General features: G+C 38.2%; 1 protein-coding gene across 10 annotated transcripts; it reads right to left on the bottom strand.

Moving 5' to 3' along the window:
* Positions 1–2,260: 2,260 nt before the first annotated feature.
* Positions 2,261–233,421, bottom strand: ATXN1 (ataxin 1). Of its 10 annotated transcripts, none has more exons than XM_087961349.1 (9): positions 233,269–233,366; positions 225,020–225,149; positions 192,680–192,758; positions 158,526–158,650; positions 119,360–119,486; positions 92,798–92,875; positions 72,294–72,389; positions 20,421–22,455; positions 10,898–11,925 (listed from the first exon to the last, which is right to left on the bottom strand). In XM_087961349.1, exons 8-9 carry the CDS (start codon positions 22,296–22,298, stop codon positions 11,395–11,397), a joined length of 2,409 nt encoding a protein of 802 aa, XP_087817475.1. In that variant the 5' UTR covers positions 22,299–22,455; positions 72,294–72,389; positions 92,798–92,875; positions 119,360–119,486; positions 158,526–158,650; positions 192,680–192,758; positions 225,020–225,149; positions 233,269–233,366; the 3' UTR covers positions 10,898–11,394. The 10 variants fall into 10 exon arrangements, with proteins under 10 accessions (XP_026525795.1, XP_087817475.1, XP_087817473.1 ...); XM_087961347.1 differs by lacking the exon at positions 233,269–233,366 and adding an exon at positions 231,888–232,046; XM_087961348.1 differs by lacking the exons at positions 119,360–119,486; positions 233,269–233,366 and adding exons at positions 224,189–224,337; positions 231,888–232,039.
* Between the last annotated feature and the right edge of the window lie 10,372 nt (positions 233,422–243,793).

The following is a 243,793-nucleotide window of genomic DNA, read 5'->3' as shown; positions in this document are numbered from 1 at the left end:
TCCTTACTTTTTAAAAATACCCTATAGGTCACACTCACGTCACATTGCCATCACGTGATGTTTCGTGACATTTTTGCCATTTGCAGCACTGGGGTGGATGGGGCTCATCCAGCCTGCGGGCTACCAGTTTGACACCCCTGCTATAGAGTCTTACTATATCATTGGTTGTTTTTTTTCAAAGTCCAAGTAAAATTTGAGTAATTGGTAATTAAAGTGTAACGTATAAGTTGTGATACCTATATTTGGGAGTTTTGACATTTCTTTTCTGCCACCCAGTGGTTGTCTCAATTATTGCAGCCCAAATCTGGTAGCTGACAAGTTTATAACGAAATGGAACAACAAAACCAGCTACTGGTTGTTTTTAGAATAATTATGCATACATAAAGCCGTATAACTCTTCTTTTCCTTTGGGCTGATTTATATAGTATGTAGAAATATTTTAAAAAACCTTTGAATTGTGACATCTACTGGTATGTTGATTCCATCATTTATCTGTGGTGTCATTTTAGGTAAAGAAGCACCATATAAGAGAAGTGAAAAGCAGATTTACCTCCCGAGTAGCTAACTGTCTTTCAGGGATATGATTACTGAATGGCATTTTAAAACCAGTTTTCCCATTAAATGTGCCTACTTACTCCACTGTAGGCAGGCAGGTAGAATAAGCCTTGCCCCTAGCAAAATCAAAGCAAAAAACAAATCTCAGGTATATCCATGCAAGTAGAGGACGTGGTTAACATGTCCAGAAATAACAGATGCAGCTGCTTCTCAAATGTCCGGATACATTTTTAAAAATGCAATGTGGAATTATGTAATGACAGAAACCACAGCTCTCACTGGCATACAAGAATGAAAAGCTTGAATCGGATTCAAAGCGTTTCCATGATACAAAACAAGACTTGGAAAACCCTATTATGCTAAAATTAAAAATTACACTGGGTACTTATTTATTTCCAGGAAAAATAAAAAAACAGTGGTGACTATGAATTATTAAGTGACTTAAGTAATTCATTTAGGCAAACGTCTGTCACTTTACAATCCTTCTATATGAAGATGAGCTCTGGAAACCAAGCATTCGCCACGTGTATGTGTGAATCAAACCTGAGATTAATGACCTTGAGTAAGGCTGACCTTGAGTAAGGCTTTGGAAACAGGACTTTTTAGTCCGGCTATTTAATAGGGTTGAGTGTAATTGTTATAATACATTATAAGTTTGAGAAGTTTCATAATTGTGGCTCTTAAATGTTCAGTAAATGATGGGGGAAAGTGTTCGCTGTATTGAAAAATATTTGCCTTGGGCCAGTTCTTAGCAGCAAACAACTTTCATATAAATAGAAGGGCTATGTAATTTAAGTGGGACGTTCCCCCCCCCCCCCCGCCCCCGGACCATCTGGCCTCATTTTCTGAGTACAGAAAATTTAGCAGTTTAGCAACTGTTTGAAGTCACCATGGTGCTGAAAAAAGTGACTTTACAACTAGTCCTTGCACTTAATGACCATTGCCGCATGGTCATGTGATTGCCATCTGAAACCTTCCCAGTCAGCTTCTGATAAGCAAGGACAATGGGGAAGCCAGCAGGAAGTCGGGGTGATTTTTTGCTTAAAATGGTCCTGCGTGATTTGCTTCACGATGCAACTGAGACTGCTGAAATTCCTGTGATCAATTGGCACATTTACATTTCACTTAACAACCGCAACAAGAGTTGCTCATCCCAGTTAGGGTCATTAAATGAGGACTACCTGTACCAAGTACCTGCACTACACCCAAGGAGATGACTGCAACCACTTTATCTCAAACCTTGGAATTCTGACTTTTGGGATTTATTTGTGATAAATGCTCTAAAAACAATTTTTTGCCACTTCCAAAGTTTTCTTCATTTTAAGCATAACAGATCTTCACTATATAGTTTGAAAATGCTAGTAGAGTCAAGCAACTGAATAAAATGCTTCTACATCAACTATTTAATGTGGTTTGTAGAGAGAAAGCTAAAACTATGAAACTTTGCTAGGTATATTCAGAGCATAATATAAGCTGCACTGTTAAAAGTTACTTGGATTAGCTGGTAGCACAAGGCAAACTTGACAGTGCAATGAGTACTTGTATATTAGAAAGTTCATAAAATATGCATGTATTATGGATTTCTGCAACCTGTGAACAAAACTCGTCATAAAGTAAATCCTCGGAAAAACATTCATGTGGAAAAAAAAAAGATCTTTCAAAGAGGAACTACTACCAACCTCTTAAACACTACAAAGAACACTAATTTGCAATTGGCACTGTTATTTTATTAGTACGAGTATACTGAAACAATAAACTTGTACTGGTATACAGACAATTTATTTAAAACAATTTTGTTCAAATTTTGAATCAAACATTGTTTTATTATCATAATGAAATAATTTCTACCTAGAAAACCTGCAAGCACCATCAAAGAAAGGGACCATAAAATTCAATAAACAGATGCGAGTGTATCCTACAAATAGACACACCACGATTAGAAAATAGAATATGAATTCTTCCATTTTTTTTTCATATTTGTTTTAAAAAAAGCTAGTGCAAGTACAATATTTTACACTGGAATTACAGAGAGTATGCACGCATATGGAAAAAGTTCTTGTCACAATAAAAGCTCTTACCTATGTCGGTATGCAATTTCTCTTCTTATTCTATAAGGTGCGAAACGTTCCCTCCCTATTTCTCCTTTGTACTGGCCATGTCAGCCCAATATGACCTCAGCATAAAGCTATGGTGCCCCTTTCTCCAGGCCAACATCTGGCAGGACATTGAAAGTGTATTTTGTAGTTGTTTGAGTAAAAGAAATATGCACAGCATGAATTACGTATTGATTTGGGAAACATTCATCGAGAATTTGCTGGTTGCTCAAACCACTGATAAAATACTACCAAAATTGCAAGCAGGCTTTTGAAATTTGTCTATTTCACTTAATTATTTAAATGCTAGAGACAGAAAGGTGCGTTCTGATGTCATGCCTTATCTTTAAAACATTTTTAAGTCAAGATAAAGCTGTACATCTTCACAGAATTATGAGGCAAAAATCCTGAGATACAATAAAAACATGGGAGAAATGATCGATCAGCTAAGGAAATGCTTAGCATATTTACAAAACCCAACACTTTGAGGCATTTCAAGTACTTGAGGCCTATTCCCTGGGGTTAAATAGATGCAGAACAATTTGCAGTTTGAATTTAATCAAACAATTATCGTTTTTAAAAATATGAACATTTCCAAATTTTAACTTCTACCACCAATCACAGAGCCTCAATACATGTTACATTTGCATTTCTTTGGGAAGTAAATGGCTGCATTTACTGCATTCATTTTTGTCTCTTGGCTGGAAAAGGTTTATAGTCTAATTTTAAAATTAAACTAACTTCAGTTACAAAGAGATTAATTGCAAGAGGAAAAGTATACACCTCGGTAATTTTCAAAGAACTCTCCTGGTGCCCCTCTTTTTTGGCTTGTATATCTGTGTCTGCCACTGTTGGTTTTGAATAGATTTAAAATTAAATAGAATACCTTTAAAGAGTGATTTTGTATAATCCAGTGTTTAGTGTTGTCAATAATTCATAAGCTGCTATTGCACTCAGAATTGTTGTCAAGCAGGATCTTTGTAAAATGCAAGTCCCTGTAATCTGGGCCTTTATAATGTCACATCCCTGGCCTCAATGAAACTGATTTCCAGTAGACTTCTTATAAGCAGTTCCAGCACCAGCAAGTTAAAACTATTGCAGAAGATACATCCAGTGCTGCCTATTGGTTGGCTGAAGAAAAGGGAACCAAAGCTTTGATCAGGTGAAAGTAAATGAACAAACAAAAGCAACCTTAATGAAGCCTTGGATCAATTTTCATGGAAGACTCAGGTCCTTTTCAATAACAGCGAGAATAAACTTAATTTTTGCAATCCCTATTATAGAAACACTAGTCATTCACTAAAAGTACTTCATTTGATTGTATGAGAGGCCATCCCACTGCACCTGAAGGATTCATATTAATACAGAAGTTATCTCTCTTCTATATTAAATACCAGAATTAGACTCAAATTATTTCTAGAGACTGCACGGCACAAGGAGAGAAGGATTCAGAAAACCATCAGCCATCCCCCATCATCCTCTTCATTTTAAAGGCTTCCTTTTGTAAATACATTTTGGACCTCTTCCTCAGAAGTACTAGTTTTCCTAGATTCCCTTCATTTTTGGTGTGCCAGTAATAAACATTTCCAGAACCAAATGAAAAATAATAACAAACTCTCTGTACAACTGCTAGAATAACTAACATTGTCTTTAACAGTTCCAGGCATAAAAAGAGAGGCGTACATGTGTATGTATGGGTTTGGGGAAGAGGGGAATTACAGGAGACAATATGATCTCCCTCACTTCTTTATTCACCTTGAGAATCCCTTGTAACAAACACTTCTTGTCCACTCTGAAATTCTTTGGGTTGTTTTCTTTTTTTAAGTACAGGAAGTGCAAAAACAAAATCATCCTTAGAAGATGTCATGACATCCCAATCAACTTCAATTAAATTAAAGAGGGACAAACAGCCCTCAAATGCTGTTAAAGGTGACCATTCTCCCCTACCCCAATAATGCGACTTATATAATGAAAATGCAAACCTAAGTATACTGTCTTTGAAAAACCTGTTAATTAGGCATTCTTTCCTGCCATAACCAACCCATGAGAGTCTTCTATATACAAAAAATGTAACTTTCACCCTTTCTCGACTTTTGTAGGTTTATTTAATTTTTACAAACAACACACGGTTTTCAACATATCCATCGCTTTTCAAATACTGAATGAATCATTCCAAACATTCTTTTCTTTTGTGCAATTTTTTTTTAAAAAACGTTACCTGTACTCCTCTCAATGTGAGTGCTTCAAAAAAGTTCATTTAAACCTTTTCATCAAATTAGGTTCACATAAAAAAATATTCCCACCAGTTATAGTGCTACAAGTAAAGATCCTATCAGTAAGGTAACACATCAGAAGCGAGGTCATCTATGTAAAAGAAAGTGAACTCTGGAGTAGAAGTGTGCAACTTGTTTGGAATTTCCCCACCAACAGAAAAACGCAATACTGCTCTCGGAATCTACAAAGGAAATCAACGAAATATTTTTGTGCTCTCAAAAGCAACAATCAAAATTTAGAGGACTATCCTTTTTCGGGAATCTTCAGAGTAATAAACATTAAAAAAGCAAAATATATTAACCACATTCTGCTTAAAAACAGATAGGGAACGATGTTCCTTTGTTTTTAGGCTATTACTGTGTCTGTCCCTTGGTTGGACAATACCTATACATAATAATCTGAGGTGGGGTGGAGGGAATCACCTATTGCTGTTAACAGTGTTCATTTCATAGGAGATGACACAAAAGGACACAAATGCTTCATTGCAGGTTATCAAATATAAGGTACTGGGTCAAAGTATTGGGAGCAGGGGGAAAAAAGCCATTAGTTCACTTGTGTAATCATTAATAGAAGTGTTTGTGTGGGGGCTATAATAAAGTAGGGCCTATTGTCATTTGTATACTCCTGCTTCTATAACAGCTATAAAATACTCTCCGTGCGCAGAAGGTCCCTTCCATGTGTGGAATGCGACTTCTGAAGAAGTTCTAAGCATCGATACCAGAAAGCCACGCTGTTAGTACAAACAGGTGGCACTGTGGAACTTGCTTTACTATTGGTTAACACTGTCATTGGGCCACATTTCCGCTGTTTTCTTCCCCTTCTCAACTGCTAGTGGAATAGGTGTGGCTAAGTCCATCACTAATCCCATCTATAGTGATTTTCATTGTATGATCTGAGACCAAACAAGCTGAAAGTCGATCCACAGTCATCTAATACCCAATGTGAATCTGTGGCATATATCCATAATAGCAGGCATATTAAAAACAAGTGAACTTTGACACACAAGTGGACCTTCAATGAATCAGGCATTCATTGAAAGGACTGGTCAATGCATAGTTCTGCTGAAACTAGTACTTTTAAGTATAGTTAGATCTGTGATTTCAAAGGAGTAAGCATACATTTCACTTTAAAGATTTGGGACCACACATATTTTCTTATAGGTCTGGATCCTGAAAAAAGTAAGGATCTACAACACTGTGGCCTGGATATCTATGGTATTTATTTAAAACAATATTTAGGAGCCCATGTCAAAAAATTCGAAGCACCGCAAAATATCTTTAAAACAGCAATCTTATTTCTTAATGAACGATTATCACTGTTGTGGGTCTCCCCTCCCTCCCTGGCTTGGCAACGTAGCAAAGTAAAACAAGCCACTGGGTATAGGATGTCTTCTCTATCACCCAAAGCTACAGCTCTAGCTGGGTCTGTTGCTTATACTGCACACGCGACAATTAATCTTAAAGTTAGTTCATAACCATGCAGGAAATCCAAACAACTCCTTGGAATTGAACATCCCTACTCCAGAGCAGTAAAAGTGCTCCTTCTGGTCACATCAGTGTACCACACCATACACCAGCCCCATCCCTGAGTAAGAGGTTTGAAAGGTTTCTAAATGTTCCTTGACTGCGGGAAATCAAGCTGTGATGTCACTTCCTAGCTCCCAAACAATAGAAAAATAGCAGATGGAGGGTGTGGGGTGCCAGGGAATAGGCATGCATTCTCTCCCCCCCCCCCGACCCCCCCAAGGAAAGGAAAGGAAACGGGGTAGGGAAGAAGACCAAGATTTTTTTTTTTAACAATCCAGATTTATATGCAGAATATGAGGTAAGTGACATCACATTCTGAAACCCCACCATGTGGCCCAGACAAACTGAAATGATGCCTAAGTAAAACACTATAAGGAACAGTCATTTTATATATAGATATATAGATATAGATATATAGATATAGATATATTTATTTAGAAATTCCTATAAAGAGGTTCTGGTATTTTTTTTCCTTTGCCCTGACTAATTTTATTGGTGATTGTATAGTTTCATTGTAAACTAAAGAAGGTCTAATACAAAAATAAAACAAGGGGAGGGAAAAACTGGTGTGAGTTAATATTGCCATGTGGATACTATACAGACTTTTACAATGACATTAATCTTAACATGTCCTCTACAACTGTCACTATTTCAGTAATTAGAAGAAATTGAAAAGGGAGTGACACAGGAGTTTACAGGACAAGTTGCAGGAACAAGCATGGCATTAAAATATTTCATGTGAAATTAGGTGCCTTTTAAAAACAGAAACTAAGGCACTTGGGAGCACAAGGCTCAAATCTTAATCCCATTGATGAAGAGGACAAATGAACCCAACACAAATTCCACTGCAAACATCAATAGGACTAGAACTTGCCTTGAGTAATTTTGGAATTTGGGAAATGTAGGGGGGGGGGAGAGAAAGAGTCATAGAACTAGCTCCAATTTATAACTTTGTTTCCGTAGCCAAGAAAGCCAGATTGTCTAACGGCAAAATTATATGAACTCACAAAAGAGAGCTACGATCCAAAAACAAGCTTTCATCAGTCACAGAGAGACAAAGGGATGCCATTCTTCCCACACAAGATTGAATTTATCCACACTTCCAATCTAAGTAAAGATTAGTCATGATAAACATAAAAGAGAATATGATGCTCTCTTGAAGACTGCACCCATCAAGGGATGCCGAGGAATTCATTACTAGGTATTCATCTCCGCAGAATGAGACTCAGCTCGTATTATCTTTTCCACCATTAACAACCCTTGAGACAAATATTTGACATTTTTTCCTCTGCTTCTCTGGGTTTCTTTTTTCTTTTTTTTGTCCTTTAAATATGAAGCCCAGCAGGGCACTGAATAGTAAGAGCTGTAAGAAGCCCCTGGTCCAGGCTGTGCAATGTGTTGACATCCAGGCAAATTTTATCCCTACTATTTTCAAAGGAAGGCATAAGACCCCACATTTAACACTCTAAAAAGGATGGCATGAGAAAAGTCTGTTGTCACCGTTAGGTGAATCTAAATTGGCACATAAAATATTGCACATACTAAAAAGAAGCAGAAGCACAGCAACGGGATGCTGTGTTTGGACGGAAGTAACAATTGCAAGTTCTAAGTCTCTAATGCAAGTAGAGAACAAATACATTCCTATTGCTTGAATCATTTATTAGTATTGGTTTATTTGTTTTACTTGTTAGTGTTAGCTTTATAGATGTGGTCAGTTTTGTAATCCCTGCTTTGTTATATAGGCAATGTTCTCTGTGGACATGTGAAAATAGTGGTACTGATAGGAATGAAATACGAATTTTGCCTCATCTCTTACTGTTCTTCTTGCTATCAGAGGTTGAAGTGAGAAGAAAAACAAAACAAAAACAAGCCAAAATAAAACTTCAATAAACAATAAATTGAAAGTGCCCTGAGCAGAGTTTATGGAAGATTAAGCAAATTCTCTGAGCAGAAATGTTGAAAAAAAAAATTACAGCACAAAAAAAGCAACATGACTGTGAGAAGGAACCCGCCCAGTGATCTCATAAATTACTGGAAGGTCATAACAATTCAAGATAGATTTTCAAGCTACTTTAAAACTTAAGCCCATTTTTGGTGCATCCCCAAAATTGGTACAAAAATGATTCATTCTGGTGTGAGCTAAGGTTCAAGTAACAAAGAAACACAATTAAAGAGAGAATTATATTGGAATTTTTAAAGGTATGTATGGTATTTAGGTAAGTGGGCGGGGAAATGAACATTTCAAGAAACTGTTCATTTAAAGTTCTACTTTGATTTCTAAAATTTAGTTTCTTGCTAAATAAGAACCTGATATCAATGGAGTTATGTCAACCAGCAGGACACCAGGGTCAAAGATTAAAAAAAGCAATCTCCTGTAAATTGAACTACAAATTTGTTAAACTCAGCTAAGGTCTCAATTTATCATGTGCTTCTTCTGTAGCAGGAGATGCCAGTTATCTATTTTGGCTTAATCCATTTCATTTTGCAGACAGTGGCCATCTTAGGGCAAGTGAAATGATCACAGAAAAGAGACGAGGGTAAGCACCCGGCTTATATAAGCAGTATACCACACCTTCTACCTCACTTGTTCTTTTCTTGAATTTCATCCAAGTCAAATTACAAGTAGGAAAAGAAGATAACTGATGATCACTCACTTAACCTTGGTAAGCTGGAATACAGCACTGATGCCGAAAGAATTATTGTACCATTTTCACACAAGACACTAGACTTCTTTGAGGTTCTCACGTAATATTTGTATCACATGTAAACATATTTAATAACACCGATAGAACATGTCCATATAGAGTTACATTACAAATTCAATGGATATTTAGATTCAGTCTCATGTGTGAAAATGCCCACAGCATCTTTCAGAAAATCCTTCAGAAATTAATGCAGAAATTAAGCTTTAAAATAGGGCAATAGTTTAAGTGATTCTTTTCACAGGTTGGTATATAGTCAATTATTTATCTGTGAATAATTAAATGGGTTTTAATGTGACTATTAATCTGAATCTGGTTTTAAGATGGAAGCCACTAAATCAGTGGGAGTTTAGGCCTTTTGGACCCACCCTTGAATTTATTTCAGATTTCTGTGATCAGTCATAAAATTACTGAAAGAGTTTAATTGGATAAACTTTTACCCATCATCCTGTTGTACCAAATTTTAACAGTAATATTATACTACTAATCAGAAGAAAAGTATCTGAAAATTAAAAAACAGTAATTTTACAATAAAACACAGAATTAGAACAAAACACAAAAGTTGCATCTGTGTCAAAATGACTCATGGAAAACTCAGAAAATCTGAATAGAAATTCTCAGCTTTTCTGGTTCGGGGTGACAGATATGATACAAAGAAAGTAAAAGAAATTGAAAGAAAACCTAATCCTATTAAAATGGTCTAGAAATTAGGCAGGTTAGTAAATAACTGCTACATTTGTTTAAGCTTTTTCAGCCCCTCTCCCTTCCTAAAAAAATTAAAAACTGCAGGAATACCACACAAATGATAAACTCAAGATGTGCAAATTGCAAGATTCTTTAAAGTCCATCTTTTTCAAAAACACTGGACAATGTTTTTTTCTTCTTATTCCCTTATACTCTTCTTTTTCTTTTATTATTTTGTCAGCTTGCATATACCTTTAACTTTTTCCACAAGCATAAAAGTTTTAAAAGTGCCTCCTATTAAGTAGTCCTTGTGGACAACGACTGTCACATACGAGTTCATAATTCACATTCATCCCTTTGATACCACATGAAAACTTTCAGCATCTTGCTTGTGGACAAACCTACATAGTTAACAGTGTTGAAAATGTCAATATTCTCTTTCTCCCCCTAACCCAAAAGAGAATAAAGCAAAATACAGGATTTGCTGAGTGCTAAGCCAGGATTCTCAGCATCGAAACTCTGATTATCATTTTAAGTGCTCAAAGACATTCTATGTTCATCCATTTCCTCATATCACACTGAAATTTGAAAAAAAAAAGTGGCACTAGTTCTAGTACAGAATTTTTTTTTTAAAAAAAACCCACAGTACTAGAGTTTTAAAAAATACAACCTAACTGCAAACAATTTTATGTTCACTCTCCCAAAGGAAAGTACATAGTTACTTTGTGGAAGCAAATGTTAGCGGCAACATGCTGTATACAAGTTACAGATATCCACAATTTGTAACGTGCTATATTGACACCAACAATGTCACACTTTAAGCAAATTACCATTTTTAGCAAAGCAAGAATCAGCTGCTACGCTCTTGCTGTGCCATTGTGCTAGCAAGTGGAAATGAAATCTCTATGTGGCAGTCTCTGAGAAGAACAATAACAACAACAATAATAATATTAATAAAAATAGTGCAGTTAGACCCCCCCCCCACTGCCACCCCCACTCTGGGACACAGTACGGGTTTGGATTGGGGGAATGGAAAATACAAGACAAAAAAAAAATCAGAAAATTAAAAGAAAATCACTTTATTGTGCAAAGTCTCAAAGAGTGCTTGGTTCTCCCTTATTGCCCCTGGACTACACTTCATCAGAAATTTGTTGAGAGAACCACCAAATCACATTGATGTGGAACTCTCAATTCTACTCTTGAATCAGGCAATAGTGTTTGTCTTTCCTAGAGTTCTCTTGCCAGACTAATATTCTGTTTGAAGTGCTGGAAAACAGGTGCCATGTCAACATTTGCTTCCACAAAGGGTGTGTGTTCACATGTCAAGCAGATACTGCCCTTTTTTTTTGTAGCTCTTGAGAAAAATAATCACCAATGAACACCTAGGTAGGGGAAGTATGCACCTGTCTCCTGCATAATACCAACTGCAACTATAACAACGTTATAAACATAAACCTAAAATAAGATGATAACATGTAAATACTTGATTATTTAGTCTACAGTACAGTAATCTGGATAAAAAGGACAAGGGATATTCTAATTTCCTTTCCCTAATAGACTTCACTTGCCTACATTGGATCGCCCTTCAATGCAAATCTTAACCTCCTGAGGAATAAAAGAAGGCTTGGGAAGAGTCAACGGTGGCTCCTCTTCAGACTTCTCTAGTTTCCGTGTTTCAGGGGCTGACCACCTCCTCTTCCGAGTTGCTGTGGGCTTGCTGGATTCTGATTTGGTGAGTAGAGATGCTGCAGGTAATCCTATTTTGTTTGGAAACTTCAGTTCACCATTTTCAGATGTCATCTTTGCACCTCCTTGATCAATCCCATTTTCCTGCTCCACATACCTATGTCTACTGCCAACTAGACTGTCATTTTTAGAGTGCTTCAACAAGATGCTAGCTGAGTCCATGGACTGGCCCTTTTTAATTGAGCCATTCTTCAGATTCTTGAGTGTAAGTGATATGCAGACATCACCAACAGAGAGTTTGGAACATGGCAAATCAAAGAGCTGGCTCGTTCTCTCAGGGCAGCAGGATGACCAGCCTTGTCCAAATACAAAAAAGGGATATTCTACCAAAACTTCAACACTGACCTGTAAATGGAAAATAGAAAACACAGATGTGAATTTTAATATGTTCATTTGCATGTATATTTTCAAAGATTGATGAATGTATTTCCAGAGAATGTGATCTCATTCAAGAAAACAAACATATAGCATTCAGATTAAGAAAATGTTAACACTCCAAGACTTTTTACAACTTTGGCAGGAGAAGTAAAACAGTGAATTCTCCTTATGTACTTCTGGAAAGATCCTTCAAAGGTCTTGGTGGTACCAGATGAAACTTTGATTTTTCAGTTTTTTTCTGCTCAGGTATATTCTATCTGGAATGTTCAATATCAATAGTTCAACTAAGTCCCTTCAATACAAAAGCCATTGCATGTGTGTGTATATAAATAATCCCTAATTTAGAACTACAATGGAGTCAGGAATTTCGAACATAAATTCTTGCAGTTTTAACTCAAGGCACTACATGACTGGATTTTATTTTACCACATGTTTTACAACAGTCATAAGTGAGTTATCATTGCCATTAAGCAAATCATGTGGTCATTAAGCAGATCCAGCAGATCCAATTAAGCAGATCAAGCATGTCCAATGCTGGAAACTAGCAAAAATCACCAGAAACCAGCAAAAAGGTTCACAAATTGTAGTCATGTGACTATGGGATGCTGCAAACAGTCATAAATGCGAGCTAGTTTCCAAAATGCAATAATGTGACTATGTGTATATGTTGCAATTTTGAGGAATAGTTTTTTTAAAGTCCATTGTAATTTTGGATGGTTGTTAAGCAACCAGTTGTAAGTTGACCACTACCTTGTATGCATAATGATTTTCACATGAGTCAGAATGACATATACATATTATCATGGAGATTTTTCTTCCGGGAATACTTTGCAAATGTGGTTTACTGACCTGACCTCACCTCAAGCTAAATAAGCAAATTCAAGTTTGTGAATCCTCTTCCGTTTTTATTTTTGCTAGGAAACTGGTTTTGTTGTCTACAGAGATCCTTTTGTAAAGCAAAATAATTCAGTAGAAGATCAAATAAAAAAGTCAGAAAGTTGTGGAAGGCCTTTACTTATTCTAGCCCAATTGGTAATCTCCATGTATAAACCACATCCTGAGTACATCCAAAGTCACCACATTGTGTTATTGCTTAATTCTGTAGCTGCTCCAAATACCATTATTTCATTATTATCATGAATCTCAGTGCTGCATTGCACCAAGATCTTCTAGATGTTTGCCTTGTATCTTCTGGCCTTTCTGTTGTCTTTTTGTGTAGGACCAAATCCATATTTCCAGTCCAGAGTTTCCTTCTGGGCTTGTGCTAATTTGTTGCTGCAAGAATGATGGGAGAGGAACTGAAATAAACATCTCAAAGGCATTAAGATGAAAAGATTGGAATAAACAATCCTGTCTTCAAAAAAATGGAAACCAGTGTAAGGATATGTAACAAGTGAAGGCCAACCACCAGAAATTTACTATCATGGAACCAAGTTGCAGGGAAAATGTTCATAATCAATGAATGTAAAATAAAAACTATGGTTGCAGATGTACTGCACAAACCGATGAAGTAGCAAAATGAATAAATGAATGTACAAATCACTTTTAAAACCACAAGATCAAAATGTTCTAAGGCAGAATAAATACAGCTTGGGTATGGAAATGAGAATGTTAATTATGCATATTGCACAACCTATCTTTTCATGAATGAGTTCTCCAATCATGTTCTTTAGCTCTTAGGGGAATCAAATCATATTTCTTGTGTTTAAAAATACTGGTTTAATTATCTAAAAGATTAGTGGCTGGATCCTGCATTTAGAAGAGATTTTGGGTTGGCTTAGCAATCAGCAAAATATTGCTGCTGAGAAGTCAACTTTGATTTCAATAGAGATCTTAAAAATTTAACTAGTCTTAACAGAGGTTGTGCACAATCATATTCTGATAAGGGTGGAAGCTGAATCATGAGTAAGAAACTGAAAAATAAAAATCGTTAATCGATTTGGATGGAAACTGAACAAGGAGAGATTTAACTTGGAAACAAGGAGAAACTTTCTGACAGTGAGAACAATCAACCAATGGAACAGCAGTTGCCCTCAGAAGTTGTGGGAGCGCCATCACTTGAGACCTTCAAGAAGAGATTGGACTGCCATTTGTCAGAAAAGGTGTAGGGTCTCCTGCTTGGGTGGGGGGTTGGACTAGATGACCTACAAGGTCCCTTCCAACTCTGATTATCTGTTATCTGTATCTGTAGATAGACTTAGCAAAATTATGATCTGCTTCCAATTTGAATCACAAATAGTTTTATCAGTTCTTTTTGTGGAAAATAATTTCACAAGATTAATTTTTTTTACCAGAAATTATTATAGGACCCTGAAATAAAACAATGCCTGCTTCTAGCTATTCAGTCCCTTTGTTGTCAAATTGTTGTGGAACCTAGAACAGCTATATTAGAAAAGGGCCAATTGATTCAACTAGTTCATCAACCTTTTCTAATCTTAGCTTGAGTTTCTAGGCAAGATCTCCAAACTGGGAATTATGAACAGTTATCCCAATAAATCTGGATTGTGGAAGTAGTTGATTACCAGAGAGTTTTCAAGCTACCCTCATGGATGCCCCACGATAAATCCTTTTGAATATAAAATGCATCTATCATAAAATTACGACCTTTTGCCATTGATATATTAGAACTATATGATATTTGCGGTTCTATCTACTAATAAATAGCACAATTCATGCATCTGATAGTGGATGCTGGTTAGTCAAAGTTTAAACAATAGTAAATTTATTTGACTTTAACTAACCATAAAACACATCTGCTGTCTTTGATGCTGTATCGATTTTGTTGTCTGATCTGTTGATTATACAGTGCTTTTATCCATTTATAATGTCAAATGTAATCAGTGTATAATTTTACTCATAGGAAGTGATTTTTCAGTGTTTATCAACTGCTTGGCTATATCACCATAATATTTCTAGGATGCATTCACACATAGAATGCAATATTTTTTCTTCCATTTTAAATCTGTTTTTATGTTATTCACATCCTACTCAACACAGTACTAACCCATGAATTGAACGTTGATTCAACAATGCCTCCTTATTATTCACCCCCCCCGCCCCGTTAAAATTCAAGGTGGCAGAGATCAGCAGATTGTCTCTTAATTTCAGCCAATAAATAGGGGTTAGAATTCAAGCTATTTTTTCCTTTCTGACCGCTCTAGTTTTCTTTCCCTTCACCGATACATTCCTCTGCTTTAGATTGTCAAGAATAACAATGACATGTCAAGAGGAAAACTAAGAAAAAGCACACTAATTCTGTCCTCTAAAGCTGTCTTTAAATTTCTGATGCAATACCACAGATGTGCCATTTCAGTAATCCTTAATCCAGCCCAGCCCTACCTTATCTCACAACTGCAGATCAGAGGAAGAAGAATAAGGGCATCAATATGCTATATAAGGAGTTCATGCCACAGAATTATATATTGTCTAAGCTCACAATCACTTATATTCACAAATATTGCAACAAAGTTCTGGTAATATATTGAAGACACACTCTGAGTAAGAGAAGCTAAAGCCTTTTTAGTGAGGCAGTTTTATTTACTTATTTCAAAAACAACAACAACCTCAGTTGAAGAGTAGCTGCTACGACAGAAGAACATGATTCATCTGGGAAAACATCCAACTCCTGGAGTCTACAGAAAACCTAAATTAAACTCACATTTCTACGTGACTGCCTCTGAATTCTGGAAGCATCTCTTGTGAGAAACACAGCTGGTGAAGTATTTTAAGGTGATGATATCAGCTACGTTTTGTTAGACTTCTGCATAAAGTGACACTTTAATAGGAGAGGTCATCATCATTTCTTCTACCAGATGATGGCACTCTCAATCTCTGAAAGGGAAGCTGTAGTGAGACTATCAGTGAACAGGAGAACACCATACAAAAAACATTGCTTCCATACTTCTGGAACATACTATGATAATTCAGGGCAATATTAAAAGACTCAAGGATGCCAGAGTAAACTACTGTGCTTCCTCGAAAATAAGACCCTGTCTTATATTTTTTTTGCCTCCAAAAAAGGCACCAGGTCTTATTTTCAGGGGATGTCCACTGACTAACCTCACTTATGTGCATTGCCCCCGGCTTCCTTTTCACTGTCAGAGCCTTCAGGAACTTCTTCTTCTGCAGTCGGCAAGCCTCTGCAACCCGATAACAGAGTTTTGGATCGATCCAGAGCTTTGTTATCAGCTACAAAGGTCTTCAGGAAAGCCTTGCCAGCAGAAGAAATGGACCGGCAAGGCAAGTGTTGGGGTGTGCGAGGCCCGGCTACAACTGTCCAAAGATAAGTAGTAGGGCAGCTCCACCCCACATCCCCACTCTAGCTTAATTTTTATCCGTGTACTCTGGAGTGGGTGGGATCTTAATTAGGGCTTATTTTGGAGGGTAGTGCTTACATTGGGTGCACGTGTAAAAATAAAGCTAGGGCTTACTTTCAGGGTAGGTCATATTTTCAAGGAAACAGGGTATATTATGGACTGCCACAGATATTTTTACACACACATGCACATACTTACTTTCCTGCAGGCAATTTTTTCCTATTTGTTCATTTCCAACTATATGAAACAGCAGCAGATTCCACACATATTCCAAGTTGAAAACTGTTTTCTAGTAATATCCCTGTACTTTCAATAATAATATGAAAGGTAGAAGCATACTTTTTATATCACTGTATCTTCATATTCAGGGATAGTTCTGCCTTGACTAACGATCTTGCTTGGGGTGAGGTGAAAAAAAGATTGACAGGAAATTTCAGCCAAGAAGATCAGAATTAGAAGGCAACCATCAATCTGTGAGTTAGTGACTCACACACATACCATACACCTTTGAAACAGACAACCTTTTGATCAAAAAACTCTCATAGTCTGTTTTCCGCACTATTCCATTTTAATTTCTGGTTGCCAGTTTCTACCTGTACTCATTCTATATCCACTATTTCAGAACCTATGCTTTTACAGGCTAAATACACTATTGTCCATATTATCTGTCAAAACATCTGACCTTTTTACCTGAGTTATGATTTTGGCTTGCCTCTAATATTTCCTCATGGTAGTTGACCTTATAGCATTATTTTGTAGTCTCCAGTAACAACATGGTATTGCATATTAGCAGATGAAGATTTCCTATCTCGGAATCATACTATTCTATGATGTTGCTTATGTGAGCTACTGCCTGTACATATATACTATACCTGCATTCACTGTGTATATCATATTTCAGACATATTTTCTCTAATTTTCACGAATATTTAGTCAGAAGCGTCCTTACCTAGGGCCTTCAGATACATAGATTAAACAAATGAAAGAACAAAATCTTATTCCAGGCTTTTGTTCCTTAATTTTAATTTGCAAAACAAATTTTCAAAAGGTTCATTTCTTATAGCAAACCTTTTCATATGCATCCACTGTTGATTCCTATTTTATTTATGTATCAGTGGCATGAGACAGATAACCTTGGACATGTTTTCAATCTCAGGCGTCCACTGGAATAGGAAAACTCCAGACAGACTGTTCTTGTAAAATTGCTTTAAAGGCAAACATACTGATTTAACGGAACTGCAAGATTGTTTATTGACCACATCCATTTCAAACATGGATATACTAGATACCCATCACTGAATCAAATCAGTTCCACAATAAGAAACAAGATATGGAGAAATGCAATCCAGTCAGCTAGAATTCTTGCAGTGCAGACCACAAAATATATAGTTTAAACTTGGAAAATTAAAGAGAATACTTGTGCTAGACAGCCATAACATAGGGAACATATTGGGGTACATTTTATTTATTTATTTATGAAATAGAAATGAAGGAGTTATGGAAAGTGATATCGTAAAAAACAAAATGGAAATAAAAAAGAATTCAAGAATATTTTTAGGCATTTTATCATGAGAAATTGGGGAAGGAAAATGAAAGGTTTAGGAAACAAGAAGGACAACTGAACTCAGACTTCCAATGCCAGGAAGAAATGGCAAAGAAAGATATCTCAATCAAGAACATCAACAGGAAAAGGAAAAAATTATAGATCTTTAAATAACATATTTAAGGTATACACCTGAAATAGTAATAATCAAGAATAATAATAGAAGAGAGTAATAAATGCAAATGAGGTGAAAGGGCTAGGGCTAGCGTGAAAACAACGCTTAAGAGGGAAAGAATATCTCTTTGCAAATGTGATTACGAAATTACATAAATGTTTCTGGAGAGAAAATCTACTTGGGAACCACTTCTAAAAAGTGAGGAATGCAAGACGATGCATCAGTTTTAAGTATGAAGCCATTTGGTGCAGATGAAAATGCCACTGAACTGTTTAAAACTGCAGGAGAAAAGATAATTATAGTGTAAACAACTCTATGTCATCAAATATAAAACAAGGCTATGGGACCTAAAACTGGAAAAAAATCAGTGCATATTCCTATATTGAAGAAAGGTAATGCAAGAACATAAACAGATACCTCACACTTATAAGATTCTGTCACATATTTTATTCAGAAAAATAAGGAAACAAAACTCTCAAACTAAAAGCGAGGTTTCAAAAAAGACAGATTGACGTATTATAAGTTAATTATTGTTACACAAACAAGAACAAGAGAATTTAAGATTACCTTGCTTCACTAACTGGCAAGCCTTTGACCTTAGGGGCTTACCACCTTAGACCTTGAATATGGAACCTAAAGGCTAAAGGATGTATCAGAACACCCAAATTATTTTTCTGGGGGCTCTTTACTATGAACAAAAAAGTAACTATTAACAACTGGAATTCAAGAACTAAAGTGAGTCAGAATGGGAACAAAGAAACAAATTGTGCCCATGTGTCTTTAACTTATACAGCAAATCCATTATAGGAACAGCAGGATTGGAAGAGACGATAGCTGGAATCAAAGCTGGAAGTTAAAACATCAATCTTTTGAGATGACACCATTTTGTTAGAAAAGGTCATTATGAAAGCAAAAGGGGAATTGGAAAATCTGTGTTTATATTAAATATTGTGAAGGTAGAAATTCAACCTGCATGTTTAATGAATTTACAACTGATGGCGAAGAAGTGAAAGGAGTAGATAGTATGATTTATCTAGTGCAATAATAGATAAAAATGGATAGTGTGCTATAGTACTGGAGAGTAATCTTAAAGAGAAAGACAATGACAAAGTCTGACAAGATTATGGAGGTTAAAGCTGTTTCAATAGCAGTGAAGGTTATAACAGTTAAAACAATTGTCTTTCCAAAACTAACATATTACTGCTGAAGCTGGATATTGAGGGTGTGTTAGGATACTGAAAATAGATGCTTTGAACTATAGAATAACAAATTTTTGCTGTGAGTATCATGGACTACAGAAAGAACAGATCAATGATTCCAGTACTAAATAAAGGCTGACTGATGTCTTGAAGTAATGACTACCAAGCAGAAATATACATAAATATTATCAAGTGAATGATGGATTAAAAATAATAATAATTACATGTTGGGAAGTTAAACAAAGGAAAAGAAGAATACAGGAATATAGCTTCAAAGAGATTATTGCAAGTTTTCTAAATTTTTCAAGTTCAAACCACCCACTGCATTCTAAAATGTTACTGACATAATGGGAAGTTTACAAGGAAAGGGACTAGAGAAATCAACTGTATTTTTATAACTATACTCACTACTATAAAGCAGACCAAAAATATTTTGAAAACAACACGTGTTGACATTTAATTAATGGGGACAGGAATTCATGAATAGATACCAGAAAGTGTTTACCAAAGCCCATATTTAACATGCCAACATGAAAAACTATTAGCAAACACACTGCTATAGGTAAGAGCTTAAAATATTCTGGACTACAAGCCAAAAATTTCCATACATATTCTTTTACTTTTCATTACTCTGTTCTGGCTTAATTTCATTATTTTTTTAAGCAAGACAAAATTATAGTTGATTAATTTTTCTTCATTTATTAGAGTTAATAGTTAACGTTAACTACTAAAGGTAAACTAATAAATCCTAATGAAGCATGTTGGTTCTCTATTGCTCAATTAATAGAGCAAAGAAGTAACAATAAGAGTGTGCTTTTATTTGACCAAAGTATAAGATCATAAAATAATGATCCACCATTTCTCAGGAGAAGTTTTCTTTCTTGTGATTCTGTTTAATGCCTAGCTAAAAAAAAACCTGTGTGTTTAAACTCTACATATTTTAATTAGTCCAATAAAATGTTCATCCTCTTGGGACTTAATACTAAAAGCAGAATATCTATTAAGTATGGTAAGTCACATATTTATATTTCTATAAGGTTCCAAACTGCAGCAATCTTTGGCTACATAACAATAATTTCATCCAATGGATTCCTTTGTCACTAGTATAATTTGTGTAAGGCCATTCATGCACCCAGTCACTAAGAGACTAAGAAGAGCAGGAATAATAAGGATATTATATCTAATTTCCTAATGACACCTTTTCTCCAACAATATCTTGTGTTGATTACCTGTGCTCGGTGCTCTCCAACTGCAAACTGTATCATAGCAATGCCTGGATTATGGCTGTCATCAATTCTTTCCACGGTGCTGGAGTCTATTTTCAGGTCACTGCTAATTTCTGCACTCTGTATAAAGTCTTCTGTTTTTAAGTCTTCTACTTTCTTCAGCTCTCCATTTGCCAACTGAATTATAGAGCCTTTCATAAAATAAGGAGGCAATATAGCAGGAGCCGTTGCTGAAGGTGGTACCGGCTGGACCAGGGGGAGATGGATCTGGGCCTGGACCACAGCTGCCTGGTATGCCGGCTGGTTTACTAGGGACTCAGCATTGAAATTTTCACTTTTTGGAATGGTGGTCGTGACAAACGTATGAGGCACTGCTGCTAGCTGGGGAGATGAAGTGGCTATAGCAGGTGGTACCCCTGAGGAGTCAATATCTGCACTTCCTACTGGTATTAAGAGAGGTTGGGTACCAGGGATCACCAGATGCTGTGGTAGATTTCCAGGATAGCCAAAGGCTTGCTGTTGGCTGCTCAGATAGCTAATTACTGGTGGTTGAGTCCCAGTGTAAAAGGCTGTAGCTGGCAACCCAACGGGCAGCTGCTCTGAAGCACTATGGGTGGTCTGAATGACAGTGTGAGGGGATAAAGTGGCAACTGCCTTCACCCCTTCATGACCAATAGTCTGTTGTGGAGATAAAGCATAGGATCGGTGGCCTGCCTTTCCTAAATGCAAACTCCCCTTTTCGTTGATGGCTGAAGGAGGTGTTTCTCTATTGGTGGATTGCTGAACCTCCATGTCTGCAGTAGGTGTACTGCTGTTAGGGATAACCATAACAGAGGGCCGGACAGCAGAGGAATCACGTGCAATATAATCAGTAGGACCAGGGTGGACTACCACATGCCTGGCCTCATAATGATGAGGAGATGGTTTATTGCCTGATTTGATAAGATTGACTTCAGAAGAGGGTGAGATGCCGTATCGCCTACTCTTGTCTACTTCCCCATTCAGTATTTCCTTTGCTTGCATAGCCTGCAATCTGCTGCTCTCAGATTTCTTAGTGGACTCCCTAGTAACAAAATGGCCACCAGAATCTGCATATTGCACTACCACCTGGGAGGAAGGGGCAAGGGCAAATGCATGAGGAATCACTGTCTGGTGAGGATGCAAATGGACTGGGATGGCTGGAGGAGACACGTTTCTAACAGCACTCTGAGAACTGGAAATATGCACGTACTGGTTTTGCTGAATAGGTGGAGGAGATCCTGCCGTGATCAATCCAGGTGTCCTGACTAAATGCGGCTCAACTTTTTGGCCTTGTTGGCTAAGATTGCTCATGGTGGCCAGCAAAGAAGTGTATGCCTCCAGCTGCGATCGCTGGGATGGAGTGGTTGCAACAGCAGTGGCGGAGGCCGCTGTGGTGGTTGCAGAATTAGCTGTTGGGGAAATTAGTGGGGAAGGGATGAATCCGGCATATGGTCCACTATATTGAGGCCCAACAAACTGGAAAGCATGCTGCAAGTGTGCGTACTGCACCGGCGAAACAGGTGTTCCTGCCTGTGAAAGTGCAGAGGGGTACACTGTGGAAAGTGTGGAAGAGGCTGGAACAGACCTAGGAGCACTAGGTGGGGAATAATCCATTCCTGTAGAAAGTGACTTGTGTAAACCTACTCCTTGTTGTGAACCAGCCTCCATTGAAGTGCCTCCAGATCGATTCCGCCCACTGCTGTGGCTGCTGGTTGTACTCGAGAGCCATGTTATATTATCTGCACGGTGATTTTCACTGGCCAGAACTAATGGCTTCACCTCAGAAGGCAGGCTGGTGGCAGGGATTTCCCGCTTTTTGGGGGGCAGGCATTCATTGCTTCTCTCCTGGTTGGATTTCATTTTTCACCGGCCCCCTGCCCTTATCTTCTGTGGCTTCACTGCCTGGCTGGCTCTGATTTCAGTCTGCTAAGTGGAAAATCACATTTGATTTCTTTTGTGGATCCAGAGACTTCATGAGGAATCATCTCCTTGTGACCACAATCTTCTAGAAGCATCTCTGAAATGAATAAGAAAAGGAGGGAAAGAAAAGAGGAAATCAAAATTTTAACATGGAGGAAAAGAAAACTATGAAACTCAGAACAACCCATCAGTTAAACTCTAACCAGCATTTTTATAGCTATAGGCTAGCTGAATAGAAACCCAGTTAGGTGGAGTGGTTGAACCATCAGGATAGAAACCAGGAGACTTTGAGTTCTTGTCTCGCCTGTGGCACAAATCCAGCTGGGTGACCTTGGTCTAGTAGCTCTCTTTCAGCCCAAGAACGAGGCAATGGAAAACCCATTTCTGAAAAGCCTTGTCAAGAAACCTCCAGGGATTTATCCAGGAAGACACCAGGAGTCAAGACTGACTCAAAGGCAAAAGAAAAAGAAACAAAACTGAATAATAGTAAGGACTAGACAACCCATGCTGTTGGCTCATCATTTTAGAGATATTTCTTTACCTAAAGAGATATACGGAATGACCACGGTAGGCAAAGGAAGTGGTGAAAGCAGAAGTGACTTCTGGTTTCTCCATCGAGTTTCCTTGTGGGAATCTGGCAGGGAAGATTAGTAATCTCCCTTCCCTTCCCAGCAGCCAAGTAAGTAGCTGCTGCTGGGTGCAGGAGGGAGCAAGGGATTGTAAGATTGGCTAGGAAACTGTCATGGAATGTTATACATGAAAATCATTTTACTGCAGCAGCAGCCCAGTAAAGCCGCCACCACCAGTAGCCTAAATCAGCCAAAACTTCCCCGCATTTTATTCATTTGGGAATCATGAGCCCCACATTTTGGATGCATTCTGTAAGTTAGTCCATTTGAGGTACCTTGGTTCAAAGTTTGCTGTTCTATGATGCACCGCTTCACCCAATTAAAGGTCATGACAACAACTTTAGTAGTAAATACAGTAGATCAGGGGTTCCAACCCCAAAGCTGTGGCCCACGGGTGAGTGAACACACACGTGTAGCTCCATTTGCGTGAGCAGCATTTGTGTAAGCGGCATGTGCGTGTGCCCATAGCTCATGCAAATGTAACTGCGTATAATCATTCCCTCTCCCTTCCTTCCCCCCGCCAATCCGTAAAGGCGGAAAGGTTGGGGAACACTGCAATAGATGACTCATACAAGTAAGCTAAATCAATATAGACATTGTCAAACAATTACAAGATGGAGAAATTCTTTTGCAGCCCTTATGAAGAGCTTGGCTCTGAACCACGTGAGCAAGAAAGGGGAGGAGTTTAAAATGGAAGAGTAACCCCCATTCTGAGAGCTGCCCAAATGCCTCACCCACAGAGAGGATTTGGGATATTTTTTCCCCTGCAATGTCTTTCTCTGCAGCCCTCAAATCAATCTGGCTCAAAAATCCAATCTTTCTTTTGCCAGTTTTCCCCGCCATAACAGATCCCAATCTGTTCAGTTTTTAGAATTATCTCGATGATATACAGAGTCCCAAGCCCATCTGCGTACTTTCTCCCCCCCCCCCAACATAACCACTGGATTTAAACAGTAATAAAGAGAGTTCACAGTTGCTACCGTCACCAAAAAATAAGGCTTACATTTTAAAGTTTAATCAGGTCAACGTAATTATTGTATCAAGTTCCTCAACTGAATATTGCAATTTCTTTTTCTTTACAAACTTCTGCTTTCTATAGGGATTCTAAATTACCAAGCAGATTGGAGCAGCCCCAAAGTGCCAGTGATCTCATTATTCTGTTTATTTCTGGACTTTGTTTTGACTTTTGTCCATGTGTATTTTGATGTAGTTTTCAGTTTATGTGTGGCAGCACTTAGTCACACTATTGATTAAAACAATGCACTGTAGTAAACCATGCATGAAATCACCACAAAACTGAAATAATACATTTAGGTTATTTATTTCTCTCTCTCTCTCTCTCTCTCTTTTGTCCACTGTGGAAATCAGAGTTGCCTCAAGGAAGTAAGAGGCAACCAATGAGACAATAAGAAAGCAGGAGACTTACCTTTATTTCCTGCACACACATTTTATCTAGGTCAGAAGCACAAAATCAAATATGCCTCTCAAGTATTGACATGTGATGCTACAACTACTGAGGTGTCTCCATCCAACTCTTTCTCTCCCTTTTTACAGGCTATTCTTGGGATTTTATGGGATTGTAGGATTTTACTTTCTGAGCCTTCTGCATTCACAAGTTTAAACTCTACCTGCATGGTTAAAATTACATACTACAATAACCCCATATGCAGCTCTGATCATATCAGGTTCCCTTGTTCCTTAGTAACCAATGAATTGTGAGCTGCAACTGCTGCCTGATTGAACTCTGTGGAGGAGGAAAAGCATTAACAAATGACTGGGAACTATTGTGCATAAGGAGCTTGGTTCAGTACAATTTAGGGGAGGGGGTGAACTCCTATATAAAATAGGATGAGAACAGACTTAAACAGCAGCTTAATATTTCGATAATATTACAATTAGATTCACAGTAACACAATGTCATTATTAGAATAAACTGAGCTGTTACAATATCACAAGCTATAATATTTAGGTTCTTATACTGTACTAATATCCTGTACCATAGACAGGTACGTGCATTCTGGGTCAATCCCCCACAACAAAATTAGAACACGGAGCAGAGTGGCCATCCCTTCTATCAGCGGCTAACTCCATGATCTTGATCATTTCAACCAGGCATTCATTGAAAAGAAGAAAAGACATACAATTCTGCCTATCAGTCAGCAATATGCACAAAGCCTATACTATACAGGTAGTCCTCAACTTATGACCCCAAATGAGCTCAGAATTTATGATGCTAAATGAGACATTTGTTAAGTGAGCTTTGCCCATTTTACGACTTTTCTTGCCACCGTTGTTAAGTGAATCCCTGAAGTTGTTAAATTACTCACACGGTTGTTAAGTGGATCTGGCTTCCCCATTGACTTTGCTTGTCAGAAGGTCGCCAAAGGGGATCACGTGACCCCTGGACGTTGCAACCATCATAAAGGTGGAGTCAGTTGTCAAGCACCTGAATGTTAATCATGTGACCATGGAGATGCTGCAATGGTCATAAGTGTGAAAAATGTTGTAAGTCACTTTTTCAGTGCCGTTGTAACTTTGAACGGTCACTAAATGAACTGTTGTAAATCGAGGACTATCTTGTACTAATTTTATGGATATCCACTTAAAAAGCCAAAGGATGGAGCTTTAGAGCGCAATTTCTCAAACTGTTTTATATAAATTAAATTCAGTATTAATCAGGGATTTAATGGCACATGCTTCTTTTTAGAGTAAGCAAAGGGCGGCACAAATTACAGGCTGACTAAAAAGTAATCATCTTGGATAGCAATGGTAGGTATGACAGTATATAATCAGGAAGCAAACAATTTAAAAGACTGGTGCCACTTTGCTATAATATGACAACACAACAGTAAAATAGGGAGTAGCCAAAAAAAAAAAAAAAGAATATGTAGTATCCTGGCAGAAAAATAATAATGGCATAATCCAATCCTAATAATTTATTGAGTAGACCAACTAAAATCCACTGTTATTTGTCAGGGATGCAAAAAAATAATAATCTGATCCTAATACTAGGAACATAAATTTAAATTACTAGAAATGTTTTATGTTGTTTTTAAGGTTTATTGAACATTTACAAATCAATGTAAGATCTCCTTTTCAGGAACCAAAATAATAGACATTCTTTTGCAGCTTATTCAGTTCCAATCTCCTTGCATAAAGTGCTTATCACTTTAAGAAACTACAGGTCTAGGACAAATGCTATACTACTATTATTATTACTACTACTATTGACAGTAATGATAATTACACAATAGCCCTTCTATTCACAGATATTGTTATTTAATGTTTGATATATTTAATATATATTGGATGTATATAACAGCAGATGTGAAATATATTTGATATTTCACATCTACTGTTATCCTTACTATCAGGTAAATATGTTTTTCTTTTTCTACATTATTTCTTTGTATTTTTTGCCTTAAATTACATTTTAAAATACGTTATTATTGAGTATTAGGGTATTGAGATACTCACTTCGTATTTTACCTCATTTTTATAAAGACTGTTGCAAACTTTGATGAAGTTTTGAAATCTTTTAAAGAAATTTGTAGGAGTTGGCAGTTTTTATTGTAGGAAAACAGAAACAGTACATGGACAACTGAGGTATAGTGATTCTATACCATATTATGACCAGTTTTGGAAAGCAGCTATATAGAATTCTTTATTGGCCAAGTGTGATTGGACACACAAGGAATTTGGTGCATATGCTCTCAGTGTACATAAAGAAAAAATTAAATGCATTCATCAAGAATCATAAGATACAACACTTCGTGATAGTCATAGGTTACTAATAAGCAATCAAATCATACTAGGAAACAAACAAAACAATATAAATTGTAAAGTTACAAGCAACACGGTTTTAGTCATAGTGGGAAGATATAGGTAAGAGGAAGGATGAGAATAATAATAGTAATACAGTCTTATTAAGTAGTTTGACAGTGTTGTGGGAATTAGTTGTTTAGCAGAGTGATGGCCTTTGGGGGAAAACTGTCCTTGTGTCTAGTTGTTCTGGTGTGCAGTGCCCTATAGCAGTTGTTTTGAGGGTAGAAGTTGAAACTATTTATGTCCAGGATGTGAGAGGTCTGTAGATATTTTCACAGCCCTCTTTTTGACTCGTGCAGGTCCTCAATAAAAGGCAGGTTGGTAGCAATTGTTTTATATTAATTGTTTTATTTAATTGTTGCAATTATCCATTGAAGTCTGTGCCTGTCTTGTTTGGTTGCCGAGCCAAACCGGTTATAAAGGTGCAGATGACAGACTCAATAATTCCTCTGTAGAACTGAATCAGCAGCTCTTTGGGCAGTTTGAGCTTTCTGAGTTGGTGCAGAAAAAACATTCTTTGTTGTGCTTTTTTGACAACATTTTTGATGTTAGATGTCCATTTTAAGTCTTGAGATATGATAGAACCTAGAAACTTGAAGGTCTCTACTGATACTGTGCTGTCTAGTATTGTAAGAGTTGGTTGTACAGGAGGGTTTGTCCTAAAATCTACCACCTTTTCTACTGTTTTGAGGGTATTTAGTTCAAGATTGTTCTGGTTGCACCACAAGGCTAATTGTTCAACATCCAGTCTGTATGAAGATTCATCCTTATCTCCAATGAGACTAATCACTATTGTATCATCTGCAAACTTCAGTACTTTAACAGAGGGATCTTTCAAGATGCAGTCATTGGTATATAGAGACAAGTGGAGAGAGCACACAGCCCTGTAGTGCAGTCATATTAACAACATATATACATGTATGTAAGTATGTACATATTTTTGTGTGTATTTGTATATTTGTGTGTGTATACACACACAGAGAGATATTGAAAGGAGGCTGCAAGCTTTAATAAGTTTATACAGAAGACTCATCAAGTAAAACTTTGTTGGATACAAATGTTTTCTGGAAGAAAGACAGATGGCTGTTTCTTCTAACAATAAGTGGCAATTTTCTTTGTTAAAACTGTCACATTTTTTAATATTAAAAAAGCCGTGTGAATAAATCATTATTTATTTATTTCACAAACCTTTCCAATGGTATTGTGGAAAACTTGGTTACAGCTAATTTAGCACAAGCCATATCAGCTCAAAAAAGAATGGCTACCGTGTCTAGAAATAAAATGAAATGAGTGTTGCCTCTTGCCTCCTTTTTTCTGCTGTAAGCTTTTTTCTACTTCAAAACACACATACCACACAAGTTTTAATTCCCTATTTTAATTTGTGTATCCAATGCTTTCACAACAAAGATTATCTGGAATAGATCATATATTATGTGTTTGATATAACATACAGGATACCAAACTGTTTCTCTACAAATAGAATGGATAAAAAAGTACTCAAAACTTTTAATACAGTTGTGGTAGCACAATGAGGTGAATGTCAGAAGCATGATTTGGATCATTTTTAAAGATTTCCTGGGTAGCAGAGTTAAGAAAGTAAATGGAAGGGGATCCCAAACATTTCCCATTTCCATTCACGTCCTTAAAAAGAAGAAAAAAAAATGCCTTTTGGAAAAAGTTTCGTAGTGTTGAAAAGTTGCATGAAACTTGTGGGATTATAATAAGTATCACTTTCTTGTGGAAGACTGCTCAGGCTTGCCAAGGAGAGACATGTAATCGAGTGCAGAAACATCTTTACAAATTATTGTGGCATCTCCATCTCCTTTTTTGTGTGTGTGGCTGAAATTGTACTATGCTTTTTCATGGTGCAGGGAATCACTGCTCTTGGATATAGTAATACAGTTAAGTATTTTGGGAAGAGAGGTGGAATAAAATTTTCTCTGCCAAACTCAGAAAAATATTAGGACAAACTGTTACCTGTAAAACCTCTTCACTAATGCAAGTGTTGGTATTCCTTCAAAGATATAATACCCTTTATTGGATTTTAAATTTTGGAGATGCACTTTTGCAGCCTAGTAATACAAATGTATCTAATTCTCAGTGCTTCAATGGAGCTCTCATCATGTTTCCATATTATGAATAAGGAATTCATTCAAATATGATTGGGCGTATTCCTGCACATTTCCAAAAATTGCATGTAAAGAAAAGCATTGTGCAGTCACTGCATCTGGACATACACACATACCCTTACATTTTGGTGCATTCTTTTTTTCTATCTCTAAGTATATTCTATTTAGATGTTATGGTCAAGTTGGAGCCAGAATATCCAGGCAAGCCAAGCACCAATTCTTGACTTCTTCCCTGGATTTGTCAACTGTTCCAACTTTGATAAAAACTTCCCTTCAAGAAATCTTTGCAGCTCTAGCCAGATACATGAATGGAATCATGTGGTTTTTTAATTGTAGATAGGTTAAAAAAAACAAGAGGATAAAATGCTGAAGATTACATCTAATGCAAATTGTGATGCACGCTGAACTGTCAAATGCAGACATACTCAGTGTGCAAAGGTGAAGAAAAAGGGAAGCACTATTAAATATCAAGTGTGATATTTAATACATTTTCTCACTTCATATTTTTGTATCAGTCAAGACAATACAGTTGTTCATTAACACACAGTAAAATATGAGAATAAATCTAGACAAAATAAATGTCTGAAAATGCACGAATTATCTTCTTTCCACTTATTAAAAATTCAAGTCTATTCATTGTTTTATTAAAATTATACCATTAAAATTGTCATCTCAGCAATATCTAAACTCTCCATCTTCATTCAATGGCTTATAATTTGAAAACAATTTGAAAAAGATTAAATTGAATTATACTTTGGATAGGAACTCAATCAATGAATCATGCGCCAGTGAATCATGTTGGGAGAGATTCAAGGCACTTCAGCACTTCAATTACTTGGTGACCAATCCTCAAGTTTACAATTTTCACAAATCCGCAGAGAAAAGCAAAACTAAAGTAAGATCATAAGCACAGTCGCAGTGTCACTTAATGATCACTTCTTTAACAATAGGGTTGCTGGTCTCAGATGTGGTTGATAAACAAGGACTACCTGTTTAGTGATATATGATTAAGCTCTCAAACTAGAGTGATAGAACTGTTATTGTACATCATACCCTCATACTAGGGATTCCATGATGTCACCACACTATTTTAGTGTGTTTACACACTTCTAACCACTAGGGAGGAAACATCCCAATAAGAATAAAACCCAATGGTAGTCAAGTAGTAAGTAGTTGATAAATAAGTTTTATCATCTCCACAAACCCTTGATATCAGAATATTTAATGGAGTGAAGCTGTGTTTATATTCCATTCTTCTAGGGTAGCTGAAAGAAAAATTGATTGATTTAGTCTATTGCTCTTCCTTCCTTGATTTTTTTAACCTTTCTGCCCAAATCCATAGCCCTTCATCCTTATCCTTCATAAATGATCTGAGCTGTACAGTTCTGCTATTCTCTGTGTCTCGATTTGTTTGCAATTATTAAGCCTTTTTAGTTGCTATTTTCATTCCCCCTCTCCTTTGACTTTTTTTTAAAAAGCAAACAATTTTTTTCTATGTTTTGTCTTGGGCTAAGTGAGTTCTCACTGCACCAAGTATGAGAAAATGTGCTTTCTCAACTTCTGGGTGTGCTACAGACTAGTTGTACCATAGGGTTTTTATAAACAGTAGTTGTAACGTATTCTCACACATTTTTAGTTTTATATTGAGCAAGCATCACCTACCCTGTCATTCAGAAGAAGAGGCTAACTCTGCCAAGGAACTAGGCCAACAAGCTTGCCAGCCCTAAAAAGGAAATCATTGAAATGTGATGGTGGTTTTCTTAAATATGTGCAACTTTTAAAATGGTTTTTGAAAGTTTTTAAAGTTGGGATAGAACATTTTCTATATAGTTCAGTACAACTTCTCTTTAGACTTTTTGACAGGCAGTTTGGCATGTTCCTGTTATCTGGGGGATAATTTCAAAAACTTTTGAAAGTCACCAAACTAAACTTAGCAGGGTTAAAAAAATGAAGCAGCTGTAGGCTTCTTGATGTTTACACATTTATCCTATAGTTTAATCTTTTATCACATTGAATTGCAAATCCTGAATTGGTTTGAACTCTGTTTTGTTGCCTTCGAATCTCTAATTGGAAATCACCACCATCTCCAATTCAAATTGGCTGATTTGTATATTCCTAATAATATAACATTTGGATGTATTTGCAAAAATTGATTCAGTGGGCCATCTGTTCCCCCTGCTTTCCACTCCTGCTACCCAGAATGTCTGGCAACCTCCGTGTCTAAGCATACTGATCAGAATAAGACTATAACCTTTGAGATGGATTGTGTATATTTTTAGGAGATCTTCTGCCAGCATTAATTTGATAAAAGACTGAACTCTTTCAACATGCCATGAAAGATAGGATATTGATGTATTAGAAAAGAACTAGTCCTAAGCTATAATGAAGGCTTTACATTAGAATAATAGCAACATGATCTGTTTCCTGGGAAACAGCCTTTTCAATATATACTGGCAACCCTTCTGAGAATAGAACCGAAGGTTTCTCCTACCAAACAACTCTTAACACTATTTATCCAGCACTCTCATGAAATACTAGTATTGCAGCTGCAAATGTAGGTAATGGGCAAAGATTAGTACATGTAATGATGACTTCTTGACTCCTATCAAAATACACATATTAACTGGAATTGACTTCACAGTTGAATAAATATGTCTATCTGAAGAACAACAAAAAGAATTGGATTTTGGATTTCAAAAATTCTTTAGCTATAATAGGTTTTCTAAATTCTTTACAAATCTAGAAGGAGTGGTGAATGGAACTTGACAACTGGAACATTCAATTAAGCTACTAGTTTACAAAATAGAGAAGTAAATCTTACGACACATATATGTAACCGTGTTCAACATAATCTTTTTAGCTCTGCATTCTGAATGTATTTCATACATATTAGTGTATACATATACACATATGTATGTACGTACGTACGTACTGATATGTATGCTTGGATAAATATATCCTGTTCAAAATCTACGTAATGTTAACAGCACAGTCTCCTGATTCCATAAAGCACTAAGCAACTCTGTCGTTCATTTCTGTCTATAGTGACTTCTTTAAGGAAAGAGTCACCTTGCACACTCTTTCTTCTTGCACACTGGTACAACTTCATTTACATTTTCTGAAGCCCAGTCCTCCAAATTAAAGTTTTTATTGTTGTTATTTATGGACAGTACAATAAAAACAGAATTATGGATTCAAAATACACAGTTTGAAACTTGTGGTTTTTTTTTTACCTAGAATGGTCACAAAGGAGCTTGCGTTGTTTTAGGATGATGCCAGGAAAAGGCATACGAATCTGCTTTAGCAGATTCATGTTTTTGTTTTAAGAGCAATTAATACATGATTGTTATGATTCGGTCCATGGAAATAAACAATATGTTTGATCGGATGATGACTTGTGTGAAACGTATGTGAGGGAAACAGAGGGAGAGATGGCACCCACTCTACTGGATCTGAGCTTTCTGTCTCCCTCTTGTTCAGAGGCTTTCCTATCTTTGACACACACCTTTTCTATATTCTATCTCCTTTGCATGCACTCGCCTATCTTTTCCAATTCCTGAATTACAATATTTTCTTCCCTACCATAATCTCTCTGTGGCCTCCCCTCCTAATAATAATATTGCTGTATTTTCACTCCCACCATCTTTGTGTTCTCTATTAGAAAAAAAAGGAATGACTGTTATTGATTCAAGTAAACATTGTGGTGGATAGGGGAGGGGGAGCAGCAGCAAGTCAGAAATGGTTTTCACCAGTAGCATGGCATTTGAAGACATTGTAATAAATGACGTTTTGTTTCTGATATAAATATTCATAGTAACTCAGCCCTTCAGAGACGTAAATTAGTTTGGACATTTCCATGACATGCCCATGGGACTCAGGTGAGAACAAGTGAGTTATATATCCTCTGATCTCAAAAAGTAAAAAAAAAAAAGGAGGCTACTCTTTTTGAAAATAAACTATTACACATATACAAACTGATAGGATACATGATTTTAAAATTAACTTTGTTGAAAGTTTAAACTTGCTTGATCTTAGAAACAAAGGCTATAGAATCAATTAACAGTTCTGGTAACCTTAAATGGCCTTGACAGGTGGATACTCTTGAGGAGAACACACACTTCTCCTCTATTAATAAAGTGTAAGTGTGAACAGCATGTGTGTGCATGTGTGATAGAGCATTTGTTTTCAAGAAGCATAATTTATACAGTTACTAGGTTTTAGCAATCATTCCTTGAAGCTATGATAAAATTGTTAGCAAAGGCAAGGATGCTTATCAAAGAATAAAAATCTTATATTCAAAGGCTGACAAAAACTCTGGAACAAAATGACAAGTAAAAAGAAATTCTAATAAAAAAAACTCTTGGATGATTAACTGGAATCAGCAAACCGCAGAGCATGGGATTGTGTGCTGCAGTATCAAATTTGCATGGAAAAGCTAATTTGGGAAAGTCATGTAATCATCCATTTCGCAGGATTATAGTAGTCCCAGCTACCTGCAGTATTTTTTTTTCTGGAATACCTTCTTTGGAAACCTTAGCAATTCAGAGAAGAGCACCCCATTTTCTTCCTATGATCCAAGAAAGACTCTATCCCTTCTTCAATCATAAAGGGATTTATATGAATACAGTGAGTCAGGAGCTCAAAGGTTTCCCCATCCCTGTTTTTTTTTTTTAATCAGTACTGGAAAAAAATCACTACCATCATTACTCATAAGGATTTATTTTGAACTTCCCATAGTTATTTCAAAATTATTTTTCATCAAAAACTTTTCAAATGAAGATAAGGAGAGCTAGGTACTGGCCAGAAATCAAGTGTTTATGAAATATATTAATGGATGGCAAGGGAGGGAAAGTAGAAATAAGACATGTAAACTGAAAGAGTTCATCCAACTTGCCGCAAGGGATTGTGAATAGTTAAAATACTTCTTAGCAATGGGGAACCATATGAAGTATTTTAAAGCAAGGTCTGGCACCAGGCCACAGCATACCAGAAGCCGGGGCACACAAACAAGTGAAGCCCCATCCGTGGGATGCAGGTAGCATGCAAAACCATGCTCCCTCCGGTCCATGGAAAAGCCTCTCTCCATCAAACTGTTCCCTGGTGTCCAAAAGGCTGGGGTGTGTGTGCTGTTTTAAAGAATTGATTTATGGACATGCTGCATGCAATCTGTATCAGGAAAGAGACATATTTAAAAAGTAAGCAATGTGACAAAACATTAAAAAAATCTTTAGTTTCATTGTGATCTGCCTGCCAACCTTTCTTATTCGTATGTCCCAGGTTTTTATATTTATGAGTTTTGGCAAACATATGGCAAAATGGAGACATAACCCATGAGAGATATTTCATTAAAAATATGGTCTATTCTTTCTTATGTGACATTCAATTGTTGAACTTTTAAGATACAAGAAGACAAAGAATACCAGTAACTTGAGATTTCATACAGTAATACATATAGCACCTTATCACAAATGCAAGTGTTACCAAATATCAAAGCTCTCCAAAATCACTCTCATCTTTTCTTGTTTTGCTTGATTAAGAAGACCAATCTGTGGCAATTTACAATTCTCTGTAAATCCCTGATAATACACTTCACAATCTTATTCACAGCTTTATAATGTTCAGTTACATAAGAACTGTGATGTTGCCAAGATGTTAAGTGCATCTGTAGCACATGATTATAAAATACGAATCACAGCTAACTGGCCAGGAAAGAGAAATATATGTGAAATATGAGAAAAAGTTTGAATAATCAGTAGAATAACAGACAAACAAATGTGGTTCTCTAGAAAGATAGAACTCGTTTAATTCACAACTGCTGAAAGAGCTACTGAGGTTTGCTTTCCCTTCCCAAGCAAATAAACTATCTTATATCAAAGGTGCTTTTTCAAAAAGGCAACTGGACTGGCTTTTGCTTTGAGGAATAAGAACAAAAAGTTTCATTTCTCATCCAAGAAACTTCATAATGTGATATTGGGGGTGGGGGGTGGATACATGACAATTGAAACTGGATGGTGGGGAGATGAAATGATAGGTTCCCCCACCATCTCCCCCACCATCCAGCCTCAACTGCCAGTACCTATCCTTCCATTACTCACCCACCTAATCACACTCTACCATCACAACTGATTAAGCTTCTTGGATGAGAAACAAAACGTTTTGTTCTTATTCCTCAAAGAAAAAACAGTCCAGTTGCCTTTTGAAAAAGCACCTTTGAGACAACTATGGATGACTGAGAATCTGGATGACTGAAAACCTCCCTAGATGTTTAATCTACCTTGTAGTGATCAGATGTAAAATAAAGCTTCTTAATGAGAATTTCTATTCCCAAATGCTTCCAGAACATTTGGTTAAAATCTCCATCCTGGAAAGCCTAATGTATAGCTTCCTCCTTGCTCCTCCAACCTGGGTTCCATAATATCTACTGCTTTAGGGTATTTGATGGTATGCAAGAAAGTTGCAAAGGATATTATATCCTCTGTTTGCTGGGAAGCCAGAGAATTCACTGGTCCTAGTTGCTCTTACCAGTTTGTAAATGGCTTTCCAAGGGAGAGGCATTACAGGGATTCATCTTTTCTGATGGAAAGGCAAAGGGTTGGAGCCAACCCAAGAAAATGCTTTCTGACTATGCAGAGGTACGGGAAAGACTACAACAATATTTCTGCTTGTCAAAACTGGGATATTTGGTTGTCTACAATCAGTTGCTGACAAGTCACAGATGCTTCTGCAAGCATGACGGGACCTTTTCTTCTGTGGTTTCTGATGGATATTGTCGGGCTCCATTCACGCTGATAATCGGAGCCCACCAGCATGTTTGCAAGAGACAATTAAGCCGCCGCTATGTACTTCCAGGATTACTTAGCCACGTCAGACACAGCATCAACGGAGGGGGACGTTTGATGGGAATCCCTGTCATCCATGACATTAGGGGGAATCTTCGAGGCTTCTTTGAGAGTTTCTCCGGACTGACGATGCTGACGCTGGCTTTTGCAGCTTTTGAATTAACTGTCGGACTGCAATGGGTCATGGGGAGGAGGAACCTGAATATCTAGCTGAATCTTGAGTAGGCAGGGTTACTAGGTGAAAGATAGGTTGCATAAATAGGAAACATTGGACATATTAGGTATGACCGGATGGTGGGCATAGGAGTTAATTAAGGGGCTAATTAGGGGCGAGTACAGGAGATAGGAGCGTTTAGGTGGGTGTGTCTATACCTTTAAGTAGCACTGGAAGGCAGGAGCTTCCAGACCAGATTGTATGCCGTTCTTGCCGGATGGGAAGTTCATTGTTTAACATTAAACACATTAAACACACTTTCTACTGTTTGGTGGTTTATATGCAAATCTGCGAGTTTCCAGAGAACCAGCTGAGAGATATTGCAAAACTTTGAAGAGAGCACCTAAAGGCCAAACCAAATCAGGTGGTTTCTCTACAATTCAGTTAGCATGAAAAAGTACACAGGTAGTCCTTGATGTATGACCATAATTGAGCCCAATATTTCTGCTGTTAAGTGAGACAGTTGTTAATTGAGTCTTACCCCATTTTATGATTTTCTTTACCACAGTTGTTAAGTGAATCACTACCACTGTTAAGCTAGTAACATGGTTATTAGGTCAATCTGGCTTCGCCATTGACTTTGCCTGTCAGAAGGTTGCAAAAGGGGATCACATGATCCCCGGGACATTGCAACCGTTATAAATATGAGCCAGTTGCCAAGTGGCCAAATTCTAATCACGTGATGAGGACGCTGCAACGGTCATGTGAAAAGTGGTCATAAGTTGTGACTTTGAAGGGTCACTAAATGAATGGCTGTAAGTCAAGGAGTACCTGTACTCTCCACATTCCCTGATATTGTGCAATAAACATTTGAGCTTCTGGAAAATATTATCTGTCAATAAGGAATCCACAGACAATTGTCTTGCAGAGGAAGAATGGATATTTCAGTTAAATTTAATTCTGGAATAACTTCAGGCATGCTTGCTATGTGTATCCTGACAATCCCCAGGGGACCAGTGCTGGAGACAGCAGAAAGCAGCAAGAAAAAGTGAGAGAGAGGAAAAAAATGTCTCATAGACTGATAGTGTTAACTCCCCTCCCCAACACTGGTTTACAATACATATGCATATACAGAACTTATATGTATACATATACATAAAAATCTATATAATTGTTTTGTGTTACATAGGTATGCCTCTTCTATACCAAGGAACATTACCTTACAAAAATGTATCTACCTTGCTATGATTAAGGGACGTTATTAGTTTTAAAACTGTAATCTGGAAAGCTGATGGAGATCGTAACTTTCTGACCACGACACCCAACTAACAATTAAGCAAAGTGAAATAGCAGTTTGCACATATTGTTTTTTGTTTGTTTTCTTTTCCTTTTCTTCTGAATGAACAGAAAAATTGAGAGGTGAGGAAGGTCATAATTGCTTGGCAGAATCATAGGACCTTGAATAGATGAAGGGCCAGTATCTCTTCAAGATGTCAGTTTTCAAGCATATCTCTTTTGAGATAGGGACACATTTTAAATGTCTTTCTTTCTTGATGGGTTAGTTGAGACAAAGGTGTTCTTATTGATTCCTAAGAACGTGAATGTGCAGCTTTGAATGGACTTGAAGGAGTCCTACTTGGACACCTAATATAATGCCACTATGATTAAGTCCATTCTTAGACAAATTATTTGCCTTGTCTTTTTTCTAGCCATCTCAAATCTATATCAAGAGCTGTGACAAAGAAAATCCTATTAATTAGAAAACAAATTATATAATGGATTGTGTTTGCCTGATATGCAGTTTATCCTGGTCATTTGGGGATCTTGTGAAGATTCAATTTGCTATTACAAATAAAAAGATTGTTATTGTCTCCACTCTGGTATAGGGTATATGTAGTCTTTCTTACCAATATTAAAGCATAGGGTATATATAGTCCTTCTTACCAACCAAGTTCACTGACTTTTCAAAGTTGTGACAGTGCTGAACAAGTGCTACTTAGAACTGGCACTTGAAGTTCCAGCCATTGCAAGGCCCTTGTGGTCATGAGATTGTGAGTCGGGCACTTATGACAGTTACAATATCCCATGGTCACATGATCACCATTTGTAACCTTCCTGCTGACATCCCACAAGCAAAGTGAATGGGAAAGCCAGCAGAAAAAGTTGCAAGTCACTCTGGTAAGTCCCTCTGGCTTTCTTGTGATTGTACCCCGCTGTCCAGTCTCTGCCCTTCCTGCATTCACACCCTACCATCCATTCTCCAGTTTTGCTGCACCTGTATGCAACCCGCATCAGGTCTCCCAATCCCCAACCTTCCCCAACTCATCTGTGGCTTCCGCTGGCCCTCCTGTGTCCCCCCGCTCCTTACCAGGGACTCATGCTGCTTCCTGCTTAATGACCTGCACATTTTGGGATTATGATGGCAACTGGGACTGCTAAGATTGTCTTTGCTATAAGATGTGGTCACATGATATCACACTTTCTAACTGCATTGCTTAGTGATTGCAATCCCTGTCCCAATTGCTATCAAAATCAGAGAATTAGCTATATGCATTGCAACATGCTATATGGGGCTCTAGTTTCATATTAACCAATGAAAATTGACTTTTGTACATTAAGGCCATTTCTAATTACCAGAGATCTTCAATAATGTTCCCTTCAGAAGCTAAGGTCCAGAAGAAATGAACAAGGAAAAAATTGTTGAATTAAGCAAAATAGGAAAAATGTAGGTAAAAGTAACTCAAATAAGTAATGTTCTGAATTTCTATGAATAGCATTTCTTCAATAAAAATTTGTAGTAATACCACTCCTCAGCTTGCATAAAGGCACTGCAGTGTATACTAATAGAACTCTTATTAGATTTTCTGCATAGTTACATAAGCCCATAAAAGATGTAAATGATTCAAGAAGATATCCTGGCAGTTTTCATGAAGTCTCTTATCATCTGAGATCATAGAAAGATTCCTGCTGGCAAGACAGAATCACTTTTAATGCTTCATTAGAATTGCTCTTTTCAGCATTTTACAGGAAAAAGTTGATAGGCACAGATTTTTTTTTTTTTAAAAAATAAAGATTTCGTGCTTATTTTGAATTGTATCTTTTATGCTAATATTCTGAAAATTGTTTATGTAATTTTCCAGACCAATATTTCTACTTTGTCCCCTTTGATATGAAGTTATATGCACATATTAAAATTGATTAGGAAGGGAAGAAAACAGAATATACCATTTTTTCAGTGCATTGCAAAATTTAAATAATGTCTTTTTTTAAGAAGCAATGGTAAGTCTTGTAAGGTCAAGTGAGAGCCTTGAAAATTATGTGATATGCTTTTTGCTGAGAGGAATGGAGAAAACCAGCTGATGCTCACTATTAATTTAAATTTAAATCACAAGTGCTTAACTTGTACTCTGCACTCCCCTCTAAAAATGCTTTAATAACTGTTAATATTATGTAAAAAATAGTAAACCTACTGCAAGCAACCAAGTTAATGATATTAATCATAATCAAATGTAAATTAAATAAAGTTTTTCCCTGGTTTCCACCTTTGTCCTATTCCTACCTACTCTTTAAATGAACTACCCACATCAGATTGTGTAATCTATCATTGGTCATTGGTTTGAAAACTATTACATACTCCTGTTTTAAAATAGGTAAGTATATTTATCCATAAAATCACGCCTCACAGTTGCCTTTTCCAACAGTCCACATAATGAGATTTACTCATTATATTTTTGGAAAGATATATTGTTGTGTTTTCCTCTTACATTACTTTTTTGTGCACACTAAATATAATGCATAATAGCCTTAACAATCTGCAGTGATTTGGCAGGAGAAAAGAGGCAATTCACATAAATAAATATTCTTCTAATAAATATTCTATAAAAAGTACCTCTTTTTATGAGTAACTCATTGTGTTTATGTTCCTATTTACAAATTTTGCATGGTATGGAGAAAATGCTAGGAAGATTTTTTTCTCTCTCTCTCTCTTCCTCTTGTAATGCTACAATGCAATATCAGCCAATAAATTCCATGCTGGGAAAGTAAAGTTGGAAGAAAAGGACTCCACATAGAACACAGAAGAATGAAATCTGTTGCAAAAAAAATTGTGATGTTCATTAACAGATTTTTCAAAGTTTAAAATACAATTCACCAACATTAAGACTGAGAGCTATTAATGATGGCTTACACAGTATATGATCCTTGAAATATGGCTAAATGAGGAAAATATTCCTTGTTCCAGATTCCCATAATATTGTTCCCATCAAGTACCAGTTTAAATCATCCTTTGGTCCAAAACAGCAGGGCTCCTTTTTTTTTTTACAGTTAAGAATTCTTTCAAAATCTAATGACAATCACTAAGAGAAAATGTTCTTACAATAGCTGCTAAAGTGTATTCCGGCACACAAAGAAAGTCATTTTGTCAAAGAAAAAAAGGGGGGGGAAATAACAGCGATTGAATATTTTAAGATAGTAAACTTAAAAGAGATTCTTAAATCCATTCTCTAACAGAAATCAGCTCTGACCCTGAATGAAAGGTCATATCCAATGTAAAGATAGATGACAATATTGTACACCTAATTCATTTTCTCTTGCAAATCCTCACAAAGCCAACTTCCACTTTTTTTGTTATTGCAGTCTTCACAACACAGTGCTAAGCAATAGTGATTTCTCATGGCTCATCCATGAATACTACAAAGCAGATGATTCTCCACGACAATTTTATGAGAAGTTTTATAGCTTGTATATCTAGAATTTGTGGGGAACTGTATGCATGAGTATATACATGGCAATGTAAATAACAGACACATCTATTCTTCCCATATGCATGAGGGACGTACTATAAAAGCAAACAGGTTCCATTAAGGACAATTTGAAAATCCATTTAAGTTTTTTTTTTGTTTTTTTTTAACCTATTGAAACTGAAATGGTAGATAAAGAAGCTGGCTTATTGAGTGACTGCATGACAAATAATGTTTTCACAGAGAGCTCTTCAGGAAAACAGAATTACTGCTTTTCTCAGATAAGCACACATTTCATATTTGCAATATGGCCAGCCAGATTTTTATAACTAAATCCTGAGAAAAATATGAAGAACTGTTGATTTGAAACATTCTTTCCCAATGAAAACACAAAATGTTTTTAACACAGAATTCAGTGCATATATATTCATTTCTACTCAACAATGTATGTCTTGATATAGATTTTCTGTGCCTGGATCTCTTAATTGGTAGACTGCCCAGCTAGGATAGTTTCAGGCTTTTTTGTTTTAGGTCTAGTCTATGAAACTGCAATTTTTCAAACTGAATTTGATACACATTATTAAGATCTTCTGATTAACAAATAACTTAAAACGTAAGCTCTAAATCTCCTTGAGCTCAGTCTGTAAGAAGTCAGTGTTTAGTATCAAAACATTACACCTTGCAATTATTGCATCGGGAAGTAATATGGCAGTGTCTTGAAATTATAACTGAGCTATCAATAAATACAATAAACAGTGTTGAAATATTGATCATGTTTGCCCTCCCTCCTAGTAATAGGTGAATGTATGTCTGATGTCAAATTTCATGTGATGTCTGATGTCATATTTCCTTTTCACATGTTTGCTTTCCAAGAGAAGAATACTAGTATACCACAGATAGTCCTCAACTTATGACCATTCATTCAGCAATCACGCAAAGTTACAGCAGCACTGAACAAAGGGACTTATACCTGATCCCTGAAGTTATAGCTGTTGCAGTGCCCCTGTGTCACATGATCAATATTCAGGTACTGTGCATCCTGCTCACACTTATGACCACAAGGGCACTTCAACTACTCCATCTACTTATATCTCCTGTGTCTATGTCCTGTTTGGGCCCTGCATTCCACAACTCATCGCCTGCTTCTTGCTCATTGTTGATCATGCATGCCCAGCCAAAATGAGGGGGGATGGATGGGAGGAATCAGAGGTTCAGGGCGGGGAGAGACCATACTTGGAATGGCTTAGATTAGGGTGGGCTATTGGCTAACATTTGGTGGAATTTGCTTAATGACAGGGAAGTGCTGGGATTGCCATCAGTAAAAGTTTTGATCATATGATGTGGTACTTTATGTATGACCGCATCAATTAAAGATGGAAATTCTGGTCCCAATGTGGTTGCAATATGAGGACTACCTGTATGTATTATGAATGTACATATATTCTAGATCTAATGTTTATTACAATGTTATTGTCTCTTGAATATTACAACTTAGCATTTCTGAAAATAACTTAAATGCCTCTCATTTGTCTTCAGTATTTCACAATGCTGGTTCTGTATTGAAGTTCTACAAAACATATTTAGGGATAAGGAGCAAAACAATTTCAGCTCAGGGTAAGTGGGTTGGAATGACAGCCACAAATACATTGTTGTATGTCATCACTCTGTGAGGGGAAAATATCAGAACTACCAGTATGCATCATCTTGTAGATGTATAAGCTATAACTGTGTAGTTTTCTGAAAACGTTTTAACATTTTTTTTCTACTTTGAAATTATGTTGAATATGCACTGATATGTCTTTAATAGAAAGGTACACTGTTTTACACGGCAGATGTAAAACATTTCATTGATTTGCTGCATAGGTTAAATAGAATAACCATTACATCTGCTTGAAGGCTAGCATCCAAGAAACAGTCCATATTCAATAATTTTAAACTTATCAAAAAGGAAGGATTTTTCCCTTTCTTCACACTGATATCTGTGTGTGCCTATCACAGACTATTCAACATCCCTTTATTTTGAGTATGATTTCCCCTCACTATTGAACTTGAATGTAATATATTGCTTTCTGTCTTGTCTGAGGTGTGCTTGTTGGAATTGTCTGAAATTTAATCTATGGGAGTTTTGTGTAGCCTTGGCAATATGATGATGATAAAAAGTTGCACTGAACCATCTACTTGTTTCATATAAAGGCATGCATCTCCTTGGCTTACTAGATCTGTTTTACCAGCTGTATCTTCTCTCCCAAGGCTTTATGTTTCAGGCAGGAAAGTCCATGCCTCAAAGCAAGGCAGGAGTACAACTTTGAAATCAGTACCCTGATGCATAATACCACAAAAACCCTTGTTTCTCTCCAATACTGTTCTGAAATCTGCAAGTAGATTCTTGACTGACCAAGAGCAAGTCATAATTTTCTCCCACAGTAAACTGAGTTTGGTGTGTGGTTTTTTTTTTTTTTCACAGCTTGGCTTGTAATGAGGCATTGTAAACTCTTACACTGCTTTAATGAATGCCTAGATGACAATACTGGAAATCAAAATCTCACAACGTGGCCTGAAGTATTTAAAGCAACTGCTTTTTCTTTGCTTCTATTTTACACATGTTTTCTTTCTCCGGGCGTTTAGAACACTTTTCTGTTTCAGATGCTATTATTAAACCCTGCAACAATGGCTTGAACAAGTCTTAATGTGCAGATAGGCCCACTCTGTATAGAAAAAAAATATTTCCACCACTTCAGATATTGTTTCTAGGACAAATGTATAATTTGCCCCTCTCTGGCTCATCCATGAACAGCAACTGCAATTGAAATGTAGTGATCTGTTGAAGACTGAAACTGGAAAGGGAAACTAAGAACCTGAGATAATAAGGCTATTATCAAAATATGGTCCATACGCCCTTCACATCCAAAACTAATAAATTAACAATAAACTCATTACTATGTAAAAGCAGAAAAAGACATGACAACTTGATTCTGCATTAGCTGATATTTATTATTAAGGATTCTGTATCTGTAACAACATCCATCTCAGCCTTGCCCTGGACTCCTGCAAGCTCCTAAATGTGAGCTTGAGTTCCTAGGCAAAAGTATATTTCCAAGTCTTGGGTAAAACTTTCTGACATAACCTCTGTCAATACCTAAAATGTTAACAGTTTCCAACTGATAAAACAAGTTATTTTTTGTGTGTGGGTTAGACCAGAGTTCCCCAACCTTCCAGGTTGGTGGACCAAGTGGGGAAAAGATGGGATGGTTTTGTGGGAGGGGCAAGCGCATCTGCGTGCATGAGTACCCATGGCTTGCATGAGTGGGGCCTCAAGCACCCACAACGCTTGCACAAGTGGGGCCGTGAGTGCTTGAGATGCTCGCACAAGTGGAGCTGTGTATGTGTGTGTGTGTGTGCAAATGCCAGCCAGCCAACCAGCCACTCATGGCCTAGTTGTGAATAGACAATGGCCCACAGGTTGGGGACCCCTGAGTTTGACAATCGACTATCCTCTTTTGAGGATCGGAAATGATCTCTTAGTCATTAAACTTTTGAGAAATATTTTGGACACCAATAGTTTAAATTGAAAAAGAATCAAAAGGCTACAGAAATATTTTTTAGGCCAGGGAACTAGAAAGAATGTACACATATAATTTTAAAGAACTCCCTCTGCTAACATCAGGTGAAATCTCTAAAATAGTTATTTTTTTAGGCTGAGGAACAAATTGGAAGTGGTATAAAAAACATAAAGTAATGGAATCTGACAGCTCTCTGAAAAGCTGTTCTCTCTCTCTCTCTCTCTCTCTCTCTCTCTCTCTGTGTGTATGTGCATCTGTGCATAAACATGCAGGAAGAAGACTGAATCTCTATTTTAAGTGTGTGTCAGGGTTATGCAAAGTCTTGAAAATATATGCTTTGCAGCAGAGAAGAGCATATTCAAGTCACTCCTTTTTCAATTGTTAAAGCAACTGTACCATTTACAAGGCTTGCTTAATGCTTCCCAAATTATTCCTAGTTGCCTCCACATGTGAATATTGACACTTCACTATACCCAGTCTCAATGACAATAAGAAATTCATCAAGGAGTACTAATGAATATTTCACACTTATAATATGTAGCCAGCAGGGAGAATTGTTACAGATGACACAAACTTATAACATACAGAGCTTTTATTTATCCAAAGAAACACAATATATATTTAATTATTATGTTTTATCTCTGTCATGCATGTTTGCACTACGTAATACATATTCCACACAATATGCATAATAACTGTATTTTGAATATTCTCCATAATTCTGGTTACTATATTTTGAAAAGGTACTGTGGAATTAGAGAAAGTTCATAAAATGAATTATGGTATACTATGGGAAGGGTTATAATATTTGGGGAAATTTAGCTTTAAAAAGAGACCAAAGATTGCTATTTGTTACTTACTTCAGGAACAACCACTATTCAAGGATGAGTCAGAGAGGGACAAATTATAGCTCTGCCATAAAGGCAGGAAGGATTTCTACCTGGAATAAAATCAAACCAGATCAATTTTGTTATACTCACTTTTGTTTTCCATAGGCATTCAAATAGTAATTGTATGAACAGGCTGCCAAACTAGGGATAATTTTGATCTAATTCTATCAGTTTCTTATGTCATATACCTGGAGAGTCATATATGTATATCTTTACACTATAATACAAAACTAGTATACATATTCAGGATTTTATTTAGATTTGTAGTTTTTCTGAGGAAAAAAAAAGATAAGAACAGGATTTAATATTTGATTATGATTATGAACAAAATAATTTAAAAGAAAGCAAGAAATTCTGGAGAGATTAAAGAGGAAGAAGAACAGCTCAACTTATATCCACAATTGAGTCCAGAATTATAGCTCTAAGACATTGCAGTTGTAAATCCAGGCACCATGTGACCAGATTAAAAGCTAGAACCTTATTTAATGATAGTCATTAAGTGAGAACGCCATGATCAGTTAGTGAATCCATTTTCCCAAATGGGTTTTGTCAAAAAACAGAGATAAACACTGGAAAACAGCAAAAGACATTGCACATCTAGTCACATGACTGTGGGATGCTGAAAATGACCATAAAGGTGAGCTGGTTGCCACGGGCCTAAAATATAATCATGTGACTAAAGATGTGGGGTGTGTGCATGTGTGTGTGTGTGTGTGTGTGTTTGTGTAGATAGCCATCATAACTCTGAAAATGTGTTTCAAGTAATTCTGGGTAAGTCTCTCATAACTTCAAGTAGTTGTTAAACCACTGATCATAAGTCAGGGACTAACTATACAGTCAATAACCTGGACAAATAATTTATATTTTGAAAATCAAATTTAAGATCAGATTTCAAAATGTCATCAAAATGTGAATTCTTTTTTTCCAAGGACCTGAAAAGATCTCTCCCCAGCATCCCCCACTACCCCACTCACTCAAGATGCTGGTTAACATGGTTTTTCTTTTTTAAATGTAGGCATTCAAAACTAAAACTCTTAAGACTACATCTAGAATACAGGCCCATTTATAGTCTGGCAGAAGATGGCATAGAGACCATATAGAAAATGGGAGCTTACATGATATGATAGGACTAAACCTCAATCTAGCTGTAGGTCATCAGAGACTAGTGTCTGGGTTAATTGAATGGCATGGCCTTGTTCTCTAATGGAGGATATGGTGAAAAACTTTGAAAATGGAAGTACTGCACGCTAGCTAAGTGGAGGAAGATTCTCAAATGAAAACTAAAACTTTTTAATATGTAAATATGTGCACAGTCTCAAACATGAAAAATAGAATCCATGACTGAAAACAAAAAAAGGATCTTTATCCCTTAGAAGCTGAAGGATTAACATTCTCAATATTGGAATTCAAATATTAAAACAGACAATTTTAAAGAAATAATGTGCAAAGAGGCATGGAATTAGGAAAAAAATCTGCCAGAGCAATCATACTGCAGTTACATTTTAGACAACTGAGTTCGAAAAACAAACTATTATCCTAGCTAAGAACTATTTATATTAGATGTGAAATACCCTCACTTATTACACATAGCTCAACTCTAATTAGAGTTGCACATAAACATGTCATTACTTGTCTTTCTTTCACAAGACAGATTGAAAATTTGATATTTTAAATTGTTTTAGACTAAACTATGCTATTAACTGACACTGTGATCTTCACTGAAAATTAGAAACATAATATTGCAGAATTTTAAGTCAGTAAAATGTGTTCTTGCAAATGCCATAAAGAGAAAGCCATAAATGCCTTTATTTGCCATAAAGAGAAGTATATTTAATGGCTCTGGTTATTTTTTACCAATGGTAAATATGTTAGCACTAGGAAGGTGAAAATTCCCCAAATAGTATTATATGAGCTGGAAAAATGGCAAGATATCTTTATATCTGAGTAAACTTTGGGCAAGCTTTTCTCTTCTTAGACGGAAATGGATCCATTGCTTTCTTTTTGTATACAAATTATGCAATCATGGACAGTAAAGGCAAGCTCTGAACACTGAAGTATTTTTCAAACATTAGGCTAAAAGTATTGCCAACGCAATTAGTACAAAATATCATCACAAAGCGGTTATTATTAAAGCCTTTCAGTTGCTCATTACAATGAAGCTTTGTCTGTCACTCCAGCAAATTTAACACTAAATAGTCAGAGGTACCTGAAATAGATATAACCAATTCAGGAAGTATAGTAGCCTTACCTTCTTGTCTGTTTAATACAACTGTTTTGTTTTTTTAAAAATATATATTTATCAACAAGAATAAAATACACAAAAAAGAAAAAAAAACAGAAAAACAGAAAAATGAACACCCAACACTAACAATGAAAAAAAAAATTCTTATGTACAAAAAAAAAGGAACAGAGAAAAACCTAAATGTCAATTATACCCAACACTGAACATAAAGAAGTCACCCTGGCTGGATGCTGAAAAATAAATAAATTAAAAACTGATAGGTTCTCTCCCCTAACATAGCAGGTCTACAAATGGTTATAAACTTTCCCATCATATAACAAAAAATACGATATTAAATAAACAAATATTTCAGATAAGAGTATCTATCTAATAATTAAATTGACCTAACATCTAATCAGAATATACATAATATATATGTAAAAAAGAAAAAAAAGCAGTCAGCAGGTTAGCTCAAATGTTACACTGAACTTCAAATCCCTCTGTTTAATCATATTGTTGTATTTAACATGCAGAAAGTCCACAAATGGCTACCAGTCTCTTATAAAGCTGTCTTGTCTTTAATCAAAACAGTTATTAATTTTACCATCTCTGCAATGTAAAAATTAATACAACTCTGTTTTTCATTTTACAAAATAGAATATGGTCTCCTCTTCATCAGTAAGAATGGGACAAAAGGCTGTAAGATGTACTTTAACGAATAAGAACACATACTGTGGTGTTTTTATAAAGCAAAATCTACACTTTTATAAATTTTGTAATAGAGTCAACAAGTTTATAACATGTTTAGGAAAGATATTCATAGTAGCCTTTTATGGAGAGTTCCCTGGAAACTGTGATTGTTAAGAAGCTAAGAACAAAAATGGCATAGAGGAATCTCATACCTCCCATAATATTTGTCTGGCCAATTCAATATGGCAGAATTGGTGCGTTAAGCATATATCTGGTGGGCCTCTGAAATGATATTCCCCCTGAGATTTGAACAGCCCCTACCTTAGTGATATTTTGAAGCATCTTGAAGATGTATATTCCTCAGGCAAAGCCTACAACTAGGTCAAGGTAGTGCCTCACTGAGAGAATTATTGGAGAAATATAGTGAACACACATGCAATTTAATTGTATAGTGAACACACATGCAATTTAATTTTTGAAACTGCAAATCTAAGAACTAAATGAAATCAACATGGACAAATATGTCCTTCTTCACAGCTGCCATAGATCATTCAATACAAATACTGCATGTTGCAATCTTTGTGATGGACAAAATAGCTTAATTATCCTAACTGGGAAGGAAGACTTTTGGAGATACCTTGTTCTATAATACAGTGGTCACCAACTTTTCTGGTTCTGTGGACTGTTGACAGTGGAGTGGTATATGTGTGTAAGGACGGTTTCCCATACATGAACAGCTTTGCACATTCTCACATTGCTTGCACAGCCCAACTTGCAATGGGTCATTGGACCGCAGACTGGAAGTTGGGGTCCCCTGCTATAATAAACCTTTAAAAATCAATAGTTCATTTTAGATGTTATAAAATATTTGAAAATTCTCTGAGAAGATAGAAGAATATAAAATATTTTCTTAAATAAACTTAGCAAATTAATGCGCATACTGGATTTCAATGTGTGGCACTTTATTGAGCACTACTTCCTAAAACATTGTTCCCTGACCTTACTATACAGCACAGATCCAAAGCATTATAGTAAAGCTGTTTATTATTTATTAGCCTGAAGCAAGTCAGAAATCGTATGCATTGTGTCATACTCTGGCTGTCAAGATATTTGCTGGAGTAATTATCAGGATGTATGAAAGCAGATGTAATGTGCTTCAAGATGGATTTGTATTTGTTACCACATACCACAATAGCGGCAGTAAACAATAAAACAGGAGCACTATGAGTACATGTACTAGAGTTCATATAAAATAAATAAAATAGTTACAGCATATTTTTGTGCTTTACTAATGAGTGCACTGCTAGGACATATTTTATTTAATTTCATGATTTTCACTTCTGAAAGCTGTTTTATAAAATATCTATGCCGTTTGGTCTTTTCAATTTCTACAGAATGCTACATGTATATTGTAGGATCTGGGGGGAAAGGTCATTAAAACAGAAGATACAGCTTTAAAAACCTATGTTCAGATTTCTCTCCTTTCAGATAACTTTTTTTGCTAATTATAAAAAAGCAAAGCGACTCAACTCTTTTATTATCACAGTCTTGTTTACTCTTTGGATTGGTCAATTTCATGGTAGTATGTTGACAGAATCTCAATAGAATTCTGTTTTAAAACAGCAGTCCCCAATTTTTCCAGCTTTCTGGATTGGTGGCAGTGGGAGGGGGAGAGGAGATGGTTTTGCACATGTCAGGGCTCCAGTAGTTAACCCCATTTAAATCATGAGTCTCTAGCCAGATTTTCAAAACTTAAAGAAGATTAGGAGTAAACATGCCGGCACTGCCTGGGTGTAGCCGACTCTGAGACACATCATTCATTGTCACCCTTGACCCTGGTTTCCCCTCATCCTCTGGGTGTATCATAATTCATATTCTCCAATGGGACACATCCATAGCCAAGAGTCATCAATCATGCTCTCCAGTTAGAATTTTGCGTGGCAGAAACTTCGGTGACCTAGAAACTATCTTTGAAAACATTTATGGAATGCAAGTTACCCCTTGCTCCCCCCTCCCTTTCTGTTGGCAACTCTAAAAAGACCATAGACATATTTTATGAGTTGACAGCGCACACACCGCCTGCACAAATGCAGCTCTGTGCATGGGTGCTTGTCCACCACTTGCATGGCCTGGTTCCCAACAGGCTGTGGCTGGCACCAGGCATGGCTCTGAGTTGGGGAACCCCCTCTATCGAATGGAAGAAAAAATCTCAATTTCTCCCTCTGTCTTCTTATCAGCCAGTTGGGGGCTGTCTAACTTTTTTTCCTTCCACTCTGATTCTTGGAGTCTGCCTGGGCAAATCCCTGCAGTTTTCTTGGCAATATTTTTCAGAAGTGGTGAGCCATTGCCTCCATCCCAAGCCTGAGGATAAGTGACTAGCTGTTCTGATCCAGCCTTAGCAGAAACAAAAAACAGACTCCTTGTCCCAAAAACCCCCTCTTTATTTATCTCCTGTTAATTAACAGCATTCACACACCGAAAAGTCCAGGCAATAGTCCTTTAAAGAGTTAAATGTGGTAACAAATGTTATCAGTTCCTGATAAGATTGAAGCTGAGCTGCAAATTAAGTTTTGGCACTGCAGTCTCTGAGACATGAAACACGATAAGCCAAATCTTCAGAAATCTGAACCGTTGTCTCCTACAACCACCACTCCCCTTTCCTTCTATTTATTCCCCAGCCAGGGAGGGGCCATTCAGCATCAATGTGTGTCTTGCTTCCCGAGTCTACCCCTTGTCAGCAGTTGTTCTCCCCTCCTAACAGGTCTGCGCATACACACATCTGGAACAGGCCCCAGCTGTTCTTCCTCCCCACTTATCTTAGCCTTCAAAAGCATCTGCCTCTCTGGTGGCTGGGAAATGTCGGACAGCCCTGGCTCTTTCTCTGCGTCCGATGCAGAGCATCCATCAGAGCCTTCTCCAGACTCCAGAACTGGCCCAAGTTCCACCCCAACCTCCACATCATCTGAGTCTGCCGCCAACTCTGCTGGCAGCTGACGGGCCACAACACTGGCCCAAAATCACCCGGTTGGTATTGTACCTAAGGTGGGACTAGAACTCACAATCTAGCCTGATGCCTTAACCAGTAATCTGGTTATTTGAAATTTCTTTCCTTCTTTAAACTGTTTTAAATTCTGAAACCTTTAAAATGTCATAGAAGCAACTCAAAAGGCAAACATTATTCAGGGGTATGTATTTTGGGGAAAGTAGACATACTTTGGAGACAAAGCCAACATGGGAAGAGACAGAGCATCATAAGAAAAAGTCTGGCACTCAATGGGAGAACAAATTGCAGTGCCTGGAGCTTTTCTCACTTGAGAGATTGGAGTGATTTCCTCACAATGGACAGAACTTCTGAGTTTGTTCACATGAGTACAATCCATAATTGGCATTGCATTCTGATACTAACACTTAAAACACAGTAAACTTTAAAAATTCAGTAAATAGCATCCACCCAAACCATTTTCACCAGTTCTTTCTAGTATTACAAAAGGGAAGGAGGGAAAATGTTGCCTCTAAAACTCCCACAACACCTTAGCATGAAGTTAACAACAATTTGTTTCATATAAAGGGAATGTAGAACTGCTTATATTTCCTTGCCAGCTATTTTTGTTCAACAAGACTAAAACAGATTTCATACAGCTCCCAGACAAGTGGGAGGGAACCGCAATCTCACAGTTGAGTGCTTCAATAATAATGTGCCAAACAAATGTTGCTGCAGTTCCTACTTGTGGAAGATACACTGGTTCTAATGGTGCCAATAAGCTAAAAGAAGCGGCTTCACCTAGTGTGTACAGGTGACCACAAATACAAAGGTTTATTTAACCTGACAAAATTATGCAAGTGCCTCCATTTGTATACGTGCCTGTCACAACGCATGTAAAAAAAGCACCAGCTTATGACATGATGCATTCAATAAATCAGTCATAAATTACTCACTTTATCCTTTTAGTAAATGAACTAGAAATGAATAAAATCACATTCATTTGCATTTCTAATTTAATAGATGAAGAAGAAAAAAATGACGCAACTCCTAAATTTCTATAACAAAAGTCCAAGAAGCTACTGCACACATATAGAATACAGAATAGGATCCAATTTATCGACATTTCCTTTTTTATTCTTTTCACTTTTGTCTGTTTTAGAAAGAACTATAACAACAGAACAATAGGCCCATTCTTTTCCTACAACTTCAGTAGAGTGTCAATCTGGTGTTCATATGCCTTTTTTTAAAACAGTCTGTCCAGTAGTGATTGAACACTTTGTTTTCCTTTGACATTCCTAAAAAGCAAAGACAATAGCAGGAAGAAACAAAGAAAGAACACCTATGAAAACAAGGAGTGAGGCGTAGCATTGGACTGGCAAGATTTTATCGTATATTTATGCTACTATTTTTTATTTCTCTACAGTTCATTTATTTCCACAATGTTAATTAACTGAAACCTCTTCAAAGATGCCTGCTATTTTCCTTTGAGAAACTGACAATATCCCAGGTATTAGCTACCTCAGTATTTAACAAAACAGTGCTCTAACAGTTTTTCTAACAAGCTCCCAAATTTTCATCCCCACCTTTCAAAATGTGCTCTGTATTCCCAGGTAAGTAACCCTAAATCCATCCCTTAGCTCAATTCTTTCTTTCTCCACAATATAATACAACTAGGACAAATTGCTATTCCTCCTGCAATGAAAATTGAAAGCTGCAGCTATACTATTCCATGTGGCATGTTCCCCTTACAATTCTCTGAAAGCTGATCTCTGCTTCTTCATTTGCTATCATGAAATACGTTATTCCAGCCAAGAAGCAAGGTTAAATAGGAATTCATTGTTTGGCCATAAATACTGGGATAATGGGTCTTTGCTTCCACTTTATGATCTGAGGCATCCAAGAATTGTAGGTAAGGACATGTGGAACAGTTTAAAACAAAGCATAAGTTTGTCAAAAACTTTGCTTCAAGTATGGAACAAAGTGGAACTGTCTTCTACACTTTTCCAATTGATGGAACTGTGGTGTTCTCCTGTCTCTGAGGTCTCCTATTGGTTGCTACTTGGTTAGGTTAGATGGTATGATAGAGGGAAGTGGAATGCTGGAATAAAGTATAGGTAGTCCTCGGCTTACGACCACAATTGAGCCCAAAATTTCTGTTGCTAAGTGAGACATTTGTTAAGTGAATTTTTCCCATTTTATGCCCTTTCTTGCCATGGTTGTTAAGCGAATCACTGAAGTTGTTAAATTAGTAACATGGTTGTTAAGTGAATCTGGCTTCCCCTTTGACCTTGCTTGTCAGAAGGTCACAAAAGGTGATGGGATACTGCAACCATCATAAATATGAGTCAGTTGCCAAGCGTCTGAATTCTGATCACATGACCATAGTAGGCTGCAATAGTCATAAGTTTGAAAACTGGTCACAAGTAACATTTTTCAGTGCCACTGTAACTTTGAACGGTCAACTAAATGAGCTGTTGTTAAAACAGGGACTGCCTGTAGTATGCATTTAAAAAGCAAATGGGTCCGTGAGGTTTATCTCTATAATAAAGAAAGAGGACTGTAACTGTGGGAGGAACTGGATTTAAGGTGTTCTTACAGACAGCAGGGTACCTTAAAGTGCAGCCAAATATCAAAGTACTTGAGGTCCTGAAGGCTTACATTTTGCTGCCTGAAACCCTGGGACAACAGAGGGAAGGACAATAACCATATTTTGATCTTGGGGAAGAGCTTAAACAGTTGCTTAGGTATCCCCCAAGTACCCTTCCCACTTTTAGCAGTGTAAGACATGGACTGGTGGCTAGGTACCAGCTTTTAAGCAGAGCAAGGTACCAATAGGGATTTAAGCAGCTGTTCAAAGACAGGTGATGGTGCTGAATGATCAGGACCAAGATCACTCCAAGCTGGTTACAAGTGTTCATATGGAAATTATTATAACATCAATGGTTATTTTCACTGCAGAAACAGAGTGAAAAGAGAGAAAGATGCTACATCAGCATCAAGCCAAATTCCACTTACGTCAACCGTTTATTTTTGGGGGGATGTCCTCTAAGATGGAACCAAACCTATCTGTTGTTCAAACGATTCTTTGCAAAGCAGTAGCTTTGTGTGATATGGCAAGGTATTTACTCAAAAAAAAGGACCGTAGGTTGCATTTCAGAGGTGAAGTTGAGATGCCCAGTAGATGTTGCACTTCCAAGAAGAGTAATAGCCAGAGACCTGGGTCTGAAATGGAATTCTCCTTGGGGCTAGCATGACAGCCTCCTCTGGGAACACTGCCAAGGCAAATAAAGATCCAGCCTGCTAGTTTGATTACTATTTAGATTGGATTGATACAATTATCTGAAGCATACATGGCAAACCCTTTCATAGCTTCTAATCAAACAAGCGTTTAACTAAACATAACTTAGTATAAAGTGAATTCATTTCCCCTCTATAATATAGCTTTTCAGGCATTAAATGGTACCATTTAATATTATTTTCCGAAAAGACTAGATTTATTGAAACAAGTTTCTAGAGTCCATTGGAAATGGGCAACCAGTAAATTTACAGAAACATAAAACAAGTATCTTTAAACCATATTTCATGATTCTGACTTGTTCCAGAAACCTATAAATAAAATTAATCACAATAACCAATTGACAGTAAAAACAGATCCCACTAATATCTTTGTAGTTACACTGAAAGCAGGAAGTCCATGAATGCAATGAATTCACTTACACAAAGTACAGAACTATGCAAAATTCTTCAAGTTTGGAATATTTCCAAATATTTCATATTCAGAACAGTTCCAGAATGATTCAAGCAGAAATCCCATTTTGAACTCAAAGCAATAATTCTGGACATGACACATTTTGAATTTGAAATGTTTTGCAAACTTCTAATAGTATTTAAGACTTTATGTCTGAACGAATTCAGTGGGTCATACAGTAAGTGATGCCACTGTTCAATTTTGAATCTTGGTTTTCAGTGTACCAGTTTTGCCACGATGTTGGCTCTTATTATATGAAACATATGTGAATATGTGTTCTTTTATTCTGATAACTTTCTACTTTAGTTAAAAAAACAAACAGAAAAATATCTACCCAAAATAATTTGGTTGCCAGTTACAGATTGCTAACTACAGTGACAATCTGCATGTCTGTGTATGTGTATAAGGAGGAAGCGCCAAGAAAATTTATAAACAAACATTTTTAACCAACCATTCTTTCATTAGAGTGAAGAAAAGAGTCTGCAATTTTAGCTTGTAAAATTTCAAGAAGAGTAGAAGCTTTTCGATATAGACATTATGAAGAAAAATACCTTTATATATGGTGTAAGCCTCAATGTTTGAATTATGTTCTAAAAAGTCAGCTTTATAAGACTAGAAATTACTGAAAATATTTAAATTGTAAACATAGTTATCTTATTCAGACATGAACAGGACTGCAACTATTAACTATTTATTTAAAGGATAAATAAGTTATATATCACCAAAAATGGTAAGACAATAGGATATGATTGAAACAGATTAAGTATGATAAAAACTACTCTTAAAAGTAAACTTCGAATATATAAGAGTCAACCAGAGCTTAAGAAGGTGTGAAGCTTGTGGTGCATTCTGGATAGCATGACAGTGTGAACAGGGCTGTCAAACTCTTGGCCCATGGGCCGGATGCATCACGTGGTGGCCACAGCCACTTTAGCGAAGGGTCAAAATGTCCCAATATGTCATGTGACCCGTGAAGTGAGTTTGACACTCCTGAACTAAACAAACCAGCCAGCCAGACTACTCTGTAGATTTTCCCGGTTTTCAAAATACTTGGCAACAAAAATGAAGTAACATAGATCTCTTTAACATTTATATTTTATTGGGTTCTACTAAACTAGTTGCAATGTTAATATATACTACTAGTTCATGTATGATATGCCATGCACTAAATAAATAAATAGCTTAAGACAATGGATTCTTAATAAACAATTAAGTATTTGAAGGAAGACTCTAACTGCTCACTAACACTAAATTGGTCTAATTGGTAGATAGGGCTGGCCCTGGTTTGTTTAACTTTATTCATTTTATAATTTTCTGAGTTTACCCTATTAGCTAAACCATAAAATAGTATTTATACATTTTAATGGCTTTGCCTGATATATAGGCCCAGCTATTAAGTTGAACTGCATTTTTCCCACTTGAACCAGTTACTTCTTCCAATAGGAAGGCAGATTCTATCTAAATGTTAAGAGGAAATAAATTTCCTGAGTCATTCAGCAGTGAAACCAATTGCCTAGAGACAGTGGGTATCCGTTCACTGAGGACATAAAACAGAGGCAGGATTGCCATCTATTAGTATCATTTTAATTAGGATTTATGCACTGAGGAAGGGGGTATGAAATTACCCCTTCTAAGTTTATAATTCTTCCTAAAACTCTTGATCTTGTAGTACTTGTAGCAAATCAAACTGAGCTTATTTCTTTGTGTTTTTACCCCTTTTCTACAGACAGAACAAAGCAGAAGGAACTTGTGGGTGTCAAAGTGAAGGCCTCAAACTTATAGAGCAATCTCCACTTTCACCAGGCAAATTTTCAGTGGTAATGGATGGTGCAATATATCTTCACAGCAATATAATGGTTCAAGCCTCAATCAGAGCGGGTATCCAGCAGGTTCTGACCAGTTTTGGAGAACTGGTACCGGAAATTTTGAATAGTTCAGAGAACCGGCAAATACCACCTCTGACTGGAGATTTTACAGTATCCTTACCCTGCCACGTCCACCAAGCCATGCCCAGAGAACCAGTAGTAAAAAAAATTGAATCCCACCACTGGCATCAATGTAATATTTGGGAAAAGGAAGAGAGAGAGAGGCCAATCTGTAGACCACTAAAGTGTTTGCATATAGAAATATAATAGAGGAAACTTGAAAGGAGTATAAAATTAAAGTGAATTATATTTAAAATTAACTTAGAATTATTTTCAGCATTTTTGATGTCTCATGAAGCCAGCAGATGTTATCTTTAAACAGAAGCAATTCTTCCATTTCTATATACTACACGGATACTACAATTTCACCTATGTGTTATTTCTAGTAATGACTCATAACCCCTACACAATTCTAAAAACATATTTAGAATAGCATCACTTCACAAAATATTTTTTAAAGAAGAGCTGACTAATTATTAACAGCAAACCCACTCATCTCCTTCTTAAACCTGAAGTAATCTGCAAACTTGTATTTAACTGCTAAAAAAAGGTTTTGTATAATCTGATCTAATGGTAAATACTAGCTGACTATTTTACCATTCTTGTTGAACAAGAAAACTATTGCCTAGCTTCAATTGAAACAAGAAAAATTTCTAAGCACAAGATATGACTTTTCTAAACAAACTTCTAAAATACGGGCATTGCCTCATGCCAATGGGTTGTCTAATTATAAATTACTATCAAATAGGCTTGGCTAGTAAATAACTTGAGCAGCATGCTTAATAATTCGCCTAGAGATCCAATTAAATTAAGCACATGGCTTTTCCTCAAGAGGAAAAGATGGGTGTGTGTGTGACAATGACATATCTACCTTTCAAATAGTTACAATAATAAAATATGTATACTTAAAATTGTAATTATTATTGTTTCAAACGTTTAATAAAAATGATAAACTTTATTCAAGGATCAGAAAGTATAGAAATAACTGCTTTTTCTCTGGCCACTAATTGCTGTCCTTCCATGACCATTCATTTCTTTACTAGAGTCCCAGTGAAATAATCAAAAGCCTCCCTCTCCCCCTGCTTCATAAGTTTGGTGATAGAGCCATGAAAGATGGACATATCTTTTTCTGGTTTAACCAGGTGAAAGTGGTAGAATGATATTTTATCTTATCCCAGTTCAAATAATGTAAAGAAGCAGAGGAAAGCCCTAATCAGAGGTTACTGGTTTCATTTTCCAATAGGCTTACATGCGGTAAGAAAAAAAGGTACCAAGCTGTTACCCAAGAATACATTATCACTGAGCATGCATACAAAAATCAAACAACAAAGACAATAGACATCATAAACCATAAAATTTAAGTAGTTACACAAATTCCAAAACAAAACTAATCTTTTGTTAATCTCATTGCCTATTCTTTAGAATGGCTCACTCAACAGACTGGCAAAGTAAAATATCTCATTCTATGCTGAATCTGAGTAACCCTTCCTTATGGCTTTCTAATTTCCATACACCTGTTAAAATAGATAAAGGAAGTACATTTTAAATCAAATGAGAGAGTGAATATGCTTTTTTCCTCACATCAATAACTGAGTCGAAGCTGCTGGCTTAGTATCTTGGCTGACATTAAAACATGCTGACTATTGAGCATTTTAATTTCATTTAAAACAAACAAACAACCAAATATCCCTCTCAAAATAACTTCTGAAGAAGGCCTGTTTAATTTCAGATCCAAAGAGTGGAATATACACAAATAGTATTCATATATAAAAAAGTAAACCAGGTGTTTTAAAAAGTGGTTTAAAGCACTTGAGTTTCAAATGCAATTATAATATGGTCAATATTATATTTTGTTCAAGAAACATATTCATATATACTGTACATACATGCATATGTATAGTATATCTAGAAATTGCTATCTTTCAGAAAGAAGTGTTATTTACAATACACAATTCAAAATGTATATTATTGAATTTATTTCTATTGTTTAGTAAATTAGACTACAACTACTAAACTATATCAAAATCAAGCCTCTACCACAATACTTAAGAGCTCTTCAGTCCCTAAATATTCTGCTACCAACACCACATAATTTTTTGTTTAAAAAAAAAACGATTTAGTAATCTAAAGTAATCGATTTAGTAATCTTTAGTAATCTAAAATGTATAGTCTACCTAGAATTGTTTTATAGCACAATATTAAATCCTTTTGCCCCCTGTTACTCGTCAACCTAAATAGCTAGTAAAATGTTCATTTTGTATGATGGTAGATGAATACATTCCTCAACTTTATTCTGCTGTATGAGAAGATGAGTGATGAACCCTATACAAAAATAGTACAAAATTCCCGAATAGCACTATTGAATATTATTTATATATATCAAGCCTAAAGTAACAATAGTTGAATGCAACTCATATGTTTTCCTGTTACACTGCTATCATTGCCTCAGTAATGTTGGCCTTGTTTTCCTCAAAAAGGCTTTCAGAAAGCTTGTGAAGATCTGGCTTCCCCTCTCCCCCAAGCACTGGGCCAGATGTTAACTGAATGCAATACAGATGTGGGTGTGTTGTGAGTTTCTTATGGTGCCTGAACGATGCTAATCTTAACTCTGTTTGGATTTGTGTTTTGCATGTTTGTGTGTGTTGTGTATGCACCCAAGCACCACACACATTCCTGTATCAAATTGGACTAATAAAGTAAAATAAAATATTTTGATAGAAGTGTGTATATATGAGTGCGGCTGCAACACTCTAATCTAAAATACTTTGATCTTATTTAAAATCCTCTCTGTTAATAAGAACAGCTTAATCAAGTTTTAAAAATGAAAGAAAACATTATTTCTCTAATATACCTTAACACGTCTCAATAACACTTAAATGAAAGCATAGATTCTGACAGTTGCCTGCATAAAATTCTGCACCTTCACTGTTCTAACAAGTGCTAGTCACAACTATACAGTCATCGTTTCATAATTCAGATTCTGAAAAATATCACTGAAAGGTTACTAATATCTTAGCAAGTACAAATGAAATTAACTCTACACTAGACATTGGAGAATGCTCTACAGCAGGAGTGTCAAACTCAATTTCATTATCAGGGTTGTGTTTGACCTCGGGGCGCCAGGATGGGTGTGGCCATCTTAATATCACTCATGTCTGGGGCACCTGTAGTGGGCTGAGCACTCTGCCAGCAAAAATGGGCTCCCAAGCTCATTTTCGGCTAGGACAGACTCCTGCAAACCTCTGCCAGTGAAAACAGAGCTCGGGAGGGCTGCATGTGAAAACAGAGCTCGGGAGGGTTTTCACTGGCAGAGACATTGTGGGCTGGTCCCTCGCTGTTTCCAGAGCGACCCCTTGGGCCAGATGTAAGCACCCCACGGGTCTTGCATTTGACACTCCTGCTGTACACTATCTCATAAATCTGAGACATGCCTTATATATATCTTACAGGAGGAGAGACGTGTTAGTTTATGATGGCTGAACTTGTTAGTTGGAAAGGTGCTACAAAAGTTCTCCAGGACTCCTGATTGTGAACATAGTAACTTCTTTAAACAAAGTGCATTTTTCTTTCAAAGAGAGAAAAAACAATTTCAGATTGGCTAAAAATAACTAGTAAAAACATGCACATTACTTGAGGAAGTAGGCAATCTTGAGTAACATGGCAGACAGAAACCTGCAACATACAGAGCAGTATGCACAAAAGCCTATCGCGTTAATCCCTTTGCTTCAGTTTAAACTTACTACATCAAAAAGTCTTAGTTGATATTCCTGAACGTAGCTGCTGAAAATATGATATTATTGCATTTTATATACAACTATCTTTCTGAGAAATCAAGTTGAATAATAGGGAAAAAATTATTAGAAGGGTAACTGTGTATAATTCATGAAACAATATTTGAAAACAGAATGCAAAAGAAGAAATGAGACAGCTACTCCTATCATAAGCCAAACAAGGAAGTTGCAGTGCTTTAGTCTGATCCATATATTCAGAACATATACATAAGGCCAGCTGCCACATTATAATTCTCCCTCCTCTGTTCATTGAAGTAATCTGTAGTATTACAAACTTACAATAAAATTTGACATATAGTTGCAGTCATGCAAAACAACCACATGATGTCTCTGCAAAGTAACTAGGACTCTATGCAAGGCACATTGATTCCTTAACCAACAAGGACAAAGAATTTATTCTAGGATATTTTAGCTGTATTCGTTCCTCAAACTGTTATTGAAACACCCTGACATTAATTATTTGGAATGAGTAGACCAGATTGGTGGCATATAAGTGCTATAAGCAGTCTTTTATAATCTTCCTATATTTTATAAATATATAGAAATATATTAAATATATTTATAAAATATTGAAGAAATTTTTTGCAATATGTCAGCTTATAGTTTTGTAGTGTTGTTGATCTAGATTTAATAGAATCAAATTATGAACAACCTTATAAAACATGTTCTGCTAAACTCACTCCCCAGTGCTGATCATAATGCCCTTTCAGTATGTTGGGTCTAGTCTCTTAGACTATAATAGCCAGAATTTTTCAACACCTAAAAGTAAAATAAATTGATGAATTTAGAAGGCTGAACTTACAATAGGTGCAAACTCACTCTCAAAGACATATTTGTGTGCAAGCCCAGATAATTTTACTGCATCCTGCTATTTGATATTATATAGCCCTTTATTGGCATAGGTCCAGGCCATCTGAGAAACTGGTTTACCCTGAAGGAATTAGCCCACCCCACCAACACTGGCAGAAGGGGCATGCCATGGACGCTATCAGTCAAGGAATTGCAGCTGGCAGAGTGCAGAAGAGCCTTTAATGCCATGGCTCCGGCCCTCTGGAACATTGTGCCTCCAGAGGTGAGATCCACACCCACACCTTTGGCCTTCCTAAAGGGCTTGAAAACATGGTGGTGCATTGTTTTCATGCATAGCCATAGCATTTTATTGGTGGTTAATGGATAAAACCCCACCTCTTCCCCATGCACACTTTGCTCTCTTCCTTCCCATCTTGGTCAATTTTATTTTAACTGAATTTTAAATTTAAGATCTATATTTATTTATTATTTTGAATGTCTATTTTAATGCTTATTGTCTTAATGTTTTATTTGTGTTTTAATTCAACGATTGTAAGCTGCCTGAGTCACCTGTGGTGAAATGGACTCAATGGACTAAGACTTATAAGTAAATAAATAAACACATACACAGAGGCACATATCAGCAAAATGATAAATGAGTAAGGGAGGATCCCGTGCATTGCCCGCTCTGACTCTCCACTTTGATTTTGAACCTGCTGCAGCTGGAATGCATTTTTAGAAGAGAACCATAATGGAATATAAATCTTTGACTGACATAAAAGACCCGTTTCCTGGTGTAAATAATCAGTTAAAAATATCTAGAGAATGTTTCCTCAGGAATCTTCAGCTTCTTTATCCCAACTTTTACTGTATATTTATCTTCTGCAACACTTCTGGCCACCCAAAATTCCCACACATTACTACAAAATAAAATGAGGTTGGCTGTTTGGAAGAATATGTATTACCATGGAAAGGAAAAAAACTAATGTGGCAGAGCATCTAAGGGACATTTTAAAAAGTGGTAGGGAACAGCCTTCATGTAAAATGAAGATCTGTAATAGAGGAGCCATTTTATGGCAACCATTTTAAGAAAATATCACAGTATGTTTTCAAAATTACAATGTACTTATTAGCTTAAAAAGACTGCTTACCATTATGCTATACTCTTTTCTGTTTTGAATGGGGACAGGACAGGGAAAAAACCCTTGCTTAGGAAGTTGTCAATTTATTTGAATTTGTTTGTCCTTCTGCCACCAAATATAAAATGATCTTCAGCATAATTTGAATTATATTTCTTAACCTGTAAGCATCTCATCCACCTCCTCTAATATTATCTTTTGTTTTAAATGAATGGCACTGTTATTTAACAATGCAAAGTTTATAAATGAAAATAGAAAAAAATATTTCTAACTGGCATTTCTGGCTTTGCTATCTACAGTATTTAAAAAAAGCTCTCTCTCTCTCTCTTGTTAATTCTACTTTTGCAGTATTGCCAATCAGTCATCATTCTAGATTTTTAAATCATTCTAATCTTGCTACCCAGAATTCCTAGCTATAGGAAAGCTACAGAGCAGCTACAGATTTTCAGCAGTTTTAGTGAAGGTTTTACTTGGCCTGCAAATAAATAATTTCTATATAAAAAAAAAATTCTATCTTTTTATTTTTCTGGGTTAAACAAACATACCAGACCTGTCTGTCAGGCATCAGATTGGCTATTGTTAAATATTAAAGTTATCTGTATGCTTTCTCTGTTGGTAGGTAGTATTTTCAGTGCCTAGGATTGGTATTTCTGCCCAAATTTAACTTGAATACTAAAGTTCATCCTGCACTTACAAATATGTTAATTGTGTAGGAGTAAAACTTATTCAATTAGTATCCTCCCAATAGTTACACAGTGTCTCCAACCCACAGGATATAAACAATTCAAGGAACTGAAAAGGTCTTAAACTTTTCAGGCCTTTAGGGTACTGTCAACATGCATTTTCTTTTGACATGTCCCCGAAGTGAGCACTTAAAAACAATTATTATTGCAACACAATGCAAGCACCTTCCAATCAAGGGCAAAATGTACATATTTGTACAACTACTACTTAAAAAGGCAGATAGTTTTGTATTTAACAGACCTCCAATATTTCTAAGGCTGAGGTGCAGTCCAAAAATACAATAGAAGGTAAATTTTAGAGGAGAGCTGAACAATGAGAAACTGAGAACACGATGGCTATTTGATTGTTTTGATTTATATAGCTTCTCACATCACATAAGTGACTCTGGGTGGCTTACAAGATTAAAACACACAAACCTACCTTGCATGACATGCCTTCCCCCATGCCCAAGGAAAACCCCCACTCACCATCAGTGAACTCAATATTGTAGTAACAATAAAAAAACCCCATCTGAATAGCTTATAACAAAGACAATGGGGTTCTGAGATCTGGCTCACAGGGCCGGCCTGGAAATAGCAAACAACCAGCCCGCAGTGCCTCTGCCAGCGAAAACGGAGCTTGGGGGGGGGGGGTATTAGGATTAGGCACCCCATTTTGGGCCATGACAGCCTCCTGCAGCCCTCTGCCAGCAAAAATGTGGTGCGGGGGGCTGCACGTCATCCCACAGGTTCCATTTTCGCTGGCAGAGGGCTGCAGGAGGCCATCTCAGTTGAGCACATGTGCAGCTCCCCTAGGCTCCGTTTTCACTGGCAGAGAGCTATCAAAACAAACTAAAAACACCACAAAAGGATAAATATTTCCCCTTTTGCATTTGAGCATGCAAAAAAGGACAGGAAAGGAGAAAGGAAAAGACAAATAAAAAGAAGGAAAGATGGGAAGAGAGCAAGGAAGGAAAAATAAGGAAAGAGGGGAAGGAACAAGAAATGAGAATGAAGAGGGAAGGAAAAAGAAGGGAAGGAAGGAAGGAAGGAAGGAAGGAAGGAAGGAAGGAAGGAAGGAAGGAAGGAAGGAAGGAAGGAAGGAGGGAGGGAGGAAGATTATAATGAGAGTGAGGGAAGTCATGCCTTAGCACTTGGCCACTACAGGTGCCCTGACATGAGTGTCACATCTATCATGGCCACACCCACCCTGGTCACGCCCACTATGCCCATGCACCCCTCCCCCCACCCTCCAAGGTCAAATACACCCCTGATGCTGCCCTCAATGAAATCAAGTTGACACCCCTGCACTATAACACAGCAGTTACAATGATCAAAAGAGGTCTGCAGATGATAGCAGTCATTTATATGCTGCTTCTTGTAGTTGGTATCAAAATAAGTGATAAAAAAATAACAATCCAACTCACAATGATAGAACAATATAGAACAATATAGCCAAAACTATTTATTTGTGTCCTTTTTTGATATCCAACAGCAATTCTTCAATCATTCTACACTCAGAGAAAAACAGATTGTCACAATATTTCATCAATTCTATAACACATCCTTACTTCTGATATAGTCAATAGCGACCTAAAATACCTGAGAAACTGACCTTGCTGAGAGTTATGAATAGAAATTCAGCTGTTATTTTCACTAAAAAGTGTCTCCTACGTAAATGCATTTACACAAAAGCACAATTGGGTTACCAAGAATGTGGATTCAGATCCCTAGAAAATTTTTGATAAACTGTTAAGCCCAGAGTGTCACAGATTGTTAACTGGTCAAAGCAACAGCTATTCTGAAGAGATAACTATTTTAGCTTAGCTAACCATTTATTTGGAATTTTGTGTACCTAGTTATTCCTTTGTTTTCTATTTCACATTCTGATTGGATATCCATATTGCATGTAGCAGTTTCAGAATTAAGATTCAAACTAATTGTAAAACAAATACTTTTCACTATTATTTTCTTTTGGAACTATTGTTCACATTAGGTACATTTTGGAAAAGGGTTTAGAAGTGTAGCATCCTAACATATGTTATCAATAAATGTTCACAACAGAAAAAATGTGAAAATTAAAACACAATTCAAAATAACAAGGACATGGAAAGATTAATAGGAATAGTTGGTGAAATTCATTTTCTTTTCCATAAAGTAATTAGGTATAATATTCAAAAGTGCTGTTCAGATATTTGGTTATTAGCCTAGTTGGAAACTCTGGGAAATGAAAGACTTTACAAGAGAAATGGACATCAGCACTTATTTAAGGCTTTAAATATATTAACAAGAAAAACATGAGATTAAAATTAAAACTACTTTCAGTATTACTCCATCCTGAACAAATCCTTTTGCATATTCATTGCACTCATTTTGGGTTATCAAATTTAACTTTTGCTTTCAGTATAAGCTACAATTTTCAAGACAAAGAGCCTGCTTAAAATATACTGCAATTTTTCAACCAGCAATATTATCATAAACAACATTGTTATTGTTCTGTTGTCAGCTCCATGTTATAACCCTGAAAACAAGAAAATTATGCTAAGACAATTAATATTGAATCAAAGGGCTAATGAGACAATGGAATGCAATCTAAAAATAGATTTCTTGGTAGTTGTTATAATAACATCTTCATAATTTCCGGAAGTCAGGAAGAGAATCAAGCAGCTTTGGTATATCCATTGAAAGGCAAATTCTTTTATGCTAGAAGATTAAGAAGGGAGGTAGCTTAAAATTCAAAGTAAAGAAAGTGAGTAAAGGATAGAGTCGATAATAAAGTAAGTAAGTCAAGAAAGGATACCTGTTTCTTTATTGATATTTCAAGCAAAACTTCAGCTTAAAGTGAAAATACCATCAGTTGAACAGAAACATTATGAATGGAAAGAAGACTGAGCTTTGATGAAAGCCAATAAGATTACCAGCTTTAGATGAGCAAAGCTTTCTGAGATTTTTTTACTACCACTTAGCTCAGAGGTGGGCATTTGCTATAGAAAGTCTATGGTTGTTGTAATTTCTGTAATTTATGTTGGAGAAAGGGGACTTTTACAAACTTCCTTCACGTCATATGTAATAGAAGACTGAAATAATGGAGATGAATAAAGGAATCGAGAACCAAGGATCATATTGATTTGACTGGAAGTCATCCAAGACAAGATAATACAGGAAGTCCATAAAATTACAGAGTTTTGAGTTATGTTTTGATGTGGTGAATGTAGCAAATTGAAAACAGATAAATTATTGATACCAAGCAATACAGGTAGTCCTCGACTTACAAGAGTTCGTTTACTGACCGTTCAAAGTTACAGCAGCACTGAAAAAAGTGACATGACCATTTTTCACACTTATGACCTTTGTAGCATCCTCATGGTCACATGATAAAATTCAGATGCTTGGCAATTGGTTCATATTTATGACTGCTGCAGTATTCCACTGCAGTACTGGGGAATCCGGATTCACTTAACAATCATGTTACTAAATTAAAAAATGCAATGTTTCACTTAACAATTGTGTCAAAGAAAAGTTGTAAAATGGGGCAAAACTCACTTAACAAATGTTTCACTTAGCATCATACATTTTGGGCTCAATTGTGGTCTTAAGTTAAGGAGGACCTGTATTAGATTCCTGGTAATTTTATATGCCAATGTTCACGAAATAAAGTGAACTGTTATAAAATAGTCAGGAACATCTACTTTTCTATTGCAAAGGTTGAAGAATTAAAATTTGTTTCCTATAAAATAAGGTTGCAATTGTTTACAGAATACAGTTTTGAGCCAGGGGATTTGATGAGTAGAAGATAGCTTAAACTAAGAAGATAGATTAAACTAAGCCTTAATGAAAATAGAGATTTACTGGAACTAGAGGAAGAAGTGCTGTTGGTGATCCATCCTTTCTGCTACCCACTGGCATCCTTGTCTTAACTGCTGGATTCCATTGTTGGGTTGGCAAAATATGTCCCCAAGACTGTTGGTCCTCAGAGATTTCAATCTGCTACCTGGTTATATTGACCCTGGGGAAGGTTAGGAGAACCACAGCAGTCATAAAGCTATCCCACTTTGATCTTGCAGGGTTGGTGTACACCGGCTTCCTTCAATAAAACAAAGTCTACTGCCAGGACCCTGCAAACATATTTTCTCTGTAGTAGTGCCTACCCTGCCTATCCTGTAGTAGTGCCTAGCCTAGGAATGAGATTCATCCTGATGGTCATCACTATACTGTTGTTCAGAAGAATGAAAACCTATCTTTCAACCCAAGTCTTTAGTGAGGGAAAGGGAGACCTTCACTGTTATGCCTGCTTTCTTTTATTAATTTTACTGTAATTTCTTTATTTAATTGTTGAGAACCACCCAGAATTGTTAGCAGTTGGGCAGTCTACAAGTTTCTAAATCATTATCATTTCTATTTGTGTGTGAATGGAGCTTTAAGAATTTGTCGTAGACATCTGAACATCAGTGGCACCTTGGTATCACCTATCCAATTTATTTTTATTAGCTAAGAAACTAAGAGCAATCAATGTAGCTGTTTGCTTCTTCTGTGTCTAATATTCTGAAATATTGATATCTATAGCTCTAACTACAGTAGAGCTGTATAATATAATAAGAAATGACCCTTATTCTGATTGATATACTACCTCTAATACCATGAAATGCTCATAGGATACCCTAGACTTCCTACTCAAGATTTAAGGATACAGCAGATATTTTAGTAACAGCGGCACACCTGGAGTAGTCATAAGGAAACATACTATTATCAACAGAATAGTTTTTCTTCAATAAAGATTGGATGGAATATGACTGTTTTCCTCTCATGCATCAGTAATAGTAACCTGTTTTTGGACAGATGCCAACCACAGCAAATTGAAAAACGGGACTGTTTGGTTGGCATTACATGCTACTTAGTTCAAGTCTGTCTTATCATAGTTATTCCTACTTCATTTATTGTTAAATTTCACAGAAATGTAAAATCCATTATCATCCATTTTTCTTTCCAACTGAATATCTTGCAGACTGAGGTCTACAATTTTTGTGGACAGATCATCCCCCAAGGCAATGCTGTTTGATAGTACACAAACCACTGCGAAAGAATAGTTTCTGATAGTCATAATGCAGGTTAACTTCCACTATTTAAATCAATTGTGAAACCATAATCGAAGACTAAATCAAACTTCTCCATTTTCTTACAATAAATTGGACTGCTATAATATTCCTGCAGGCTGGAATAAAAAGGAAGTGCAGTTAAAGATTAATCATATTGGAAAAGCTAATCTATAATCATAATTCTTTATTTGGATTTAAATGGAAAATCTTCACAAAAAAGGTAGAATACATTACAGCCTTGGATGGTTTGCTCCCCCCACCATTTTTTAAAAACAGAATTTCTGCTGATTCAAAAGAAAAAAGAAAGGAAAATGAGGAACTCCACAATTATCCAGTTTCAAAACTGATTATAATTATATCTATTTGGGAATATGACTGACTGACTTCTATAGGGCTTATGGTCAAAAAAACAATTTCCTGGAAACAGAATGTATTGTATTATTTTTGAAGCAATGAGAAACTCAGCATACAATTTTTTAAAAGGAGGTCTACACTTTTGATGCAATGAACAATCATTAGTTGAACCACATATTCCTTCCTGCTAGTATCAACTGCTTCTTACTTCAGGGGTAGAATATGTTTTCATTTTCACATTCCAAATCTATATAAGTGAATATCAACTCTTTTGTTCATGGGTGGTTTGGGAATAAAGAACAAAAAAAGCAAGTTGCAATCTTGCATTTTTCCCCACTGATTTACTTTGCCTATCATATCTATTTCAAAAGAATGAAAGCTCAGCAACTCTAGTAATCCTTGTTGTGTTAGGTTACCAAAATAGCTGCCTTAGAGTGACTATTATGAAATATCAGAAGATGGTGGTTCTGCAACAGAAGCACAAAATAGAAACCAATTAATAAAACATGCTAATAATAATTCATTGATGCTAAATAGTTATTATTTTGGCAAAGATCTTGTAGTCCTTTGAATCCTACTGGATAGGTTGCTTTCCACATTATGCCCATTTAAAGGAAAGCAACAGCTGTCTTTAGTGGTTCTTAATCAAGAATAAGTCATTGCCTTTTCTAAACACATGTTGACCCCATCCCTAAATATATATGAGCTGGTTCACAGAAGTTTGTTGTTTATTAAAAAAAGAAGCAAAAGAATCTTTCAAAGCCTGTAATTCTGGGGAATAAAATAGATGCAAACAAGTTTAGAAGCAAAGTATTTTGGAGTTCTAAATTGTGAGAAAAATTGTCACTGTTTCTGTCAAGAAAAAGAGCAGACTATTCTCAAACAACTATATAATCGTAAGTCAGAACTGCTCCCCACATTTCAAATGGCCTGTAAAATGTAAACTAATACGATGTTTAACGTTCTTGCATAAAGGTTTTTGCCATACTCTCAGAATTCTATTGTTGACATGCAGTTCTGATGAAATAATTAACAGGAACACTCTAAGCCTAGGGAAAGGGAGTGTTATGAAGTCTGCCAGCTAGTGCAAGAAGCAGCATGACACAAGCTTTATGGGTTAGTCCATGGCTGGACCTGCAAATAATTATGGATCAGTGCTTCCTAATAATTCTGGGAGTTCTACATTGCAAGATATGGGGTTTTATTGATCAGTTTTAAACTACAATTCCCAGAGTTTCCTATTGTAACAACGAACCTTTTCTTCTGATGTACGTTGTTCCGGAGGGAAGTCACACTTACAACTTAACAATGACTGGAAATGTAGGTACCTTTGCTGTCACATAAACCCCTCTGTTACAAATTAGTTCCTCCCTTCCACACAAGCCCTCTGATGAACCAGGAGAGGTTTAAAAGGGAAATCTTTACCCCATCCCACCTCTAGTTAAGATTACCGAATGGGGAACCAAACAAAATTGTGGGGAATCAATAGCTAAGCCAAGTTGATGCAGATGGTAGAAAATTCTAAGATTTAAACAAAAAATAACTTTATTAAAGGAGTCAAAACAAGGTAAGGTTAAACCATGCACACAAAACACATTTAAAAGGAGATGTAAAGCAACTCTCCCCCCAAATACTAATGCAATTCCCGCTACAGCGAAACAACTCGATTTCCAACCTCGCCCAAGGTAACACACCCAATCCAGGTTTTTAACAACTGTCTTCAAAACCCAAAAACTATTCCCACCTCAAAACCTGACAGAAACCACTTCTTTTCCTTTATAGGCTCTTGGGAATCAGGAGATTCCCAGCATATAAGGCTAGTTTATTATAAAAAGAGCCAGCAGGTGCTCACTACACCTGTCAACAGGAGATTATTGTTAAACCATTTTAATTCCATAATGTAAACAATCCAACAAGAATCAAGGGAGTCAGAAAGGAAGTACTCAACAGAATGTCAGACATTCTCAAAGAATTACTAAATTCTAGGACTAATAAATTTGCATTAGCTATGGATACAATTTCATAGTGTGTCCAAACTATTTTGAAGTAAACTTTGCAACATTCAAAAAAATATCACAGCAATAAAGCTACTTATCAAATGGAGATACTTTTTGTGAACAGCTCCTGAGAAAAACCCATCATTTTTTGTTCAAAATGTAATTGAAAAAAAATCTTTTTTCTCAATTCTCTTAGAATTAAATTTGATGATATACTACTCTCTAAAATCTAAAACTGGTTAAAAGTGATCTTCATTATTTGCTGTTCCAGCTTGCCAACCTCACATAAAAAAAACCCTGAATAATTATACCTTGAAAAGAAGTGCATTACACATCTTGAAATGTTTATCTGCCATGACATACAGGCAAAACATAATAACTACAGATTTTTAAAAAACTTCTAATGGATAATCAGGTATACTTTAAAAACAACAACACGGTTATATAAAACCATTGGGATGGCACCGTGGATACCAAGGTTCTTTATACATATTACAGAAGATTTAACTATATACCAAGGAGCTAAACGTAATCTCTTCAATATGGAGGTTTGGATATGGAAACCTGAATACACATTCAGCCAGGAATGTCACTGCAATTATTTAAGTATAGATTATCTAATCTATATTACCTAGCTGTTACCAAGGTGAAATAAAATTGTAATCTCTTATACAATGAGTGCATAAATATTTTTCCTTCTTAAGGGCTAATACTTGCACATATCACTCTTATATAGGAAGATAGAGTTGCATATATTTTTCTAAACTGAATTATATTCCTAATTACCAATGGGTAATTGCTAAATGATTGGTTGTCTTTCCAAAATCTTCCAGTTCTAACTGATTAATAGGCTAGAGTTTATAAATGATAAAGCCACATATACTGAGAACTGTTAGCAAAACACTACCCTAAAGCAAACCCCTTCATCACCCTTTGCCATTTAAATATTATGGGAAAACCAAAAACAATATTTAGGGATATCTGTGCAGTTCAATCCTAAGAATATTTGTTTAAGTGCTTCCCCTATCAAAAAGGAAGGCCACAAAATGATAGCCAAATAAGTCTGATCCTATATAATTTTACAAAGAAATGCAGTGTTAACTTATTGTCAAGTTTGTTTTTTGAGAATGGTCATAATTCTAAATTGAAGTTACTTGCAACTTGCATTGAATTTAGGTCCAAAATAAATATGTGAGCCTAGAATTAATGATGAATGTCCTCTTCTGAATAATGTCATAGAATTAAATTGTATTGAGGAAATAAATGTTCATTTTGACAGCTAAGACAAGCACAAACATTTATAATACATACTTTGCCACACCTTCCTTTGAAGGCTTTATTGTTGAAATATACTGATAATATTCCTCAACTAACATAATGTATGTTTAGATGAGATTTCAAGTATTATTTCTCTTCTCTTTAACAGAAGTGTCCAAAAGATAGATCTGTGAATATTTAAAATGTATAACTAACAATTCTCTCGGTTACCCATATACTAAGAAAAATACCTTTCATAAGGACCCATCATGATATTAGAAGCAAACTGATATATTAGATGTCTAAGCCATGTCCTCAGCATGTTGCCAAATCAATGAAGTTTATTATCGTGGGTAAATAAGTGAAATGTAGCATCTGCCCTCCTCCTGATTCAGATAACCTAATGTCAAATATTGTTACAAAGGCAGTATTCAAAACCCATTATTGTATAGTTTACTCACACCATTCACTGCTGACTTCTGGGTATCCAGATTATGCTTCCCCTTGCAGAATTTGCAGATGTTACTGGATAGCTGACAGGTCCATCAGTAGTGCTTCTTTCAAATAAAAAATTAAAAAGTAGTGAGAAATAAGGCAAGGAAAAGTATCATATTATATAATAGCAAAGTTTCAATAAAAAATTAATGGATTTTGAATAACTGGAACTGAAGACTCACTTCAAAGCGTTTTTAAAATCCTTGTTTAAAAAGTACAAACTATATTGTATTAATGTACAATTTCTAATCCCCATTTTGGGGGGGGGGTTCTACTTTCAAACATGTCATAAAACACATTTATGTGTATATCAATATGTGTAGAGCAATGAGTCAGTAAAGAAATTTACAAGGATAGTTTTATAATTTCTGTATGTATTCCTTTGTATAATATATATGGATTAAAAAGTCGATCCACATATGCGCAGTCAGAATTGTTTGGAGGCCAGGTAACATTGTACAATTTTCACCCATATTTCATCAATACACTAAACAATTTTGCTATGATGTGAACATTTCTATTTGTATGTAGTTCATACTTGCCATTTAAATACACAAATACAAACTATAATCTGCAACATTATTTAAGAAGCAATACAGTATGCTCACCTATTCCTACTTGAATCTCTAATAAAGAACATTCTGTATGGCTTGGCTTTTCACATGATTGGAGGTAATTTTTTATAGACCAATTTTTTTTGCTTTCCACTTATAAGAAATATAATTGAAGGCTCAAGAATTTTTGCTGGTGGCTTCCGGTTTGAAGTCTCTTTGGCGACAGACAGAAATCCGTGATTGTGCGCGGTTTCGGTCTGGGCTTGCTGCTGGAGCGCCCCGAGCCGGCTGGTTTCGGGGCTAAGCCACCCCATAGAGGTGGTGAAGAGAGGGGAGAATGCCAGCAGGGTTGAGGAGAGCCACATCTCTCCTCCTCAGCTGGCCATTATTCCCTTTCCCGAAGACTGTTGCAGCGGTGGTCAGAAATGGCCACCACAAAGAAGAACTTGACCGGAAAAGAATGTGCAGGAGGAAGATAAGGAGTGAAAGTTTTGGCTGACCGGGTTGTAAAAGCAACAACTAAGATACCCTGGAATTTAAACTTACAAAAAAATAACATCGCTCCCAAAGAAGAGTCGGAAGCAGCGAAGGAAAGTGAAAAGGGAAAGGTTTGGGTTTTTTTTTCTTCTCTCTCCCTTCCCTATACTGACAACTAAGAGACTTAAATAAGAAATCGGAAAAATCCACTTTGACATCAATAGGCAATTAAGCTGAAAATAAAACAAAATGTCAAAGGGATAATAAAGATTTCTGGACACTAAAAATTTTTTTTCATAAGCAGGAAGGGAGAGAAAAAGAATAAGGGCAGGATCTGCAAGAGGGAGGAGACTGCCTGGAATTAAAAAGAATCTACAGTAAAACTTCAACAAGACTTCTAAAAGATACATTTTAACTGAAACTTTGTAACTAAACAGTAACCCCAGGAAGAGAAAGTGAAAAAAAAGAGCAAAAAGAAACAGCTTGCGTGTATTTGGATTATTTGGTGATCTTTGGATTCTTGGTTATTACATTTGAATGACTAAAATTAATCGGGTGGTTGTTTAAAAATTTATACAATGGCACCGCTTCTGGATGAATTGAAAATGGAACTTAAAAAGTACAAAGATGCACAAGAAGGGAAGGGTTCTTTTGGCTTCATTTTTCAATTCTTAGAAATGGAGATTTGGAACTATGAGAAACAACAAGAAACGTCTGCAAAACAAGAAGACTGGGACAAAGAAGAAACCATCTTTAATGAACAAGTAATTTTATGAGGGGAAGAAAAAGGAAAGGGGGGAAAGAGAATGGAGAATTTAAGACTTAAAAAAACAACCAAAGAAAAGAAAAATAATTCGAAGAAAAATAATTTGAAAAATAAGTATAATACTGGAAAGCAACAGAAAAGGGGAATACAGAAGAGAGAAATAGAAGTAGAGAGACAAGGGGGTAAAAAGGGGAGAGAGAAGAAGAGAGGGAAGAAGGAAAGGAAAAGAAGTTACAAAGGACCGGAGCAAGATATAGAGAAACAGGACCTATTTAGAGATAATGGGTGAAAATCTAACTGAAAAAGGGATTCTGTAAAGGTACATAAGATTGTATTGTTATATTAGTAATAGAAATAACTTTAGAAAATTGGAAACAAAGTATGATTAAAATAGTTAGTGTAATTTAGTGAAATGTTTGTTAATAAAATAAGTGAAATAAAATAAATGAGAAAATTGAATTAGGAAGGAACGGGAACATTTTAATTAGTTAATGTTTTATAAAATATAAGTGAAGAGGGGGGAATTAATTATGGAAAGCTTATAATTGTTCCCATAGAAATATGATATTTAATTGAAAAGTAATGTTAAAGAAGTTAAGACTTTAATGAATATTAATATTAATGATAGAATTGAATTGGAATGGAATGTGTTGTTTTAATTACATACATTTATATATTTTTCTTTTTTTTAAGAATATAGTGTGTATTTTAAGAATGTACCAAGCAGAATCCGAATGGAAGTTATGTATTATATTGAATGTTATAACTTTAGGGTATATATTGAAGCCTAAATAAGAGTTAAATGGATAAACTTAAAAGATATACCCTGTTTCTCCAACAATACGGCCTCCCCCAATAGGAAGTCCCAGCATGTTTTATAGGCATGAAATGAAATTAAGCCCCTCCCCCCAAATTAAGGCCTATATTAAAACATGCGAAATGGAGGGGAATGGTGGGGGGGCTTGCCATTAGGAAGTACTTTTGTTGCACACCTGGATATGGTGCTGCCTGCGTTGAACCCGATACGAAGTGCCCCACCAATGCCGAGGTCAACATCCAAGCTGTCACCGCCCGCCCGCCCGAAGATGCAAGGGGGGGAAATTAAGTCACCCCCAAAAAGATGACCTAGCCATTTTTTCGGGGCTCAAAAAAAAAATAAGACCCGGCCTTATTATATGAGAAACACGGTAAAGGCGTCATACTCCAATCAGTAACTACAGGAGAAATTTTGTTTAATGAGAAAAGATAATAGATAATTGAAACAGGACAGACAAAAAATATAAATATAATGATTTGAACTGAGATGAGATAATTAAAATAAAATTGAGAAAATTAAAAGAGGGGAGAAGCTATGCAGAAAATGTAAAATAGTAATAAGATATGGAATAGAATATAAAAATGAGCATGAACCTGAATTTCTGTCTGTACGAAGAAATGTAACCCGGGATTACGCTACTTTCAAAAAAGATGTTTTATTTGTATTTTTTTTCTCTTTGTGAAAACTCAAATAAAATTTACAAAAAAAATTTTTTTTTTTTGCTGGTGAATATATCAAAATCTTCCACAAGTTAAAGTAGAAATTAGCCCTCAGATCATGTCAAATTATTTTCCCCTGAAGTATCTTACATAGAGATATAAATACATCGGAAAGCCTAAAGCAAAAAGTTCTTACCATTTACAGGTTTTTTTGGAACAGGGGGGCTGTGAGTTCATAGCTAAATGTATTGTAGAGGCAATCTGCAGTTAAACCAAATAGGTCTATTACTTTCTATGTAGTCAAAATTGATGAACCTAAAAGCCCAATATTACATCCTTTCACCATGAGTTAAATTAGCCTAGTACATCTATTCTGAACAGATTTAGAAAACAGAATGGGAATACTTAAAGCATGAGTTGTTAAGAAATCTACTGATCTGAAAGAGGAAAAAGAATACAAGGCCCAGATAAGAGCCTCAAGGAAAATATTGTACAATCTGTATGCTGCAATATCAGGATTATATCTGGCATGGCATGGCACGACTGTCTAATTATATTTCTAGTTGACTTGACTTGAAAAAGTATTTGGTAAGAAGTAAAACAGAAAAAGAGCACATTCCTTTGATCAAGGACTGATTTCTTGTCTCCTTCTCTCATCACTCTTGTCCCAAAGGATACCTTCAATGGCAACTCATGTCAAAGATCATCTGTCTGCTATCTAAACAAATCCTCTGATTCAACTGATTGTAGCAGCCTCTGCTAGATAACATCTTCTTTTGACTCAAAGTAAGCAAGAAAACAAATGGAAAATGATGTTTACTCCATCTTCAATTGCTAAATCTGATGTTTCTGAAAATAATTATCTCAATCTAGTCAATCTAAATTTTATTTCTTTAACAAAAGCTCTATCACTACTTTTTGTATCCTTCAAGAAGCATTCATTTCTCCAAAGTCCTTATCTCCAAATGAATTCTGATAGTTTTTAATAGTTAGGAAGTTAAGGAGAAGTAGTTAGGAAGTCTGTCCATCCTTACAGATCACAAAAACCCAATGAAATAATCTTCAGTATCACTAAAGTTTCACCTTAATCCTACAGTTACTCGCATTATGAATTTCACACCTTCCTGGCACTATTAGTACAAGTCTCCAAACATGTCATAATTAATCCTGCCAATGTTAATTTTGGATTTCACACAGTCATACTGCATATACAAGGATATCAAATGTATTTATTATTTAATTTCATTGTTTTACACAGGTTGGTCTCACTTTATGCAAGAGTCACATTCCCTGAAAATCTCACATTAAGCAATTCACATAAACAAGACATTGAACCAGGATTTTAAAAAATGGGAGTTTTGAGGCATGACATCAAATTTTGTAGTCCACTGTAGTACATAACTGTTGTCATAATTTTTAAAGCACTATTCTCAAGCACTACATTACTCAACTATGTTTTCTTCCCGGTCTCTGTGTATAGCAAAAGCATTTTTCCCACAGTTGGATTTCTAATGTGCCTGGTACTCATAGCAGAAAGAGGCCGAATGCATCAGATCACTATGAATTTTATTAGAATTCTTTTATTATGTCAGGCTCAGTAGTTAAAAGAATGTCTTAGGACTAAGGATTTTTCACCAACTTCAGTGTAATGCAACATTTCCCCCTTTGTTTCCACTATTAGAAAGGTTCTTTTCTTTGCTAAGACATTATTTTGATCTTTTAACAGTAGTAGCTATTGCAAGTAAACAATTAAATGGGAAACAGGATACAACTAGAACAATCTCACAATATAATGGTAAACATGTTCTGATGGTTTCAGCAGAAAATGTTCAAATAGTTTATGTGGGAAGAAACATTTACTGCAGAAATTGCAGTAGCCTTTGCTTTTCATATAAAGCAAATTCTTAGATTAAAATAATCAATCCCTTAATAGGGAATTTGCTCTAAGCAAGGAAACCTACATTTGTTTAGTTTTAATTTTAAGGGTTATTCTGTTATTTTTATTCCAAAGATGTTTGGAATATTTTAAACAAGCTCATATACAGTAATTCTCAACTTATAACCATTAATTTAGTGATGTTCGAAGTTACAATGGCACTAAAAAAGCAACTTAAGACCGTTTTATACCCTTGTGGCCATTGAGGCATCCCTATAGTCACATGAGCAAAATTCAGATGTTTGACAACTGACTCATATTTATGAAGACTGCAATGTCCCAGGGTCATATGATCACCTTTTGTGACCTTCCAAAAAGCAAAGTGTCAGCTTTGGAAGCCATATTGAGATTTGATGCTCCTAGGCTGCTACAATTGAGCCTGAAAGAAGTGGGAGAGAGGAATTCATTTGAGTATATCAAGTTAGACAAAATAAAATTCTTTTGTTTGGATCAAGGTCGCTGAGTTTGGCGCATAATGAATTGGGAATCTTACTTTAGGATGGATGGTGATTGGACCATGTGATGTGGTGATAGTTAAGGGGGGATGGACTTTCAGTTTCGGGATTCCACAGATGTGCCAGTTACTATCCAAATAAAGGTTCCTTTGAGATATGTCTGTCTCGGAGTTATTGATTGGAATGGAGGGTTGCTGGAACGCCGACACAAAGTCAATGGGGAAGCCAGATTCACTTAACAACCAAGTTACTAACTTAAAAACTCCAGTGATTCATTTAACAACTGTGGCAAGAAAGGTTGTAAAACAGGGCAAAATTCACTTAACAAATGTCTACTTAGCAACAGAAGCTTTTAGATTCAACTGTGGTTGTAAGTTGAGACCCATATGTAATCCTGCACTGTCTCATTTGGAAAACAAAATATTAAGTAGTCTGTGCCTTATAAATTTATACTACAACTTAAATCATACAAGTACTTAATGAACTGAAATTTCAGCATGACTGCAGTTTTTCTTGCCTGGCATTATTTAAAAAGATATCTAAATTTAAAAAAAGATATTAATTTTCAAATAACACATTTATGCACATTTTATTCTTAAACATTGTTTCACAATGATCATATTTAAAATCCAAATAAATAAGGAATCCTGTCACTTTTCGCAACATTTTCAAACAGCTTTAATAAAAACGCTTTATAAATGTTCGCAACACTTTTTCTATTTTATCTTGCCTATAAATACATTTTTAATCATCTATGTGTTTCAAAATATGGAATGGCTTGCCTTCAGAAGTTGTGAATGTTCCATTATTGGAGGTTTTAAAGAAGAGTTTGGACAGCCATTTTTCTGGAATGGCATATGGTTTCCTGCCTGAGCAAGGGGTTTGGACTAGAAGACCTCCAAAGTCCCTTCCAACTCTGTCATTCTGTTCTTCCTAAGGACCTGCAGAGGCTTTCTAATTTGTTTTCACTCATCTTCTTCCCTTTTTCTCTCCACCAGTTTTTTTCTCTTTCCAGTTCATTGCACAGAGCAAAGTTGATGTTGCTCTCCTTAGCACCTGTCTTCATTTTTTCTCTTTGTCTGCAGCTGAAGCAAGCCTGCTGTTTTGCAGCATTATCTCTTTTAAGAACCTATTGTAACCTCTCCGATTAAACTGCCCTCTGCTCAAGAAACAAAAAGCATTATTCAGCAAGTCTATCCTTCAAAATTGAAGCCTTTGACGCTTTTATTGAAACAACCACTTATTGCAATAATACTAGATGTAAACAGAAAAATTCTAAATAAAAAATAAGCCCTATCTGCATTATCCTATTCTTAGAATTTAGCACTTTCTCTAGAAAATGTAGATTTTTTTTTAAAAAAGGACAAGCTAATAGGTGCTATGAGCTAAGTTTTGTAATACACACATTATGGGGGATGTCTCATTGTTTCAAAGACTAACACCCAAATGTGCTTTTCATAAAAATGTAGCAAACTTTTTAATGGAGAAGGTAAGGTAACAAAATAAATGTTTTGCGCACTGAAGTAAGCTCACACTGAAGTCAATTGCTTGCCTGCTTGATTTCCACTTGGGAAAGTAAACCTAATGTGCCTAAAGTAGCATCTCAAATTCACTAAAACATATGTCATAGCACCGTTATATTAATAGCTGCAAAGAAGGTCCCAAACTACATATAAAAGACATTAGAACCAGGGCAGAAATTGTCCAAAAGGTGCTTTTTCAAGAGGCAACTGGAGTTTCTGGTTTTTTTCTTTGAAGACATTTCGCTTCTCATCCAAGAAGCTTCTTCAGAACCTCCAGAGCTAAAGAAGCTTCTTGGATGAGAAGCAAAATGTCTTCAAAGAAAAGCCAGAAAGTCCCAGTTGCCTCTGGAAAAAGCACTTTTGGAACAACCATGACCTGGATGACTGAGAATCTCCACAGACAAGGATAACAGTAAGTAAAGGCTAGCTAAGATGCTAGTCTACATTCTCCCCACACCATTGCTTGTATTTCTCATCTGTTCTGCTCAAAACCTTTTTATATTTGTACCTAACATAACCCTACCAGGTTCAACTCCTGTTTCACCGTTGAGTTCCTTCCACTCCCATTGCAAGCCTGCATTCCCTGGGTAACTTTAAGGATGGACAACAGCAGCTGCTGACGCCTTGCCTCTGTCTTCCCTTGTTGCTGCTCATCCCCCACATGGCAAGGGGGGAAAACCTGTTTAAACACCATTGTCTGAGGGGTGAGATAAGAAAGCTACTCCTCCTGTAACTGTGAAGGATGAGAAATAAGGAAAGGTGGGAGAGAGATGAAACACGAGCACTGAAGAAACATTTCACAGTGTTTTTCTAGAACTGAGCCATGATGCCACGGGGATGCAATGTGATAAGACAGCAATATCAACTGTTTACAATTCCTATATGAATGAGGGGCCTTGGACAAGTGACAGAATGGAAAGGTGTTTTCAAACGATCCCCACCAAAGATGATTGGGACAAAAATGAGTTTTATTTTCTACCTTCTTCCATTCTTTCAAGGCCCTCTATTGAAGGTCTTTTCTTTATCTTAGGTTTTAGAGAAGAATATAAGCAGACAAATTCTCTCTTACTGAAATAGGCCAGATACATCTGATGAGCTTTCAAATTTCATAATTCAGATGCAACCAAAAATATTACAATATTCAAGAAAATGAGGAGGACTTCCACAACATACTAGCAAATGATGTAAAGGGAAAGAACCATTTTCCTCCTGATCTGGCCATCTATTACGTTCCTTATATGTCAAATGGAATGCAAAATGGATCCAATGCTACTGATTACTAGACCATGAAGCATTTTATTAGTTGTTACTTTTAGAAGATAAAATATACTGGTGGAAAAGACATTCCATATGTAGAAAAAAGACTGTTTTATAATTAAAATAAATGTACATGGAAGCAAATTTCATTTATTAGAATTTTAAAAACATTGATTTCCATAGCATTTGAATAACGTTTTTTTTGTCAACAATTGAACACATTTATATATCCCTGCTTAGAACTTATAGGAACTACCTGAACACAAAATATACATTTAACAGAATATATAATTATCCAAAATGTGATGTCATAAAGGGAAATTGTTTGAATCATAGCTGAATTTATCTATAAATAAAACAAAATGTGCTTTAGTTCAACTTCAAAGCAAAACACTGACTACAAAGTTAAAAGATCCAGTAACTGATTGCTACATGCAAGAACATGAGGAGAGCCAATGATTATTTTGTGTAAAATATTTCCTACTAAATCTGAATACTCCACCCAATTCACAATGTCCGCAACTTATACAAAAAAATGTAATAAAATGTGCAGTTGGCTTCTGTAGCTAAGCCACATCAAAAGTTTTTCCCTTCCAGCTCTTTAGCAGGTAATCTTTGGATTTATTGCCATGTTCTTGTTATGCAATACACAGTAATCCATACTTCTGTAGAAGGCAAGCATAAATTTCAGAATCATGGGGAATAATATTTAAGTCATCACGTTAATAAACTACTTCTGTTATAGATTACTCACTTTCTTGAACTTCTGAAGGAAAAGTAACTTAGGCCCATATATCTCATGCAGATGAAGTTTGAAGATAACGGGAGAAAGTTAAGCAGCCTCTCTTTGGCCAGATCATTAACTCAGTCGGCAACATCCAGCCTAATAACGCTCAAAATAATCACATGGAATAACGTTGGAAAAGGCTATAATATTAGCTAGTTCCACAGACGCATCTCTGACACATGACTATGCAACTTCTGTTTGAAGACTTCTAATGAAGGAGAACTCGCATATCATGTAATAGCATGTTACAAGGAGTGACAATTTGTATAGTCAGGAGGTTCCTCCTGAAGTTTAGCCTGAACCTCCATCTTTGAAAATTTAACCCATTGAATTTGGTTCTGAACAACAGAGAATAAGATTAGTCCCTCTCACATATCTGAAAACTGCTATCAGATCTTCCCTTAGTTATCTTTTTTTGTACCAACATGCTTTATTCCTCACATGATTTGTTTTTCTGACCCTTCACCTTCTTGGTAGCTCCCTCTGAAATTTCTCCAGTTGGCCTTGGTTCTTTTTCAGTTGTGGTTCACAGAATAAGATAAAGGTAAAGGTTCCCCTCGTATACACGTGCTAGTCGTTTCTGGTACTAGGGGGCAGTGCTCATCTCCATTACAAAGCCGAAGAGCCAGTGCTATCTGAAGACATCTCCGTGGTTATGTGGCCAGCATGACTAAACACCGAAGGTGCACGGAACGCTATTACCTTCTCACCAAAGGTAGTCCCTATTTTTCTACGTGCATTTTTACGTTTTCGAACTGCTAGGTTTGCAGAATATACTACTACAAATGGGGCCTGAACACAGCATAGGAGAATAGTATAATTAGTAGCGGTGATATATACTCCACCTCAAAATAGCACTCACCTTTTTTATCTTCATTATTTATTAAGTTTATTTGCCATCCACCTTGAGGCGACTCTGAACAGCTTTTAGCACCTGCATCGCATTGTTAGTTTACGTTTAAGTTGTGACTGAAGAGTAAATCCAGATCCCAGATCCTTTCAAATGTACTACTGCCATATCAAGTCTCCTCCAGCCAACATTCACGCCATATTTTTCCTGTCCAGATGCAGAATATTTTGTTTCTCCATATTCATTTAAGTCCACTGTTTAAGTCTCTACAGAACTTTTTGAATCTTATCTTTCTCCCTTCCCCATGAATACTTGGTAAACCCCATGGTAAACTCCCTCATCCAAGTCACTGATAACAATGTTTAACAGCACAAAGTAAAGGTAAAGGTTTCCTTTGTACTGCCATATCCAATTTAATGGTGTGGTGCTCATCTCCAATTCACAGCCAAAGGAACCAGCATTGTCCGAAGATGCTTCCATGGTCATGTGGCCAACCTGACTACATACTGAGGTGCATGGAACACTGTTACCTTCCCACCGAAGTGGTATCTATTTTTCTACTCTTATTTGCATACTTTCAAACTGGGAAACCTAAGTAGGTTGGACCTCACCCTGTGAGAGACAAGAATGGGACCTCACCCTGTCATGAGGTATTTGGGTCTCAAATTGCCAACTGTTTGGTAGAGAAGTCCAGCATCTTAACCACTAGGCCACTGCATCCCAAACTCAGGAACAATAGTAAAAGCAACAGCACTTATATACCATTTCAGAGTATTTTATAGCCCTCTCTAAGCAGTTTACAGAATCAGCATATTGCCCCCAACAATCAGGGTCCTCATTTTACCGACCTCGGAAGAATGGAAGGATAAGTCAACCTTGAGCTTGTGAGGACTGAAGTCCTGGCAGTGGGCAAGAGTTAACCTGCATTCTAACCACTCCATCACCATAAAACAACTCTCCATTTCATACTTCCCTCCAAGCTGAAGCGTCATTCAGTCAATTGTGAGTATAAGCAGTGTGTCATATTCTAGTAGGTTTATTATATCATGTATGGAAAGGAATCTTGAAATCACTAGCCCTCAGGAAATGTGCATATTAAAATTTGTAAATATTTGAAATGTTATTTAGTATGCCCCAAAAAACAAAGAAGCCATTCCTAATAGAGGTATAGTTTTGCTGAAAGTCACAGGACTGGAATATGAATCCACTGAACAGAGGGTTTCACACTGCAACAAATCTGGGTGTCAAGCCCGAAATTGACATACGTGTAGCCATTTTAGTTGTCTTAGTATATATTCTTTTTTCTTACTTTCTCTGTGGCAGTTATGGGGAGAAGGGTTTCGGGCTTGACACATTCCTAAGGGGGGAACAGTGGAGATAAAGAGAGTGTTTTGGCTAGGTGATCTTCTTTCCCATGGGAAACGAGTTTGGGCTCCTAGAGGTGCTTGGGCCCCTGGAGGTGGAGATTTATGACATCAGGCAACGTTGAATTACTTCTATTGGAGAATGTGACTTTTGGGGGTTGTTTCTAACTTCTAATATTGTGGGGTAATTCTGGGTTGGGTCAGATCCGGAATTACCACGGACTTTGCCAATTTGATGCTTTCCTAAATAAAAGAGATCTTTTTGAAAGATGGACTTTGTACTTTTCTTTTTAAATGGATTTCATCACTTGGAAACCTGACACTGGGGAGAAACAGAATGCAGGAAAATAATGTGACAAAACAAAGAGGATGTTAGCTCCAGTCTCTTAACTCTTCCTGTCATTATGAGTTGAAGAGAAAGCTTCAGAAAATCTTCGTTGATCTTGAAGGATTTCTACATGATTTACTGCTCAAGAAAAAAAATGAAGACTCAAAATCATTGGTACTACATTGACAGAAACGTTTCCTAGTTTCAAAAATGATCCTCTAACTCATGAAAGGCAAAAAGGATGTTGATGGAAAAAAGTAAAATTGAGATACCTGTCCTTCTCCTCCTTCATGTGCTTAGCTTGCTTAGAATCAAATCTTTTTCCTACACCTAGACAATGTATAAGAAACAGTGTCTCCTGTATTATGTGGTCCCATTTTCTTTTAAATATTTTATTTTAAAAATAGTAACCATTAATTACATCTATTTGTAACAAACAGGAATATTTGCAGGTGGAGAAAAGATAGTTATGGGACTAGAGCTTGAAAAACAAGAACTTCTGGGGTCCCAATTCTGTTTAAAAATTCATTTTCTCTTATTGTCCCGTCCCCCCAGTAACAACTGCTGGTAAGAAGAGATAATTTAAAAGAAGAAAAAGCAACAAAAGAGGTAATAAAGCAAGGTTCCTGCCTCAGTGGGAGTACAATGGGGTAAGAGTGGAACACAACATGGAAGCTGAACTTGGTTTGAATTCCCAGGGAATATTTAAGTTGAGGAATTCAATAGAGAGAAAATTTTCTGATCCCTTTCTTTCCATAGCAGCCTCTCTGCCACATCCCACATTAAAATTCTAACAAAGATTTTGAGGACTCAGATGGCTGCAGCCTGAAAGGAAAGCAATGAAAAATGTCCTATAAGAGTCTGATATCTTACATACCCAAATGAACAAGTACAATTTTAAACAAAGAAATGGGGGGGGGGGGGGGAGATACTACTGTAAGATTCTTTATTTATTTTTTGATACACAGCTAGCCTGGTTGTCCCCAGCAGTACATGGAACAGCAACCTGTAAAGATTTATTTCAGTAAAACTCAAACATGATCCTATACTAAATCACATAGTATGGGAAGTCCTTGACTTATGATCACTACAGAGCCCCAAATTTATGTTGTTAAGTGAGGCAGTTATTTTTGCCCCATTTTACGATCTTTTGTGCTACGGTTGTTAAGTGAATCATTGCAGTTGTTTAGTTAGTTAAATCAATCACTTTCACATTGAATTTGCTTGTCAAAAGGTCGCAAAAGGAAATCACATAGCTCTGGGACACAGCAACCGCCATAAGTATGAGTCAATTGCCAAGCATCTGAATCTTGACCACATGACTAGGGGGATGCTGCGATGGTCGTAATGTGAAAAAGGGCGTTGGTACTTACCTGACACGTCCGTTCTCTTTGAGCTGTGAAGAGCATCCAGTAGTGGGAGGTGCTTCAGTCTCTGCATGTCTAGGCTGGGCTTAATTTGTGGAACACTCCTCCTCCTCCACGGGACTCCTCCCCAGCGTTCCCCAGTTTTGGCAAAGACGAGAGAAATAAACACCCTCGTCCTCAATGCCCTAACAATTCGTTGGCCGAAACAGGACCTCACCAGACGGAAAAAGGGTGGGGCTGGATGCTCTTCACAGCTCAAAGAGAATGGGCGTGTCAGGTAAGTACCAACGCTCTTTCTCCCATGAGCTGTTCAGAGCATCCAGTAGTGGGACATACCAAAGCTTGGCCTGTCCTACAGGAGGGACTCCGTCTGGCCTGGAATCCCTCCTGGTCCCTGTGGACCCGTTGCAGAACTCTTCTGCCAAAGGAGGCCTCAGCGGATGCAAACACATCTATTTTATAATGCCTAATGAATGGCGATGGAGAGGCCCAGGTTGTGGCTCAACAAATTTCCGTTATTGGTGCCTGTGTGGCCCACGCTGCCGATGTTGCTCAATGAAGGCAATACAAACACTTGAATTCTAAGTAACTATAAAATACAGCACTTCCCACCTTTTAATTCCCCTTCACTGCCAACTTTTAGACTAAGTAGGACCATGCCTTCATGACAGAAGAATACATGTTCAAAAATCCTGCTAATGCTGTTGTTAAAAAAAAAAAAAAACACATGTCCATCTGCAGCTGATTGAAAAGCCCACCAAGAACTATTTAAAATAGTAAATAAACCAAACTTTTAAACTGAAAATGAGTTCTTAACTAATGTAAAGCATACCATATTACCAGGATTCCCAAGTGACAATAATGGTGTTTGAAATGTTAAGCATTGCTGTTCACATTATGTCCAACAGGAATATATTCTTTTTTCCCTTGGATGCAGTTGAAAGGCAAGGAATGGTTCTTCTAATTAATATTATAACACAGATTTTTAAAGTGAAATCCTCAAGCCATCTAAAAACTATAACAATGAAAACAATAAAAGTAGCAGAACAACAAAACAGCAAAATTTTCAAAGGCCCTGAAAATTCAGAAGATTTAGCAGTAAAATAGCACCTGTGAATGCCAGAAAAAGGACTGCAAAAACCAGCATCTTAACAGAAAAGGTGCTTTCATGGCCCAATCACCTCTGAAAGCACCAGAAAAGATTTTGAAATTAGATTGTTATCCTATGGGCAAGCTTATTTGGGAGAAGGTTATTAGGACAAATTGCAAGTCTTAACAGCATTGAAAATAAAAGAAGAAAATAGGGCCTAAAAGTAGCCTGAAGCTGTTGAAGCTATTTAGAACTAGTGAAATGTTATTTTTTCCTCTAAGTCTATTAATCTAACATAAGCACTCCCAACCTTTGAAATAATTTTCAAAGTCTCAGAGAAAATTGCAAAATATGTAAAAAACTTCACAGCACAATTCTAAACTACACGATTCTTATTTTACAATGTTTACAACAGAAAAGTATAAAAATTTACAGAGCATAAACATTCCTAGCATGTTGAGTACTAGCATTATGTGTGGTGGGCAAAATTGCAAAAACAATAAGGGTTTTTTTCAACCATAGAGCCCAGTTAAGAAAGGCTGTAAATTGTTCTATTTACCTGATTCAGACAAGTTCAAAAATTTCCACTGAAATAACCGTGAAACTGTGTCCATTATTCAGAATATCTAAGTATACAATGTAACTATACAATGACTTAAATCAGGGGTCCCCAACCACCGGTCCGCGGACCGGTACCGGTCCACGGAACAAGTCCTACCGGGCCGCTGGTTTGCTGGGCGCCGCCATCTTTTTTTGATGAAAAAGTGCTTCTGGTGAGCTTTTCCGGGTAGAAAGCTCACCGGAAGCACTTTTTCATCAAAAAAAGATGGCGGCACCCAGCTGATGCCGGTACCGGGCCGCGGCGCCCAGCTGATGCCAGTACTGGGCCGCGGCATAAAAAAGGTTGGGGATCACTGACTTAAATGATGTAAATAGTCACAAATCACAATTTATGCAAATCAGCTTAAGTAATGTAGATACAATAGATTTTGTCTATTATTTTGACTCTAATTTTGCCTACCACATCAGAAGTCTATTAACTGCATTAAATGCATTAAATGAAGGGTTCATGTTGGCTCTTTTAGTTGTCTAAATCAGCTATATAGATATTAAAAGTTGAATGTTAGAAACCAAAGCTATTTCCAAAATTGCATTCAGGCTGCCTGATTAGAATTTAAAAGTAGTTGATTTTTAAATAATGACTATAATGTTTTACCATGTTAATACAATGAGAGCAGAGGAGACTACTTCCTCCAGACAAAATGGGATAAAATAATGTGCTAGTATTCAAAAAAAAGGCAACAGTTTAAAATACTCAACATGCAGAGATTTGAGACATATTTAATTTGAAAACAATAAAGGCTTTCCAAAAACAGAAAGCTCTTCAGTTACCACTCTTGCCATTGTTGTCATGAATTGCAAACTCATGATTCCTTAAACAAGAAGTAACTGGCATTAAATTTTTGCAATCTGGGAACAATGTAGCAATGCATGGAAAATGCCTTGTGTGTATGAGGTAACGAAGATATTTCCCCTTATAAAATGCAGCATTGTTTTGTTACATTTCCTTATATTGTAAACAATGAAATACCTTGAATAGCTCAGGTATTTTTGGATTCTTAACAACAGCTCTTCAGAAAAGATAGTAAAATTATAACTTACTTCATCAATATTCAATTCTTTATATTCTATGTACCATTCTTACCTCAACCATGTGACACTTGTTGATAAGTGAATTTTGCACCTCACTCAAATTTATACGGAAGCTGTCAATTTCTTTTCCCCAAAGCTTTATACTTTGAAATCATTCCCTATGTGCTATGATTAGTGTACTCTGAAACCTGAAGACTTCTCAAATTCTTGTTTAAAAAAATGACATATGCTATCACACTTCAAATTTAGAAGAAAATCCTTCTTACTCTGCAATCTCATCAATTTTACAAGTGTTGCCTCTCTCTTTTATTACACCTGACAGTTAATCTATAATATATTCACAGAGATTTAGCTCAAATTGCAACTAGATATTAACAAGAAAATGCATTTTTTCTCTTTAAAACAAAGCCATATTTTTATCTTTTAATAAACAAGAAAAGGTTTACAAATCAGAATCACTAATAGTGCAACCATGTACACTGAACCTTTCATTAAATATTTATAATCTTAATTTGGACAGTACTATATTTCATTGTAAACCTTACTATAATTTCGAGTACCACAACCATATTTCCTTACACTGCTGTGATTCATTAGTATTATTATTAGCCATGAAGACTACTAAGCTGAAAGAACCAATTTTACATTCCCTGGTTCCTTTTGGTTTGGGGCTGTTATATTATTTAAGTGGCTTATTTTATAGCACAACAGTGAATAGATAAGAGAAGAGGAAAAAAGAAAGCTCTTTAATCTCACTTGTGATCAAGAGACCATTTATCTTTCTCCAGGATTTATTCTTTTGCTGCTTCTAATCTAGAACAGCTATGGAAACACAACAATGTGCCAATGACTATACAAAGCATCACAGTAATATTTGACACTTGAATTGGAAGCAAAACACAAGAAGAAAATTAAACAGCCCAAAACTGTTAAGTTTTAAGATGTTAAGCAGCATCTGTGTCACATTCTTATCTCTGTACCTAGGATTGGATAAGGAAGGATTTTATTTCTGCATACTGGAGTTCATAACTTTTACCATCCAATTGTTTTGTCCACCATGTCATTATTATGGTGCAGAAGCATTCTCATGTGTGCTATCATGGCAAAATTAACTTGCCAAAACTTTTAATTGTTTCACTGTTCATAATGAATCACAGTAATGTTTGGCATACAGATTTATAATATCTTGAAGTTTACCAAAACGAACATTTTACATGGGGAAATTTTCAGTCATGTTTGGAAGGGCCTATCTGCAATGTTCAGAATATATTTTACACTTTCTTCTAAAGTAGCTATTGGAGAGGTGGAATGCTGGCACATTCCTAGCATGGCTATATTATATGAATGATATAACCAGCTGCAAATCAATGCTTGGTCAGAATGTTCCCTTAGCAGTGCCCCTTTTGCAGTATGTTCCTGTTCTGAAATATTCCCTTATCAGCCAATAGAATTCAGACATTCTCCATATACAGCCTCTTAGGCCAGGGGTGGTGAACCATGGCCTTTTACTATCGATGAATTTCAACTCCCAGAATTCCTGAGTTCTGGGAGCTAAAGTTCACAGATTGTAAAAGGCCCATAGTTCCTTACCTCTGTGTTATGCAAATAGCATATTTCATATACTTCTTGAGGAAAAGATGCTACCTGCCACGTAGAGGAAAAGATTCCCCTCATATTCCTTTTGTTCAGGACCTAAATTGTTTAAGGCAAGGCAGAAGTTCCTAGATTGGAAAAATAGTCCCTGCAAATAGTCTTCCACACAACTCCAGAAATATGTGGGCAAATACAGAGAAATTAAAAAGCAAAAATATTGTCTGTTAAAAAATACTTTCTGATAACAAGATAACAAGTCCAATGAACAACAGACAAAACATAAATTTTTGTTCCCATGATTTGAAATATCACACAAGGAAAAAAGAAAATAAATAGATTTCAGCATTTTATTTCTAATTAGAATCAAAGCAAAACTATGTGATCCTAGATTTGCATCTAGTTTATCATATATCAGTTCACTGTTCATTGTTCACCACAGCAAAGCAGCAAGTTAAACTCTGGACCTATAAAATATGCTGATTATCATCTCACAACTTGTGATTCGATGTAGCACAATTAACAGAGAATCCATCTAGAAAATAAAGTAGCATAAAGTGGAATATGGCACCCTTATTTGAATAATGTTTATATTGGGGATAGGCAAACTTTGGGGGACTTATATGTAATGTTTGGTTTAGTGCTGTGTGGAAGTACATCTTCAAAAAATAAGGAAGAAAGGATCCAAACTTTAAGTCTAACAATCTAATGCAATTCCTAATAGTGAAAGACAAAAATAAAGCATGAAATTTTGCTTGTGTTTGAGCTATTTTGTAGACATGACTTTTTCAACTGAAAAGCATTGAAGAGTTAACAGGAAAGAAACCCATTTATGCAAGAATAACATCAATTGGCCATGTGTCAAAATAAATATTGTACTGAGTAATCTATTTTCCCTTTGCTGCAATAAATGAAGGATTTGTTGATATAGCAAACTCATAATTTTGAAACTGGAATTTACTTGTACATAAAATATGATTCCTAATTTACTACATTCAGGCTTTGAAAACGCTGACCTATAATGTGCCTGAGGGACCCAATGTTAACTGCACACACAGCTAAACGTTACAAATTTTTTTTTTTAAAAAAAAACAGAGTAAAGTTCTATTACTCAATTCCACAAATGAGAAAATTGAAAAATAGCGACACTTAGTAAACCCTTCCACTGGATATTAATTCAACAAGCAGCCTTCAAATTTGTATAAGATTCAGACTGCATGAAGACAAATTTGTATATTATTTTTTTCAACTTCTTGTCAAGTAAAAGATGTGCTAATTTATAATTCCAAATAGCTCCAGAATTATTTCTATAATTCTACATTTTACATGCTTTTAAAATGATGCAAACGATATAGTAGAGTAGTAGTATACAAGGTGAGCAATTAAAAACTCATTGTCTCACTCATGAATTCATCAGTAGCATTAAACAAAATGTTATCTCTCAGCCTCAAACTTAAAGGTTTTGAGCGCTTAAAAATTTGGAAATACTTTTCTTGGCAACATGTACTTATAAACTGAAATTGAAAGTTATAGTTAGAAAAATGAATACACAGCCCATTACCACTTGCACAGTCGTTTAACTACAATATATATTTCAACAACATTTATTAAAGTGCTAAATTACTAGATTTTGTGTTCAATAAATTATTTTGAGTCAGTTACAAAACTCTTTTTAATGCTGATACCCAGTCACATGATATCTTCATCTTATTCCTGGTCAGCATGTAGAATTAAACACATACTTCGGAAGAAGAGGGTCTTTCATATTACAACATGGTACACAAATTCCATTGCTAATTGACAATGCAGCTATTTTTAGGTTTATAATGGAAGTGAAGAAAAAAAAGGAATAGTTCATAAAAGAGTTAGAGTACTAGAGACTCCTGGTGTTTCAGCCACTAATTTATAAATCCAAATACCTCCAGACTAAAGAAAATATAAAATGTGTACAAGAATCACAGGCTTAAATTTGAAGAATAAAAACAAACTTCAGTCCTCAGTCCTGCAAATGCTCTTGGTGGAATTCAAAATAATTAGTTCAAAGGATTTTTTTAAAAATCAAGATATGTACTGTATAAAGATTCTAGAGGTAGCTCTCCTAGTTCTTTTAGACCTCTTGGTGGTGTTCAGTATCATTGATTACGGTATGCAGAGGAGCCAATTTTTCATGAAAATTGCCCAATAGCAAATTAAGCCATTAACAAATATAAACAGTCTGCCCTTTCCAAAGAAGTTTGATTTCCAATCATTACGGTGCATGGAAACTGAAAGAAGTTCAAGAATTTGAACCTTCAATTAACCTTCAATTAACTATAAACAGGCCTTGCAAACCATCAATCCTTTCAACTCTGTGTTAACCAACTGCTGCTGTTCAAATAATAACCTAACTATCTGAACTCTCTTTCAGACAGATCAGTAGGTCAATGTTAACAGCACTATTTATGTAAGAATGCAACAAGAGCATGTGGACATTCATATATCATACTCATTCTTCCATTTCTTTTACTTTTAAAAAATAAGTTGGCTTGCAAAGGTCATCGGTTGTTGGGTTGAATTTTTCAATTGATTTTAGACATTTGTTGAGGTTCTTTAGAAAAGAGGAATCAATGGCAATAGCCTAGCAGAGATTCAGAGATTAGTGTTCCATGCTATGAACGGGGGCGGGGGAACATGTCACTGAAATGAGTTGTTTTGCTTCTATATCTCCACTATGAGATCTCATGAGGCTTCAGAGGCTGTAAAAATATAACTGGAGTCATACAAAGTGTGTGCCCTGCCCTCTCAAGAGAAAAAATATATATCCACCCCCATGACTCTCACATTAAGTCTTTGTGTAGATACAGAATGACAGCAAAGTCACAGACTACGTTATGATTTAAAGTAAAATTCTTATAAAGTTTTTTTCACTTCTAATTTGTTTATCATCATTAGAAGACAATGATATTTTCCTGTTAGATACAATTGTTATTAAAAGAAGCAAAATGTGTGCATGCTTACCATATCACACTGAGCAATCTTCTTCAGAACTTTCTGCTTGGTTTTTAAATATATCTGCACACCATCTGCTCTTCTCACCTGCAGGAGGAAGATAATGCATATTACCTTATTTTCTTATTTTTTACTGTCTTGTAAAAGAACAAAGCATATCAATATATATTGAATTATTTTTCTTTATGTATTAATGGCTATTGCATAAATGATTAAAAAAAATTTGAACAAGAGTAAAGCAGTTGATAAAATAACATAAAAATCTCCTAAATCTCTTCTATGAATCATGAAAAGCACTGAAAATACAGGTACAATTAGGTTTTGCAGCTGTTACCATAGAACAAAAGATTTTTTTTTGCCTGTTCTCTGCAATAGTATCCTAGATGTACTGGATATTCACAGTACGAATAATGAAATCAAATCAAAGACACAGATCAAATACAGTTAGGTACTTTCTTGAATGCTTGATCTTTTAAAACCCAGCAGAGTTAGCCGGTATTGCTAATTCCTCACTACATTATAGACCAAGAAGTCCCAGCCATGGTCTTTAACTACTGCAAGTACATGTAGTCCTCAACTTATGATCACAGTTGAGGGCAAAAATTTTGTTGCCAAGTGAAACATCTGTTAAGTGAATTTTGCTCCCTTTTACAACCTTTCTTGCCACAGTTGTTAAGTGAATCTCTGCAGTTTTTTCAGTTAGTAAAATGGTTGTTTTGTGAATCTGGTTTTCCCATTGACACTGCTTGTCAGAAGGTCGTAAGAGGTGATTACATGACCCCGGGACACTACAATGGCCATAAACGTGAGTCAGTTGCCAAGTGTCTTGAATTTTGATTACGTGACCATGGGAATGCTGCAATGGTGTAAGTGTGAAAAGTGGTCATAAGTCACTTTTTTCAGTACTGTTGTAATTTCAAACAGTCACTAAATGAATTGTTGTAAGTTGAGGACTACCTATAGCTCAAGGGATGGAGAGAAATACTCATCTGAAGTACCGTATTTAATAATGATTGATGCATAAGCTTCTGTTCAAACATTTTTGCGTAATACAGTGTCCTCTTGAGTTTAAACATTGATGCTTTGGAGTGATGTACTCAGTGACACCTCGCGTGGTGAGATGAGCAGTATAAACATTGGATAAATAAATCAATGAAAATAAATGTGAACCTAAATCCTCTTTGTTTGCATATTTGACAATTATAATATAATTAGGGAAAAAAATTCTCAGCCAACATGATTAGTACCCAACTATACCTCACTACTTTTGATACTCTTACAGCAGTCCATTAAGATAGAAAGGTACTTACCTGATACGCCCGTTCTCTGTGAGCTGTGAAGAGCATCCAGAAGTGGGAGGTGCTTCAGTCTCTTCTGGAAAGGCTGGGCTTAAAACTCCGGGACGCTCCTCCTCCTCCATGGGACACCTTCCCAGTTTTGCGAAGACTGAGTGCTAAAGTCCGGAACTCATCACCTAATCTAGATCCCTGACCGGAACGGAACCACACCAGATGGAAAGAAATGGGTGGGGCTGGATGCTCTTCACAGCTCACAGAAAACGGGTGTATCAGGTAAGTACCAACATCCTTTCTCCTATGAGCTGTTCAGAGCATCCAGAAGTGGAACATACCAAAGCTTGGCCTGTCCTTAAGGAGGGACTCCGTCTGGATCGAAATCCACTCCTAAACTCTGTGGACCCTCTGCAGGACTCTTCTGCCAAATGAAGCGTCCGCTGAGGCATAGACATCAATTTTATAATTTCTGACAAAGGGCGATGGTGAAGCCCAAGTCGCCGCTCTGCAAATTTCGACGATGGAAGCCCAATGGCAGCCGTCTCAGGCTGCCTGCGGAGTGGCAGGCTCCGCCAGCCACAAAGAATTGCTCTCAAACTGATCAAGGGAATGACCTAATAGAGCCACAAGCCTTGACATCGCCAAATTAATTGGGGAAAAATTTACAAGCCGAATTAACCCAAGAGCAAACCTGAATTTTGACTAGCTGAATCAGAAAACCATTCCAGTCAGGGAGTGCACAACCTCTTACCACGAAGGCTGAGCTAAAACTGGGGGACACTGGGGAGGTGTCCCGTGGAGGAGGAGGAGCATCCTGGAGTTTTAAGCCTTGACTTTCCAGAAGAGACTGAAGCACCTCCCACTTCTGGATGCTCTGAACAGCTCATGGGAGAACTGTTGCTAAGTTCATTTACATCATCAACGTGCTTATTTACTGAAAATTCACCTATTTTCTACCAATACATGTAATACATGCAATTAGTTATAGTTTAACATAGTTCAATTATCCTGCTGTGCTTTTAATACTGTTTCTGAAAGCATGTAAGGATCATTTTCTGTCCATGAAAACATACAAGGCAATTTTCCGCCATATACACCCTTACTTGAATAGAATTATGAGCAATTTTCATAGTACTTAGTTCCATGTAGGCATGCTTAATTGCCACACAAAATGACACACTTCTCTTCACATTTCTCTCCATGTTCATTCAATGCAACAACAATTTCTATATATAATGCTTATGAATATTAAACAATTTTGAATTGTTTCAAGTAAATGGAAACAATCTTTATGCAGGAATTATGACCGAGACAGTAAAAATGCAAAAAAATGAAATAACTTAAAAGATAACTTAAAAACACTGTCTTATTCAGAAGAAAATGCAGTACCTGTTGAATGATAATTAAACTGCCTTCAGTTTGCCACTAAATTAAATATTATCATTAAAGGAACATTTTAAGAACAATGTTCTTAGTCCTATCATCTGATATCTCTCAAGGTCACTGTCTTTGGTAACTTAATAAAAATTACATCATTCTTCTCTATCCATCTGTAGGAGAATTACCTCATTGATCAATAATAATGGTCCATTCTTGCAATTACCATGTTATTCATAATAAAAACTATTCCACTATTAAAACAAAGTATGTGGTTCACAAATAAATCAATCTTTTTAAATTATTTATTTTACTACAAGGCAAAGTTTATTTTGCACTCTGTAAATAAAGATGAAAAGTAGACTACAGTTCATGTCTATGGAGATTCTCAGTCATTCAGGTCATGGTTGTCCCAAAGGTGCTTTTTCAAGAGGCAACAGGACTTGCTGGTTTTTCTTTGAAGATGTTTCGCTTCTCATCCAAGAAGCTTCTTGCCACTGGAGAAAGCACCTTTGGTATAGGCTACAGTTCTGTCAAAGCAAATAGACTTTATTGGACTGATTTAGATACAACTACCATAACACATATTTTTTAAAATTGGAAGAAGTCTAGTCTTAGAAACTTTCCCAAAAAATCTTCAGTCAAAGAGTTTATTGAATATTGTAAACCATCATCATCTAATTCCATCCATATGAATATGTTTCCTTTGCCCTATTATACACGTCATACTGGAGGGTCAACATATTAAGTTGATACACAAACGAACTTTTCTGGCTCTAACAAGTAACCAAAGATTAGCAAGATCCCTCTTTGGAATGCTCAACCTGGCCCTGGATAATTAGCAAGAAAGCATTAATGTCTACATTTACATTCATTGGAGAAGAAGGAATTACAAGAGACTAATATACTGGGATGTTTGTATAGTGTGCTCAGCACTGCCCGGGCCACTGCAATACTTTAGATCTGTAATCTTCACTGAGTACCTGCTCATTCTCTTGTAATCTCTTCCCCTCCAATGTCTCTATTCTGTAAACAAGAAAATAAGAAAGAAAAACAGTAGGTAAGGAATAGGACAAGGCATACATTAATGAGCATCTGACTACAGTACACTGCAAAGGGCACAACTTTGAACAGTCACCGAACAAGACAGTTAGCAAGTGAGGTCTACCTGTGAGGTCTACCTATACTTTTTTGTTAGATTCCTAGAAATAAAATATTTTTCTCATACCATAAGAATTTATTGAACTATTCACTGTATAATAATCTCTTCTAAAATATTATATAGTTAATACAAAATATTCAGAATATTCATAAGAATGGTATACAAGAAGCAATGATTACATACAACTGAAATTCTATCCCATATTCATCATGTGATTCCCAGGCTAGAATAAGGTGAAATCATTCCCTTAGTACATTCCTACAAATTCTTTTCTTCAAACTATTACCATTTTTTTTGCTGATTTGCACAATCACACCCAGCTTATTTCAACAGCTAATAAAGGTGAATTTATCTTTAGTTTCAGACTTGAATAAGGAGCACCCTATATGAGCTATAACACATTTTTAACATGTAATTATGAGTTACTTGAAACACTCCTATTTGTACTCTTTTATTCTCCTTCTTAAAGATCAAATTATTGAGAAGCAAAATTCATTCAGAAAGCATTTAAAGCTTTGAAAAATAAGGGCGTTCGTACTTACCTGATACGCCCGTTCTCTGTGAGCTGTGAAGAGCATCCAGAAGTGGGAGGTGCTTCAGTCTCTTCTGGAAAGGCTGGGCTTAAAACTCTGGGACGCTCCTCCTCCTCCACAGGACACCTCCTCAGCATCCCCCAGTTTTGCGAAGACTGAGTGCCAAAGTCCGGAACTCATCACCTAATCTAGATCCCTGACCGGAACGGAACCCCACCAGACGGAAAGAAATGGGTGGGGCTGTATGCTCTTCACAGCTCACAGAGAACGGGCGTATCAGGTAAGTACCAACGCCCTTTCTCCCATGGCTGTTCAGAGCATCCAGAAGTGGGACATACCAAAGCTTGGCCTGTCCTTAGGGAAGGACTCCGTCTGGATCGAAATCCATTCCTAAATTCTATGGACCCTCTGAAGGACTCTTCTGCCAAATGAAGCGTCCACTGAGGCATAGACATCAATTTTATAATTTCTGACAAAGGGCGATGGTGAAGCCCAAGTCGCCGCTTTGCAGATTTCGTCTATGGAAGCCTGAGTGGCCCATGCTGCTGATGTTGCTGCACTCCTTGTCGAGTGGGCTGTAATGCCCTTAGGAACTGAGATGGACTGGCATTCGTAACTTTTAGCTATGGTGGCTCTCAACCATCTACCAATGGTCGTCGACGACACCCTGTGTCCTAAAGTGGATGGGTTGAAGGATAGGATTAGAGCCTCAGATTTTCAAAATGCTGCCGTGCGGTCTAGATAGATGCTTAACGCCCTTCAAACGTCAAGTCGATGCCATTGATGCTCCAGTCTATGAGATGGTTTCAGACAAAAATTTGGAAGCACCAACTCCTGTGCTCTGTGGAAGACTGAATTTACTTTAGGGGTGAACAATGGATCCAATCTGAGAACCACTCTGTCCGCATGAAACACGCACAGGTCCTTTCTCATTGACAATAGTGCCAACTCGGAAATTCTCCTTGCTGATGTGATTGCAATTAAGAAGACCACCTTATATGTCAGGAATTTGAGACTAGCGGTTCTTAAAAGCTCGAATGGGCCAGTTGTAAGTGCGGTTAACACCTTGTTGAGCTCCTAAGTGGTATAGCGGGGAATTACAGGAGGTCGTAAGTTTGCAGCACCCTTAAGAAAGCTGCAGACATGTGGATGGTGCGCTATGGAATGAAGGTCACCCCAGGATATCACCGAAGCTAAGGCCGCCACCTGTCTGCGTAAAGTATTTGGAGATAGGCCCTTGGTCAACCCCTCCTGTAAAAAGTCCAATAATTTTCCTATTGATGGGGCAGTTGGGTCGATCTTAGGCCACCGGCACCAGCGACAGAAAGCAGACCACATGGCCTCATATATACGATTTGTAGAGGACCATCTGGATGCTTGTATGGTGGCAATGGCATCCTCTGAAATCTGTTGGGTCCTTAAACGGTTCTGCTCAACCTCCATATGGTTAGGCTGAGCCATTGTGGGTCCGGGTGAAGTACCGGCCCTTGCGAGAGGGAAACCCTCGACGGTGGAATTTTCCAAGGTTGTTCTCTCGACAGGTACTGTAAGTCCGCGAACCACATTCGCCTGGGCCAGTAAGGGGCGACCAATATCAATTCCGCTCATTCCTCCAATAACTTCTGGATCAACCTGAGTATTACAGGGAGTGGAGGAAACGCATATAGAAGTCCGGGAGGCCACTGACATCGCAGAGCGTTGACGGCCTCCGCCCCCTGAATTGGGTACCTTGAGATATACTGGGGCAATTGGGCGTTGAGGGGAGAGGCAAATAGATCGATCACCGGTTGCCCAAACCTCCGCACTGCTTCCTGGAAGAGAGACGGGTGTAGGCACCACTCTGCCTGATCTATCGAGGCCCTACTGAGCCAGTCCGCTTGTGTGTTTAAGGCCCCTGCTATGTGCTCTGCCTTAAGCAACAACAGATTGGCCTTGGCCCATTTGAACAACCTGGCTGTCTACAGCATCAGAAGTTTGAGTGGGTACCCCCCTGTCTGTTTACGTGGGCCTTGGTTGTGATATTGTCTGTCAAGACCAGAACATGGCATGATTGGAAAAGGGGTAGAAAACTGCATAACGCCAGATGAACTGCTCGCAGCTCCAACAGGTTGATGCTTTGTGATTGTTCGGAAATAGTCCAACTTCCCTGTGCAGTGTGGGATTGGAAGTGAGCTCCCCATCCTACCAGGCTGGCATCGGTTGTGAAAAGGACACCTCTTGTTTATTGTGTTTTCTGACCACCAGCGGAGCGATCGGAGAACATTGTGCGGTACCTTTATCCGGACGTTGGAAGTGGCTCTTCCGGATCGCTGGAAAGGGAGCAGGAACCATTGCAGATCTCTAGAATGGAATCGAGCCCAAGGCACAATGGAAATACAAGAAATCAGTTTCCCTAACAGTTGAGACAGAACTGCCAGGGAAACCCTCTTTAAGGCTCTGATCTCTCTGGCCAAAGACTGGATACTATTGAACTTGTCCTGAGAAAGAAAAACCTTGCCCTCCACAGTATCTATCACTGCCCCTAAATGAACTAATCTAGTTGAAGGGATCAAATGGCTTTTATCCCAATTTATGGAAAAGCCGTGGCCTTGAAGGGTCTCCAGAGTAATCTTGGTATCTAAATTTGCTTGATGTCTGGAAGATGACAAAATTAAAATATCATCCAGATAACATTGTAAACGAATAGATTTGATCCTGAGGGAGGCAGCCAAAGCCGCTAGGATCTTGGTAAAAGTCCTAGGGGCCGAAGCCAGACCGAATGGTAGGGCGATATATTCGGAGTGCTGATCACAATAGCAAAATCTAAGGTATTTGTAGTGAGCAGGTCTAATTGGTATATGTAGATAAGCCTCTGTCAGATCTATAGAGGTCAGGACATCGTTCTCTCTGATGCTGAGCAGAATGGACTGGAGAGTAGTCATTTTGAATTTTCGATAAACCAATGATCTGTTCAGACGTTTGAGGTCCAGAATTGTCCTCCAGCCCCCCGAACTCTTTGGGACCACAAACAATAGAAAGTAACAGCCTTGACCCCGTTGTTCAGATGGGACCTCTCTAATGGCCCAAATATGCAGAAGATGATTGATAGCCTCCTGCATCAACGCTCTCTTAATGGGGTCTGTGGACCGAGGTCTCCTAATGAAAAAGTTCGGAGGGGAGGACTGAAGCTCTAGCGCCAAACCAAACCTAACAGAGTCCCTGACCCACGCATCAGAGGTGGAGCTGTCCCATTGATCAGCAAACGATTTTTGCCGACCTCCAATGGGAACTGCTGTCAAGGACTCACTTGGGGCAACGAAAAAATCGGCCTCCAGTACCGCTGGGGTTTCTTCTGTTTTGGCCTCCCTGCTGAACTCTGTCGGAAGATTCCGACCTATCCTGTCTAAAACTGGGTCTGTAGCCTGATGTTCTTTGCGATCTGGGAATGTATGGGCCTTGATAGTAGGGCCGAAAGGAACCCCTTCGAAATGACTGGGGCGTTCTGTTTTCAGACCTCCGAAAAAGAGGGGAAAGCACTTTTTTCTTGTTTCTATTCTCAATAAGCAGGGGCTCCAAGACACTGCCAAATAATTTTCCCCCCGATATTGGGGCTGATGCCAGCTTGCATTTATGCTTGGTATCCGTCTGCCAATGTCTAGCCATAGCAGTCTCCGTGCTGATACGTGAGATGCTATGGCTCTAGACGAGAATTTGACCGCATTAAATGTGGCGTCGGAGAATTCTGCCGCTGCAATAATCTTAGCAATGTCCTGGTGGGCTCTGACATTTGACGCCGGCAATATATCCCTCAAGTGGAAGAGCCATCGTAGGGAGGACCATGTAAAAAAGGATGCAGCTGTAGCTACCCTAATGGCCCAGGCGTCAGAAACATGTGCCCTACGGAGTGCCAATTCTGCTCTCTTTTCCTCCAGTCTCAGACCTTCCTCGGCTTCATTGGGAAAGGTTGAAGAAGAGGCCAGTGCCACAATGGGCTCATCCACCTCCGGCGTTTTAAGAAAATCTGAAAACTCTGGTGCCAAATTATAATATCGTTTATCGTACCCTGTTGGGGCTGGGTAGGATGCTGCTGATGCCCATTGATTTTGTACTAATTCAGCAAACATACGAGGGACAGGAATAGTTTCTGTCTCATTAGCCGGTTGTGAGAATATTAGATCCTCGGATTCGTCCTGAGACCCTGTTGACAATGGATGAGGGCTTGATGTGCCTAGTTTAGCGGTGTTCTTTGCTTTGAACAGTAAAGATTTAAAGAGGTGCAGACGAAAAAGGCCAGAAAAAGTAGGTTGGTCTGGAATGAGGCCTTCGTCATCCGACATTCCTCGTTCTAGTGGGTCAGCTTCTGACAACCCCAAGTCCATCTGATGGATCGACCCCACCTCCATGGGAACATCCTGGTCATCTAATTACACCTCCTCCCAAAGACCCTGGACTGGTATGTCAGGGATATTGGGGAATACCTGAGTTTGATGATGTCCCATATGCTGAATCAGAAACCGTTCCAGCCAGGGAGTGCACAACCTCTTACCACGAAGGCTGAGCTAAAACTGGGGGACGCTGAGGAGGTGTCCCGTGGAGGAGGAGGAGCATCCCAGAGTTTTAAGCCCAGCCTTTCCAGAAGAGACTGAAGCACCTCCCACTTCTGGATGCTCTGAACAGCTCATGGGAGAAAGAAGATTTTATTGCTAATGAAGTATTCAGGCCAAGAATTCGCTTTTACATTTTGAGGATGTCAAGCATTTCAGAAACAAGTGACTAAAATTATGAAGCTGTTCAGCAGTAACTGTTTTGTAAAGAAAAAAATCTTTATAAATGAATGCATATATAATAAATATAATACATCCATACAACCAAATAGGTTATTACTTGTTCTGGTTAAGCTTGAAAATGCCTATTACTTGAAGAAGAACCCAGAGTTATTTGAGCTGTCCGATCACGAATATGCTTAGTGAAATTTCTAAGGAAAAAAGCTTGGGATACAGAATAGGAGTTTTCCTTGTGGGCCATAGCTCCCTTTGTTCTCTTTCCTCCCAGGAAATTTGCAAGCAGTTCCGGGGTGTGTGTGTTAGGGTTGGGGTTAGGCTTCACAGGGCTCTGCTGAAAATCATGAGGAAAAGGAAAAGTGTGCCAGTCTATATTTTATGTGGAAAAGAGATTGCTATGATGATCCGGGCACAAAGGCAACACAGTCACATAAGTAAGAAAAGTCCCTTTAATACCTCCAACTTTGCCTCCAATGTCCAATTACCTTCGGCTGGAGAAAAAAACTCTCCCAAGAACAGTCTTTAAGTGGAGGAAATTCAGTCCGAAAACAAAGTACATATAAACTGTAAATAAAAATTCACACAAACCAAGCTGCACCAATTAACTGGACAGGGCAGGATAAGGAATTGCAGACTTCCAAGGCCAACAAAACACACACAGTTGGGAAGACGCCAGGAACCCAGATAAGCCTCAACAAAACAAGATAATACACGATTTGCTCTCAACAGTTGGCTGTGCGCAACTTCCCTTTTTAAACACTGTGTTCCCAGCTGCAGCTAATGAAGGGAATTAGGGCCCTTTCCTCCTCCGTAAGCCACGCAACTCACGTTGCTACCTTCCCTGTTCCTTCCTGTATGTGCTAGGATGAAGAGGGGGTGGGTCTGGGTCTTCCTCCAAATTCCCTTTGCCTTGCTCTATCTCTGTCTTACTCTATCCCCAGTTTCTTCCACAGCCAACAGAACCACACTCCCACTGCCTGTCAGCTGCTCGGTCTCCCCCTCGGAATCAGATTCCGACAGGGCCATGACAATTGGCCAACAGGTCATGGACTTTCTAGTACTATTTAAAAAATTTATAGAACAGATTATTTTTAAAGTTCTTTCTAATGGTTTTTCTAATAGAATCCGACTAACTCAAAGATGGCAATCTGTCTCACAAATGTAGTAATATTATCAAGAAATTCCTCTATTTCATACTTATCAATCTAGCTATTCTCAATGGTGGTCCCTACATTTTCATGGCTGATGATAAAGTGAGGGCAGTTGATACAACTGAAGGCTTACAATTCCTCCTTACAATGCCTCTTTCAATTTTTGACTAAGATCCCTCCACTCCTAAAATACTTTCAATTATCAGTTCAAGTGTCCATGAATCTGATTTCTACACAAATGTATTTACTGTATGATGGCTAATAGAGGCATTTTCCATATGAGTCAGCCCAATCATTTGGGTGTTGAGTTGCACAGTACTTAAGATTAGATCACTGCACATAAGAAGATGGACTAACTCACAAGATAAATGCATTTAGAGTGATTGAGCATATGTAAAATACTTACACAGGCAAGCAGTTTATCTGTGGTTGCTATCATATCCATTTCAGTCCTGAGATCAAATAGCAAGAGAGTCGAAGTATGCTTTTACAACAGCTTATAGTATTCATTTCTCAAACTGAGAATCAATCCACAGTGTTTTTCTGACCATAAGAGTGCAAAAGTTAACATATCTCATTGTTTTGTAACTTCACTTACCAGAAGTTTCACTCACGCGCACATTCATTCCAAGTTTCTTACAATCATTAATTAAACCAACATATGTTAAATAAATGATATTCACATTTTAGTCTGAAAATAAATCCCACTTGCATAGCTCCCAAAGCTCTTAGCTATGTAGTCAGATTTTTAGTAAGTGTGCTATAGGCTAATTTAGTCAACTTCCACACTTACGTGCCTACATTACTATCCCACTGATGATCCTTTTTACATATTGTGTTGAAAGCTGCTGGCTTTTGAAAACATTTATAAGAAGTATTGCATTCCAACCATAACTACAAGACTAATGAGACATTTGCTCCCAATTATAGCATTATAAAATGGGGCGTTGGTCCTTACCTGATACGCCCCTTCTAGGCGAGCCGCGAGGAGCATCCAGACTGTGGGATGTGCTTCTGAGTCCTCTTCTTTCAGGCTGAGCTTTAGACGAGGAAACGCTCCGCCCCTCCCACGTGGCATCGCGCAGCGTCTCCCCAGTTTTTTGCGATAACGAGAAGTTATTAATCCTATCTAATCAACTATTGGCTCCTTGGCTGAAAACAGGAGTCCCCACCAGACGGAGATGCTAGGGTGGGGCTGGATGCTCCTCGCGGCTCGCCTAGAAGGGGCGTATCAGGTAAGGACCAACGCCCCATTCTCCTCGAGCCGCTCGGAGCATCCAGACTGTGGGACATACCAAAGCTTGGCTGTCCTATGGGTGGGACTCCGTCTGGCCCGAAGGCCCCTCCGGATCATTGACAACCCTCTGTAAGACCCGCCGGCCAAAGGAGGCCTCAGCTGAGGCATACGATCGATCTTGTAATGCCTGATAAACGGGACGGAGAGGCCCAGGTGGCTGCCCTACAAATGTCAGCAATGGGGGCTTGTGTGGCCCAGGCCGCCAAGTGGCTGCACTCCTGGTGGAATGGGCAGTTATTCCACCGGGTGCCGGCAGAGAATGGGAAAGGTAACACCTGGCGATGGTCGCCCTGATCCAGCGGCTGATAGTGGAAGGAGAAACCTTGAGCCCTAGTGTCTTGGGTTGAAAGGACAGGAAAAGAGATTCCGACCTTCGTAAGGACTGAGTGCGCTTAATATATATACGCAAGGCCCGTCTAACATCTAGGGTGTGCCAAAGAACCTCCCTGTTCCCGGAGGGTCTAGGGCAAAAATTTGGTAGAACCAGTTCCTGAGATCTATGGAAGGGCGAGTTAACTTTGGGTAGGAAAGTGGGGTCAGGCCGCAGGACGACCCGGTCTGCATGGAACACACATAGATCGCTCCTGACTGACAGAGCTGCTAATTCCGACACTCGACGAGCAGAAGTGATGGCTACTAGAAAAACTACCTTAAAGGTGAGGAACTGAAGAGATGACTCCCTCAAAGGCTCAAACGGAGAACGTGTAAGAGAAACTAGGACCTTGTTGAGGTCCCATGTGGGAAACCTGTGAACAGTGGGAGGGCACAGGTTGGTGGCACCCCTAAGGAAGGATCTAACCCGGGGGTGATGGGAAAGGGAGCCGTAGTTATCACAGGAGACCACTGTTGAGAGGGCAGAGACTTGTCGCCTCAGGGTGTTAGGTGCAAGCCCCTTGCGAAGGCCTTCCTGAAGAAATTCCAGAATCTGAGCCACGGAAGGAGAGAGAGGGTCAACCTGGGACCCACTACACCACTTGCAGAACCCCTTCCAAGTGGCATCATAAATTCGTGTAGTGGAGGGTCGCCTGGCGGCCAAAATAGTGTCGATGACATGGCTTGATAGGTTCTCGCTAGTCAGACGGATCCGCTCAACTTCCAGACGGCTAACTGTAGCCATTGAGGCTCCGGATGTAGAAGGGGCCCCTGAGAGAGGGAGACCCTGTCCGGGGGATCCGCCATGGGGGCGCTACCGATAGGTTGCGGAGGTCCGCAAACCACGGTCGCCTGGGCCAATAGGGAGCCACCAGGAGAAGGTCTGCCCTCTCCTGAATGAGCTTCTGAATGACTCTGGGCACTAGCGGGAGCGGAGGGAAGGCATATAGGAGCCCTGGGGGCCATGGGCAGCGCAGAGCATTGTGGTTCTCCGCCCCGTGAGACGGATACCGGGAGAAAAACCGTGGAAGTTGTGTGTTGGATGGGGAAGCGAACAGATCCACCACTGGAAGGCCGAATATCTTGGACGCTTCCTCGAACAGGGATGGATGAAGTCGCCATTCTGCTTGGTCCACCGTGGCCCTGCTCAGCCAGTCCGCCTGGGTATTGTCTATCCCGGAGATGTGTTCGGCTTTTAGTGATAGAAGGTTGGCCTCTGCCCAGCGGCAAAGGCGCTCGGCTTCCCTCATCAGTTGAATTGACTGGGTGCCCCCTTGCCTGTTGATATGGGCCTTGGCCGTGACGTTGTCTGTGAGAACGAGAACATGGCGACTGCGGATCTGGGGGAAGCAGCGCAGAGCCAGATGGACAGCATGGAGCTCTAGCCAGTTGATGCTGCATCTTTGTTCGGTCGGCGACCATTTGCCTTGCGCCGAGAGTGAGTTGAGATGAGCGCCCAACCGGATAGACTTGCGCCGGTAGTGATGGTGAGTCTTTGAGGCTCCGCAAAGAGGTGGCCTCTGTTGATGGCGGGATTGGTCCACCAGAGAAGAGACGTGAGGACCTTTGGAGGGACCTTGACTCTGATCTTCGAGTTGCTACTTCCGGATCTTTGGAACGGGAGCAGGAACCACTGGAGGGGCCTGCTGTGTAAGCGGGCCCAGGGAATAATAGAGATGCATGACACCATTTTTCCCAACAATCTAGAGAGGTCAAGCAAGGCCACCCTCCTAGAACGTCTAATTTGTTTGACCAGGGTTTGAATGCTAAGAAACCTCTCTGGGGAGAGAAAAACTCTCTCTGAGACCGAATCAATTATGGCACCCAGGTGGTTGATTCGGGTGGAAGGGGTAAGTTGGCTCTTTTGCCAATTGACTAGAAACCCGTGTGCCCGTAGGGCGGAAAGGGTGACCCTGGTATCCCTGACTGCCTGGGACTTGGACGGGGACAGGATAAGGATATCGTCCAAGTAGCAGTGGAGGCGGACGGGAATGCTCCTGAGGTGGGCCGCCAGGGCCGCCAGGACCTTGGTGAAGGTCCTGGGGGCCGAGGCCAGCCCAAAGGGTAGGGCCACGTATTGATAGTGAAGGCCATTATAACAGAACCTAAGGAATTTGTGATGAGAGGGCCTGATAGGAATATGAAGGTATGCCTCAGAGAGATCTATGGAGGACAGCCAGTCTCCCCGCCTGGTGCCTAGGAGAATGGATTGCAAGGTGTGCATTTTGAATTTGCGCTGGATAAGGAGACGGTTGAGCCGTTTCAGGTCTAGGATGGCTCTCCAGCCCCCAGAATGTTTGGGCACGACAAAGAGATGGGAGTAAAATCCCTTTCCTCTCTGAGCCGGAGGGACAGGTTGAATGGCCTGAATATCAAGCAGGTGATGGATGGCTGCATCCATTAATGCACGTTTGGTGGGATCCCCTGAGGAGGGGGATGGGAAGAAACGATCAGGGGGAGTGGATTTGAACTCGAGGGCGAGACCAAACCTTATTGTGTCTCTAACCCATGCATCGGAAGTGGATTTGTCCCATTGGGCGGCGAAGTGGCTGAGGCGGCCACCAATGGGGAGGGAGAAGGAGGCTCTACCTTCTGCGGTAGGGCCTTCCTCCCGTACCCCGAAAGGGTCTCTTATAACCACCCCCTCGCCTGGTCCTGTCGCCTGAGTCCGTGCGATCCTGGGATCGGAAGGAAGGGGGTCGGGGGAATCTGGGCGGGAAGGGGGGTTGGTAGAAAGGGCGGGGAAAGCTCCTCCGAAAGGGCTGAGAGCCCCTGGTCTCCGATCTTCGAAGAAGGGAAGGCAAGTACTTCCTCTTGCTGCGACCCTCGACCAGCAGGGGTTCGAGGGCCGGGCCAAACAGTTTGTCTCCTGTAATAGGGGCAGTGGCCAGCTTGACCTTATTCTTTACGTCCGCCTGCCAGTGTTTGAGCCATAGCAGGCGACGAGCCGTGACGTGGGACGTGATGGCCCTGGAAGAGAATTTCACCGACTGGTAAGTGGCGTCAGCCGAGAACTCGGCTGCAGCCACTAGCTTCGCAATGTCCTGGTGCGCCCTCAGGTTGGAAGCAGGGACGTGTTCCCTGAGCTGACGTAGCCAGCGGATAGAGGACCTAGTGAAAAAAGAGGCGGCGGTAGCTGACTTAATGGCCCAGGCGTCAGATAGGTGGGCCCTGCGCAGGGCCAGCTCCACCCGCTTATCCTCAGGTTTCAAGGCCTCTAGGGCCTCACTAGGTGTAGAGGAGGAAGCTAGACCCACAATAGGGTCATCGACCTCTGGAATGTTCAGGAGGCTGGACAGTGCCGAATCGAGATTAAAGAACCTCTTGTCTTGGCTAGAGGGTGTGGGAGGGGTCCCTGTGGAGGATAGTTGCTTCGCTACCAGATCTACGAATATGGGGGGGGAAGGGATGACCTCAGCTTCAACCACTGGTTGGGTGAAAATGGAATCTTCTGGGCCCTCTGGGATGGGGGGGGAGGTCAGCAGGGGCCTGGGAAAGAAGGCCCGAGACATTCTTGGCCTTAAGAAGGAGGGACTTGAACATGTGTGGTTTGAAGAGCCCCCCAAAGGAGGGTTGGTCAGTCGAAGTGCCCTCGTCCTCGGACATCTCCCCCTCCATGATGTCAGTCTCTAAGGGAGGTTCACTGTAGCGGGAGGAACCCATCTGGGAATCCTCCTCCTCGAAATCCCTAAAGTCCCCTTCCTCCTCAACCTGGGCCCCAACCGGAGGAGGGCTGTCCCTCTGAGAGAGTACCTGAGCAACCGGGGGACCGGTTGTGGAAGGGATCTGATAGACAAGGAGTCGTGCTCGGAGACTCGAGGAGAGAAGCCTGATCTGGACATGTGCTGTAGTTCCTCTATAACACTCTGGCGGATGGCTGATTCCATCCAAGCCCTGATGTGAGGTGGCACCTCAGATGTAGAAGGTTCGCCCTGGCGCAGACCAGCAGCCGTGGGTGTAAAAGTGGCTTCGGGTGTCAGACTCATCGTAGGACCGGGGGTCGGGAGACCCTGGGGCGAACTGCGCCTAGGTAGGGAAGAAAGGCCTGGGGGGAGAGGTTGAATAGAGAGGTAGGGGGTGGAGGAGGAGGTAGAGACGGTTCAGAGCGGGACTCCCTTGAACGCCTGTCGAACTCTTTTTCTAACGCCTTGTGGCGCCTTAAGGCGTCACGTTGAGAGGCCTTGGAAGGTTCCTTGTCCTTTCTAGAGCCCTTAGGTTCCTTGTCCTGCTTGCGCAAATAGTGGGACTTTGCCTTGGCCTTCAATGAAGGACGTTTAGAGGAATTGTCGTCTGCCATATTGAACAATAGAGATTAATAAGGGCGGTTGGCTCGCCCAGATCAGGCCTGGATAAGGCCGGGTGAGGATGAGGCTGGCCCGCTCCCCCTTTTGGAATTTTACTTGTACAGAGATAACAGAAATATATATATATATATATATTTAGCTATGTAATCCTGTTTTGTTCCTTTCTGTAGTGCTTTTTATATTCTTTATATCAGCTGAATATACAGGTACTCCGATATATCCAATATCTTAAGAGAAAAATTGCTGTACCAAAAATATTATTTCTTTTTTGTTATTATTCCTTTTGTATTTGGATCAAATATAAATTCTATTATAGTTATTTCCTTGGATGTATATCTCTCAGTGCCGAATCAGTCGAATAACGCCTGAGGCCTAGAGTTGAATAGGAGGCCTCTGGCAGCCAGCCTCCAGACAACAGAAGAAAAAACCGGAGGGGGAGGCTGCAACTTCGCCCCGAAAAGGGCTGCGGGAGGCCAACAAGCACTAACCAAGACTAGCCAGGCAGTTCGATGGGCAGCTAGGCTTTAACCCTAGGCCTGGAGATTTAATTCACCGCAGCTGAATATTAAATAAAAAGAAACTTTCAGCGCCCGGCCACGAGGTGGAGCCAAAATGGCGTCCTCGAGCTGAACTGCCTGGGCGCCTTCGGGACGGAAGAAAAGGAAGGCTTGGCCGGTCAGCTCGGCGCTCCTAAAGCCCTAGGGGCGATAGCCCTCCCGGTTGGCGTTTAGGGTGGGGGGAATCCAGCGGAGGAGTCGTGCCACAGGCAACGCGCAGGCAGCGACGCGATCTGATAAGGGTGGGGGCGCGCGCTGAAGGCGCTGCGAGCCCGCAACCGCCCTGAGGACAGGGAAAAAATTTCCCTTGAGTCCTGACCCTTTGCGCAGGAGGAGGAAGGAAGCAAACCTTATTAGGACGGAGGATTCAATGAAACAGCCAAGGAGCTCTTTGAAACGCAGCCTGATTCTTCGAGGCTGAGCAAAAGACTGGGGAGACGCTGCGCGATGCCACGTGGGAGGGGCGGAGCGTTTCCTCGTCTAAAGCTCAGCCTGAAAGAAGAGGACTCAGAAGCACATCCCACAGTCTGGATGCTCCGAGCGGCTCGAGGGAGAATGATCAAACTCAACTTATCAAAGGGTGTGTATATGAGTGATTGAGTCATGTGATGCTTTTGCCAGTGAGTTTAATCATCTGTTCACATGCTTCCTGATTTGGGGAAGTCCTGTTCTTGTCTCTTGTGAAAATCAGGGCACTACACTTGGTCGGGGAATGGGGCGGGGGGGGGAGTAAGATTCAGTTTTATATATTGTGTGAGGGTCTGACATAACACGTTCAGTTCAGATTATTTTCTATATTATATTAATTCCTTCTTCATTTCAAGAGTTAGCAAATTTCTGAGGGACAAGAGCTGCAAGTCACTCTTCCAATAAGTGTCATGAGACATGTCATTACAGGAAGTTTGTTGATGTCAGAGAAAAGAGTTAATGTTTTTCTGCATTTTTATGAATGGGAAAGACAATCTAGACATTGATGATACAATTTTGGCCTTGTTTGGGAGGCTTAAGGGTAGAAACTCTAGTGGCTTTCCAGAATCTTTCTGCTCTTATTTCTTCCTTTATTTTGGCGGCTGGACATCCTCAGCCTTCCGAGGCTGCTTGAGAAATGGAGAAATAGCCTCCAGCACCGACTTCCTCCTTCCCAATTGCACTTTATCACCAACGAAATTGAAAATGCAGAGTTTGCAAAAACACATCCGTCCAGGCTGAGGGACTGAGTAGAAAGCTGGGGTGGAGCTTAAACAACTTTGGTGGAGCTTAAACAACTTTGGTGGAGCTTAAACAACTTTGGCAGACTCAGTCCAATCAGCGAGGAGACGAAGTATACCCTATGCTCTGGACTCTCGTAACCACATAAAGGAGAAATAAAGACTTTTTCTATTGAGTTTCAATGGTAACATCTTAGGGTTTAGGAATGCCTACGGGCATCCTCCTTGCTTTACATCATAGTGTATTATATATAAAGCAGTGATAATAAACAACACATCTTTAACTGCTACATAAGCTACTCATATCAGATCATTCTAGAATAAGCTAGAATAAGAATGAACCTTGCCAACAAGTATGCCAACCCAGACAGGTTGTCAGACAATGTTAAAATCTTTACTTTTGAGGGAAACTTAACTTTTTAAAAAGAACTTTTATTTTTAAAATAAATTAACATTATTATTTGTTTTTGCACTGATTCGGAATGATTTCTCTATCAGCTCCCTGTTAGACAATTTGAAGGTTGCTGTGCTGTTTTTTCTTCAACCCTGTAATCTCTGTCTTTGATGATACATAGGGGCAATATTTTTAAAAAGTGCTTCATAGTGAACCTACTGAAACTAATCAGTGAAACGTATAAACAGTCTATCATTCTTGGTGTTTTCTATTCCATTTGGCCAAAAAAGGAAAGTAGTTTTAAGAGTTTTGACATTTCTCCATTACAGGCTGTTATTCAATGTTTGCATTGAAAAGTTTAAACTGAATTGTTACATTAAATTCTCAAATTCAACTGGATTTTATCAGTTTCACAGAAATTGTATTTAGATATTTAGAATATTTATTCAAAAAGAAGGCAAGGTTCTTCAATTAGTATACCTTAATATTTGGAAGAATCTGGAGGCTGAGAAGTTATTTAAGACAGACGCTGCTGACAGAAAATTTGCAGGCACCTTGTTGCAGATAATTCAGACAAAAGGCAAAAAATAATAATAATCAAGAAATCAATAACTGTTTCTTTTGCCTTACTATTACGAGTTGGGAGATTCACCCCTGAGCTGCGAATGTGAGACACAAATACTTCTGTATTGCTAACAACGAAGAAATGATGGTAATACAGAATGAGAAGGATACAGTCCATGGGCCTTTTGAAATTTCCTACCCAAATTCCATGAAGGTATATTGGAAAGCTGAGCGATCACACGTCACTTACTTTCACTGGCACTATAATTCTTTTCCATTGTTAAAATATCAGCTTATGCCTTTCTGTATTTTATTTTGCAGATTAAGTAATTCATCACCTTTTATTTTCTAAGGATAATAAAGATGAATTTGAGCTTTAAGAAATCTCTTTTTAGCTGTTGAATGTATTGAACTCTCCTAAATTTCTTATAATAGTAAATTGGAAAAAAAGACTTCAGAAAGCATGTAAGTGACAGTCTTTTTAACAAAATATATATGTACTCCAGGAAAACAGAGTTAAATTTGACATAATTATAGCAAGATGTTCACAAGAGAGCTCAGAATTTGATGCCTATATTGCTAAATAAATTATGCAAATTCCTAATACTGTTATAAAATAGAAAAGGTACACCACTTGTTCACACATATACACTGATCACCATATTACAATTCTATTTTTACCAGTAAAACATTGTAGAAAAGAAATTTATTTTTATACTAGCATACCACCCACTCCTAATTAACATCAATCTGTCTTCTGTGAACAGTATACGTTGCAAAAATGTGTGCCCTTGAGTACCCTAGAGCAGAGGTCTCCAACCTTGGCAACTTTAAGACTTGTGGACTTCAACTTCAGCTATGCTGGCTGGAGAATTCTGGGAGTTGAAGTCCACAAGTCTTAAAGTTGCCAAGGTTGGAGACCTCTGCACTAGGGTATTTTGCAAGATGTCCTATATGTTGTTAAAACCTGAAATTGTTTTACTCACTGATATAGGAAATGCCTGAATCTTTATTCTCTTGTGCCATTTCAGATGAATAAAAATAATCTTTTTTACCTTTCTGTGATTTAAAAAAAATATTACTAACATAACCCTTTTGACTCAGCTCTTCCCAATTCCTCCATCCCTGGTACAGCTGTTCCTTATCTGGTTAGCTATAAAAAAAGCAAATAAATGTGATGCAGATAGAGAAAACAGCCTAAATATCCTTCATCTAATGAACAGGCACAACAGGAAGGAAGTTAGAACTGAAGGCTACAACTGAAGACTACAAGCATTCATCCACATGTCCTGCACGAATTGTTTATTAAGGAAGGGAACATGTGATGTTGACTTTAATCCACCTCCAGCTCATGATAAAGCAACTTCTGCTCATCTTTTTTTGTTCCACATCAAGAGCAATGTTTTCTGAGATGTGCATGAACAGTGAAAATGTAAAAGAATAATTTTATATTTTGAGGTTGGTGTCATAAAACATAAGAGCCCAAAAAAACTTCATTGTCACATCCTTTTTACAAGAATTACAACCAGGATGATAAAATAATGAATAATATATTCCATTCAGAGGGCAATCCCCACTCAGCCAAAAGACCACAGGTGAAGGTAGGCTAGTAACTATCTCAGCCTATTAGCCTCATTCATTGCAAAGCTGATTTCTGATATGTTTTTTATATCTGGTAGTATTTTCAGAGTTCGTGTTGGTTGTGCTACATTGGGTTGAGTGGTCAGACACTTCTTGATGTAGTTGCGTGGATCAATATCACAGTAAAATATGCATGAAGATAAAAGAAACACTTAAAGAGAATGATTGCAACACTGAACACAGAGTAAAGACAAGGATGTGTCATGTTTCCTTTGCGATTTAATGTATTTAAGGATAAATGTATAAGGAATAAGTGCTATGATATTAAAAGTGTATTGATTACTGATGTAAATTGTGTGCATCTTAACAAGCAGCACAGTGAAGTGCTGTTGGTTAAGAAGCCTGGCACGATGGCTGCATTTCAAAGAGAAAGTGGGGTGAATTATTACAAGTTATACATAAAAAAGTAAAAATTAAAGCAAGTAGCAAGATGATTTGCTAAAATGGGGGAATGAATGGAGAAATTTTAAGCTGTGCAAAAACTGGCAGAACGTGGCGGGTTTTACAGAATCTGTAATGAGAAATAAATGCTTCTCAAAAAAACGAAAGATGGCTGTGTCTGAGAATAGGCTTCTGTGCACCCAATATTACATGGAAATAATGAGCATACACAGAAATAAGTTGAATGATACGAAAATGGCTTCATTAAGAAGTTTGCTGAGTAACAAAGAAAGGTCAGAAGGTCAAGAATGTATAAGTAATGAATGAAAACAAATCAAAATAAAGTGAGTAAGCAATAAGAAATACACTGAGATAATTTGGGCATATACAGATGAGGACTGAACTGCAAAACATATATATGAAGAAAAAGTGAATGGGATGAGAGAAAGAGGAAGGCCAGAGATCTCATTTGGCCCATAAAGCTTCTAGTCGTCATAAAATGTCTCCCCCTCAGAGTCACATGAATGCAGTTTGGGTACTTGGCAACCGTTTCACTTTTGCGACCAGTTGCAGTGTCCCATGGTCACATGACTGCGATTTATGACAATTTTTTCCAGTTTCCAGCAAAAAGACACCCATTTGGAAGAAAGGATTTCATTAATGATAACAGTGATTTGTTTAAAGATTGCCATGAAGAATGTCAAAAAGATGGATCAAGTCACATGGGTGTCTCGACTAATGAATGCAATGATTTACAACCAGATTCCTGGTTATGGTTGGAAGTTTTTATTGATTTATCTGTATGGCATAACAGAACACAGCAGTAACGGTTGTTTTTATTTTTTGGTACTTATGCTGCTGCTTCTTGCTGGGACATCCTTGGGAGGTCCAGTAGGCAGAACGTGTAGATTGAGAGCGCCCGGGGTGCACCACAAGGAAGCTAGTCTGCACTGGGAGTTGAGAACTACCTATATGTTATCTTTTAAATCTTAAACTTTTTTTCAGTGTGTTTCTTTTTCTTATTATGGCAAGAAGTCACACCGCCACTTAGCCAAATTACAAGCAGCTTCAGATGCAAAATAAAAACAAAATTTAGGATCTGTAATATGCCCGTTCTTGATGTATATACTGTACATGTCTATGCCATGCCAATTTAATTAATAGATTATATATTAACAATTCATAATCCCAAATTTAGAAAAAATAATGATTAAGGAATTCATATGACATGCCCTTCAAAAAGTTGTAATCAAATATTAAAGCTTCTTTTAGTTTTGTATTCCATTCATGAATCTTAGATCCATTCAAATTATTTTCCACAATGATAATAAATGCCTGAGTTTGTTCGACAAGTCACCAGGTATGTCCCAGAGGAGTCTACCATCCTCCAGAGTAATTTTTAGGAGAAGGGGCTGCAAAGGAATGGAAAACTGCCCTCTTTCCACTACAGGAGCAGTTAATTAACTGGATTTTACAGCAGCAGATTTACTTAGTGTGGAAGTTCTTGGCATGAGGTAGGGATTGCATGTCCTAGTTCTTAGCTCAGCTTTATATGAATTCACCAGTGGCCTTGCATAAAGCACTACCCTATCCTTAGCAATACACAATACATCACATTTTATTCAATGATGCTTATCAATTCATGTTTATGGCATTACACTCTGGTGTTATCATTTTTTTCTGCCATAATTACCGATACACCCAAACAGCATATAAATAGACAATGAAACCAAATAGCAGCTAGGGCTATGCAAAGCGTCCAAAAGAAACATTTAGCAAACCCTGTTAAAACAAGTAACACATCTCTCTTCAAAGTATTAAAGCAATTTTAAAGCTCAGATAGTTACTCTAAAGGCTGCTTAGGCTGTAGAATAGAAAAGCCAGTGAAACAAATCACTATGTTTAGACATACTAAAAGACAGAAATGTAGAAACAGCCCTTGAAGCAGCTTTAACATATGCTAACACATTTTATGACATGCCCCTTTAAAATGTTTTTCACTATTCAACAAGAGGATATTAATTCTTGAAGGACACGATCTACAAATTGGTTGGCATGCCTCTATGTGGGAGAAGAAAAATAAGACAAGCTCACACTTTTTAACCACCAAATAAGAGAGGCAGTATTGGAGATTTGGAACAGAATTAGGAAAAAACATTACATTAAAATACCAGGTTAGCTTTCCACCATGGAAGCCATGATATACCCAAATAAATTAGATATAAATAAAATGATTAGATACAATCCATTATTAGATGATCATGGGATATTGAAAACAAATCAAAAATAGAAAGAGGAAGGGATAGTGATAGAATGGCCCTACCTCCAAATGCAAACAAAATACAAAAAAGATGTAGAAGAATTCGGTATAGATAAAATGCCATAACAATTAGACAAAATATTATTAGAATCAGAAGAAAAATTTATAACCAAAATGTATAATTATCTTTTAAAATTCGATAGAGAAGAGGAGGTAGTGAAACCAACCATGATAACCTGGATGAAAAATTTTGGATATAGTATACAATTGGAAGATAATGGACTAAAAATTATAAATTAACATTGGCAGCCTCATATAAAGAAAATTCGTATAAAATATTTTATCGTTGGCATCTAGCACTGGCGAGATTGGCTAAGATTTATCCAAACTTAAAATCAGAGTGTTGGAAATGTAAAAAGAAACCCGGTACATTCTTTCACATGTGGTGGATCTGCCTAAAAGTGAAAGAATTCTGGAATAAGATATGGATCTAGTTACAAGTCTAAAGATAGTACCCAAACCTGAAATGTTTTTACTAGAGACAATTAAAGGAGAATATACAAAAGAGAATGAATGTCTAATGATACACCTCTTAACAGCAGCTAGGATACTATATGTACAAAATTGGAAATTAGATAGTACACCCACAGATGACATGATTATAAAAAACGTAATGGATTGCGCAGAAATGAACAAATTCACAATGGAATTGCAGGAGAGGGAAGATAAAGAATTCTATATAGCTATATAAAATGGTATGTCTGGTTAAAAAGTAGAAAGGAAATGTAATGCAAAAGTAGAAGCTTTAAAACGTAATTGTAAATAGTCTATGTATATGTATGTATAGGAGAATGTTATAACTGATGTCACAAACAACTGCAAAAAATGTATATAGAACTTGTTTTTTTAAAGGTGAAAATTTAATAAAATTTATTTTAATAAAATGTTTTTCACTATTCATCCTAAGGAATATTAGTATAGATTTCAGCAGGCTCTTCAAAATATTATGCTAAAGCAGGAAATCCATTAGGAATTCATACTTACATAAACAGAAGCAAACTAGCAACAAAATAGTTCTTATCTGTCCCATGAGGAGAGCTCTTTAAAATACGACAAGGTTTTTACAAAGCTATGAGCTAATTTCTAAGAACAGGTTTCTATAGGATTTCAGAAGAATATGATTTACTCACTGTACAATAATTATTCACCAAGATATGGTGAATACTACTAACTTTGGTTGCAATGGAAATCTAAAATAGTCCACTACTCCAATTATATATATTTGTCATGTTTAGGGATTTCTCTCTTTTCGCTATTAGTCAAGATTGCTTAATTTCAGAGCTACCTAGAGAATAATCTCTTAATGTGGTTCTTCATGTCTGCCATCTGGTTTCAAATCAAGCAATTAAAAAACCAAATAGAAATAAAGAAACACCATGTCATTTTATACACTGCACTTTAATAAAATGCACATTTTTAATAGAGAGATTCAAGAATATTTAATGCGATATTGGGGTCTTTGAAGGTATATTAATATAACAGATATGTTGTCCCTTTTAGCGTCATAAAATGAGAGATTTGCACAATCAGGAAACAGCTGCCCTAGGCATGAACCAACTTTAAGGTACAGGTAGTCCTCAACTTATTACTATAACTGAGCCTGAAATTATGGTCATAAATCATGCCAGTCATCAAGCGGGAAGCAAATGCCACTTTTTGGCAAAAAAGTCATAAATTATGCCTGAAATGTGATCATGTGATCAAGAGGATGGGGGCAGCTATCTGAACTTCGAATCTGGGTTGTAAGTAGTTATGGGGAAGTCCTTCATGACTTTGAATGGGATTTGTAAGTTGAGGACTATCCTATATGTAATGTTTGGACAATTTAGTGACTGTTTATTTTTTATTTATTTATTTTTGTCAATTGCTTACAAGATAATAGGTATAAGTAAAAACATAGTTATGAATACATGGATACATATAAGAGAAAAAAAAGGAACAATAGGACAGGGACGGTAGGCACGTTGGTGTGCTTATGCACGCCCCCTACAGACCTCTTAGGAAAGGGGTGAGGTCAATAGTAGACAGTCTAAGGGAAGAAACCACACCCTGAGTTTGTATCTATTGTTTGCTCTTGTGTTGTTAGGGTTGAAGCTGAAGTATTTAGTGACAGGTAGGACATTGCAATGTATGATTTTATATACTATACTTAGATCGGACCGAAGGCGGCGTAGTTCTAGGTTTTCTAGGTCTAGAATTTCAAGTCTAGTGGCATAAGGTATTCTGCAACAAGTAGAGGAGTGGAGAACTCTTCTTGTGAAATATTTCTGGACTTTCTCAACTGTGTTAATATCAGATACGTAATGTGGGTTCCAGACTGTTCAAAGTTATGGCAGTACTGGATGAATGGTAGTTGCATCTAGTCTCTGAAATTACAGCCATTGCAGCACCCATGCAGTGATATAACCAAAATTTGGGCACTTGGCAGCCTGTCCATACAACCACAGGGAGAGTTCAAGTCCTCCCACATGCCAATATCTCCCTCATCTCTGCCCTCTTGGCTGCCTAAGCTCTATCACCTCTGCTAATCTTGCCACTCCCAAATGACCTTTGCCATCTTCTTCCTTCCGCTACTTATGAGGCACCTCTAGCCTGGCCCTTTGTGAGGCAGCTGCTAGCCACACCAGACCTTCTTCCCAAGGTTGTGTGCAGCCTTGTCCAAGTTGCATGCAAATGTCTCACAAGGCTTGGGAAGGCATCAAACCCTCATGAGAAAGCTGCAGGCAATTTGGACAAGGCACAATCATGCACAGTCTTTCCATGTGGCTTCTCATGCAGTTTTGGAGCCTTCCAAAACCTCATGATAAAACCAAATACAATTTTCTACACAAGGCTATATGTGGCCTCAGGAAGAAGGCCTGGTGAGGACAGCAGCTGCCACACAAATAGCCTGGGCAGGGACGCTTTGTGAACAGTGGGAAGAAGAAGAAGACAGTGAAGGTTAGCTGGGGACAGCAGGACCAACAGGCTGAGCAGAACCCAGGACTGCCAGAGGTGGTAGAATGCAGAGGGTCCAAAAGGGCAAGGATCAGGGAGGAAATAGGTGATGGGAGTTGAAGAGGAGGCAATGCTTGAGGCTGGAGGGACCAATCCGGAAATGGGTCCTCACCCAATGACCAGTGGAATTCAGTTAATGATGGCAAAGGGGACTGCCAGATTGATATCACTAAGTGATGTTGTCATATGATATTTTGCTAAATGACCTCAGCACTTAGCAACAACTATTGGTCCCAACTATTATGTTGACTTGAGGATTACCTGTAGTGCTGTGATTAATGTGCTAGAGTTGCAGGGAGAGTTGTTCAAGTAAACCTTCAGCCAAGGGAGCAGACTGGGTGACCATGGACTAATTATTCTCGTTCAGCTCAATCTATCTCACAGGTTTCTGTGTTGTAAAATAGTAAGAGGATGTAATGTGAACATTCCAATGATTTTCTGAATAAAAGCAATATAGGCATCTAACACATAACATACATAAAAATAGCAGCAAAAACATATATCAGGATTGTTTCTGCTTGTGATTTGCTTTTCATGAGTAAGATAATGTCAAATTTTTTGTCTATCCCTGTACCAAAAAGAGCACACTCTTAGAACAATGTTTTCTAAAGGTGTATACATTACACAGATCAGAGCCAAAAAAAGACTGTAAAATTGTCTATAAAACAATTTTTATATAAGAATTATTTTATTTCAGGCTATCATCTACTACTGAATATATATCTCTGAACATCATGGATCCTCGGAGGATACCTAAGTCAAAAAGCTGCTTGATAATAATATGGTTTCTCTTAAATTAATATACAATAGTTACACTAGTCTCTAAAGCATGTAACAACCCAAATATACTGCAATGTGGGCAGGGAGAAGATGGGGGAGAAAATTACTGTTTCATATTTAGTCAGATGATGAAAAAGCCAACTCTCAAGCTTCCTTTCCGAGACAGAAGAAATGAGTCAGAAGGAACCTCAAGATAACACCAACCAGATCCTTGTACTATTAAAAAAAATCCATGAAAAGATTTCTCTAGCAAAGTATTTCTCTGTTCTGTGCCAAATGTTAAGTAAAATACAAAACGTGTAAGTTTTTACACAAAAGCTCCTTACAAACAAGAATAGGATACAACAAACACATATGCTGTAACACTGTAGTAACTGAACCAGTTTTGCCCTTTCAAAGAGAAAAGTTAAACAATGACCAATGACCAATGATGATCACATTACTTAGTACTCTGGAATCCCTTTACAAGTGGTCCTCGACTTACAACAGTTCATTTAGTGACTGAAGTTACAACAGTACTGAAAAAAGTGACTTATAACCAGAAGTGGTATTCAGCAGGTTCTGACCAGTTCTGGAGAACTGGTAACAGGAATTTTGAGTAGTCTGGAGAACCAGCAAATACCACCTTTGACTGGCCCTGCCCCCATCTATTCTCTGCCTCCTGAGTCCCAGCTGATCGGCTGGGTCTTCTTTTGTTGCCCTGCACAGGGGAATGGAGCTGGAAATCAGGTTAGTGAGGTGGGGAGGGAATGGGATTTTGCAGTAATCTTCCCTCAGGAGTGGGGTGGGAATGGACATTTTATGGTATCCTTCCCCTGAGTGGGGTGGGAATGGAGATTTTACAATATCGTTCCCTTGCCATGCCCACAGAACCAGTAGTAAAAAAAAACATTTGAATGCCACCACTTCTTATGACAATTTTTGACACTTACGACTATTTCATCATTCAAAGAAAGTAATTGACAATAAGTGAATCAAACCAAGATGGCAAAAACCGAAACTCTACAGTAGAGATGTCAACATTCAAGATACATTAGAAGATATTCCCCCTTTACAAGAAGGTGCAATATACTAGAAGATTATGTAAAATAGGCACTCTGGTTATTACCAAGTTGGAAAGCTACAGGAACTGAAATTTGAAATATAACAAAGGAAGAGAAGACTTGGTATAGATTAATCAAACTATGCCAGTAAATTTGGAAAATGATTCTGTGGCCAACAGATTGGAAGAAGTCAGTCAATTTGCCAATAATAAATAAAGGTGCCAAATAGAACACGCAAGTTATCATACAATAGCTTTAATTCACATGCCAGCAATATAATGCTTACGATCATCCAACTGAGTTTAGAACCTTACATGGAAAAGGAGATGCCCTTTACTTCTTGAAAGAACCAAGGAACAAGTGCTATTTTTGCTGATGTAGACTGATAATTGAGAAAGCCAAGAATGCCAAACAAAATTCAGTGTGTGCTTTATGGACTATAGAAAGGGCTTCAAACAATTTTTTTTAAAAATGTAAACCTTGTCAAGTGGAACATCCTTAGCAAACCCTAGAACAGGCCTGTCAAACTCCCAGTCCATGGACCAGATGTGTCACATACTGGCCATGCCCACGCCCGGTTTAGCAAAGGGGGAAAAAGTCCCGATACGTCACGTGATGCCACTGTGATGATGTGAGTTTGACACCCCTGCCCTAGAACATCTTACTGTCCTCATGTGAAACCTACACACATGACAGGAGTACACAATCGAGATGGAACATGATTAAATAGATTGGCTTCAAGCTGGCAAAGGACTGAGACATGGCTGTACGCTGTCATCTTGTTTATTCAACTTTTATGTTGAATATATATTGAGAGATCTTGAATTAGAAGATGAACATAGTTTGAAAATTGGAGTAAGAAGCCTGTACTATGCTAATAACAATAATCCAATAGTTGAAAGGAACAGTACATTCTAGTAATGAAAGTCAAAGAGCACAAACATAAAGAACATATTAATAGCAAAAAGCACAGCAGCCTTAGAACTGACAATGAAAATACAGGTGGTGGATAGTTTCTGCCTTTTGGATTGACTGTCAACAATAAAGGATCCAGCAGTCAACAAATAGCAGCAGACTAGCATTTCATAGGATAGAAATGAGGAAGGTATTCTGATAACCTGTCTTTAAATCAGAATGCTCAGCATGTGCAGGGAATGGATTGCCCTGTGGTACTTTATGAAAATCAAAGATAGAATTTCAAAAAAGTAGGATAAAAAGTATTGATACTTCTGAATGCTGGTGTTGGAGAAGACTCAAGGGAATACCATGGATTATGAATGAGGATGATTCATTCCAGACTTCTCACTTAAAGCACTAACCATCAGGCGCATTCTATGTATTGAACATATTTGGAGACCAAACCCTCCTGATAAAGAGTTATATTGCTGGGAAAGGCTGAAAGGAAAAAGAAGTAAAAAGCAGCCATTTGACGATAGATGGACTTGATTACAGAGGTGATGGTACCCCAGAAGGGCCAAGCTGGGAGATGTTCAGCCTGGAGATGTTCTATCTGCATTGTCATTTGGAGTTGAATCTCAACTTGATGGTACAATATCTGTTATTCTGGTATTAATCATATCAGAGTGCTAGATAAGTAAATGAGAAGATCTGGAGTACATATATATGGTTCGGATACTGGGGAAAAAGCAGAACAAAACAGAGACCCATTTGTATTAGCTTCTCCTCAGATATTTTCCCAACATAAGAATTCTAATTATAGACATTTAGTATAATTAGTAAACAGCTTAGTGTTCAACTAAATGACATGCTGTACATTTTTTTCCTTACAATAAAAATAAAACATGCCAAAACATGAGCAAAGAACAGTGTGAGGGAGCAGGTAGCTGCACATTTTAGCCCTTTCCACACATCAGCTAGAAGGACAGGCCAAGAAAGGAAAAAAGAATGCAGGTCTATGTGGTGTTTCAAGATGTTTCTATTTTTATGAGTTGCTAATATATTAGATACCAGAAAACCATGCTACTACATCCATCAGATGTATCAATTAAAGCTTTATGCTATTCCAGCTGCTAAATATTACATTATTTCTTAGATTAAAATTGACAATCCAGGGTTGCAAAAATAGCATGTATTAAACATCCTTACACATTTATAGAATGTTATTTGTTGTCTAATAATTTATTCTATTTTTTAAAATAGTACACATTTGCTATAAACTGTATTGTAAGTACTTCTCCTTCAGCAACCACAATTGGAACTAACAACTCTGTCCCTAAGCACAGTGGTTGTCAAATAAAATATTAAGTGACTGCAATTAGCTTATAACGTCATTTCCCTTTGGTTGTTAAGCAAGTTATTGCAATTGTGAAATATCACATGATTACAACTTTTATTTCTTTCTCTATAAAGTCTGCTTTTTGCAAGTCAGTTGTGAAGCATACAAATGGTGATGACATGACTGCAGAATATTATAATGGTTATAAACATGGGGACTGTTCACAAAGCTACTTATTTTATACCACCAAACTTTGAATGAAAGTTAAATGTCAGTAAATGAGGACCACCTGTATCTGATTTGAGTCTTTAATTCACACGTAAGGTAAAATGTACTTAAACATGCTGTCTTGATTTTAATAGGATTTACAGTTAAGCATGTTTAATACTGAATCCTTGAGTTAAATAATAATATAAAGGTTAATTGCATAGTTTTTCTAAGCTAGTGCTGCGTGGACAGTATTTTAACCTAATGAAGAGCTGCAAGAACATTGGAACAATGTGTTTCAGCTCTCAAATGTTACATAATTCACTGAATTATACAATGCTCATTAAAAAAGGAAGAAATCTTCCTTTGCAAGTGGACTGGTTTTGAACTAAAAATCATGTTTATTTTAATTCAATTTAACTTCCAAACTTAGAGGCCACCCAGACAACTCAGAAGCTTAGAAATAAAACAGAAAAGCAACATATAACACTGGTTGAGCATAAAACCTTTCAAGCAGATAATTTATCAGACATAATAAATATAACGAACAACTCCCCCACCTTCACTCCAGCCCTTTCAATCACCCTATCCCAAAGTCTTGGAGAACAACCAGGTTTTTAACAGTTACCTAAATTTACAAGGGTTAACACATGCATGCAAGGGAGGGAGGTCATGTTGGAAGGCTGACACTACATCACAGAAGGCCCATTTTCCAGATCTGTTAATTGACAGGATTCAGTGGGCATCCAGTCTGTGTTATATAATATGGGCAGAAACAACTGGAGATAGGCAGACCATCAAACAGCAGGCTTTATGCCATATAGGGCTTTAAATAACTAGTGCCTTGAATTGCACTCAGAAGTCAAATACAACCAGTGTATCTTACAAAGTAGTAGAGTCATATGAGCAGAACAACAAGCTGTCATTGTATTCTGGGCCAACCTGGGTTTTCAAAGGCAGCCCCAGTGTGTAAAGTGTGTAACTGTAATCTAATTGTGGAGTGACCATATACCTGAAAGTATATACTAGATATACCTGTGCAAAGGTCCTCTTTAATACATCTGCCACCTGCTCCTCAAGCAGGTGGCAAGAAGTCAAGAGGATCTTCTAAAGATTTAAGAGAGATGACCTTTATAGAAATATGTAAGAGCTGTTTGTAAGGAAAAAGCAGTTGGAGTATTTTTAAAATCCAGAGCAACAAGACAACATTTGGAAGAAGATCAAGCAGATGCTTCCCTGATTTACTGGACTATAAAGGGAAAAGCAGACTTGCAAGTGTGTGTTATTATTTCCTATGGAGTCTCATCTATCTGGTGGGGACTGATAGAATCCCAGATTTTATGCCAATCTTGAATGGAGAAGTACTTCTCTTCTGAGGGTTAATGATGGAATATTCTGGGAATCAGTATGATGAAATAAACAGAGCCACAGCACCTTGTCAGGACTGGTCTTCAGCATGTACTTCTCCATCCAGACCTAAGCAGCCCTCAGGACTAAACTAGGACATACTGATGATGCCTGACTCCCAACCAACAGATGACCTCGCAGATCAGTTTCACACAGAGGTTAACAGAAAGGATGAAAGTGTTGAATTCTGCAGAAACCCACACATAAAGAAACATCTCTCCTCACCAATCATACTGATAGAAACTAGTCACAGCGAAAGAAGAATTATTGCAAGATGATGCTTCCCATTCCAACTCCCAAAACTGGCCCCAAAGGATACTGATGTCAATGTTACTGAAACAGATGTACCACCACCATCTTGGCTCTGCCATAGGTCATTAACAAGCATGATCAATGCTGGCTTCATTCTAAATCCCTGAAATCTGATGAAACAGATCCAGATAATCTACTTACTCCATGTTCCTTTAGAGTTGAAACCCAAGGATCTTCTCCAATTACCTGCCTAACAAGGGAAGGTTGGAGACTAGATAGTAATTATCCAGGCATTTAGGATCTAATGATAATTTCTTACTCAAGGAAACTGGATTTATGTACAGGTTATCTCCCAGGCAGCTTATAATATCCAGGAATCATCTCCAGAGTAACTAAATAGAATATTCTTGGTATTTGGCAGATAAAGTGAGAACAATTTCTGCAGAGATACTGTATAGAAATAGTCCATTAAGGTAATTTATAAATATGTTCATTATGAAAACTGTTACATTTCAGATAAGAATATCCAACTGCAGTTTTTTTTAATATACATTTTTATAAATTGTGTTTCTCAGGAAGAATTGTAATTCATTTAATAGAAAAGGTAATTATACTTTTATCAGTCCAGTCCTCAAAATACAAGTCTTAACATTCATCAGTGCAAAGAACTTATGATTTATATAACAGCATTATCCATGATATACAAACCAAATCATTCACAAATAAATCTGTTTCATGAATACCATTCTTTTAAGAATAAATGATATGTTTTCTAACTGTCTACATGTTTATAAGTAGGTTTTCCAGCTTCTATAATTTTGAATTCCTGGCAATCAAACAATATAAATCCACAGGAATGGAGATAATGCTTTTTTAAACACTATTTTCAAAAGAAACTTTATATAAAGAACAGCATTTTAAGGGAATAGCTTAGTGGGGCTGGGAAGCCGGAATACAGCTGGAGTATAAACTATGTGCATACAGTAATTATTTAATAGTTTATTTCCTTCTTTGTGTTGAAGCTCCTGGAGGCAGAAGAATGGTAATAATGAAATAACAATAACTATGGTGTACAAACCATCTCACTTCCTTATTCTGGTTTCCCAGTCACCAATGTTCTTTGGAAAAAAATTCCAATGAAAAAATAGTCCATTCTCCTAATTATGATGATATTCTCTTATGCTCTTATTTTAAGTTTTATCCCATCTTTCATATTGATATGATTATAGTTATATTTCATGTATATTTATATCCTACATTTCTCCAAAATCAGATTGTTCAATTAAACTGCAAAAGTTATTCAGGCCTACCGTTTTCATGCTTCACCAATATTAAGAATATAGAAGTACTGCTGCAGCAAGACTAATACTAGCCAGAACAAAGTACCGGGGGCTAAGGTGGTGGAAAACCAGTTTGCAGACAGCAGATTTAGTTTCCAAAAGGTGGGTACGGTAATAGCACCAGCAATTAGCACTTAGACTTATATCCCACTTCACAGTGCTTTACAACCCTCTCTAAGCAGTTTATAGAGTCAGGATATTGCCCCCAACAATCTGGGTTCTCAGTTTACCCACTTCCGAATGAAAGGCTGAGTCAACCTGAAGCCAATCAGGATCAAATTGCTGGCAGTCAGCAGAGTTAGCCTGCAATACTGCATTCTAACCACTGCACCACCATTAAGGGTAAGTATGGGTAGTCCTTATGACCACAATTGAGTCTAACATTTCTGTTGCTAAGTGAGATGTTTGTTACGTGAATTTTGCCCCATTTTACAACTGTTCTTGCCACAGTTGTTATTTGAAACATTGCAGTTGTTAAGTTAGTAACCTAGTTGTTAAGTGAATCTACCTTCCCCATTAACTTTGCTTGTCAGAAGATCGTAAAAAATGATCACATGACTCCAGGACACTGCACTTATCATAAATATGAGTCTGTTGTCAAGCATCTGAATTTTGCTCACGTGACCATGAAGATTTTGTAATGATTGTGAAAGAAATGGTCATAAAACACTTTTTTCACTGCTGTTATAGCAATAGCACTTTGACTTATACAGCTTTATAGTGCTTTACAGCCCTCTCTAACGGTTTACAGAGTCAGCATATTGCCCCCAACAATTTGCGTCCTCATTTTACCCACCTCGGATGGATAGAAGGCTGAGTCAAGCCTGATGGGATTTGAACTGCCAAATTGTAGGCAGCTAGCTGCAGAAGTAGCTTGCAGTACTGCACTCTAACCACTGCGCCACAGACATTCATATAACTTTGAATAGTCACTAAATGAACTGTTGTAAATCAAGAGACCTGTAGTCTCTGTTTTCTTTTAACCTTTAAAATGTCTAAAAGGCTTGCTCAAGGATCTTTCCAGACTATTTCTTCTATGGAGCACGTTGTCCATTTGATGTTGCACAGTGAGATAGTTTACTTGGATGCTCAAAACCTGTTTTATATAGTAGTCATAAGAATTGGATGAGGATTATGTTTATTCCTGCTTTCCAGGTTATATTTCCTATAACATTCTTCAGTGTTGCTATCCTAAAGGGGAACATGATTTTCAGGATATTTATCAAAATCCATGTTCACCTTTGAAACAGAGAATCTGTTCTACACTGTAACTCCAAGGGTCCAATCAACACACTGAAACAATGAATTATACTTCAGCAAAATCTGAAGGAATGCTAAATCTGAAAGATCATAGGCTTCTATTCTTGCTCCATGTACTTAGGAAATAAATCTTAATTGCAGAAAATTAGCATTAAATTAGCACTGTATAACTAGCAATCAATCAAGTGGACAAGTTTGCTACTTGTCAAATGACCTAAAGAGCAAACATTTAAAGAGTATAAATTTAAATTATGGGCATACCTCGTTTTATTATCCACTTTATTGCACTTCATGGGTATTGCATTTTTTTACAAGACCTTCCACCATAAAAAGATTTCGACTCACTCAGGCTCACTGATGATCAGCATGTTTTTATAAATAAAAGTATTCTTAATGAAGAAGGTATGTACACTTTTTTTAGACATAATGCTACTGCATACTTAATAGGTACAGTATAGTGTAAATATAACTTTTGTACATACTGGAAAAACAAAAAGTTTGTGCGGTTTGCTTAATTGCAATATGCACTTTATTGCAGTGGTCTGGAACTCAAGCTGAGTTTGCCATGCCAGTCTATAAACTGTCTACTTTAATCCCATTAATTTTTTTGAAGTACAATAAAGCTGTACAATTCACTATAGAGTCCTTGGAGCTTTCTGAGCTTTGTTGTTTGTCTGCACATGTTTCATTACCCAATTAGGTAACATAATCAGTGTAAGCGAGTATGGGGTTTGCTCCCTGTTTATATACAGTAACTTCCCCTGCCAGTTTTGGTGGTGGGGTATGACCTCCTTGGTAATTCCTTGATTAGGGTATTGTTTTCTGCTTTGTTATACATCTGGCATAAATCTCTGTTTATCTAGCTTTTCTGTACTTTTTTTCTTAGCTTTTTGTTGTCTCTTTTGAATGGTGTATAAACATGGTTTATTTCTGTGTGCCTATTGATAGCTGGTTTGTCTCAATGACAAGCTTCCAGGAATTTTTAGATTTGACTTGTTCTACAGTAAGATGCTCAGTTACCAAGTTGAAATTCTGATTGAGTTTGTCCATGGTGAGAAAGGGCGTTGGTACTTACCTGATACGCCCGTTCTCTGTGAGCTGTGAAGAGCATCCAGAACTGGGAGGTGCTTCAGTCTCTTCTGGAAAGGCTGGGCTTAAAACTCCAGGACGCTCCTCCTCCTCCACGGGACACCTCCCCAGCGTCCCCCAGTTTTGCGAAGACTGAGTGCCAAAGTCCGGAACTCATCACCTAATCTAGATCCCTGACCGGAACGGAACCCCACCAGACGGAAAGAAATGGGTGGGGCTGGGTGCTCTTCACAGCTCACAGAGAACGGGCGTATCAGGTAAGTACCAACGCCCTTTCTCCCATGAGCTGTTCAGAGCATCCAGAAGTGGGACATACCAAAGCTTGGCCTGTCCTTAGGGAGGGACTCCGTCTGGATCGAAATCCACTCCTAAACTCTGTGGACCCTCTGCAAGACTCTTCTGCCAAATGAAGTGTCCGCTGAGGCATAGACATCAATTTTATAATTTCTGACAAAGGGAGATGGTGAAGCCCAAGTTGCCGCTCTGCAGATTTGGTCGATGGAAGCCCATGTGGCCCATGCTGCTGATGTTGCCGCACTCCTTGTTGAGTGGGCTGTAATGCCCTTAGGAACTGAGATGGACTGGCATTCGTAACTTTTAGCTATGGTGGCTCTCAACCATCTACCAATGGTCGTCGACGACACCTTGTGTCCTAAAGTGGATGGGTTGAAGGATAGGAATAGAGCCTCAGATTTTCGAAATGCCGCCGTGCGGTCTAGATAGATGCTTAACGCCCTTCGAACGTCAAGTCGATGCCATTGATGCTCCAATCTATGAGATGGTTTCAGACAAAAATTTGGAAGCACCAACTCCTGCGCTCTGTGGAAGACTGAATTTACTTTAGGGGTGAACGATGGATCCAATCTGAGAACCACTCTGTCCGCATGAAACACGCACAGGTCCTTTCTCATTGACAATGCTGCCAATTCGGAAATCCTCCTTGCTGATGTGATTGCAATTAAGAAGACCACCTTATATGTCAGGAATTTGAGACTAGCGGTTCTTAAAGGCTCGAACGGGCCAGTTGTAAGTGCGGTTAACACCTTGTTGAGCTCCCAAGTGGTATAGCGGAGAATTACAGGAGGTCGTAAGTTTGCAGCATCCTTAAGAAAGCTGCGGACATGTGGATGGTGCGCTATGGAACGAAGGTCACCTCAGGATATCACCGAGGCTAAGGCCACCACCTGTCTCCGTAAAGTATTTGGAGATAGGCCCTTGGTCAACCCCTCCTGTAAAAAGTCCAATAATTGTCCTATTCATGGGGCGATTGGGTCGATCTTAGACCCCCGGCACCAGCGACCGAAAGCGGACCACGTGGCCTCATATATACGATTTGTAGAGGACCATCTGGATGCTTGTATGGTGGCAATGGCATGCTCTGAAATCTGTTGGGTCCTTAAATGGCTCCGCTCAACCTCCATACGGTTAGGCTGAGCCATTGTGGGTCCGGGTGAAGTACCGGCCCTTGCGACAGGGAAACCCTCGATGGTGGAATTTTCCAAGGTTGTTCTCTCGACAGGTCCTGTAAGTCCACGAACCACGTTTGGCTAGGCAAGTAAGGGGCGACCAATATCAATTCCGCTCATTCCTCCAATAACTTCTGGATCAACCTGGGTATTACAGGGAGTGGAGGAAACGCATATAGAAGTCCGGGAGGCAACTGACATCGCAGGGCATTGACGGCCTCCGCCCCCTGAGTCGGGTATTTTGAAATATACCGGGGCAATTGGGCGTTGAGGGGAGAGGCAAATAGATTGATCACCGGTTGCCCAAACCTCCGCACTGCTTCCTGGAAGAAGAACGGGTGTAGGAGCCACTCTGTCTGATGTATTGTGGCCCTCCTGAGCCAGTCCGCTTGTGTGTTTAAGGCCCCTGCTATGTGCTCTGCCTTGAGCAAAAACAGATTGGCCTCGGCCCACTTGAACAACCTGGCCGTCTCCAGCATCAGAAGTTTGGAGTGGGTACCCGCCTGTCTGTTTGGGCCTTGGTTGTGATATTGTCTGTCAAGATCAGAATGTGACGTGATTGGAAAAGGGGTAGAAAACTGCGTAACGCCAGATGAACTGCTCGCAGCTCCAACAGGTTGATGCTTTGTGATTGTTCGGAAATAGTCCAATTTCCCTGTGCAGTGTGGGATGGGAAGCGAGCTCCCCATCCTACCAGGCTGGCATCGGTTGGGATCGTTGCCCTGCAAGGTTCCTTGAAAGGACACCCCTTGTTTATCGTGTTTTCCGACCGCCAGCAGAGCGATCGGAGAACATTGTGTGGTACCTTTATCCAGACGTTGGAAGTGGCTCCTCCGGATCGCTGGAAAGGTAGCAGGAACCATTGCAGATCTCTAGAATGGAATCGAGCCCAAGGCACAATGGAAATACAAGAAATCAGTTTCCTTAACAGTTGAGACAGAACTGCCAGGGAAACCCTCTTTAAGGCTCTGATCTCTCTGGCCAAAGACTGGATACTATTGAACTTGTCCTGAGAAAGAAAAACCTTGCCCTCCACAGTATCTATCACTGCCCCTAAATGAACTAATCTAGTTGAAGGGATCAAATGGCTTTTATCCCAATTTATTGAAAAGCCGTGGCCTTGAAGGGTCTCCAGAGTAATCTTGGTATCCAAATTTGCTTGATGTCTGGAAGATGACAAAATTAAAATATCATCCAGATAACATTGTAAACGAATAGATTTGATCCTGAGGGAGGCAGCCAAAGCCGCTAGGATCTTGGTAAAAGTCCTAGGGGCTGAAGCCAGACCGAATGGTAGGGCGATATATTCGGAGTGCTGATCACAATAGCAAAATCTAAGGTATTTGTAGTGAGCAGGTCTAATTGGTATATGTAGATAAGCCTCTGTCAGATCTATAGAGGTCAGGACATCATTCTCTCTGATGCTGAGCAGAATGGACTGGAGAGTAGTCATTTTGAATTTTCGATAAACCAATGATCTGTTCAGACGTTTGAGGTCCAGAATTGTCCTCCAGCCCCCCGAACTCTTTGGGACCACAAACAATAGAGAGTAACAGCCTTGACCCCGTTGTTCACATGGGACCTCTCTAATGGCCCGAATATGCAGAAGATGATTGATAGCCTCCTGCATCAACGCTCTCTTAATGGGGTCTGTGGACCGAGGTCTCCTAATGAAAAAGTTTGGAGGGGAGGACTGAAACTCTAGCGCCAAACCAAACCTAACAGAGTCCCTGACCCACGCATCAGAGATGGAGCTGTCCCATTGATCAGCAAACGATTTTAGCCGACCTCCAATGGGAGCTGCTGTCAAGGACTCACTTGGGGCGACGAAAAAATCGGCCTCCGGTACCTCTGGGGTTTCTTCTGTTTTGGCCTCCCCACTGACCTCTATCGGAAGATTCCAACCTATCCTGTCTAAAACCGGGCGTGTAGCCTGATGTTCTCTGCGATCTGGGAACGTATGGGCCTTGATAGTAGGGCCGAAAGGAACCCCTTCGAAACGACTGGGGCGTTCTGTTTTCAGACCTCCGAAAAAGAGGGGGAAGCACTTTTTTCTTGTTTCTATTCTCAATAAGCACGGGCTCCAAGACACTGCCAAATAATTTATCCCCCGATATTGGGGCTGATGCCAGCTTGCATTTATGTTTGGTATCCGCCTGCCAATGTCTGAGCCATAGCAGTCTCCGTTCTGATACGTGAGATGCTATGGCTCTAGACGAGAATTTGACTGCATTAAATGTGGCGTCAGTGGAGAATTCTGCCGCTGCAATAATCTTAGCAATGTCCTGGTGGGCTCTGACATTTGACACCGGCAATATATCCCTCAAGTGGAAGAGCCATCATAGGGAGGACCGTGTAAAAAAGGACACAGCTGTAGCTGCCCTAATGGCCCAGGCGTCAGAAACACGCGCCCTACAGAGTGCCAACTCTGCTCTCTTTTCCTCCGGTCTCAGGGCTTCCTTGGCCTCGTTGGGAAAGGTTGAAGAAGAGGCCAGTGCCACAATGGGCTCATCCACCTCCGGCGTTTTGAGAAAATCTGAAAACTCTGGAGCCAAATTATAATATCGTTTATCCTACCCTGTTGGGGCTGGGTAGGATGCTGCTGATGCCCATTGATTTTGTACTAATTCAGCAAACATATGAGGGACAGGAATAGTTTCTGCCTCATTAGCCGGTTGTGGGAATATTAGATCCTCGGATTCGTCCTGAGACCCTGTTGACAATGGATGAGGGCTTGATGTGCCTAGTTTAGCGGTGTTCTTTGCTTTGAACAGTAAAGATTTAAAGAGGTGCAGACGAAAAAGGCCAGAAAAGGTAGGTTGGTCCGGAATGAGGCCTTCGTCATCCGACATTCCTCGTTCTAGTGGGTCAGCCTCTGACAACCCCAAGTCCATCTGATGGATCGACCCCACCTCCATGGGAACATCCTGGTCATCTAATTACACCTCCTCCCGAAGACCCTGGACTGGTATGTCAAGGATATTGGGGAATACCTGAGTTTGATGATGTCCCATATGCGCAAAGGATCAAGCAGACAGGGATCCCGCTTCCGAAGTAGCCGAAAAGTGCCTGGTCCGGATGGATTGCTGAACTCCAGCCGCAATGCCCTTTTGTATGGCCATCTCCATCCATTGCCTCATTTCGATGGGAATAGTCTCAGGTAATCCCTCCTCCTGTCTTAAACCGGCAGCCATAGGGGTGAAGGTTGCCTCTGGGATTCACCAGGCAGTGCTCATTAGAGGATATATGCCTATGGGAGGCTGTCCAGAAATAGCCTGTCTGGGCTGGGTGGATAAGTCCAAGGGCCCCAACAATGTACTTGGCCCCTGATCCGATTGTTGTGTCATAGCCATCTTGTCTGCCTCCCTGGCCCATTTCTGCAACTGCCTTTCCAAGGCTTGGTGCCGTCTATGGGCATCCTTATCCGCCGCCTTAGAGGCCTTTTTGGGGCCCACTGACTTATCTTAACTGATCGAGGGAATGACCTAATAGAGCCACAAGCCTTGAAATTGCCAAATTAATTGGGGGGAAATTTACAAGCCGAATTAACCCAAGAGCAAACCTGAATTTTGACTAGCTGAATTAGAAAACCGTTCCAGTCAGGGAGTGCACAACCTCTTACCACGAAGGCTGAGCTAAAACTGGGGGACACTGGGGAGGTGTCCCGTGGAGGAGGAGGAGCATCCCGGAGTTTTAAGCCCAGCCTTTCCAGAAGAGACTGAAGCACCCCCACTTCTGGATGCTCTGAACAGCTCATGGGAGAATAAGGATTTTTTTGACTGTTAATTGGTATTTGTGGATGTACACTGCTAGCCTTCTGGCTATATGTCCTACAGAGTAACTGTTACAGTCCTTACACTGTATATTATAAATGAGTCCTGGTTTTTTTTTCTTGGACTATTGGGTTGGGGTGTGGGTGTGGGTGTGGGTGTATTTAAGATATTTTGGAGGACTCTAGTTGGCTTGTGTACAATGGTAACACTGTTGGTTGTTTCTGAGGTGTTTTTGATGTATATTAATGTTACTCTTTTCACAGCTTGTGTTGGTTGACTACAGCAGACGTTTCAATAAAATTATGTGGGTATCCATGTTGGTGGAAGATCTACAGAAATCTGTTTCCTTTTTCTGTTGTTCCAGTGCATTCACTATTTAATGGTCTATATTTTTATTTACTGGTTACATTATCCTTGCAAGAAAATTAGCATACTTGACTAGAAGTATTTAATGGGGCACTAATTAGTACCCTTATTTTTATTAGTACTCTTGTTTTTCCCCAGTTTTAACATTTCTTTGAGAAATAAGTTTAGAAACATGTGATACACCTTTTTTAAAAAAATTGGATCAATACATGCATATACCCATCACTACTGCTAATAAAAAAGAGTAAGTTCTTCCCAAAGTAATGCAGGGTCGGGCAAGAAATAAACCAGTAAGGGTGTTAATTCCTTACTGTCAACTATCAATCAGAATAGAGCTAGGAAAAAACCTTTAGTCCAATCTCCTCCAATAAAGAGAAAGTAAACCGAATCCTATAATTAACAAACTGAAAAGTAACAACTGACAGCTTTAGTCTCGTATCTTTCCCTTCCACTTGTTCATATAATGATTACATTTCCCATTTTGATTTTGCAGCCCACTGATTAATCAGTCTATTTTGCAGAGTACTTCTTGTGTGGATGGCTAGAGAGAGTACAGCATACACTATTTGCCAATCAGTTTACTTGACCTTGTTTCCATCAAATGCAATGCAAAATGGGAGGCAACCGTCAACATTCCTCTGCAGTAAAACTGCCTGACAGTTCTGTGGCTTCTTGCCATCTGCTTGAGCACTTGCTGTTCTTTGCAAAAGGCGTGGCAAGCAAATGAGAGGTTATGAACACCTCTGACAGGAGGAAAAATTCCTTTACAACTAGCTCATTCTGCAATGCAAAAAGAAATACGCAGAAGAGAAAAGCATAACTTTGCATACAGCAAATAACTCAAATGATTCGTATTTAAGTAAAGTTACCCCCCCCCCCCCCGTTTTGTTGTTAGGGGAACTACTAGCATTATTTAAAGTGGATGAAGTGATGTATTTATTTCACAGGAGACACATTACTAGGCCACAGAAAAAGAGGTAGTTCTCACAAATGTAATAAATCTGTATCTGGGTTGTAGGAGCAAATGGGAAATACAATTTTATGTTGCAGAGATTTTATATATGAATGAGATTTGCTTGTGTTCTGAAATGATATAAACCAACAGCTTGTTTAGTACCTCACTAAGAAATTACACTCAAGAAAACATCCACTTTCAAGACTAAAATAAAGAAATAAAAGATTGAAGAGCATCATGGCACTTACTGCAGTGGGCAATTATTTCTGCCAGCGCTATCAATCAAGTCCATTTTCTGACCTTCACTTCAGGCACTTAAGCCAAACATAACTATCTTTCACACATAAAGATAAGCAATAATGGGAATACTGATAGTTATTTATCTTCCATCATTTGTACTACATGCTGACCCTGCTCTGTTGTATGGCAGTAGGAAAAACTAACACACAAAGCCAAATACAATTATTCCTTATAAACAAGATGACAATGCTCACAGCTACAACTCTTTTAAACTGCATGAACTGCATTAGCTCAAAAAGTATGATTAGTACAAAGCACTGTCAATGTACATAATAGCCTCCATACCACACCCAAGATGGTTCACAATACAATACAAATAGTCCTTGATTAGTAAGTGTTTGCAGATACTATGATAGTAAAAAAATAACTTTCTGACCAATCCTCACATTTATGATTTTCACAGATCTGTAAAGCAAAGGAAAACTGAAGTAAGATCATAAGCACAATTGTGATTTTATTGAGCAGCCACTTAGCTCAACATCCTAATCTCAATAGTAGTAACTAAATGAGGACTACCTTCAGGGGTGGGATTCAAATTTTTTAACAACTGGTTCTGTGGGCGTGGCTTAGGTGGTGGGTGTGGCTTGGTGGTCATGTGACTGGCTGGGCATGGCCAATTCAATATCACTCACATTGAGGCACACATCTCCTTGCCTGGCCTCTCATGACTGTGGGGATGCTGCAACAGTCGTTAAGTGTGAAAAATGGTCATAAGTCACTTTTTTCAGTGCCATTGTAACTTTGAATGGTCATCCACACAAGCAAAGTACCAGCAAAGGAGGGAAAATAACCTCCAGAGAAGTTCCTGAGACAGGAAGTCTAGTCCTGCCAAGAATGTAATAAGGGTTAATGGAGAGGCAGTTTCTGTAAGCAACACCAGAATGTTTTCTTCCTGCCTTCCTTACAGGATTAGGCCAGTAATTTCTTCTAACAACTGGTTCTCCAAACTGCTTAGAATGTTAACAACCGGTTCTAGAGAATAGGTGCGAACCTGTAGAATCCTACCTGACTACCTGTAACACAACAGAATAGCAGCATACTGGAACAGTATGATCTCCAAATATAAATTCATTTCAGTATCAGAGATAAGAATTCAGCATCAATTACAAACAATATGAAAGCACAAAATAAATAGTTGTGGTTCTACTCCTAGGGCATAGATATACAAAGCACAATCTAAGACTTGCTGATAGTATAGCAATCACCAGATAATGAAAGGAAGTTGTAACCAGTGTAAAATGCAGCAATAGTACAGGGTGGGTGTTTATATTGTATTAAACGATCTGTACTGGTTGCAAAGTGCATACTGAGCACAATTTATCGTGCTGGGACTGATCTTTAAGCCCTAAGCAGTGTAAGGTTTTACAATATAAACAGTCACATTTTCTATTACAGACCTGCTTAGCTGTAAAGCTATAGTCCCTCTTGAAAATGTTTGGGAACTGACTCATATTTATGCTAATGGTTGCAGCATGATAGGATCATGTGATTGCCATTTTTTACCTTCCAGTCAGCTGACAGATAAATCAGACAGGAAATATGACCAGATAAAGTAATTCTACTTTAAGGCCCTATTAACAGATTCTTGCAAGTCTAATGGTACAATCTCCCCCTGTCACTTTTAACAGCTTGATCAATTGAGGTGTGTTCTTCTTAAGTTTCTTTTTCTGACCATTAAGACTCTGGGGGCTCCTGCTTCTCTTGCCTACTTTTTTCTGTGCAGCATCTCTTCCCTTTATCGCCCAAGGTCATTCCCACATATGGCTACATAGGCTTTCCTCTGAAAAGCGAAGTCCATGGGGAAATATGAGTTTGCTTGATGACCATGACAAAAAGGTCATAAAATGTTTGCAACTCACTTGACAACTGCATTGTTTCACATCAGAAATCCCGGTCCAATTGTGGTCATAAGTTGAAGACTATATAATGTATCCTAAGGAACTCTGACAAAATATTCAGGTTAATAAAAATACTGGAAAAAATATCTTTGACATAAATAGCCATGGAAACAAAAGTCAGATAACTTGCCAAGATTATTGTTGAGGTAATTCCCCGTTAGGAGAATGAGCGCACACAGGGAGACGTAGTGAGAGTAATGCTGAACAACACACAACCAGCACACATATACACTGAATAGTAAAATGTAGGTTTTTACTTCCAGTAAACGGTTAAGCAAAGTCCAACAAGCAGTCCAAGTCATGCATAGTTAAAACAGTCAGTTTTCAGTCCAGGGATAATCCAAATAACAAAGTCCAGTATCATAAACTGTTCAGTAACAGACTTACAGCAATCCAAGAAGAACGACGATCAGCAACAGTCAATAGGAAAAAATGCTAACCAACCAACATCGACCATCAGAACATCTATCAACAAGCAACTCACAGCAACAACAGAATAGAACAACCCAGGTTTCTGGCTTTATCTTATGGCCGTTTGAGGAACCACACCCAATCACAATTTTAGCATTCCCTTAAAGAGACAGTATTAAATGTCTATCCTGGTTTATATATTTCCAACCCAACTATTAGGTGACTATCAATTCCTAACATTCTCCCCTTTGGGTAGGGCAATATATAACATCTTACAGTTTAAGTCCATATCCTTCACAGCAAGACTAATGCTTTAAAGAGCCTTGGCCTTTTGTAAAATGATCTGCAATGTTATTCTCTGACATGCAGTACTCCAGTTTAATCATTTTACTTTGCACACATTGTCTCACATTTAAATATCTTAGATCTGTGTGTTTTGATCTTGTTTTTACAGCAAGATTGGGCGTTGGTTCTTACCTGATACGCCCCTTCTCGGCGAGCCGCGAGGAGCATCCAGAGACTGGGATATGCTTCCGAGTCCTCTTCTTGCAGGCTGAGCTTTAGATGAGGAAACGCTCCGCCCCCTCACGTGACATCGCGGAGCGCCTCCCCAGTTTTTGCGATAACGAGAAGAGAGGTTATTAATTCTTTCTAATCTACTATTGGCTCCTTGGCTGAAGAAAGAGTCCCCACCAGACGGAGAAATTAGGGTGGGGCTGGATGCTCCTCGCGGCTCGCCGAGAAGGGGCGTATCAGGTAAGAACCAACGCCCATTCTCCTTCGAGCCGCTCGGAGCATCCAGAGACTGGGACATACCAAAGCTGGGCTGTCCTACGGGTGGGACTCCGTCTGGTCCGAAGGCCCCTCCGGATCACTGATGACCCTCTGTAAGACCCGTCGGCCAAAGGAGGCCTCCGCTGAGGCGTACGAATCTATTCTGTAATGTCTGATAAACGGGGACGGGGAGGTCCAGGTGGCCGCCCGACAAATGTCAGCGATGGGGGCTTGCGTGGCCCAGGCCGTCGAGGTGGCTGCACTTCTGGTGGAATGGGCGGTTATCCCACCCGGAGCGGGCAGAGAATGGGAAAGGTAGCACCTCGCAATAGTAGCCCTGATCCAGCGACTGATGGTGGAAGGAGAAACCTTAAGCCCCATTGACCTGGGTTGAAAGGATAGGAAGAGGGATTCCGACCTTCGCATGGATTATAAATATAAATACGCAAGGCCCTTCTCACATCTAGGGTGTGCCAGAGGACCTCCCTGCCCCTGGAGGGCCTGGGGCAGAAATTTGGTAAAATCAGTTCCTGTGACCTATGGAAGGGAGAGTTAACTTTGGGTAGAAAGGTAGGGTCGGGACGAAGGACCACCCGGTCTGCGTGGAACACGCATAGATCGCTCCTGACTGACAGAGCTGCTAATTCCGAAACTCGACGAGCAGAAGTAATAGCTACTAGAAAAACTACCTTGAAAGTGAGAAACTGCAGGGATGACTCCCTCAAAGGCTCGAACGGGGACGTGTAAGAGAAGCGAGGACCTTGTTGAGGTCCCATGTGGGGAACCTGTGAACGGTAGGAGGGCACAGGTTGGAGGCGCCCTAAGGAAAGATCTAACCCTGGGGTGGTGAGAAAGGGAACCGTAGTTATCACAGGAGACCACGGTTGAGAGAGCAGAAACTTGCCGTCTCAGGGTGTTAGGTGCGAGCCCCTTGCGAAGACCCTCCTGAAGAAATTCCAGGATCTGTGCCACCGAGGAGAGAGGGATTAACCTGAGACCCGCTACACCACTTGCAGAACCCTTTCCAAGTGGCATCATAAATTCGTGTGGTGGAAGGACGCCTGGCGGCCAAAATAGTGTCGATGACTTGAGTTGAAAGTTTCTCAGAAGTCAGACGGATCCGCTCAACCTCCAGACGGCTAACTGGAGCCATTGAGGCTCCGGATGCAGAAGGGCCCCTGAGAGAGGGAGACCTTGTCCGGGGGATCCTCCATGGGGCGCTACTGATAAGATGCGGAGATCCGCAAACCACGGTCGCCTGGGCCAATAGGGAGCCACCAGGAGAAGTTCTGCCCTCTCCTGAATGAGTTTTTGAACTACTCTGGGAACTAACGGGAGCGGAGGGAAGGCATATAGGAGCCCTGGGGGCCATGGGCAACGCAGAACGTTGTGATTCTCCGACCTGTGAGACGGATACCGGGAGAAGAACCGTGGAAGCTGAGTGTTGGTCGGGGAAGCGAAGAGGTCCACCACCGGAAGGCCGAATATTCTGGACGCTTCCTGGAAAAGGGATGGATGGAGACGCCATTCTGCCTGGTCCACCGTGGCCCTGCTCAGCCAGTCCGCCTGAGTATTGTCTACTCCGGAGATGTGTTCGGCTTTTAAGGATAGGAGGTTGGATTCTGCCCAGCGGCAAAGGCGCTCGGCTTCCCTCATTAGCTGGATGGACTGGGTGCCCCCTTGCCTGTTGATATGGGCCTTGGCCGTGACGTTGTCCGTGAGCACGAGAACGTGATGTTTGCGGATCTGAGGAAAGCTGCGCAGGGCCAGAAGGACGGCGTGAAGCTCTAGCCAATTGATGCTGCACCCCTGCTCGGTCAGCGACCATTTGCCCTGTGCAGAGATCGAGTCGAGATGAGCGCCCCAACCGGATAGGCTTGCGTCCGTAGTGACGGTGAGTCGTTGAGGTTCCGCGAAGAGGTGGCCTCTGTTGATGGCGGGATTGGTCCACCAGAGAAGAGACGTGAGGACCCTTGGAGGGACCCTGACTTTGACCCTCGAGTTGCTTCTTCCGGATCGTTGGAACGGGAGCAGGAACCATTGGAGGGATCTGCTGTGTAGATGGGCCCAGGGAATAATGGAGATGCATGATACCATTTTGCCCAACAATTTAGAGAGGTCCAACAAGGCCACCCTCCTTGAACGCCTGATCTGATTGACCAGGGCTTGAATGCTAAGGAACCTCTCCGGAGAGGGGAAAACTCTCTGTGACACCGAATCAATTATGGCCCCCAAGTGGTTAATTCGAGTAGAAGGGGTAAGTTGGCTCTTTTGCCAATTGACTAGAAAACCGTGTGCCCGTAAGGCGGAGAGGGTGACCCTGGTATCCCTGACTGCCTGGGATTTGGACGGGAGAGAATAAGAATATCGTCCAAGTAGCAGTGGAGGCGGACGGGAACGGTCCTGAGATGGGCCGCCAGGGCCGCCAGGACCTTGGTGAAGGTCCGGGGGGCCGAAGCCAGACCAAAGGGTAGGGCCACGTATTGATAATGAAGGTTATTATGGCAGAACCTGAGGAATTTGTAATGGGAGGGCCTGGTTGGAATGTGGAGGTATGCCTCCGAAAGATCTATGGAAGATAACCAGTCTCCCGCCTGGTGCCTAAGAGAATTGATTGCAAGGTGTGCATCTTGAATCTACGCTGGATGAGGTGACGGTTGAGCCGTTTCAAGTCTAGGATGGCTCTCCAACCCCCAGAGTGTTTGGGCACCACAAAGAGATGGGAGTAAAAACCCTTTCCCCTCTGGGCCGGAGGGACAGGTTGAATGGCCTGGATGTCAAGAAGATGATGAATGGCTGCATCCATTAGAGCCCGTTTGGAGGGATCCCTTGAGGAGGGGATGGGATGAAACAATCAGGGGCGGACATGAACTCCAGGGCGAGACCAAACCTGATTGTGTCCCTAACCCATGCATCGGAGGTGGATATGTCCCATTGGGCGGCGAAGTGGCTGAGGCGGCCGCCAATGGGGAGGGAGGAAGAGGATCTACCTTCTACGGTAGGGCCTTCCTCCCGATCCCCGGAATGGTCTCTTGTAGCCGCCACCGCGTCTGGTTCTGTCACCCGGGTCCGAGCGGTCCTGAGACCGGAAGGAAGGAGGTCTAGGGTATCTGGGCGGGAAGGGGGGTTGGTAGAAGGGGCGGGGGAAGCTCCTCCGAAAGGGCTGGGGGCCCCTGGTCTCCGATCTTCGAAAAAGGGAGGGCAAATACTTTCTCTTACTGCGGCCCTCGACCAGCAGTGGTTCCAAAGCTGGTCCAAACAGTTTGTCTCCCGTAATGGGAGCAGTGGCCAGCTTGACCTTATTCTTTACGTCCGCCTGCCAGTGTCTGAGCCATAGCATGCGGCGGGCCGTAACGTGCGACGTGATGGCCCTGGAAGAAAATTTTACCGACTGGTAAGTGGCGTCAGCCGAGAACTCGGCTGCAGCCACTAACTTCGCTATATCCTGGTGAGCTCTCAGATTGGAAGCAGGGATGTGGTCCTTGAGCTGACGTAGCCAGCGGATGGAAGACCTGGTGAAAAATGAGGGCGGCCGTAGCCGATTTAATGGCCCAGGCGTCAGATAGGTGGGCCCTACGCAGCGCCAGCTCCGCCCGCCTGTCCTCAGGCTTTAAGGCCTCTAGGGCCTCACTAGGGGTAGAGGAAGAAGCTAGACCCACAATGGGGTCATCAACCTCCGGGATATTCAGAAGGTTAGACAGAGCCGCATCGAGATTGAAGAATCTCTTGTCTTGGCTAGATGGAGCAGGAGGTGTCCCTGAGGAGGTAAGTTGCTTTGCAACCAGATCTACGAAGATGGGAGGGGATGGGATGACCTCGGCTTCCACCACTGGTTGGGTGAAAATGGAGTCTTCTGGGCCCTCTTGGACTGGGGGGTTCAGCAGGGGACTGGGGAAGAAGGCCAGATACATTCTTGGCCTTAAGGAGGAGGGACTTGAACATATGTGGTTTGAACAGCCCCCAAAGGTGGGTTGGGGGGGAAGGACCCTCGTCCTCCGACATCTCCCCTCCATGATGTCAGCCTCTAAGAGGGTTCACTATAGCGGGAGGATCCCATCCGGGAATCCTCTTCCTCCTCCCTGAAATCCCCAAAGTCCCCTTCCTCCTCCATCTGGACCCCAACCGGTGGAGGGCTATCCCTCTGAGAGAGTACCTGATCAGTTGGGGGGACCGGTTGTGGAAGGGATCTGAGAGATAACGAATCGTGTTCAGAGGCTCGCGGAGAGAAGCCTGATCTGGACACGTGTTGTAGTGCCTCTGCTATGCCCTGGCGGATGGCTGATTCCATCCAAGCCTTGATGTGAGGTGGAACCTCGGAGGTAGAGGGTTCATCCTGGCGCAGACCAGCGGCTGTGGGTGTAAAGGTGGCTTCGGGGGTCCGTCTAGTCGGAGGTCCGGGGGTCAGAAGACCCTGAAGCGAACTGCGCCTAGGTAGGGAAGAAGGGTCTGAGGGGAGAGGTAGAGCAGAGGTAGAAGGGGTTATATGGGGAGGTATAGGCGGCTCCGAGCGGGACTCCCTTGAACGCCGGTCGAACTCTTTTTCTAACGCTTTGTGGCGCCTCAAGGCGTCACGTTGGGCGGCCTTGGAAGGTTCCTTGTCCTGTCTGGAGCCCTTAGGTTCCTTATCCTGCCTGCGCAAGTAGTGGGACTTTGCTTTAGCCTTCAAAGAAGGACGTTTAGAGGGATTGTCGTCTGCCATGTTAGGTAACAATACTAGCAAAGGCGGTTGGCTCGCCCAGAATAGGCCTGGATGAGGCCGGGTGAAGGTGAAGCTGGCCCTCTCCCCCTTTTGGAATTTGTAGTGTACAGAGATAACAGTAAGGTATCTAAATAATATAGTATGTACAGGAAAAATAGATACTCTATTTGTAATTCCTTTGATTTCTTTTTGTTTGTTCTTTTTATCTTTTTCTCTTTTTTTTTTTTTTGTACCCAATATATATACAGGTTATCCGTAAATATCTATATATCTATGAAAAAAAATTATTACTGTACAAAAAAACAGAAATTATTATTATTATTATTATTATTTTGCAAATATATTCCTTTTATTCTCGAACAGTAGCAGTAACTGGGTATCTCAGTACAGGCCGGATCAGTCAAATAAACGCCTGAGGCCTATGGTAGAAGAGAGGGCCTCTGGCAGCAGGCCTCCAGACAAGAGAAAACAAAACCGGAGGGGGACTGCAACTTCGCCCCGAAACGGACTGCGGGAGGCCAACTAAGATAAAAGAGCGAGCCAGGTAGAAAGAAATGGGCAGCAAAGCTTTGACCCAAGGCCTGGGGCTCTAATTCACCGCAGCTAGAACCAGAAAAAGGCGCCCGACCACGAGGCGGAGCAAAATGGCGACCCATGAGCTGAACCGTCGGGGACGCCCGGGACGGAAAAGGAGGGCTTTGCCGGTCAGCTCGGCACGCCTAGGGCCTTAGGGGCAATAACCCTCCCGGTCGGCGTTTGGGGTGGGGGGGAATCCAGCAGTAAAATGAAAGGAAAAACAACGCGTGCCACGAGGCAACGCGGAGGCAGCGATGCGATCTGATAAGGATGGGGGGGAAGCGCTAAACGCGCTGCGAGCCCGCAGCTTCGTCTCAGGGACGAGGGAAAATTTTCCCTTAAGTCCAGACCCTTTGCGCAGGAGGAGAAAGAAGGCAAACCTTATCAGAATGTGAAATAGGAAGGAAAACTGCGATCAGCCAAGGAGCTCTCTAACACACAGCCTGACTCTTCGAGGCTGAGCAAAAGACTGGGGAGGCGCTCCGCGATGTCACGTGAGGGGGCGGAGCGTTTCCTCATCTAAAGCTCAGCCTGCAAGAAGAGGACTCGGAAGCATATCCCAGTCTCTGGATGCTCCGAGCGGCTCGAAGGAGAATGGAAGACATCTATATTGCTGATTGGTTGTCTTCATAAACAACAATAGAATCTGTTACATCAATTCCCATATCAATCAATAGTTGCTTATAATAAACTAAATCTGTACATAATAGAGATAAACATGAGAATTCCACCTCCATTGTTGACAAATTTAGATGTTTCTGTCAAATAGACCTCCATCCAATCAACACCTTTCCTAATAATGCTACAGTACCTGACGTAGATTTACGTGTATTTATGTCTGTAGCAAAACTTGCATCAGCATATGCAGTTAAACTGAGTTCATCCTTAGGCTCCAAATACAATGCATAATGCATTGTTTGTTTCAGATATCTTAACACACGCTTAGCAGCTTGCCAGTGTCTTTCAGTTGGCTCAGTATTAAATCTAGCTAATTGGTTAACACTGTATGCTATATCTGGCCTTGACCAATTACTGAGATAAGCTACCAATCAAAGACTGATAAATGTTCTTATCAAAAACAGGACTTTGTACATCACTGTGACTAAATTCCTGGCTCATCGTTGTTTTAGCCAGTTTACAAAGTTCCATTTTAAAAGTCTTTAGTAACTGGTTAATTTTATCTGCCTGTGAGATTTTGTATCCTCCCCTAGTTTTATCTATCTTTAAACCAAGATATTGTTTAATTTCACCTGTTTTATTTTAAATTTCTTTTCTAACAGTGAAATTATTTCAATAGCTTCTTGCTCAGTTTTGGTGATTAATGCTATGACATCAGTAAACAATAGCAACAATGAAACTATACCATCACTTTTCTTTTTAAACAAACATGGATCAGCCATGCCAGCTACAAACCCTATCTTTTTAAATTCCTTAACTATACACTGGTTCCACTCATATCCTGATTGCTTCAAGCCATAAAGACTCTTTTTCAATCTCCAGCAATCAGTTGTATTATCATTTGTTATACCTAAAGGTTTATTTAAATAAATAGTGTGTTGCAATGGTGCATGCAGATATGCCGTCTCTACATCTAAATGATTTATAATGTATTTCTCCTTAGCTGCCCACACTAATGCTGCTCGTAATGTTGTAGCCTTCAGACTAGGCGCGAACACCTCATCGTAGTCATTTGCTGTCTGACTGAACCCTTGTGCTACTAACCTGGCTTTATGGGTAACAGTCCCATCCACACCTGTCTTCAGTTTATAAATCCATTTACACCCCATGGCATGTTTACCTTGTGGTAACTTGACATTATCATATACTTCCAACCTTTGTAAGGATTTCAGTTCCTTATCCATTGCTTCCTGCCAAGCAGCCTGATCCTTAGCAGAATACAATTTCAGTTCATTATAATTACTTGGAACTGTATTCACTTGGCATACAACACGAGCCTGATATCTATCAGGTGGTTGTGTTACTTGGGTTGAATGTCTTGGTAATACAGGGCTTACTGGTGGACTCACTTTTTCCACCTGCTCCTGTTCTTCTATCTCCTCCTGTGCCTGTTCTTCTACTTCCTCCTGTGCCTGTTCTTCCTCTTTAATGGCTATTTATGGTTTAACTATTTCACCTTTAGGGACTACTTGGGTGTCAATTACAACATCATTGCTGGATTCCTGTTCCACTTTATGCCACTCAACATGCTCAAGAAATTTAGCACTAGCGCTACAGTATACATTAGCTGTGCCTCGATCCCAGAATCTAAACCATCTATGGTTGGCCTCATAACCTACGAAAAATAATTTCCTAGCTCTATGTTGCCCTTTAAGTCTTACTTGTGAGGGAATATGCACCCATGCTGGAGCTCCAAATGTGTGTAGATAACTTAAATTTGGTTTTCTGCCATGCCAACGAGTGAATGGCAATTCACCAACTGTTGTGTTAACTACATTGTTTAACACATGATTGCTATACATTATGGCCTCACCCCACAGTGTTTCAGGCAAACCTGAATCAGATAACATAGTGCGAGCCATGGCTTGTAACGTTTCCCCTCTTCATTCTACAAACAAATTATGTTGTGGCCTGTAAGGTGCAGAATGTTTATGCTTGACACCAGCCAATTTTAGCATAGTTTGAAATCTCTTGTTAATAAACTCAGTCCCATTATCAGTAACTAAAGTAATTACTTTACTCCTCATTTTTCTCTCAGCAAATCTTAGCCAGTTAAAGAAATGTTGAAATTTTTCTGTTTTGTTTTTCATGAGATAGCAGAAACCGTACCGTGAGTAATGGTCCATTATACTCAAAACATAGCAGGCACCTCCCAAACTGTGTTTCTTAGGATCAATTATGTCAGCAAACACAACCTCTAAAGGTTCTTTGGTCTTAAACCCATTTAGCCTGTTTGCTGGAGTAACCTTGCTTTTCTCCTGACTATAGGCATTACAGTTTAAATACTTGCTACAGGGTTTTAATTTTACTCCCTCTGACAATTCAACAGTTTATTTCAATATTTTGAAATTAATGTGCCCCAGACTTCTTTGCAGTAAATGTATACATTTGTCATGTGGCTTAACATTGTTATAAACCGAGTTAGCCATCTTCCACTGGTCATCATGTATCACATATAAATCATTCTCTAAATTAGCAATAACACTTTTACCCTCTTTCTCTATTATACAGTTATCTCCCCTAAAGGTTACTACATAACCAAGATTAACTAAAGCCCTTACTGATAACAAATTAAATTTCAGTTTAGGTACATATAACATAGTTAAATGCTCATTTACACATGAACAATATGCAGTATCTTCACCAGACGCTTTCATCTTCCATCCGTTTGCCAATGATACAGATTGCTTACTTGTGGACATCGTTACAAACCTCTCTCTATTTCTAGTAATATGTTGCAATGCTCCACTATCAACTACCCACAAATCATGGTTTATAGTTGAATTGCTAGATATAGCTAAACTAACATTCTTCTTAGCCTTCTGGTGATTACCAGTGTTCTGTCGTTTTTCCTTCTTACAGAAACTAGCTATATGTCCCCTAGCCCCACAAGAAAAACATTTCCTAACAGTATAGGCAGTTCAACACAAATCCTCTTCTTGTGGTTGGTTTTTTCTCAGTTGGTCCCTATCCAGCCGTCTTCTTGCCTCTTCTAACTATCTTCCAGTTATGTCAGTTAATGTCAGTTTATCTCTGGTCAGGACTTCCAGTGAAGATACATAATCATCATAACTTTCATCCAATGAGGAAAGAATTGATGCAGCTCTGAAAATATCAGTTCCTTTTCATGTAGCTCTTGAAAAGTTCTTTTCATAAAGTTCAAATGAGCTAACATATCTCCACGTTTCAGAAGACGTGCTCTGAACAATTTACGTGTAAGATCTATGTGTGCACCTACACTGTCACGAACATAAATCCTTTTCAAATTCTCCCAACACTTAGCAGCAGACTCTTCTCCACGAATATGGACTAGTTGCTGATCACTCAGTGTTAGTCCAATTATACAAAGAGCTCGTTCGTTGTTCTGTTTAAAGTCAGCTAACTTTTTGGCATCGTCCTCATTATCTGGATCCCAAGCATTTACATCCGGTGGATCTTGAACTGTATTCCATAACCCTTCTCTACGCAGAAGTGGACTGCACTTCATAGACCAGGAAACATAGTTTGTTCCATCCAACCTGGTTATCAGTGATAGGCTTGTTGACAGGTCTTGTGCCATCTTTACCAGGACAGTAACCCACAATTAAACAGTCAACAGCTGTCTGTATATGGTACTGTGTATTCACACTAACTCTCAGTTATCTGAGCCTGGTATGGCCTGGGCCCATAACCAGTGTTGAGGTAATTCCCCGTTAGGAGAATGAGTGCAAGAATGAGAATGAGGAGAATGAGTGCAACTGTTAGGTGATTATCAATTCCTAACAATTATCAGCATGTATTTTGTTATACAATGGTAGCAGAACATTTGTGAACTCTTTAGCAATATCTATAATGTTACAATACTATGACCTGCAATGTGATCACAGTTTCATCTAAATCCAATTAATAAATAAAGAGATTCTGTTTTAAACAAACTAACATAAAACACTATATTGTGCCAGGTCTTTATTGAAGATACAGCCAACATTCACTGGAAAAGAATGTAAAATTTTAGGCTAATCAGATTTCCGAAGAGGATAAATGAGTCACATATTCCAATCAATAAAATGATAAACAATGTGAGTTTTGAGAGGCTCTTCTCAGGAAAACACAGGTAAGTTGTCACCATTAAAATCTGTTCCTTACAACCCATGTTTGTAAAAGAAAACCACACTTTTAACAGACCTCTGCAGATCTCAGAAAAAGAATTGTTAGAGTTCATATGGCTTGAAATACTACAAAACAGAGCCAAAGACTTTATCAATTCATGATCAATTGTTACACTTCCTAGAAATTATTTTTTTTAAAAAAAGTGAGGGCATAAAATACAATAGAACAAGAAGTCATAGGTAAAAACTCTTGCATTACATTCTGGTCTGCCGCAGACATTTGGATTAGCCATTCTCAGTCCAACTTACCTCACAAAGTAGTTACGAAGAAAAATAAGAGGAAATTATGGGGGCTACTATGAGCTCTTCAACGAAACATCTGGCTATAAAGCAAGCAAAAAAAAAGATATCGTTTTGCTTCCAAGCATGCTAGTTTATACTTATTTTTAAAAACCTTTAAAAATAAGGTAAAGAGCTTCGCTCTGATACAGAATTTGGGTGGGTGGGTGTCTCCAGGTCCTGAAAACATATTGAGGGTTAATTCAGAATTATTGCAATTATAACATGAAAAATGGAAGATTTGCTTTCCTGAAATCCATTTAGTATATATGTCATTTAAGACTACATTTCAACTTGATACACTCTATGTAAAAATGTCTATTCTTCAGCTTAGTTACACAACTTCAATCTCATGCTTTCCATTCTCACAGAACTATAATTAAATCAGAGTAATTACACAAAGCACATAAGTTTGAAATCTGCAAACTCTAATACACAATTCAAAAGAATATTTTCCCACCATTCTTTAATCCCTGGCTCAACTGATTTTCATAAACACTCAAATCCACCCTCTATTCGCCTGATTACTAATTATGGAGCCTGCCAAATGAATTTAACACTAACCCAAAATTGTCTCTGAACATAAACTGAAATAGGTTTTCTGACCACTGCTTGCTCATACATAAGCTATAGATGGGCCTAATATCCAATCATGTTTTGGGGGTAGGCCTATGACTCTGCATTCTTTCTTTTTAATGCCAGATTTACTATCTGTATTACTATTGTGACTGCATGGTTCACGTAAGTGATTTATTAGGAGGTGGGCCACACTACAGATACCACTGTGTGATATTCTAATGCGGCAAAGGCACAGGAAAAGCCATGATTGAAACTCTTGTATGTATATAAGCTTCTGTTAATACATCTAAGCTTGCTTCATGTGTCTCCTCTACTGTCAACACCTGTAAAAGAACAATCCTTACCTACGGAAAAAATATATAGAAGTAGTCACCAAATAAATGTTGATTTATTTATTAACTTCCCTGATTTGATTTGAAAGGATAGGCTATGTATGTACACATACATATATAATTCACAACTCCTATATTTTATTTTTGGATGATGAATGTGAAATAAATAGACTAAGCTTGAGAGACTGGAATAATCTGTAATAAATGTTCAAATGTATCTGGTCTTAACCAATATTGGCAAATACAACTGTCCAAGAAAATCCCTTTGGATAAGACAGTAATGGAAAGATCTCATTACTGAACAACATGCTAAAGAATCTCCTTTTTTTTCTCCCTCCTTTCCTAAATAAAATATTGTTTACTTTTCTTCTGATATGTTGCTGATAATTTCCTAAATTCTGAAGTGAGAGCTTTATTTTGCCCCTCTTAATTTGTCAAAAAACCCCAGCAAAAGTTAAAATGGCCACACCCAGTTCAATCAGGCAGAGAACAAGAAACTGCTCCTTGACTGAGCAACTCTCCTCTTTCCCCAATTATCCAACAGAAAGTAAGCCAGCTTCTGTCACACCCAGTTCAATATTGCCAGGAAAGGTAATTCTCTCTCTTTCTTCCCTCCTTCCATAATCCAGACATTCTTTTCTCCCCCTAAGAACATAGCATTTCCTATGTTTATTCAAAAGTTGTTTGTGCAAAAGTACTCGTTTTAGCATCTTTCTTTCTCTCTCCTATAAGTATAAACTATTTGCTTAGTCACAAGCCTTCCACTGCATTTAGTAGTTATTTTTATTTTTACCTGTACAGTTTACACTATATATGCTCTATTAAGTGAAACACTCTTCAAAATGCCTCTGGGCTCCCTACCTTTATATGAATTCATTCTTTGTCATTCTCTCTTTGAAATGGTTGTATTAAATTCCTCACAGAATGCTATCTGCTTAAGATCTTTGATTGAACATGTAACTCTTAATTATAATTACGGAAATACCATGGGTTGCCTTATAGGCCATAAGCCTTCCCATATTCTTCAATAAATTGTACTGATTTTAATAAATTGTATTGATATTTATCTTTGTTTTTAAACCTTGAACAAACAAGTCTGGTAAATAATGTTTGATCCTGACACTTGTGGGAGGCCCTTATTCACTATATCTCCTTAAGAAACTGAGACTTTGCAAAACCTTTTAAAAACTGCACAAGTTCAAGACTCATTTTCAAAATGTTCATTCTTATCTCACTAAATAATGTTTTACTGTTATGTCAAAGATGTATTCTGTATTTCAGAAAAGCAAATATGCACAATAAACTTAACTTTTACCTCACAATTGGGATTACAAAGAACTGTACAGAAACAATGTAGGCTTTTCCAAAGACTGTTTATATACAAAAGCAGGGGGGGGGTCTCCAAACTTGGAAACTTTAAGATTTGTGGACTTCAAACCCCAGAATTCTTCCGCCAGCCATAGGAGTTGAAATCCACAAGTCCTCTGGGATGTCTTAAAGTTTGTCCATAAGTCTTAAAGTTTGGAGACCTCTACACCAGAGGTGGTATTCAGCAGGTTCTGACCAGTTCTGGAGAACCAATAATGAAAATTTTGAGTAGTTCAAAGAACCGGCAAATATCACCTCTGACTGGAGATTTTACAGTATCCTTCCCCTGCCACGCCCACCAAGCCATGCCCGCAGAACCAGTAGTAAAAAAAAAATTGAATCCCACCACTGCTCTGCACAAAAGGATAATCTTAAATATCATTGAGCCATACATCACCATCCCAAAAAGGGATCCCCTATTGTATCTGGGGGCTCACTATGTTTGAAAAGGTGAAGTGCGCACTGCACTCACTGAACCGGTTGTTAAATCAGCAGCATCCCACCACTGGACAATATCCATCTATTAGTTATTTCTTTGTTAAAAAATTAACTGATAATTTATCCTATGATAATGTAATGGAAGAAATACAGTGTATTCTTGTATTATTACACTTTTTTCAAAAACAACAACAACGTCTACAGTTTGAAGAAATGCTTGGTAAATTCTTGATATTTGGACATTTGCATCAAACACTACAGCTTCTCTAAATAAGCAAATAGACAAATTTTAGTTCAAGTTATATACACTTATGTGTAGGTTGATTATTAAGGAAAATTACAGCTCGTCTAAATGACACGTTCCAATAATATTTACATACCTGCATAAATGCATAACATTTCTATGGCCAAGAAAATATAATAAAATATTATCAACAGTAAATTAAATACTTCTATGCTAATTCCTTTATGGTCATGTAAACAGACCACAAAACTCTTACTGGATAGTTATTTCTCATCAACAGCAATTACAATGAGCCATTTTGCAATGTAGAAGCTAAGTACCACTCCATTTGCATCCTTGGAAATAAAGTACTTGTACATATTCCTAGTGATTTGAGAGTTCATCTTGTAGGACTAGACTGGTCTTTAGCCTGATGTTTTTAACCACTACACCAACCTCGATCTTCCATTAACAGGTTTCTATAGCTCATTTATGTTAATTTCAATCTCATTTCTAGATTCTCAGCGTACTACTAAGGATAAACAAGATGTACCACACCCCACTAAAGAAATGCCTAAGGACTCCCTATTTCCTCTATTTAGGACCTAATTTTTACACTCAGAATTTTAAATGCTTCCAAATGGTTATGAATGTGAAGATTATGTCACTAGAGCAATGTACCACAATGCTGTATTCATATTATTCAAACCATATAACACAACTCAATTCTATCTTTTCTACAACTTCTTTTTGAAGATCACATGAACAAATGTAAAAAAATAACAAGCCTATGCTATGTGCTTGGCAATCTCGACATCCCCCCCCCCCAAAAAAAAAAAAATTAGTATGTAAATAGAAGCATATACAAGAAAACAGCTCGCAAAAAATATATGCACAGATATAGACAGACATGTGTAGATGCAAATAATACTTAGCTTATATTTCCCTCATAAAATCCTTTGGAAACCAAACTGCTTACTGTGGAGCGAGACACAAAGTCTTGCTATTAAATTTTTTAAAATTCAATGTTCTCTAAAACAAACTGAATGTTTTAGAAAAATTAAGTGATATGGGAATTATAGATATAGGCACTGAGTATTTACAAAATTAAAATCTATTTTCAAATACTTATTAATCTTTAAAAGATTATAATTTTTTCACATTCCACGTCATGGAACTATACTTAAATATTGCAATCAACGCATTCTCTAAGAATCTCCTTGTCAGAGTACATATGCACACACATAAGCAAGACATTAAAAAACACATATGACAGTCTAAAAATAGCTCTTGCTGTACTATATATTATTTCTTGTCAGGACAGATTTTCTCTTTACTATACACTCCCCAAAAGCATTCTAGAAAGGTTATAAAAATGAATTTTCCATGGCCAAAACAAGAATGTTATTTTAAAAAGTCCTATACAATACAACAAAGCAGATACAAATATAGATTTCATTTGAGGACTACCTTATTTAGCAAGAGACAGAAAAAAGAAACCTCAATGGAAAGGAGAATTCTGCAGGTGTTCTCCCTTGTGAGATTTTATTGATAGTTTGGTACAAACAGACAGACAAAACTAATAGAAACAAACTTAAAACTGGAAAGCATTTTATAGACAAAAAAATGTGCTTTCCCCCAAAAAATTCCAGCTAGTGATCAGCTAACATCCAATTATCTTCATGGGTCAGAAAAGAGTCTTTCCAATAGAAAGAGCATGAATGATAATGAAAGATAGGACTCTGAAACCCGTCCATTTATTTAGCAAATAAAAGTGCATCAGATTTCTAAGAATTTGTTTTGCTTGCCTGCATCCTTTGCCAGCTTTCTTTGTCTCTGCAGAGATACTGCAGTCTTGCATCAGCCCTTACAAAACATGAAATTGAGACACAAACTATGTTAAACTGTTAGGCCTTCCCCTTCCCCTCTGCCCAAAAACACAATACATAAGAAACTTAAGACAATTTGCCAGATATCAGTGCCACCACCCTTCCTATCCACCATGACTTTTTATACGTTAGAAATTGCAGACACTTCAAGTAGAATAAAGTTCATAACACTATCTCAAATATTTGCAAAATATTCCAGTACCAAAAAAGAGAGATTCAATGTTTGTCAAGATAACAATTTCTTTACTGAAACTAAAATACATTTTTTCTCTTTTATAGTTATGCCATAGAAAGTCATTCTTGTACATGATGGCAAATCGGTTAGTTGTTGTTTGCTATGAAAAACAATGAAAGCCCAAACATTTAAAAAATATGGTAAATAGTTCTTGTTGTCATTTTTAGTGGATAAAATTGAATTAGAATAAAATAGTTTTGAGTAATTTTAACTCATGGAATGATCTTTTGACAATTGATTATTGTGACACTCAAGTACTTACATATTTAATTATTCCAAATATCATTAACATATATTAAGTTAAATCAAATATAGTACACACAACCAACAGAATCCAATCTGAGACCAGAACACAGTAATGCACAAACATAACCTCTGATGCTGAATATAGATAAGGGTATGGAAGGAAGCACAAAAGAAGAAAAAAGTTAGAAGAAACCCATGTATGAGGATGAAAAAGGAAATCCATCAATCATATCTAATATTGATTTGCAAATCTACCGATTCAAATTGTAGAAATGAATTCAGTTTGGTTTTCACTTTAGATACTTACAGTTAAAATGATGTATCCTTCCATAGTTAGAAAAATATTAAATATTATAATATTTACAATTGCAAAGACAAATCTACTATCAAAAATATGGCTAGTAGGCTTGATCCTAAATGAAAAGTCTTAGATTCTTTGGGTACAAACAGCTATAAGTCATTATTTGCAAAGCATCCTGCTTGCATTGTCAGCTACTTCACAACAAACAGCATACAAGAAAAGCAAACTGAGTCTTGTTTTTTCCATAGGTTTAATAAGGTTCCTTACTCCCACCATTGGAAAGAATTTACATCTGGTAAGTCTGAGCACTAAATTTATTCAGCTGGGTAGTTCTGGCTTCTAAGAAATATGTATATCAGAAGTATACTTATTATTATGTTATTTCTCAATGGGCAAAACTGATGTCATCAACTGGTAGACCAGTATCAATGTGTTCCCATCCATAGAGGTTTTTGTCTGATTCTCTATTGGCATTTGTGCAAACCCAAACATCCTCTCCATTCCCCTTAACTATCATCACTATAACAGGATACCTCCATGGGAGATTGCCATATACTTTTAGCTTTCCACCCACCAGCAAACAGAATAATAATACATAAAAAATAATAAAATGCCTGTTTTGCAGATAGAATACATTTTCTTAGCTACAACTCTTGTAGATTTATACTTTTTAAAATTAAATGTTTAATTATCTAAAACTATTTTTTTATAAAATAAGACCCAAAATAGTAATTTCTCACCTTGCTCCTACCATAACCCTTAGATTTCTGAAGACAAATCATTATCGCAAGTGAAAATAAATGGTTTTAAAAAACAAAGAAGTTACTTCTTCGAAGTACATATTGCTCATTATCTATGACTTCTTGCTCTGCTTAAAAGACTAAAGAGTGGGAATAGCTTCATTTCTCACACATTAGTGGGAAGAACAATACCCCACATTTTAGTTTGTAGTTTGGATTGTCCATGAATAAGAACTGTTTTATTGACTCCAGTTCCATTCAGACAATCATTCTATTATCAGAAGCTGAAGATTAAATTGTAACACATCTGGAAATCATTAGTTGAGGTGTTTTGGGATTTTAGTTCATACATGAATGAGAAAAGCAACTGTCATAGACCGTTCTTTTGTAGACACCCATGTCTCCATGCACGGGGATTTTAATCAATGACATAAAATGGCCATTAGGCATCTGCGGCAAGGTACATAATTTTTTTTAGAAGAAAAACGCTAGGATGGAAGATATTTTTGCTAAGAATTCACAGAAAAAAAAAGAAATTCTATGTTGAGTTAAAATTTAAAAAACACTGCTTTCTATGACTACTTGTTTTTCTAAATGAAAGAAAAGGTGAAAAAATGCTAGTTAGGATGAAATTGTTTGCAGTGGTATTTTTCTATTCATTTACAATTTCTAACAAGGAACACCTGTTTTTCTGATTCTCAATTTACTGTCTTATTGAAATTAAACTGTGTTACAGTTATTTCCTCCTAGAGCATTGCTAAGTGAGAGCGCTTCAGAGATCATTAGAAAGGTTGGAGAATGAATAGAATGAAAATGGTGAAGCTCGTCACTACAATTCATAGTACATTGGGTTTTCTACACACAAAAATAGCATAATGTAATCTGAGTCATAAGCTGCTAAACTTGCTATTCGAGCATTCGGAGCCATAGTGCAGGAAGGGAATTTATTTTTGCTTTCTTAAGTGTCGTTTAAAATAACTAACAGGAATACTACCCAGACTATGGATGTAAACTCTGAATTTAAAAAATTAACATTGTAATAAAATGCATCAGAATATATAATCTAAATTCATTATCTTCCCTTGAAGTCCCTGACCTTTTACTTAATACATGCATTGTTATTCATATTGACTCTTTGTGTATCTTACAAATAGCTGATCCACGTTTTGGTCAGAAATAATAAAAGAAGCTTACCAGGGGGCAGACCAGGGAGAGCAATTCTTATGTATTACAACTTCTGCACATAGCATGGGACTTCTGATTACAAATGCCTTGTACTGTATACTTAAAGATAATTGAGTTTCACTTCCTCTGATATTTTGTCTAACAGCCAGTTCATTTAATATCTTGAAAGAGAGTTACTGAGAACTCAAAAGCTTACTATTTAAAAATATTAATTGGTCATAATATAGAAATATTTCCCACTGTGTTTTTTTATTTGGGGAGGGGGATTCTATTCTACTAGAACACTGTACATTTGAACATAATTACATATTTGAGATTTGCTTTCACTTACTAAACATTCCAGCTACTCAAACTCCTGACCACTGTGATCGTACTAATTCAGAATACTAGGAATTCTAATCCAAAATTCTTCAAGCACCAGATCACATAGTCCTGCCCTGATATATCAAAACTTTATGAGCACTAAAATTATGAGTCTATGCAATAGCACTTACGTAAACCTCCAATACACTGAATCAATCCTGATGACCCCTAATCCATTCCCATTATACTCAAGGTTAAAAGGGGAAAATATTTTTTAAATTTATACTTTAATTTCTACTCAAATGATGACTAACAAGATTTAAATCTTTATCCATTTTCCTAAATGCTCAAAGAACAGAGGCCAAATGCAGTTGTTGAGGAAGTGTATTCTCTAGTGCAGGGCTGCCAAACTCCCAGCTTGCAGGCCGGATGCACCATGCACTGGCCATGCCCAAGCCCGGTTTAGCAAGTGGGGGGGGGGAAAGTCCCAATATGTCATGTGACACCACCATGACGACGTGCGTTTGACACCCATGCTCTAGTGTGAGACCTGGAAGAAAGTAGAAGAAACTGGTCCACATATCAGGAGATCTTCAGAGCGGCATGTCCTGCAAACCTTTAATATTGAAACATATGTGCAACAGAGAGGAAACCTCTTAATAATAAAATCCTCAGCCATGTAGAGCTAAGTTGATACACAATCATAATTACATCATACCTTAACTGTTTGACAGAAGTCTTAATATCTAAATCCACTGTTTAATTTCTTTGAGGAAATCTGATAAAAGTGTACAGTCTGCGCTTTTTCAAAATATATGGAATCACCAAGGATTTTTAGGGAAATGTAGTGGAGAGGATAATACTAGGGATCTAATTAAGTCTTGTGCACAATTATTTACTATTACAACTCTGCTTCTGCTATGACTCAGTTTCAACCCAATCTGCAGTAAGATCTTTTATATAATTGTTGTAAATTATTGTCACAATGGAAAACCAGTTAGTCTCTAGATGTGGTTCAACTTACTTCTGCAGCAGCCTTAGCCAGAATATTCAGTGGTAAAGGATACTGAGAGTTGTAGTTCCACCATATTTGAAAAGTCTCAATCTCTAAGTAGGTATACAAAAATTGATTACATTCTTTTCTGATACAATCTATGTGGGAATACATTGAGTTCCAATGGCAGCCTATTTCAGCACTTCAAATTAAAGCCAATTTCACAGATCAAGAATAGGACTGCATTTTGCAGCAAAAACATATGCGCACACAAAAAAGAACAGGTCCTTCTCTCGACATTTGCCTCTATCAATCCATCTCTAGATTGTGGTCTTCTGGTAAATCTTGATCTCCCATGCCACAAGGAAAGAAACATGCCAGGGAAAGAAAAGGGAGTAGGAATAAGCTATGCGCAAAGGAGCAGATAGCCTCAAGGCTTATGTATCACTTTTGATGTTACAAAAACAAGTCTTCTGATACATGTCCTCTTTCAGCGATATTGTTAAGCATACATGGATATGTCATTGTTGTGTCTACTCTCTTCCTTTAGCAATCTCTCTGCGTGCACTGCACACAAATAGCAATGCAAGCCTGATCGCCCAATACAAATTATATATAATTATTTTCCTTATGTCAAAATGAATTCCCATTACTTACTTCAAATGCCAGGAGTGTTTCTAAGCGCCCCAGTAATATCTTCCTTTTGCGTCTCTTGTACCACTTGCTGCTGCACTTTTTTCTGAAGTCTGTGCATTAAAACTCTTTCATTGTGCTCCAGGATGCTACAATTAAAAATAAACAGGAAATATTTAGAGGGGAAATATCAACTTCAAGCGATTAGTGGGGAAATCCCTGACCTGTCTGTTTTAGATTGCTTTAGCTAGCTGGCTTGGGAACCAAAATGAACAGTAAGTGGATATTTTAGAGACTTTTATTATCTCTGTAAGAAACAAAATATTGTGGAATTAATAGCAATAGCACTTAGACTTATATACAGCTTTATAGTGCTTTACAGCCCTCTCTAAGCGGTTTACAGAGTCAGCATATTGTCCCCAACAATTTGGGTCCTCATTTTACCCACCTTGGAAGGATGGAAGGCTGAGTCAACCTTGAGCCTGATGGGATTTGAACTGCCAAATTGTAGGCAGCTGGCTGCAGAAGTAGCTTGCAGTACTGCACTCTAACCATCGCGCCACAGAGGCTCCTATCTGTTTGCCTATTATGCTTCTTTAATTATCAATTTAGGCTCTACTACTGAACAGAATATTCACGCAAAGACAGCAGGAATAACTACAGAGAAATCAGGACAAATAATTGTTGATTGGCAGTTAATAAAAAGGGTGACTTGACAGCCAGGTAAATAAAATCAGTTACAATATCTCTGTAGCCAACCTAAAGATATAAAGGTTATTGTCATTTTTCTGCTGCATTAAATATCTTCTGGATAGCCATCTGTATAATTCCACCTTAATATGAATCTAGGTTTCAATTTGTTTTATACGTCTAGTCTTTGATCATCTCCAGATAGCAATCGGTTAATGTTGTTGTACTGCCACTTTCTTTGGTATGCCAAAAATAATAAGTAAGTAAAAATTGTAAATTCACGCCTTTTTTTAACCTTTTCACTACTTTGCTATGGTATGGTTGAATTCATTTTCCTCAATCTGCAACTGTGATTTGACTCATCTGGTCAAATTTTTTTTTCCCTACACGAACAGAATTTTCATACTGACTACAGAATTCCAGTTTCTATTAATGAAATACTACCAATCAAGGGAAGTACCATTTCCTAAGAATTCTAGAGCCTTAAGGTTTTATTTAGAAAATATTACATACGCAGAGTTGCATAACCACCTTGCCTTACTGAGTATTTCATACTGGAGATTGTAAATTAGTATCAAAACATCTAATTTATTAATAATTGATACTGGAATTTTCAGGGTAGCCGTAAAAGGTGAACAATTGTAACAATTTTGTAAGGGAGAGAAATCTTTCATCTATTCAAATTAAGGGCAATATAGTGCAGGAAAAATTGCCTTGAATACTATAATCATATAGCCAAATCTAGCTACTAGAACAGTGACTTATCACAGTAAAACTTATCACTTTTACTATCTGGCTCCAGATTAAGTTGGTTTCTCTTTATAGAAAAAAAAATGAAGGAAAAGGAAACAAAGACAGTAACAATGATAAAGAAAACAGATTAGGAAGTATCCAGCCTTTTTTTTAAAAAAAAAATGTTATTTTGCATCCTCTGCTTTTTACATCTGGTCCTATGAAGAAAGTTCTGGAGAATTCAAATGCTGTCACACTCTTTTTTGATATTTATTATCTGGCCCAAACAGAAATATTGTTGAATTATACCATTTTTAAAAAGCCATAGGTTTTTTTTAATTGCTCCAGTTTGCAAATGACCCAGCAAAATTGGATTTGGATACAGTCGTTCTCAACTTTCAACCACAATTGGGACTAGAATTTTGATCACTACATAAATCATCATTCACTTCACCTGATTTTATGACCCTTTTAACCACAGTCATTAAATGAATCACCTGGTCATTAAGTGAATCCAGCTTCCTTGACTTTGCTTGCTGAAAGCCAGCTGGGAAGGTCTACAAATCACAATCACATGACTGCAAAATGCTGCAGCCATCATAAATGCGAGCCAATCAAGTTCCCCAGATTGCAATCAACAGAGTGCTACAACGGTTGTAATTTTGAGCATAGATTGTAAATCACTTGTTCTGAGGCCATTGTAACCTTAAAGTATCATTAAACAGTCATAAGTTGAGAACTAGCTGTACTGGATCTCAGTTAACAATAGTATGGTAAGATAAGAGCATAAGAACAGTCTTTCTTGGTCAGACCAAGTCTAATCGGAGTCCTGCATTTTCATTATCACAGTGAACAATCAACATAGTGTTTGCAAGAAAATGAAGAAATATCTCTTCCCATTATTGCAACTGGTATTCAGATGCATGCTTTCCTCCTAACAATGATAGGACTATACACGTCAATCATTGCCTCAATTAACATTTTTCTACGTTAAGGATTCCCAAGCACTCAAGCCTTTTTTGGTAAGGAAGGTACAGGTAGTCCTCAAGTTAGGATAGTAAATGGGATTGAAATTTCTATTGCTAAGTGCTGTTGTAAAACTTGACATCATTTACACGTAGTCCTTGACTTACGACCAGAATTGAGCCCAAAATTTCTGTTACTGAGACATTTGTTATATGAGTTTTGCCCCATTTTATAACTTTTCTTGCCACAGTTGTTAAGTGAATCACTACAGTTGATTAGTAATAGGGTTGTTAAGTGAATCTGGCTTCCCCATTGATTTTGCTTGTTGAAAGGCTGTGAAAGGTGAACACATGACCTTGGGAATCTAGCAACGATCGTAAGTATGAACCAGTTGCCAAGCGTCTGAATTTTGATCACATGACCATGCGGATGCTGCAACGATTGTAAGTGCGAAAAATGGTCATAAGTCACTTTTTTCAGTGCCGTAACTTTCAATAGTCATTAAGCAAACTGTTATAAGTTGAGGATTAACTGCATTGTTTAGTGAGAGCAGTCACTAAGGTTGCCAACGTTAACCAAATCCCACCGGTAATTAGGCGAAAAGCCACCCCAATCCAAGCCATTCCTAGCTTGGCTCCTTCCCAGCTCCAAATCTCAGTAAGTTGAGAAACTGCTTTCTCTTCAACTTCCCCCCTATCAATTCTCCCCCCATCTATGCCCTTTTAGCCACCCTGCACAGGAACACTTGGTGGTGGCCCTGGAGATGAAATAGAGACTTGGGAGCAATCTCAGCTAGTGTTGTGGTTAGCCGGCAGCAGGTGCAGATGGCTGAGGAGAGCGAGGACTCAGGTGAGGGGCCAGGACCATTAGGGAGTAGACTGCTGCCTTCAGAGATTGTGGGGGCTGGCAGCAGTGATGAGGAGGTTCCCGAGGAGCCTGTGCCAAGTGCGCATGCGCGCAGGATTGCTCACAGGAAAGAGCAGCTGCAACAGCACGGGCTCTTCGGGAGTAAGGCTGCAAGGTAATGGCCCCTCCTTCAAGAAGATAAAAGGCAGATGTGAAGTGAATGTTCTTTGCAGGAAGCAAAGACGTTTTGAAACTCAGCCACGTGGATATCTTAAGTTGGTATTTGAAGTTGGTATTTGAAAATTCTTGTGTTGTGAAACATTTCTTATCTGTGATTCTTGGTAGTCTCATACAGTTTTGGCAAGGTTTGTGCTTATCAAAGTTAATTAAATTGCAGCAGCCTTATAACCGGGGATTCGTAAGACTCATTAAAAGGTTTCTGTTCCCTTTGATTATTGTTTGTCTTATTGGAAAAGGGTTTGGGTCAGAACAGCTAGTCACCACCAACTTTAGACCTCTATTTCAGCCCCAGCACCATTGGCACCACCACTTAAGAGTGCCGCCTCAAACACTGTCTGGCAGCCAGCCACCCCTGCCCCACAGCACAAAAGCCCAAATCCTTCCACCACCCTGAATTTTACCATCTTTATCCTGCTATTGACATGGCGTACCCAGCCCAGCCCTAGGCAAGTTAGCTGCTTGTTGTGCTAGGCCTTCTTCTTGAGGCTGTGTGTGGCATTATCACAATGCTTTGCAAAGCACTCGGAAAGCTTCAGAGGTCTTCCAAAGCAATGTGAGAGTGGTAGGTATAATGTTTTCAACTATTGCAACATTTAGAGAGGGGCTCAAGCAACATCTGGAAGGAGGTCTGGTTCAGCCAGCAGCTGCCTCCTGTAGGACCAGGTACAGCATCTTCAGCAGCAGCAGAAGACAATGAAGATCAGCTGGGCACTGCAGAGTCTTTAAGTGCAGGATGGGGGGGGGGGGTTGCTGGGGTTTTGCACTGTGGTGCTGCGATGGTTGGCCTCAGCATGGGGCCTAAGGCAGCGCTCCTCAGCTGTGGCCCTCGGGCTAAAGTAGAGGCCTGGGGATGGTGACAGCTTCCTGATACTGAAATCCCTCAAGCTTCTACTTCAGCCTCACTGAGAATTGCCACTGTGCAGGGTGGTCAACAGGGCAGAGATGGGGAGGAGATAGATAGGCAGGGAGAAATTGAAGTGCCCCATAAGTTCAGGCAGGCTGCCAAATGCCTGGACTTTGACAATGTGGCTGCAGGGGTGATGTTGTGGCCATAACTTTAGGGACTGAAAAGCACTATTGTTCAGTGATGAATAACTTCAAATGGTCATTCAAATGAGCCCCAGCATTCAGAGTAGACATAGACATCTTTACTGAATTATTCACCATAGCCCCACAAAAATCATATTTTCTACCTTTACATTCATTCAGTTCAGATACTTCCACTGTTTTTATATATATATATAGTGTATCTGTTTAAAATTCAGTATTTTTCTGCCTCAATTTAAACAGAACCACATTTGGTTGACCAGTCATCCAGTATAAAAAAATGCCATTTCCCCTGAGGTCAAGAACACAATATGAACAAATTAAAAAGAACAACCCTAATACACATTCTTTGGGGACTCTACTTCTTACTTCCCTCCATTGAGAAAATTTCCTATTCATACCTATTTATTTTTTATTTCACCAGTTTGCAATCTATAAATGGATTGTGCTATGACTCAAAAGCTTCTAATGAAGAACTTTGCCAATTTTTTAAATCTCCAGCTATTCAATGCCAGCCGGGTCAGCTGCATCAGTATGCCTGTTGACTTTCTTCCCTACCTCCATAAGAAAAAAAAACTCTCTGAAATGTAGGTCAATAGATGATCATTGGAGAATACATGCTGATTTTCTTTTAGAAAGGCCTTTAAATGTTCAGTTTCTTCTTTCCTTTAATTACCGTTTATATCAATCACTGCAATTTTGCTTTGAAGACACAATTCATTTGCAGAATTGCCTCCTCCTATACAAATCTGTTTAGCTAGTTGGGTTAGCAGAACGTATCTTTGTCCTTAGCCTCACATTTGAGACAAAGTTAGCAAGGAAAAGAAGGAGAGGAAATTCTTAGAAATAGTTCCCTAAATGAAGAACTACTCAACCCTGCCTTTTAAAATCCATGTAGATGTCGGGTTTTCTCTGATTTTCAAATTCAGTTAAGAAGAAAATACTACTTGTTTATGAGGGTTGAGCTTGCATTCTCAAAAACAAAGATTCAGATCAGATTTAACAAGAGATCATGAGTTCTCATCACATGAATGAAATCACAAGATAGCCTGCGCTATTTAAATAAACCGTTCCCCACTATGTCTAAAGTGAGGAAATTGTAGAGAAAACCATGATTTAAAACCATCTATTTAATCTAAACATCTTATGAAATCATACAAAAAACAGTTCCCAGGATTCTGTTATTATGAACTTGGTTTATTGTTTATTATTATTAACTACTATTATAAAACTTGACTGTAAAAATATAATTTCCGTAATAGAGTTGTCATACTTCATACTTAAATGGTCAGTAGAGAGGGCGTGCATAAGTGCACTAACATTCCTATCGTCCCTGTCATTGTATTTTTATTCTCTTATTCTTGTTCTCATTTTTGTTTAACAAATTCCAATAAATAAATAAAATAAAAACTACTGGATATTAAAACATCTATTCCTTACAGCTAAGGAGACCTCAAAGGCTTGTCGCTTAAAATAAAAACAGTGTTTTCCAATATATGAATAGAATAGAATAGAATAGAATAGAATAGAATAGAATAGAATAGAATAGAATAGAATAGAATAGAATAGAATAGAATAGAATATCAGAGTTGGAAGGGACCTTGGAGGTCTTCTTCTGCTTAGGCAGGAAACCCTACATCACTTCAGACAAATGGTTATCCAATTTCTTCTTAAAAACTTCCAGTGTTGGAGCATTTACAACTTCTGGAGGCAAGTTTATTTTATTTTATTTATTTGATTTGTCAAACATTTACAATATAATAGAAATAAGAATAAACATAAATACATGAAATAGATACAAATAATTGGGGACAATAGGACAGGGACGGTAGGCACAATTGTGCATTTATGCACATCCCTTACAGACCTCTTAGGAATGTGGTAAGGTCAATAGAGATTAGTTTGAGGGTAAATTAGTGGGGGTTTGAGCATGTGACAACTGAGCCAGGTAGTGAGTTCCAGACATTGACCACTCTGTTGCTGAAATCATACTTCCTGCAATCAAGTTTGGAGTGGTTTACATTAAGTTTATATCTGTTGTATGCTCTTGTGTTGTTGTGGTTAAAGCTGAAATATTCATTAACTGGTAAGACATTGTAACAGATAATTTTATGTACTATGCTTAAATCCAATCTAAGCCAGCATAATTCAAGGTTGTCTAAGCCTAGAATCTCAAGTCTGGTGGTGTAGGGTATTCTGTTGCAAAGAGAGGAATGTAGTACTCTTCTTGTAAAATACTTCTGGACTCGCTCAATTGTATTAATATATACAGTGCGGATTCCAGACAGCGGAGCTATATTCAAGTATTGGTCTAGGTTTTGTATGCCCTAGTTTGCAAATCAGTAATACCAGAGGAGAAGCTTTGTAAGATTAGATTTACAACGCTTAATGCCTGTTACAGTGAGCTCTGGCACTTAGGTTGTTCGATATGAGTACTCCAAGGTCCTTGACAGAATGAGGGTCGTCAACGAGGTCATATCCACCTAGCTTGTTGAGATTTGGAGTTGCCAACTGTTTGACCATTCAGACACATAATCAAGGTCACTTTGAAGGACGGTATCATGTCACCCCCAGTCCTTCTTTTCATCAGACTAGACATACCTAGTTCCAGCAACCGTCCTTTATGTTTTAGCCTCCAGTCCCCTAACCATCTTTGTTGCTCTTCTCTGCACTCTTTCTAGAGTCTCAACATCTTTTTACACTGTGGCAATCAAAACCGGATGCAGTATTCCAAGTGTGGTCTTACCGAGGCATTATAAAGTGATATTAACACTTCACGTGATCTTGATTCTATCCCTCTGTTTATGCAGCCTAGAACTGCGTTGGCTTTTTTTGGCAGCTGCTGAACACTGCTGGCTCATATTTAAATGATTGTCCACTAGGAGTCCAAGATCCCTCTCACAGTTACTACTATTAAGCAAGGTACAAAGAGAAGAACAAAGCAAGAGACAATAACTATATCAGAGTTTCTAATAATAATTCTTTAGAACAACAGCTGCTTTTGTTTATATTTTAGCATTTTCTTTTATTGTTATTACATATGCAACAACATGAAAGCACAGCTGCCAGTTCTTTCTAGTGTTGGCCTTCATTGACATCAAGTTCTTCCCAAGAACTTAGGATATCATAATGTATTGGCATAGTATGTGTCCAGATCCAAGCAGTGAGGCCTTTTATAGTTGACAGATGGAAATTTCTAAGTGCCATCCAAAAAAATTTGGTATGACATCCAAGTGTGCTGACAACCACTGGGACCCCATAGCCGTTTGATGTCATCATCTTTCAATTTATAATAATTACTATTTAATTACACATGCACACACTTTCATATGTAACACAGTATTAATAGTAAGTCCTTGTGGTTCAATTCATAAACAATTAAGAATTATACTTACACAATACCACTGGATGTTTTTTGTGAGATTAGCTATTTTCAAACTAGTTATGGTATTCTAATGAAATAAAAGTACAGTGCAAATACATTTTCTCAATTATTTTCTTTACTTAACAGTTTATCTTACTTTAGTGTTGAGTAAGAAATATGAAAATATAAACCTTTTTCTTTTGCTAAAATTAAGTATATTCACACTGTACAACAGGCAAGTAACTAGTAAATCCCGCTACTGCAGAATCGAAAGCCAAGCCAGCAAAGGAGAACTCAGCACTGGATATCTTTGCATGAATTTGATTATGGCCACAAGAAGTTGGAAGGTTATTTAAATTCAGATTACCAGCTTTGATGGGTGGAAAGGAACATTGAAAAGACCATTATTTTCAACAGAAAGCAATATTCATTATACCAAATCAGATTACTGTAACCTGGAGAACATCCTAATAGATACAAGTTTTCCCAGTTACAGCTGAATTGGGAATTTATACAATTCAGGCATTATCTAAAAATAGAGCTTATAACTACTGGTGCAAAGTTAATGAAATGGAGACTGATAGACTACCCAAATTATGCCTACTACAGCAAATAAAACTACAATCACAAATTTCCTGGATCATTAAACTAACAAATTGTGTAAGAAGCTATGGTCTTCCTATCTCTTGTGTAATAGAAGAACAATCTAAAAAAAGAGTTGCTCAAAGAATTAAGGATATAGATGCACAAACTGATATAGCTATCCTTAGTAAGATAGGTAACTTGAAATGGTTGAGTAAATACAAATGTACTTTCCAAGTAGATAGCTACTTGAAGTCACAACTCCCAAAACATCTTAGAGAGATATTCACAAGAGCGAGATTTGAACAGCTTGACACAATGGTTAGATATGGGAGATTTCATGCAATATCGTACAATGTGTCTTTGTATTTGCGGAGCGGCAGAGGTAGAGGACCTGGCTCACATCCTATTTGACTGCTGCCTGTAGAAGAGGATGAGAGACAGGTATCTTGGTCTATATATCAGATGAATGACCCATTGAGATACCCTTATGTCTGGCCAGAACTTGAAAATAACATTTAAAGTAGCACAGTATTTAAACAAAATGATTCGGTTGAGATCTGCATATGTGGGATTGATTGGGGTAGATTGCAAGGGCGACTCCGAAATATGTTATTATATTTTATATATATATCTTAAATTATTGTATATTATTACAATTTTATTTTGGATTGCATTTTATTACGATTTCATCTTAAATTGTATTTTGTCTAGATTTAAAAATAGCCCTACAGGATGAACCCGAGATTCCACAAAACTGTTGCAGCGAGACGACTTCTTCTTCTTCTTCTTCTTCTTCTTCTTCTTCTTCTTCCTCTTCCTCTTCCTCTTCTTTATTATTATTATTATTATTATTATTATTATTATTATTATTATTATTATTATTATTATTAGTTTTCCCAGGCTTTCACATTATTAGAAACTTGCAACTGTACAAAATAAAAATTTAAAACAGAATCATTAATGGTGCTGTGGTTTTCAATACTAATAGAGATTTCAAGTCAGTTCTTCTACAAGACTCTTGCATCCCGAAGGCCCTTCTATAGGGGCACCCTACTCAGTATAATCTACCCTTTATTTTCAAAGCTTCCCAAATCACCTTTCATAATAACATTATCCAGAAGGAAGGTATTTTTAAATGTACAGTCTAATATGGTATCATACAAAACAAAAACAATGAGGTTGTGAAAAAAAAAAAAGGAAAATGGGCCTATTTTACTTCAAATGACATGCTAAGGCATTCTAGGTGAATAGCTAATCCTGTGCACCACCGATCCCCCCCCCCCCCATCCCATATAACTTTTCCATCATGGCTTGAGGCTTTTTAAAGGATATACATGTCATCCAAGCTCAGTTTGGCTGCCATTTTCAGTTAGTATGAACTGCAGGGTTAATTAGGAAAAAGATAGCAAAGTGTTTTTTTCTATTTAATCAACCAGAGTGAGTTAGTATGGTACGGAAGCACTCTTAATGTTTCATTGTTCCTTTAAAAGCTGCTATAACTGATATGTGTTACTAAATAAGCAGATAAAGCCATTGTCTCCAAACAGATGGTCCTGCTGTTTTCCCTAACAAGACATGCCAGTCCAGCTGCCAGAATATCAGTACAATGAGATGGCAAATCCTCGCTATCTGTTGTGCTGCTTTATTTTTTTTCCCACAGAAGCTCACTGGCAGTTGTAATATTAAGTTATGATACATTTACTGCTTCTGTTAGGCTCTTTGGTACTTCTTAATTTTATTACTTTCTTGTGTACGATAAGCAATTCTACGAATATGTATGCTGAAAGGTGTGAAATAAAAAATAAAGGTAATGAGTGTGAATTTCATGTCCTGCGGTGCTGAAACTGACCCCAAGACAGACTTTCATGCAAGTTTTCCAGCCATTTCAAGTTAGCTGGCATTGCAACTAGATATCCAAAGAGAAGCGTTTACATGACAACTTGAATTCTCTAGAATTCATGGTAGAAAGTTAAAACTAGTAATAATTCTAAGTATCCCCAATTAAGTAGGCTATGGAAGGAAGGATTAGACACCAACATCCCTACAAGATATGCTTGTATGTATTATTAATTTTGTATATTGCCTGACTCTCAATTAAATACCTAATTAATGCAAAATAGCATTATTCAGACTATTAAAAAAGGCACAAGTAGCCCCATGAGCAGCTGGGATATTGACGTTGAACAAGTGACATCTAAATCAGTGGAGGCATCTGTTCCTCTATGCAACTGGAGGAGGTAAGTATTTATTTTCTTGTCACATGCTTAAGAGTATCCGTTTCTAAGCAAGACCAATGTCTTTCTGTCATTTGCTTTTTTTAATCATCAGTTTATTTTATCTTTCACTTCTTCTTTTCCTATTGTGTCTTTTCTAACCTCTACTCTAAATTTTGTCTTTTTGTCTCTCTGTCTGTCTCATTCTGTCTCTCTCTCTCTCTTTCTCTGTGGGTGTAAATACTGTTTTTGCAGGATTATACTCCATCAGATTAACTAAACTGTGATACACGAAATTTGTAATAAAAGACCTATTTATTGTTAAGATGTTAGAAGCCTCAGAAATTATTCAGTTGGCTTATCTGTCTGGTCCTCAATTAGGGATCAGTGGGCTCTCAATATGTCCATTATCTCTCATTCCCATAAGGCAATTATTTAGCCTGCATGGAATGGGTGGGGGTGGAATTAGGTTTCTCAGCAAAATTATGCATAATACAAAGATTTGTAAATTTTTATGTTATCTTCTCCCATAACAAATTTCAAAAGACTGACCAGAAATCATGAAAATCAATTCCCTCCTCTTTCTCTCTACCCCATGCTTTTCACAGCTTTTAGTCAGATTTACATCAGAAACGATTGCCCAATTTGTTTCAAGTTTATGCAATTTTGTTGGTTCTAATAACAGTATTTTCATTTATGGCTTTTTTTTTCTTTTGTAACAAGATGGGTTCATTTTGTTCAAAAAGTAAAGGTGATGATAGCAAAAATCTCTGAAAACAGCAGTAATAATGGGCTACAGCATATTCATTTATGGATTAAAAACTGATCCAAAAGAAGTAAACGGGATTGAAACAAATTGGACAATTTTCATATTGGAAGGAAGTTAATAAAATGATTCCTAAAGTGTCTTTACTGGCATTGAGTAATAGTAGTAACATAAGACAGCCCTGCTCCTTTTTATAATAAGCAACTGCCAGAACTTATTAAGATATAATGTGCATTACAAAGGCAGTTCTGGCAGTATCAGACACAGTAATGCATTGGTTACTTGCAGATATCTACATTGGTTGAACAGTGCTTGCTGAGATTAAATGTGTGTGTGTGTATATATATATATATTTGATGGTGGGTTAACAAATGTTACTAATGAACTGGAAAAAAAGAGTAAGATCTCTTCTCTACCTTGTTATTTTTGTATAATTTTGTGGGTTTCCATTTAAATGTTAACGGTACATCTTGTAAAATAATATTCTAAAGATGATACGCTCTTTGTTATTATTGTGATTAAACCACCTCTTCTAAAAAAGAAAAAAAGAAACATGTTTAACTCTTAAATTTGGTCTCTAGGGGGGCAGGACAGGCAAAATTCTATGCATACTACTGTCATCCAAATAGTATTTTAACCTAATGGCATAATGCAATATGGTCTCTTTCATCTCAAGTAAGCAGAACTCTTCTAAGTTACTTCAATATCATTTATCACCATTGCAACAAGGTCCTTTTTGTAGGTGGCCACTAGGACCAAAATTGAAACAGCAGGGACTTTCCCCACCTTCAAAGAAACCATATTTCATGTGGCCAGGGTTCTCTAATAAGCACAAAACCACGTACGCCTAACAGAAACTTGTGGAGGTGGGGAAACTCCTATAATCTTCTCAGAACTTTTGCTGAGAAGACATTTCTGGAGTTGAAATAATAAGTCAGAAAGTATTATTAGTTTGTATAACGCTGAGACTCAGAAACACTTCTTTAAAATATTTATTGTTCCATCATATCTCCACCTTCAAATTCAATTATTAGAAATAAAAGCACCATAAAGCACATCATGTGATTTTAAAAAAATTGTTAAAAATGAAGACCCAATTAATCTCGTGACAATCTTTCAAGTGTCACAATTTTAAAAACAGTACAACTATTCCTTATCTTAAGTTAACACTTGCAAAATATGTGAAGACTTAATCAGAAAATAGACATGAACTAAGGGTTAGCCATCCTACATACAGTATTAGAGAGATAAAATGGTAATTAAATGAACTCTTGCAGATTTTGGACTCAGCAGGGTATATAAAACAATACAACTATGAGCTTAATTATATTTTTATTCTTCTAAAGGCAGTGACCCACCTTTATTCAGCACCACTTTTAAACTGTATATATCCATAACAAAATTCTTCATTAATCATAAATAAATGCAAATTTGCATAGGATATATCTCAATAGTTTTCAAAAGCATTACATATCTTAAGTGATCAATTCTATCCCTGTAATATTCTGAGATATTAAATTAAAACCAGCTGTAAAGTGTTAGTTTAGTTTAAATTTAATTATGTCAATCACATGGTTGCACAAATCCTTCAAAAAAAGTGCTTCACAATTGCCAAACACACTTCACTCTTTCACTTAATACAGCAGTCACTTCACTTTCAAGGCTGCTCATAAGTGGTCCATAAGCTTCATGTGCATGCAGAGACAGGCTATTTCCCCAGAAAAAACACAGAGCAAAATGGCTATTCGTGCATATCTATGTGAACACAACCAGGAACATTTTCCAAGGCAGTTGCAAAGACATAGCTATTTCTATTTATTTTATTTATTTATTTATTTTGATTTGCCAATTGTTTACAAGATAATAAGTATAAGTGTATACATAGTTGTGAATACATGAAATGGGTACATATAAGAAAAATAAAAGAATAAGAGAAACAATAGGACAGGGACGGTAGGCACGATGGTGCGCTTATGCACGCCCCTACAGACCTCTTAGGAAAGGGGTGAGGTCAATAGTAGACAGTCTAAGGTTAAAGTTTTTGGGGTTTGGGGAAGAGACTATAGAGTCGGGTAGAGTATTCCAGACATTGACCACTCTATTGCTGAAGTCGTATTTCCTGCAATCAAGTTTGGTGCGGTTTACTTTGAGTTTGTATCTATTGTGTGCTCTTGTGTTGTTATGGTTGAAGCTGAAGTATTCATTGACAGGTAGGACATTGCAATGTATGATTTTATATACCATGCTTAGGTCAGACCGAAGACGGCGTAATTCAAGGTTTTCTAGTTTTAGAATTTCAAGTCTGGTGGCATAAGGTATTCTACAACAAGTAGAAGAGTGGAGAACTCTTCTTGTGAAATATTTCTGGACTTTCTCAATTGTGCTAATATCAGATACGTAATGAGGGTTCCAGACTGATGAACTGTATTCGAGTATTGGTCTAGCAAATGTTTTGTATGCTCTGGTTAGTAGTGTGATATTACCAGAGAAAAAACTACGTAGGATTAGGTTAACAACTCTTAATGCCTTTTTGGCTATGTAGTTGCAGTGGGCTCTAGCACTTAGATCATTAGAGGTGAGTATTCCAAGGTCCTTTACAGAGCTTGGGTCATCAACAAGATCTTGACTATTCAGCTTGTTCACTATTCAGTGTTTCAAAGAAAAATATTTTGCCACAACATTGTGGAATGCATACTTAAAAATAACATTCAGATAGCCTTAGTTAAAAAAGGAGCATCAAAATATAACTTGTTAATAGTATGATACAACTGCTAAAGATTCTATATGGTTTGGATATGATACCATAGAATAACAAGAAGAATAAACTGAAACTTAAGAAAAGATCTCAGATCAACATAGGATATTCATTTTTGTTATTACAGATGAACTCTCTGAACTTTTATCTGCCTGATCTTCAAAACTAGAAACAGAGGTTAGCTGCTTAAAAAATGTTTTCTAGCCATTTCAACTTAGCTGGCATTGCAATTAGATATCCAAAGAGAAGTATTTAGATGACAACTTGAATTCTCTAGAAGAATGTCACGGATAGAACTAGTAATAATTCTAAGTATCCCCAATTAAATAGAAGTGGGCTATGGAAAGAAGATTGTGTGCTGTCAAGTCAGTGTCTACTCTTACCAACCACACAGATTTTGTCCATGACAATCTCTCCCTAACCCAGTCTTTCAGGTCTTCCATTGGTGCACTCATCACTACTGCAACTGGGTCTATCCACTTTGCTGCTGGTTATCTATCTTAAATTTTCTTTTCACCTTTCCCAGTATTGGGTCTTCACATAATGTGCCCCAAGTACGATAGTTTCAGCTTGGTCATTTGTGCCTGGGGAAAGAACTCTGGGTTGATTTGTTTATTGATTCCATTTCTTGTTTCCTTGGCTAGCCCTGGTATTCTCAGGTGTCTTGAGCATCATGGAAGGAAAAAAAAAACTTAGAACAAACAGAAATGGCACCAAGAATGCAATGTGATTCCAAATACAATGTAAGTTTCCTAGATCTTTTCTTCCTCACAAGAGAGCTTAGAAACAGAAGCGCCTATTAGTGTCTGTTTCGTAAACTTTTGATAATGTAGGAAGCAATGCACAAGGCATTCTGCTGCATGGCACAAAAGAGTATCAATAAGTGCATCTCGCCACCACACTTAAGCCATATATGAAAGCTATTTTGGAGTGAATATAAACCAAAGGAGGAAAATCAATCTTCTCCAAACATTCTTGCACAAGAAACAATTTCCACTGTTTTTCAAAATGTGGTGCATTAACAGAGGCACCTTAGGCACAGTTACTTAAAAAAAAAAGATATGGCATTCAAATGAAAGTTACTCTAAAGAAGGTATTTTTTTAAAAAAAATTATTTTACAGGTAGTAATTTAAGAGCCCTAATTTAAAAACTCCTTTTTTTTTATTGGAAGCTATGACAAATGTATTCTGTGCAAAAATGACACTTTTTAAAACTGAAAAGTCAGATAAAATGAAAAAATATGTACAGTAGTTAAAAATCTTACTACCTGTGATCAAAGAGATCATGGGTGTGTATGCTCTTTATTATCTCAATAATTTTAGATGACCAAATAGGGTGATCAAAGAAAAAAATAAAACAGATTTACATATAGTATGTAATTATTGAAATTGGCTTACAAATCCTTGACATGCAATCAATTCTGGGAATCTCAACTATTATGGCAAAAGCACTTTTAAAAGTGCTTATTTGAATGGAAATGGTTCCATGGGATGAGAATAATTAAACAATGACTTTTAAAGTAAATATAAGCTTACTGCACTCTGCTAGTAAAACAATAAATCAGTAAGTACATAAAAAATAAAATACTTTAGAAATCTATATGAGAATACCAATAAATTCTCCTAAATGTCCCATAGCAATCGAAATAGTTTTAAAATTAAACATCATACTAACAGGATCCGTATTCACATTTCAATTATTCCTTTTAGTTATTACTTCAGTTTTCAAAGGATACTTCTGTGCATTTAGTACTTGACATAATCACATTACAAGATTATAGAATAAGAACTCTAAGAGTTATGCTATAACAGGTTTACTTGAAATAATGTTCAGAACAATAAATAACAATATTATTAACTTCCTTAAATTCAGAACATGTCAAATCTCTTAACATTTGAAATGTTCATAAATGTTATTAGATTGATTAAAAAACACCACTTAACAAGCAAAAGAAAAAAGTATTTATATTCCCTCCCCCCCAAAAGACTCGTGTGTGACTAATTCAAATAGAGGAAAGTTTTAGAAGTCACAGCTTCTAATTCTGCAAAAGAATAATTCTGAAATATGTTCTTAAATCTCATCAACTTAAGCAGATGTTCATTCTATGTAAGACATTTACCTGAACAATATTATTCTAAGAAAGGGAATGTGATGCTTTCCAAAGTAAAAATACTGCGACAGATTTTCAATTGTCATTATCACTTTCAGGGATTCTAATAGCAAGAAAAACACTTGAATGAAATTATCTAAATTAAACATGTAGTTCTATCTTCATTATTTGATGACACTGTGGTTAAAATTTCAGGCTTATTATACAGCACCATACAGCATAGAGAATCAGTAATGAACTGTAAAGTTCAAAGCTGAATTATTGCATAAAATCAAGATAATTTCTGAAATTCTCAATTTAAAAATACAATATAATAATCTAGTAGAAAACCACTGTGACATTTAGAAATACTAGTAAAGCATTTCCCACACGCTACATATGATGCTGCTTAAGCTATCACAAAGTTCAAAATATAGTAGAACCTGATAGAACACTACACAGCAAAAGAAAAAAAATAAAACAACCATGTCCATCATATATCTGTTTGCTACATGAATTATTAGTGGAAACAGGGCACTATATTAAAACTGAAGGGGTCATGAGATATTTTGTTGATAAGATATACACAAGATGAATATAGATTAATACTAATTTTCAAAAATCAATATATGCAAGTCTACAGTCTTAACACAGTAACCAGGATACAAGGATGTGATGATCCATAGGATTTACTTTAGAATAAGCAGAGTTTAAATCCGTAGGAAATTATTGCAGTTTTAACTATTGAGGAATTAATGTAAACCAGTGGTATAAATTCCTAGACCATGTATGTATTTAGAGATATTCTTGAGTTTAATATTAAGAATATGCTTCCTTTATTCTTTTGAACAATTATTAGGCCTCCAGATTATTGAAAAATTAAAAAATTGTCCAATCTACTTATCCCTACTATAGATTATGCAATTGATTAAGGTAGATCTTATAATCTTCACTGGCCTGAAGCCTTCAACAAGCTTTCACTATGGTGATCCAATGGATAAGGCCTCACAACACAGTGGTAAGGTAGTATCAGAGACACTTTAAAAGAGAAACAAGACTTTTTAATGCGTGGGGGGGCGTAGAAAAGGAAGACTTAGAAACATGGCAAGAGGAAGAAATTGGAAGAATCACTGAAAGAAAAAGGAAAAGTGACTGTGACACTGAGGTTTATTGCTTGGGAGAAGGAAAAAAACGAGGTACTAGATGTACTGGAGACGACAGCACAGTGAAAGATTGCCAACAGAATGAGGCAGTAAATAAGGAAGGGAGATAAGATGGTAGTATAGTGAGTCAGTGACACTGAATTTGATAGCAAAATCTGGGGAATTATATTGGGGACACATCTAAAGATAGATTATATACATCATGTTGTGGCCCCGATTCCTGAGCCTATGCTGTCAGAGGAAGAGGACCTGGAAGATGAGAAGGAACTGGGAATGCCTTCCTCCCCAGGACATTCCTCCCTGGTAATGCCTCAGGTTCCATCAAACAACCGAGAGGAACAGCCTGAGATTAATCAGGAGGAAGGCATATCGGAGTAGCCCCTGATAGGGAGTAAAGAGGAAGAGTGTTGGCTCGATCCTAAGCAGCGTCGTAGGGAGAAACGTGAGCAGCAATGTAGGAGGCGTGGGAGGGTCAGAGAATGAGCTGAGTCATTGAGCCACACCCCACAGGGGATAAAAGTGAGTGTGTTTTCTCCTGAAACTTTGTACGGGACAAAGTTTAACCTTACTTCAGATTTTCTTTGTGGACTGCCTTGTGATTTTCTGTGAGTAAAATTTTATTTACTACCAGTTCGGACTTGGCAGGCAGGACGTGTTGGAATGCCAAGAATATTATCAGTTCCAAAGAATTAACTCTGTGAAGTTCGAGCCAGCTTGCCTGCCTGTGTTTGTGTGAGTTTCTACTCTTTCATCTTTTGGGAAAGAGGAAAGGCGAGACAGAACACATCAACTAATCTAAAGAAATAAAATACACAGAAAAGGCCAAAGAAAAATGGGGAGGACAATGGGGCATGCTTCATGTGTTTACCTAATTCATATGGATGCTATGACAGATGTGCTATGACACATATCTGGCAGATAACTGACAGTCTGATATATAACGCAGACAGTCCTTAAGAAACACAACCTGGAATTACAGAATAACAGTTCTACCCTGCATCACTTCTGTGGGAGTAAGTATAGTTCCAAAGTTCAGTAATAAAATTAATAATGTCATAATGCTAAAATACATGACATGGATTTTATGCATCTTCCCATCTCCAAAAGGAAATACAGGTAGTCCTCAACTTACAACAGTTCATTTAATGACCAAAGTTACGACAGCACACAAAAAGTGACAGCATCCTCATGGTCATGTGATCAAATTTTGAATGCTTGGCAACTGACTAACATTTATGATGGCTGCAGTGTCCCAGGGTCATGTGATCACCTTTTGCAATCTTCTGACAAGCAAAGTCAATGGGGAAACTAGATTCACTTAACAATAGGCTTACTAATTTAACAACTGCAGTGATTCAGTTAACGAATGTAGCAAGAACATTCACAAAATGGGGCAAAACTCACTTAAAGAATTTCTCAGTTAGCAACATAAATTTTAGGCTCAACTGTGGTCATAAGTCAAGGACTACCTATAGGACCACTGAAGAAACTGATGGTCATGAAGCTGGAAGGATGTTCTGTTAACTGAAATCTATCTAGAGCAGGGGTTGCCAACCTTTTGGACCTCAGGGACCACCAAACTCATAATTTTAAATCCCAGGGACCACTAACCGGTTCTGTGGGCATGGCCTAATTTGTGGGTGTGGCTTGGTGGTCATGTGACTGCATGGGCATGGCTTGTATGTAAATATTATAAATATTTATATAAATATTGAATTTTTTATAAAAAAGAGCAATTCTTACCCAAAATCAGGCAAAGCAGGCAAGCAGATTGAGTTGCTCATAGAATAATTCAGTGATCTATCTATCTGCCATCGGCTACCTGAGTCTGTCACATAAAATTTGCTTGCCGTGAATCTTCACTGAATAATAGAAACTTCAGTCCTAAGGGAGGTTCGGCTGTGATTAAAAGCAGAGCCGAAGATCTAAAGACTAGCTAGAAAGCAAGAAATCCAACCATTTCCTGCTTCCTAGCTAATCTAAATCTCCCGGCACAGCAGAACAGCTGATGGTCAGGGAAAAAAAGGAAAAATAGCAATTTAGCAGGCAAGTTTGCCGGGTAAGGAGGAAGTGGGCAGGGAGTGTTCCCACGGGCCATGTGGGCGGCGCAGCCTTGTGTTTCTGCACAGCCTGGATTAATTGCTTTGGGGCGTGCTCTAGGGGTGACATTTCTCTGAGGCCCACCAAAATTTTCTTGCGGCCCACCGGTTGGCGACTGCTGATCTAGAGGATTCTGGAAAGTGGCACTACATTTTTATGCTGCTATTTTGCACACATACATTTGAAACTAAGGGCAAAAATCTAGAAAAAAATCTTTTAAATATACTTACTATTTAGTACAGGAGTGTCAGTACATTGGATTTCTTTGAGGGCTGGATCAGCATTGTAGTTCTTAGCGGGGGGAGGCCAGGGGGCGGCAGCACGGATGCCTCCTGCAGCACCCTGCCAGCCAAAATGGGGTGGGGGTGGGGTCTGCACGCAGCCCCCCCTGTGACTCGTTTTTGCTCTCCATGGCCTCCTGCAGCACTTTGCCAGCCAAAAACGGGCCCACTTTTGGGCCTGATTTTTCGCATTCAGGCCAGACACAACACCAAAGCAGACCAGCTTCCACTGCATGTCATCTGGACTTTGTTACTGAACAGGCTGACTTTGCAGAGAGGACGGCTTGGCGGTGCAGCCAGTCAATATCCAGCATCGTCATGGTCACTGGGACCTCTTTGTGTTGAAAATTGGACATGATTCTGCGAGACTGAAAGACAGGTGTCAGCCTCTTTACCTTCCCATGCTCTTCTGCTGCCAAGAGACATTGGCCAGGACAGGTAGCTATCCAGCTGCTGTGACATCATAAAACACATGGATAACAGCTCACAGAACATAGAAACAAGTTGTTTTCTGAGCAACAGCATCTCCCTTTTTCTCCCACAGGAAACTTCTAGAACAACACTTCATATTGAACAGGGTATTAGGAACCAACTCAGAAAACAGTCTAGATAAAAACATGCCTTCAGTTTGCCAACGACTTTTCTAGGATTATTTTAAAGTTTCTCAATCTAGCCTATAGTTTTGAAGTTTCTTGATGATTGGTAAGTATTAACCAGTTCTGAACCTGCTTAGCTTTTCTGACAGCAGCCAAAGTTAGCTAGATTTTGTTACCTGCATCTTTAAGCTAGTTCAAAGTCAGAAACCATTTATGAGAATACTTGCACAAAATTGGGAGGATGGGGAAATGAATGCCTAAGGGAACTAAAAGGTTCCCCAACAATATCTGCCTGGTTTTAATATCAGTAATGCTTCCAAAGGATGTCTGTTTTTAACTCAGAAATCCTTTGGCCAATGCTACATAATGAAACAGACATTTCTGGGGAAAGCAAATATATTTCCATAGTAACTACCAGGAAAAGCATAGCTGTGTTCCTCTCCCCCAATTTGGGAAAATAGATTGAAAGCTAGGATGGGTGTTTCATAATGTTTATAATTTAATTATATCAATGTATTACTTTTCGCCATGCTGAGAACAGTGAGCTTGTTTATTAGTGGAGAAATTGTAGCTCTGAAAAAGGGCAAAGATCTGGATGCAGAAAACTTCACGCTTATCTCATGATGTCTCCAGCTAAAGGTATATTGGGTAGCAGTCACCTAAAAATTTTATTAAAATCTTGTAAAGCCACTAATAATTAGAACGCATGGTACTGAATTTAAGAAAAATTGATAGTTTACTCTCAGTAGGGCAGCTGTGACTATCTCTGTGTTCCTATTTTTGGATGAATTACAAAACTCCTACACAAATTTACTTAAAAGTGTGGTGATATTAAAAACAAACAGAAAGCATATTTGTTTTCATATGGACATGAAAACAAAACACATACTACTAGTTTACCATTTCTTCCTCCATAAATGCCAATTCAGATAATAAATATGAACGTCTGAAATGCACTTATCCATATAGGCTACTACAAATTCAATTAATCTTGGAGTACCTATATTAAAAGTCCAACTCTACATAGCTTTTTCAGAAGGTGAAAAGTGAAGATTTAAACAAAAACTCATTGCTATCTTGAAATAATGAACGTTAAAAAAAAGACCTATACCAAAGCAAATATGTTTAGATTTGCATTCTTTGTATAAGATCCAACTTGTTTGGGGCAAACAATTTGTTTTATCTAATCATTTGATTGATCTATAGACAGGAGAGCTCAGCAGGCCTCCGTGTTAATCTGCATTCTATCAAGCACTGACTTGATCTCAAAAAGAACATAAAAGAGTTCATTTTAACAGATGAGATCAAGTCGCAACTACTTCAGTTTGCACACAGAGAGGATGATAGTTTACTTTTAAATTACATTCATTTGGAATTTCATCATACCAAAAGCAATCACTGCTCACTGTCATTCTCTTCCATTAATCACATAAGCATAACAAACATTATTGGACATGTTCTCTTGCACAGTGGCCTTTCCTTCCAATCCTTTTGCCAGTAACTTCTAAGAACCCAGGCTATGCCTCACTTTCCCATTTTTGAATGCAAACAAGAAAAAAAAGGGGCTCCCAATAAAAATACTGCCTTAGAGATGGTAGAAGAACTAAAGTCAGAAAAATGAGGTGGATGTTGTTCCCCTCTAATATAGCTTGATATAGGTATTTCTCTCACCATGAATAGTTTTTATGTGTTCCTCATGTTAATACTGTTTCTTGAATACTGCTTAGGTAACAGATGTCATTTTATAAAGGAAATGGCACTGCTTTATGAAAAATGTACTGCAAAGACCCAGGTTTTGATTATATTATTTGTTTTGTCAATCTGTTTTACTTACTAGTATCAATAGTACAAGCAGATATAATTTGAGGCATGATTGCATCATCTTCCATTTCAGCAATACTTTTGAGGGTGTGCCACAATTAAGTTATAGAAAATGAAATGGTTAGGAACATGCAACACAACTGCTATCTTTCTAAGAGCAAAGGACCATAGATACTACCTGTGCTAAAGGACCATAGATACTACTTGTGCTAATCCATGCCAAAGGTTCATTTGATTCTGGCAGTCTAATAGCATCCAACCACATATGCATAGCAGCAAAAGCAAAACAACTATTAATAATTAATATGTAATTAATATAGCCGTGAGTCTATAATCTATCACTATTTTTACATAGCTGATAATAGGTACAATTCCTACTAAATTTAATTTTGAGAGATAAATCAATTAATTTACTATTTTTTGTACCAGTGCTTCTTAGTACAGACACAATTATGATAATGAAAAACAATCATGGTTTTTAAAATAAATTGCTAAACCAGAACATTTGAAGAAGTGTTTTTTTTAATAACTTCTCTGATGCCTGATATTTCAGGACAAATTTGTAGTACTACAGATAGCCCTCAACCCATGACCACAATTGAGCTCAAAATTTCCATTGCTAAGCAAGACAGTAACTTTTGACCTACTTTACAACCTTTCTTTCCCTCAGTCATTAAGTGAATCACTGCAGTTGTTAAGTTAGTAACATGGCAATTAAATGAATCTGGCTTCCCCATTGATTTTGCTTGTCAGAAAGTCACAAAAAGTGATCATATAACCCCAGGATAGTGCAACTGTCATAAATACATGCCAGTTGCCAAGTGTCAAAATTCTGATCACATGACCATGGGAATACTGCAATGGTGATTAATGTGAATCACTTTTTCATTGCCATTGTAACTTCAAAAGGTCATTAAACAAATAGTTCTAAGTTGAGGACTACATGAACATAAGCATATATCAACATTAAGCACCAATGATTAGGAATAAAATAAGAATACGTTTGGCATGACAACAGGTACTCTCTGATCATTCTCCAGACCACCCACATTTCAAAATTTCCTCCTCCCATGCTTGTCAGCCATACAGTAGGGATAATAACAACATATTTCAGGACTGTTCATTTACAATGTTTTCACATTTAAAGGGTGAAAAATAAACCTCACCATTTCTGTATTTATTCAAACGATTTATATATATTACAATTAACTTTGGGCAGTTTATTATTAGGACTGTGTTGTATTATCACATATTAAGCAGACTCTTCCATAGTGCAGGAATAACACTAGGAAGAAGACTGTATTATTACATACAGTATTATTATATTAAGATGGTGCAATGCTTTGAATTCCGAGGGGAAAATATGCTTTGGTGCACATGTACACTGAACTTTGAAATGTGTGTGGTCTGGAAAATGATCAGAGAAAACCTCAGCTGCCATCCCAAAAATATTCTTATTTTATTCTATATATCTCCTAATATTTGGTATTTAATGTTGACACGAATGAGCTGTTGCAGAGAGTAAGCACAGGTACTCCATGAGTGTCTCTCACATATTCTAACGCACCTTCTTGCTTTTGAATCCAGTGAGCTGCAAAGCAGTACATGAACTGGCACTTGCATAAATTGGAACAAACTTTTCTAATGCCAAATATGCTATAACACTATAATTTTTGTGAAACTTTCAATTTTAATTACTATAAAAAAGCTCTGCAAAAGAAAATATAACCAACCAAAGCACTTACAAACAAAGTAACCAGCAGAGTACCAACCCTAAATAATTTCTTTATAACCTTAAAACAAGTAAACCTGAAGAATAATTAGAAACCATATATACGTACGTAAAATTGACAATGTCATATCATTAAGGACACCCCAAACCACAGAGGGACAAAAGACCCTGCTCACTTCCTACATACCCTTGTAGGCTGTTAGGATGCTCTTTATCACTCCTGGTTGCTATTTTCCATCACCCATTATCACCACTACGCCAGTTTACATGAAACTGGCCAAACTTCTCAATTAAATGGCAGACTATACTTAGTTTACTTAATTCTAATGCTGGAAGGAAAGCAAAAATAATTTAAATGCCATTTTTTGAACTTCAAAACAACTTCAGGCAAACAAATTCTCTATGTATATGTATGTGCCTGTGTATGTGTGTGCGCGCGCGCGCGTAGGAGCTCCATTAAACAAGGACTCAGAATTGACTAACATAACCTGTAGCATTTAGCGCCATCAGAATGACTTTCATGACAAAAATACCTTAGCCTTCCAATCATATAAAATATATTGACAGGAACAGTCAGCATTTACCCCTAAAGCAGGGGTCTCCAACCTTGGCAACTTTAAGACTTGTGGACTTCAACTCCCAGAGCAAAGCTGGCTGAGGAACTCTGGGAGTTGAAGTCCACAAGTCTTAAAGTTGCCAAGGTTGGAGACCCCTGCCCTAAAGGATCTAGAACTAGAACAATTAAGAGATTTGCATTCTCTTCTGAACTACATATTTATCTCCATAAAACTTGAAGGTGCCAATTATTGTAATGTATGTCTATATTTCTCATTGACTGATATTGTATATTCATTATTTCCAATTATGCTTCCCCATTCAGCCAACTTTGCTCCCATTTTTGTCACTGGAAGAGAAACACTCCAATAGGTCACAACAAACCTCATGTTTCTACTTGTTGCTGTTTGTCTTTCTACAACAGCCTTTCGCTAGCTTTCAGGCTATTTTTGATCATCTCTGTTTACCAAACACAGGGAAACGAAGGGAAGGATCAAAAACAGGTACACTGCTCGTCCACCACTATGTGAGGAGAGTGGAGGAAATGTTCATTAGAAAATGACCAATGACCCCAAAACCCATTCCCCCAATTTCCATATACTAAGTCAAAATTTCATTTTCTGCAGTTTTTTTTTTATCTTGAGTCTTCTTGAAAACAAGAAATGTACCTGTATGCACATAGACACTTGCATAAGCCAATAAATACTTTGAAGCTATAAACTACTAAAATATAACATCTAAGATTTAAATTAGCACAATTTGGAGTACATAAATGATTTGTTTAATGCAGTTGGACTGTTCTCAAGTCACATTCTTCTTGGTCTGTTGTAGCAACTAAACCAGATAACTTCTCTTCTTTAACTGTATGGAATTGTCTTTTTTCCATGTTTTTTCATCAACACTGCCCAAATAAAACTTCCCTTTCAGAAAACTTTAATGGGAATTTTAAGATGTGTCTTATTTTTCTTTGTCCTTGTTTATAGATTAGATTGGCAGGTAAGCTCAGGAAAAAAACTCAGAGCTTAACATAAGCAAAAAAGCCATACATTATATGCCTATGAATTGAAATTAACTAAAGAGTAAGTATCTAAACATTAACTCTTAAGAAATAAGTGCCTTTTCAAGAACATTAAAATAGGAAGACACTAACATTTATTTAAGTAGATATTTCTCATAGTCACTTGCTTTCCCTTTAGTTATGATTAGAAGTGTACTTCACTTGTTCTTAATATTAAGAACTGTATTACTCTAAAAGCAATTGTACAATGTGACTGCTGCCATCTATACTCTACCATTGCCAGCATTGTTCATCAACATTGACAATGACATCCATGTTGGACTACAACCATATATTCTACTTTTAAAGATATTTCAAGTGGTATAAAACATAATCATTTGACTGGAGAGTCAAATAATGCCTACATTACATTAATTGTACTACATTTCCAAAGCTACTATGTTTCCAAAGACTCCCTAAAGTAATGATTTTAATCTTAAGAAAAATCTGAACACTGTGGGACTGGTAATTACCACAGTGTTTATTATAACTGATATTTATTGTTGCATTACATATTATGAGTTTCGGGGGGGCTTACTCCCTGAAAGGATGACTTTAAAAGTATTTATGATAGACAGATATTTTAGACTTTCACATTCTTCAACTTTCTAGTAATAGATCAGAATACTCCCATGACATAAATATATTCAAATAAAAAATAAAAAGTCATAATCTAAATGTGATAAACACCTTAGTATCATGAATCATCAGAGGTCATCCACAGAAATTGTTTTCAAAACAGAATTTGGTTCTGGAAAGTGAAAACTAGCATTGTAACTCTAGGGATCTTCTGGACAGAGTAACAACATAATCCTTACTGCCTACCAAAGTGTTTGCTAAGCCTACTCACAGTTCTCAGGCATATGTTTTACATTTCTTTGTGTCTCAGAGTTCATTTGCACACTGAAATTGAATCCTACCAAGACAAGCGTTGCAAAAAAAAAAAAAAACTGGTTACAATTGACAATGGCCAAGGAGTGGGATTCTACCAGTTCTCACCTATTTGCTAAAACCTGTTGTTAACTTTCTAAGTTCAGAGAACCAGGTGTTGGAAGAAATCTCCTTTTGTTTTTCCCCACTTTACAGGACTAATCCTGTAAGGAAGGCAGGAAGGAAACATTCTGGTGTTGTTTCTAGCGTAATCTTTATTGCCCTGCTTACAGAAACTGCCTGTTAACCCTTATTACATTCTTGGGAGTACATCTAGACTTCCTGTCTCCAGAGGGTTTTTTTTTTCTTTGCTGGTACTTTCTTAAAGGGGAAGGGTTGTTTTAAGCTTTTTATGCTTCTGTTGGGAAGAAATACTCTCCTGTTGGGGTTCTTCCAGCCAGGATCAGCACTTTGAAGAAATAATTGAATAATGAAGCAGAGCTTCCGGAAAGCTTTTAATGACAAGGAACCAAGAAGAGTGACATTCAGCAAGGCTTCTTGACTAGCTAGAAAGATTGACATTCAAATGTGAGTTTACATACCCTTTCTGAGTTTTGGTCTAAAACTGGTTTTTGATTAAGTTTAATTTGGTGCTTGATGACGTTTAGTCCTGTGTTTATTGAAGGGATAATTTTCCCTATTCAGCTTTGTTTGGAAGGAAAAAGATTAATCTCTGTTCCTGAAAAGAAACTGAGTTGAGTAATCTGGCTAATTCCTGTGTCTATTTGTTCTGGTAATTGGTTTAACAAGCAACAGCTACTGTTGTGATTTAATTATTTGTATTGTGTTTGAATTTTTTCCTGCCTCGTGGTTTCTTTTTCTATCTGGGGAGGGGGTCTTCCTTCCCTGCTTTAGTGGTTCCTGGCACTGTCTTTTTGAGGTGTATTTCCAAGAGGCAGGATGCAAGGTTGGCACTGATTTTTTTACTGCTTTTCTAGGGGACATGTGATCTTTCTTTAAATCTGGATGGTTTCCTTAGGATATCTTGTGATGTGAGTGAGACCAGCTGGTGTTTGTAAGTGGTGCAAATGGATCTAAGGATTGCTTCGCCTGGGTGTGCTCTTTCTGGAGAGTTTAAATGACCTCTCTGCTAAAGGATTTCACTTTATGAGCAAGAGTTGGCTGCTGATAGTTATCATTGCATTTTAACTATTTTAATTCCTCAAGGTTCTCTGGAACCCTGCCTGATTTGTAATTACCCATGCTGCTATATTCTGCACCATTGAAGCTTCAGATACAGATACAGATAATCAGAGTTGGAAGGGACCTTGTAGGTCATCTAGTCCAACCCCCTGCCCAAGCGGAAGACCCTACATCATTTCTGACAAATGGCAGTCCAATCTCTTCTTGAAAGTCTCAACTGATGGCGCTCCCACAACTTCCGAGGGCAAGCTGTTCCATTGGTTGATTGTTCTCACTGTCAGAAAGTTTCTCCTTGTTTCCAGGTTAAATCTCTCCTTGTTCAGTTTCCATCCATTATTCCTTGTCTGGCCTACAGGAGCTTTAGAAAATAGCTTGACCCCTTCCTCCCTGTGGCAGCCCCTCAAATATTGGAAGACTGCTATCATGTCTCCCTTGGTCCTTCTCTTTACTAGACTAGCCAAGCCCAGTTCCTGCAACCGTTCATTGTATGTTTTAGCCTCCAGTCCCCTAATCATCCTGGTTGCTCTTCTCTGTACTTTTTCTAGAGTCTCAACATCATTTTATAATGTGGTGACCAAAACTGGATGCAGTACTCTAGGTGTGGTCTTAGTGCTCTTCAAGGGTAGTCCAATGTAGAACGCATTGTAACAGTCCAGAAAGGAGGTCACGAAGGCATAAGTTCCCACAGGGCCACCAAAGATGCAAAAGACATCCCAAATGCACAGTTAAAGCAAACAGGCACATATTTAAGCTGTCGTGGCACAGTGGTAGCACAGTGGTTAGAATGCAGTATTTCAGGCTAATTCTGCTGATTGTCTACTGTCAGCAATTCAGTAGTTCGATTCTCCCCAGCTAAAGGTTGACTCAGTCTCCCATCTTTCCAAGTAAAATGAGGACCCAGATTATTGAGAGCAATATGCTGACTGTGTAAACTGCTAAGAGAGTGCTGGAAAGCACTGTGAAGAGGTATGTAAGTGCTACATTGGGATATAGCAATATTGAGATACAGCAATATAGGGATATAGAAAGATGCTAGAGGCAGATTTTCAGAATTCTAATAGTGATTATGATGTCACAAGGTTAAAATCTTTTAGGTTCCAATTACTAATGTTGACCTACAGGAAAAAATATTTGAAGCTGTAAAGACAGAATTACAGTAGGAACATGGAACATTCAAAGTATTAAAACAGGAAAACTCAATACAGTGAAAGATGAAATGACTACAGACAGACATCTTAGGCATTGGTGACTTGGGATGGACTGAGATTGGACACTTTTATAGTTAGGAAAGATATATAGCAAGGAGCATATGTGGGTATAATGCAATCAATGACTAGTAATATCACTTAGATTTAATGGACAACCCTTTCATATGACAATCATTCAAAGTTTATACTCCAACCACCAATGCAACAAAAGATAAAGTTGATGAGTTTTATGATCAAGTGAAACTGAAAATGACAAAACATGGAAACAAGATGTACTGCTTATGAGTATAGGTGTATTGGAGACTAGAATGGTAAAAATGGAAACATGAAAGAAGTAAATGTAGTTGAATTATATGGCTTAGAAGGTCAAATTGAAGCAAGAAACTGACTTACAATTTCTAACACTCCAATGATTTCTTCATCACTAAGACTGCCTTCAAATAAGCAAAACAATGCTTCTATATTTGGACATCAACGGATATAGAAATCAAATTAACTATACCATTGGTGATAGGAGATAGAAGAGCACAATTATAGCATCAAAGACATGACCAAGTGCTGACTGTGAAACAGATCATAAACTGCTCATGTGCAAGTTCCAAGTAAGCTAAAGAAGAAAGTAGTCAATCTTGAACTTGATATCATTTTGAACAAATGTCTACCAGTTTCAAGGAAAACTTCAGGAATCACTGAAATCCTGAATCTCATTGACAACAAAACCACTGAATGGTGGAATAAATGTAAATAAGTCGTTAAAGATGAATGTGAAAAAAGATTGCCCACAATGAAAAAATAGAACCAAACAAAATGTCAAAACAAAATGTGGAAGCTGTCAAGAAGAGAAGCCAAAGCCAAGAAAAATAAAAATCTCAGAAATGATCTTAACAAAAAGTTTCATAGAACTCTTAGAAGAGACAAGAAGCAGTATTATAACAAAATATGTAAAGACACTGAAGATGGAAACAGACAGAAAAATAAGCAGTCTTTTAAAAGATCTCTGATCCCAATCTCAAATTGGTTTACTAAAGTTCATTGTACTAATGAACAAATGGTAACCGATTCAAAAGGGATCAAACAAAGATGGAGGAAGTAATGTATACTGACATACCGTACAACAAAAATGTCAAAATCCAAGATACCTTAGAAGATTATCTCCTACTTATAAAACCCTCCAATACTAGAAGAAGTTGACAGCTTCATGGTACATAATCAATCATCCACTATAATCAACCACTATATAAAGCAAAATTAGCAGTATCCAAGTATTAAACAAAGGAAGATTAATTCAGAGATTGTGGAAACGGGGTTTTTTCCCTTCCATTTCAATTCTCTAGCCTACAAAATAATCTCTAACCTACAAAATACTCTCTAATTTGTATGGGCGGATTTTATTTTCCAATCATCAGATACTCAGACATCAAAATACAACTTTATCATAGTTTCATTCTGACTAGCACTTTATTTCCGAAACTGTCATATGACTGAGAAATTGCCAACCAGCATTATTCTACTCAATTAATCCAATACGCAAAAGAAGAATAAAAGAATATGCTAATGTCTAAATTCATACATAATGCTAAACTATTTTTAGTCATAGTGTATTGAACAAATCAGTCTACCTTGGAGAAGAACAAAGAAATTGTATCTTGTTGCAGTGAATTTCTGAACTTCTTGTAACAGTGAAGAACTTATTTATGAATCTCTGGGTCTGCTATCTATTGTGAGATGCAACTTATAGTTCTATTTTTTTACATCATTTTGTGTTTGAAGGATGGTTGACTGGGGACTCTTGCTTTTCTTTCTTTTTTTATGAGAAGATTGTCACTAAATTGACTTCCTTTTTTGGATTGTTTGTTTTGCCAGTATGTTCTTAACATTTCTAGTTTTCCCTATGAACATCAGTGTTTCACACCAAAAATCTTCTAATTCAGCATTCTGTTGCTACATCGCCAACCAAGTGGTTACTGAAAGCCAACATAGAGCACAGGAAGATAACACCTTTTCCTGCTCATGCTTCCCAGAAACTAGTTTCAGAAATATATTTACCTTAGAAATAGAAATACATACCCAACATCATTACTGATCACTGTAAGTACTTTTATCCGTCATGAATTGTGTAGTCTGCATTTTAAGCCATTCAAAGTTGCAATTAACACTACATCCTATGGTAGCACATTCCATAATACAAGTATTCTGGGAAATTGTGCTTCAATGACATTGGCATTTTTTCTATTAAGTAAATGTAAATATGTGGCACGGCACAGGAATTCAGACTACAGTATTCAGTCTCGCAATCAGGAAGAAATTGGCTCCGGAAAGAAGACTGGTGGCATGGAGAGATGTAAAGCCAACAGAAAAAAACAGGCAAACATAGTTTACTCTGAGCACCGTTTTCTTTTAAAGCTTCTGCTCTAGTCTCCTCCTGCATGGGCAAGTTGGGACATAATACCAAACCATAACAATGCCGGGATTCAAAAATCAGACACGAGGAATCACCTTTAAAGCAATTTAGCATTCATAAATGAGCATCAAACCATACCTTTAATTAGAACTTCTTGAATGAATATAAACCACATACCGTGATTTTTTATGGTTCAAATGCAAAAAAACAGCAAACAGCAGATTACAAAACTGATTCTATCCGCTACTATTTCAAAGTGTTTGATGTAAAGGAAAGTGTGATATTGTTCTGCATTGAATTACATGGTGCATCATCTACAAAAATTACTCAGCTTTCTATTATATTCATGAACACTTGGCAGAGGCCAACAGGACTTGATTCGCAAGCATACATGGAAAGAAAATAAACTGCATTATTAGCTTAGGTTCATTCAGTTTACTAATAGGTACTCTCCCACAGAACTATTACATAACATGCCACCAGATATGCCAGGAAAAATAGCATTTCCAAGGGAAGCCAAACTTAGGTTGTGATACTAATGTATTGCCAATGTCTCATAACAGTTTGTCATATAATCAATAACTGTCTTTTGTTATATTATGCAGAAATTAGAGTTTCTTCCATTTTCATTTCTAAAAGCCCAAAGAATGGCATGCGTTTTACTTGAATCAAAGCAAATTATAAAATTTTATCAACATTTAACATGACAATGGATTGGATTAACTTAAACATTTTGTAAAACAGACATACAAGTATTTTTAAAAGTTCCTTTTCAACATAATATTCTATAATATTTAATTTCAAAATGCAAAATTATTGGTGGTTTATAGAACACTTATGCCTCTGCTATTAAAAAAAACAAACAGGTTGAACTTGACTTGTAAGTTCAGTAATGTTCAAAAAGTCTAAGGTCGGCAATCATGCCTGAAGCAAATTCTTTAAACATTTTCTGACCCACCTCTGAATTGTTAGCAATCCCCTGCAAGGTTATATCCATAGCTATCCCTCAGTCCATTTGTAACATTCCAAAATCAAAGTTCTAATGACTCTTTTGCTGTTTATTCCAAAAGGAAAAAAATCCTTAAACTTGTATTTAAAGCTTCTTTTGCTAAAGATTGAAACTCACCCAGTGCTATAAAACTTGTCAATCCAAAGGTTCCTACAAGCTGAAAAACAGTTAACAAGCAATTTCTGAAAATGATTAGAAAAGGGATTATGCAAACCCAGTGTACTTTTGAAGGTGCTAACCATGATTGGAGCAAAATATGGCTATTCTCTTGTTCTCCCAGAGCTCTAAACGGGTGGGATTCAAAAATCCCAGCAACCGGTTCACCGCCCAGAGTTGCTGGGTGGGCGTAGCCATGGTGGGCTTGACCTACCGGAACTTCCGGGAGGGCCATTTTTCGCCTTCCCAAGGGTCCAGAGGCTTCCCTCGGGTCTCCGAGAGGGCAAAAACGGCATCCCCCGGGCTCTGGAGACCCTCCGGAAGCCGAAAACAGGCCCATTTTCTCCCATCCCAGAGTCTCCACGTGGATCCTGCACTTAACTGCATAGAAAATGGGCCGCATGGAGACTCCTGGGAGGGGCCACCCAGTCGGTTTAAATACCGGTTTAGCGAACTAGATGCAAATTTAACATCCTGTTCGCCCGAACCAGTCCAAACCGGTAGAATCCCACCCCTAGCTCTAAACCTGCTAGAAGCTGCTGCCTTATGTTCCCTTTTAGAGGACCTACTGTATGGAGCACAGGAAGGCAATACTATGCACTGTCCTTGTTACACCAAATTTTCATTCCACCATAGTCTCCAGTTTGCCATTTCTTACCAGAAATCTGATGGTCAACAACTCAAACTTCTCAAATACCAAATGTAGAAATTGGGGTGCAGCTTTCAATTGTTGAGAAGATTCTCTCTTTGAAATGCTATGCGCAATGAATTAGAGCAGGTGACCAAGGACTCTGAACCATTCTTTTAATGTCCTAGAGAAGAAGGACCCAAACTCCTCAAAGTAACAGCACTGCAAATATGCAAGTGTAGAAAACAAATGCCATTCTTTGCACTACCATTGCCACAGAACAGGATCTAACTTGTCAGCTGAATTCACATCATGTTTATACTAGTACTCAAGAGTTATCACCCACCTGCTTCAGTGCTACTAGATTTCTGATAAACAAAGAAGCCAAACAACCCTTATCAAGAGAATGAGAGCAATCAGAATGACCACATCAATCACCAGAGTTTCCTCCATAACAGCAGAATAAATGGGCACTAGCAGGCCAGCTACCACAGCCTCATTATTTTTAGTGATTTCTTATCTCTAAGCAGTAAGCACTAAGCACTAAGCAAATGACAGGGGTGCAAACAGAATTTTACACCTTCATAACCTTGGAATGAGCCCATTCTGAGTGGTCGGGAAGTGGATTGACTTCACAATAGGTCATTTTGAGTTCTACTTGCAAAAAACCCACAATGTCCTTATTTTTCTTAACACTTTCAGAACTCTCCTAGAAAATATTAAATATGGGGTCTAGTATGGTCCATGACATACTGTGATTACTCTGTGGTGAACAACATAGTTATGAGTTTTTGAGCTCTCAGCAATATGCATTACCATATCTCTCATAATGAAATCCATAAATCTTCATGAGAAAATAAAACCTGCCTGTTTTCAGATAGCACTCCACTTACTTAAAAAGATGAACCATGGAAAGTATTCATATTATCTTTAGGAGCTGCAGTTTTTCTCCTTTCTTTAACATTTCAGAGTTACAATGCAGGATTCTAAACCAGTTTCTTTTGTTGTTGTTGTTGACATATTTATTTGGGAATTACAACTAATATTAGTAAAACTATCAATGAAACATATAAGCAGAATATTTAAAAAAAACATTTTACTTACTGAATATAAGGATGTCCTATTTTCCTTTAATATAAAGTCTTCTCAGGCCTCAGATATCCACTTTTTGTGCTACAGTTTTCTGTCAAGAAATAAGGCATTTTATCATCTTCATGAAATTCAAAAGTATGTAATTATAAAGGCATACGTAAAAGAGAGAGAAAGAGTGCATATACGCACACGGGTGAACCATTCAATTTCAAAAATATTCAGGAAGTGGTCAGTCATTTATTTGATTAAGAACTGTCTTAGGATTTTTAACTAATTTAAGATTTTGACTGATATATTTGATGGGAAATTACATACATATTATTAATACAGTCCTTGTTACAGATACTCCTTGACATACAACAGTTCATTTGGTGACTGTTTAAAGTAACAAAGGCACTGAAAAATATGACTTACGACTGGTTTTCAAAATTACCACCTTCATAGCATCCTTATGTTCATGCAATCAAAATTCAGATGCTTGGCAACTGGTTCACATTTATGACTGTTGCTGTGTCGCAAGGTCATGTGATCACCTTTTGCAACCCTTTGACAAGCAAAGTCAATGGGGAAACCTGATTCACTTAATCATGTTCCTAACTTATCAACTGCAGTGATTCACTTAACGACTGTGTCAAGAAAGGTTGTAAAATGGAGCAAAACTCACTTAACAAATGTCTCACTTAACAACAGAAATGTTGGGCTCGATTGGGGTCATAAGTAGAGGACTACATGTCTAAGTGATGAACAAAAATATATATGTATATGTATATGTATATGTATGTGTATATGTATGTGTATGTGTATGGTATTCAGCTTTGTTTGGGTATTTTCCCACGTCACTGTAGTTGTGCTTTTAAAGTTGTAGCAATGTTTCGGCAGAATCTCATCTGGCATCATCAGGCTTCTGTATTGCGTTCGTCTGTGAGTCAGACTTTTACAGTAAAAGTCTGACTCACAGACGAACGCAATACAGAAGCCTGATGATGGCAGATGAGATTCTGCCGAAACGTTGCTACAACTTTAAAAGCACAACTACAATGACGTGGGAAAATATCCAAACAAAGCTGAATACCATACATTTAAGTACCCGCGAAAACTTAAGAAAACAATAATCTTATTCTATATGTACTATCATTGATAATATATTAGATGCAGCAATATTCCCTGCTAAGTATGAAAAATAACTTTAAAAAGTACCTCAATCTTTTTTTTTAGAATTTTTATTTGGCTGAATCAAGAATAAAGTAATTATAGTTTTATATATAATGTTTTTGAAACTCTATATAATCTATTCTGGTCCAAATAACATAATATGATTAGCACATATTTTAAGAACTTCTAAATATCTTGTAATATATTAAAAAAGAACTGCTTTATAATTGTTTTCATGCACTACCTGAGGACAAGGCAGTGTATTACTGTCTTGAAAATAATCACCCAGCTACATATCCATTTTACTTGAAAAGAAAAATGCAACAAATAATAGGTTAAGGGGGGGGGGGGGTGGAATTCCCTGAAACTATAAGCAGCATTTTATTTTTTAAAACTTACAAATCACAGGTAGGAATGGGAATTAAGCCTTCCAGAATGTAATAATTCAAGTTTTTAGCAATTTGTAGATCAAAGACTGCAGAATTTGACTAATGCGTTAAAAACAATCAGGGAGGGTGTCAGTATTTTATTTTTAAAAAGCAAAATCTTATCTAGCTAACTTGAAACCCACCTTGTAAATGCTATCTTTATATAATATGAATCTGGAATCCATAATACAATTGGGTTTCATGTTTCGAAATGATGTTGGCATCCAGCCATAGAGCAAAATTTTCTTTTTAAAATATGCTATGGATTAAGGAGGACTCCTGCAACCACAGAAGTCATAACACAGCAAACTGTGATCTGATTCTACCCTGGAACAATCATAGTCAACTTCCTATAAAGCATTCAAAGATTCAATTCCTGATAAGAACTTCCTTAAAATCACTAAATTGTTAGCACTTTGTTCCACCTCAATATTTTCAAACAATTGTCCTTTTATTTCCTTTCTCATTAAAATAAATAAATACAAGTTTTTATGTAATCTGAACAGAAATATACCAGCTGGAAATGCACTGAAAATTTCAGTTCAAAGACTGGTATTAACTGAAAAACAGCTAAATAGTTGAAGGTATTAAAGCTGTGCAATTTGTTCAAAAGAGGTACTTTGTAAAATATATGGTAGTGCACACGAGTACCTCTTTTTAAAACAGCCACATCAAGCCTCACAACACCAATTGAAAAGCTGTTGCCAGGAGTTTCTGCAATTTGGGTGTATGTGTGACTAAAATGCTGGGCACAGCTTCTGAAGCAGCTATGTAAGTCTGTAAAAATATACGCCTGTTCTAATGGTTTCTCACCCTCTCAAAAAGAGGGTGAAAGAGGCTTCATATGCACTCTTGCACATGTATTTCAAGACTTGTATCGTTTTAGATGGTAACAATAATTAGCACCAATACTACTACACTTCAGTTGCAAAATATCTTATGAAATGCAATCAATTCAATGTCCTGTTTTCAAAAAAACACAAAATGATCAGCTATGTTATCATAGCATGAACGCTACTTTTTGTGCAGTACTTTCTAAGATACTTCTCTGTCATTTTACTAAGAATGCATATTGAAAGAGAAAAACAGAAAATTCAAGCACAGCAACATCTACACTACAATTTATTTTTATTTCATGCTTTCAAACTTAATGTTATTATTCACAGAGGAAAAGCACAATGTCTCATAGCCCAAGAAAATGTTTTCTGCACTCAAGCTATCTCACACACACACCCCACCACTGTTACTCCCACAGTAGTTTCAATATTACTTCAGTTCCGTTAAGATTCATACACAGCTCAGCTAATATCTGACCACTCTTGGCTTTGCATTCATCTGACCTCAATATACGTTGTTTGTTCAGAAAAATGATACTGTTTTGCAATGAATGAGAATAGCTTATACAACACGTTATATTTATAAAATAACTGTATTGTCAAGTAGAAAACCACTAAGCTGAAAGTTCTATTTAGCCTAAGATATATCCACCCTAAGGGTTACACAATCATTTTTTTTTTGAAAAATTTCATGATGATATGAAAATTCTTTTTCCATGGATAAAATCAGAACCAATTGTTGAAAAAAATCTTTCATTGATATTCATATAAATTTGAATAATATCAGTTGAGCAATATAAAAATCTTGGATTCTACAGGTAGTCCTCGACTTCCATCCATTTTGTTTAGTGACCGCTCAAATTTACAACAGCACAGAAAAAAGTGACCTACGATCGTTTTTCGCAGGACCGTTGCAAAACGATGATCAAAATTCAGGTGCCTGACAACTGGCTCATATTTATGATGGCTGCAGTGTCCTGGGATCATGTGGTCATTTATTGCGACCTTCTGACAAGCAAACTTAATGGGGAAACTGTGTTGCTAGCTTAACAACTGCACTCATTTACTTAACAACGGTGGCAAGAAGGGTCGTAAAATCAGGCAAAATTCATTTGTCTCACTGAGCAACAGAAAGTTGGGGCTCAACTGTGGTAATAAGTCGAGGGCTACCTATACCCACTTTGGTGGCAGTTTACTTTTTCCCCCCATGAAACAATATACTTTTTTCCAAGAGCAAAATCATTTAGGCACTTATCGTAGCTCTATCATATTCTATAAAATGACATTTAAGCATTTAACAATAAGTATTTGGTTTAGGAGAAAAATGTAAACATGGAAAGATGAAAGCCTTCTATATTGCAATCTTAAATTAAAGTTTTAAAAACAAGCAAATCTTCCTGTACTACTAGATTTCTAGGGACTGAATGGGAAAATTGTACATATGGACCCACATGCAAAAACATGGGAAAGATCTACACAGCAAGAGTCTTCAAACTTGGCAAGTTTAAGACTTGTGGACTTCAACCCCCAGAATTCCTGAGTTAACATGACTGGAGGAGGAATTCAGGGAGTTAAAGTCCACAAATTTTAAAGCTGTCAAGTTTGAAGACCCTTGATCTACAGCAAATTAATTAACTTTTAAAATACCACAGGTAAACATTAATTCTAAAGTTTGTTAATGATATAAATGTGTACATTACACTGCCAAGTTAAATTCCATCTGAAATTATAATCCAAAAACTAAATAGTTTGATCATTACATGTTTCAGCACCAGTATAATAATCTCTATGAGTTCTTTCAAACTAATTCTGTGGTAGATAATTTTTGCCCTCCAGATGTTTTGCTCAGAACTCCCATAATCCTTGCCACTGGCAACGTTGCATAGGAATTATGAAACTGAAATTAAAAACATCTGGAGGGCATAAGTTTGCTCATTCTGCATCAAAGACAGAAAACTTTTTCTAGAGCCATATTTTATATGTAAAAGCTAATCCTGTTCAGTTTCTTTCTTAATCTGAATATTTCACATATCAGTTTTTCTCTTTTGTGAATGCAATGGTTTAAAAAAAATCCACCATTATAGAGAGATAATGTAGGAATTACAAATTTATTCTTTGTTGCAGTAGAATACACTACCGATAATATGAACAGTTCTAAGAAACAGAACTGTTGCCTACAGGTAGTCCGCAACTTCATTTAGTGACCATTCAAAGTCACAATGGCACTGAAAAAGGTGACTGTTAGCCTCCAAGAATCCTTCTGCTTGTTTTTGCAGCTGCCATGGAAAGAATAATTAGGAGGGAAGAATAATTGGGCTTCGTGGGGGGAAGGGTGCTGGAGGTTTAAATTGGTGAAATGTAAAAGATGGGATGACTATGCTTACTTGCTTACTGCACAGATATAGCCTCTTATCTCTCTAGGCCAAGGTTAACCGTCTTGGCATATCAGATGTGTGAAGCACCAGCTGAAGATGCCCCACATGACATTATAACACATCTCAGATTGGATGGTCAGTTTGAACTCTTGGGGGAGGGAACATGGGATAACTTTCAATATGTGATTTTTACGCCTATTGTCTCAGATCTTGTATTTCTACTGATGCTACCACTTCAAATTTCAGTAAAAGTCCTTTTCTCTATAACAATGGAGTCTAAGGTTTTCTTTCTTGGATTTTGAATGGAACCTCACCTGACAGTGACTGAAGACTGTTTTTCACACAATCATTGCAGCATCCACATGGTCATGTGATCAAAATTCAAACACTAAGCAACTGACTCATATTCATGACAGTTACACTATCCAGGGGTCATGTGATCACCTTTTGCAGCCTTTTGACAAGCAAAGTCAATAGGGAAGCCAGATTTACCTAACAGCCGTGTTACTGACTTAAAAACTGCAGCGTTTCACTTAACAACTCTGGCAAGAAAGGTTGTAAAATGGGGCAAAATTCACTTAACAAATGTTTTACTCAGCAACAGAAATTTTGGGTTTAATTATAGTCATAAATCGAGGACAACCTATATTTTGAGGAAAATAGCATACACTTGGAAACCCATACTACAGGTTTCATAAATTTATCAGTTTCCAAATATGATCTGTCTCATTATTGATCTTTAAAACTGAATGCCTAAATCTGTTCAAGAAATTTTTTTTTTCTATTTGAGTCCCTAGAAAGGCCAAATGACTGTAGCATCAGAGAACTCATTGTCATCTTAGAACACTTGACATGTTTTGAAGCGTCTAGAACAATTCAGCGTGGCCAACTCACCATGGTCCCATTTGCCATGGCCAACTCGCTGCAGCCAATTCGCTGCAGGACAACTTGCCACAGGACAATAGTTACACTAGTATCAAATAAATGATGGAAGAAAGGATGCCACAGGAGGGACAAAATAAAATGTGAATGACAAAAATTACAATAATTTTTTAATTAATTTAAATACTTAAGTTGAACTGTCTCACAGGGAGTTGGCCACGGAAAGATGTCCCGCTGCAAGTTGGTCATAGTAAGTTGGCCATAGTAAGTTGGCTGCGGCGAATTGGCTGCAGCAAATTGGTCACACCAAGTTGTCTCATTCCATGTTTTGCAATGGTAATTTGTTGAACCCCTATTATGAAAGGTTATTTTGGCCTGGCAGTCAGTATCCCATAACTAGGTTAGAAATGCATCTTCCCAAAAAAACCCAAACTCTCAGTTTCTAGAATACAGTACAAACTTGGTAATAAGACAAGTTAAAGAAATCAATTTTGATATTCAATGAAATCAGCTGCAAAAAGAACATAATTTTTCCCAATTATATACAGCGTATGACTTTCAAAATCCACAGGAAGCAAATGCATTATTTGAGATGATTCTTCTGGAATCAAAATTAATTACACCATAGATGAAAGGCAAATCATCAGAGGTTTCTCCATAGATCATGTTACAAGCCAACAGAGGAACAACTTGAAACCTCATTGGCTATACCTGTGATGGCGAACCTATGGCACGCATACCACAGGTGGCATGTAGAGCCATTTGTGCGGGCACGCGAGCCCCAGGCAAACTTACCTCACTGTACACACGCGCACCTCCCAGCTGATTTTCGGCCCGTTTGAGGCCTTTTTCAGCCTGCTAGAGGCTTGAGGGAAGCCTCTGCAGCCTTTTCAGGCCGAAAAATAGGCCCGTTTTGTCACTTCCTGTATTTCCAGAAATACCGGAAGTGACGAAATGGGCCCATTTTTCAACCTGCAAAGGCTGTAGCGGATACCCTCAAGTCTCTGGCAGGCAGAAAAAAGCCTCAAACAGGCCGAAAATCAGCTGGGAGGCGCAGTGCAGGTAAGGGGGTGGCAGGGGGATTGTGCGCGCATGCGCAGGGGGCATGGGGGGCCATGTGCATTGCCTTCTAGGTGCTGGCATGTGAGTGCATGCGAGCGCGTGCACAATTTTTGGCATAAGAGCCCAAAAAGGTTAGCCACCACTGGGCTATACCTTCTGTCAATGGCTCCAGTAAATGATGCTTATACTAAACTGCCACTGCCTGCTACACCCACTTGGAAGGTTTTTGTCCTTCTTTCCCATCATGGTAAAAGTTAAGGTTTCCCCTTTACAGTCATGTCCAACTGTAGAGTGCGGTGCTCACCTCCATTTCCTAGCTGAGGGCTTCCAGGATCATGTGGCCGGCATGACTATATGTCAAGGTGCACAGAATGCTGTTACTTCCCACTACAGAGGTACCTATTTATCTACTCACATTTGCATGCTTTTGAACTGCTAGGTGTGCAAGAGCTGGAGCAAGAATGGGAGTTCATCCCATCACACATTGTTTGGGTCTTGAACTGTCAACCTTCCAGTCAAAAAGCCCAGTATTTTAATCACCAGGCTGCCACATCTCCTCTTCCCATCATGCAAAACAGGCACAAAAAAGTGAAACAAGCAATTTTCATTTCCAACATAGGCCATAATGCAGTAACAGATCACCTCCAACAGATTGCTATAAAACCTCTCTTAGAAGGAAAAAATTATGAGTCTGGACAATGAGTTAAGTTCAAAGTTAATGTTACTGAATATTTGTGGTCTTCAAGAACACTCAATAAAAAAAAAGTACCAAAAATGTTTACTGAAGTAATCAAAAAAATGTGTGGCCCTTTACCAATTTTATTATCATATATGCTTTCATGGATCGTATTTACCTCATCCAAAAGAAATATATCTCTAAGATAAACTGCATAATAAGCAATTCTTACATGAAGAAAAATGTATTGTTATAAATAGTAATCGTCTTCCTTTAAGAATATCAGCATAACAGATTATGCTATCTGGAAAAAGAGCAAAGGCTCAAAAGTGAAAGATATATTGTTGAAGGCAAAGCCTACCTTCTCTTTTATTTGAAAGCATGTGTCTGATGAAGAAGTACATTCTGTTTACTGGGATAAATTAGTTCAATCTCAATCCATCACAGTCCACTGATTTCAGATCTCCATTGTGGACTACTGAAATCCATTTAACAAGTTTAATTTAATAAATACAAATATTAAGACTTCTGCCATTTACCTTTGTTATTTCTTCATTTATCATAGGCATCCTTTTGATTAGTGAAAAGTTGTTTCTCCAACATTATACCGTGTTTCTCCAAAAAGACGACCCACCTTGAAAAGAAGCCCTATCACGTTTTTGAGCGCATGTGATCAAATTAAGCCCCACCCACAAAATTTTCCCTAATTAAGACCCCACCCACCCCAGGGTGCAGGGGGTGGGTCAAGGCACACAGGTAAAAAATAAGCTAGGGTGGGGATTGGGGGATGGAGCTGCCCTACTTACCAGGCCTCGTACATCCCGACACCTGTCTCTCTTTCTTCTGCAACCGCTTCTTCAGCAGCCACTTGCTGCCGCTCGCACGCATCGTCCCCAGCCTCCATTTTGACATCAGAGCCTTCCAGAAAGCCCTCTGCACCTGTAAAACAGGCTCCGGATGGACGCACGCAGCACCTCCATCCTCCGTTTCACCACCAGAGCCTTCTGGAAAGCCCTCTGCAGCTGTGAAATGGGCTCTGGATGGAAGCGCGCAGCACCCCTGGCCTCTGTTTCGCTGCCAGAGCCTTCTAGAAAGCCCTTTTCAGACGATAATAGAGGATCGATCTGGAGCTCTGTTATCAGCTGCAGATGCCTTCCGGCCGGCATCTGAAGACAAAACAGAGGCTGGGATAATGTGTACAAGTGGTGCCAAGCGGCCGCACAAGAAATGGGCCAGCAGCGGGCTCCTGCTGGGCAGGCTGTCAGTGCTACCGCCACAAGGTGAGTCAATAATTGGAACTATCCAAAAAGAAGGCCTAGCCATTTTTTCAGAGGTCAAAAAAAATAAGACCCAGCCTTCTTTTTGGAGAAACATGGGTATTAGAAATTTTTAAAAAACTCTGAACGAATGGCTAAAATGATATGGATTAAGTATATTTAACCTAACAAAACAATTTATACCTGCCCTTTCTCTGGTTAGATTCTTCATTCTCAACTTATTGTTTGAAATATAGTTTATATACTGGGGTTATAAAAATTCAGCACAATAATGGAAATGTTGTCTGATGATTATAAAATTTTCTCCAACTTTAAAACTGTTTCCTGCCACACAGGAATTTATATCATATTTATAATAGATTAGACCTGTAGACTCCTTCCTGGATTCCTGTTGATTGACAGAAAGGAACTTTATGATTCACCGAACAGATATATTTCTTTAAATATTATGTTTCTGCCTTACTGTCATAATAAAAAACATTTGTCAGTAAACGTGGTCTTCGACTTACGACCATAATTGGGCTCGGAATTACAGTTGTTAATTTGTGCTTGTTGTTAAGCAGGTAACATGACCATGAACAATTTTGCAACCTTTTTTTTTGTAGCTGTTAAATAAATGCTACGGTCATTAAGGAAATCCATTGTCTATAATGGGTCTTTTTTTTTTTTTTTTTGCCAGAAACCAAAAGTAAACATCACTTTCTGGCAAAAAAAAATGTCATAAACTTTGGTTGCAAATGTGGGCCAGTCGCCAAGCACCCAAAATGCAATCATGTGACTGCCAGGAGGGCTGTTAAAATTTCAAATCCTTTCCCTCAAGCGGTTTGGTTAACTTCAACTAGTTACTGTGTGTGCACATGCCTTCAAATCAGTCTTGACTCCTGGCAACACCCTGCTTAATCCTGTCAGTTTGCTTGGCAAAAAAAATTTCTGTAGTGGTTTACCACTGCCTACTTTCTAGGGCTAAAAAAAAGTGACTGGCCCAAGGTTAACCAACTGGCTTCATGCCAAATGCAGAATTAAAAATGAATTTTACAGAAACATGATCTATTCCACATTAAAAGCTGAAAAAAATACAGCTGCATTTTTTTCATATAATGTATCCTATGGCACCACATTTATCAATTCTCAAGAGCAGAGTGACATTCTGAATTGCTGAATGGCATACTTTACTGCTTGACTATAAGTACTTATAGTTTCAAACTAGTTTGGTTAAAATTTACAAAATTAACCTTATGTAGAAGGCTGTTTTATAATATAGTTCCATCACATTTTCCTGGGTTTTTCACGAGTTGCAAAAATTATATCATACAGTAAGTAGGACTGAATGTTAAAAGTAACCAATTTGGTTAGATGGAATACAAAATAAAAATGTGACAGGCACCATTTATTTGAAATTACCTTCCTTTTCAAAATATATACAGGTATTCCTCTACTTATGACAGTAATGGAGGTTGCCCATTACAGTCATAAGTTGTTACAGTCGTTAAGTGACATGCTCACATGATTGCCACACATAACCAGTATTCCGGCCCCACCAGGTGTTATTTGCCAAGGACAGGTCATTAAATGGAGTGAATTATTTTCCTTGCATCTTCTTGGAAGGAATTGAAACTACGGAAATAAGTGAAACTATATATTGACCAACTATTATCAAATGAAGAATGCAATTGAATTTTAAGGATTTTTTTCCATTAATTTACATCAATGTTTTAATTGTGTATTATTTATTCTTGTAAACTAGCATTAGAATTTTTTTTTAGAAAAAACACACTTTGTGTTTACCATAACTCTTATATTATCTACCCTTATCATAATGACTTCATCATTTCCTATTCAATTGAAAGACAAGTAAAACTGTTTAAGAATAACTTCAAACAACCTACTTAAGTTAAAATTCAAAACTCTTTTTCCTGAATCACATTGCCTGAAAATTTAAATTCAAAATAACTTGTCATTATAAACCTAACAAGTTACTTGATTAAACCACAGTTTGGAGGTTTTTCTTGTTGAAACTGCTGAAGTGCTATCCTAATGGCCTGGTGTAGAGATACAGAACATTCTAGAATTCTCTAGAACATTTTATTCCTGGTTTGACAAATTTTCTATACTTCTACCAGTGTCTTTCAGATTTTGCTTAAATTGAAAACAGAAGCATCTTTCATAAAGATTACCCCACATATTCAATTTTACAAAGTGCTCCATTTTCCTTTTAAAGCAATTTGAAGGAGTGCCCTCATAAAAGAATATTTTACTCTGGGCTTGAGGTTGAGCAATATGACATAAAAACAATACTACTCCCTAAGAAAGCAGTCTTTACAAATGAATATTTACAGAAAACAAATAATCTAGCTCTCAAATCTGTTTAAAACAAATGGTAAAGAACCCAAAAGGAGACAAATAGACCACTAGCAATCCATATTTCCTGAATTTCCAATTAAACAAGACACAGCTTACAAAAATCCCTAAGAATGGGATTTACATGTCCCAGAAGAAGCAATCTCATTTCTCAGTCAATTACATAACTAAAGTTGTCACCTCAAATGTAGTGTTTGCATATAATAGAGAATCCCCATCAGCAAATAAAAATACTAATTTATACGTAAACCTATTATTGTTAACATACAACAGGTATTAAGAATCATCCTAAAAAATAAATTATCACCAGTGCATTTCTATTTCTCACTGAATTAAATATAGTGTTTTACAATTTTCAATAACCTCGCTTAACCTGATGACCTTCAGATATGTTGGCCATTTCCCACAATTCTTCAATCTTCAATTTGTTCCAAGTATCGCCACACTAATTTGTTCACGATTATTGTTACAGTTCAACATGCCAATACTGTACCCTAGCTTAATTCCTTTAAATGCTGTTCCTAAATGAGAAAAGGCAGAAAAGCTATAATGAAAAAAGCAGTTGATTTTTACACACTTTCATGTTAAAAACAAGCAGATGCAGAAAAGGATTGAAACTGAAAGAGAAAAGGAATGGGTGTTGTCAGTTAGAAGCGATAATTTTTTTAAAAATCTCTGTATTTCAGATGGTTAACTATATGCTTTTCTATGAGAAAAAGGAGGCAGCTTTCTGGAATGAAATCAGACAATTCTAATGAATTGTAGAGATTCTGAATTCATTTAGGTAACCAATTTTTAAAAAGACTCAATATTTGGAGAAATACTGACAGTTTTAAGATCCTTCAGCTGATAAAACTCAAGAAAAAGGGATGTACCTCACAACTAAAATAATGGTTTGGCTAAAAGCAAAGTTTGTCTGCAGTACACAGTAACACTCCAGCAAATAAAAATATCAATGGAATTTAGTACTTCGAGAGCAGCAAAAGACCGAATAGTGTGTATACTATAGTATTTAGTACATAGTATGTACAATATATACAGTATATAACAGTGGTGGCTAACCTTTTTTGGCTCCTGTGCCAATAATTGCATGGGGCTCGCTTGCACGCGCTTGTGTGCCAGCACCCAGAAGGCAATGCATGTGGACCCCCAAAGCCCCCTGCACATGCGCACGTGAACCCCCCCTCGTGCACCGTGCATCTACACAATTTCCCCTCGCACGCCATGCGTCTGCACATACACATGCGATTTCCTCCTCATGCACTATGTGTCTTTGCGCATGTGCGCGACTCCCCCCTTATGCACCGCACCCCTGCGCATGAGCACGCGATTCCCCCTAATGCGCTGTGCATCTTTGGCATGCGTGCGCAACTCCCTCCTCACAAAGACAATGATGATGATGCTTGTATGATCTTTTCTATGGGTATTTCAAGTATACTTTTGACTGCAACTACAATACAATTTCAAATATACAATAATACCCTAGAGGTAATATAATTACAATACTCCTTATGAAGTCTAATTCCGGGTGACTATAAGACATATCCATCTTGTCTTCTTGGCAAAAATTCAGAAGCAATTTGGCATTAGTGCCTTCCAGCATGGTTTATTCCCATTTTAGAACTCAAAGACAATATGTGAATACAGTGGGGTAAATGATTATGGATGCTTCTATTCCTTCTAATGCTATAGTCTGGTTTTTAATGAAGATCGAAGAACCAAGTTGTTAACAATCTCTATGTTTTTAAAATTATTTATAGCTAACATTTTTCACAATCACATCAATCTAAGCTTCATTATTATCTGGCAGTCCTACCACTATTAGTGTATTATTTATAAATTGAGGAACATATATACACACAGATTGAAGAATAAATTGAATTTACTATTTATACATGGAGGAGCTTATACTGCACCAATGATGGTTAGGTAATGAAACATCTGTCAGCAAATAACTAACCTCAGAGACCCACAAGGACTCCACATATATACATAGCAAAGAAGTGCAAGCCCAAGCTACACGTCTTGTCTTCCTTCTTAGAAAAGAGTATTACAAAGATTACAGTTACATTACTAGAAATAATATATATGGAATTACAGCTCCAGTAATTTCTTCCATTGAAATTATGCATATAAATAATACAGGTGAAAATTAAAGGGGTTTTGCTCCTTTACCTATCATAGAATCAGAGCAAAATTGCTTTATTTTCTTATGCATGCAAATTGGGGATTGTTCAGGAGACAAAAGATCATTTACAGATAAATGATCCTTTGAGGAACTGAACCTGACAAGATTATACAGCCCTGCATATCTACGAAGCAATTATACAGTCTTTTAAAGAAGAGAAAAAGGGTGTTTGTACTTACCTAACACGCCCGTTCTCTTTGAGCTGTGAAGAGCATCCAGTAGTGGGAGGTGCTTCAGTCTCTGCATGTATAGGCTGGGCTTATTTTCTGGAACGCTCCTCTTCCTCCACGGGACTCCTCCCCAGCGTTTCCCAGTTTTGGCGAAGACGAGAAAATAAACACCCTCGCCCCATATGCCCTAACAATTCATTGGCCGGAACAGGACCCCACCAGATGGGAAATGGGTGGGGCTAGATGCTCTTCACAGCTCAAAGGGAATGGGCGTGTCAGGTAAGTAGCAACGCCCTTTCTCCCATGAGCTGTTCAGAGCATCCAGTAGTGGGACATACCAAAGCTTGGCCTGTCCTATGGAAGGGACTCCGTCTAATTTGGAATCCTCTTCTGGTCCCTGTGGACCCATTGTAAAACTCTTCTGCCAAAGGAAGCCTCAGCGGATGCAAAGACATCTATTTTATAATGCCTAATAAAGGGCGATGGAGAGGCCCAGGTTGCTGCTCGAGAAATTTCAGTTATTGGTGCCTGCGTGGCCAACGCTACCAATGTTGCGATGCTTCTGGTTGAATGGGCTGTTATGCCCCTGGGCACCTGTAGTGATTGAATCTGATATGTTTTCGCTATCGCAGCCCGTAGCCAGCGGCCTATTGTGGAAGATGAGACTTTGCAGCCTTGAGTGTTTGGCTGAAACGACACAAATAAAGCTTTCGTTTTTCTGAAAGGCGCTGTGCGGTGAATATATATTTGCAATTCCCACCTCACATCAAGCCGATGCCATTGTAGCTCCAACCCTTGATTTGGTCTAGAACAAAAATTAGGGAGTATCAGTTCTTGTGCCCTGTGAAAAGTCGAATTGATTTTGGATATAAACGTAGGATCTGGACTAAGGACCACCCTGTCTGATTGAAAGACACAAAGATCTTGCCTGATCGACAAAGCTGCCAGTTCCAAAATATGAAAAGCAGAAGTTATCACTACTAGAAAAACTACCTTGTACATCAGAAATTGGAGACTCGAAGATTTCAAGGGTTTGAAGGGACACTTAGTGAGTGCAGCGAGGACCTTGTTAAAGTTCCAAGTTGGATAACGGTGAACCACTGGCAGATGTAAATTTGTGGCTCCTCGAAGGAAACTCCATATGTGTGGGTGATGAGAGATGGTAGACCTTCACAAGTGACAACCGACGCCAAAGCTGCCACCTATCTTTTCAACGTATTTGATGATAGGCCCTTGTCAAGCCCTTCTTGTAAAAACTCTAGGATTTGAGCCACTGATGGAGAGGTGGGATCAACGTGAGACTTAGTACACCATTTGCAGAAACTGGACCATGTGGCTTTGTAAATGCGGGTTGTTGAGGAGCGCCTGGCAGCTTGGATGGTGGCTATGACTTTGTTAGATAACTGCTCGCTCTTCAGACGTCTCTGCTCAACCTCCAGATGGCTTGGATGTTGAAGGGGTCCCTGGGTCAACGAAATCCTGTCCGGCAGAATTCTCCATGGTTCTGATGAAGACAGACTGCGGAGGTCTGCGAACCACGGCTGTCTGGGCCAGTATGGTGCTACTAGCAACAGCTCCGTCCTCTCTTCCAACAACTTCTGGATGACCTTGGCGATCACTGGAAGTGGTGGGAATGCGTACAGAAGGCCTGGGGCCCAACGGCAGCGGAATGCGTTTTTGTTCTCCGCTCCTTGTGAAGGGTACCTGGAAATGAATCTCAGGAGCTGAGAGTTGAGAGGGGAAGCGAACAAATCTATCACTGGCTGCCCGAATCTCTGGGCCACCTCTTGAAACAGGATCGGGTGCAGGCACCACTCCAATTGATCGATCGTAGCCCTGCTTAACCAGTCTCCCTGGGTATTCGACAGACCCAATATATACTCTGCTCTGATGGAGAGCAGGTTGTTCTCTGCCCAACACAGTTGCTCCGCTTCCTGCATGAGTTATTTCGACTGCGTATCCCCTTGCTTATGTGGGCTTTTGTTGTTACGTTGTCAGTCAAGATCAGTACATGTTGATTGCATACCTGTGGAAGGAAGTTGCGAAGAGCCAGATGTACTGCCCTGAGCTCCAGCCAGTTTATGCTGCACGATTGTTCTATGAAGGACCAGCGGCCTTGGGCTGTGAGTGACTGATAGTGAGCTCCCCATCCAAACAGGCTGGCATCTGTCGTGATGGTAAGTCTGTGGGGCTCTTTGAAAAGGCAATCTCTGTTGATGACTGGTCTGGACCACCAGAGGAGAGATATGACGACCTTTGATGGTGCCGAGACCTTGTATTTGGAGTTGCTTCATCTGGATGGCTGATACGGAAGCAGGAACCACTGAAGGGATCTAGTGTGGAGACAGGCCCAGGGGATAATAGATATGCATGAAATCATTTTGCCTAACAATTTTGATAGCTCGGCTAAGGGCACTGTTAGGAATATAAGTCACCTAACAGTTGGGTTGGAAAATATATAAACCAGGATAGACATTTTAATACTGTCTCTTTAAGGGAATGCTAAAATTGTAAGGGAATGCTAAAATTGTAATAGACATTTTAATACTGTCTCTTTAAGGGAATGCTAAAATTGTAATTGGGTGTGGTTCCTCAAACGGCCATAAGATGGAGCCAGAAACCTGGGTTGTTCTGTTCTGTTGTTGCTGAGAGTGTTGTCGCTCCTGCATATTGACTGTTGCTGATCGTCGTTATTCTTGGATTTGATGTGAATCTTTTACTGAACTGTTTATGATACTGGACTTTGTTATTGGATTATCCCTGGACTGAATACTGACTGCTACAACAGTGTATGACTTGGACTGCCTGTTAGACTTTGCTTAACCGTTTACTGGAAGTAAAAACCTACATTTTACTATACAGTGTATCTGTGTGCTGGTTGTGTGTTATTCTTCACTACTCTCACTACGTCTCCCTGTGTGCGCTCAGTCTCCAAACAGGGAATTACCTCAACACTGGTTATGGGCCCAGGCCATACCTGGCTCAGATAACTGAGACTTAGTGTGACTACACAGTACCTTATACAGACAGCTGCTTACTGTTTAATTGTGGGTTACTGTCCTGGTAAAGATGGCACAAGACCTGTCAACAAGCCTATCACTGATAACCAGGTTGGATGGAACAAACTATGTTTCCTGGTCTATGAAGTGCAGTCTACTTCTGCGTAGAGAAGGGTTATGTAATACAGTTCAAGATCCACTGGATGTAAATGCTTGGGATCCAGATGATGAGGATGATGCCAAGAAGTTAGCCGACTTTAAACGAAACAACGAACGAGCTCTTTGTATAATTGGACTAACACTGAGTGACCAGCAGTTAGTCCATATTCGTGGAGAAGAGTCTGCTGCTAAGTGTTGGGAGAATTTGAAGAGGATTTATGTTCATGACAGTGTAGGTGCACACATACATCTTACACATAAACTGTTTAGAGCATGTCTTCTGAAAGGTGGAGATATGTTAGCTCATTTAAACTTTATGAAAAGAACTTTTCAGGAGCTACATGAAAAGGAACTGATATTTTCAGAGCTGCATCAGGTTTATATCATTCTTTCCTCATTGGATGAAAGTTATGATGATTACATATCTTCATTGGAAGTCCTGACCAAAGATGAACTTACATTGACTGACATAACTGGAAGGTTGTTAGAAGAGGCAAGAAGACGGCTGGATAGGGACCAACTGAGGAAGAAACAGCCACAAGAAGAGGATTTGTGTTCAACTGCCTATACTGTTAGGAAATGTTTTCTTGTGGGGCTAGGGGACATATAGCTAGATTCTGTAAGAAGAGCAAACGACAGAACACTGGTAATCACCAGAAGGCTAAGAAGAATGTTAGTTTAGCTATGTCCAGCAATTCAACTGTAAATCATGATTTGTGAGTTGTTGATAGTGGAGCATCGCAGTGCATTACTAAAAATAGAGAGGGGTTTGTAACAATGTCCACGAGTAAGCAACCTGTATCATTGGCAAATGGATGGAAGATGAACGCGTCTGGTGAAGGTACTGCATATTGTTCATGTGTAAATGAACATTTAACTATGTTATATGTACCTAAACTGAAATTTAATTTGTTATCAGTAAGGGCTTTAGTTAATCTTGGTTATGTAGTAACCTTTAGGGGAGATAACTGTATAATAGAGAAAGAGGGTAAAAGTGTTATTGCTAATTTAGAGAATGATTTATATGTGATACATGATGACCAGTTGAAGATGGCTAACTCGGTTTATAACAATGTTAAGCCACATGACAAATGTATACATTTACTGCAAAGAAGTCTGGGGTACATTAATTTCAAAATATTGAAATAAACTGTTGAATTGTCAGAGGGAGTAAAATTAAAACCCTGTAGCAAGTATTTAAACTGTAATGCCTGTAGTCAGGAGAAAAGCAAGGTTAGTCCAGCAAACAGACTTAATAGGTTTAAGACCAAAGAACCTTTAGAGGTTGTGTTTGCTGACATAATTGGTCCTAAGAAACCCAGTGTGGGAGGTGCCTGCTATGTTTTGAATATAATGGACCATTACTCACGGTACAGTTTCTGCTATCTCATGAAAAACAAAACAGAAACATTCCAACATTTCTTTAACTGGCTAAGATTTGCTGAGAGAAAAATGAGGAGTAAAGTAATTACTTTAGTTACTGATAATGGGACTGAGTTTATTAACAAGAGATTTCAAACTATGTTGAAATTGGCTGGTGTTGAGCATAAACGTTCTGCACCTTACAGACCACAACATAACTCATTTGTAGAACGAAGAGGGCAAATGTTACAAGCCATGGCTCACATTATGTTATCTGATTCAGGTTTGCCTGAAACACTATGGGGTGAAGCCATAATGTATAGCAATCATGTGTTAAACAATGTGGTTAACACAACAGTTGGTGAATTGCCATTCACTCGTTGGCATGGCAGAAAACCAAATTTAAGTTATCTACACACATTTGGAGCACCAGCATGGGTGCATATTCCCTCACAAGTAAGAATGACAGGGCAACATAGAGCTAGGAAGTTATTTTTCGTAGGTTACGAGGCCAACCATAGATCATTTAGATTCTGGGATCAAGGCACAGCTCATGTTTATTGTAGTGCTATTGCAAAATTTCTTGAGCACATTGGGTGGAATAAACTGGAACAGGAATCCAGCAATGATATTATTATTGACACCCAAATAGTCCCTAAAGATAAAATAAGTAAACCACAAATAGCCATTAAAGAGGAAGCACAGGAGGAAGTAGGAGAACAAGCACAGGAGAAGATAGAAGAACAGGAGCAGGTGGAATAGGTGAGTCCACCAGTAAGCCCTGTATTACCAAGACGTTCAACCCGAGTAACACGACCACCTGATAGATATCAGGCTAGTATTGTATGCCAAGTGAATACAATTCCTGGTAATTATAATGAACTGAAACTGTATTCTGCTAAGGATCAGGCTGCTTGGCAGGAAGCAATGGATAAGGAACCGAAATCCTTACAAAGACTGGAGGCATATGAAAATGTCAAGTTTCCACCAGGTAAACATGCCATAGGGTGTAAATGGATTTATAAGCTAAAGACAGGTGTAGATGGGACTGTTACCCATAAAGCCAGGTTAGTAGCACAAGGGTACCATCAGACAGCAAACGACTACGATGAGGTGTTTGCGCCTAGTCTGAAGGCTACTAAATTACGAGCAGCATTAGTTGGGCAGCTAAGAGAAAAACATTATAAATCAATTGGATGTAGAGACGGCATATTTGCATGCACCGTTGCAACACACGGTTTATTTAAAGAAACTTTAGGTAAAAAATGATAATACAACTGATTGCTGGAGATTGAAAAAGAGTCTTTATGGCTTGAAGCAATCAGGATATGAGTGGAACAAGTGTATAGTTAAGGAATTAACTAAGATAGGTTTTGTAGCTGGCATGGCTGATCCATGTTTGTTTAAAAAGGAAAGTGATGGTGTAATTTCATTGTTGCTATTGTTCACTGATGACATAGTATTAATCACCAAAACTGAACAAGAAGCTACTGAAATAATTTCACTGTTAGAAAAGAAATTTAAAATAAACCAGTTAGGTGAAATATCTCGGTTTAAAGATAGAGAGAACTAGGGGAGGATACAAAATCTCACAGGCAGATAAAATTAATCAATTACTAAAAACTTTTAAAATGGAACTTTGTAAGCCAGCTAAAGCACCGATGAGCCAGGAGTTTAACCACAGTGATGTTCAAAGTCCTGTTTTTGATAAGAACACTTATCAGTCTTTGATTGGTAGCTTATCTTATCTCAGTAATTGGTCAAGGCCAGATATAGCATACAGTGTTAACCAATTAGCTAGATTTAACACTGAGCCAACTGAAAGGCACTGGCAAGCTGCTAAGCGTGTGTTAAGATATCTGAAACAAACAATGCATTATGCATTGTATTTGGAGCCTAAGGATGAACTAAGTCTAACTGTATATGCCGATGCAAGTTTTGCTACAGATGTAAATACACATAAATCTACGTCAGGTACTGTAGTACTATTAGGAAAGGTGTTGATTGGATGGAGGTCTATTTGACAGAAACATCTGTTTGTCAACAATGGAGGCGGAATGTGCTCCCTTAGGTGACGGTGCCATCTAAGAGAGGATCAAGTAAAGAAGGATGCGTCCATGGCCGCTCTTATGGCCCACGCATCAGACTGATGGACCCTGCGTAGAGCCAACTCGACCCATTTTTCCTCCGGCTTTAATGTCTCCAGCGCTTCACTGGGAATGAAGGACGAGGACGCTAATCCCACTGTTGGTTCGTCTACCTCAGGAGTATTCAACAATTTTGAGAAATCGGGCCAAATTGAAATATTTTCTGTCATATCCCGTGGGGGCAGGTTACACCGCAGCAGACACTCACCACTTCTGTACCAGGTCCGAAAACATATGAGTAACTGGAATCACATCTGCCTCGACTATCGGTTGGTTGAAAATTAGATCCTCTGACTCCTCTTGTGAAGGAGTTGGTGTGGTAGAAGGAGCCAACTTGTCCAGGCGCACTGTGTTTTTGGCCTTGAACAATAGTGATTTAAACAATTGTGGGTGGAATAAGCCTGTAAATGCAGGTTGATTGGGAACAAGGCCCTCATTCTCATACATACCCCTTTCTAAGGGGTCCGCCTCCGACAGGACCAGGTCGCTGACATGTACAGACCCTGATTCAATATGTTCCATTTGATCAATTTGTTCCACCTCTTCCACCTCCTCCTCCTCCACGTCCTGCAGCCCCTGGAGGGGCATGTCCCCCTGAAACTGTACCTGGGTACAGTGTTGCTCCGACCTGGCCAACGACCATAATGATTGCAAATCATAATCAGCGGGTACAGGATGTTCCCTGGTCAGAACTGCGTGTTGCAGTCCTGCTGCGATTCCCTGGCATATAGCCAGCTCCATCCACGCCTTCATCCTCTCTGGAACTTCATCTGGAAGAATGTCATCCTGATGAAGGCCAGCAGCCGTTGGTGTGAATGTAGCTTCGGGGGCCCTTCACATGGTCGGTGTTCCAGTTACTGGGCATGTTGACTCGGGGGAGCCAAGCTGCGCCTGGATGAGAGGGAAAGATCTGGGGTGGAAGGGGGGAGGAAGTAGACAGTCCTGGACTGGGGGGTGAAGAAGCTTGAGAGGCCCTGTGCGTCTCCTGTGTGCACTTATCTATTTGCTTTTCCAATGTCTTGTGGCACCTGTTGGCGTCTTTTTCTGAAGCTTTAGAACTTCCTTTTGTCTGTTTAGATTTATGCTGAGATTTAGGTTTGACCTTTGAGGTTGAGGTCTGAGAGCCACTATCGCCTGCCATTTTGATTGAAAATTCACTGTATGTTTGTTATTCAATGCAATACTGTATAGGCAGTTGGCACGCCCAGGGGCCTGATCCAAGAACGGACCGGGTGCCCTGATAATAGAGTCCCCTTTCTATTTTTTTATTTTTTTATTTCTATGAGTGGTATCTCAATAATAATATTTTATTATTATTATATTACTACCAATATAGTTTATTATCAGAGTTATTATTATTGTTATTGTTATATTTAATGATAATCATATATGTGCTGTATGTGTGTGTGTGTGTGTATATATATATATTTTCTTAAGTTTTCGCGGGTATTTACATATATGGTATTCAGCTTTGTTCGGGTATTTTCCCACGTCATTATAGTTGTGCTTTTAAAGTTGTAGCAACGTTTCGGCAGAATCTCATCTGCCATCATCAGGCTTCTGTATTGTGTTTGTCTGTGAGTCAGACTTTCACAGCCATTTCAGTTTTAAATTTGGGGCTAGCCTACTGCTGTGCCAGAATGGTTTTTTCTTCATCCTGATTGGTTGGGAGTCTTGGTCTGTGTTTATTGGTCTTGGAATTTGCTGTGTTCTGCTTGATTAGTGTTTCTAATATCTTCTGTCTGTTTTGTGGCTTTTTCTGTCTTGATTGGCTGGCAACATTGTGTTCCTGTATTGGAGACTTTTAGTGCAGCTTGGCTCCAAGTAAATGGACGGCTATCATTTATTAGGAAGCTAGGTTTCATCTGGGTGCCTGGTTGGGGTGTGTTTGAGCTGGAGGTATCAGGGGGGATATGTTTGTGCCCAGGTGTTTGCCTGGCTTGTGGTTACTTGGAGCCAAGCTGCACTAAAAGCCTCCAATACAGGAACACAATGTTCCCAGCCAATCTGCTTATTCTACCCCTGCCATTGTGATAGCTACACAGTTTCCATCACATTGGTAATTGTGGCGTGGCGTTTTCGCTCGTGCAACAGAGTTGTATACTGTATATGTGTGTGTGTGTATATATATATATATACACGCCACGCCACAATTGCCAATGTGATGGAAACTGTGCAGCTATCACAATGGCAGGGGTAGAATAAGTAGTTGAGGAGGGCGTGGAATGATGTCGAAGCCTCCCTCCAGTTCGGGGCACGAACGGCACTTCCCGCCAATGCGAACGATCTCCGATGGCCAGATGGAATAGGACAACATCGGGAGATCATTATATTATTTGGAGGCTAAGAGATCCTTAAGCACGGATTGGTCTATTTCCAAACCTGAAAGATAAGTAAATAATTCTCCTGTTTCAGCCAAGGAAGAACGAAAAGCACTGCCTATCCTCAACAAGGCTGAGCCAAAACTGGGGAATGCTAGGAAGGAGTCCTGTGGAGGAGGAGGAGCATTCCAGAAAATAAGCCCAGCCTATACATGCAGAGACTGAAGCACCTCCCACTACTGGATGCTCTGAACAGCTCATTGGAGAATGAGGCATTAGAATAACATAACCTGATACCACCGGAAGACTGAATTTAGGAGGGGTGTGTGAGAATACATGATTTTAATCCAGTAAAATGTGTTAAAGAACATACTAGAGTGAATTTAACCTCAATATTAATTCCTGAAATTTTCCAATTAATGCCAGCATATGCTTTAGAGCAGAGGTCTCCAACCACCGGGCCCCGGACCGGTACCGGTCCGTGGATCATTTTGTACCGGCTGCAAAGAATGAAAGTAGGGCCTACTTTGCTTGGGCGCCGCCATCTTGTTTCGACGGCGCTTGAGAAAGTGCTTCCGGGTGAGCTTGTCGGTCGTCGGTTGGAAAGCGGTGTTTGGGTGCTGAAGGAATCCTCGTGCCTTAGTTTCGTCGAAGGGGGGGGGGCGGCTTCGAACGAAGAGCTGTCCCGATGGCGGTGGAGTCTTGCGTTACTCAGGAGATTAAGAGCCCGAAAAGCCCATCGACCGCGAGAAGGTACAAAGGAGGAGTTGAAGGTGGCGGGGAGAAGCGGGGGATGGCTGGCTGGCCGGTGGCTCGGCTCGCCTTGCCTTGGTCGTGCGTGCTGATGCCGGTACCGGTCCGTGGATCGGTCCGTGGATTGTACCGGTCCGTGGTACAAAAAAGGTTGGGGACCACTGCTTTAGAGTATTTTCAGGAATTTGTATACTGTGATGGTAGTGTAGAAGGAAGGGTTGAAAAAACAAAATATTTCTTAAATGACTTTTAGAATATAAATATTTAACAGTTTAAGATAACTGTGCTTGCCACTATAATAACAAAATAACAGGTGCTTTAAATAAAATATACATAGGCCTTAACAAAATTTGAAACGAACAAAATTATATAATGGATACCCAAAATACAAATAAGTTTTCAGATAAAAATCAGATGAACAAACATTTAAACGAGTATATCAAATAAGCAATGGAAATGCATTTATCTAAAAGATCCAAAATGATATATGAATCTTATCACAAGCTTGTATATTTCTCATAAGAATCACAATACAAATTACAAAGAACGTTCAGATTATCTACCACACTGTGATTAAATCATTTTAACTTTAGACTGATAATAATCTATTTTGGATAGATGTAATTACAATTGCAGAACACAAATAAACAATGCATCCACTATTTTTTACTATTAGGAATAACCAAAAGTATGAATGCTTAATGTATTAAAATTAATGCAGATTAGCAAATATGCCCCAAGACTGAAAAATACAAGTAATAACATTGAAAAGATTTGAAAAAGGAAAATAATTGTTTTTATTTAAAGAACTTGTAAAATGATTAAATAATGTGGCTTTAAGGAAAAAAGCATTTAAAATCTAACGGATAATTATTATAGGAATACAGACAAAACATGCTGAAAATGATTGAAGCAGTGGAAAATTATATATTGAAAACTGCAAATACTTTTCTTTTAAAAAGTCAAAGACCACATTTAACTTCACAGTTTCTTTTATTCTGAAGTTTCATATTAGCATTATTTCTTTTGGAATTGACTAATAATTTCTTTCTTTTGTTCCATTAAAATAAAACTTTAAAGAAAACAGAACACAAAAACTAGTTTCCTTTGGTTTGCACAGAATCAAACAGAACAGGAAATATTAAAGGCTACAAAGAAACTAATCTATCAATAAAATGAATTTATAATATTTGGGACAGATTTTTATTACAATGTTGTTGAAATTGTTATGAAAGTAGGCAGTTTACAAGGCTGCATGCGTTGCTACCAACGAGAAGAACGCATTCAGTATGAAGCACAATCCTATAAGGCAGGGTCCCCAACCCATGGCGCATGACCCGGTACTGGGGCACGGCCCATTTAGAATCAGGCTGCACAAGCGGCAGGCCAGTGCATACATGCAGGTCCACTTGTGTGAGTGGCGAACACATGTACAAGAAGCTCCATTTGAGTGAACAGAACTATCGCCTCTGTCCCCTGCCTCCACTGGTCTGCAAAGCTGGAAAGGTTGGGGACCACTGCTATAAGGTACATAAATATATCTTAAAAGTTAACCCTTTGCTTACTGAGGTCATGTAAGTTGCCTTCAGGTACCACAAGGTCATCTGATGGCAATTTGAGGTCAAAGCTCGATTTTTGTCACCCTAACTTAGAAATATATTATCTGCATAGTTGAAAGGTCTACCATCTTTATATCTTTCAAAAAAAAGCCCTTAAAATGTATTTTGTAGAAGCTACTAATTTTAACTGTTTAGTTGTTTCTCTTGTTTTTAACATCTTGATTTTAATTTTTTGCTGTAAATTGCTAAATGTACAATAAACATATTAGCTTATAAAACATACAAATAGAACACATAATCCTTAAAATTACAGGTGACATAATATTGCTAGGGCCTATTATGTGAATTTGCCCCCATTCAAGTATTTCTCAAGCTTTAAATGACCTTTTGAGTTCAGATGCCAACAATACACACAATGGGTCATAATAGTTTCTACCTCAAGGACTGTGTCCAATTCTGGATGTCACACAACAGAAAACACTCAGACCAACTGGATTAGGTACAGAAGGGGATTGAAAAGCAACAAGAGACTGGAAACCAATGTCAACAATGAGACTGAAGTTACTAGGTACCTAGAACTGTTGAAAAGGCATGGCTGAGGGCAACATGACAGCATTCTTCAAATACCTGAAGAAATGTTAGAACATGAAAGAAGCCCAAAATTTGTTTTTTGTCATCTAATAGCACAGGACATACCATACTGGATTTCATTTGCACCCTTTCCTAGCCATCTTCCTCGCCTACCCAAAAGCCATTTTCCCCATTCTGACATTCATTTGTAAAGTGTATTCCTTAAGTGTGTCCTATGCCTCCCCTCTCAGAAGTAGCTCCTGAAATCCAGAAAGCTCTGTCATCAGTCTCAATATTTTGAATTCAGAGCAAAAAAATAAGTTGTCCTTGACAGCAAAATAATACAGTGAGGAAAATGCTTCGTCCAGCATACATTCCTCACTATGTGGAAACTACTCCCAGTGTTGATTCATCTGTCTAAAAACCTCTAGGGTCTGCTAAGAATCTCTCCTGCTAGATCAGAATACCCCATTACGAAATGCTAAGAATCTCTCCTGCTAGATCAGAATACTTCATTATGAAATGGGAGAGGAAATGCATTCTAAAAAAAGTAATTGCCTGCATCTTTGTGTTTCCCATTTCCTCTACATACAAATACATCATGCCACAATCTTTCCTTTCGGGATAAACGACATTATGCAAAGGCAGAAAAAAAGAAATAGTAAGGAAAATAAAATAAAGGTGGGAAATAAGTAGAAAAGAAATCTACCATCAATATCACCTGCTACATCTTGTCATACTATAGGTCAGGGGTGTCAAACTCAAGGTCCGCAGGACATATTCAGCCCGCAGGGTGCTTAAATCTGGCCTGTGGAGCCATCCTGGAAATAGCAAAGGACCGGCCTGTGGTACCTCTGGCAGCCAAAATGGGGCACAGGGTAGCCACACACAGCTCCCCATGCCCCGTTTTTTTCCTGGACAGTCTCCTGCAGCATTCTGCCATCAAAAAACAAGGCACGGGAAGACTCACATGCCCCCCCCTGCACCCCATTTTGGCTGGCAAAGTGCTGCAGAAGGCCTCCCAGGCTGGAAATGGGGCATGAGGGACCTCATGCAGCCCCAAGCACCCCATTTTGGCTGGCAGGGTGCTGCAGGAGGCATCCGTCCCATCTCCCCCACCCCCCTGCTGGCCCATGGAGGAGAACTGCAATCTGATCCGGTCCTCGAAAAAATCCAGTTTGACACCCCTGCTATAGGTAGTCCTTGACTTAAAACAGTTTGCTTAGTAAATGTTTGAATTAACAACAGCACTGAAAAAAGTGACTTATAAACGTTTTCCACAGTTACTACTGTTGCAGCATCTCCGTGGTCAAAATGTGGACATTTGGCAACTGGCATGTATTTATGATAGCTAACAGTATCCCTGGGAACATGTAATCACCTTTTGCAACCTTCCAATGTAAAATCAGTGGGTAAGCCAGAATCATTTAACAACTGTGTTACAACTGCAGAAATTCACTTAACAACTTTAGCAAGAAAGATCACAAAATGTGGCAAAACTCATTTAACAAATGTCTGACTTAGCAAAAAAAAATTTAGGGTCAATTGTGGTCGTAAGTGGAGAACTACCTGTGTTTTGTTTTTGTTTTTTGTTTTCCTGGATATCCTTGCTTTTCTCACATTCATCTATATCAGTGGCCCCCAACCTTTTTTGTCCCACGGCCCGGTACCGGCATCACAAAATGATCCACAGACCGGTACCGGCATCAGCACGCACGACCAAGGCAAGGCGAGCCGAGCGACCGGCCAGCCAGCCGTCCCCCGCTTCTCCCCACCACCTTCAATTCCTCCTTTGTACCTTTGTCGATGGGCTTTTCGGGCTCTTTCTTAATCTCCTCCTGAGTAACGCGAGACTCCACCACCATCGGGACGGCTCTTCGTTCGAAGCCGCCCCCCCTCGATGAAACTAAGGCGCGAGGATTCCTTCAGCACCCAAACGCCGCTTTCCAACCGACAACTGACAAGCTCACCCGAAAGCACTTTCTCAAGCGCCGTCGAAACAAGATAGCGGCGCCCACTTCTTTGTGGTCCGGTAAAAAATGATCCACGGTACCGGTCCAGGGCCCGGTGGTTGGGGACCACTGATCTATATGACAATTCATACATTTTCTTTTGTTCTATAAACTATTCATCTTTTTTTTTTAGAATCATAATTTTCTTAAAGTTCTATTCCTTTTGACCCATTAACTTTTCCTTCACATATTTGTTTGCAATTCAGCCATCATTCATTCTTTCTACCTCGACATATCTCGACGCTGATCACTTATTTTCATATTGTATCCACATTCATCATCCATTTATCCTTGTTTGTTTCCTATTTATTACACACTTCCCCATTTCCAATGCATTTAACTAGGTTCCTCCCGACATTTTCAATTCCCATTTCTACATAAGCACTTTCTATCGCATAGCTATTCTTGCTTCTTTTAACAAAAATTCACCCCTCACAACAATCTTCATGTTACATAGCCGTATTTGCACACCTTAAAACGTCTTCATCCCATCTTCTTTTATTTGAATAAAGTTAACACACTTCAGTGGCACTGTGGAATAAAAAAAAATTATACACTTTCTCATAACTCGAATATTTTCCTCCTTTATAGTCCCATTAATTCTACTGGGAGAGGAATTTATGTTCTAAACAGCCAACCTATATTCAGTATTTTCTTACTGGAACAGAGAAGCAGAATGGTCATGGGCGAAAAAGCAGTGGGAGAAGGAACGACTTCCAACTTCCTCATTGAATATCCTTGGGCAGAAGCTGACAGGGAGTACTGAAAATAATGATCACATGATCACAGCTGACCATGGCAGCATGATGGTGCAACAGCACTTAAGCAGTCCAACTTGGCCAAGGTTTCACTCCCATGTGAATAATAGGTCCTAGATTTTAGACACACTTTTTAAATTAATCCATTTGAGGTAGATTGATTCACAAATCGTTGCCGTTAATATCCTAGTTCAACCAAATGTTTACAAACAAACGGGACAAATAAATACTCTTACACAGTGGACTCATTCTTTCTCGTCCTAAAATTAAACTTCCCTGAGGACACAGTGATTAGAATGCAGTATTGCAGGCAAACCCTGCCCATAGTCTGGAGTTCAATCTTGACAGGGCTCAAGGTTGACTTAGCCTTCCATTCTTCTGAAGTGGGTAAAATGAGGACCCAGATTGCTGGAGGCAATATGCTGACATTGTATATAAACCATCCAGAGAGTGCTAAAAAGCACCATGGGGTGGTATGTAAGTCTATATAAATCTAAGTGCTCTTTACTATTGCTATAGCTTTGTTTCTATTCTCATTTCTTTTCTTATTTTCTTTTCTTCAGTATCCTTTTCTTTTCAAGTTCCACTTTTGTCATTACCAAATAATCCTCACATCAACCTTACATTTTTTTAATAATTCTTTTTCATAAGAAACCATCAGTTCAGTCCTGCTTTTTACATTCATTCCTTTTTCACGTGTATACGTATTATTATGTTTAAACTATTTATTCAAAAATATACCCCTTTTTATGGAGATACTCACTAAACAATTACCATTTTCATTCATTCTTGTGTGTCTGAATGGTCTGAACAGAATCTTTTCCCTCAATTGCATTAATTAAGAAAATTATACAATTGTCCTAGTCATAGGTAGACGACCTATACTTTAGGTTAAGAGCAAAGGCAAGCTACAGTACTTAGGAAAAGCACTATATGAAGTTCCCTGATCTACAGAAGAATACCCTAAGACTTATTAGAATACATTTTTATTACTTTGATTTCCTCAATACGATGAGAACAAAACGATTTTAAAACTTCAGAGAGCTGCAAAACAACAGTTAAAGGTTTCTATATTCATATGCATGTAACCAACATGCATTTATTACCATCACAGTGTCTCACAATCATACGATCACATTGCAAGCTTCACAACTAGCTTCCAACATGCAAAGTCAAAGCCAGCAATAAAATCACAAAGTCATGTGCAATCATGTGTTACTTAGCAACAGAATTTCCAATTCCAATTATGGTCATTACGTGAGGACTACTGTATAGGAAAAGCAACCATTGTCCACTATTTTCTAATTTCTTTAGTTCCCAAATATGGAGGGCATGAGAAGCATCTCTTTTCACATCATTAAAGCATTCTCCAGATGAAGGCAATCAATCCTAGTCCTATTTTTCATATATATTGTTTTTTTTCCATATATATTATATTTACAAGAGACCACCAATAATATTTAAGCTAAGAACTAAAGAGGTATGTTGTCTTTCTTAAACTTCTACAACATGAAAAGAACTTCAAAATCTCAATATATTTTACATTTGTATATTTTAGTATTAGTGGGAAAACAGAATATAAAACGTTTAATACAGGACAATACGTCTAAAAAAGTATATTACCACTAAGTCAGTTTTAAGAGTGTACAATCATCAGCCAATATTTACAATTCATCAACACTAAATAGACATTTTTAAAAAAGAATTAATTTCCTCTTAAAAACAATTGAATATAGTGAAAGTAAATGAAAATTATTTTTTCTGTTCCTGTTGAGTAAAAGTTTTCTCACTCAAACAGCAGGGGGCACTAATACCTTCGAAGCCCACAGTAATTTTTTTTCTTTAAATTTTTTTACAAACATGAATACTCATTTCAAATATTTTTACAGAAATAAAAAAAACACCAGGATACTCATCTAAGCAACAACCCAAAGGAAACATGGAAAATAGCTAAGCTCTGTAAGTATCCACACAGTGTCGTCGTCCCCCACCCCGTAAGACCGGTTTATCAGGGCAACCTGATCTACCCAATCATGAGATGGAGCATACTGCTTCCGCTTACTACTATCCACACAGTAGTACTCAAATGCTGTCAATATTGATTATAGTTACGTACTCTGTAAATATGTCGGTCGTTCCACCCCAATAAGGACTTCTACATGCAACACTTACTACAGGAGCACATTAAGGTGGTTTGTTTGTTAAACTGATGAATTACATTTTCATCTTATTAAACAAGGATGACCAAGTGCATCAAGGTAAGAACTGTACACGGTCTAGAACTGAAGAAGTCTGCACTATACTCCTATCGACATGGGCATTTAAACTAAATAGAAATATATATGATAGCTTATCTTAGACACAGTTCTCGTGACCCCAACCTCTTTTGAAATTTGCTTTGATCATTGATGGATTTGAATTATATTATAAAAGTATCCCTATCAACCACAAAATTTCCATAATCAGGACATAAAAGCATCAGCGTTGTCCTGCTGGATTGGACACCCACTTCCCTGCTTATCTAGACTAGCAGTTTGTTCCTACAGTGGCCAACCGAATGCACAAGTCTACTAGTGTTCTAAAGTGAAAGGCAAATGGCCTTCAAAAACAGCAACACTAATAGATATTGATCTCTGTGACTTCCAGGAACTGGTCCAACTGTTTCCTGAAGCAGGTCCAACATTTCTTGGAAGCCAATATTTGAAAGATTTAAGGTGCATGAAATAATAATAAATGAAAAAAACTATAGCACATTTCTAATGATGCGGTGCCGGCTTGCACAAATCATTCAGCACCGATTATGAACAATTTCATCAATTAAATATCACCACTTTAAGAATTTCCCACTAAACACTGCCCTGATAATTCCATAAACAAGTTCTGTACCAAATATCAGCATTCTACCTAATGGTGAAATGGTGAATACTGGCCCTGAGGATGGGCATAAGAACATGCCAACAAATCTGTATACAGATCCTAAAAAACTATATGAGTTGGAATAAATGATCAGATTAAACAGAGTGGCTGCACCATTGAAATCAAGAGTTCTCTATTCATCATTCACATTGTAATAGTGGCTAGTATCTGAAATACACACAGTGAAATACTGTTGCTGGCACCAAATAATATTAATGCTATTATAATTTACCGATCTGTTCTATCAGTTAGTCTATAATTTTCTCTCCAGCAACAAAGCATATAATGGCACAAGTATGAAACTGTCTTATCTAGCATGCATCATTCAATGTCATAATTTAACCATGCTCTTTCCATTTCAGTTTAGGTAAGCACTAAGTGTAAATTGCACATCTTTACAACTTAACAGTTCTTGCAATTATTCTTTTTTTAAATACAATACTACACCTCCCACCCACAATAAAATATAACTTAGGCACCATGTAATGTAAAGACATATTGATAAGTGGGGTGCTGAATTATTTTTTTTCTAGATGTAAATAGAAAATGGAAGGAAATTACTTTGTCAATTTCCGGTGCACATAGTACAGAGACCTCTGAGGACCCCCAAAGGGTTCTTGGGGTAACAGGAATTCAATGTTCCTTAGGGATTAATCTAGGAAAACAGCACAAGAGAACATGGTGATCTGTAGACTGAGGAAAGTGGTAAACTATAAAAGAAAAAGAAGCATAGGAAATAGGTACAATAGAAGTTACAGTAATATCTATAACTTCTATTGGAATGTGTATGTTCGTAGGACTTAGAAATGTTGTTTACTTTTGAACTATCATACATGCTTAGTATTTTACTATGTTGATCAATAATGGCGGTGAGTATCCATTTTGAAACGTTGATAAGAGTGTCCTTGTTTTGTCGGCAAAGAAAAAAGAAAATGGCGGGATATCTCATTTTTTTAAAAAAAACTTTTTTCTGTCCACTCCTTACCCAGCTGGGAGAATCAGATACCTCTTGGGACCATATTGCCCTCAGCTGCTCTAGAATCAAGTGAATGCAAATCTAATATACTTATGCAATTGGGAAGGCATCTTACTTTATACCCAGAACATAACAAACACAACATTCATGGAATATATCAATAGGGACAATCAATTCTTAGAAGGTGAACTAGGCTTCAAAAAAAAAAAAAAACCTGCAAGCAGAAATGATGTTGTAAACATTTGAGACAGTGCAGTTTGTATGAGACTTCCAGGGCTGAGGCGTAAAAATTCCTCTGTACACAAGACTGTATTATGTTGTATCTGTAATAATAAGTTATAAACTGTATCAAACACCAGATCAAATTAAAGTCCTTTGTAAAATACATTATTAAAAAGAAAGTACTATTTTCTCACCTTATTTAGGAGGAAAGAGCACCTTTTAAGAAAAGGTAAAAGTTGTTGCTGCAGTTGTCTTGAAGAAGTGAAGAAAAAAAGCTCAGTGCTTAGATTGTCTCTTTAATTTGATGTATCTGTGATTGAAAATCTGAAGAGAAGCAAAAATAAGCAAAAAACAATTTACCATCCACTTACAAAGTAGCAAATATATGAAATGTGTTTTGAATAAAGCAGAATGATGAAATGGGTTTATGCTACTAAAATATCTATTAGGCTGCAATTCAATGCACATTATCTGAAAATAAGTTCCGTTGAGTTCAATGAAGATTACTTTGGAATACGTTACATTACATTGCTAAAACGACTCCATAGATTATATTGTTAAAATGTTCCAATAAAATGCATTGCTAAAATTACTAAAAATTTCTATAATACCTGCTATCGACTTATTGGATAGTATTGGTCAGAATTCAATTTCAGAAAGGAATCCTAAAAAGGCTTTAAGAAGATTGGCTGTGCCTCTCAAACAAATGGGGATTTATTGCAATGCACTGGTACAATATAGCAAATATCAAAAGGATTTTTTTATGGTTTCAAAAAATCATTCAAAATCTGTGACTTTTAAACATAACTTTATTTTTTTGTGTGTGTTTATCTTTACATCAAACTGTCTTGCTTGCATGTAAAGACAGACATGATTTGTGCTTTCTGGTATATTAGCTTAATTTTAATGAAATTAAGATATGGAATGTTTTCTCCTTCTCTCTCCCCTCTCCAAAGCCAAAACATGCAGCAAAATTCAAAGAACCTCATAATGTCAAAAGATAACAATAGCAGAGTTGAATCTCCCTGTGGTGAAGCAGACAAATCAGCTATATTTCTTGGTATTGGAAAAAAAAAATGAGGAAGCAGAAGATAGCATTCATTATTTTTAGGATTTAGTCAAGATTGATTAAACTGTAGAGACAATTGTAACTATTTAAAACACACACTACAAAGCAACAGCTTAACCATGGAATATCACCAGATAAACCATAATGTAAAGCCAGGAATAGATAAGCAAATTGACTTCCAATTTCAATTCCTACAATCTCCAGTGAGGCTACACAAAGGCTAGCTAGGCAATGCAGGACTTTAAAAAATCTGGAATGCACCAAATAGCCTGCCTTGTGTTAAGCTATAATGTTGTTCTGACTTAATGTTATTTGAAATTGTATTCATTGTAGCCTGTAGACCATCATTTCTTTCCTGGAATGGATCATACATTTCATTTAACCCCCCACCCCACCCCAAAAAAACCAAAAACCTAAATCAGGCCAATGTAAATGAATTGCTCTAGTGTGATACAACAGAGGTCAATATTGCCAGATGACACATAAGAATGATATTACAAGCCTGTGCAACAACAGGAAAAAAATCACCTAAATCTGCTCTTCAAATAATGTTGGCATCACACAGTTAGCTACAGTGATACACTGAATTCTGCTTAGGACTTGCACAAAATTGTGAAAACCAGCCTGCGGTGATATTACAGGGGCACCTGTATCTATCTATACAAATCAAATGTCTTCTTTTGCAAAAGAACGATCTGCAAGAGAAGCTTTCCCCTTAAAATGAAGTATCAGAAAATAAATAACAAGAAACTGAAGCTATTACAGCATATATTTTTTTTAAAAATAACCCAACCATATTAGAATATCTAATAGCATAAACAACATAAAATTGTGAGAAAGTTAAATGTGTTTATTTCTCTATCAGAAGGCACCATTCCCAGAACTTCAGCAGAAACTTTTTAGTTTAAACAACAATATGTAAAAGGGAAAGTGATTTAATTTTTAAAAAGTTTTTGGATTAGCTGAAGTACATCAGCTCTTTCCTCATTTTTATGGTTGCTACGTTATCCCCTTACAAGCTCTTATAAATATAAATAAGTACATTACATTTCCTTTCAGTTTATTTTATAACATATAGTTTCAGGGTTTTTGAAATCATATGTTGAAAACCAATACATTACTCCTTGAAATTATATGTTTGCACATATATGTATACCCCTCTGTACTTTTTAATTCCAACTGTAAGGTCTACTTTAACTCAAGCTAAATTCCTGGTGATTTTATGGAGATGTTTGTGTCATTTTCTTGTAACAATATGGAAGTGGTTTGCCCCTTCTTTCTTCCAGGATGTTTTCCTAGTCTAATATACATTATATCCTGGTGGTCTCCCATCCAAATACTAATCAAGGCTGACTCTGCTTAGTTTCTGAGCCAGAAAAGATAGACCATGCATCGTCACCTGCTGGAACTTTATACTCCTTTTTAATTTTAAGTCAAATTAAGCTGAAGATTTAATCAAATCGAGCACAATCTATTAAGATTTCCTTTATATATCCTATTTTCTCCACATATCCCATTTAAATCAGGCTTGTACAAGAGACATTCCTTAATGCATTATATCATTATTGATTTCCCTTTGTAAAAATTCACCAAAAATATCCGATTTATTAAATCACAATCTCCTAAAAACTGTGGAAACAATTAACATATTAAAATTTTATCCAAATGTTCACATCATCTTTGTTTAAATTTCAATATGCAATCCTACCCCCAGAACTCTGTAGTTTAACTTGCAGGGTTTTTAAAATTCATTTCTTACATTAATCATATTATAAGGATAACCCTACACGAGTAATGAACAATTGTTTTAATTCACTGAATTTATTCCCAGATAACTGGATATAGAATTGCTCTCTAAATCTATTATTTGTACTAAGTACATGAATTCCATCTAAACAGTTAATTATTCACCAGATCAATGGGCCAGCAAAGCACTCAAAGATTCTCTCAACAAAGAAACTGCTTCTTAACAAATTATGCCTGAGCTTAATAAACATTTCAGTCAACATTCACTACTGTGGTAGTGAGGGGGGAAAAGTGAGGCCTACTTTTGTTCTCAGAGACACCAAATATATGTAAAGCACTGCCTCCAGCTGTCAGAGCAAAGAACTAGATATGTTTTATTACACAATAGACAATTCTATAGTAAATGTTACCATAAAGATCATCTGACACTTAAAAACATAATCAGAAAAGGTTTTTTTTTATAAAATGTAACTTAAAATAAAAGCTCTTGTACTAACTTTTGACGTCCAAAGTGAAAGCACATCATTCTTCAGACATCTCAGTCATAGGTCTAAAGCATTCCTACACATTCATAAAGCTTCATTAACAAGTCAATCATATCATAGTAGCAGAACCGTGAGAAAGAAACATTCTACAAAATTAATTCTATGTTCCTCTTGCTATTCCCTGTCACATTCATTTCTTTTTGTTTTCAGACTGCTGGATGGCACACACTGGCCCAAAACAGAAATCTGAACAGAATGTGATGGAGTCTGTAAACTAGTAACAGCCTCCCTTAATAGGCCTGCTCGTATGAGAAACTGCTCTAAAAGATCATCAGAAGTGAAGCTGAAACTCGGCAGAGAGAGAGAGAAGTATGCCAATTAGATACACAGATGAAAAACACGCTTATAATCAACAATACTGAGAATAAACAAACAAATAAACAAAAACAAACATTTCCAGTTTCAAAATGGTTAATGGGGATGAAGGCTCCAAGTACTAATAATTTAATAACTTGGAGCAGAGCAAAATATAACTTTTTTAAAAATCAACATGTGACATAGAAGCATGCAAATATGAATCTTTGGCATTGTTAATGTGTTTTATTTTGCATTAAAAATGTATTAACTATAATAAAAAGCTTTGCTCTTCCCTAAATGTAATATTGTGTTTAAAACAGAGATATAAAAATAAATAAATAAGAATTGGAGCATTATGTAAACCATTAAAGAAACTGTTAAAATATTTATATTATGCTCACTATGGTCTTCAAACAAATACATTATTATTAAATTCCAACTTGTTTTATTTTCCCTTATCTGTTAATTGCTAAAACAAATAAAATCTATATTACAATGCATTTTACTGAAATTATTGTTATTTCAATGATACCTGCATTAGTTGGTGTAGTTTAGATTAAAAATAATTTCTACAAATTCATAAATTAAGACACGGGGGATGTTTAACTTTTGCATGCCATTGAAAGTACAGCATCATGTGTGATTCCTGCCTTCAAATGGCTAAGCAACAAACTCAAATTACTTACTGAAACAGATTTTTTTTAGTATAAACTCTGAAGTTTTAAAATGCTACAGGCAACTGTTAATCTACTAACAATACATGTTCATGGCATTTGCATACCACACAACTTTCTATTTACACAAAATGTCTTTATGGGAAAATCTAATGACACTGGTTTAGGATCCAAGATGAGAACTTTATCATGAATTACTTACAAGCCTACATGCTCCTGACAAACATTGTGTAAATTTTAGAAACTGGGATGTAAAAGCCATTCATCAATCAACAACACAGCTAGAAAATGCATTCCAGGAAACTGAAGCTATTATGCTTGCAAAAAATTTTAAGGGTTGGAATCTTTAAATTCCTGCAGTGGTTTGATGTTCTGAATATACAAGACACATTTGGACAGTAAAGACGATATAGACACACATTAAAAAAAAGTTATATGGGCCACTCTTGTGAAAATATAAAGGGACCAATTAAAAATTCCAGAAAGCTTGTGTTGTTGCAGATGGAAAAGAATAAAAAAGAAAAATCTGAAATCTCAGTTCTCAGCATAATTAAATACATACCAAATTAATCCATATTTTAAGCAATCCAATTAATAAAATGTTATCCTAGTAAAAAGCTGCTGTTATTCAAAATATGTATGGATGGTCCCACTATCCATTCAGTCCCACTGAATCAAAGAGGAAAACAGCCAAAGTTGCCTGTCCTATAAAGTTGCCCTAAAGGATTTCTTCAAAGTAAAATACCAACCATAAACCAATTAAAACTCAAAGGAAGATTAAACTTAAAAAAAGCTCTTCCAAGTTTAAAAGCAATCACCAATGCCTTCTGGTAGCTCAAATAATAATACCTTTGGGTTAAACATTTTCAATTGCACTCAGAAATTCATGCAGAGAAGAGGGATGAACCATTACCACTGTTTATAATTTTACAAGCCTCTGAAAAAACAAAAACAAAAATACAAAAATATTCAGCAACCAGCTTAACCTAATTTCTAATGTGAACAAGCACTCTTCTGCTAAAGATCTATAAACAAGAAAAATAAATTTTAATGCTATACAGAAAATCTTACGACTTGCAACTCCTACATTCAAAGTTAAAATTACTCCAATATCACATGCACCCTCTGATTTCTTCCATTTCAGTTTTTATACAAATTATGTGTATCGTCTGCAAACAGGCAATACATAAATAGTACATAAGTGACTAAAAAGTTGTTCATGCCTGCAACATAAGCCCATCCGAGGTACCCCAGTCACAAGAAAAATGTACCTGAATGGACGATGAATACTGTCTGTTACCATGGCACCTCAATCTAATTACATGACTGATCAGGGCTAGAGAGAGTGCACTGAAACCTACACCACTGACATGTCTCTACATGACAGCACACGCACACACATACACATACACATAGAGAAATGTGGAAAACCTATCAGCTTTTTGCTTCCATTTACAGTGGATGAGAATAAGGACAGTTCTAATCAGTAGAGAATGACCTGTAAAACAGTTAACAGGAGAAAAATAAACCTGCAACTCTAAGTAAAACAGTATCTCATCAGTTATCTCTTCCTCATTCATAACCCTTATTCTCAGAGCAATAACACTAGGCTGTCCTCACCAGCCAGACAAACAAATCCACATTCACTGATGAAATCTGAATGTGCTGTTTCAAGGTTTCACTGGAAACTGAAATAAACTGCCCCAGAATGTCAGCAAAGTAACTGGTTACACTGAATCACACATAATTTACTACCCCTGTCAAAAACACAAAATGTGGATAGCTAAAGATCTAATCACCTCCATCATGAAATATTTCGTATTCAAATATATGGGTTAAAAAAAAAAAAGAATCCACAAACAAAGACATGCAACTACATAATTGTGGTTTCCCAAAGACATAATTGTAAAACTAATTATTATGCACATTATGAAATTATAAAGTATGGGATTTCCTTCCTCCTCCAATTCTATCTGAGTTTATGATCACTGGGAAAAAATATTATTCTGGAGGAGTCCCTATTGCATACCTTACGGTAAACAAAATAAAAATAGCTTGTTCTTGTTAGCCACATAGTGTGGCATTATATAACAAGCTTTCAATTTGCTCTCTTTTCGATCACTGGATTCTGATCTTTTTTTTTCCCCGGCTGCTCTTTTTACAAAATTCCAAAACACCTCGGGTATCTCTCTACCTTTCAAAATGCTATTTTGTTGTTCCCGTTAGCATGTACAATACAGATCGACGTATGCAGGAAAATACTTTCTCTGTAACATTTTAGGGGGAGGGGAGGGGGGGGCTACGCGATTGTTTCAAGGCTTGGAGATCAGAATAAGGCTTCGGCAAACTAAAAGAAGGTAACTTTTGAAAAATAATTTGAGAGTGAGTGACGGGAAGCAGGACAGCACCGAGACACAAAACAGGATTTCAAAAGGCAGCGGTACGCGGAATTGTCTCTTTTTTCTCCCTTCCCCCCCCCCTCCTTTTTCTTGAAGGGGGGAAGGGGGAAACAACTCTGTTGGGTTTATTAAAAAAAGAAAGAAAAGAAAAGAAAAAAAGCCGATCCTTCCTGGCAAAATTTTGGCAGCCCCTGGTGGCGATCTTCCCTTCTAGGAAAAGCCTAGCGGAAGGTGAAAAGCAGAAGCTGCCGGGGAGGATGGGTCAAGGTGAAGAAGGGGAACACAGCCCTCCCCCTCCCCTTCTCTCTCTCCACCTGTAAACGGAGCCCTACCTGCTTCTCTCGTGCCCAGCAGTGGCCTTTACTCACTCACTGACTCCTTGCTGTAGTAGTGCCCGGAGGAGCCTCCAGCCGATTTGGGGCCTGAATGTAGGAGCATAGTGGAGGAGCTGGAACTGCTACCGCTGCTGGGCACATCCCAGTCCCAGCGCCGCCTCCTCCTCCTCCTCCTGCGCCGCCTCTTCGCTTCATTCACCCCTCAGGCAACCACCCAGCCCCGTACTATACAGTTGCAGCGACGGCTGGCCCTCCCTTACTATCAAGCCGGGGGAGGAGTAGGGGGGGGAGGGGAAGAGAGAGAGAGAGAGAAACGCTCTTCCGCTCGCCCTCAGCAGCCCAGCCGGCCTTCAGCAGCGGCGAGAAGGAAGGACGCGACTCTAGCCAGACGGCGGCGGCGGCAGCCAGCGAGGCAGCCGGCGGAGGGCGTTGCTTCGGGACGCGCTCAAAAAACTCCGCGGCCTGGGCTTAAGCCCCGCGCTCTCCGCGCCAATGGCTCCCCGGGCGCCAGTCACGCACTTAGGGAGGACGAGGCGGCGGGAAGGCTCCCGCTTTCTTGCTCTTGGTAGCCCCAGCGTAACGCCGGTGGGCGCCGCAGAGGCTTTGATAAGAGAGGAAGGAAAGCCAGCCAGCACACAAGCCAAATGCGCGGGGTGGGTTTTTTTTTGGGGGTGTCATACGACTGACTTCCTGTTCTTTCTTTACTCTCTGCTTTTACGGAGCGTGTGTGGGGGGGGATTTCTCCTATGCCCAGAATGCAAAGAATTTCAGCCAGCACCACCCACAGCACGTAAAAATAACACCATCCTGGCCTGGTTTCTCCTTCCTCCTTTGGCTCCGGCCTCGACACCTAAAGCCCCGGAGGGAGGGAGGTGTATGTGTGTGGGTTCCCCCTCCTCCCCCCGGGTAGAGGGAGAAAGAAGAAGAGAGGGGGGGGGAAACTGGGAGGAAGAAGCAAGCGATGCAATTGACAGAATTCTTACAAGGGCGACTTTCCTTCCAACCCGTAGCATATAACTCAGCGTTACGTCGCCCTTCCCTTCCCCCCCCCCCTTTCCCAGTAACCTTGTATGTGTTTTTCCAGCTGGAAATATCTGGAGGCTTGCTTGGGAGGGGGGAAGGGAGCGAAAGAAGCGAAAGCAGAGGAGGAATTTTTTTTTTAAACAAAAAAGCCACTTACTGTATAAAGTGTCAGTGGAGACTGGGGTTGTGGGGAAGGCGGACCGGAGAAAAAAATAATAATACTTGCCAGTTGATCTCAAGGTCTTGGAATAGGGGTTGGGTTTGTTTGTTTTTTTGCTTTTTTTTTGCTTTTTAAAAAAATAAAATAATAATTTATTTCTCCTTCCCTTCGGTGTGATACTGTTGCTTCCCTTACCAATTGTAATAGAAATGACGAAGTCTGCGGATAGTAAGCTCGTCTGCGGATAGTAAGCTCGCTCCTCTCTTCTCCAGTATGTAAATGTGTAATAGAAGGCAAATATGGAGCAGTTGGCAGCCTCTGCCTTAGCTCAAGGATCCTACTTCATGCAAAGGGGTGGAGGAGAAGGAGGCAACTCTTTGTCAGACGGCCAAGAGAGCCACACAGATTATTGCATACGCACAACAGAGCCTGGCCAAGCCAGCCTTAACCCTTTCTGAGCGTCTCCGTTGCTTCTAGCAGAGAATGTGGGGTTTTGTTAGCGTTGCGTTTCTCTTTGCCTTTCCTTCATGATCCTCCATCCTAAATTAAGCACATATGCTCTCGAAGGGTCTGTCATCCTCCTTCACTAAGGTCCCCAAACCTCAGAGGGATATGAGGCAACTATTGCCTTTTTTAAAGAGACTTTTGCAAGTGATACCATTGGGGGGGGGGACCTTAAAACCTTCTTTTATCCCTCTATACTCAGAATGGACCTTAACTTTCATAGAGCTTGCTCCTCGTAAGAGTTATGTTGTCCTAGTTTATTCTGAGGTGATACTGTGGTAGTGATCAGAGGCATGAGGGGGAATTTTGTCCTATGTCACAGTAACATGCAAAGCGTCGAGATGCTTGGACCAGGTAACTATATAAATGCATCACTGTTCTGCACTTGATCGCTGGCATTCCTTTCCCGAGAAAAATAGTGCATATTCCCTTTGTTTCAGAAGCTCGGCTACGTCAGAAAGCAGTTACATAGGTGATAGTGAGATAATTGGCGGTATACCCAGATAACACTACTATTAAGTGATCTGCACCAGTTTCCAATACACTTCCAGATACAATCAAGGTGTTGTCCCAAAGGTACATTTTTAGGAAGCAAATGGATTTTCTTATTTTTCTTTGAAGACATTTTGCTTCTCATCCAAGAAGTTTCTTCAACTCTGACAGGATAGTGGGGAATGGAAGGATTTATATTCCTTACAGACAGCTGGTCATTTCCATCCTTTTAGAGCAGGGGTGTCAAACTCGCATCGTCACGTGACATATCAGGACCTTTTTTCCCCTTTGCTAAACCAGGTGTGGGCATGGCTCATCTGGCCCGTAGGCCGCAAGTTTGACAGCCTTGTTTTAGAGGGTCGTTGAAGCACTTGGAGATTTATCTGTGTCCTCAGGGTCACCTAAGTAGTACTACTGGTTCCAAGGATGAACACTCTGAATGGTGTGAGAGTAGAAATGGATTTCCAGAGAAAAAAATTGCAGACTACAGGAACCAGGGGCACTACTCAGGTGACCGTGAGGACACAGATAAACCTCCAGGTGCTTCAACCAGCCTCTAAAAGGATGCAAATGACCAGCTGTCTGCAAGGAATATAAATCCTTCCATTCCCCACTATCATGTCAGAGCTAAAGGAGCTTCTTGGATGAGAAGTGAAACGTCTTCAAAGAAAAAAAAATAAGAAAGTCCAGTTGCCTCCTAAAAAAGCAACTTTGGGACAACCATGCCCTGGATGGCTGAGAATTTCTACAGACTTTTAATCAAGGTGTCGGTTCTCACCTTTGTGCCATGGTTCCTTTGGTGAAACAGCATCATCTTGTGTGGTCCTGGAAGTGTCCTTCCCTGTCATGCAATAGCCTTCCCTCCCTCCAGATATACCAAAGGACTCAACCTTGCTGGCCTACAGGAATAAGGATGTTGATGGAACTAGTGGTTGTGGTTGTGCTTGATTGGCAGATGCAAGTTTTATTGCAACTTCAACTTTTGTTGTTGTTCATGTGGCTTTATGTTCTAATTATATCATTATCCACCTAGAGTTCCTTTTGATAGGTGGGTAGCCATATAAGTTTATTAAATAAATAAATACATAAGTATAAGATCTCATTATTTTTGACCATGGAGAAATATCCTATTTAATCCCATAATAGAAATACTTCCTTGATGAAATATGAGATCTCAAATATAGAATAAGAAATATTCCTTCATTGTTAAATAAAATATGCATTGGAAAGGCCTTAGCTACTACACCATATGACCTTTTAAGGGATAATGGACTACTAGATGTTGTTCCTCTCTTCTCTTATTTTATTATGTTATGGAAAAAACTTACATGGAGTTGAGTTATTTATTGTAGCAGATTAAATGAAGCATTAGCCAAAATTGAAGGAACCTGATTCGATGTGATTAAATGGACGTATGATTGATTAGTCTTTTGCTTTCCCCAAACAGAGTCAATCATTATAAATCTGAGGTATTTTATGCATGTCCATAAAATCTATTTTAACATAATACAATTACCTATCATTAACTTAATCATTGTGAAATTTTCTGGGTTTGTGTAATGCACTGAACCATAAACTTAAGCACATGTGTTAGGTTTGCACAACATGGTTCCCTAAAATGAGATTGGACAGATTGTTGTTCATTGTGTTTTGTACACATAGATCAAGTTTGAAAATGTGGGTTTTCCTGTGGAATTGTGTATATGAAACAGTATTCTTCATTACGAGTGTTCCGATTCCCAAGTTAGTCTGATATCAGGTTATGTTAGAAAACCTGTTGAAGAACTTCAGTGCACTCCAAAATGCTATATTGACACTAGCTAACTCTTTCAAGGACTTTCATACCAACTAAAAGCAAAAGCTTAAAATAGGACCCAGCTATTTCATCATTAGAATAAAAAACTAAAGCCAGTTTTGAATCAATAAGGCTGGTTTATCAGATCTGGCAGTTTGAGCTCTAGACAACCTGATAAAGTTTGATATGTTTTTACTTGGAGTTCTATATAAAATGCAGTAATTTAACAAACATACTGCTTTGTGTGGAGTAATTGCTATGTGCAGCTAAAATAATTACTTAATCAGAATTAAATTATGTTCTGGCTGTAAGAAATGGCAAAGCTACAAGAAATCAATCTGGATTTTTTCAGATGCCTAAATAGACTGAGGGATGTATTATTGATGAAAAAATCCAAGTTATTACAATTTAAAACACACCCAAGAGAGCAGGACATCAATTTTTCCCCTTTCTAAGTCAGGGTCTCTAACTTTTATTTTATTTAATAATGCTATCAGCTCTTGTGACTTGCCACAATCAAGACAGGTTTTATACCTGTTGCCTTTTAGTGACATCCATAACAATAGAACTGGGGCCCATCAGTATCAGTGCTAGGAGCCCTATAGAATCTGAGGGTCTCTATATATTGCTTCATCTCAGTACATCAGCATGATATAGCAATAGCACTTAGACTTACATACCACTTTATAGTGCTTTACAGCCCTCTCTAAGCAGTTTACAGAGTCAGCATATTGCCCCCAACAATTTTGGGTCCTCATTTTTCCCACCTTGGAAGGATGGAAGGCTGAGTCAACCTTCAGCGTTGTGAGATTTGAATTGCCAAATTGCAGCCAGCCAGCAGGCAGCAGAAGTAGCCTGCAGTACTGCACTCTAACCACTGCACCACTGTGACTCAATCCAGAATAAAAGGTGCAAATCCAAACCACTGATCTAGGGCAGTAGAGATACAAGAAACTAATTGTGCTGCCATCTTATGGTCATCCATATTTTTGCAACCCAGTTCTGTTACCTTTAGCCCATACACCACACGTGCATATTTCAAAAATTGTTCAAAAGAAGTTCTTCTTGAATTTTGTCATATATTCATTGTAACTGTTTATATTTTGTTCTACCTTCTTTGCAAGCCTGAAACAAAAAAAGTGCTGGTGCTTTAAGGTGTCAGTTCATTAAAGTTAATGTAATTCTTAAATCAGCCACACCATTTCACATCATTTCTGTAAAATTGTGGGGCTTTTTATATAAAGACCTGAGAAGTGATATGCTCACCTGAATTCTGGAACACATCTTCTGAATTGTTTTCAAAGATTCACAGCCGTAATATGGATGTCGTATAGGAATACTTAGATAACAAAGCTCATCTAATGCATTTGCTCTTTATTCAAGAAAAAAAACCAACCCTGAGTTGTGAGGCTCTTTTACTATTTACAATATTTTTATTTTTAACAACAAAAATACAAATCTCTATTCACATTAACAGTGTTTGTGTCGTTATTAATATATACCACTCCTTTTATACATAAACATCAACTCTTATTTCTATCCTCCACCCATTTGTACCACCTATCCCAAACCACATAATAGTCCGAATCATCTTTGCCTCTTAATTCCATAGTGAATCCAGTTCCGCACAATCCATTATTTTTTGTGTCAAGTCTTATTCAGATGGTATCTTTTCCTTCTTCCATCCCTGTGCAAAAGCTATTCTCGCCGCAGTTATGACATGTATAATGATATAAAGGATGACCTTGCTCAATTTTCCCTTAATTATTCCTAATAAGAATATTTCTGGTTCAAGTTCTAATTTGTACTCTGTAATTTCTAATAACCATCTTTGTACCCTCATCCAATATTTTTTAACCTCTGGACACTGTCACCACATATGGAAGAATGTTCCTTCTTTGTGTTTACACTTCCAACATTCTGCTTTTGTGTTTGGATACATTTTGGCCAGTCTTGCTGGGGCTACGTGCCACCTACAAAACATTTTATATTGATTTTCTTTAAATGCTGTTGAAAATGTCAATTTACAGTTGTCAATCCACATTTTTTCATGAGGCTCTTTTACAATAGTGCATAGTTAATGTGCCAGGAGATAAGTTGTTACTTGAAGAGTCCTCCAGTTCAATTGTTGGTAATGTAATGTATATTATGTGCATAATATATATTACATTACCATAATACATAATATATAACATAGTTGATGCATAAGCGCACCAACGTGCCTACCGTCCCTGTCCTATTGTTTCTTTTATATATTTTTTATTTTTATATGTATCCATGTATTCATAACTATGTTTTTACTTATACCTATTATCTTGTAAGCAATTGACAAATAAAAATAAATAAATAAAAAAATAAATTATTGTTTTACACACAAACTTGTAAGACAAGACTCAGCTTGACATTCTAAATGCACATGTACTGTTCAGAAAATATTCCACAATGACATATGAAATAATATATACACTATATATGCTGCAGGTAGTGCAGCTATATTTGTGACAGTGGAAAGACATAACATAGCTTTACATTCAGATATGCTGCCTTAACATCACTGAGTATTGCAAATATTCCTCACAGCCTTCGAGTATTATATTCCAAAATAATTGTCATAAAAATAACTTAATTTGTCTCAGTACAGCCTCTAATGAGTAAGAATAAATCATTTCTCAAAAGTAATCATATAAGTTCAAAGAAAATCCTTTTGGATATAGACAAGTACTTTGATTGGGGAAATTCATATAGTCACAACTTTATTTCAGGCACAAACCTTTTGCTCAGCTTTGGTAGGTAGGCCAAGTTGTACTGCCAGCATCCATCCATCCATCCTTCCTTCCTTCCTTCCTTCCTTCCTTCCTTCCTTCCTTCCTTCCTTCCTTCCTCTCTCCTTCCTTTCTTCTTCACTCCTTCTTTCCTTCCTTCCTTATTTTTTCAAGCAATTCAGGTAGGCTTCTCAAACTACTAATTCTCTTGAAGTTTGATTTGGCAGTTCCCCCCGCCCCCAGGAGGTTATGATTACAGAATTAATATAAATAAACATGTTTCAGATTTTCCTGTGTAATTTTAGTGTGTCCTTAGGAAGAAATGTCATTAAATAATTTTGGATTTATCAATTTATTTATTGTTCATTCTTGTGAAAGATCGCAAAGGTTTTAATTTAAATCAGTGCTTTCAAAATCAAATGAAAACTTGAAAAAATTGTGTATATATAAATATGATATATCTATATAGATAGATAGATAGATAGATAGATAGATAATAGATAGAAAGATAGATAGATAGATAGATAGATAGATAGATACCGTGTTTCTCACATAATAAGGCCGGGCCTTATTTTTTTTTGAGCCCCGAAAAAACGGCTAGGCCGTCTTTTCGGGAAGGGACTTAATTCCCCCCCTTGCATCCTCGCCACCAGCTGCTCCTAACGGGCGATCATGGCCAAGCATAGAGAGCTCCCTACTCCCACCTTTGCTGCAGACACCTTTGGCACCCGCCGCTGTTGCTTTCCCTTCTGCCCATTCCGCCGCCACGTTTGGAGCTGCCGCTTCCGTGTTTGGAGTGCCGCCGCCATTTGGAGCTCCAAACGCGGAAGTGGCAGCTCCAAACATGATGGCGGGCGATCTTTTTATTTTGGTCCGCGCGAAGTTCAGAGCGAGCAAGAGAGGGAGACTGCGATGCCTCCATCCGAGATGGCAACCTCACTAGTGGATCACAACATGGCTGGAAGCCCGAATCGGCGGGATACGATGGCGATCTTTTTGGAGCGAGAGGAAAGGGAGAGAAGAGTTGCGAGGTGTAATTTGCAGGAGGAAGTGGGTGTACCCCACGGCAGGGAGCCCAAGGAAGAAGGGCTGGTAGGCAACGGAGAGCGTCCCGTGGCTCCGGAAGCAGCCTAGAGACGCGCCCGGGAAGAGGCGCAGATGCTGCCTTGTAGTCCCCAAGCCAACTGCGTGCGCCGCCTTTAGTTATGTGCGCTCCGCGCTTTGGGCATCTCCGTGTGATCGCGACCCTGTCCTTTCCACCTGGCGCCCTTGCTGCTTTCTGGCTCTTTAGCAAGGCATCGCGGTCTCCCTCTCATGCTCGCTCTGAACTTCGCGCAGACCAAAATAAAAAGATCGCCCACCGTCATGTTTGGAGCTTCCGCATTTGGAGCTTCCGCCGCCGTTTGGAGCTCCAAACAGCAGCAGTGCTCCAAACACGAAGCCGGTTGCTAGAGCCAGAAAGCAGCAAGGGCGCCAGGTGGAAAGGACAGGGTCGCGATCACCTGAAAAATAAAATATATTTATTATGACTTTTAAATGACTTTTTCTTATATTTATTGTAAAAACAATTAAATATGGCTCAAATGTGTCTGAGCCTGAGACTTCTTTCTTAAATATATGTAATTATTCATGCTACTGAAAATGTCAAACGTAATTGCCAAAGACCTTGCTTATACTGTTACCATTCCACTTGAAAAACATGCCTGAGAATCATGCACGTAGGATAACTTTGAATTAGAATTATTATTCCTAACTTTAATAGGATTAATTTATAATTATTTGAGGCCCTTGTAGCTTATTTACAGTTGCTGATAACAATAAGCTTCATGTTGTAAAAATAAGTTGCAGGGATGTAAGCAACAAATAGACACGGATCAGCATTGTTTTGCAAATGCAGTTCTTGGTTAACATTTCTTTTTATCAATTCATAATCCATCTGGATATTGGTTTGAATATGTATACCAATGTCCATGGACAAGAATGATAGTAGAATACATAAACAAACGGGGCAATAGTATACCTATGACAATAGTGAGTCATTCCATTGACTTAGAATAGATAATTTAAAAGGATGGAAATGGGACTAGGTCCATGATGGCGAACCTATGGCAGGCATGCCAGAAGTGGCATGCAGAGCCATCTCAGCTGGCACGCAAGCCGTCGCCCTGGATCAGGTCCACTGTGCATGCGCGTGCCCCTCCTGCAAGCCAGCTGATCATCGTGTATCTGCTGCGCATGTGCAGGGGGTGGGGGGCGCACAGGAGACGTGCACACTTACGCACAGGCACGGGGTGCACGCAGGGGGGTCATGCACGCATGCGAAGGAGGGTGTGGGTTCACGCACACATTACATTATGGGTGCAGGCACACGACGATGAAAAGGTTACCCATCACTGGACTAGGTCATTACTCTCCCTTATTAAAGAGGAGACATGGGTGATGGAATTGGACTCTGGAAGGAGAAATACACAAATCAACAATTTAATTTAGTTGCATGGGCTGTAACTATTAGGATTTTATTTGAGCCTTAGGTTGTTCCAGGATGATTTGAGCAAACTTAAAAGAAATAACAGAAGTGTAGTAGCTTTTGGGAGAAATTTATTTTTATTTATTTTATTTTAATAATATATTTAGTGGGATTTATTATCTACATATTTAATATAGGTAGTCTTTGACTTACAACAGTTCATTTAGTGACCATTCAAAGTTACAACGGCACTGAAAAAAAGTAACTTATGACCATTTTTCATGCTTATGACCATTGCAGAATCCCCATGGTCACGTGATTTACATTCGAATGCTCAACAACTGACTCACATTTATGACAGTTGCAGTATCCCTCATCCCCTTTTGTGACCCTGACAAGCAAAGACAATGGGGAAATCAAATTCACTTGACAACCGTGTTGCTAATTTAAGAACTGCCTTGATTCACTTAACAAATGTGGCAAGGAAAGTTGTAAAATGTTGCAAAACTCGCTTAACAAATTTCTCACTTAGCAACATAAATTTTGGGCTCCATTGTGGTCATAAATTAAGGACTACCTGTATTACTTGAATTTGTAATATTAAAAAAAGAATTTGGGCACAATTCCTGTTATGATTTAGGGATTCACTGTATTTTCAATAGCAGATCTTACTGCTAATTTTGTTCATGGAATCTTCTGACATTATAGATAATATTTCTGTGGCCTCAGCACTTAAAATTACCAGTATAAATTTCCAAAAAGCAATGTTATATTACTCAAGCATGTTGATGGACTTTAAGCCACACTTATCAGGTGAACATCTTTGACCTCTATTATGCTAAAGGCTGCATTAACAATGCAATCCTATGCATACCTATTGAGAGGTAAGTCCAGTGGGGTTTACTCCAGGTCAAATGGGTAACAATCAAGACTGAAGTTTAAATTATAAGTTATATTGGGTGTCCATCATCTATATTCCTTCCATTCCGATAAAAAAATTACCTCTTCTGGTAAAAGATTCTAGCAAATATTTTTAGTTGTATATAGTTGAGTGTACTTTAGTATAGTTGAGAATGTAAAGCCATTTTTGCATAATTACAATGCTATAAACTTTTTCAAATGAAATACATTAAATTAAAATTACATCACATTAAAAAAAACCTAATTCAATCCTGGCCAACTGTTAAAATTATTAAGATCCTGAGATCCTGATTGGCATCATCACTCACTGGCATTGATCATTATTCTTTAGTGACTGTAAATATATATTCAAATGTTTAGAAACTTTTTTCTATATGCTATAAAATGTGCAATTAAATGAAAATTATTTAAATAATAAAAAATAATTATTAAAAAATAATTTAGGGAATAATATACCACAAAGTCAATTCCAACTTGGAAACTGTATAATTCTACACAATGTACAGTAGAAATTAGCTTATGTTATCACACAATATTCAGAATTACTCAAGAAAGCAACATGGAGACACAGAGTGGCAGCATCAGCCAGACAACACCTTTTACCTCCAAACATCCTATATTTAGGTTGGTAGAAAAAATGTGAAACGAAAGTTGAAAAATATTTAAAAGTAAAAAAGTAAAAGTAAACTTGAAACTTGCGCTGAGATTCAATCTCTACTTTCTAGCAAAAATTACAGTTTGGGATAATGTATTTTTTCCCCCAGCATAACTTTAGTACTCAATGCTATTGTGGAAATTCAAACAATTATGATAATAATCTTGTGTAGGTCCTTAAGGAAGAAAATTGTTATGTCCAATTTAATTTACAACCTATTTATTGTTTGCTGCAGTAATTAATGTAACCCATATTTTCTATGCTAAATGGGATTCTAACACAGAATGTTTAGAATTATCTATTTGGTTTCTTGCAAATGTGCTAGAAGCGTTCAGAAATTCAGAAACAATTGCTACAGCATCTGACAATCACTAATATAAGCACCTTCATCTGAAAGACTAGTAGTCCCGTTTACTTATAAGCCACTCCTCAGTTAGCAATTACTTTGGTTAGCTGTCTATTTGCAAATATGACATTAATAACCTCATTAAAATGTATGTCCAATGTGTGCATTTGCAACAAAATTTTATGCACCTCATTAAAAAAGCCTTCAGTGTGATTAAAATCTAGTCAGTTTTAGGCAGCAACAGGATTCTAATCACCTAATTAAGATCAGAGAGCTGAGGTTGTTTTTTATTTCTTTGTTTACACCCTGCCTTTATTATTTTTAGAAATAATTCAAGGCAGCAAATATATCCATTCTCTTCACAACAACTCTGTGAGGTGAAGCTGAGAGAGAGTGTCAAGCCCAAGGTCACCCAGCTGGCTTTTATAGCTAAGGCAGGAGTTGAACCCATGGTCTCTTGCTTTGTAGCTGGTGACTTAATCACTAGAATAAACTGACTTGATACATTTCAGTTAACACAATTTAGGGAACGCTACACTGCAGAGAACAACAGCTCAGGAATATGTAGGCAGCTTATTTAAACAATCTCTCTACCCCCATAAGGCAGCAAAAAAAGGGAAAAAATGGGTCAGCCGCAGAATACTGTACAAGAATTTTATCTGAACGAGACAGCAGCAATCAGTCTGTGTGTGTGTCTGTGTCTCTCTCTCCCTCCCCCTCCTCCTCTCCCTCTCCCCACTCCCTCTCATGTTCACTTAAATGACCATTTTGCTTAACA

Source organism: Notechis scutatus, chromosome 3 (assembly GCF_049901735.1).
Source record: "Notechis scutatus isolate UNSWTSFEM ecotype Mainland chromosome 3, rNotScu1.2, whole genome shotgun sequence".
Taxonomy (NCBI): domain Eukaryota; kingdom Metazoa; phylum Chordata; class Lepidosauria; order Squamata; family Elapidae; genus Notechis; species Notechis scutatus.
This window is presented reverse-complemented; position numbering and strand designations above follow the sequence as displayed.

Coding starts and splice junctions, on each gene's coding strand:
- ATXN1 (XM_026670015.2), bottom strand. CDS start 22,298: ATGAAATCCAACCAGGAGAGAAGCAATGAATGCCTGCCCCCCAAAAAG. Junction 11,926..20,420: donor TTGGAGAGCACCGAGCACAG/GTAATCAACACA, acceptor TTCCATTTACAG/GTCAGTGTTGAAGTTTTGGT.